The sequence below is a fragment of the Macrobrachium rosenbergii genome, chromosome 32, assembly GCF_040412425.1.
Source record: "Macrobrachium rosenbergii isolate ZJJX-2024 chromosome 32, ASM4041242v1, whole genome shotgun sequence".
NCBI classification, from domain to species: Eukaryota; Metazoa; Arthropoda; class Malacostraca; order Decapoda; family Palaemonidae; genus Macrobrachium; species Macrobrachium rosenbergii.
In genome coordinates, this window is record NC_089772.1 from 11,466,625 (window position 1) to 11,706,624 (window position 240,000).

Genomic DNA, 240,000 nt, shown 5'->3' on the forward strand with positions numbered 1-240,000 from the left:
AGAAAAAGTACTGTAGACTGATTAGAAAAAATGCATTAGTACTGTAGACTGATGCTGAAGAAAGCGCATTAGTACTGTAGACTGATGCTGAAGAAAATGCATTAGTACTGTAGACTGATGCTGAAGAAAGCGCATTAGTAGACTGACGCAGAAGAAAATGCGTTAGTAAACTGATGCTGAAAAAAACGCACTAGTAGACTGATATTGAAGAAAATGCATTAAAATGAAGAAAGCATTAGTAGTAGACTGATGCTGAAGAAAACGCATTAGTAGACTGATGCTGAAGAAAACGCATTAGTACTGTAGACTGATGCTGAAGAAAATGCATTAGTACTGTAGACTGATGCTGAAGAAAGCGCATTAGTAGACTGACGCAGAAGAAAATGCGTTAGTAAACTGATGCTGAAGAAAATGCACTAGTAGACTGATATTGAAGAAAATGCATTAGTAGACTGATGCTGAAGAAAGCGCATTAGTAGACTGACCCAGAAGAAAATGCGTTAGTAAACTGATGCTGAAGAAAAAGAGAATATTGAAGAAAATCATTAGTAGACTGATGCTGAAGAAAATTATTTGAAGAAAACTCATTAGTAGACTGATGCTGAAGAAATTTAGCTGTGTGTCACAATTTTTTTTTTATCGATTTTATTTGTAGACGTCCATGAATCTTACCGTCTATCAAGGTAGCCAGGACTGTCATCTTTTCTTCCCTTGCAATGTCCCGAGCTGTCTTGCCTGTAAAAGTGAGCAGCTTTGAACGAGTGTCAGCGCTTGGAATCTCTCTCTCTCTCTCTCTCTCTCTCTCTCTCTCTCTCTCACCACACAAATCAGTAAACGCAGCGCATTCGTAAGATAAAGTTATTCATCTTTGAATCATTTCGTTGCTCTCAGAGTTACCTTTGAGAGGCGACTGATTTTTCATCTACTCACCTTGTCGGTTCCTCCTGCTGAGGTTTGGGCAATGAATGAGCAGAGCCGTCGCTATCCCCTCGCTTTTGGCCCTCGCTGCCACGTGTAGAGGGGTGTTACCTGGCAATATATTGATTATCATGAGCTAAACGTTCTTCTCGAAAAGAAAATCAGAAATGCAATTGGGAAATGGTATAAAGAGCAGTTTAATGATCTGCAATTCCGAAGGGTGAAGGAGATTTATCAATTTTCCATTATAGGCGCAACTGCTTTAAAGCAATACACTTGGCTTAACAAAGCCTTTTATCAGCTCTGCGCCCGATAAAAGCATTTACAAAAAGGCGAAACGGCCAATTATTCTCTCACTTGATTTGCTGACGTCAGAGCGAAGAATCGGAGTGAGGCGCGGCAAAAAAACTCCAACAAAAGGGATTCTACTCTTTACTGAATAATCATTTGGTAATGATCCAATTACCCAGTAGATAGGCTTATCCAAGGTCCTTAAATATACTCAGAATATATTTAAAAGACATTGGCCTTACCGTTGTTGTCAACAGAGTCGACGTCAGCGCCTTCATTCAAAAGAGCCTTGACGACGGACGCTTTCTTGTGCTCCACCGCGTAGTGCAAGGCCGTTTGACCTGACGGAGAAAGGCTGAATTTTAAAAGATCTGAGCGGATAAATTTGTGATTTGTATGGTCACATCATTAAAGGAGTCGCTTGTATATAACCTTATCATATCTCTCACTCTGTAAATAACCTCTGTAATCCTTAGCGTGGACGTTTGCGCCCGCTTTCAAGAGGAATTCCAGCACCTCTTCTCTGCCATGCCACGCAGCGTAATGTAACGGTGTCAGACCTGGGAAATGAAAATTCGCTGTAACTTAGCATGAATGTGGAGTTTCTGACAAATTTCTCTGCTAAACATTAGAAAGACACGTTAACATGGGAATAATTCTGCTTCATAATGTCAAAGTACCGTGACTTTTGAGAAGTGATTACCAGGTTTGTTAATAGATAGGCTATGGATCATGTATTCAAGTTAGAGAAAGATTCAGATACCATTGGCAGCAGGGAATTTCGTTTGTCCATGTCTCCATTTTCAAAACACTCTTGAGACTGTCTCGGTACTGTTATTAAGCTGGAGTTATTCTCTTATCAGTTTTAGACCAACAAAATTATGACGTTGTCCTTTTATGAGAAAGGTAGTAAATATTCCCCTTGCTGAAGGAGACACAAAAATAAACCAAGTTCTTTTGTCATGTCTGAATGGGTGGAGGAAGCCATTCATAGCCTTTCTATTTGTGTTTAAATCAGATGAATTTTATAAATATACCAGTAATCATACTCCAACGTTCGATTATACACATTCGTATCTGTTTAGCCCAGTTTATTTTTTTATGCTTTTGCCATTTTATATATAATTCTAACGGGAACAATGTTCTTTGTCAGTATTTTAAGACGTTGGTAACAATTACGAATTATTATTGTGAAAAGTTGGGCTAAAGCAAAGGTGTCATTTCTCCGAAGAGCCGTCAGTGCACCTCACGCGGTGCGCCGTAGGCATTACTTAAGGTTCTTTGCAACGTGCCTTCGGGCCCTAGGTGCAACCCCTTTCGTTCTTTTTACTGTACCTCCTTTCATATTCTCTTTCTTCCACCTTACTTTCCAACCTCTTCTAACAGTTGATTCATAGTGCAACTGCGAGATTTTCCTCCTGTTACACCTTTCAATTCCATATTCCATTTATTTCTCCGTAGAAGTTTTATTTTTATGTGGATGGTGTGACCGAAATAGGAAATATCTGTTTGCTGATGGTGCAACTTTTTTGGTGGTGATGATAAACAGCAGAAACTGGTGAAAACTTTGAAATTCTTTGTCAGAATAAATAAATAAAAAATGCGCCATGTTTCTTCGGCCCAATCGAGTTTTCTGTACAGCGTATAATGCGGTATGAAACTTAGCCACGGCCCATGAAACTCTCAGCCGCGGCCCATGAAACTTTCAGCCACGGCGCGGTGATGGCCTGTGTCGTTGGCACCTATAGCAGTGTCAAACGCGCGATCATGGCTGACTTTAACCTAAAAAAAAATAAAAACTACTGACGCTAGAGCGCTGCAATTTGGTATGTTTGATGATTGGAGAGTGGATGATCAACATACCAATTTGCAGCCCTCTAGCCTCAGTAGTTTTCAAGATCTGAGGGCGGACAGAAAAAGTGCGGACGGACAGAAAACTATAAATCAAAAGTGGATGATATTTCTATTAGCATTCTTCGGAGACAGATATTATCGTAATTTTGAAATCGAACTAAACAATATCATTATGGTAGTCCATGTTAATTCCTCAGGTATAATGACTTGCTTGAGAATGCAGATCATGCTTCGTCGCGTTTTCCTTTCTGTGATAGATAATATATGTATATATGTATATATAATGTATGTGTATATATATACATATGTATATTATATATAAATGTGTTTTGCCATGTTTAGTACTAGCCCCTGGGGGGATCACATGCACTTAGGGACATTTGATCCCCCCCCCAGGGGCTAGTGCTAAACACGGCAACATACAGTTAACCCACCAGGGGCTAGTACTAAACACGGCACAACAGTGTAGATGAATCACTGTTTCGCCGTGTTTAGTACTAGCCCTCGGGGATCACAAAACTATGCGCTTGTCATTTTCCAGTAAGAAATGTCCTAGACCAAGTATTCTGCGAAAACAAGATTTGTGAATAGCACTCACACATACTTACATATATATATGTATGTGTGTGTGTGTGTGTGTGTGTGTGTGTGTGTGTGTGAACTAGAAAAGCAGAGGAAAAATAGCAATACCAGTCTGAAGTGAGGACAGCACATAGCCTCAGGATATGATTGAAAAGGAAAACGAAATATAAAGAACCAACTGACGCGGAGTTAATTGGCAAGGTGGAATTGACTCCTTACTCGAGCGAAATGATATAATGGACCGTAAAGTTCTGTGTAAGATGAAGCCACGTTTTTATTCTTTAATTATCCGTACTAAAATAATAGTAGGCGTCAATTTTTTTTGAAGTCATTGTCTGTGTCGCGTAGGATGTTCCGTCGGTCATTGTATTGTCATATCCCTTTGTGGCTCAATCAGTCATGCAATTTGCGTTGGTCTTCGCTCCTCACGGCTCCGTAGGCTCTCTCAGTGCTCTTACGACCTATTTTTCACTTCTCTTTCGTGAATGATATTTCTTAAACTCCCATTTCAGTCATTTGCAAAGGCTCAATTACAGTAATCACATGATATTCTCCATCCGTTGGGGTTAGTGCAGTCAGTAGGCCTACACTTCACGCCATGCATTGTATGCATTACTTAAGGTTCTTTGCAGTGTCCCTTCGGCCCCTAGCTGCACCCCTTTCATTCATTTTACCGTAACTCCTTTCATATTCTCTTTCTTCCATCTTTATTTCCAAGCCTCCTAACAATTGCTTCATAGTGCAGCTGCGAGGTTTTCCTAGTGCTACACCTTTCAAACCTTGCTTTTCAGAACTTAATGACCTCATAGATCCCAGTGCTTGGCCTTTGGCATAAATCTTTTATTCCATTTCTTTTGTAATTTTTGCATTGAAGTGCATTCCAGTTCCAATTCCTGCTATTCCCCTTCATTTCTCGTTTCAATTCAGTGCATAAAGTCAGGTCTTTGTAACCTCAGGTCTTTGTAGCTCAGTTTCTGATAGTACTGTAGTTCTTGTAACCACGATCCACTAAGGCCATATACTCCTCATACTTCCTTTCCATCCTTCTTGCTCGCATTCTTTCTCTATTTGAAACTCATCTGAGCTCTCAGCCATGAGGCAAACTCTCTCAACAAACCTACCTCGTGAATCATTGGCATGATCTGAGATCAGTGGTTCTTAACCTTTTTCAGTGCTTGTATCTCTTTGCATATTCAGAAAATTTTATCGTACCCCCATCCAATATAAATACAAAATATATACATATGATAAGGATTAGTGATACAAACCTTGCTGGGTATCATGTCTCGTACCCCCAGGTTTGTTTCGTGGCTACAGGTACCCCAGGTTAAGAACCACTGTCTTAGATCATTAGGTCGAAACACTTCTGACATTTTAAGTCCTAAGCACTCACTAACGCCGAGGCAAAGGGTGTGGCAGGGTGCCAAGTTGTGGTCAAGCCATATCTCTTCATAAACCTTTACCGAGATTTTTCTGTCTTCCTTTCGACATATAGCTCTTTTTAGCGATCCTCGTTACCTCTGTGGAATTCGTTTTATTACTCCGGAGAATGCCATTTGGCCGCCTCCCGGCTGCATTTTTATAACAAAAAAAAATCATACTTGAAGTACATTTTTTAAAACTTAACTCTTCTTGTTTGATGGTTCAAAAATAAGACAGATTAAATGCGCATTTCTCCCTGTAAGCTTTCTTAATTAAAACTCATGAAACCAGCGTTCCGGGTCATATTTTTATTAGCATTTTCCACTGATTCTTTAGGCCTGGTTTTAGTTTTCTGAAAAGAAAAGTATTGCGCCGGCTTTGTCTGTCCGTCCGCACTTTTCAGATCTTAAAAACTACTGAGGCTAGAGGGCTGCAAATTGGTATGTGGATCATCCACCCTCCAATCATCAAACATATCAAATTGTTGCCCGATAGCCTGAGTAGTTTTTAATTTTTTTAAGGTTAAATTTAGCCAAAATCGTGCTTCTGGCAACGCAACCACACAGGCCACCACAGCCTGCTGAGAGTTTCATGGGCCGCGTCTCATACAGCATTATACCAAGACCACCTAAAGATAGATCTATTTTCGGTGGCCTTGATTATGCGGTGTACAGGAAACTCGATTGCGCCGAAGAAATGCCGGTGCATTTTTTACTTGGTTTTTCCTCTTCCGTTATGAGATGTTTGTTTAGCCTAACCCTTATGGGAAAACTAACCCTTATGGGAAAAACTAGTCCTGTGTTTCAGTACTTTATGAAATTTTGATGATAATATTTATACTGAAAAACATTATGAGTTTTTCTTGAATACTCGCCGGTTTGCATCAGTGAACTCCTCATCAGAATCTATATTTACACAATTAGAGAACCCTGTTATGTTAACATCTCTTATTAGGCAAATATCTGCTTAGAATGCTGGTATCTTTCCGTGTCCTTGCGTCTGGACAAAGGCGTGGTCATTCTCGAATCCACCGTGTTGTCACCACGAAGGTTGTGGGAAATAGGAAGTAATACTCGTGTCACAATAGAAGAGAGAGAGAGAGAGAGAAAATGTTACATACCCTCGCCATCCTTAGCTTCGATGTCGGCACGATTTTGAACGAGGACTTTAGCGACATCTGTTTTCGGAAGCTCTGCCGCGTAATGCAAGGCTGTTTGGCCTGAAATCAAGGAAAACGGGTATAGAAAACGTAATTATTTCCACAACCTCGATGAAATATCGTTTAATAATAAAAACTCACAAAACTCTCGTTACAGCATATTAGCAAAACGTTTTTATATGTCTCTCTGATCAAATCTTACAGTGCCCAGGGATAAAATCGCCGGATTATGATCCAGTACTTTGGCTTAACCTTTTGAAATTTTAGCAGTATCTGGACCAATGTTATATAAGGCAGACTGTACCTGAGGCATCTCGCGCGTGAATATCTGCTTTGTGGTCCAGAAGGGTTTTCACAACTGAGTCACGGCCATACCAGGCAGCCTCGTGAAGGGCGACTTTACCTGTGGAGAAGTAATATTTGAAATGAAAATGAAGATATTCAGTTGCATACGAATAACAAATGCTTTTCTCCTTCATTGCTAAAAATATTCAGAATTAGAATTATATATATATATATATATATATATTATTAAACCACTAATTTCGTTTATTATCGAGTAACCAACACCCAAGGTGAATCATTATTGGTGAGGGCCTCTGCATGAATCATGGCCGGCGCAGAAGCATTTTGTCATAATTACCCTTAGGCGTAAATTACAAAAAAGTTACGTGCATAAGTAACAAAACGTTACGTTCTATACATACAATATTTATATATATATATATATATATATATATATATATATATATATATGTGTGTGTATGTATGTGTGTGTGTATCTATATGTTTGTACGTGGGCCTCAATCACAGGTGAAATATAAGATGTGATGATGTATTCCGCCATGAAGACGAAGTGAGATAAACTGACGCAGAAAGGAAACAGGTCTCAAATTGTCCGAACACTTTCGCCCTCCATCAGATCTCCACCCTTTTCCCTTGGTTATTTCTTTTCCTTTCGTTCTCAAAAGTATATCACCGCTTTCCCAGGCCTTAAGGTTTCTATTCGTGGGAATCTTATCCATCTCCGCAGTCGAACATGGGTCTATGGGTTTCCCCAGTTAAGCTTGGGGAGAGACGATTCTGTTGAACAGTGTGCTCTGAGATCGCATGAGAGCCATCAGCAGAAGGCCCTCTACTGGAATAAGGACCCCAGACTCCTGCCGAAGTCCCCGGGGGAGTGACCTTGTTAATGATTTTGATTTAGCTTTATATTTTTGATCTTGAAAATGAGGCTTAAATTTTAATGGACGCGAAGTCCATGGAATTAAAGAGATCTCAAATAGCTACAGGAGACATTGTTGAATGGATCCACTTCATTCACGAAAATAAACAAATAATAAATGCTCCGAAGTTTCTTCGGCGTAATCGAGTTTCCTGTACAGCGTATAATGCTGTATCGATGTGCTGCAGTATGAAACTCTCAGCTACGACCGGGCGGAGATCGGTTGCTCCTCAGATGCGGTCAAAGACGGTGCGACCCGACGACGCCTCCAGAATTGGAGTCGACGGTGCTGCGCACGATCAATGATTTTGATTTAACTTTAAATAAAATAAAAACTACAGAAAGGTGGCTGCAATCTGTTATGTGTGATGATTGGAGGGTGGATGATCAACATCCAATTTGCAGAATTAAAGCCTCAGATTTTAAAGATCTGAGGGCAGGACAGATAGACAAATAGCCATTTCGTTGGTGGGGTTGCAAAATTTTCATATTATACATACGGCATAATCGATTTATATATATATATATATATATATATAAATATATATATATATATATATATATATAAATATCTATATATATTATCGACCGGGATTGTTATTAGTTTTTCTCAAAATTATTATTATTTCTATAAAGCGATTTTTTTCCAATTTTATATTTCTCATTTATGTCATTATCTAAATCTTCAATATTATTATTTTGTCACTATTTTCCAGGTGGCAAGATGGCCCCAATTTCCTCTAGTTGATGATTATAGCTTAGTTTTACCAGACCATTGAGCTGATTAACAGCTCTCCTAGGGCTGGCCCGAAGGATTAGACTTATTTTACGTGCTAAGAACCAACTGGTTACTGATGCCCAGCAATGGCCGCTCTTGTGATACCTCCCAGGGGGATCTCGAATTTGACATTTGGCCTCGTAAAAGAAAAGTTTATTGACAACCCCCAGCCTATAAAGGCGTTATCATAAACGATACAGGTACAGAACGCCCAATAGGGTTGAGTCACGTAGTGGAACCCTATCGTAAGTACTATATATATAACGTAAATCAATTTACATTTATATAAAAAAATAGACAAAAGAATAAGGAATATTACCCTAAGGTCACTGTCCTACAGACTGGGTGCATTCTATGGCCTAATTGGGGAACCGCGGAGCTTCCCTCAGAAGCCAGCGGGGAACATTAAGGACTGAGAAGCGACGGTGAACTTTCGCGTCCTTGGAATCTGAAAGGGGGGTCCGTTCCGTGTTCATGGCGTTGCGTGTGTGTTAACTTATTTTTCTTTCTACTCACCACCTCCGTCCTTGGCACTAACGTCAGCATGATGCCTCAGGAGAACCTTCACCACTTCTTCCCTCCCGAACCAGGCCGCTTCGTGCAGGGGAGTTTTGCCTGTTGCCAGAAACGAAACCGAATGTCAGATACGAAATATTTCAGCTCGGGTGGCTGAATGAAGATATTGTGCATGAGGCTGACTTCGTGGTTTTGACAGAGCAGTATGTTAGCATTTTTTCAAACGTGTTTTTATGTATTCAATAAAAAAAATGTTTCATCCTATAATATTTTTGAACAGTCGGTGAAAGAGAGTAACTGAATGATATTGTACATGAGGCTGATTTCGTGGTTTTGACAGAGCAGTGTGTTAGCATTTTTTCAAACGTATTTTTATGTATTCAGTATACAGAAATGTTTCATCCTATTATATTTTTGAACAGTATTTTAAATTGTTTTCCCTCTTCGTGTTTACTATGCTTTGTAAACAATTTCGGATTGAAATCTCTGTCAAAATTCTTATTCGTGTAGTCCAGCCTCTGGTTGACACAGGAGGTTATATGGGAATTAGAGTATTGGTTCAAATTATATCTATCTATCTATCTATATATATATATATATATATATATATATATATATATATATATATATATATATATATATATATATATATATATACATATGTATATAAACACATACATATATACAGTATATATAGTATATATATATATATATATATATATATATATATATATATATATATATATATATATATATGTGTGTGTGTGTGTGTGTGTTTGTACTATTTATTAACCACAATGCCCTCTTAACTCCTTCATTTCTTCACATTTTTCGAAGCCCTTGTCCTACGAAGCCTAGAACCAAATTGATAAAGAGATGAATTTTTTTTCAGGTGCCCGGCCGAGTATTCCAAGGAATATTCGATCTCGGGTTCAGGGTATCCGATAGCAGTTACCTGGCCCGGTAATGATCGTTCCCTCGTTCGGATACATCGAGCCCGAGATCGAATACTCGGTCGGGCATCTAGAAAAAAAAGAAAAAACTCCATTTCTTGTTTTGGTTCCAGGGTACGTATAGTGACAAGCGCTTCCAAGAATGTGGAAAAATCGAGAGGTTAAGAGGCCATTGTGGTTCATAAATGCTACATATGTATCGGATAGATAGTGACCAATAGATTCTACACACACATATACATATATGTGTATATATATAATGTATATACATATATATATATATACTGACATTTAGACGTGCATGAGTCACATCATAATGGCACTGCAGAACCACTAAGGCTCTAATTTCCAAACGAGATGGTACCTCACCCCAATTATCAGCCGCCGCGACATCTGCTCCCTGACGAAGAAGGCGTTTGATGAGCTTGACTGGACCGTAGCGGACGGCGATCAGGAGAGCTGTCTGTCCTGCTCTGACACCGGAATGTCAGGAGAGAGATAAGGAACACGGATTAAGGGAAAACTGGAGCATTCCGAACTGATTAGGGCATTAGTTTTCCTATTTCGAATGGTTCGTGGGCGATGAGAACGCGGCCTTTGAGAACTGAATATTTAGGATTTAGGCCAAAGGTCACGCTCTGGGGCCTACGAGGTCATTCAGCGCTGAAAGGGAAATTGACAGTAAGAAGGTTTGAAAGGTGTAACAGGAGGAAAACCTCAAAGCAGTTGCACTCAGAAGGAACTGTTAGAGAGGTTGGAAAGTCAAATGGAAGGAAGAGAATACGAACGGGGGTACAGTAAAAGGAATGAAAAGGGTTACAGCTAGGGGCCGAAGGGACTCTGCAAAGACCCTTGAGTAATGCCTACAGTGTACCACGTGAGGTGCACTAACGGCACTAACCCCGTACGGGACGCGGCCTTCGAAGACTCGTCAAAATTATGCTATTGGTCTAGTAGCAAATGGGGCAATGTCCTCATGAACAAGAATGTGAACAGATCTTACACATTTCATTTAAAAATCACGTAATAATCTTCAAATGATTCCTTCAAGAATAGAAAAAAAAAATGAAATGACTAATCATAAACTAACTCTTAAGAAAAGTAGGCAATTTCATGAACACTGCGTGAGGAATCGCGAATCGATAACTGATAAGAAATCGATGCTCACCTGAGGAATCTTGAGCCGCGACCGTGGCTCCTTTGTCGAGGAGTGACGCGATCTTGTCCATCCGTCCTGCCCTCACGGCTTCGATGAGTGGGTCCTGTTCTGGAATAACGGCAGTGACGAGGAATGCGTCAGCGGTTTCCAGAAAGGTGTGTCTTGTAATAATAATAATAATAATAATAATAATAATAATAATAATCAGTAATTGTCTTGTAATAATAATAACAATCTGAATAATAAAAATCCACACTTATATTGTAAATATATTACTATGTAATATATTTACTATATAAGTGTGAATTTTTATTATTCAGATTGTTTCTCACGAAACTGTGAATCTTTTAGCAATGATGACAATGTTATTTAATAAATAATAATAATAATAATAATAATAATAATAATAATAATAATAATAATAATAATAATCAGTAATTGTCTTGTAATAATTATGATAATAATCAGTAATTGTCTTGTGATAATAATAATAATCAGTAATTGTCTTGTAATGATAATGATAATAATCAGTAACTGTCTTGTAATAATAATAATAATAATAATATAATAATGATAAACAGCAATTGTCTTGTAATAATAATAATAATAATAATAATAATAATAATAATAATAATAATAATAATAATCAGAAATGACATTCGGATTGGTGATGAAATAAGAAACGTCTTGCTAATAATTAAAAATCGTGAGGAATAATTTCATGCCTTCAGGGCACAATTGATTGATCGTGAATTGTCTCTCTGTACAAACTCTCCGAATACAAAGAGCAAGAATGTCTTCTCAGAAATCTTATTTTTTGACAGCTGGACAAAAAGACAGTTCTAAGAAGCGCTGAATGCAGGTCTGCGTCACTGCAGAATGACCTCATAGGTCCCAGTGCTTGGGCCTCTGGCCTAAATTCTGCACTCAGTACTGTATTTAGTTGTGAATTTAAGGCGCTTTCTCTAAATCGGACGTATAGAAAATTAGGTTTTTTTTTTTGTTTTTTTTTTTTGCATATGAAAATGTATAAACATTCTTAACTGTTTCCGGTAAGAGAATTTTACACTGTGACTTTTTTTTGCCAGTCATGTTGTATCAGGTAATGTAGCATAAGCATATTTGTTATTAACTTTATCAAGTGCCCATTATCCATAATATATTTGTAAGTTATAAAAAAGGATTAGAAAAGTGTAAAATTGGTTTTACATTCGCTCATTAGTTTATCAATTTATTTAACTGTCTGTCATTTAGTTTACGTCAGAGTAATCTGAAAATAAAACAAACAAAAAATGCGCCGAAGTGTCTTCGGCGCAGTCGAGTTTTCTGTACACGCCATAATGCTGTGTAAGACTCTCAGCCATGGCCCATGAAACTTTCACCCACGGCAGGTGGTGGCCTGTGTTGTTAGGTGCCAGATTCACGATCATGGCTAACTTTAACCTTAAATAAAATAAAAACTATTAAGGATAAAAGGCTGCAATTTGGTATGTTCGATGACTGGAGGGTGGATGATCAACATACCAATTTGCAGCCCTCTAGCCTCAGTAGTTTTTCAGATCTGAAGGCGAACAGAATAAAGTGCCGACGGACAGACAAATAGCCATCTCTCTCTCTCTCTCTCTCTCTCTCTGATCATCACTCATCTTGAACTATTAAGACGTATTTGCAAGCGAAGGAAATCTTACGATTATCACAAATTCTGGCCTTGAGTCTTAAGGGAAGAGAAGACTTCGATATTTTTCTAGCACAAATTGGCGACGTAGAACTGAATTGCCTTGGTGGTAGATTCTTATCACTTAATTGATGACTCTCTCTCTCTCTCTCTCTCTCTCTCTCTCTCTCTCTCTCTCTCTCTCTCTCTCCACAAATCAGAAAAGGTCTAGGTCATTTTTTCGACAGTCTTCATTACCTTTCTATGCATTTTGAAATCACACACACGTACACACACATATATATGTGTGTATGTGTGTGGTGATTTTAAAATGCATATGTGAATGTTGTTGAATATTCCTGTCTAACATAAATATCTGACGTGTCTCCTTAATAACATCTTACCTGACTGAACAAGCGAAACCACGCAGTGCGCCGCGACTAACCAAAATATCATTAAGCCCAAGTCGGCCGTCCCTTTGAAGAGAAGTCTCATCGAGATGTCTGCCTGTTTATGGGGTTTGTCGAGAGCGTTTACCAACCTGTTTCAAAAAGAAGAATGACAAGGAAAGCTGTAAGGATTTTTTGTGGCGAATCATTCACTGTATTTTATGAACTACACGTAGTGGTTTTCCTGTGGTGCGTACGTTTTGTATTAGCCTAGTTCCCCCCACTTCCTGGTAAGTCCATTTTTTCGATAATGTTGAATAACCACTCGATTCCTCTAGTTATAGCCTACACTTTCTTTTCTTTTCGACGCATGTTTGTTTTCCTTCAAGCAATGTGAATATACAACCCGCTCCCCAAAACACACGTTTGAAAACTTGGTTCTCCGCTGAGAGCTCTCTGAGCCAGTCCTTGTACAGGGCAGAGCATTCCATAGAGAGCTTATCTCCGCCAAGCCACTCACCTCCTGTCGACTTCCGAGGCTTAAAATTAGCCAGTCAGCTGATCATTATTCTAAAACTATGACAAAAACATCTCATTGATTACAGTTTAATTAGCCATTTATAGAGCACTGAATTTTGCGAAACTTCTTGTATAACTTATATTGACTAAAATAGTTTCCATCCACCAGAAGTTCACCAAGTTTCTTCGAAATCCGTTCTCCCGTTCTCGAGTTATTTTATTAACAGAAACCCGCGCTGAAACCGACATAAACACACATACTCCGTCACTTCCTCCCCCCAAATCTCTGGAACTCTTTCATATCGCCTTTGTTTCCAGAATCTATCGATCTACAACTGGGGAGGTTTGTATGGCACCTTTTTGATTAAAATAAGGAGAAAGAATGAACGATAAGGACAAATTTAAATAGAGATACATACAAACACATTATATATATGTATATGTATTAGTATGTTCATATTTAAATTTATATATGTAATTATATAAATACAAATATAATATATATATATATATATATATATATATATCACACACATATACATAGATATCTATATACATAAATATATTTATATATAATGTGTCTATGACATCTTTCTTTTTTCGAGATAAGCAAATGAAAAGCCAAAACCATTAATCTCCTGCTCCTCTCGTGAAAACCGCCATTTGCAAAAACACCCCCAATGCCTTCGGTATTCCCCCACGAATCTAACGCCAAGGTAATCAGCGCCAGGGACTGCCAACCTGTCTGTTGACTTAATATGAAAGAGCAACTTATGCGTGAGTGTCACATGTGAGTGCCAGATGTAGGTGCCATGTTCTCGCTATACCAAAAATAGACTTAGTTTCGACCTCGAGTTGTCTAAGGTTTTTTTTTTTTTTTTTTTCGGTTGGGTTCACCGTTCATGCACTCGCCTTCTGTTGGCTGTGTGTGCATATGTATGTCTATGCTACTTTTGATAACACAGAATTGGACATTTATGAGTCTAATTGCATACTTGTACATCATGTCAGCGTGGGGAGTGTAAGCTATTTTCTAACGACATAAGTCGCACTTTATATATGCACTCTCTTTTTCCATGAAATCTAGGTAGATAAAAATATTTTCAGAGGTATCTAGGCCACCAAAGTTCTCGAAGGCTTCTCGCATAGAGATTATTTCTGCTTGTCCGACTGTGTTTGGGCAGTTTCATCGAGAAGTTGATTAAATATTTCCAAAAACCCAACTGGTTCATTTAATTCAGGGACACAGATCGTAGAATACTTGCAATTTTATCAAAATGGCTAAAGGTTTCAGTATGTTTCATTATCATTAATTATACATGAGTATAAAGGTTACGCTGAGATTCGACTAAGACGCGTAGCGTGACATTCAACACAATCGTAATTTTTGGGGGAAATCGGTAATGACGTTTCACTTTCATATAAAGAGAATATTGTCGTACTATGTGCACAGTTCACAGTTCAACACCTTCCTTATTTATAACCTTCGATATTATTTATAAACGAAAGTACGATATTCACCTTGCCAGTTTATAAACGAATTCACGATAGGCTTCTCTCAGATTACACAGGCTCTGAGCTTTCACCTGATAGGCTCCTCTGAACTTTCACCTGATAGCCTCCTCTGAGCTTTCACATAATAGCCTCCTCTGAGCTTTCACATGATAGCCTCCTCTGAACTTTCACCCGATAGGCTCCTCTGAGCTTTCACCTGATAGCCTCCTCTGAGCTTTCACCTGATAGGCTCCTCTGAACTTTCACCTGATAGGCTCCTCTGAGCTTTCACCTGATAGCCTCCTCTGAGCTTTCACCTGATTGGCTCCCCCGGAGGTCAGCTTCTCAGAGCACCGTTTAGGCCAAGGTTTAGAGATTCTCTAGACCTTGGCTTAGGCATAGAGCCGTGGACCCCAGTGAACGAAAGACTGCGAAATCGGGGCAGTGGGAGAAAACATGCCAGATAAAGATGACGTAGGAGAGGGAGGGAGGGAGGGATAAGGAAGTGGGTGATTGTGGTGGGAGTGAGATGATGGCGGGGCGGGGGAAGAGAAAGATTAAGGAGACTATTGCGAGCTTCTCGTTACTCACGAGCTCTGATTTCTTTTTCTTTCCCAGGCGAAGTGAGTGCTTCTCTCTCTCTCTCTTTCTCTCTCTCTCTCTCTCTCTCTCTCTCTCTCTCTCTCGTTGAAAAGTAAAACACGGAAATTTTTAATCAAAAGTAGGTTCTTAAAACGTATCAGTAATAATAATAATAATAATAATAATAATAATAATAATAATAATAATAATAATAATAATAATAATAATTTACGGAACATCCCATCTCTCATGATATTATTTATTTCATTCCTTTTCAAACTCTGTTTCCTTAAAACAAACTGACTTCAAAAGGAATCAACGGAATTTTAAATAATCTCTTGCGAAAACTGTAGATAAAAAAAAAGTAAATAAAAAAAGGACTTCACTGTATCAGTGCCGACTTATATACCAGTACAGAAGCCTCACAAGTGGCGTGCCAGTATTCTACCCGGCATTTAAAGTGTCATACGAATACCACTTTCTTTGATCAGAGCCAAGTCCAGTGGAAAGGGTAAATTCTACTCTTTTGTAGCCTAGGCCCAGAGAAGAAAGGGAAGGACTTTCAGCCTTTTGAAGGAAGAAAGTTTGTGAGTAAAATTGGAGGTTGGGGGGGCGCATTTCGAAGCTTGGTCCCCGAAAGGGAATAGTGCCGCCAGTGCGCATTTCGTGCGGTGCACTGTAGGCATTACTGAAGGTTCTTGGCAGCGTGCCTTCTGACTATAGGGCGGTCACTAGCTGCAATCTCTTTCGTTTCTTTTATTGTACCTCCTTTCATATTCTCTTTCTTCCTTCTTACCTTCCACCCTCTCCTAACAGTTGATTCATAGTGCAACTGCGAGGTTTTCCTCCTGTTACACCTTTCAAACCTTCTACTGTCAATTTCCGTTTCAGCGCTGAATTGACCTCATAGGTCCCAGTGCTTGGCATTTGACCTAAACTCTATATTCCATTCCATTCCACTAATCTTCAGAACCTTAAGTTATTTACCGTAAAAATTCTTAGCACTGTTCTTACTTTCCATTTGATGACTATTTGACGCAGTTTCTTGGGTCTACGGTTTCTGCTTTTTGTTCCTCACAGACTTTAAACGTGAACCGTTCTTAAAGACCGTCGTTATATGTAATGTTTTCTCTCACACACAAGCGGTCAGTCATGTAACCGTCGCGTTAATATCTTGGCTTTAGTTTGCACGCAACCTCGCTCTTGTCTTCCCTGTCTACAAATATTCTTTTAAAACGTTCACCTCTCAGATTCTCCAACGAGTAACTGTCTATGGACATTTTTCAATTTCCTGTAAAAGAAAACTATTGAGGTAGCTATTTGTCCGTCCGTCCGCGCTTTTCCTGTCCGCCCTCAGATCTAAAGACCTACTCAGGCTAGAGGGCTGCAAATTGGTATGTTGATCATCCACCCCCCAATCATCAAACATACCAAATTGCAGCCCTCTAGCCTCAGCAGTTTTTATTTTATTTAAGATTAAAGTTAGCCATGATAGTGCATCTGGCACAGCTCTATGTGCCAAAAACACAAGCCACCAGCAGGCCGTGGCTGAAGGTTTCATGGGCCTTGGCTGAGAGTTTCATGGACCTTGGCTGAGAGTTTCATACGGCATTATGCACTGTGCAGAAAACAAGACTGCGCCGAAGAAAATTCGGCGTCATTGTGTACGTGCTTTGGTTTGAATTTCATCACGTGCAAACCATTAGTCGATGAAATGAGGAGAAAAGGCGTATATGCGAAGGCGTCGTACTCTTGTAAGGTGGCTGTCAATTGTTTTGCTCGCGCTGCGCAAGTTGATTTGATTCATCCTTAATGAGGTGGCTCCTTAGTCAAATGAGCCTCCTGCGCAGCTGCTCAGTGAAGTCGGAGTACATTCGCATTGAAGCGATGTTGTTTGCAGAAGGGTAATTCTCGAAGTCAGTTATAATCTGCAGCGTACACTCACACTCACACACACACTCAACACACTCACTGGTTGGGTTTATGAGAATAAGCGTCACGTGTGTCAGGTCCTCACTGTGGTCCAGGGAACACTTTGAACTAGAACAGGGCTGAAGAAATTGTCGTAATATTGCAACACTAGTGCTAAATAAAAAAATATATTTTTTTTAAACACGCTTTTATTAAAATGCACTAAAAAGTAAAAAAATAGTTTTTGAGGCACACCAGGATTTTCTTACAGTTAATTATGCCTACAGGGATAAAAGCGTGGGCGCCAAACATGGAAGGAAATGCCACAAGAAATAAAAAATATATATTTCTTTTCTTTATTTTTGTAGACTTGATGAATATTTTTTTACATACTTTTTTAGTTTTGACAGAAATTGTAACCGATTTATTATTGTAGCTAACGAAATTGAACATGATATCCTGTCGAGCCAAAAAAGGTTTGAAAAATCTGTAGAGTTATTAACTTATTCTACCGAGTCAAAGAAGGTATGAAAAATCCGAGGAGTTTCATACAAATCCTGAGATACTGGGAGAGGTCATGTAGGGTCACTAGAGGTCACTGCTGACCTACTGATCATGTAAGGTTGTATTGTCACCGGGATTGAGTAAGCAAGCAAAATTTCAAGTCCATCGGACGAAGGGAACAGTTCGAAAATTGAGTTACAAAATTTGACCCAGACAGACGGACAGATGCAGAAATCAAGTTAAATAAAAGCATGTAATAAAAATAGCTCCTTTTCGTAAGTAAAAAAAAAAACTTTCAAAATTTTTTTCCCTCCCGGCAATACCATCTACTTACCTTTTCCGTATACAATTATAGGACCTGAGGCATGTTTCTTTTAATAGGTCATGTCTCAGGTTGCATCATCTATGGTCATTTGATCTTCATCTTTCGCGTTTGGTTTGGAAGCTCTGCTAATGGCCCTCAGCAAGAGGGTTTCATTTCTTTTGTTAGTTACAGTTTATGGTTTTCTTCAACAACTTCTTTTCGTATGTCTTAACTGTCTGAAGAGAAATGCGTCTAGTGTACTTATTCAACGCCATATTTTATAGTCTCGGTGTTATGCGCTCAGGTCTGACATTATTCTTTAGCCAGGTTTCTGACAGTAATAATTTTACCTAAGCTCTGACAGTATGTCTTTAGTTTCGTCCGTTTTCTTCCTTACTGAATGAATATTCAGAAGTCCACACCATAGCTAGTATGCAACCATTCATTACCTGTTGTTTCCTGTTCCTCTCCCTTCTTCATAACACTTCTTTCTAATACAGGGTGGTTCATGATAAACACACACTAACTCTTATGTGAGCCATGTTCTTTTATTCTTGTATCACATTTTGGACACAAGTTCCTTAGCACATTTATTGTGTTTATCCAACAGCTTTTCGGGCATTAACCCGGTATTTATCCACCTATGAGTCGCCTCAGAGGTGCTAGTACTAAACATGACGGAAGCTCAGTGGCACGCTGTTTAGTACTAGCCCCTCGGGGATTAAAGATATTATTTATTAATATATAAGAATATATAGAAATGGGTGTAACAATACTGATGGATACATACCGGGTTAATACCAGCTTCTCGTTTCGTAATGCAAAGTTCCTTTCTATCTGCGGCGAGGAATTGGTGGCATGGTGTCTCACGTGTTTTTTGGTCGTGAGTTTTGAAAGTCATTTACCTTATTCAACAAATCACTGAGCAGAGTATTCTTTCTTTTCATAAATACTGTGATTTGCTATTATGACTCCAGGATACAATTTACCATTTTGATCTACAGTCTTGATTCTACCAGTTGTTATCAGAATAAGAACGCCTTTTCTTGGTTCGTTAACTGAATTGGAGCGTCTCCAACCACTGGCAATGATTTTCAGCCATTCCGTGGCTTTAGCTACGGGGTCAGCTTATCTGATGACTCGTGTGTTTCTCACCTCCAATTCTACTTTGCTTAACCAACTCTCTTCATTTGGTCATGCACTCTTTAGTTGTTTGCTCATGGATGTTTCCCTTTAACTTGTTAGATCAGACATTACATCTTTCATAGCACTGATTTCACTAAGTCTTACCCTCATCGAAGTTTTCCGTTTGTTGATCTTTTCGAAGGTAAGACAACCGAAGCACATAGGCGTATTTTCTTTTTTAACTACATAATATTTTATTATACTGAATGCCATTTCCACACTTCTGTCTCCGTGTTGATGGTGTTCAGGTGGTAAAGATTTTATTGGGCCTAGTAAAGTGTCACTGTTGTGTTACAAATGCATAAGGAATCTCCAGTCCTCTATGGAACGATTGAGTGGTTACATCCATTGGTTCTTGGGTTCTGTGTACCTTTCAGTTCTATATTTTTTTAATTTCTACGCTTTCTATTTTTATTTCTAGTTTTCCTTAAACTTTTTATGCCTTTTCCCATCTAATATTTTGTCAACCTTATTTTAATTTCTGACCAGGAATTCGGCACTTTACTTTTAATTTTACCCAAGTTTTTATAAATTTCTTGTAAGATTTTTTTCTTTCATCTCGCCCATTTAACGGAAAATTTTATTTTTCATATTTGTTACAACATTAGAATTCATGGTAACCGATTCTCAGCTTCCCAAAAGCAGTAAAATGACGCCAGGCTTTCAGATGAGGATATAAAGTACCATTTGCATCGTACCATTTGCATCGTACCATTTGCATCGTTGTGGTAACTTTCTCTTTAGGACTGATAAGATTCACCCTCCACTGCGGAAAGAGTAACTGTTTTCTTTTTCACATAATCAGTGCTTGCCGCGTCCCTTAGGCCCTTAGCTGCACCCACTTTTTGTTTTCTGTAAAAAGAAAGCTATTGTGCCGGCTTTGTCTGTCCGTCCACCCTCAGATCTTAAAAACTACTGAGGCCAGAGGGCTGCAAATTGGCGTGTTGATCATCCACCCTCCAATCATCAAACGTACCAGATTGCAGCCCTCTAGCCTCAGTAGTTTTTATTTTATTTAAGGTTAAAGTTAGCCATAACCATGCATCTGGCAACGATATGGGACAGGCCACCACCAGGCCGTGGTTAAAGATCCATGGGCCGCGGCTCACACAGCATTATACCGAGACCACCGAAAGGTAGATCTATTTTCGGCGGCCTTGATTATACGCCGTACAGAAAACTCGACTGCGCCGGAGAAAACTCGGCGCATTTTTTACTTTTTATCATTTTACTCTATCTCCTTTCTTGCTTCAATCTTTTTGCCCGACCTCTCAAGCAATTACTTTAGTGCAGTTGTGGGGATTTCCCACAGTCCCACCTTTAAATCCTCATATTTCTTCTCCTTTATTTTCTTTATTTCTATATCTTGATGTTCATCTACTTCAACAACCTCTTTTTATTGTCTTAAAGGCTAAATGCCCGAAAGTGCCCCGGTGCTTGGTTTGACAGCCTAAATTTCATGAAATCAAAGCAAATCAAATCTTCACTAATACCATATTCATTTTTTATCACTGACCTCCGGTTGCATAATTCCTCAATAATAATGATAATATTAATAATTTAAGACTGAATTTCCTCTGCAGTTAAAAGTACGTTTTGGTAAGTTTATTGCCTATGTAGGGTACAACACCCCACGAAATAAAACCAAGTTATATATTTGTGGTGTGTACTACATTTACTAAAAAGTTTGCGACAGATCATTGCAATAAAAAATATTCTCCGTAGGGGGTAAGTGCCGTCAGTGCACCTCATGTGGTGAACTGTAGGCATTACTTAAGGTTCTTTGCAGCGTGCATTCAGCCCCAAGCTGCAACCCCTTTCATTCCTTTCATTGTACCTCCGTTTATATTCTCTTTCTTCCAGCTTACTTTCCACCCTCTCCTAACAGTTGATTCATTGTGCAACTGCTAGGTTTTTCTTCCGTCGCACCTTTCAAACCTTATTACTGTCAAGTTCAGTTTCAGCGTTGAATGACTTCACTGGTCCCAGTGCTTGGCCTTTGGCCTAAAATTTTATATTCTATTCTACTCCAAAAAATATTCAGAAGCATCGACCGTCACGTCAGGAGAGGGATACCGACACTATGTATCTTACATTTGCAAATATATTCACATAGTTTTCTTAATTTAGAATGTCCGTTGAAACGAAAAATAGAACATTATATTTTGGGCAATCTCAGTTTCCCTCGTCACTCGACAGGTGAGTTAGGTTCAAAAACATTGCAAAGAATGTCCATAATCCTCAAGATGTGTTGTAAGATCACCCCAACTACCAAATCCGGATTCCATGGCCTTATATCATACTGAAGCTTATGTGCGCTCTCTTCATTTGGGCATCCTCGAAAAACTCCTTAAAAAAATGCGTTGCATCTAGTTTGCACTTCAGCTACGTTTGGAAGTTCGTCCATTGGCAGCCAGTCTCTGGATTTAGGGTTTCTTGGCAACAAAACGATATCCCACTCGGGGATGGCGTCAAGAAAACAGAATGAAACAGAGAAAACCATCCCCTTCACCACTAGCTATCCCATCAGCATCGGTATGGCTGTCACGGATGTTTGTCATAAAAAAAAAAGCCCAAAATTGCGGATATTCATATTGTACCTTGCTGACACAGCGACGAATCTTCCGTGGATTTCACTGGAGAGGACTTTCAAGTAGAGTTTAACACAGACGGTCGGTATGAACATTTCTGTTCAGATATTTTCACAAATATCATATCATCTGCATTTTCTCTGTGTATCTGGGGACTCCAAGAGTATGTAGCTAGGAGTATCTTGAAGACAAGTTTACTAAGATTGTGTTGGAAGTTTGTCATACGTACAAGCTGAGAAAAAGTATTCGATATAACATACTATGTCTTCATTTTATTTTGGCCAAGCATCTAATGGCAAACATAAAACCAAACACTGAATATGCAGTCTCAAAAAGTCCAATAAAACACCTCGGTAATTCATTAGCTTAATTCGGGCCATAGTCAACGCACTAATTCAGGTTAATGACTTTACACATGTAAATATTTTGGAACTGCGTTGGCTACCTATACAAAATGGCAAAATTTGCCCTTCAAGCTTCCATTGCCCATGTACAATCTTTTCTCATAGCCGATTTATCTAAGGTCTTAAAAAAAACTGACCTGATGGGAAACGCATGTCTGGTACATGGTCGATGTTTCTGTTTCTTATTTATTTCGGCCTGCTCTTGGAAGGAGAGCTCGTGTGTGTTGATGACTTACTAAAATTTAACAATAGTAAATATCTTTCATTGCAAGTTTGACGATGTCGATAAGGCGAAAGTACGAAATCCAATAATTATTCTTTCGGGACCGTATGTACCTTTTACGCACCCATATATATATATATATATATATATATATATATATATATATATATATATATATATATATATATATATATATATATATATATATATATATATATATATATATATATATATATATATATGTGTGTGTGTGTGTGTGTGTGTGTGTGTGTGTGTGTGTGAGTCCAGGTCGTCATATGATGGGATAACAATTACGCAATTCTCTACTTCCTTATCATTATGTCCACAAGTTGCTACTATCGTAACACGTAGTAAGAGCCCAAGAACTCACTATCATCTGTTTGTTATTTATTATCTACGCATGGCAAAGTAGTCCCATGTGTGTCCTGGTAGGTGATATAAGGCACTCTACCATTTTTTTTTGGATACGGCTGATAATAAAGCCATATATTCTATTTAGGTGATGTGAAAATAACTAAACTCTGTTACATCTTATTTACTAAACCAGAGGGCTTGTGTCATATCTCTCTGAATCTTGTAAATAGCCTTCCAGTGGGAAAGTGTTTCTTGAGTATAACAGTCCAATTAAAATTCGTTATATACCAAAGCCGGCGAGAAACTGGAAACCTCTGAGAGTCCTAATGGAGATTAGCAAATAATTCGATAAGTCTTTTCTTATTAATTGAGTGAATTTGTTCATTTCCTCCTCAAAAACTCTGAGTATTTGACCGTTGTTCGATAAACTAACTGATAATTATTAATCATTTCATCACCTAGCAACGTAAAATGAGATGTCATATTAATGATTACAGACCAAATTATTTTGATAATTATCTGGAGAAAATGAACGAAATATAATGAATTATGATGAAACGTAAGATTCTCCGCGGAGGAATACATGCAAGGTGCGGGCGGGATGACAGGTTGTTCCACCACGCACAATAGCCATATGTTAAGATTTAGTAATGTTTTCATTTTTTGACGGGTGAAAATAAGATGCATGCAGCATAATAGCGGCTGCAAACTAAGAATAAAAAAATTAGCGTTAACTAATTTCTTATCTACATGACAATGGGAATTCTGCGCAGTTTTCTCAGTCAGTAGATGTTTGTTTTTTTCGTTAATCACTTATTTGAAACAGTGTAGCCAAAGATAAATATAAGAGTTCGTTGAAGACTTATAATTTTATTTTAATTTTTCCATTGGCGGTGTTTATATGTTGAATAGTGTTATTAACTCTTCTGTGGTTAAATAATTAAACGGAATCAAAAGGACAGCTCGTGTGGTAAACGTCCAATGACCAGTAATTGTTGAACATCCAGGGAAAGGTCATGTTAATTTATTTAGATTAAGTCAGCCATATGGTAGCCCGTAATAAAAGGTCACTCCTGTGATTTTCTTTACAACATATAGTTTAATGGAAAAGTACTGATGTACAATTTTTAATTCTCTCTAATTAGTGAATCACAGCAGAGTTATCATTATTCAATATATAAACATTGCTCGTGCAAAACTGGAGATGTAGTAAATGAATTGTCTGATCATGAACGCATATGAATGATGAATGGGTTATTTTCATTCATATGTAATGCCAAATCAGAAGAAACAAATGTCGTCGTTTGCTACAAATTCTCAGTTAAGTTCCTAAACAATTATGTCACACGGGTATGTATCATGCATCTTTATTGCTCTCTATGATGTTATAGTACCTAGTTGCACAATCTTAACAAGAGACATCTTTTCACTCGACAGCAAACTTTATCTTTGTTAAATTTAGCCGTAAAGGACGGTAGATCAGTAGACTGCCAATTGGTATAAATGTTAGAATTAAAATACTGTAAAAATCACTTGAATTGGGATAATAATTTATGTATTATGCATAAAACTGTTGGCAAACTATCACTGGGCACACACACATTTCCCCGACACTTTGAGACTTCGCGACCGACATCAAGGTGTTGCAAACAGATCTAAAAGTACGAAGTGAGAAACACTACACGAAGCGGCGGTTCTGGGCGTGCGCGGTGGCACAGAGACACTATTGTGGTTAGTGGGTGCGGGAGGCGGTCCGGGTGCTGACGCTGTGTGACGGAGCTCTGACGTGGACTGACGTAGACGTCTCATCTTCCAGTAAGAGTGAGAGTTGAGCCTGGCGGAGCGACGACGTAACACCAGGTACGTCCCCGACCCCCCCCTCTTGCCCCCTTGAGACCCCCGTCCTCACCATCATCATCATCAACAAGTTCCCCGCCGACATGTCATCGTAGGCCTATAATAGCAGGAAGTGATATGTCGGCCGTAGATGGTAATGGCCGCCATGCTGGTGTTAGCTGAGAGAGATATGTTGGAGGAGAGACCCCTAATGATGCTTCCCCCTCTGAACCCTCAGCCGCCCCGCTGCTGCTGCTGCTGCTTTTGCTGCTTTTGTAGGATGTGATGATGAGCCCGACGGAGGAACTACGTCTCCCTTTGGCCTCGGCGTCATCCCCTACAATATGACGGGTCCCCCTCCGTTCGGTTCGGGTCAATAAAGGCGACGTCGCAATTCCAGCGGGAATTTCCCTCCACGGAGGACGTGACTCGTGTCCACTCGCTGGGGGAATGTTTTGTGTTTGGCCTTTGGCATTTCCTCCGGGACGATCGCGCTCACGGCACTGCTGGAGAGGCACAGAGCCAAGGGCTTAGGATAGGCCTCCTCGGCGCAGATGTGGTCTCGTTTGTAAACAATGGGGGAGGTTTCTCGGGTTCGAAGTTGAACCTCTGCGGCGGCGGAGGAGGAGGAGGAGGAAGAAGGAGGCCGACGACGTCGGCAGCCCGAGTATGGTAGGCGCAGGAGACCTTCGGAAGAATCTTTGACCTTTTCTCTGTTGTAGTCACGAAGTATTTTCTTGGCGTTCAGTTTGGTTCTGGGATTAAATACCGCGAGTAGGCTGAGCCTATACACTATACTAATTCTGCTAGGTTAGGCTGACGTGTAAATAAGCAGCCGTGTCGTCGTGTAAATAAGCAGCCGTGTCGTCGTGTAAATAAGCGGCCGTGTCGTCGTGACACTTACGCGTTGTTACCGTTTATTCTGCTGTTGAAATAATTTTGCTGAAAACTTTTGATGTGGCTGAATAATTTAATAATTTCAAAGTCACTTGCATCTAAGCTATCGCAGAGGGTCACCCTCCCTCCCTCCCCCCACCCTCTGGGAACCCTGGATTTGTTGGGTGGGTTGAATGATATAAAATGATTAAATAAACTATAACCTAATCTCATTTAGGATGCTGAATCCTTTACTGATCTTGGTGTGTTGTCCCAGACACCCCCCCTTCCCTCCATCTGACCAAACGGTAATGCTTCGTGCTGAGGTTTTCTGCTTTTTTTGTTTAAAATCGCATAAATTATAGGTCGGTCCCAATTTCATCATTATCAGAGGAGGCAACTACAAACTATTAAATTACTCATTTTGTTCATTATCAGAGTAGGCAACTACAAACTATTAAATTGCTCATTTTGTTCATTATCAGAGTAGGCAACTACAAACTTAAATTGCTCATTTTGTTCATTATCAGAGTAGGCAACTACAAACTATTAAATTGCTCATTTTGTGACATGGGGTATTCTCTGTTGGTTCGTAGAGTGCGAGACGAAGCAAAGAAGAACAGCGTCAAAATGTAATGGTGCAAGTTGCACCAATCTGCGCAGATACGAAGACCAGTTAGTATGGATGAGAGTTCGAGCAGTCGCTGAATATTGTCAAAATGTACACGGAGTAAAATTGTAAAACACCAACCAATTATATGTCTCGTTGGTAATGCAGGTATCACAGGGTTCCCGACTGGTGACTTTAGAGACGGAAAACTTTGAACTATGTATAAGGCCTCTTCAAAAAAAATCCTTATGTGTGATTGCTCCTATAAGACTCCATTGGCTTTGGAATACTCTAGGAATTGCTGTGATTGAAACCACTGTGTGAACTTGGCCGTAAGCTCCACAGGAAAACGGAAGATAAAGCCCGTTCCTTTGCCGTACGTAATGATGGGAATAAAATTTGTGAATGCTGTACTATTATTACTTGTGTAACCTTTGACCCAATAACATAAATTCACTTTAACCTAGGGTAGGCTAGTTATTTAGCATAGTGCCAACTTCAGAAAAGCTGCAGCATTGTAATCTAACCTAGGCTATGTAAAAAAAAAAGGTTATTGTTTGGTTATATCCAATGGTATTGTAGTGATCAGGATCTTCTAAGGTAACTGATGCATATAGTCTTATTTACGTATAGGGTTCCCTAGATTATTAGGCTTAGGCTATATTAGTGTGTGCCTATCAGTTCCTCTTTACAAACATGTAAGGCTACTGTAAGGTTAACTTAATCTGACACCCTGTGATTAAAGTTGGGCTAAGTAGGGAAATACATTGTAGGATGAGCTTGGAAGATTTTGAGGTTGACTGAACGGGCTAGTATACTTGTTGAGGGTGCTTTTTATGCTTAAATATAATGCATCACCTAATTTAAATTTTTTATTACTCTAGGATCATAAACTCAGTTGGTACAATCTTGTTTCTGTGCATACATAGTACTGAAGAGGTTAGACAGATAAGATTTAATCAGGACAAATATTTTGTTATTAAGAGATGAGGTGCACTGTACATTTTGGTCGCTTAGGTTACCCATCGCTAAGGCTGCTGCTTACTCAGACTTAAGTTCTTTGTTAGAATTGAAGTAGAATTATTCTAATGTCACAGTCTGTGGACATCAGCAAGGGAGGATTGTGAGTCACTCCTGTATACGAACCTCAGGAATCTGTGGAATGTTGATTTTCCTTTGGAAGGAACATTATTCTTGCTTTAGGACCTCGACTTATGGCGGGGGATCAGTTCCAGCGCTGCACTGTAAGTTGATTTCTGCCGTAAGTTGGTGTTTTGCCTTTAACGGCGACATACCTTGATGTTTGGTGCTGTAACTTGATGTTACATCAAGTTACGGTGCCGTAATTGCCGTTACCTTAATGCCTGTTCTTGCCGTTAGAACCGTCACTGGCACATGCGGTTCTGTAACTTGACGTAACATCGAGTGACGGCGCAGTAAAATGCTGTTAACAGTGTTGAAAAAGTGCTGTAAGATCAAATCCGCTGTAAGTCAGTGACACACTACCTGGCATGAACTTCAACCATGAATTCTGTTACACTTTAAAAGGGGCTAAATAAGACAGTAGATGGGAATCGGAAACATAGTTTTTCCTCCTTTAGTTTACTGCTCTATTCTTCTGGGCAATTGAAGGGCATCCATTCTGATGTAGAGTTTTGTGGCTGATGTCATTCAGTGGATATTCTCTCAATATTTCCTCTATTCCACCCTTATTCAGTAGGGATTGTTCATTTTATGGAAATCCTTTCAGGAAGTGAATTAGGTGCTATGTGTGCCATTACAAGATATGGACCATTGCTGAATGTGCAACATTCTGGCTTTACCTAATGCTACTTGTTCTTGGTAGTAAGTAAACCTTTCACATGTGTCCAACATAACCTACACTTGTCTGATCAGAGGTAGATGGTGCCATTGCCTGGTTTATCAGTTTGCTCTTGTAATTGCCCAGTACTGTTCCAACCATGTATTGGGCATGGACCCTGATTTCTAAGCCTGGACTCTTGTATACTTCAGCAAACTGTTGATCATACCTTTAGTATTTTGCACAGGGAAGTTTCTCATATTTCCCTGAGGGATTCCATAATGAAATTATCCTCCGGGGATATGGGTCATGCTGTTAGAATCTGAGGTTTCCAGTTCTGTATTTGGACATTAGATAGCAGGATGTGTTTGTCTCAGAAACCTTACCAATCTAAAAATGCATATCTCAAGTCTCTCTCTCTCTCTCTCTCTCTCTCTCTCTCTCTCTCTCTCTCTCTCTCTCTCTCTCTCTCTCTCTCTCTCTCTCTCTCTCTCTCTCAGAATGATAGAGTGGATTGGGGAGAAGTTCTCCAACAACAGAGGTCGCTTTTTGTTCGTTAGGATTTGTTCCTCATTTCAAGGAAAATTCTTAGCCTTTGATTTGTCTTCTCTTCTTTACTGATTTTGCTCTTAACAAGTGTAGGCCAGACATTTATTTGGTTTTGACCTGTAGGAGAACTTTTGGTATATAGTCCAGCATTGTTTTTTCTTCCTTAAGGACTCCATCATGACAACTCTTGTTGGAAGGGAATCTTCCCTCAAGATCCTTCAGAGATAGGTACTCCTGTGTTGTTACCTATTGCCATCCTTTAGACTTCTTCATCCCCAACACTTATGGGGGTAAGTCCCACATTCATCCCCCCCAATGAATGATCTAGGCAGCTTTCTTCATGCAGTTATGGGTGGTGGGTTTCCATGTTTGGAAAGAAGCATAAGCTTTCCCATTTTCCACAGGGGAGCCCAGAATATTTTCAGTACTGCTTTCCACAGTGAAGGCGTCTGTATGACAGATCTTTCTTTCCAGAGGTCTTTCTTTATGAGTTGGTGCAACTTGACATACTTCCTCCATGGTCTTCAGAATAATTTTCTTCCACTCATCCTTTAGAAGGATGAGAGATCACACCTTACTATCTCTGGATTTGGATGTGATTTACTGTATTAAAGAAGCTGTGTACATTATCATGTATGTGTTTAATTACAACAAGAAAAGCTACTGCCCTTGCATCTGGAAGGAACATGAAAGTTGACGTATCCTGCTAGTGATTATAACACTGACAATCATGTTCCATGAGACAGTATCTCGTACATAAAGAGTGAATTCTACATAGAAGATGAATGCTTCTATTGTTGTAGGAAAAAGACAATTTTTTAAAGCCAGTTTTATAATTCAGATATCAAAAAGCATAACTTAGAAGTCTTATTACAATTTCTCATCTAGCCATCCCAGCATTGTCCCTGTAACCAGAGGAAATATTATGGGTCTGCAGACAAGTGAGTGGGCGTATGCTTCCCTCCACACATCATCTTGCCACCACTTTACTACTTTGTTAGCAATTTTTAACAATTGACCAAGTTCTCACTTAAGTTACTTATATGTATATAACACTTTTTTTCTCTCTTTGTGTTCATACTGAGTGTTGAAGCAGTGTAGCTTTTATAATTGGTATTTTTGAGAGACATTCATATGGATTAGGTTATAATTTTTATTTTAGTTCGTTTATGTACAGACTCGCATCACATACACCAAGTTCAGGTGAAGGTAGGGGAGCTTTGTCCCAAAAGGTGATGAATGAAAAAATGAATGAGTGGTAGTTTCTTAATACATTGAATTCAGTTTGAAAGAATTTAGAAATTACGTTGTGCATGATTTTTGTGGATGTATATGAAATATCTTATAGAAACGTACACTTCAACAATGATGATATTGTGATAGTTTAGTGCTTTTTACTTATAGGTATTTGTATGCAATAAATGGTTACCAGGCAGGTTCGATGTTTAATGGACCTATATAACATGAAATGTGAAGCGAAGCAAGAATTTATGATAGATTAAAATTCATCGAACATAGAAATTCATCGAACATAGAAAACATTTCTTAGGCATTTAATACTTGACTGCTGTTATTGATCATTTAATTTGCTGATGCAGATCTAACTTATATTTCTGGGCATAATGAATCACTAACTATGATTTGACACCAAAGTTATCCAAGGTTAGGATAGAATCAGTGTATTAGCACAGTATTCAAAGCTCGTACTCTCATATCAGATATATAGCATTCTTTTCATCATAGTTCTTTGTGGCCCGTTGCCACCAAGTCTGGTCGAGAAAACTGATTTAGGAACACAAGCAAGTCACTTCCTGAGTAAAGGGATTTTGAGGGTTGATTCATCCTGCTTTAAGGATTAAATAGCTTTGCAGTTATGTTTTTTGTGATTATGATAGATATTTGTATTCAGAAAAGTTTTGACTTAACAAATTCTTATAAAATTTCTTATAAAATCGGTACCTTGCACCCAAGTGATGGTGTTTTTGAGAAGGAAGAGTTTAGTGCACAGTACAAAAAGCGCATTTTGAATTTTCTCTGATTATTATAAATTAAATAAAAAAAGTTGAAAAAATTATTAAAATACAAAAAACTAATGTAAGTCCCACTGTATGTGCCTATTTTTATTACACAGTGTTCGCCCCACTCATCTTTGGGAAGTTTCCAATCCCCTTGACGATCCTCAAAACTGGATGTAATATCGAACAGTACTGTACATATATGGCAATACTTGCTTGTACTGCTTTTTCTTATCAATGTTGCTCCCTTAAGATTACTTTCCTCTGTGGGAAGAATACACAGCTTCAAACACTCAAAATTTTGCATTAGTGACTACTGTTCCAATGGTGCAAACATCAAGTGCTAAACAAAACTATTGCTCCAGCAACCGCTGCTCAGCCATATTAGTGAGGCCTTTGATGTAACCATGCTGATTGGCTTCATTCAACTGTTCTGTGATGGTGGGTTAAACGATGTCCAGGTGTTGATGCTGTACACTGCAGTCATTATTACAAATGTAATATTGACTGCAGTGTACAAACAAAGTTTGTTTAAAGAACTGTACATATAAAGTGAAACATTTGTGCAGACTCAACAAGATTGGATGCTATAAGTTCATATACACATACGTACATAAGCAAAATTACAATAGACCGAAAGTTTCTCATATGCTTACATGCATCCTATTGTGTTTACTGATCAAGCATTATAGTAAAATACAGTCAGTATACAACAAAGTGGATGATTGTTACACATAACATATTACAGTTGTATCAAGTGTAACAACTAACTGCCTTGTTAGAAGTACTGTGCCCTGATTGTATTTTACAGTACTGTTTGATCAGTAAACACTATAGGATGCATTTAAACACATCTGAGAAACTTTCAGTCTGTTGTGACTTTGCTTTATGTATGTTTGTATGATCTTAGTATCCACTTTTGTCAAATCTGATGAATATTGCGCTCTATAGGTACAGGTAGGTCCTTGAAGAGACTTTATTGCACGGAGAGATCATTAGTTACAGTACACTTACATATTGTGAAGATAGATTGGCTGTATTTTTGCAAATACTTAGCATATGTTTGTTTTGATAGCTGTGTTTTACACTACATCACCTATGGACTTCTGTATTATTCAGCTACATTATTATCGGAAGCAGATGGGGTCGATTGGGCTTTATCAAAAGATTTTTGAAAATGTGATAGGATGTTTTCTTTCACTTTTCGTCACATACAACATAGGTTTTAATCTGTTTATGATCGTATGGGAAGTTTTATGCTGTGTTCCTGAGAAGGAATTTTTTTAGCTTTTCAATTCCTTCGCACTTGGACTTTGTAGGTGAGGATCAAGACCTGATCCTTTTAGAGGTTTAAGGTACTATCAGTACAATACTGGACATCTTACGCCTTATTGTTGAAGACTCATCGTCTATACCAGCAGTCCCAGCAAGGAGGTATCCAAGAACTTGTTTCATTCAGTTTTCATGAGGTCATCAAGTAAGCATACTAAGTTATTGGGTGATGGGGACTGCTCTTTAGCTCAGACAAGACCCCTTGAAGTTGGGGGCAATGACTAGTTGCCAGTATCCAAGCATAGCTACTCAGGGTCACAGGTACCGAAGTCAGTTGTCTGACTACCCTTAACTCTGGGACATCTCTCACAAGTTCTTGGACACCTTTTCTTTAAAAACCTGTGATGGATACTTAGCAGGTTGAGTAGTGATTTAAGCTCCACCTGATAGAGAAGCACCTCACAGAAGGTAGGATGAATGAACGTTGACCAGCTTGCTCTCTCTCTCTCTCGCTCTTGTTCAGGTTATGTACACTCTGGTCTGGCCAGATACAGATGAGCTACACCAGCTTACTCTAGTTGTTGATGGTATGTATCCCTGTGGAGCCCTCCTGGATTTATAGTCTGTTGACTATCCATAAGGGTTTTCAGCTGGTGATTTAGAGAAAAGAAAGTAGGTCAAATTGTGGTAATATTGTTACTTTCTGTGCTGGTATTCCAGTTCTTCTTTTCCTAGAGCAAGGCTGTAAGAAAGCTAAAGTCAGCCGCTACATTGCATATATTGGTCTTTACAAGAGGTTGTAGAAGTCACCCCTCCCTTGTCCTTGAACATGACCAGTATGCTTCCATTTCTTGGCAGGAAAAACATCGCTTCTCAAGTTTTAGTGAAAGAACACTTCACAGATTGAAAATATTTTAATTTTTTTATCTGTAGACAAAGCTGAAGTTGTATAGAATCACTTTTTACAACCTCTTACTTGTCCCTCTTGCCAAAGAGAAAATTGAATGCCAACAGTCAGGTGAATGGATGGTAAAAACACATACAGACAGCTCCATATGCTTTTGCCTCCAGTTAATTACCCTGGTACCAAACTTCAATGACTGGGCCACCTTTTCCTGAGGGTATATCTAGTAAAAGATTTCAAGCTTGTATTTGTAGGAAATGTTAACAGTAGGGTGAGTGGATGATCCCACCCCCTCCCCACTCACCTGCTGGTAATTAATTATCCTAGTACCTTGCTTCAACAAACATAATGGCCTTCTCTGAAGGTATATCTATAAGAGACTTCAGGTTTGGGTCTCTAGAAAATATTATCTTGGAAATGTGCAAATTATCTTCAATTTGTAGTGATTTTTAACTTCTATGCATAATGTTAAACCAATTATTTTCAAAAATTATGCCCAAAAGTTAACAAAATAAGCAGTTTACGATAACTCACTCTCTCTCTCTCTCTCTCTCTCTCTCTCTCTCTCTCTCTCTCTCTCTCTCTCTCTCTCTCTCTCTCTCTCTCTCTCTCTCTCTCATATGAATGTCTTACTGTTGCACTGTCATCAGAATCCTTCTTTGTTCATTGTATGATAAAATTTGATGATGAAATTCAGAAGTGACAACTTAGCCATTGTGATACACAGGGTTATACTTAATGCCACTTTGGGATGGACTTCTCATTGAAGAACCTTTGGGTAATATGAGGAGCAAATAAAGTTATTGGGCATCATTTATCAAAAGCTTTTTGATAATGTCATAAGGTATTTTTTCATCTTATGTTCATCATTTGTTGTAGCAGGGGTTGTAAGCTTTTGATGATTATTTCGGAGGGGTTTATGCTGTGTTCCATCCGATGTGTACAGGTATTTCAAAATTTTATCCTTGTGGTTCTTTGAAGTCTTAGGTATTTTTTTAAATTCCTTTGCTTGTTGATGATTTGATTTGTACATTGCCAGCTTTGTTGTTCTGAAGCATTTGCTTATCTATTTCATCAATCCCCAAAGACCCTTTACAGAGTCATAGCATTTTTAGACTTCCACTTTGCGTCTATAGTTTCTTGTTTTTATAAATGTTATTACATGTGCAGTAGTGAATGATTTCCACCAGTTCATAATATCAAGATTCTGGTCAGCATCAGTGATTGTTGGAATGCAGTCAAACACTTGGTGGTTTGACTGACTGAGGCACATTGAAATATATCCTACAGTGATGAGGCCATGTTTGAAAGTGCAAATACCACCTCAACATTTTCATCTTCATATTGGAAAGAACTTTAAATTCCAAAACTTTTTTCATCAAGTGAAGTGTAGTGTTTTGTAGCTTTGGATATGAAACATTGATTGAACCATTCCAAAAATAGAATAGTTGTAACCCACATTTCCTTATTGTTTTGCCAGAATATGGGAGAAGGATTTTTTGTGTTTGAGAGTTAGAATGTTTCTTGGTGATCTGGTTAAACTGTTAATCAATGGTATATTGGTATTACATTTTTTGCTGGGTAAATACAGTATTGATGTCTGGCTTGATAATATTGTTGGCAGGGTTACCGTGATACCAGTGTTATTCTGTTTCATATGCCTTGTATCTTTTTGCCACTTTTTCCTCCTTTTAACTTTACCAGTTTGTTCGATTTGATCTATTCCAGAATAAATTCAGATTCATCACAGTTAACCCTGTAGGGGTAATGCTGTTGGTGTCCTTCATGTGGTGCACTGGAGGCATTGGTAAAGGGTGGTAGGTGTCCCTTAAACCCCTAGCTGCACCGAATTTATAGCATTTTACTTCTTATTCTTTCCAGCATCCTTTCCTCTGTCAGGCTATTTAACCTCTTCAACTATTACTTCTTAGTGCAAGTGTGAGGTTTTTCTCTGTTTCTCCTGTAGGTCATTATACTTGAACTCAGTCATTCTCTAGATTCTTTCTTGCTGTCCAAGTTGCTGCAGTTTCTTCCGTTCTCAACCTAAAGTGGCTTGAAAGAGTCTCAGCTTTTGGCTCTATAGCGTGAATTTAATTATTCATTTATTCATCTTCATCTTTGCTCAAAGAATATGTGGCAGTGGTTTGTCCATCTGTCTACGCAGCTTCTCCAGCAATTTTCATGTGAAGCCCACAAAAATTTTATAATTTCCACGTTGTAAATGGCTTGCCTCTCATGTTCTGGGGATCTAACATTTTCATATATACTCAGTGCTTTCTGATGTAACGTTACAATCCACTGGAGCATGTTGTCTGGTCGTGCCATTTAGCCACAAATTTGATTTTATTGCCATCTACATACTGCACTCATCACTCACAATGTGTGTAAGCAACTGGAAAAACAAGCATTTTTTTTTCTTTTAACACATCATGAGCAGAATATTAACTCTTTTTGTACAGCTGGGTAATTTTGGAGAGTGTCTCTCTTTCTCTTGTCGTTTTTTCCTCATTAAATTAAATCTAGAGCACTTATCTCCTTCCTTAAAGGATTCTTTCTACCTTGATCGAATTCCCAGCATCTTTAATATAATTTTTATGGGCCATAATAATAAAAAAAATTATGCCTTACAGTGATTTAATGCAGTTATAGTGATACTGATAGCTTGCTAACAGGATTTTTTACATTTTGAATGTCACAGTGCAAGTGATTGTTTGAATTGAACAGGTTACTAGGAAAGCTGTGGACAGCGATGATTCATGTTGTTAATTGGGCAGGCAGGTGTGAGCGAGATTTTTTAGATATATTTAAGAATTTTTTTATATATGATTTCCTTTATCTACATAAGGTAATTGAAACTGCATGTAATGAACTCATAGATAATAGGGAAGGCTGTAAAGTACTACTCTATGGTAGACAATACTGACTGAAGCTTCTCGTGTGCATAGAGACAGCAGTCAGCCCCAGGAGGTCTGTTTATAAGAAAGACAGGCAGCTGAACAATAGCCTTATACTGTACCAACCCTGCACAGAAGGGAGACCTTCTCTGTTGCTTGTTGACATATGCCACCACAGTTTTGTTACTCCTCAAAACTTTGAAGTGGACCCTCAAATGATCTTGAAATGTTCACAATGCTTTAAGCTCTAATCACATTTCCAGAACACTGATGTACAGATGAAGGTAGTGTTTTGTCCACACTCTTGAATAGAATGAGCCCTCAGACTGTGCCAACCCTCCTGTGACGCGTCCAAAAAATAGAAACATCTCAGAGCTGTGGGAATTGGGGAAACTCCCAAGAGGAGATTCCTGTTGTTCAGCCATGAAGCCAGATTGCCAGTCACTTCTTGGCTGAGGGTCACATTGAGTGTCGAAAGATTGCCAGTGGGTGACCAGTGACACTTAGAATATCACTGAAGCAGCCACAGGTTGAATTGCCATTAAGGACGAGCATTCTTAGGAACAGCAAATAACCAAGAACCGAGATCGCTGTTCCCATTGGGGCAGGAACTGCTCTGGCACTGCTCTGAAGTTGCTCACCTGCAGAAAGACTGTCTAAGCTACCATTTAGATCCACATGCCCAGACTCTTCATCTGCTGCTTTGGCAGATCTAATTTCCCTATCATTATCACGAGATCTTGACAAAGTGAAAGAAGACTGGCCCATCCCTGGCACAATGCATGTTTGTGGACTCTGGGATCAACCAGTCACAGAGATAGTGCAGAAGTTGTATCCAGTGCACATACCTTTGGAGCAGTAACATACTTGAAGCACAAGGCTTAGAATTGGTAAGACTCCTGTTGCAGACAGGAAACCTGGAAACCTGAAGGATAGGCATTTGTAAATACACATTGAGTTTCACAGGAAGCTTGAAATTGCCCTCCCTATTGGAAGCTGTATGCACCATAGAATTTCCATCCTGGACAAAGTCTACAGGACAAACTCGTTTGGAGCGAGATCCATGACAAGGCAGAGACTTATGAGGGTTTCACCCACAGCCACTGACAAGTTGCTCAGTGGTGTGATGTGCAATCCCCAATTTACGGACCTAACTTCCCTCCTTCCCCTTAGCTTCCTTTTGGAAAAGCTTTGAAGAATTCCTTGCCCTTCTTGGCAAAATGAGATTGCTAAGATCTTGATTGGGATTTGAAGGAATAGCCATTTCCTCATCCTGACATCGCAAGAGTAGCCAACCCTGAAGACTTTGCTGAAATCTCTTTCAAAGATTCCAAAGGGCCGTTGAAGGATATTGTATGCTGGATGAAGGAGACCCAAGTCTTAATTCACCTGTTGTCCACTGGTGCCTTGGCTTTTTGTGTAGAGAAGAACATAAAGGTTTTTGACATCAAACTTTCCCAAAGGGAGAGAACATTGTCAGTCAAAACTTGTCTTGACAAGAACTTAACAGCCTCTTCACCTTTTTTTCTGTTTAACCTCAGGTACAACCACAATAGGGCTTGGAAGGAATCAAGGTTAACCTATTCCACGGTTCCTTTGGAGGTGGAGAAGGCAATTTCTTCAACTCTAAATGTTTGGAATGTATTGTGATGCTTAAGCTCTGAATTCTCACCAGGAGCCATGTGAGGGGGACTGAACAGATTTGTCACAGTCAGGACTATTTTTCTATTTGGGAAAGCAAATAGTGAAACTTTGTGATGTCTCACGGAAAGTCCAGTACAGTATATAGAAGGTTGCAGATCTCGCTCCATTCTCGTTGGTCCCTTAGTTTTTAGTGAACACTCAGATCCTGGTAGTTCTTGACGAGAGATTTGCAAGGTTCTTGAGTGCCTCCCTTTGGACTTCATCATTGAGGATTGAGATGAGATGCTTTCATGCCTTATGGGATTTTGTCAGTACAATCTGCATAGAACTCAGCATTTTAGAGCCTTTGACAGACAACTGTTTGTTTATACTGGCAAGCACAAGAAAGAGGTGACCAGAACAGTTCTGTTTTGGGTTCATGAGGTGATGAGCAAACGTGTAGGTTGCCCTTAGGGGGAGGCATTCCACTACCTGGGATGAGAGCCCTCAAAGTTTGGGCATGGCATCATCCCTTACATTATGAGGAACTTCTTGGTGGCAGAGGTATTAAGAGTAGAAGTCCCTCACTGCCAGTCTACTTTAGGGGCATTACCCAAAGGTCTTTGGACACCACCATTGGACAGAATACCACCTTACTTAAGGGGCTAAAGGTTCTCTAGTTACTTGAGGTCAGAGTGAAAGAATAATGACTCGCTCTCTCTTCTGTCCATCAACTGGAGGCCTTGCATGTGCTAGTCCGGCCTGATGCCAGTGAATTACAAAATAAATCGTACTATCTGTGTTTTTGTGTTGTACAGTATATGGGACTGTCTGCCTTTCCTTTAACCAGAGCGCCAGGGGTTAGAGTATTATCATAGTTGCGACATCAGTGCTGTATACAAAGCTGACAGTGTACTAGAGTGATCCTTCCCCTCTTTTGCGTACATGACTACGAAGCTTATTCCACTGACAAATGGCTCGAGTTATTCGTTACCATGGGGTGAACGCTACAAGTATTTGTGCCCAGATACTCAACTGTAAGTGACAAAGTACAGTTATAGCAAGCTAGACTAGCACTCCTTACCCAGTCTGAACTTTTCTTGAGTTTCCCTAAGTGACAGTTTGTATTTTTGTAGAAACAAATGGTAATTTTTAAAGATAAACTGCAGTTTTATGAGTTACAAATCTGAAGTCTCTTATCGTAATCCCACCCCTAATCAGTCCCCCTATCCCGCACCTTTCAGCCACTGTGTTAACAAGCTTCAAGATCTAACAACTCGCACCTATGAAATAGGCGTATCCCAAAACAACACTCCAGATTTGTAGTAGGTAGGGAAAATGCAATTAATCTGCTAAAGGTGATTCTGGAGTCATTTTGAATGATACACAGTATCCATGAGTTGGGCGACGAAATGCAGCTGCAAGATAACCTCGTTTATTCCAGTTCTAGAGCAAAGATACCTAAACAAGTTTTACTTGAATGTATTTGTAAGGACCTAGACAAACTGAACGTGTGTAATTTTGATTAGTTTTACCGCAGTTCCTTGGTTTCAGTCTTTCGGCCGTTATTTGGTTAAATTTGGCATTGTTTTCCTCCTCGTCTCACCCCCGCCCCCTCCCCCTCACTCCCGTAGGTTCTTTGCAGCGTCCCTTCGGCCCCTAGTTGCAACCCCCTTTCATTCCTTTTACTGTACCTCCATTCATATTCTCATTCTTCCATCTTGCTATCCACCCCCTCCTAACAGTTCTTTCATGGTGCAACTGCAAGGTTTAGCGCTGAATGACCTCTTAGGTCCCAGTTTAGGGCTCTGGCCTCAATTCTGTATTCCATATTCCATTCCATTCCCTCAGTGCTCAGAAAACCAGCCAGGCCTGATATTTTGATTGTCATGCATTAAGTCTGTTTCTCCCTCTCGGCTGCTTGCTTGCATTTTTTTTTATTAGGTGTTAGTGGAATTTATAAATTCTCTCATTTGTACGGGATTTATTGACTATTTTTTAAGGTATAGATGTTTTAGTAATGCTTATTTGTGATGACACGGCGCTTATTTCATGAAACGACTTTGAAGCACAACATTTATTTTCCTCTCTCTCTCTCTCTCTCTCTCTCTCTCTCTCTCTCTCTCTCTCTCTCTCTCTCTCTCTCTGAATGACAAAATACATCTTTTATCCATAATCCAGTTTCTGGATGTTGCTTTACAGATGCTTTCATTTCCGCCTGTTCTCGAGAAGACACACCTGGAATGTTAAAGATTCTCGGCTCTGGTATATGGTTCGATTGTAAGTGTTCTCTTACGTTCGCTTTTTAAAGTAGTGTTGTTATCTCGCTGGAAACAGAACCTTATGCATTTGGTTCGCCGAGAGTTTTCTACCCAGCTCAGCAGAATGTGTTGAGTATATATTTTATAACCTTGCCATTTGATTGGAGGACACGTGTGCTTACGATCGTGCCAGCTGCCATGGGCCATTTGTACGAGGAGTACCATCTGTCCAAGGCAACGTTCTGAATGAGACTGACATTCATCTGTAGCTTCAGAGATAGCAGTAGAAATCGAATTTGCGCTCCTTCATTGATTTTGTGATAGGTTATTTCTCTCTCTCTCTCTCTCTCTCTCTCTCTCTCTCTCTCTCTCTCTCTCTCTCTCTCTCTCTCTCTCTCTCTCTCTCATCTCGTAGGGGGTTAGTGCCGTCAGCGCACCTCATGCGGTGCAATGTAGGCATTACGAAAGTTTCTTTACAGCGTCCCTTCGGCCCCTACCTACAACTGCTTTCATTCCTTTTACTGTATCTCCGTTCATATTCTCTTTCTTGTGTATTACTGTCCACCCTCTCCTAACAATTGATTCATGGTGCAACTACGAGGTTTTCCTCCTGTTACACCTTTCAAACCTTTTCACTGTTAATTTCCATTTCACCGCTGAATGGCCGTAGTTGCCCCACATTGGGTGTTTTGGCTGGATCGGGGCTCTCTCTCTCTCTCTCTCTCTCTCTCTCTCTCTCTCTCTCTCTCTCTCTCTCTCTCTCTCTCTCTCTCTCTCAGTATGATTCCTTCTAGTAACTTTTTATCTCCCGAGTAGCTGTAAATTATATATTAAAATTTTCTGTAAATAATGGTATGAACGTCTTTTGAAAATTTCTCTATTTACTTGGGGTGGTTCGTGCCTGGTTGGTGCTCTCAGAGAAGAGGGCGATATTACCGAGATGAGGCACGAAAAGAATAAGAAAAGATTCGCTCTTCAGAAAAGGTCACATTGGGTAAGGAGTTTTAAGGCTGGATAGGGGACGGGGGCGGGGGTGCCCTTGGGTTGGCGCCGTATGTTTCTCTCTCTCTCTCTCTCTCTCTCTCTCTCTCTCTCTCTCTCTCTCTCTCTCTCTCTCTCTCTCTCTCATGCTTGCTATAGCTGCACTTTGTTCATGATAATTGTAGTGTTCATTCCGAGGTAATGAATAATTTGTTGAGCATTGTCAGACCACCTTATTTATCGACGATTGCAAGTAGGTATTAATTTACTTGGTTTGTTGATCTTTTCATGAGAACTCGCCAGAAAACTCTTTTACGAAGAGGATACCTCCAAAGTTATCCAGTATGAATTCGATACCAAAACTCGTTCATCGGAGTGCCAATTTACACATTTTAACCCCCTTCCCCCCCCCCTCTTCACCAGTATCGAGTTGCGAGTTCGGTAGTTATCGGTGGAAGGGACAAAACGCTATATGAATATAGAGCAATTCATTCAAGTCTTTGGCCGTAAGATGATCTTTTAATTATGGAACTATGGAGTTCTAGGTTTCGTAGCGTTGTCGACGCTCTCGGCTGAAATTGTATTAATTATCAGAGGAAATGACGTCACCGCAGTCTCCTGCTCTGAGTAACATTCCTATAACGTCAGAAAGTTATGTATTTTGGACTTACAGAACAGGCTATGCAGGCTTGCTTCGTCATTTGTCCGGGTGACCTTTGGTCAACGGGGGAATAGTTGTCTTCTTCGGTTTGCATCTATCTGTCTTTAGTTTCCACAACTTTTTACCTTTTTTATGTAAAGGAATGTACCCTTTTATTTTTTCAACATTTCAGTTTTTTAGTCATGGCAGCTCTATACTTTAGTGTCATCCGTCATCTCGACGTTGTTGTAGGTTTAGGGTATTGAGGTCTGGGTGTTAGGTCACCTTTCTCATTGTCTGATTGCATCACTGGGGGAGATTTACGTTGAGGATCCTATTTGGGGGCGAGGGCAAAGGGTGTGAAGTTGGGGGAGGGTGGAATGAAGATCTTTTGACAGATGCGGCCTAAGCTGCGGAGAGATGTTTGGTTGGTTGAAGAGAAATGTCTGCGTCATGATGTTTGTTGCGAAATGAATCAACTTCGTGTGGTTTGTTAAGGCTGTCGACGCAGACGCTTCTCGAAAACACCTCAGTTGATCATGTTTGTCTTTGATCACCAAGTGGAACAAAGGGCTGGTGGCTGAGGGCACTTTTGTCGATTTTATAAATAGCCGAAGCCTGTGTGTGCAGGGAATGACGTCATCTTTGTTGTGTGTGCGGCTGGTGACGTCATGTTCTCGCGGAATAAAGGTTAAAGTGGGAAAATGGAAAGAGTATTGGCCCTTGGAAGGGAGACCAGAGGGAGAGGGGGTTAGGATTTAAAGGCTGTCACATTTTTGCGGCTCAGTTCGTGTCCAAGGTCATGGTGCCATAATGCTTTTCGCGTGCGGCCACGTTGTATGGCATGATTCAAATGGCGGTGGCACTGACCATAACATCTTGTTCTCGATTGTAAAATGAATACTTATAATTCTGTTGATTGTTTTCTATAATTGTCTTATATAGCGTTTCACAATAAGTTGGCTTGGACTTGATCGGGGGAATTTTCAGCTTAGTCCATGTGGGGATTTAAAATATCTCTAGATATTATGAAACGGCCTTGAGGATTACAGCTATTATTATTGAACAATTACACTCACACACGCTGTACTTGCGAGTCTGCATACACACACACACACACACCCATCACAGTAGTTGAGCGAAAGGGAAATTGGAGTATACCGCCTTCGAACACAAATACATCTAATTTACACTACAAGAGACCCGCGTTCAATGAGATCAGCCACTGGGAGATCTCAGATAGCTCTGCTTTAAGAAGAGATTATACGGGTCTGTGTTAAAAATGACCAGGGTTTCAGGTTCAGATTTCGCCCTTTTGTACAGGCAATTTACAGTTTCCACGATGCATCTCAGAGGAAGGTCATTAACCTAGATTATTGCCTCGTCCTTTGCTCAGTTAATCCTGTGCCGAGTTAAGCGAGTGGATTTCACATGGCACTTTCGCAGTCGTGTTTTCATGCTGTGTTTGATATATATTTGTGTGTCCTTGGATTTTTGGCTGAAATAAAATGAATTACATGATGAACGTTGGATATTGTATTTCGCTATTTCTAAGGCTGCCTTTAACTAACGTAATTGATTACCTTGCCTTTTATGGTTTAATTAAAGCACGTTAACCAGGTAATCGAGTAAGTCCTATCAGTAGTACGTCTGGTTCTGTTGATATAGATTGCTCAAAAGGAAACTACGCGTGACTCCCCTTCTCGAACTTAGGAGGAGGATTGCACCTTAGATCCTTGTTTATTTATATATGATGAACGTCTTTGACGAAGTTCGTCAGAAACTCTCTTAAGATGCGTTTAAAGACAATGAGGCTTCAAAATGCTAGTAGGTGACAGTAAGATTACTGTAATGTTATTCTATTATTATTATTTATTTATTAAATTTTTTTTTTTTTTTGGCATTCCAATCTTTCAAAGCCGTGAACATTTTTGGCTGAGAGAACTATGTCAAATTGGTGTTGACAAAATGTAATACGATTTGTTAAAGGAATAATCATTAGCTAAAAAAAATTGTTACCGTTACCAGATTGTTGAATCTGTTCTAAGATATAATCACAAAATACTTAAAGATGTTGGAAATATGGTTTGCCTTGGTGAACGGTTTAATAGCAAAGTCACATTCATACCGGTGAACCGAACCAGGCTTTGAATAGCAGAGGTGCGGTACTGTCCCCCAAATCTTTATTCCCGGGCCGAATGCATACATTCATCTTTTCAGTCTGTCCGGACGTGATTCATTATTGTGCAGCAAGACGTGTTATTTGTTTAGTGCGTTAGGCTTTATGTTTGGAGTTCCTTTCTGTAATCACTGTATAGTACCAATCACAATCCAGTTCATAAACTGTCGGAAGAGAGTGAATGTAAGAGGAAATTATGTCAACTTACGGCGTGGAAAAGGTACGTTTGGTTGTGGCAGAATTCTGTTGAGAATCGAGTATTGTATCGTGAATTTAGTCGTTGCAGATTCCTTTAGGAAGTGGTTCGATCCAGTATTGTTAGGGCATTGCATCACGTATTTAACTCTCTCTCTCTCTCTCTCTCTCTCTCTCTCTCTCTCTCTCTCTCTCTCTCTCTCTCTCTCTCTCTCTCTCTCTCTCGGTGTTTGTAAGATTATGCATGCATGTCAGTATAGCTAGTGAGATAAACGTGGTTAAATGCACCGATGAACTTTGCGTTCCTCGTCCTTCGTAGTGTCTCTCTCACATGATTGCATTGCGAGTCTCGGAATTCACCGAGTAATGGTAATTACGCCAACGTATTGTAGGTTGAGCATGCGCTTTCCTCAAAAAAAAAAAAGCAAGTGGCAGAATTGCCAAAAAAAATAAACGTGAATTTAAATGCTGCGAACTAGATACTTTGAATTTAAACTTTTAGGTCTAGGTGAAAGATTTTCCTGCATGTTTAGGAAACAAGGGCTGGACATGAAGCTCCTAAACTGTTTAGCTGAACTCTGAAAGAATTGGGTAATGAAATTTGTCGATTATTGCCAACTTAAGTGCTGATTTAATGTGCATCCCCTGGGGTGACATGTGATCAGCACTAGATTTACTTTGCAGTTAATCTGGTGATAGGGATAAGAGTCTTCCTTTTGAGGTGTATCAAGGTCATCCTACTTTGCAGTTGCGTCACCTGACCAAGAAAGATAGGCCACTAATAGTGTAACTAGTTCAGTTACCCTCTCGCGTTAGACGGCGTTAACATATTCGTTAGTTTTGTGCTACAATTTTAATTCACAGGAAGTCTACAAACGTTTTCACGCCACTTGCGATGATGATGGAGGTCCGAGTTATTTAGTGGTTTAGTGGTTTGCGTGTGTTCGCCCCCACATTACGGTTGTAGAATCGGAAGTATCGCTCCTTCACTCTGTGACCTACCAAGCCTTAAACAATTGTGGGTCATCAGTGTAACTGTTGATGTTTTGATTATAAAGTGCTATGACCCATCAGTGATAACAGCGAGCGGATTTTTCCTGGTGACTAGTATGCAAAGCACCATATTTTTTTGGAATGATGTTGATTTAAAAAAAAAAAATCAGCTCGTCTCATCGAATGGGTTCTCAAGAACGAATATTAAACATAAATATCGGTAAGCTTTTCACTCATACAGGCTCTCCTTATGTGTACGAAAAAAATGATCTTTGGTATTCTAATGGTTTCTGCTGCCATCCTACTGAATCTTTACGCTGCTTGTCCAAATGCATGAAATGGAGGTTCTGCACTTTTTCAGTAGCAGTCAGTGACAGTATTGGAACTGTTGAATCACATTTAATTCACGATTCGTACATGAGGTCTAGTCGCCGCGTGGTGTTTCCAAGTGCCAAATGTTATTTTCAGCAGAAAACTGAAGTTCCTGCTTGGCTAAGTAAACTATTGTTCCCAGATTAATGTAATCGCATCTCAGTATTTAAGGCAAGATACGAATTGACGTTATTCAGAGATGAATAACCTTGTTCTCGCAATGGTGGATGGCTACGGCGTGATGCGTTCCACTTACTGAACAGCATTCTCGGTGTTGCGCCTTAATCATTTCCGTAAGCTTTAGACATAGCTTGTAACGAACAGTATATTTGCCAACAACAATTGTCGTCCGAGGTGTGTCTGTGTTGTGAGTTACAAGGAGCTGGCCATTCATAAGCTATAAGTTAAGTAGAAGTTCGTATATTCTCTCTCTCTCTCTCTCTCTCTCTCTCTCTCTCTCTCTCTCTCTCTCTCTCTCTCTCTCTCTCGTAATTTGCAGTTCCTCTGATTGTTAATAATTTGAAATGTAAAATAGAGTAAAGCAAAAATCTGACTTGCATAGTTGCCAGATGCCTCTGTTAGTAAGCCCAGGAATCAAGTCAAACCCTCGGGACGAACTGAAGAAATAATAAAAGGTCAAATAGAACTTCTGCATTATTCCGAGTGCTCGAACTCCGAAAGAGACTAGTTAGAAGAGTTTCCCTCTTGTGGGGTGTCGGCTTGATCATGTTGCACGGAGTTCGTCGTGGACAATGGCGATTGCATCTGCTCTGGGGACCAAGCTGCCGTTGCGTAAGAGTGAATATGCATCGACAAACATGCAAGTTTACGTAGTGCCTGTTTGTTTAGCGAGCCGAGCTCGTTAGGCATGTGCTTCGCTCTCGTTCCCTTTCCAATTAATCATTTTTCTCGGACTTCGTCCGCTTATGGCATCAATTCATCTCTATCGATTCTTTTCGCTAAGTGGGATGGATGTCCCTTGCGAAACCCGGGTAAGTGGACTGCGCTCTAAAGTAATTCATCACAGGGTAGTGTGCAAATAAATGCAGCGATGTTGCAAGAGATGGCCGACAAGGTTAATGATCATGATCACCATATTTTCGGAATGACGTAATCCGTGATGCACTGACGTGTGCAAGGGAATCTCTTTGCAACTCGGTGACGTCATGCTCCTTTGGGTCTCCATATGACGTCATGCAGACCTTTTGTTGTTTGCTTATTCTGTACAAAGAAAGGTCGGCGAATCTCTCTCTCTCTCTCTCTCTCTCTCTCTCTCTCTCTCTCTCTCTCTCTCTCTCTCTCTCTCTCTCTCTCTCTCTCTCACTGTGTGTGTGTGTGTGTACAAAGAAAGGTCGGCGAATGTCTCTCGACACCATGTATCTCACAAATGGCTTATTTTATGAAAAGTTGATGCAGGACATTTTTGCCTGTGACTATAAAATCCTGCCTTTCACGTCACGCTGTGCCTTCGAATATGTTGTTTGATATGACAGGAAATATACATGTATAAAATAAACTTCGAGTTGATCCCAAGTTGGAAATTATAGCGCAGCCTGCTAAATCAAAATCCAAGTATTCTTTTCTTTTTGGAAGCTGATAATACGATTACCTCAGTACCACCGGCTTTGATTAAATGTAGGAAACATTCAGGATGTTGGATTAACGCGGTCTCACCAGTTCTCATGGATCAGCTTGGGCCTGTGACAGGTTTGGGATGCTAGGTTTTGAATTGTCGGTTTTGATCACCAGTTAGGAATTGGGAACACCTGTGAAAGGGTTTTCGTTGACCTTGCGACAGGTGTATCTACGAAGCTGGAATTTTTTTTTTTCTATCTGAGGCAAGGAAGTAGGGCGATGAGATAGGATAAGGAGGCATTGACCACCTCAGTGAGGTAAAGAAGTCTGAAAATGAAATGTAAGGAGAGCTTCAGTGCATTGCGGGACTTGTATGCACATTGCGCTATGTTTTGATTAACGAGCGGAGTTTTTATTATCATAGTAACTTTTTTGTTTTGGTTAGCTTATGTTGAAAGCGAAGTTGATCACATTTTTCACATGTAAAGCAATTTATGATGAAGTGCAGGGGATGAGTTGTGTTGCATCTGTTTCGATGCTATGATATTTCACTGAACTGATTTCGAGCCGTGTTCACGTAGTTTAGATTTTATTCATTCTAAAACGTTCCGGGTTCTGTACTAGAAGCTTTTATCAAACGTCCAGTTGAGTTGGCGGTAGCTGTGATAGATAAACATTTTTCTGATGCTCATATCAGGTGCCTGGATTGGGAGAAAGGTTACTGCATTTGTATTCTGATGGCGGTAAGATGACAAAAATTAACTTTACGAAGTTGACAAAAATTAACTTTACGAAGTTCTGTCTTTAACTTTTTCTCTTTATCCCAAGATTTTCATCCAGATTCTGGTTTAGAGACAAGTTGTCTGTCCGTTACAGTATCATCACACTTCTTTTTTTTATGGGGACTGATGTAGGTTTGGACTTCTTTGCCTCACCAGTGCCAACATCTCCCGTCATACCGCCTTGATTCTCGATCACCTTGAATTGCTCCGACTTTCCTAAACTACAGTTCCATTTGTGGGCCTTAGGTATACTTTTTCAGATGTTTCGTTTCCATTAAGGTCTGATTCGTCTTTAAGTACAGATAATTCATTTTGCATTTGCAGATGATTAAATTAAGTTCTTTATTCACATAATTAAAATTAAGCTTGTTTATGCATATTTCATTTTATTTCATTTATGGATTTGTTTTTTTATGGAGGTTGGGGTATGGGAGTTGCGGTTTGTCTCTCTTGAATATAAAAATTTGGTGAAAAATTGGCCATGAATAGAAAGCACCCAGTTGTAGGTAAAAGCTGGATTGGATTAGAATAAATAAAGCTATAGGAAAAGCAAGCTGTCGTGGCTATGGGAAGTAAAGCAGGTTATTTGCTTAGAAAATGAAATTAACAGGCGAATTCTTAGTAAAATGAAGGCTGGAATAGATTAAAGAATAAACTAAATTCTTAGTAAAATGAAGGCTGGAATAGGTTAAAGAATAAACTGTAAATTGTTAGTAAAATGAAAACTGGAATAGATTATTAAAGAATAAGCTAAATTTTTCCCGGTAAGATGCTTATGCGTAAGCGCATCTATTACGACACCTATTTTTTTTTTTTTACTCAAAGATTTTCATATTCTCACAGCGATCCCCCAAATTGAGGTTTTCCCCTTTTTCAAAGATGCTCGAATGTCAGATAGGTTAAGGTGTTATATATAATATTTGTTATAATTCCAAATTCATTCAGATTTTTTATATGAATTTTCACATTGAACAACTTTAGCAATTTAGAAGTTGAACTTAGATATAAACTACTGTATATACTATGATAAGGAATTAAGACTTACGAAGTGCCGCCTATTTCTTAGATTACATTGGCATGTTTAAAAAAAAAAAAAAATACTAGAAAATATCAACCCTTTGGGGTCATTGCGGCTGTTATATATATATACAATTAATGACCGTCTCTCTCTCTCTCTCTCTCTCTCTCTCTCTCTCTCTCTCTCTCTCTGTTTAGTCTTTGAGCTAAAGGTATTACTGTAAATTGTTTTGCTTCCCATGGGTTGTCAAGAAAAGAGGATGAATCATTTGGTGTGGGTTACGACGAGATTCCCTTCAGTAATTTACAAAAATATTGTGGAACGTTTTGATCTGTTTATTCTGTGGTTAAATTTCTACCTGCAATTGCAGAGTATTAGTTTCTCATTTGTTAAAGCTCACATGATTTCCAAGCCTCTTTGAATACTTAATATGTAATGTCCTGTAATAAGTGACCACATTGCCTGAAATAATAAACACTAGTTTGTTGATTTTTTTTCTAATACTTGCTATTTACAATAGTAATTCTAATGAACATATTTTTCATGCCAAGGCTTTTATCATTTCATTTATTTAAACCTGACAATTATAAACTTTTAGGCATTTTTTTGATTGAACATACACTTGTGTACACAGGAAAGGGAGCCCTTGAAAGAGTTTGGTTGTCGGACTGACATAGGCGTTGGAACGGAAGTACGGTACCCTTAAGGCAAGATGCGAAAGTTCGTGCAAGATCAGAGGTGAGTGATGTGTGTTCAGGGGAGGGTTTGATGCGCTGCTGGTGAGCCTTTTATTTCGTTGCCGAAGAGGCTGGTAGTATGGAAGTGTTACATACTGGCTGTGACTCTCCTTTTGCAAGGCAACCTCCTTGCCTCTCTCACATTGGCTTGCGGACGATGTTTCTAGCCCAGCTCTTTTTCTCGTGTTGCAAATAATAAGAGAAGAAATAGGCTGTTATTTTAAGGGCTTGGGTTTGGTGCAGGAGAGAGGAGACAGCTCAGTGTTGTGTCTATGAGCGAGACCGTATTGAAGGGCTTTTGTTTATTGACTTGGAAGTTCTTTAGTTTTGTTGTGTCTCGGATGGCTGGGAAATGCAGGAAGACTGTAGAGGCTTGTGGATCGGGGATTGATCTGTAACATGAGATCGAAGGCAAAGTTGATGGATGTGGTTGGAAGGCAAAGATGAATATAAATCGTGAGAAGTAATTATTATAGATTTAATTCTAGAGTTGTGTGTCTAAATATAAAGACTAGTAAGACAGAAAAATGAGAAATGTATGTAGTGATAAAATGGATGAAAAATGACTTACGGACAGTGGACCAAAGTTAACGCGTAAAAAAAAAAATTCAAGATTAGGATACAAAGTGAGCGGTGAGGTTTTGGGTGTAATCTCTCCTGAAAAAAAAAAAATCTCCAAGACGGGAAGGATAAAATTAGAGGTTTGGTAAAGAAAAAAAAGTCATTGTACTGCAGTTGCAAAGCAGAAAAGATTATGTATCATTAGGCAAGGGAATGGTTAGTTGGGGGGAGACCGTCTGAAGAAATAAGCCACTGATATAAATTTGAGAATGCTTGTGTTTGGAAGGAACTGTTGAGAATGTATTGAGGGCAAGGAAAGGGGTTAAAGAATTGCAAGGCACGAGTTGTTCCTTTGCCCTAAATGAAAGGCAGTAGAGGTAATTTCAAGAACTGTAAAGATAGCAGAGCTAAACCTGATAAAGTTGACCAAGAAAAACGGGTAACATGACTGATAAGGAAAGAACAGTGGGGATTTAGACCGGAAAGAGATTTTAGAAACATTTGTGCGTTATGTTAAAAAAAAAAATACGTTTCCAGTGGAACTGGTATAATGCGGAGTGTGGTGAGAATATGTAATGTAGAAAGGGATTTGTTGAGTGACTGGAAAATTTTTATCTTTAAAGCGCATGGAAATTTTTACCATTTTAAAGCACAGCATGTGTTAAAATATGTCTCTGTTACAAGGCTGCTATTTTCATGGATTGTGCTCTGAGAGGAGTCGGTGAAAGGCCAGGATATGGTGGCCCAGGCATTTTGATCAGGATGGATTTGAATACATTTGACTCGAAGCAGTTCCATCCTCTGATATGCGCGTAACAAATACCAGTGGCATAGAAATTTGGTCAAGAGTTTAACTTGGAATGGGTGATGTCCTCGGGAGACAGAATTGGTTGAGGTTCATGAAGAGCAGCTACAAAGACCTGTAAGTATATACAGTAAAGTTGAAGAATAATGTTAGCGAAAGCAAGATTTTGCAATAGGTGTTGGACAGTTTATAAATGTAATGGATGATGTTAGTATGAGAGAAGAGTGAAGTAAGATCTCTGTACAAGGTTTTGAACAGTGTGTATAGACTGATAAAATTTGGATGTAAGAAAAGGTTGTTGTGCAAACCTTAACCGTCTAATATGAAGGTAAAATGTGATGAAGAATGCATTTGTGAGAATGTGTGTAGAGCAAGAAGGGTTGAACAGTGATGAGAAATATAGATTTATGACTGAAGTGATAAAAAGTAATCGTACGCGAAAGGATACGTCAGGTTGTTTTTAGGACAGATTGGTGAAAATTGTCATTTCTTTAGTCCAACGAAGTGTCGTGAAACATAGGGCAGATTTCAGACGATGCCACATTGCTACATCTCTATAGCAGGTCATAGTTTTGTACAACCAGTCGTGAAGACTTAAATTGGAAACGTTCTCGGTATCATCAGTCAAATGCCGCGAGCCGAGCGTGAATTTCGAGTCCACCAATATTTTAAGTCAGAGAAGGAAAATGAAAGTACTGCGCAGTTGAGCTGAACGTTCTACATTATTGTATCGTATGTGTATAGAAGGAGAGCACAGCAGGGGAGAATTTAGTTTCCGTTTTCATCGATAAAAAGAGAAGCAAATATTATATCATAGCTAAATTATTACGCCAGAAATGAAATTCCGATTTTGGATAAAAAGTTACTTTGAAGTTTAAAGAAATTACCGAATTCGGTGGTTACAAACAATCTATCCATAAAAGTGCTTAAAAGTATTGATAGAGAATGGATTAAACTATGATTGAGTTGACGGAAGTTAAGTTTTCAATAAAGAGGCGATATCAAATGTGTTGGGACACTGTTTCTCCGTTACAAAAAAAAAAACAAAAACACTGGTCAAGGAAACAAATTTCTTTGATTTTTTATCCAGTTCATCATATTCGGGTAAGGCAAAAAAACGTAATGCTTACGTATCTATAGTCCCCATGGGACGTTTTAAATTAGTATGTACACGCAAAAGAGAGAGAGAGTGAGAATGTGATATTATTCGACGGATAGTTACCAATTTGTTGTTTCTGGGTAAAAGAGTTAGTATTCATCAACTGTTGTTCGTTTAACAAATTAAAAGTTGTAGAGAGAAATTTATGGAACCTATAGGAGTCGCAGTCACTTCCACATCTCGTGGGGAAGAAATTATCAACACTAGTAGAATAACGTAAACGCTCCGGGAAGTGGACATTTGAGAAAACCGGGAAGTTTGTCGTTGTCATCGGTAAAACACGAAGTAAAAGCACCGAACAACGTCATTGAAACTCGAAAGTCGGACTTCCTTATATCACTTGAGAGTGAATGTTTTATTTTTTCCCCCGTATTGTTTTATTTTTACAGTTGCAACGGCATATTGGTATTGATTATACTCTCTCTCTCTCTCTCTCTCTCTCTCTCTCTCTCTCTCTCTCTCTCTCTCTCTCTCTCTCTCTCTCTCTCTCTCTCTCTCTCAAAACTTTGGTTTCTTGTGAAATATAGTTGTGAGAATGAGTTGATATTTCTTTTGGTTTAAACTAGATTGATTTATGCTCTCTCTCTCTCTCTCTCTCTCTCTCTCTCTCTCTCTCTCTCTCTCTCTCTCTCTCTCAAAACTTGGGTTTTGTGAAATATAATTGCGAGAATGTATTAATATTTGTTTCGGTTTAAACTTGAAATTGATTTATGCAACATATAGTCTCTCTCTCTCTCTCTTTCTCTCTTTGTTTATGTTTCTTATGAAATTTAATTCCGAGAATATACTGATATTAGTTTACGTTTAAAGCTTTGAATATGTGATGTATGCAACGTATAGCATCGTTTATTTTGGATGCAACCGAGCGCTCCTGTTTGGTCGTTACCGTCACAGTACTTGTACAAATACTCGAAGCGGAGTGCTGTTGTTCCCAATTGACAGTAAACACTTCAAACGAGCTACAGTATAAAAGGAAAAAGTAATTTTTGAAAATATTGAGGGGAAAGTTCTTAGTAAGAAGAGGAAGGGAGTGAGGGAAGAAATCAACCCTAGGGGTTAAAATCAAACCTTACGTTCTTTAGAGACCACAGCATTGGTGTAGACTTCTTTGGAAACTTTGTGGGTGATTTGTGTCACGATTCTTGGTCCAAGTCGAGCCAAGGGGTTGTCATGCACCGGACCCCTTGCAACCACGCTAAACCTTCCACAAGCGTTAGTCATTCGATCGTTGAATACAGAAGTGCTTTATTTTGTACAAGCTCTTGATTCTTCTACTTAGTTGCTCATGATTCCGTTTCGGCTGACCCTAAAATGAGTGGGTGGGAGATGGGAAACGTTTGCCTTAAAGCTTATTCCATCCAGGAAGTATATCGAAGACGGTAATTATCCTATATTTGGAAAAGTTGCCCGTGGAAGATGAGGAAGTGCTCGGCCATTGAACTCCGAAACGAATGCTTAATCTTCGTATTATCTATATTTGAATCTGATCTAATCGATTAAGGTAGGGACATTTATTTATGGTATCTTGAAGTTTGTGACGAAAATAATGTTTTTTTTTTTGTCATGATGGAGAAAATACATGTGGTGTTTGTAAATACATGTGGCATTTTGGAGTCAACTCAATTCCGTGTCCAATATTTTTTACTGTTACATAAAACTCGTACTTTCCAGTCGACCAGTCTCGAGAATTTGTCTGAGTTGTGTCGTACAGTAGTGGCCTTGGTTGAGTCTGGCCTTCCTTGCAGATGATCAGTAGCAGAAGAATCTCTTTGCTAGCAGATTCCGCACGTGTGCGCGAGGGATATTGTTTGTTTCTGTTTTTTTTTTTTCCTGGACAGGGGAAAGGGGGGGGGGGGTTTGCTCTCACCTAAGCTCTTATTGCTCTTGTGCCGCTGTTACAATTGAGGTCACAACCATACAAGTGATGGCTGTGGAAATGAGACGAACAAGTATATATGCGCTTGATCATGACTGCTGTTAGCATCTCTTCTCCGTAACATAGCAATTTTTAAAAATATTTTGTATTTTTCGTAACAGAAACCTGAAGTTATTTCCACAGAAACTAAATCCTCTTGTAGAAAACTCCAGGTTCCTATGTTAGGAAATATATACAAATTATTTTATCAAATCGCTTCCACAGAAACCAAGTCCCTCTGCAGAAAACTTCAGGTTCTATGTTAGGAAACATACAGATTATTTGATCAAATCGCTATTTTGCACCAAATGACTTTTCCCTCGAGATGTGACGGGGATGGGTGGCAGACATCTGGTTTTCATTTCGCTTGATGAAAACGGGCTTTATGTTTTTGTTCACAGTGCTAGATTCTAATTCATTGATTTTTTGGTGCTAACCTTTTATTTTCTTGTTCGGTGTCTGACCAATTACCCTGCCCGCTGCCGTCTCTTTTGCAATCATGTTTTTTTTTTTTTTTTCACGCAGAGGTGCGATTACCGAAGCCTCCAAACGTGAGTGACGTCATTGCATTCTCGGGGTTTCCCAGCTACACGTTCTTGATCTGAGACGGTGATGGCTTTCCCCCTTCGCGCTTGTTGAGAAGGCGAACTTTCTTGCTACTGCATTCAAAATATTCTAGCGTTATGCATGGCCGGATATTTCATTGCGCTTGGATGGCCGAGCACTCCATCACAACTCCAAGAGAAATTAATTTTGTAACTTGTAAGGAGTGCGGTTACTAAATTTGAAATGTAGTTATATATATATATATTTATATTTATATATATTATATATATATATTTATATTTATATATATTATATATTTATATATATATATATATATATATATATATATATATATATATATATATATATATATATATTATAACTTGTAAGGAGTGCAGTTACTAGATTTGAAATGTAGTTCAGCAAACATAGGGAAAAATGAAAAACTCGTTTTGCTTAGAGGAATGACTAGCCCTCTATAAGCAAAGGGAAAGTTGTCTATGACCACTTAGTATGCCAGGCTGGCGGATGATAGGATTTTGATTTGAGGAAGCAGGGCAGACAACGGAAGGATTGCTAGGGTAAGGGCAGTGTTGGGTTAGGTAAGAAACTGGTTTCGTTCGCTTTTTTTGAGCCGTATGTCGGGGACATATGAGTGTGAAGGTTAATTTTGGGAGGAAGGAGGAGAGAGGAGACCGAGAAAGTGGGGCCTAAGGATTGGAGGAGGTTTTTGCAATGAAGTGACCTTATAATCCAGCAGGTGCCATGGAACATGCAAAATCTAAGTAAGCTGTTCATTGCGTGTAAAGAGAGCAGTGCAGTCTTGATTACTTCCGTGCAGTGACTGAAATGTCTAATAGCAGTTTTCTGCGTCTCTCAAGCACTGAACGGCCGAGAGTTGCCTCACGCTTGGCTTGGCAGCCTGAATTTCGGGGATCAAATCATGGTGCAGCAATCCAGGGTGAAAATATATGCATACATTTTGGGCATAGTTTTTCGTTACGCAGTTCTCGTTCAGTGCTAAAACTCATGTGACATTTATTACTTTTAAGGCAACACGTCTCCAGCTTTCTGCACTTCTAATCTTCAAGGTCGAAGTTTTGAATGAAAAGGGAATAAATGTGCTGTTGTATTGCTCCATTCCTTTATTCACTATTGCTGACAACTTTAATTTATGGCCTACATCAAAGCTAAATTATAACTGCTCTCTGGTACAGAAGTGGGTAGGGTAAAACAAGAATTTTTCTAATATTGAGGACTTGAACGCTTGCATACATTCGAGATTGGTAATCGGTTTAGTGTAGTTAGCCCCCGTGTTTCTCTTCCCTAAGGTTCGTGTGCTTATCGTGCGTTTTATATTTTATGAGTGTCTATTGATTCTTTCTAGTGGAGCTGCTATGCTTCTGGTAATGGCTATGGACAGTCCCGCTATTTCATTGAATGAGTTCTCTCTCTCTCTCTCTCTCTCTCTCTCTCTCTCTCTCTCTCTCTCTCTCTCTCTCTCTCTCTCTCTGTGTGTGTGTGTGGTGTTAACATAGTGTATAGTTGTATGAGTAATCCTAGTTGTTCGTTAAGCGATGTTAGTGTATAGTTGATGAGTAATCCTAAAAACAGTTGTTCTTTAATCCATGTTGGACTTTCCTCTGTCTCTGTAGGGAATCCTATCTTCTTTGCTGAATGTTTTGAAGGCCAAGTAATCCTCAGCCCTTAATAAGGATTGCTTATGCAGCGTGCGAACACCTTTACCGAGGACAGCGTATGGTTATTCTGAAATTACTGGTATTAAAGGCCACAGAATAATTCTCTCTCTCTCTCTCTCTCTCTCTCTCTCTCTCTCTCTCTCTCTCTCTCTCTCTCTCTCTCAAGGTCAAGATGTATTCAATTGTTCTTATTTGTTGAGTTAGTTGGTTAAAGACATGTAATACGTCCGATTCCAAATATATATATGTGTGTGTATAAATAGTAATTTGTCAGAGTGTAGCTGACAAAGGATTTTAGTTGGTTCATTTTTAGCTACCTTGAACGTCGTCATGACGTAATCCTGTCGGCTTCAGGAATTGCGGGGATTCCTCATTTTCCTCCCGAGGACCGGAATGAGTCACCGGTGTTCAGTGGTAGTACTTTAGTTGGTTGTCGTGATATCGCAGATTGTTGCCTTTCCATCTTGGATGTTTCCTTCATTCTTGGAGTTTTATGAAAGAAATCGAATGCTTGGTGTTTACGCCTCTGATCAATTTGTCTGTTTCAAATTATATTAATCGTTTACTCTTTAAATTCTTTATATATTCTTTTTGATTTGGTTTCACTTACTATGATTACCAGTGTGTACCGTTTGATGTCAGTTTTTTAATTTATTAATTTCATTCATCACGACAGTTCTATAGGTGATAGCTACTTTACACACACACACACACACACACACACTCGTGTACAGAGAGAGAGGAGGGCTAGGTTTTCTCACCAGAGGGTAAACGAACCACCGAAAACAGAGTAAGAGTAGAAGTTTTGGCAAAAATAGGATCCGAAGTCAAAACATGACAAGTAAAAATAAGGAAACAAGACTTCGTGAGCCCCAGCTGTCGCTGTCACCCGAGGGCCTGTTGCAACTGAGGCGGCAGCTCCTTCTGTCCTTGCGTTAGACCATGCACACGAATAAGAGAAGAAGCGAGTACAAGGGAAGTGTGGAGAGTTCTTGAACACTAATAGAGGAGAACAGAAAATCTTTCAACTATACGTCTTACAGTCAGTAACTTCCTCGGTCCTAATATTATGGCGCTGAATCTGTCGCTTGTATTTTTATGATGTCATCATTTAGAAGGTCGCACAAAAAGGGATGGCTGGCATCCATTGGATTTGGTCGTTGTAGTCGTTGTAATATAACCCTCGGATCTCATGTGGTATATATTTTATATCTAAACCAGCTTAAGACTGGCATTACACGCACGCATTTGCACAGTGCAGGCAGCTCTGCATCTCTCTCTCTCTCTCTCTCTCTCTCTCTCTCTCTCTCTCTCTCTCTCTCTCTCTCTCTCATTTATCTGTATGCTCCATTGTTCACATTGATGTTCACACACACACACACACACACACACACACACACACAGACTCCAGATACATGGTTTGACGTCAGAAAGAGCTTAACTGCAGTGAACCAAAGCAGAAGTCTTATTGTTCCGTAGTTGGCAAGTTTCTGAAGCAATGATCACCCTCGAAAGGAAGGGGGTTGCTGCTGCTGCTGTGATGTTTCGCATGACGGACAAGAAAAACAGTGTGGGTTGATATATTATATTTTTTTTTGCGATCGGAGACGGTAAATCAACTGGTGTCTAGAAAAAAAAGAGTATTTAATGAATCTCATAGTGGTATTACTGTATTATTCGTATTTTCCAGACTAACTATCTTAACCAGCTTTGACAGTGTTTAAAGACAAAACGTCAAAGATAGCGACACAGTAAGATCGTGATAAGGAAAGAAGTTCCAGAGAAGCACCAATGTCACTTTTCCTCCCCCTCAAAAGAGAGAGAGAGAGAGAGAGAGAGAGAGAGAGAGAGAGAGAGAGAGAGAGAGAGAGAGAGAGAGAGAGAGAATAAGATTTGATGCAGCAAAAACACCACCAGCGGGTTATTTCAAAAATTTTGCTATGTACATCTCTTGTTTATGAGTATTAAATGGCAATTCTAATTTCATTAGGAATTTGATAGAAAAACTATGATAGTGTTAAAGAAAGAGCTTCGAAATTGGCAACACAGCACCACCGTAAAAGAAAAAAATCGCCGCAAAAGTTTTTACATATCTTGAGGCGTCGATTCCGGACAACTTATATATTTATTATTTCATGGCTAATTTTGTTCTTAGACTTTCCTCAAAATTAAATTTCCACTTTAAACAAATTCTTATTTTCTTTCTCAAGTACCTATATTTGCTGCTCTATTTTTATTACTTCCCTTTTTTTCCCCTCTCACTTTCTTCCTGACTACCGTTTCCAGCCTCTTGTACACCAGTACAGAATCTCTCTTTTTATATAATTGGGACTCATGTAATTTTTTCCTTTCCTAAATTTCTTGTTTTTCAGCCAACAATTTTTTTTTCCATTGTCACGCCTTTACCCAAAACACTCCTTCCAATGGCCATAACTGGAATTCTACACACTTTTTCATTTACTCTCTTCACTTGTACTTTTACAGCTGGGCTGCCTCATTCTCAAGCCTTCTTCCCCAGCTAGAACTTTTATTCGTCCTGACTTTTGCTGTCAACAGATAATGGTACGTACATACATACATACATTGTACGACCAGCCTCTCCTTTACTTATCTTTACAAGTGTCACCTTGTTCCATCAATACTGTGCTAAAGGAAAGTCTGACAAGTATACTTTTGAATATTCTTTGGAAACCGTGCATTTTTAATAATTTCCCAATTCCTGGACCATATGACTCGCTATTTGAACTTCTCATGCCCCACACAATTTTGCACTTATAAATCCTCGAGCAGACCCGTTCCTCTCCCGAGTCTACCCAACACTGCATGAGCTACTCTTGCTCTTAACTATCCACCTTTCGGCACCTAGACACCATCACTCAGTTCTTCGGTTACGACGCGCGCGCACACTCGCTTACTCCCTTTGTACTTTTGTCCGGCATTGTGCCAAACAGTCACTTTTCTGTCCTTGAACTAATGAACTGTCAGCATACATTCGGAATCCTAAAGAGTAGAATTTTATTTTATTTTATTTATTGTCTTTATTTGCGATGTTATTACAGGGTTGGGAGGTGCTAACCCCATGTTCCCTGTCATTCGGGGACTTTTGCACTGCGAAGAGAATCGAGGACATTATTATTTTTCTCCCCTTAGTGAAACGACTCATCTTCCACGAGTGGCATTTCCTCCCACCAAGGGATCCACAACCCTTCACTAGGCATTCTTCACGTAAAGTACGTTATATTTGTATCACAGAATATTTTACCAGAAATATACACATATGTATTTGTAATACCCATGACCTCTTCACACTTGTGGGGTATGTGTGTTACTACAAGGCCTTGGATCTGAAATGAAGAAACCCTGACTTCCATTGGCGAGATTCGAACTCACGCATAGTGGGGTGAGGTTTAGCTAAACAAGTCAGCCATGAAGGGTACAGGTGTGTCTCAGCTTCTAGGTACATATATCTGTGGAATTCGGGTCAGTTTTGCTGGAACTGGAACAATCCATCCTCACCGCCTTATCAGTGTCAGCTCATTCAGCTGAATCGACCACAGACATGAAGTCATGATATGGAAGCAGTCCAGATGTGTTCAGACAGCCGTGGAGAAGAACTTGGAATTATCGGCGTCCTATTTCTGGTTAAATGCTCCTCGTGGTAAGCAAGGCTTTTGCAAGTCTTTGAGCTCTGAAGGATGATTGGTCCCAGTATTAATGGATCACCTTTGCACTTTTTCATTTTGATGGGTATGTTGGATACTTCATTTAGTTTTTTTATATTTTTATATTACTCTAATATTGTCATATTTTTGCAATACTCTGCAAGGCTGTAAGAATTATGAAAGAATAATTTTTTTATTTTCTACTTTTGTTGTTTGACTTTCAGTTGTGTGAAAATTTTCGAGGTGATAAACGCCCCACTAACAAGATAAAAAAAAAACATTGCAACTGGTATCTAAGATGTACCTTGCACGAAAACCGAGAGAGATCGGCTTTGAAGGAGGAAGGGGGTTGGGGGGGGGCGGCACAGGATCAGCAAACTGCAGTGCTTCAGTAAGAAGCTTGTGTAAGGCACGTTAAATTTCCAGAGCAGGTCGCTCAAGAACCGGTACTTCACTCCTGATCAGCTGATCAGGCATTCCTAGTTTGAAGCTTTCTCTTGCATTGCCTGCCATTTTTAGTTTTCTGTAATAGAAAACTGTTGTGACGGCTTTGTCTGTCCGTCCGCACTTTTTCCTGTCCGCCCTCAGATCTTAAAAATTACTGAGGCTAGAGGGCTGCAAATTGGTATGACGATCATCCACCGTCCAGTCATCAAACATACCAAATTGCAGCCCTCTAGCCTCAATAGTTTTCACTTTATTTAAGGTTAAAGTTTGCCATAATCGTACTTCTGGCGTCGCTATAGGTACCAACAACACAGGCCACCACCGGACCGTGGCTGAAAGTTTCTTACAGAATTATACGCTGTACAGGAAACTTGGCGAATTTTTTACTTGTTTGTTTTTGCGATATAAGCTACTGTTTGTATCACATGTTTAGTGGCTCCTGCGGCTTCTTCCCCAAAATAGTTTATATGTGACGATGCCTACTTTAGGACAGAGCTTTTTTTTTTTTTTTTTTTAGCACAAGTTACTCTCTCTCTCTCTCTCTCTTCTCCGTGTTTTGTTTTCGGGTTTGTTTTAAAACGGGAATTTCCTTTTTTTATGCACAGTTTGCTGCTCGGGGTATGGTGTCGGTCCTGTTGCTGATATATCAAACATTCAGATGACTTATAGCTTCAACTTGTGCAGCAACACAATGGTGGTGACGTCAAGGAATACGATTATAATGCATGAGACCCTTTTGTATTGTAGAGATGTACTTTGTTAAATGTAGCTACCTGATTCTTTTCCGAGATGTCCAACGGTCACCTTAGAGACTGTACGTGTGTGTGTGTCACCTTAGAGACTGTACATGTGTGTGTGTGTGTGTGTGTGTAAAACTGATTGGAAGAGAGCGGTCTGCATGTTGAATATTTTTATTTCTAGTAATAGCTTTAAAGTGGAAGACTAATAGGTCTTTATGGTAACTTTTTTTTTTATTAAAGATATCTTAGCATGAGAAGATAGCTTTAGTATTTCTGCTTAGTGGTAAAATTGTTATTTTCTTCGTTGCGGAATTTATTGAACGAATTGCAAACGGATATAACTCTAGATTATGGATTTTATCTCCGATTAATTATGAAAAAATTGATGGAAGCTGCCTGTGATATCTGACCTACTTCCGTTGTATCTAATCTTTCTTTGTTTTCATTTATATGTACATATAATATTCCTCGTTCAGGCTACCTCATCACTCGTAGGTATTACAACTGAAGTACTGTTTTACCCTACTTAGAATCTACGATATGCCAATTTGATGTATTGGCATGAAAGTCAGATTCTTTTTGAATACGTGAATATAATTTGGACCTCTTTTCATTCAGCATCTTCTTCATACCTTCCCTTGTTCCCAGTTCTGTACATTCATGTGCTCTTGCCTGAGCTTACGCTACCACTTTCTTGACCTCTGTTTTTCTCCCTAAAGCCTGTCCTTGTCCTCCCCTAACTGTGATTCTTCCTATCTCTTCTTTGCATTCTTCTTCTATCTCACTGCTTCTGCATGTCTTCATCCCACCACCAGCTCTCTATTTCCTCCCATACCATCCCAGATGTTTCCCCCAAGAACTTACCTTCAGTACTTCCTAATTACTGCTGCATTATGTTTCCACCATTCCAGAACATTTTCAGTTTCTAGATCAAGTTCTTCCAACACCTCCTTTTTAAACTCTCCTCTTATCACCATCCTTTAATAATTTGCACCACTCGATTTACCTTACTCCTTTTGTTTTGGTTTTCGTATTCCTTTTCAGCTTCTTATCCATACATAAAAGTCTGTATTGGTCGCCTGGGGTAACTTTGCAGTTTTTGAATTCCAGTAGTCTTTGCCCTCTGCAAAGAAAGTAATCTATCCGAGGACATCCACCGCCACTCCTGTAGGTAATTAGGGGTTCCCTTTTCTTTCTGCAAAATGTATTCACTATTGCCAGGTCAGATGCCACGGTAAGGTCCACTATACTTTCTCTTAGGTTTCTCTCACCTGTCCCGTTACCTCCAAGGTTTCTCTCACCTGTCCCGTTACCTCCATGCACACGTCCAGTAATGTCCTTTGCACCTATTACGTGGACAATCAAACCTGCCCCCACCACAACCCTCTCATGCTCTTCCAGCTCCTGTTCACTCCTATTTCACTCTAAAACTAGTTCTTATCTTCTGTGTATCCCCCTTGCGGTGATAGGCTCTAACAACATTCATCATTTCTCCTCCACAGCATATCTTCAATTTCATGATTCGGTCATTCCCCCTATGCACCTGTCACTGCATTCTTCAGTTCCCCAGACAGAACTATACCAACTCCATTTCTGCCTTGTGCATTCGCTCCACTATTAAACAAGTATCCGTCACCAAGCTCCTTTGCTTTATATCCTCTCCATCGTGTTTCCTGACCACACAAATCATCCATCTTCTTCCTCCTCATAAGATCAACCAACTCTTCCTCTCCCCATCATGGACTCAACATTAAGCTGGCACACACTAAAGCCTAGGTGAGCTAATTTCTCTAGCTGTGCCCGCTCGTAATGCAGTAGTCCTCACCTAGATGTACAGTATCTGTGCGTTGTATGCAGAGTATGCCCTAGCACTGTTCTGTTCCATATTATGGCTCATTCCATATAAGGTGTTGGCATAGGATTAGGAGTTCATGGTCGGATGCCCTTCCTGACACCAGCCCTCCCTATTTAACCGGGCTTGGGACCGGCGGTGAGTTGGGCTGGCTAGGTTATATATATTTATCTATTTACTTTTAACGTTTTAATCGTTTCTTGAGGTTAACAAGGACGTCAGGATTTAATAGGTGCAAACATGCGGGACAAGGAAATGAATTGTGAATTGAGCGTGGGATGGTTCATGTTTGTGGGTGGAACATTACCAATTAGGGACAATGCAGAGAAACTACAGAAACGATTGAAAGAGTGATCAGAAATTTGAGTGTAAATATGAGAAAGAGGAAGGTTATGTGAATTAGTAGAAAGCAAGGATATGGGATAATTAATGTCATTTGGAGATGTAGAAGGGTGGAAGCAGTTCATTGGTATAGGCACTCTGGCAAAAGTATAACAAACGGTGGTAAGATGAAAGAGGCGGTTTACAGAATAAGCTGAGAAAGAAAGGTAGCAGAGTGTGTGTGCAGAAGATTGGAAATAGTCTTGAATTGTCTACGTAGGCCAAGATGGGAGTGTACAAAGGGGTTATCAAGCCAACTCCCCTTAATGGAAGTGAAGTGGAAATACTGAATCCAGACGCATGAAAAACTGTCGAAGCAGTCGAGATTTAAAACTTGATCGCGGAGTATATGAGTTGAAAAGGTGAGATTCGACATCATAGGTAGAAGGATGGATCACTTTGGTGGGGGATGGTTTGGTCATTGAGAAAGCATGAAGGAAAATGTTTGAGTGTAATTAAGATAGAGAAAAATAACTGCAGTTTTTGTACGAGTTTTAATGTGCTGCTAAGCCTTCTGTGTACGTGTATGAAACCAGTAATGCTGTTATATGCCAAGAGAGTTCATACATGCAGTATTCACTATGAATTTGTCAGCGACCGCCTGGTTCTTACTTTGAAGCCGCTTCTTGTAGAGCAAATTACACACACACACACACCTATATATGTATGTTTGTGTATAATTATTAACTTTATCTCTCACATAAATGTTCTTTGCATTAATACAATTAGTAACAGGACCTCACTTAAACTGGATGGTATCTAGCGGAGATATTTATTCAAGAAAAGTTGCAAGCTTTCTAGGACTGACAGTCCTCATCGGATACCAGACGATGAGGACTGTCAGTCCTAGAAAGCTTGTAACTTTTTTTCAATAAATATCTCCGCTAGATGCCATCCAGTTTAAATGACACAGTATTACACTTATACCACACGTGTAATGCACACCAATAATCCTTATTGTTTGCAATTGATTTTACAAAATAAATTTTTTTTTTTAAATGAGCTTCAGACAAACTGGAATCCCAAACCAGGTACTCCAGCTGATTAACATGCGCTTGCCCAAGTCTCATGACGCTCGTAGAAAGTCCCTGGGTGGCTCCCCAGCCGGTATATGACCTTGAATGCAAAAGTTTCTGGTTAAAGGGGAACGCACACGCCCCTCGAAGTCAAGTCTACTCGTTAGTGACGGCGTCGTTGTCTTTATTTTGCAGAGTTGGCTCTGTGTTTGAGCGAAGTGATCTAAAGCTATTTGCTTGGATGGTGTTACCAAGAGGGTGCTTGAACGGGAGAGCGAGCGATCGTGTTCCGGGAGAGGATGTCCGTGGATGTGATCGGGATATTTTCCTAGAAAGAACTTTCCTTCGAACACACACACACACACACACACAATTTTAACACTGTTGTTGATAGCTGGTGATCCTTCCCGTTCCCCCGCCTTCTTGCCCCCGCTCTTTTCCTCCTCCTCCTCCTCCTCCTCCTCCTCCTCCTCCTCCCCTCCCTCTCCTCCCCCCTCCTCCTCAGTCCGCATAGAGGGCTTCTCCCCTCGCTTCCTACAATGTTGCTGACGTCACCCGTGGAAGCAACAAGTGGAGCTGACGTCAGTGTGCCGGCCCGGTGACGTCAGCTGTAGAAATTATACCCCCTTTTCTTCTGACCCCCGTCTCTCTCTCTCTCTCTCTCTCTCTCTCTGTTTATCGCTTTAAAGACGTGTGACACGATACATATTTTCTCTAAAATGTTCTACTGTTGATCCTTTGGTAAATGATCTGCTTTTGGGGATTTTGGTCACCTCTCATTGTTGAGTATTTAATAACAGATGTCCTCAGTATCTTGCATTTAAGGTAGAAAGTGTTCCGACATTCCTGATTTATAGCAGAGCACCGCGGTGAATGAGAGAGTACTTTAACATTTGGGTCATCGCTGCGTTATGGTATATCGTTTTCAAACTTTCCTCCCTTATATCGTGGATTTCTGGAGTTGCTAAAAATTGATCGTCCATGTTTCTTTTAAATCCTACTCGGTCGTATTCTTGCATCAGGAATAGGTAACGGACGAAGACTGACAAAAGAATTATATCTTGAACACCACATTCTTAAGCTTTATAGCGCTGAGTTGTCTGCCGAATCGAGAGAGGCGTTTAATGATGTTTGGAAAGAATGAATGTTTCAAATTTGTTGTAGAAACTGGGCTTAAGAAACTTCAAGTGTATGTATTTTAAGCCAGGTTCAATGGTAATTATATTAGAGCTGTAGCTCTAGTTCAACCCTTTTTTTTTAGTTGCAGAAACTTGCCTTCGGCAGTGAAATCAAGTTTTGACTTATTTCAGCCTAAAGATGTCGTTCAATTTTACTAGTGGAAGTTCCGTTTGCTTTTCCGGAATTAATGCAATTAACAGAATTGTGTTTTCAGCCTTCATTTTCAGCTCTTCGTGACCGTTTATGCCCGTTTTAAATCATGAATGAAAATCCTTGCGGTCCTGCATGGTGTTAAGCAAAGAACCAAACCTCCGTTTTCGAAGTAGAAATTTTTTTTCCCCGTTTTGCGAGATTGCTTGAAACTGTTCGAAACAGTGGTGCTATTTTTGTATAGAGTTTACGCGAGGTACAACGAGCCTCGTCTCCTTATTGATTATTCATTATGTTTAGTCAAATGCTGAGCGAAGTGTGATGCTGTTGGTTTTTTTTCTACTCACGTATCAATCACATGCACATTCCTTGTGTAGTACTGATGCCAGTACACTGTTCATCAAATGCACAGACACACACAGACACATTATATATGTATATGTGTGTGTGTGTGTGTGTGTGTGTGTGTAAGATCCTCTCGCTCTCGAACTGTATACTGTCACTTATCCTGTTATGCTTCTATTCCATTCTCTTCTCGTAGTTATACAGTGCTTCATATAAAACAGTGGAAAAAGTGAATAGACTGGATTAACCGGATTAACCGATATGTTTTCGAAACTCGTCACCTATTCGCACAAGTTTTTTGGGGGGCTCGACTTTCTGATATTATGCCGATGCGTCGCTCGTGTGCGTTTGATTGAGTGGGATTAGCTCTTGGTTCACTGACCAGTAACCTTTCGGTGATAGTGAACTTTGATTTTAGCCGGAGGAAAACTCCCTTATTTTCCAGTGTGTAGGAACTGCCAGTCATTGTAGGGGATATCTTTTTCAGGCTGTTTTTCTTATAGATTTCAGGTTAGCCTGTGGAGCTGAGTGTTGCTCGGACGTCACTTTCATAGAAGTGCACTCGTTTTATCATAATGAGTGACTAGCGTCGGGAAATCGTTATCATTTGTCCCCTCCTGCTGTTGTTATTCATGATGTCATACGTGTCGATTCAGTCTCTTCTCACAGAGCCCACACTTGATGACAAAATTCGTTTGTTGTATTGTCCTTGTAATAGTAGAGCCCTGCAATGTTTTACGTATTCTATAAACAACATAATACATGACTCCTGCTGAGTACTGTGAGAAAGGACGGCTGCATAGCCCCCTTCAGCGAGTGCATTCATTGAGTCGTCTGGAGCGTGTAGTTGTATCACTGCTGGGATGAGAAGGAAAGGTCACCACCGATTCGAGGGGATACTCACAAACTCCAGGTTTGGTTTTCAATAAAAGTAATCAATAAAAGATTTCTTCGGTGGGTGGCAAGGGTGACGTCGACGTCGCTCGCAGAGGGATGTTGATGTTGCCATGGTTGGGAAGAGGGAAACCCCCTCCCCCTTCCCAAGGCGAATTTTTCAATGACTGCTCTTAGTATTATGAAATTTGTCGACAAAATCTAATGTACAGGTCGAGTCAAATGGCTGATGCACTTTTGTTTTTATTTAAAGCTTTTCTCATTGCTTAGAATCTGTTTTCCAACACATGTTTGGCAGGGATACTGATTGTGTAGTGATATGTGTAGATGCAGTTGTTTGATAGATAATAAATCCTTGCTTGAAGTCGGTTAGTGGGCTCTGCACAGTAACGTTATCGAAGAAATCACTCGCTTTGCCTCTCTTTTGTGGGAACATTTCTCAAGCACACGATCCTCAAGCAAAATGACAAAGGTTCGACTCCGGCCACGATATTGTTCCCAGTTTGAGGAACTCCGAGAATAACAATGCAGCGGAGATGCTTATCGGGGTGTTACTGTGTTCCCCCAAGTACATTAGCCGTTGAACAACCAGATTGAGTGGGATTCTCTCTCTCTCTCTCTCTCTCTCACAAGCAAGTTCAGTTGAGACTGCACTTGGAGCAGCGGGGGAGGGGGCGGGGATCTGTCTACAGATTTTTGTTAAAAATTGACACAGCTGATCGATGTTAGTTCTGCCAGGCATCTTAGGAACTGTTGTGAAATTAATGACGTTTCCTTTTGTTTTTCAGAATGGATGGTGTGGATGGCGGGGCTGGTGGGGGCAGTGGGTCAAATGGGGACCCCTTGGCCACCGTCAACGAAGGGGGTGGTGGAGGGGGAGGAAGCAGTGCCGGAGGGGGCGCCTCTATGCCTGCTGTGTCCACCGTGTTCGTCACCATCCCCCAGACGGCAGTCGTCTCTGCAAAAGGAGTGAGTAACGCAGCGGCTAGTTGCAATAGGAAGATCTTCTCTTGGCTGCCTTTGGTCCAAGAGGGAGTTCCTGTGGCTTTCTTAACCAGAATTGCGAACGATCGCATTATGCTATTTCTCACGACCGGCCATTCGATGTGTAATTCGCGGTTTTTTAATGATGTTAAGGATTTCCTTACAGTTGGAGACTATATTCCTTAGAGTTATGGATCTTTAATTACTACAAAATTTATTGTTTTTTTTTTATACAAAACATGTATGAATGTATGTGGTTGGGCGTGGGGGCGTTCAGCTGTGGATGGGAAATAGCGTCATCTGACTCAAGAAAAGGCTATGGCCCTAATGGCTTCATCTTTAAGGTCTTGCTGGGGAACGGACAGCCTCTTCTTTTGGTGCCAAACCCTTCAGAAGTGAAGAAGGTGTATGGCCTAATATATATATATATATATATATATATATATATATATATATATATATATATATATATATATATATATATATATATATATATTATATATTTATATATTTTATATATTTATAATTTAGGGTTGAACAGGGTTGGGTGGATTTGGTACTATTTTCTCAATTCTTCATTCATCGCCTGCAACACTCACGCTGCATCGGCTGACGTCATCAGAGGTTCCTCGAATGAGGAACACATAACCGCCCACATTGTCTTACGGAATTCGAATCTTGGTTCTTTTATATATATATATATATATATATATATATATATATATATATATATATATATATATATATATATATATATATATATATATATATATATATATATATATATATATATCTCTCTCTCTCTCTCTCTCTCTCTCTCTCTCTCTCTCTCTCTCTCTCTCTCTCTCTCTCTCTCTCTATTGAGATCAATTGAAAATTGATGCTGACTCCTGGCCATCGATATAAATTACATAGAAAGCATCGTTTTAGCTTTTGATTACCAAATATTTATCCAACTAATTACACAAATTTCTTTAACAAGGAAGTTTTGTGCGCAAAAGGAAACGAATGCTTCATCCTGTCATTTTTGTAGTCGGTTTAGGTGTTGCTTCCAGTGCGTACTTGGCAGGCCCAAAAAATATCACTAAGAATTTTTCGTGGCACGGTCCAGTAACATCTCAGGCCAGACTGTTGGCTTCTGGTAACCACTTACGGGCTGTGTGTGTGTATGTACACCATATCTCCGCCCATGGCAGTTGCTTCTTAATAATAAGGAAGAATCGCTTTACGCAAGCAAGGGATAAGTATTGAGAGAGATCCCGGAAGAGACTAGGTGGTGGTGGTGTTAGGATACGGTGTGGGCAAGATCTCAGTGCCTCTTGTGAAAGAGATGGATTGTTGCTAATTGGTAAGCTTAGAATTCATGGCATTTTAGTAGAACATGGGTGTTGTTAAGATTTGATTGACCAGAGGCCTTCTCTTTGCTTGCATTGAAGGACGCGGTTTTTATATATACATATATATCATGACAAATATAAAGTACCGATATATATTTTTGTTAATCGATTTAGTCGATAAACTTCCACCGAAGAGACCTGATGGACAGTGAAACTTCAGGGACGGATTAAGACCAGGAGGTATATCACCATTTTTTTTTTGTGGTTAAGAAGAATAAAATGAATATATATATATATGTACGTGTTTGCAGATAATACACTTGTACCCATGAGCGAACGCTTATTTAGACTGGTCCACGATGTAGACTGTGGACTGATCGGTAGAGAAAATGAACAGGAGTGAACTATTGTTGTAGATGTGAAACTGAGCAAAACATTGCATAGCTGGAGTGAGAGAATCGTCGGTTCAAATGTTTTTGGAATCGGTCTTGTACGAGTATATGCCAGAAAAAAAGAGAGTATCATATTTCAAGTGTTTTCCCGAGATAAATTCAAGTAAAAAAAGGGGATATTGTTAGAATACCGTGTAATTATCAACACCTGTTTTGCTCGCGTGTGTTCTATTTCTCATCGGTACGTGAACGTGTGATCCAAGTGATAAAATTGGCATGTTGAGCTTTCATATCCTTATGCAACTTGGGCGAAATGTATGTACAGTTCAGTTGCGCTGGCATTGTTGGTGGGCAGTTTGTGATGCCTTATAGAATACATTTTGAGCTTGACTTTTCATTGGGCTAAGAAGAGCTGAAAATGATTTGGAGTGGCGTGGAACTTCTCCATGAGCAGTTGCCGTTCCATATTCGTTCGGATTCGTATAGTGGAAGTGAAGTGGCTGTATCACTTCGTTCCAACACTCAAATTGACAGCTGCGATGGAGTGAGGAAGAGTATTTCGAATTCACAGACGCTTCCAGTGAACTTACTTGACTTGGGAAGCGATATGGTTGCAATGTCGAATCTTGATCAGATGGCACGTTCTTTCAAACACTAAAACAGTATTTACTTAGGAAACCAAGTCTAAGGTAATTGAATGAAGTTTATGCGTTGTCAGTTTTATAGATGTTTGTGTGATTGCTCTTACTCTTGTTTCTGTATGTTCATTTAGCCAGATGAAACGCAACATGCAGTAGATTAAATGACTTTGCACTTTTGATCTCACTGGGATTTTACAAACCTCTGTTTCATATCGGGGCTGGATTATTACTGTCCTATTTCAAAGGATATACATATTCTTTTACTTAATCGAGTATCTAGTCTGTGTTGTGGTGTTTGCTATCTGTCATGACGCGTTTCAGGAGAATCCTTCCTTCAGGCAAAGGCAACGAATGACGAGTACGGCCACTGACAGTTTGGTTTAGATTGGGCCAGCCTTTTGCGAGCACGGGCCCTTACTTACAGGCTGCCTACAAGTGGGGCGAGGATGTTTAAGGGAGTAAAAGGACCTCTGGACACTGCAACCAAGGCGAACATGACCTTGAAACCCGGGTCAGGTCAAATAGTAAAGTGCGGCAGCAGAGGTGAGAGGTAATGGCAAGACTGCCTACCTTTTATTAGACATTTTTTTGCCGTGAAGTAAGTCGGGTTTGTGTATGTTTCCTGATCGGTTATGGCTTAGTTTTTATTTTCCCGTCTCAGAGCCATATTTGGGTTGCTGCATTCTCTGAGTATCATCATTTTTGGTTGCATGGTCAAGTTGGGGGCGGTTCTTGTCCAGACAAGTTCTCGAGCTTTCGTATTCGCGATATCTGTATTCAAGGGAGGGAAGGAACTTGACCGAATTTGTTGTGTTGAGGCCATTTTTGTATGTGGAGGAGTAGACCTTCCGTGAATGTGAGGCGGCAATCATCTGGCGCATTACGTGAGAGTAAATTGTTGAGAGTTCTTTTCTTCGGTAGGCCTCCTTTTATATTGGTGTTGGAAGGTGATTAAAAGCCTCTTCTTCTTGGAGACGTGACACAAGAGGCCTTTGCTTAGCTGTGTGGTGCTCTCTGCCACATTTTGGGCATTTGAAGTGGTAGATGACCTAGTGCTCTAACGGGCATCACGGTTATTCCGATGATTGCTATTCATGAGCCGGGTGACTCCAGTTGCTTGAAATTGGGATGCTTGATTGCATAGTAACGTGGCTGTTCTCTTGAATTATTGGTTGATGGCGGAGTTGTGTACATTGTTGGATGTGGTTGAGAAACCCCACCGGGATCTTGCTGCATGACCAGCCACGATGTACAAATGACTTGCGTTATATGCGTATATGCATCTATGATACTGATACTGTTTTAGTTCTTATGTTCTATAATTAATGTTGTATTGGCGGTGGTAGCTTTCTTTTTTCTTCAGGAGGTTTGTCCTAGCCTATTGAGTTCTGTTTGTACCTCGAGGAAGGTGTCTTTGGTATATTTGAAATGTAAGCGATGGTGGTAATGATATAAAAAAAAAACCCAGTGTTGTCATGCCCAGGTCAGACTTAGTGAAGAACTCCACCGAGAGGAACTCGTCCCCTCACCATCTATCTGATATGTGGTCATTGAAGTTATCGATGCTCTCTGCGACTTGAGTAAACAGTCGATCGACGTCCAGAGAGAGGCGGAGGCGCGCATTTGGGGGTGATCTAATCCCTAACTTAAGGGAAAGGGCCTGAGGATTTCAAATATTTCTCTGGTGTTGGTTGGTTCCATTTCGTTACGATGAAGAACCTAACCAACGACGGTAGGGATGTATAGTGATCTAACACTGAACCACCCGCGTTAGTTCTGCTGAACCAGGTTCGAATTTTGGCGTAGATGAAGTCTCAAAGTTTCTTCCCCAAATACAGCTCGAAGGTTGTCAGAGGAAAGGATCTCAGAAAAGTTAATATGGAATCGGAAAGGTCAGGGTTTACGGCTTGGGCAATTTTCATGGATGCCCGCAAAAGGATAAACACCTTGAATGAAATCCTCAGAGTGGGGATGAATCAGTTTTAGCTCAAGTTGAATTTGTCTGAATTCGATAGTTACGATTACTACATGTAAGCTGAACAAAAAATTGTTTTTATACTTCGTGGTAACATTGGGTGATTGCTTTTCTTCCTTACCCATGTTTGAATCCTGGCGTAAGAGATGATGTTTCTTCCTTTCATTTCCACATTCAAATTAAATGTTTCCAGTGGAAAGCATATAGCTAATAAAAACTATATGTAAAATGTGTATATACAGTACATACAAATATACTCGTATAATACATACATACATATACACACAACTACACGTATATACATAAACACAAAATAGGCAGTAGTCATTAATGAGGGTGGCGTCAGAAAAAGCTTTACAAGTCACAAAATATTCTTCATCAACTGGATCGAGTATCTTTAACATTAGCTTTTTAGGAACTACTGATACATTAATAAATACATCAGATTTATATACAGAAAAATAATCTAGCATACAAAGAACTTTAGACATGAATTTTGCCAAATGAACGAGAGCGGTATGTGAGGTAATGGTAACAGTAGTTGTAAAATGCAACAGCTGTATGTCATCTATACGACCCAACGAAAATTTATAATCAGTTTCCATTACCATCGGTTAGTGACACTGCATATTAAGAAGCATAACACAGAGTCAGAAGCATAGTTGATTTATCTACTGCGTGTAGTTTGGTATCGTAGAAGTTATTAACGTAATGCTCTTTGGAATGAATACCGTTTAGGAAAAAAACCATTTGATGGACAACTTACCGAAAATATTTTTTTTCTCATGCCGCACCTTGGCGTCATTAGAAGTGATTTAAGGCTACGAGATTACACTCATAAACGTCTTTATTTACCAAAGCTACCGTACGCCACGATACGTCATTTTTGTCGCGGGACCGTAAATCCCACATGGAGTGTTTGAAGAGCAGGTGGAATGTCATCCACTTTGTTGTAGTGTCAGGCAGGCTCCTCGCATTATCTGCAGCATTGATGTGATCTCCCCAAAAAATTCAGGCAATGAACCGAAGGGAGAGACACCAACGCTTAAATCTGTAGGTCTTCAATTATGTCTGCGCGGACAACTCTTGCCATTCAGAACTCCACTCTGAGATTTTATGCGTACCTGATCTCCGCCACCGCTTCTGAGATAAACCCCCCCAAAGTTTCGTGTGCTTGGAAGTCGTTAATCCCTGCCTACGATTATTGGCCCCTGGGTGGAATGATGACGAAACCCCGGCCGTATGAAGTATTGTCGTGATCGTCACTTGCATGGATACACACGCATTGACTCCGACAAACATGAGCTGTTCTATTTTTTCCTCGGCAAGACAAGGCAGACTAGGCGAAATGGGTGAGCGGTGACGTCAGCGCCCCCGCCTAATGACGTCACCCTCCCCTCTCGGAGTTATCCTCCATCCGTCCTCCCCTCTCGGAGTCATCCTCCATCCGTCCTCCCCTGCCCCCTCGCGTCACCCCTCCCCGTCCTTAACTATTTCTCACCTCTCTATCGCCCAGGAAACACTCCTAAGTGACGCCACACATCCTCTCTTTCATGCCATTATATATTGTGTTTGCGGTGAGAGGCTCTGTCGATTTGTTGAGATTCTCCTTCCATCTCGTTTGCCTTGAGAGTTTTTCGTTGCCAGTCTTTCGAGGCTCATTACTTTAAACAACAGGATCATAACGACAGCTAATTAAATGATATGATTTAATGTGTGAAGGTATGACTCGTGTGCGTGGCTTTTATCCATGTATTTATCGATTTGGTTGTTTCCGCTCAGCACTTACCTGCCTGCCTTTCCAATGAGATTTGCTGAGCTGATGAGAGTTGGCGAACTTTTCATTAGTGTGTACTTTATAGCCACAGATCTCAAGCCCAGTTGGTAGGAGTATACCCCAATTTCTATTTTAATTTCGGCGTCAGTTCATTCTAGTGTTTTTGCTGTGTCAGTTAATAACAATATATTAAGAATGATTCTGTTAATCTCTGCGCTGAATGACCTTGTAGATCTCATCGCTTGGCCGTTGTCATAAATTCTGTATTCCAATTAACATCAAGCGGCTTGATTTTTCATTAAACTTGTCCATTATCGTAGCGTCACGAAAACTACAGATTGATAGACTAAAGAGGAGGCCGTTAGATATTTCTGCAGCCTCCTACCGCGCAGATTTCTCGAGTCTCACGTGTTTTGCTTCTTCCTATAAACGCTCGTGATTCATCATACCTCGGACGTATATTCTCTAAATTCACCGCTCAGTTTTTAGCTACCTTTGAGTTACTGCATTATCTTAGGCATGTCAGATTTCTGGCTTACTGTACTGCAAAGAGCATTCTGATAGCAGTGGTTGTACGTGACAGTTTGTACCCTGATTTTGCCCTCCCGTAAAGGTTTGTAGTTTTCTCTCCTTAAGATGTTCTTCCAGAATATATGCTGCTCCACTGTTGTAGGTCGTTAACACTTTTGTCTTTTAAGCATCTTTTCATATCGCGTGTTTGTTTACTTAAGTGGTGGTGTCTAGTGTCTTGTTCCAGAAGCCCCCTTTCAGTGATTTTGCTTTAATCTAATGATTTTCTCCTCTTAACCGGAGCGAAGTAAAATATTACTTTCTGTAATTCAGAAAATATTCCCCATGGCCATAGATGTTCTATACAGGGGTCTTTGTTAGTGAAGGAAAATTATTATTATTTCTACAGAGAACTTTTTCATATTTCGCTTCGAGTAGCCACTTCACTCGCTTGACTACGGAGGCTGCTCAGGGTTTTCGTAGTGGACGTTATCCCGAAAGGATATCCGGAATGATGAGGGTTTCGGCGCAATGAAGTCCTGTTGTTTAAGGATGACTCGTGAATATCCTCAAAGCATGTAGAAATGTAGAAAACAATAGCAGCCGTAACCCATGATATTTGGTCAAGATCTGCCAAGAGTTCACGAACAGAGGAGAAGATCAATCGAGAGGCCTCTTTCACACCAATGAAGATGTTGCTCGAGTGTTAGCGATAACTATTTTCAGCCCCGCTTCAGCAAATGTCTATTTGTAGCGTCAGTTTCTGCTCAGACATGATTACCCGGTTTTGACTTTTGCCATCGAAGAGGAATATGCAATCTAATTTACCACACACACACATATAGCTTGCTTCTGCTCGGGATGGTTGCGACGTCTCTAAACCGGACTTCCTGCTGATCCACAGCGTTCGCAGTGGCACATGTGCTCGAAATAGGAATCGTTCGCTGAAGTTAGATTATTTCTGCACGACTTCCGTAGAATCTGGATTTACCGCCCCTTTTTTTTCATTATTCGAGCGTAACACGTAGATGTTTGTTTTTTTGCCTCACACTTCCCCAAGAGGATATTTCTACGCATGACGGAAGGTGTCTTTTTTTTTTTTTTTTTTTACACAGTCGCTGTTGGTTCGTCATATAGACGCTGAAAAGTGGACCATCAGATTTTTAAAGCTTACTGCTTCGGTGTTGTCATTATTGATACTGCTATGTGCATTACTGGTATTCATCATAAGAGTCATTCGCTATGCTGATCGTTATGTTTTCGTGAGAAATACATAATTTTAAGCCATACGAAGCTTGTTTTCATTGTAGCCCCCAGATAGGCAAGTAAAGAAATGCGCTCTTTTCTCGTATGGCATTCTCATTAAGATTTAGATTAGTTCGATTAGTTTTTAAGGTTTACCATTCAAGGCTTGCTCTCTCTCTCTCTCTCTTTCCCGATTGTATTCTTCCCTCTGTGACGGATGAAAGAAAACGACACAAAGCAAAGTTCCAAAACTTTAAGCCTCGCATCCCCACGCCAGATGCTCCTTCCCTCTGCCGTTGACCTATCCGTTTTTATTCAAATGGTGATGCCCCCTCCCATTATAATTGGTACTCAGATGCCTGGCCTATTTTTCATGCGCTACTTTGACGCCCCAGGATTGATTTAAGAACGAAATGCTCTGACACTTAATATTGTTGAGGTCTAGGTAGTCTTCTGGTATGTTTTAATATATATATATATACGAACATTAATGCATATGTACTGTATCGTGGTTTCTCTCTCTCTCTCTCTCTCTCTCTCTCTCTCTCTCTCTCTCTCTCTCTCTCTCTCTCTCTCTCTCTCTCTTTCTCTCTCTGTTACGTTTTGTCGTCCGAACTCAAGTGTTGTGGTTGAATCTTGGGAACAGCAGTAATAAATATGACAAAAGGAAAAATTTTTTCCGAGTTGAGATATTTGAGTGTTGACGACTTACTTAGACGTAATATTTCTCTTGAGGTCACAAAAAAAAAAAAAAAAAAAAAAAAAGAGGTTACCAGGTATTTACTTGTCCTATTTCTCTTGAGGTCACCAAAAAAAAAAAAAAAAAAAAAAAAAAGAGGTTACCAGGTACTTTACTTATCCCTTACCTGCCCATTCAGCAACCGTCTCTCTTTACTGCCTCCGCCTCTCAATCTGTTCATTCAGGGCCGGGTAGGACCTTGAAGGTAAGTTATGTTAACTCAGGTAGTATGAGAGAGGGACCCTCTCCCCTCCACAGCATTTGGTTACCTGGAAATTGAAGTTCGTTAAGATGCTTTGAAATTCACCTTGCGTTTTCCTGGCTCTTTAGTTACGGGCTCTTTCGTTTCATGGAGCTGCGATGGCTTTTTGGAAATTGAAGGTTGCCGTTTATCAGTGCAGCCAAGAGGCGGAACTCTATGTTAAAGTTTAAGTATTCATGATGTAAATCGTAATCTAATTTATGCTACTTATTTGTCCGTCATAATTCTCTCTCTCTCTCTCTCTCTCTCTCTCTCTCTCTCTCTCTCTCTCTCTCTCTCTCTCTCTCTCTCTCTCTCTCTCTCTCTCTCTCAGCGTAATAAAACAGTTAACAAGCAGTTAGAGTATTTTTTATCTTTCCACATTAATCTATTTACATACGATGCTAAATCATCTTTACAGGTTGACATTATGATACTTCATAGCAGTTAACATAGAAGACATTTATACATAATACTTTGACGTGAAACATAAATATTAAATTGCGAGATAGTATTTCTATTTTCATGATAAAACCATGTTCATAGTACCATTACTTTTAATTAGATGTTGAATTGCTGTTTTCAGTGGCAGTAAGGGACTTTTCATACTTTTTTGTGAAGTTCATGGTCAGTTTTGTTCCTGAGGTAGGAATGAGAATTAGGACTAATTATAGTCAGAACCCGGAAAGGTTGTATACTAGATTTACAGATTGCATCATTTTAAAGTGGATTTGTGTACAAAACGTTTTGTTCCCTGTCGATAGCCAAATTTTAGGAAGACTGTGTGAGACTCGCTAATAATTGGTACCTCAGATATTTCTCCACAAGGATAAACATTTCTGGCTAAACTCATTTTACAGGACAAAAAAAGAAAAAAAAAAAACTTCGATCAGAAAGGGGGACATCCCTTAACCTTGAACCCTCTGCTCTTCAAATCATCCCCTTTGTGCCTGTTGTACAAACCAAGGCCCTGTCAGTTTTCGGGACTTGCTTCCTCTCCCTGTTGTGGTAAATTGTGAGCGAGCTGCTTTTGTCAGAAGAATAGCTATTGTTTTCTATAGTGCACTGGGCATGGGTAATTTTACTACTCCCGCAATTTCTCTTGTGTATGGAGGTTAATTTGTATTCTCTTAACCCTGAAGTTATTTGTCGTTCTTGGGAGATCCACACGATGCATTTGGATTGCGATCAACCTTCACGTGTGGAGTATTCAAAAATTTAAATTGTGAATCAGGAGTCACTGGTAAATTAATGTGTCGTATTTTGGAACAGTTTGCCTGCCGAAAGACACGCGAGAGCAGTGATATCGCTAGAACTATCCAAATTAGTAAAAAAAGAAAAAGAAAAGCATACTTAGAAAGGATTGGTTTGGCGTGCATGTCTCGCTGACATATCCCCACCGTCATTCCGTAGACTTGACTCTGAGCATGTCTTTAATTCGATGGGTGTAGTTGAGAATTTGTACGTTATATGACCAGAGTCGTTTTCAGATGGGGAAGTCCGAATTTTGCCTCTTCGATATTGATTTGCTTTGTGAAAAATTGAAACCTGGTTAAAAACCTAAGTTATTCGTTTAATATTACCGAGAAAAGAGGATTGGCAGAAAAGCTGTTCAGCTGAAAGATGAGACATGTTAGATTAGCTTCGCCACTGCTGTTATGTAGGTCGGGTAGTAATAATACTACGGATGAAGTACAGGAGGGGTTGCATCAAAGGAAGCGAACGTTTGCTTTCGGAATACTCTACTCAGAAGGGTTGGTTATCATTTAGTGTGTGTGTTTGCGCTCATGCCGTTGTAGCTGTTCAGAGAGAGCTAAGTATGGCATGCTTGTGATTTTCATGAACTTGATCGCATTCATGGGCTCTTCGACCTCATCTTGACTTTTCTCGTTTTGTGACTTTCTCCGGCGCTCAAGGCCGATCAAGGCCAGCCAGCTAAACTTCACACCAAGATGCCATTTTTTCGCGTTGACTTCGTTTAATTCGTATCCTGTCGATTCTTTGTATTTGCCGCTTAATTTACGCTTGACATGCGTGGTCAATCACTAAAATTGTTGAGATTGTTTGCGATTAATTTTGCATGGGACTGCAATGACATTACTATAAACCGTATGGTTTATGTCGCAGATTGCTAGAAACTATAGTGTTTGGCAATTCTGATAGTTGTTTGAGATGGTAAAGTCTGTTTAGTAGTGAAAATCAGTGGCAGTGGAAGAGAGTTCAGTGGGATTTATCAGAGGTCTAGAGAGCGGGATTGTAGTGTCCTCTCCGTCCCTCCCCCCTCCCCGACAGATGGGGGGAGGGTTTGAGGGGGAGTGCAACGGGACGGGGGGGAAGACGCATGAACCTTGTGACGTGTTCAGCTGGGGGGCCCCTCCTCTCCCCTCCCTTCCCTGCTAGCTGTGTCGGTTCCCTCACCAAGTTGGTCTCAGACAAACCATCATTAGACTCTTGTAGCTGCTACCGTCCACACGCGTGCCTACTATCCCGCTGTCTAGCTGAGCTATATAGCTTTTATAACGACCCCTATCTTTTAATCTGCCACGCTCTTTTTCTCTCTCCTCGGGCCATATTGAGGATATCTGGCCTATTTAGGAGAGACATAACCGGTGAGGAAAATGTGAGCTTCGTGTGTGTTTTCGTTTTGGCCCTTAGTTGGAAACTACTGAAGGAAAGTGATAACGCTGTGTGTGAGATCATTATTATTATCATTATTAATACCTAGTGTTGTAGTGTGGTGACCTCGGGCGAGTGCATGAGCTGTGTCATTCGTTATCCCTTATGAAACATGGTAAGGATGTTAATGTTTGTTCTTTTCCTTTCCAAAGAAAATGACCACTTGCTTCTCTCAGTGCAATAGCTTAGCTTAAGCCTTGACAAAATGCTCTTCATCTTGGCACAGGAGATGTAAAATACCCGATAAAATTATTAAAGTGACGAGGATGATTATGTGGTGTTTGCCCATGTGCTGCTTGGCGTTTGAAAATAGGCATGGTTGGTATGTAAATGTCTCGATGTTACACCCGAAGTGGTTTTCGTTCATACCGAAGTTTCGTAGGCGTAGATGTGTTTAGTGGAAACTAATTGCAAACTGTGAGTTTTGTAAAGGTGTGCATTTAGCTCGTGTCGTAGTCGGTTATGGCGAACGGTTAGACCGCAGCTAAAGCCCCTTGCCAGCCAATTTTGTTCCTCTCAGGGGCAGAGCGTCTCCCACTGCCTTTGTGTGTGTTCCTTGATAATCTCATTCTCAGTGATGCGGTAAGGTGACTGAATATGCTTCATTTTGTTCAATAGTTAATTATAAACAAGGATCTTTAGATTTGCTCATGTTGTCTTCTGTGATGAATTCGCTCACACGAAAATATGTATTAAACCTCGGAATGTTCGGTGGTATGCTCTTATTTGCGCCAGTAGTTCTAAAAGTGGCCTAACCCTCCTTTCATCCCCAGTTCCCCCCACCCTGTATCTTCTCTATTTTCACCATGTGACTCCTCCCTCCCCATCTCCTTTCTCGATTTCCTCCATGCCGACCCCCCCCCTCCCCTTCACCCTTCCGCATGTCTGCCTCTTCCTATCCATACTAGCCCACTTCGCCCTGGAGTGTGGAGGGCATTGTTGGAAGGGGGTGGTGATATGATGGCCGCAAGTGCACCTTGACCTACAGGAAGATCTCTTCCTCAATTCAAGATCATTTTGGCTTGTCCTTTGAAGTAGCGCGAATGTGATCGGAATTGACCAACTGTGTTTAACTTTATTTAGGAGTTAATGGCTTCATCCAGAATTCTGGTGTCGTAGTTTGTTAGAGAGAACTCATTTTCTAGGTTTTCAATTTACGTACATTGGAGCTTTAGTACAGTAAGAGAATACTCACCCGATCCGCGGTAGGTCATTTTGTAGCTGAGTAACGTTGCTTTTTTTTATTACTAAATGCATGTTAGCCATGTTGTTGTAAACATTTAGTTTGGTATTTCGTGAAGCAAGTGTACCGTTTCCTGGCATTTACGTGTCGAGATTCAACCAAACAGATGCTTTGTAAGCGAAATGACAAATTGGTGTTGTAGTACTGTGATAAACCATTGTTTTTCTATGTAGTGTACAGTTTTCCCCCGAATACTTACATATATCGTTGTAACGTAGTTTTTTGCTTTTAATTAACTCAAGGACGGGCTAAGGCAACAAGACCATTATCATGTAATGGGTTGGTGGTGTTGATGTGATGACGTCAACATGAGGTATCCGGTTCGTGACCCATCCCTCCCCCCCACCCCCTACCACTGTATTCTCACCTGCCTGCCTACATTCCCCTCCCATTTTTCCCTTCACTCCCTCTAGTCATGTATGTTGATGTAAGCCATGTTGTTTTATGAGTGTTGTAAGCCATGTTGTTTCATGAGTGTTGTCATGATAAAAATGAATGTTTTCTGGACACGTGTATTGTAGATATGTTAACTAAGATTAAGAAGTGGTTGAATATATTCACGTGATGTATTAACAATGGCAAGTATCGTTAAGTGCAAGTGTAAAGTAGATATATTTTTGAAACAATTGAAGTGCTGGGTATGTTAAGTCATTTAAAAGACCTGTGCCAATTCTTTATTTTTATCAACATTGATCTTGTGTAAATAGTGTGGTAGATATAACTTGATCTCAATCAATTTTGACTGAATAAAAATGAGTGAATTTTTGAAATTTGAGGAACTGAATGCAGCTTGAAAGTAGCTGTCTAGTCATACAGGCCTTTGGTTATTGTTTATTAATTGTAATGGTTTCTTTAGAGTACAATACGAAGAACTTAAAACACAAACCTAATTGAATTTTTGTTAGTTCATAAAAGTAATTTTGAATGTTCTGCAGGATAAATTAGTATAGTTAATTAGTCTCAGTCCGACATTCCAAGCATATTACTAATTTAAGTAAAGGGTTCCTCAATTATTGCTCTTATATATTTGAGTGTTGTGGCTTAATTACAGAAAAGTGCTCGAGCTGCAAATCAGCTGAAGGGATGCGTTATCATTTCCATTTCAGTAGTAGCAGTGCCTGCCAGGCTTCAGTCTAGTCAATCTATTTTTTTTTTTTTTTTATTCCTAGATTCAGAGTGTGATCCAGCAGCCATCCCAGCCAAGTGTCATCCAGAGCACGGCTCTGCAAACAGTCCAGATATCCAAAGGGAACGTTATTCTTCTTAAGCAACCCCCAAATTCAGTCATTCAGTCAGCTGGTGGAGGCAACTTGCCTGCAGTACAGGTGAGAGCTTGTATGTCACATTGTCGTCTGTGACGTAAGCTGCGTCAGTAAGATGCATTATTGTGAATACATGAGCTAGAGAAATGAGTATGTATGAGGAAACCTCGTTGATTACCAGTTTGGTGTTAGATATGATTTAGCACCTTCAGTTGCTTTTGTGATTACACGTAGTGGAGTATTTTTAATCAATGTAAATTAGTTACAAGGAATTATATCCAAGAATAGTGGCCATCAGAAGCTTATCAGTATGTATACTATGAATATTATCCTTAGCTGAACCATCTCATAAGAATCTTGAAACATGACCTGCTTGAAACAGCATTTTATTACTGCATATGGTATAATTAAAATACATCTGAATGGGAGCATTTTATCTTACTGTTTTGGTACTCCTGAAAAATTATATGTTTACTGTCAAGGTAATTCCTCATTTCTAATTATCAAAGTGGTTAAAATATAAGGCTTTTGGCTTTGTTTTGGCTTAAAACCTTATTAGGATAAGGTTGCACTTTTCACCATAGGTGAGATAACTGCATATACTTTGATAGTTCAAAGTAGGCAGTTTTAATTTTGGTCACTTAGTGTTTTGTGCGTTGCTGAATTCTACGAGATCTGTACTCACAATATTTTTGTCTACATATGGTACCAAGTCTTTTCTTAATATTTTTGTCTACATATGGTACCAAGTCTTTTCTTTTCATCCATTCTTCATTTCATGTGGTATGCATATAATCTTTTTTGAAGAGCTTGATAAATGTTGATATAAAATTGTTGATGACTTTGAAGAAAAAATTCTTTATTTTTTAGATAGTTTTTGTCCATATTGTAAATTTTATTTATAATTAGACTTATTCTCTTAATATCTGAATTACTTTGTGGGATACTTTTTAAATTCTTTTTCTTTTTTAATTTGTAATATTTGAGAGGCTGTTCTTCAATTGATGTGTAGAGAGTGGGATTAAAATCACGTTTCATTAGGTAATTTTGTTGCCACAAGAATATAAATAATTTTTGTACCCATGACAAAGATTTCCTCCTCGTTGAGCATATTTTCTTGTGTTTTGTTTATTTGATTCACTTGAGGTACACTCTTTAACAGCATAGTGTACATTCCTACAGGCTTGGAGTGGGTGCTGAGATCTTTTATTGTGTTACTACCTGAAGCTAACTTCCATTATGAGGCAGATGATCCAAGAATGTTGCCTCTCTCTTTTTTTCATGCTGTTTCTACTACTACTACTACATACTGTGCTCTCTATTGCCTCTTGATAATTAACACACTTTTTTTAAACCATGTATCCTGCATTTGGATTTTTTTTCCCCATACTAGTTGTGAAGGTTTATGGACCTTGCTGTGGTAAAAAATTTTTTGCCATGGTGTAATTTATTTGTGACTTACTCGGTAGGTGCATTGTAAGGTATGTTAATAATATGTATTTTTGGGTTGAATAGGTGCTGGACGCAGGAGAAGAACAGGACTCCTCTAGAAAACGTCAGATCCTGGCGAGACGACCGTCATATCGCAAGATTCTCAATGAACTAGGTGGAGGTGAGATATCAGGTGAGGGAGGGAGGGTCTGTATGAAGTAAGAGTAATTTTCCTGAAAATGGTAGAGTGCCTAGGAGGGGAACTGCATCTTCAGTGATGTCTTGGCATTTGCATTGCAGATCAAGGGTTCAGTAATGAATTAGTGCCGTATTGTAGGAAAATACAGCATCATTATTACAATTAAGTGGAAAAGTGTCTTAATTGCTCATTGATTCATTTTATTGAATAAGATGCACATGTTAATCATAGATCAGATCAAATCGATCTATAATTATGCAGTTAAAGTTGTGTGTAAACAAGGTATATTAATCATGCATTTTTGTCTTTTGGTGGTTGTAGTATAGGCTACAAACATCTATTCATAGGTTGTTCTTAAAAAATTTAGCAATCCCAATTAATTTTACTTGGGAATTTACTTTTGGTTGTAGTATTTATTGAAAACAGGCAGTAAGGAATTCAGTTTTGGTTGTAATATTTATCAAAAACAGCCAGTAGTGAATTGGGTGAAATATAAAGAAAAAAATCTAATTGTGGTGTGTAAGGATCAGGTTCCCATAGGTCAGGATGTTAAGAGGAGAAGCAGATAGGAAGCAGTATTATTGTTTTTGAAAGTGAAGAGTATGGGACATGTAGATATGTAGCTTCAAATTTCAGAGCTCGCATTTGAACATTTTATTAGCGATGGTTTTGCTATACAGCCAAGTAGCGGTAAAATCCCTGCCTACTGTTTTCATTTACACCTGCTATTTTGCTATTGAGTAGTTTAACTGGGCCATCAAGTTTTATTTATACAATCCTAGGGGTATTCTTAAAGTTTAAAAATGGTGCTTAATAAAGAAGTTGGATCCTTTGGTAGATGGAGACCAAAGTGAATGATAGAAAAGTGAAAGTGAGCAAAATAATCATCATTGGAGTAGTAAATGCTCCAAAGAACAAAAAGTATTGGTTACAGCATGTCTGTCAAGGCACAAAGCTTGGATTACCCATTGTGGGGAAGCCCTTTTGAGAGTGCTTTGTCTACTTTTGCCAATTTTGGGTTTAATTACTGAAAATTAAATTGAGTGATTGTTTATGGAATACTGAAAATTACATAGACATTACTTACCTGTATGGGTGGGAGAGCTTGTATGTAAAAGCCAAAGGGAATTTTTTGTATGGCAAATCTGAATAACTGGGGAAATTGTACCAGGTAAAAAGTGACTGACAGTGAGGTGATAGGAATGAAGGAGAAGAGATTTCCTTGCACTTGAATACAGTAAACAATATTGATTGACAAATGGTAGTGCCAGTGTCCCATAGGGAACCAACTGCAGTATGTTATGTTTTCAAAATGTTAAATCACAATCAGATTAATTTAAATGGTGTAAGTGTTCCTATTGGATAAGGACTGGATTTTGTTTTATGTATTTAATACAGTAAATACTTGTTTCAGAATGAAGGGATTTAACATACACTATGTATAACTTTGACAAATGATTGTGTATAAACTAGCATATGTCTGTGGGAAGAATGAGGAAGTTGTATTTGAAGCTTGAGCAGCGCTGTAATGGAATAGTGATGTGTGCTATGCTCACCAGCCTTTTGTTGCTTATCATGCTCTAAAAACATTCATTTTCATTTACAGTGTTAATAGAATGAAATCGTCCTTCAACTTCAAACACTTTATCTACTCTTAAGAGTCTCTCCTAGATTAACTAAGGCTGTTTGAAATTGGTGATAATTTGTGTTTCCTCAAACTGGGAGTTGCACTTTCTCTGGAGTGTTTGTGCAGTGTTATTTGTCTACATCATTCAACCATTTTCCAAGCATTCCTAGCCTTGCTACACTATGAAGAGATTTGTCGTGAGCAATGCACTATTGAGAGGTACATTTTAGAGTTTTATTTTTGGTAGACAGGAGTCTTTTACCAGGGTGAAGAGGGATTGCCTCATTTGGGGTTAGATTATGCATTCGTTCAATATTGCTATGATGTTGGAAAATAACCTAATGGGACCACATTTATAACATGTTGTACTGTACAGATTTATGAATAGTATAGATTTATTTTGAGAGAGTTCATGTGGGAAGTTTTAAAATACAGTACCCATATGATCTGCATTTCTAAAATTGTTTTGCAGTTTATGCTCTTAACTGCCATTTTCTACTAGTGGGAATTTTATTTCCATTCACCTCCATATTCAGTGGCTACATTGATTCGAGTAAAATTAGACTTATTTAAATTATGTCTGGAACATAGGATCATAACAGCCAACAATGAAATGGCTGTATTAACTGTTGTGTGTTTTTTTTTTTTTTTTTTTTTTTTTTTTTTTTTTTTTTTGCGATGTAGTAACTTGTCAGTTAGAACGTCATAGATTTGTTTTACTGTATTACAGTAATTAATGTGGGTAACTTGTAGATTTTAAAATATAGGGGCACTCTACTAAATTGAACTTTTCATAACTACCGAGGAAATTACATGAAGGGTGGGATAAACCAGCAACTGGTTTTCAGCATTTTTAAAGTTTTTTTGAATTAGGTTTGCAAACAGGTAAAGTTTGAAATAAAGCAAGTGTCTCCAACATGAGAATACATTGTTCATATATAGATGCATTTGTTAGAATGAAATTCTTAGCAAATGTAATTTGATGTTGGCAGACAAAGGTGACGCTGGTAGCTCTGATTCCTCACAAGACGAACCAACGGGAACAGTGACCATTGGTGGGCAGCAGTATCAGACGGCAGGTTTGTTGAAAGGTCCGTCCGCTTATCGTGCGTTCACCTTGCCTTTGGAAAACAAGAATCAATAGTGAGATTTTGTTGCAAAAGAATTTGTTCTTCCAAATCAGATATCTTTATAGCAGTTGAAATATTGAAAATTTAATGAAAAAAAAATTTTAAACCATTCAAAGACAATGTTAACCATGTTTCTTCAGATATTTTGTTTAGTTTCCAATCCTTAGTATTGATAGGTGACTAATTATTTGACATGGAAGCATGCTTTAATTTTACTCGCATAAATATGAAAGCATATCTGTTTAGATGAGTACTTCAGATTGATTTGGATGTATTTAAGGAGATGGAGAAATTCACGCTTTGATTCTTGTCTTCCTTGATTATAGACAACTTCTTGTCTTCCTAATCTTCTGAAGAAGAAATCATGAGTACTTAATATGCTGTCTAATGTAAAAGATCTTGGTCCTTCTCCAATTGTGCTAGTACCACATTCTGGAAGTTAATCATGGAAGAGGAAAATCCTAGATCTAGGTAAACTTGTTTCATTAGTTGGAATTGTTGTTTGATGTTCTTGCCATACACATGGTTCAAGTTGAAGGATCCTGAGTTATAGGGGAAGCCAGTGTTTATATGTTACAGATTTTTAATTTAATGTGACTGTTATACATGGGAATGTGTCAAAAAAAGGTTTGACATGAAATTGTAGTGCCCGCTGTCAGTTGACCAGCTCAGAAGGTGTCTTCAGGAAATCTGTTTTATCTGTACCCTAAGTATTTTGTATTTTTCATTTACCCTTGCCATATTTTAGTGTGTATATATATATATATATATATATATATATATATATATATATATATATATATATATATATATATATATATATATATATATATATATATATATATATATATATATATATATATAATATATATATATATATATATATTTTTTTTTTTTTAGCAAAACAGCTTTTTTTTTAGTATAGCTTTTGCTTAAGTGAGTTGTACACTCCAAGAGATTTTAGTTGAAATGTTGGCTAAATTTAAACTAAGGTGATTGTTAAATATTGTGTTTGGAGGATAGTTATTTGTAGGTAAGCTAGTGATAAACTGTATACCTCAAGTTCATATCTACAACAAATTTAAGTATTGTTTGGTTTTATTAAGTTTTGAATTTTACAGCCCTAGGGCATTGTGATAATTTCTCGGTCATAAACGTAACCAGATATGGAAGGGGGACATAATTGGATGTTGGATTTTATGTAAAAATATATTTTAGAGTTGAATGTTAATTTTATTTTGGTAGTACGTATAGCTGATTTAAGTTTACTCTGTAGTTTGGTATTTACTAATTTTATTCACACATCTCTTGAGAAATTTTTGGTTACATTACTTATCCTGATGTTAAATACTTATCCTGATGTTAAATGTTTGATGATTATGGCATGACGTTATTTTTTTCCTTTTTTACTGTCACCGATAATGCTGTAGCAGTTTATTGGTAGAGTTGTTGAATTCATAATGTCAAGACATTTTTAGTAGTACATGAAATCACCTTTACACTCTTTTTCTCTCCATTTCACAGTAAATCATTGTGTGCTTGTTATGCTATATTGTAGTGTTCATTATTTTATGCTTGAGAAACAGTGCTTTGCTTAACGTTAACTCCTAATCAAAGAAGATTGATGAAAAGATGTTGGATGTTTTTATACGAGTAAATTTCTTGTTGCCCCATAATATATCTGTTGTGGAGTTGCCCCTGCCCATTACTGATGTTTTGTGTAGACCTTTTGCTTGGAATGGCTTTCTCAAAAATGTGCTTTTGTTTAGGCTTAGTTAATTTTGTTCCATACATTGGTGTCATTTTGGTGAGCGATTAATATTCTTTATTTTTAAGGCTTAATATTCTTTATTTCTGAGGCTTAATTTTTCATAAGTTGCCAGCTTTCTAGATATTGCAAGTTATAATCAACATCCATAGATGTCATATATGATGCAGTGGTAGGGGTGTATTTATGTAAATTTATGGTATTACAGTGATCCAGTATAAATTGATCATTTTGAATGATTGTTCCTTAAACTTAGTAGGTTATAATAGAAAATAGTAATAGGGTAATGTTACTTAGTGTTACATAAGTTCATTTGTGGTAAACTGTTTCAAATTATTAAGGTTAATAAAACTAGTTACATATCTAAGCTCTCATAGGGGCTGGAGGATGAATTTTTCTGACGTTTGAGAATTAGGTCAGGATTTAGTGAAGGTAATGTGACTAAGCAAGGGTGAGAAAGTTATAGAGGGGGTGTTGAATTTTAATAATGAACCTGTGAATTAGTGTAATTCTTCACATATTTCATGTGTTGTGGTGTAGAATATATAGGGAAATTAGATAGAAAAGAGAAAAAGAAATGAAAGAGAGAGAAATATAGAAGAGAGAAAAAGTTAGGATTTCTCTTTTCTATCTAATTTCCCTATATATTCTACACCACAACACATGTATATTTGAAATTGGTAAGTAATAGATTATTTACTTCGTTACTTACTAGATAGTTACATTAATGCAGATCTCTCGGGTACATTTAATATGTTGCTGGGTTACCACAAACATTTGCTATCGTAGCATTTAAGGATATCAACTTTACAGGCCTTTATTATTATTTTGTAACTTTTTTGAAGTATTAGTGGGAGCCCTGAAATCTTTTCTTGTACTGAATGAGTTTTCTAAAGGTTTTTGTTCTCAAGAAATTGAAAATGGTAGTTGTGTATTTTATATTAGTAATATGTAACTTGAAGTTAGCAACGTTATGATGCAAGGTTAAATTCATAAGCAAATTTGACTGGAGTTGATATTTTAAGTGCGAAGTAGTTCTTTTGCAGACTTCAGCCATTAGCTTTTATATATTGTAATGTGAAATGATAGTTTCAGTATTTCACTGTGGTACCTCTCTTGCTTACAGTGATTCCTGCTGGGAGTCTACAACTAAGTGGCCAAGGGAGTGACGGCCTTCAAACCATCGCTATGACAAATGCTGCTACCGCTGGTGGAGCCATTGTACAATATGCACAAGGCTCAGATCCACAGTTCATTGTTCCTGGTGAGACAGACTTTATAGTTGCTGTTAATATTATAAACTTAGTACAGTAATAGCATATGTTCTATGTACAAATATTTGAAGTGGTTAGGCTGATTGTATATGTCAGACTAGTCACACTTAAGGTTGTTAACACGAAGTTAACATAAGATGAAAGTATCTTTCATAAGCCCTTCATACTGCTTGTAAGTTCATAAACTCATTAAAACTCAAAGTTGTAATCTTGTTGAGCATGATACTTGGGCTGTTACCTCATACAAAGTAATATGGTCTGCCTGTTGCACTGTACTACATTTACTTAGCAGCATATGGTTAGTCTTCTGTACTTTACTTTGTTAATTTTCCTCTTTTCCATTTGGCTGGGTAAATGAAGTAGTTTCAACTTAAACTTTTTGTCAGGTACTCAAGTACAAATCATTAGGGGTTAAATAATTAAATACAAAAATTTTACACAATGATCTGGTTAAATAGCTGTATTATCTTTAAAGTGATCCTTTATAATTTTGATTTGGTTTTGCCTTGTGCATAATATGGACAGTTGCCACAAGTGACCTGAGTGGATTGAAGATAGCTACTAGCACTGGTGCAGGAGGTTTAACGCAAGGAGTAGTTCTCGCAACAGAGTCAAGTGTACACAGAGGTGATCAAATGGCTGAGGAAGCCACCCGCAAGCGTGAGATCAGACTTATGAAAAACAGGTGAGGGACAATAAATACTTTTCACGTTAAAAACTTCTCATGTCATTATACTTAATGTGCACTCACCAACAAAACTGAAGCAACTGTTTCCTTTAATGTTCAAGACACATATTGTTCACTAATGCAACATCTGGCAACTTCAGTCGTATGTTTGTTGTTTGCCTGATTCCCCATAACTTTAAATCATTAAGATTCGACAAAAGCTCTGGAATCATTTGTTATTAGTCTTAGTTTCACTTGTCTTTGAGCTCTTCATTAATACAGTTTTTTGTTTCGGTAATTCTGTAAACCTGACTTTCAGTAATTGAATTTGCCCAGAAAACTTTCTTCAGATGTAAACATTACCAGTTTCTTGATTTTCATCAGCACCCATTAATGTACATAGCAGGGATAGTGAGAAGGTTTTTGAAAGGGAGGCATTAAACCGTATTTTATGAAAAACATTTATTATAACATTAAGAGTGTACAGTAATTAGAACGAGAAAAATAGGGAACCCAGTGAAAAAAGTGTTACATTGCTCAGACCTACAAAACTCATGACTGTTGTCAGAGTTGGCAAACAATTGGTTGAAATCATCATTTGTGAAATCATGCTGTAATTACAGGCAAGTTATTAATGTAAACAACCATCAATCGCCATTTATTAAGTGTAATGGAGACTCGATAAGTACTGTACCATTATTGGTATTAAAAGAATAAAGAAATAGAATATGCATGTAATTTGGTACTAAAAACGGGGGCTCAAGATGCTTGATGGTTAAATGTTTCAATGTTTCGCCAGAGCTTTTGGTAGCTGTGAAGAACACAAACGTAAACAAAGGATGTTGTAGTAAAGTGGACAGGTTTTCTCTTTTAATTATCAGTAATATTTGTGATTTGCAGGTTAGTGTACACTGCACCGATATTGTATATATTTTGTAGACTTACAAATTTATAATCCAATGCTAACTTAACCTTGAAATGAGAGAATTTTAGGCTAACTAGGCCTAAGGCAAGCATAACCTAATGTAGTGTATGATTCCAAAATTAGCCTAGGCCTACATAAACTTAGTCTAGCCTGGACGATATTTGCCAAAATCTTGACTCGAATGTTACATGGGCTACAATCAGGGATTTTTGGGGTAAAAAAAGGAGGGTTGAATATTAAATGGGGTCAAACATTACACAAGTAAATACAGTACCCCAACCTTTACCTTTTTATATTTATGCTAGCATGATGGTAATAGTATTAATGGGGGTTATGATTCTTGACAACATCAAAGTCAGGAGGGTGGGGCAGTAGGTACATAATGTAACATCCAGTGACTTGTTTTCCCACCCAAAGTTCTTGGGCTCCTCGCATCAGAGACATTCTTGCTGATTTAACTAGTTTTGTTCAACCTCTTAGTTGTTACAACATATACTACCACTTATGCCCGCTAATTTTTAACACTGAAATACAAACATAAATATAGAGAAACCTAGAGCAATTATCATTTTCACTTATGATGATGTAATAATAATAATAATGTAATAATAATAATAGTGTTCATAAAGGAAAATGAGTATATGTTGTTGTAATATGGAGTACCACAACCAGAAATCTACATTCTGTATTACAAGTGTGTCTGAACGAATCCATCTAAAATTTCAATTTCTTCGTACATATATGGTGTTATCAGGTATCCAAGTGTTTTAGTCTTGCAGATTTACTTTTATGGTCATATTCTAGAGTAAATTTAATAAGATTATGCATTTTCAGAAAAAAAAAAACTTATAAATTCAATGAAAACTGTTGCTTAACAACTGGTGCTGAGTGTACATTTAGGTTTAACTTTTAAACACCAAACTTTTACATTAGGAGCAATAATATTACCCTGTCTTCAAGTGTACCAAAATGAATAATCAGTTCAGTTGTCTGACTCGTGGGTATTTCATGAGTAGCCCTACTACCCAGTTCTTGAATGTAGAACAACACTGATAATTTGTGAGAAGTTGCAATATATTAAAGATACTAATGTGATCATTAAGAAAAAATTCTTTGGGCTAGCCATGTGAGAGCTAGTGTTAACTCAATGGTCTGGCTAAACTTAGTAATAATGATCTCCACTACGAGGTCCTTGTATTTTGTCTTGAGCTGTGCATGGTAAATAGTACTGAAGGTTCTTTTTCATCAATTTTTGCCTAGCTTCCCAACTAACTTTGTAGTTCAAACTTTCAGTTCTCAAGAACAAAGCCTTTGGGGGATCAGTTTTTAAAATACAGTATTAATATTCTAGCACATTCTTTTTTTCATTTTCTGATTATTTGGTAATTATAAGAATGTGTATAATTTGAAGCAGGCTACCTTTTGTGTCTTGAAGAAAGAATAAGGTTTGAGGCAGATGACAATAGAGTGGGCTTATCCTTTTTTGGATTTTAAGATGTAAGTGTTTTGAAACCCTTGAACTTGCATATTTGAAAGGACTTGTATCAAAGAAGGAAGATTGTTTGTTCAGGTTTTTATTAAAATATTTCTTTTATTATCAGGGAAGCTGCAAGAGAGTGCCGAGCCAAAAAGAAAGAGTACATCAAATGCCTTGAGAACAGAGTTGCTGTCTTGGAGAACCAAAATAAAGCCTTGATCGAAGAACTGAAAACACTGAAGGCTCTTTACTGCCAAAATAGTTGATAGCAGAGCGTAAGTGAATTTGTCTCCCTCTAATCTTTGCGCAGTGATAATAGCTCCGAGCAGCAGTTTCAACCTTGAAATTAAGGTTAATTGTGCCAGCAAAACCATAGCTGCTGTTGTCTATTAACTGGATGGCTCTAAAATGTTTGCCAGCTGCTCTCATAGACTTAAAGACACAAAATGCCCTTGGCTGAAATTTTAAACCATTGTTGGAATGTGATTTCACATGAGTAATGGTAAGCTTGGTATTACATTTCATGAGGTTTATCCATGATACTGACTGCAATTTTTTTCCATTTCTTCATACCATTGAAGAACTGGAAATTTCCTCGTTGAAAACCTCGATTAAAGGTTTGTAGGAACATTTTTGGAAACAGAACTCATTGTAATCTGAGAAAATGTCCAAGCGCGAATCACTGTTTGTGATAATGTGACTGAATTGTTACAGAGTAATAAGGAAATTTTAGTTATGGTCAGCGTGTCTCAGGCATTTGACCAGTAATGAGAAGTGTCCTTGCGTCTGTAGAGTACTGCATGCCAATGTAAGGCAAGAAGTACAGTTTTGTTGTGCATACATCAACTGTGGAAGAACAGCTGATGCATCATGGTGATACTTGTAACATGGTTTATTTTCATAAGTAGAAAGGTATATTCCTAGCTATTGGCATGAATAGGTTTTGCTCACTATTTCCATATCATTGGCCATCTGCAATTTATTTTTGGCTTAGCTGAAATGTGTGCAAAACTTGATGCATTTTATTTTCATGACCATTTCATAACTTATCTGTAAATGAATAAAAAAAATTTCTGTAATATCTTGAGTGATAAAAGATGTTACTTGGTATTAACATATTCCACCAACTTTAAGGATTTTAAAGTAATTTTTTGTACAGTGTAATTATCAATTTTTTTTTTTTTTTTTTTTTGTGCAGTACAGAGTATTTCCCTGACAGTAAATGGAGTCTGTGGGATATTTATATAGTTGAATCGTATTTTGTCAATCAATTGTTATCATGATTTGCTAGTCAATTAATGCGATTTAGAATCGCTGAATATATTACCTTAGTGTATTTGCCATATTTTTGTGGAGGATGTGTTCATTGATAAAAATTTTAGGAGCCACTGGAAACCTCTAACCTCAATCCTCAATTAGAAGAGGTTTAATGGATGTTTTATGGAAGAATTCTTGACATATTTCATTGCCTGTGTCATTTTTTCACTCACTTATTGTCCTAACACTTCATCATATGTAGAATTTGACTTTTTCAAAAACTTCACCAGTATTGGATTTTAATCACAGGCATAAACATAATTTATCTCATTTGAGGGTATAAGGCCCCTAATCATCCCCTGAGGACATAGATTTTTATTTTGAGACAATTTATATTTTTTAATAGACTGCCCTGTTTTACTAACCAAAAATGGTAATGGTTAATTTTTGATCACATTGCACTTTGTCACAGCAACAATTGGTAGCCTCCCTACTTTATTTTTTTCTTAATACAAAGTTGTTACTTTAGGATAAATAAGAAAAGAAAGCTGTGAACATGCTGGAAAGTATAAACCATTAGTGTGCTGAAGTATGAAACTAATTTAAACGCTACAACTCATACATGTGCAGATTACTTTGTGTTAATCCTCCAAAAATAATTTGTTTTCATGTTATGCACTGTAATTGTTTCTGTAACATCTTTTAAAATGCAGTATTCATGGATGAGGAAACCCAAAGTTAGTGCATTTTAGCCATCACTACTGCTATAACAGTAATGTAGATATAATACATAAAGCAGACTACTATCATGGCAAGTTAATCTTACTTTATCTCTTTAAAACTTAAATGCTACCTTGATAGGTCGGTTGTCTGGTTAAACTGTAATCTCAACAAGGCTTAAACTTGATGCTGCTGTATTTTTTTTTTCTTAGAGTCCCATAAAGAGGTTTTGATTCTTTACTAATATTATTATTATTATCATCATCATTATTATCAACAGGTGGTTCGACCAGACACTTAGAAATGTTTCTTGATCAGGTACTTATGAGAGTGATCCTTTCATAAAATGGGCATGAAATTTGTCATGTGAGCAGTGCCTTTGGGGTTTATTTTTTTTCAAAAATTTCTTATAATATAATATATTGGATGAAAGTTCATTTTCTTGTGCTTTGCTGATGCTCAGTTACAGTACTATATATTTATTTAAATTTTTTAATCAGTGAAGTGTAAGGCTCACGTTAAATACCCTTTGCATGTATAGATGAACTGTAATGTGTAAAGTTTAACATATTTTAATTTTTATTAACATCTTTTGAGTAATCAGAGACTGATGTAGTGCAACTGGTAAATTTGAATGTGGAGGGTTTTTGGCTTAGGAAAAGATGTAAAGTTGAAACTGAAACAAGCAGTGTCTCTCATATACAATTTCCTCATACTTTTGCCATAATAGTGGCCTTTTGTCTTTTTTCTCAAGTTTAAATATGACTGCTCAAAATGTTGGTGGTTTGTGTACAAAAAAAAATGATTGCTGTTTCACCTGTGTTATAAACTCTTACATCTAGATAAATGTGCAACTTCATTGTGTAAGAGTATAAAGCAATTCCAAAGACCACTTCACCTGCTATAGGCAGAGGCTTTTTTGACTGAAAATGATTGTTCAAAGTAGCATCTGCAGCAGCAGCAGCAGCAGCAGCACACTACACACCAGATGAAGAATTCTGTTGTCTGTCAGTATATGAATTTTACTTGTATAACTGATCATCTTCCCAGTGAGAGTTTATGGCTGAAGTGATGCATAAAACCTTATGTACTTAAAAGATTGTAAAGTGTATACTCTGTACTCTCAATTTTGTGTGCATTTCTTTACTAAGTGTACATCTTGATTACTAGAGAATTTTTTACAAGTAAATTACTGTATGGTTTCTGTGTAGTCCTACTTGAAAAGTTTATCAGTTTCATGCTTTCGTCAAGTAACAGAATTTGTGAATAAAAGCAAGTGTTTAAAGTTTTTTTATTACTTTGATATTGAAAGTACAGTGCCACTAAAAAAATAATTAAGCAATTGTAGTAATTACTGAAATATCTGGATAGTTGAAGATGATCAGTTTTATAACGGCATTACTTTATGGATGTGACATATGATTTAATGTTTTGTAAATATTAATATAGGATTGCAAATGTGTTGTAAACATGATTGCCTGAAGGAAGAAGATAAGTATTTTTGAACATTAAAATGTTGTTGAATAAACGTTAGTTTTTCCTCATTAACCAAACAGCACTTGGAACAACACTCGAGTCATCCACCAGAAACGGAAGGTGGTCAACTTCTCATAATAAGTGGAAAAATAATGTACTGTGAATTTATAAGGGGCCAAGAAATTTTTCATGATAGGTCAAGAAAATATTGCTGAAAAATGCAAAAGTAATGAATAAAATCTGTATTAGATGCCAAAGCAGCATCAACCGTGCCTTCTTCAATGATACCTTATTCCTCATCATTGTCAATCGCTGTATTTTCCTCCTGATCTTCATCATCTATGAAAAGTCAAGACCTCTCGGTAGTCTCACAGGACTTCAAGCAGCCTTCACAGGCTCTGGGAGGTGATGATGTTAGGTAGTCATTCCATTCTATTGTTGAGCAACATGTCTGTAGTGATTTTCAACAAGAAGCACAAGGAATAGGAGCAATTCTGGCCCTCCAAGTACTGGATGAGAAGGATGTGGTACTTGCCATTATGCTTCATTAAGAAACAACAGACCTACCAAACTTTTCGCCGGCATGAAAAGTATCTGGCTGACAGTGTGGCAACCTGTCAACTCTTGCATTTACTTCGCCAACTGATGGGTGTAGGTAAATTATCCTATTCCTTGTGCTTCTTGACGTAAGTCACCACAGACATGTTCCTCAACAATAGAATGGAATGATTACCTAACACCATCACCTCCCAGAGCCTGAGAAGGCTGCTTGAAGTCCTGTGGGACTACTACGGAGAGGTCTTGACTTTTCATAGGAAAAGATGAAGAAGATACGAGGAAGAAAACAAAGTGATCAACACTGATGAGGAATTGGGTTTTGCTGAAGGAGCCGCAGTTGATGCTGCTGGGGCATCCAATACAGTAGTACTGATGTGCTCTGCTTGACTGCCGGACAGAAAGGAACCCTCTGATATGCAGTTCTGACTATTAACCTGATCTAAAGCACCATTAGCAAGCCCTCCAACAACAAAAAATTCAACAAAGAGGTTGGTTTACTTCCCTGATATCATGAACTGAATGATTTCTCTCAGCTCTCATTAAGGAGTTCTGAAAGGCGAAAAAACCTCCAGGTTTGACAGATGTCCAAAAGCACGAGTTGGATTCTCTTCCCTAAGAACTGCCCTGGTGAGCTCTATCTTGGACTGTGAACATGAACAACCAGGCCTAACAATGTCAATCATAAAAAAAAAAATTATTTGCAATAGTTGTAACCGCTCAAAATCATGATCCCCCAAGCCAATAAACCTCAAATTTTGAACGATTTTTAGGTAAACTCAACCTCTTTAAATTGTGGTTAGGGTTCTGTACATTTCTGTGTGATAGGGTGAAGCCAAACTCAACTTTGCAAACGTGTTTAAAGTACTAACATGCACTTTCCAAGGCTGAGAGGTGTAGTACAAACCATCTGGTTGTGCACACATGGTTCAGCATGAGCACACCGAACAAGAGGGTAGCGGTGACTCGAACACATGAGCTTCCCGAAAAGCACAGGCTACATGTGCCTGTTCATGTGACAAAAAATTATCAATACTGCCAGCATTGGTCGAAAAAGCAAAGCAGCAGATAAGCATTTGATAAGAATGAGTTCTGACCAGGTCATCTATCTTAAGTAGCTCCCTATGTTCATTGAGAGGCTACAGAACAGATATAGTGCTTTGAAAGCAACTCTTGGGTCTGTGGCAAGCTACTAGTAGACCAGGGTGCAACACGGTAGCATACAGACAGATCATCTTGGCCCCCACAAATAAGAGGAGGCCTGTCGCATGCAAACCCTGTCTATAATGCCACAGTTTGGGCCTTGAATACACATCGAATGAGAGGGTGGCACTGACTCAACTACACAAACTTTCAGAGGAGAGCAGGTGAAGAGTCACCACACTTGCCACATACTGGGAGAGTGGGTTGAGCATTCCTCTTGCATGAGAAGACATAGGAGGCCTCTGGGTACTTGTAGATGGTAAAGGGACCATCTGGTACCAGACAGTGTAGAGTACTAGGCAAGCATGTTATTGTGCACACCCTGCACATACACATCTGGAGATCATGAGCACTAAGTACTTAGTAAAGCTGGTTCTATCACTTAAAGGTGATGAGAGTAAGATGCCACACATTGGATGAGTTGAGCCTTCTCACTGCCTGGGAAGACATGAAAGGTGCCTCCAAACATACAAGAAAAGGCTACATCCCAACCAAGCAGGTTACAAATCACACAATGAGTGTGGAGTAACATCAACTCTTCCATGTGTACTTCTGGAGAAATTGGGAGCAGTTTTATTCATGTTGGAGAAGTGCAGGTTGACCAGAGTACCAAGCTGGTTGGTGAGATCCATGTCAGCCTTGCCTATGGCAAAGAACACCCAGAGGTGGATGGACACTGTTGCCTCCCTGATATGTGGAAGGGATTTATTCAAAACCCTACGGGACTTCTCATGAGAGGTCTTATAGGATTATGAACATTCCTAATGTCCAAGAAATGTGGGTTGACCAAGGCACCCAACCAGTTGGGTAAGATTCATGTCAGACCCACCTACAGTGAACATAACAAGTAGAAGTGTATGGACACCATCACCTCCCTGAGCCAGAAAGGCCACTCACTTGAAATCCCCCAAAACCCCCAGGACTCCTGTTGAGGGGTCCTCTAGGACTCTTCCCTTCTTCTTCCCATAAGAGGAAGATGAAAGAGACGGTGAGGAAGAGGAATGAAAGTGCTTACGCTTTCTCTCCTTACCTGTAGACTTACTCTCCTCAGAAGGTTGTAACGTGGTCAATGCCGCTGCAGCATCTGCCACTGGAGAATAATGGCTACTGGAAGCTCAACACACTGAGGTCCTAGCAGTTGAAACAGCAGTTGGTAGTAGTCAATGCAGTAAGAGGTGTCTTTATCCCCCACCTGCATACACCCTTCTCGGCTGAGAGAGAAGTGTACGCGGGGAAGAGTAGGAAAGTATCTGGTAGGATGGTGAAGTGATAAGCCAGCTCTTTTAACCTACCTCCTCTACCAAAATCTTTCCAAGACAACAACAGATCTACCTCTATAACAGAATAGTAAACAGCATGGAACAACAAACAGGGAGGGTATGAAAGTTCACTACACTAGCTACTGACATTTCACGCCTCCATTAACAACACTATGTTCTGTGTAAATAAAACACTCAAAAGCATAATTTCCAACTTGATAGTTAGCAAGAGGACAGCAAGACATCCTCATTCAACAGTGGCCAAAAGAAAAGTGCTTGCTAACAGCAGGTGGGTGAGTGATGTTTCCCTACTCTTCCCCCTTAACTACCAGTTAAATATCTTTTTACCAGGTCATGCAGAGGAATACTCGTACAAAGATGACTCTGGTTTGTATTCTCAAAGGAACAAGAGCTGAATCAGAAAATGCAAGTTAGTGGGAAAGGAAAACTCATTGTATGGGATGGCAAAATGGCACATATTTACCTACCTATTTTGGATCACAAAATAATTGATCTACAGCAGATTCACTCTCCTATCCACAAGCTCACACCTGTACAGGATTTTGATATATAAAGAGTCTACGATACCACATGGAGATATTCAAGATTAAACAAAAAATAATGCAAAATATATGTGGCACTTGCCAATTCTCATTGAAAACTTTCCAACATACCTTGAAGTACAAATTGGTGATATTCATTCAAAGATTTTCCCACTTAAAAATGGAGTTCCACAAGGAAGTGTTCTCAGTAGCACCCTATGCTTGGCTTGGCAGTCTAAATTTTCTGAAATCAAATCCTCTTTATACTGGCAATATCAGTAGTCAACTAGCAGTTGGAATCAAGAACAATATTTCCAAGGACAATTTTGCTATACTGTGCACTACACATCAAACATAAAACTTGACAAACATATCATCAATAGCACTATAGCAAAAATAGAAATTGGCAAACATAAAACTTGATAAGCATATCATCAATAGTGCTGTAGTAAAAATAGAAACATGGGCCTGATCATCACTGCAAAGATCACAACGGTGATGTTCCGCAAAAATGTAAGTGGAAAAAATGAAGAGGTTCACTTAAAGATTGGAGACCATCACATATTTATAAGCAAAGTTCTTAGGCACACTTTGACACACACCTTAACTGAAAAGCCCATATACTATATAAAATCCAAGAGCAAAAATGCTTAAAATTTGATAAAGCAATTATCTCACACAGGTTGAGGAGCTTACGACCAACCTCGACATTGTTGTACAAAGCTAAAGTCTATTTAAACTATGGATTTCAGTTATACAGTTCAGCATGTCTTCCAAATGCCCGAGTGAGTCTCCTGCTGGTGGTGTGATGAAAAGGCATTCCATCACTTCAAAGCAGAAAATGAAAATTATCAAACAGCATGTCGCGGGAAAAGCAGCCACGGCCATCGGATGTGATGAGCATCTATCGCAGTCAATGGTACCCAACATCATAAAGGACAAGAAACGGACAATAGACGTTGTAAAGGTATCTGCTTCAGTTCATTCGACAATTACTATAACAAAGAAGAGGACAGGGCCTTTGAAAGAAATAGAGCAGTTACTGATCACGTGGATGGAGGAACAAATACAAAAGCATATGCCACTCAGCCTCTTGACCATTCAAACAAAGGTGTGCTAAATTTTCAAGGAACTAAAGGAACACTACGATGATACCCACAACAAAGATTCTGTAGCAGGTCATGGATGGTTTCAGCATTTCAAAACCCACCACAATTTTCACAGTGTGAAAATTAGTGGTGAAGCAGGAAGCGTTGATACTAAAAGGAGCCGCTAAACTTAAGGATGCTTTGGATCAGATCATTGTTGATGAAGGGTACTTGCTGGATCAAATCTTTAATGTCAGCGAAACAGAACTGTATCGGAAGCGGATGCCCGAACGGTCCTACATCCACAGAGAAGTAAAAACGATACCCGGGTTTAAAGTGTACAAAGATCGACTGGCTCTTCTGCTTGGGGGAAATGTGGCTGGGTATAAACTCAAGCCATTCATGATTTACCACTCTGCAAATCTGAGGGCATTAGCAAGAATCAGCAAACATATGCCTCCTGTGTATTATCGGCATAACAAGAAAGCATGGATGACTGCACTCCTATTCAAAGACTGGTTTTTGTATTGCTTTATTCCAGAAGTGGAGGAATATTGTAGGAAAAACAACACCCCCTTTAAAACTCTGCTGATTCTGGACAATGCTTCTGGCCACCCTCAGCACATCAGAGATATTAACGAGAACATAAAAGTTGTGTTTCTGCCAACAAACACAACTTCTCTCATACAACCCATGGATCAGGGCGCTGTGGCTGCGGTTAATGCCTATTATCTTTGGAACACATTAGCTCAGGCTGTTCAGGCTACAGATAATAAGGAGAAGGATCTCAGAACTTTCTGGAAGGAATTCAATGTTCTGAAATCCATTATGAACATTGGAAAGGCGTGGAAGGAGGTAAAGAATGTATGAATGGGGTTTGGAAAAATCTGCTACAAGTATATGTGAACTCATTTAAAGGTTTTGATAAGGATGAAGAAGTTGTGGAAATTAATAAAAATATCTTGACACTTAGGAGAAGTTTAGATTTAGGTATTGATGAGGAAGATATCTAAGATCTTTTAGGTGTGCAAGATGTAGAGCTAACAGCAGAAGATGTAATTGCACTTGCAGAAGAGAGAAAAAGAGCAGAAGAGGAAGAAGAAATTGAAGAAGAGCCAGAGCAAAAGTTTACGACACAAGCACTCGCAGAGGTTTTTGCCTCATTTGGACATGGACTGAAACTTTCTAGTTAACTGGATGGGAACATGGAACGGTTTGCTAAAGTTGAGAGAGCACATCAAGGCGCTGTTGCATGTTACTGAGTCATTTATGAACAACGAAAAAACGTACTATGCAACCGACGATGGAATACCTCTTTAAGAGAACGACTCTTTAATATCTCCGATGTTGTGAGGGTGGCCGGGAGTATTGTCTCGAACCAGCATAATTTTGAAGAGGATTTTGTTTTCCCAACAATAATCTTTCACTTCTGGAATAAAGCAATGCACCAACCAGTCTTCGAATAGCATTGCAGTCATCCATGCTTTCTTGTTATGACGGTAATGCACAGGAAGAGTATGCTTGTCGATTCTCTTTAATGCCCTTGGATTTTCTGAGTGATAAATCATGAGCGGCTCAATTTTATACCCAGCCGCATTTCCCCCAAGCAGAAGTCAGTCAATCTTTGTATGCCTTAAACCCAGGGATCGTTGTTGCTTCTTTATGGATGTAAGACCGTTGAGGCATACGCTTCCAATACAGTCCTGTGTCGTCGACATTAAAGATTTGCTCCGGCAAGTACCCTTTTTCTTTAGTTCATCAAAAAGCATGCGAGCCTTTGTTTGAATGGTTAAGAGGCTGAGTGGCATATGCTTCTGTATCTGGTCCTCCATCCATGTGACCAGTAACTGCTCCATTCCTTCCAAAGACCCTATCCTCTTCTTTGATACAACTGTTGAATGAACTGAAGCAGATGCTCTTATAGCGTCCATTATCCATTTCTTGTCTTTAAGGATGGTGGATATCATTGACTGCGATAGATGCTCGTCACGTACGATTACCATGACAGGCTTTCCAGTGGCACGCTGGTTGATAATTTTCATTTTCCGCTCCAGAGTGATGGACTGCCTCTTCTTTTTTGCACTGCTGTTTGGCAGTTATACTGATACAAATTTGAGTTGTAAAGTTTACTCACAAACGCACAAAAATCGCAAATGAACACTGACCTACTTTAACTTCCTACACAGCGAGAGCAAGTGAGATCGGCTCAATGAATTAATGTACCTATTCCAGCCTCTTGGGCCAATGTATCATACACTGTACGCTGCCTGATTGTACGCTGTTGCCTGTGCCAGTCGAGTGCGAAATTTAAAAATACGTATTTTCAAAATATTGTCGTGTCGATATTAATTGCTACCCCATTGTAAAAGCGAATAATCTTAAAGTGAATTATTGTAACTCGAACAATACTTGTACTTTAAATTTTTCATTACCGTTACAACGTGTCACACTTGTAGTTGCATACTCTGACAGTGTTGAACTTTTCTAATTGGCTGTAAACCTAATATCTTGCCACACATCCAGGTCTACCCTCAAACAAAATGTTTTTCACTACTTTGCATTTTGTATGCTGGCTAACTTTAGATATTTTAAGAAAAGTGATCTTGCTACACTCTCACTCTTTTCCTGTTTCCTTCTCTCAGACTTGTGTTAACATTAGTACTATCTACAGTGTGCCATGCATGGTGCACTGTAAGGTGGTGTCCCCCCATGGAGATCTTGCCCAAACCACAGTTCTCCAAAATAAGGCGTCAGTGCACTGTATGAACACATTACCCATCACGTATATGTTCTAACAATTAAAATTTTCAAAATATAATTATTTCACTATATACTCACCTAAGATATTGTAAAATAATAATCAATAATATTTATATTTTTATTTCAACAATACCTTAACTTCATATATACAGGGACCCATCTGCTGGTCCTAAATACCTAATGGCAATTAATATTACATCCATGATTGTCCACACACCAAGACCACCGAAGCTAAACAACTTTCCAATACCTTCTTGCCAGTGCCCTAAGTAAAATCTGAAAAAAGTATTAATCTACATTATTACAAATACTGTAAGAATCTGTTTTCAAGTGCATGCTATCAGTTCCTTAATCTTACTTTCACTTTAGTGAATTTACTACACAATTATTGGAGTTTTTAAATCTCCAAAATCATAAAAGGAATTGCATTAATGAATACAAAAAATTATTTTAACAAATTTTGTTCCGGAATCTATGCTATTTTCTTAAGTAACCATTTTGATACAAACCCATCAACCACACTGAGCCAAACTCAAGCTCATGATGTCTTCACATAAGACAATTCTAAAGTCTTAAATATGGAAGAGGTAGTAGAGTGACAAGTGACTTTAGTAAATCATACCTAGGGACAATTGTTTTAGGATAATATCACACCACTTTCTATCTTGTTAATACGATGTGATATAAGGAGAATGAAGAAACAAGAGGTGGGTCTTTAGAGTATGATCAAATGATTTATGAAAGTTAGGCTTTATGTCAGTAAACTTAAATTTGTTCAGAGCACACCCATCAATCATATTAGGCTTGCAATGCTATTTTGGTAGGAGGATAAGCTGCTGAAAATCAAAGTCTTTGAAAAGAAATCAAAACTGTAATAGACAGCTAAGGGGAAAAGTTAGATCAAGTTTGTTATTAGTTAAATAAAATGTTTTCCTGGCTCTTTTCTATGCTACAGCTACAAAGGTCCTTGGGTATTTAAGTTTCAAAGCAATATCATAAATTATATATATATATATATATATATATATATATATATATATATATATATATATATATATATATATATATATATATATATATATATATATATATATATATATATATATTTCCTTGCCTATTTTTAATAAGTGCAGCCTGTTAATTTTTTTTACAGAAACTACAGTATTAGTAAAGCAGTGTGGTCACATAATCAAAATTAAAATCAACATCCAACAGGGTTTGAAGAAAAGCTTACACTTCAGTTCAATATGAAAATGAATCAACTGCAGTACTTAACCTGTCAGCACCAAAGCCTCCAAGAGTAATAGACAGAAGCAAGGCTGTTGACCATTTGTATCCAGATGTCCAATTACATGGTAACCTCTTTGGGAAACTACGATTCCCCAGACATAATATATCACTATTCACCGTACAATTTGACCTGAAAATAAAATTATTAAATAACACTCTGAAAAATTTTATACATTTGTTATTACAAAAATACTTAACAGAAAGTGTGTGAATATCAGGACTACAGTACAGTATATGTACATAAATAATTGTTACCTCGACAAAAATGAAATTTTTCAAAACCACTGCAAATTTTTCAAGCAAACTCAGTAGTTCAAATCGGTTTCTTTCTTGCATCAATATGGATTACAGATGCTTCAATCCACATTAAAAATTATGTTAATTTTTAGTCCAGTGTATGCATAAAGAGATCCAGTGGTCTCATGCAACCAGCAGAAAGTGGGGTTGGAAGGAGAAGTCTCATTATAAGTTATGGATCAATTTTCTAAAAAATACATTTCTTCCACAATAAACCCACACTTATGATCAGACCAAAATCACAATTAAAGTGAGATGGCTCAAGCTACTAAACACCCACAATTGGTAAATGAGACCTCCAGGACATGCTTGAAAGCACCTTATGATAAATCACTGGTGTCAAAAACTGTCTTCTATGACATGCAAGGAACCGAGACAAAACCCAGTAGGGAATGTAAATCTGAAAGTCTTATGATTTGTACGCTCAATTAGAATGTTCATCCTCTGCTTCAGACCTATGAGGGAAATACTGCAGGTAGAAGGCTCATACAAATACAGAGTTCCTGATGGTGACAAGGTAGCACTCATTCTGTAAATATTATGTTGAGAGTTTGCCATAATGGATAATAAGAGGAAAATGTGAGGAAACACAAACTTTGAATAACAACTTGTATTTTTCTAGGTATACAAACCAGAGCATTTTATATGGGAATATCTTTCAGCATGAGGTGGAAATCATTAAAAACCTTATTAATAAAGGTAGTTAACCATGTGATTAACAGGTGGAGATGGGAGGGTGAATGGAAAAGTATCCTTCTCTCACCAACCTTTGCCTTCATTTTGCCTACAGCCACAGAGATTGAGTAGGGTGGTTTAGGTGGGACTTAATATAAAAGTCTAGTTTGTAAGCCTCAGAAAAGTGTAACATTTTTGAATAACAATTTGCATCTTTCCTAGGTGTTCAAACCTGAGCTTATTATACTGGAGTACCTTTCAGCCTGAGCTACTTGTTCCTATAGGAATATAAACCACTGCCTGTTATATAGGAGACTTACCCCTTGGGTGGGGGGTCAGTCCCCTTTAACTGACTGGAGTTGAGAACCACCACAAAATTGCCATGATCCCGGTTGCCTTGCAAGCAAGTGAGGTCATGACTCCTGAACTCCTACCACTCTGGCAAATTAGTTGGCCAGAGCAGTAGGGCCCCGGGCCTGAGTGCCCCTTCTAAGGTGAGAAGGGGTTACTCAAGTAAGGAGCCATTCACAGAACCATGATGTATCCCACAGGAGACTCCATGTTGGAAGGCAGTTTGGTCCTGGTAAAACACAGAACTGGGTGCTGGACTCAACTCTACCTAGTCCCCTCCCCACCCTTGTTACAAGATGGGACAAGGGACTTGCCTCCCAGTCATCAATTTGGAGAGGAAGCCCAGAGCGTAATCATCTGTACCCTGCCTGACTTCAGTGGCTACTTTGGCCCAGATGCCACTCTCGAAAGGGGGAATGAGGATGGAATGGAATTAAGACATTTCACTTCCACCACCAGACTTAAACCAGGCTTAGGTACATCAGACAAGGTACAGCTCCTGTCAAAAACATTTTAGGAATGAAAATCTACGGTAATTCTTATATGCAGACAATCTGGTGATTACATCAGATTGAAGAAGAACTACAAGGAAGGTTAAGAGGGTGGCAGGAATATTTTGAATGGAGTGGTTATAGTTCCCGCAAGCAAGGAAGGGATAAGTTATTTAAACAAGGTAGAAGAGGCCTAGATTTAAAACAAGTAGAGAATTCAAAGTATTTATGATCTAATCTGAGACAGGAGGGAGGGTGTAAAGATGAAGTCAGAAGCAGGATAACAGCAGCTTTGGGGAAATGGAGGGAGATGGCAGGGGTAGTATGTGACAAAAGAATGCCAAATAAAACATAACTAAAGATCTGTTGTACCGTAATCATACCAGAGATGATGAATGGTTCAGAAAAATGGGCATTAAAAAGGAAGGGGAAACATAAGTTGGAGCAAAGATAGAGGAGAATAATGAGGCAGAATCTTGGGATCTCACAAGATGAGAGGCTGGAAAATATGAAATTAAGAAAAGTGCTGGAGTGTTAAAGAAAACTGACATGATATGATAGTCAAGACAGATGGTTTGGGCATATGGTGAGGATAAGTGAGGAGGAAGGAGTGAAGAGGGCTTGGAGTGGAACCTGTCAGGGGTAGAAGGTCAAGAGGGAGGCAAAAGGATTAGATGGCATGATAAAGTGAGGGAGAATCTAGAGAAGATGTTCTCGATAGACATAGATGGAGAAGATACATCAAGGCAGTGTGTGGAATTAAAAATTCCCTTCTCACGGTTTTTGTTGATTATGGGAAGGCATTCAATATCGTCCCCAGACCAATAATATGGAGGGTCTTTGTGTCAGTAAAGTATTCCTGTTAAATAGTGAAACTAACTGAAACTATCCTGGAAGGAAGTAGCTGCACAGTTAATGTTGATGGGGTCTTATCGAATGAAACTGCAATAAATAATGGAGTGTTACAAGGGAAGGTTATTTCCCCTTTCCTGCTGACATTCTCATAGATTTCATAATGAAAAAAGTGGTTGGAAATGGATGAGAAGGTTTAGATTGGAGTAATGATAAAACTTGCAACTCTGAATATGCAGATGGTGATGTTTTAATCAGCAAGATATTGCAGGAGTTACATCGCATGCTTAGTACAATGCATCACACACCTAGAGAACTCAAAATAAAACAGAAATATCGTTACATGGAAAAAGGACTACGCTGAATCTTTCAAATATTTAGAAACAATTATATAAGGTACAAGTTCTCTTTACTGAAAAACTAAAAAGGGCAATCCAACAATGGATAGGCTGAATAAGATTTGGAATTCAAATTGACTGAAACTGCATAGAAAAGTAAGACTATACATAAGGATAGTGCAATCTGTATTGCTAAATGGACATAAATCATGGTATAACAATTAAACTTTATCTAAAAGATATTGTCTATATGAGAATAAAGCTTTAGAAGAACATTAGGAGTCAGTTGGCAGAACAGTTATAAATTATACCATAAGGGAACTTACACAAGTTCCTTATGTAGATGAACATTGATGAAAGGAAGATGCAGAGGGCTTGGCCATATTGTTTGTTCAAACCCATGGGAGAATTCTCATATGATCATTTGGGAATCAGCCAAATACTTCACATGTTAAATGCAGTTTAATATACAAACGCTCATGATGGAACATAAGCCAATCATAAAGCCAGGGCTGAAAGTATTAGGTAGTTTTATCTGGTCCTCTGAATTATGACACTAAGAATCAAAGCTACTAAATGTTAGTTTTGCTTCTGTTAACTACAAAAACTTATCTGCTTCAAAGACAGAGAGAAAAAAGAGGGAACCTTCACGATTCCATATTATGTTTAACATGCTTGCTACAGAAACTATGAAGACTTAAGATTAAGAGCTTGTAATATTTGTCAGTATCTTACCTCATAATATTAATCTACCTTTTACACTATCATAACTTAATCCGGAAACAGGTATTCACAGGAATATGGAATAAAGTACTTGAAAAATAAAAAACTAGTGAACAGGCATGCAAGCAAGTAACAAAAACAGAAGTTTCTTACGTGAACATTTCTCTAGGTGAGCTGACAGCTTGACAATTGTCAGTGCCTTCACAAGTATGTTCCCAATGTTCAGTTTGGTAGCAATAACGGCATGTCATATTCATGCTAATTTCCTGTAAAAGAGACTGTGGTTTCAAATGGCATTTACGAAAAACTTCTTTACATATTAAAACAACAAAAACCTTATCTGTAGTAAAATACAACTAAACTATGGTTTACCAGTGTTTCCCTATTAAAATATAGTCACAAAGCAATTTACTAAAGTCATCTATTCCTTGTGGACTAAAGGGTAATTTGTATTCTTCACCACGGATCTTCATAAAAATGTGACATTTCCTAAAGAAGTAACTTAAAATAACTGTTTATAATTAATATACCATAAAAATATCGTTTAGATTTTATATATTTTAAATTTAAAAAAAAGAAGCTTCCTTACAACTAAACATTATCAAATATTAAATTACCGTACATATTCAAGTTCTGAAAATTTTTGCATGTGATATGAAAGTGTTACATAGTCCAGAAATAAATTATTATAGCAACATCAACATTTCTGAATAGCTTTTCCTCTGAATTCTCATCCGGTATACATCTTTATATATCCGAGCTTTCTATGATGTCCTGGACATTCACACAGGTCCTGGTCTTGCTACTTTCATATCTGCCGTATTACTTTTCTGACTAGCTGTTCCTCATCCCTTCTCATTGCATGTACAGACCATTCGAATCCTTGAGATCTCCATTTTCCAGCAAAATCACATCTGCCACTTCCTCATTCGCAATATGATCTTCGCCTGGCACTCTAGTCATGAATCTTAGCACTCTACAGCATAACTTTTCAAAATCTCCACTTTCTTTGTCAGCAAAGATCTGAAGTTTTTGCTCGGTTTTCGTGGGGTATTATTATTAACCTGTAATTTAGCTATTTCATTTCACTTTACCTATTCAATTTTTTTTTCTAATTTGCTTGGCGTCTTGTCAATGCCTAATACACAGTTCATTGTCCCCAAGTAACAGAAATGTTCCACATCTTCTGAGACCTGGCCCCCTACCACAACATAGTGCTCCAGCCCCCTCTATTTCCCATAAGCTCTTACACTATGTAATTACTGTACTTGTTTTACACTAAATCCATCACTTTAGGTCTGCTTTAAGGTGCATCAATTCCTTTTCCAGACATGCTCAAAAATGAATCCAGCTTTAGCCCAGCCAAGTCATACTAAGTGTGTCTAAGTTAGAACAGACCTACTAACTCTGCCCCAAAGAACTTGTTAAGTACATATTCATTTTTCCTTAGCTGATTTATGATGTTTTAGCCTATTTCCTTATCAAGGTGATTTTTTTACCTTAATGATAATAAGCTAGGTTCAAAAGGCTTTAAAAACTGTTTTATGTTCCAGTTATTTGAACTTCTTGGTGAGCTTCTCTCTGTTACTGCCGCAACTCAAGGTACAGCTGTTTTTTACTTAAAACAACTGTTTGAGACAGTAATTTAGTGTCAAGAGCCCTCTTAACATGATATTATAAACTTACTAAATAACTAATTTATATTAAATTTTCATAACAGATTAGCTAAGATGCATCAGCACTTCTCACAGGCATTGCAGGTATTTCATGTCTAGCTTAGAGAGAAAATTCCAACTATTATGTAATGCCTGAGGCATCAAGCTTGTAGCCCAGATGTGCCTTGTGAAGTAAGAAGGACTGATCCTAGTCCAGGTGTCAATTACTTAATGGTGGGAAGCATTACAGGCACCACAATAGCTCAAATAAGGGCTCATTATCCTCTGCTCCTGATAAAGTCTTTAACCCCATTCCAGTTTCATCTACTCTCAGTGGTCTACTAGTTCAGTTCCTGCAACTTCAAAGGTCTTCAAAACAGGGAAGCTTGAAAACTAAACTATGCTTTTGCTTCACTGCATGAGCAAATGGAATTGAGCTTACTTAAGCTTTTCAAGAGTACCATTGTGGAGACTGACTCCTTAGCATCAAATGCGAGTGGGCAGAGTAGTGAGCCCAGTGGTCATAGCACAGCTGCCTCTTAGGCTTGGTTTATCTAATGGTATACTGACTACTCTTTCATCTAACAGGAGTAGTTGCCAAAAAAAAGTAACGAAAGCATGCATTTGCTCTCTGATTCAATTTAAAAACGTTGTCAGGACAAAAAAGCTTCAGGAATTTGCAAGTGCTACCACACTGCCTGATCCTTTATCACTTTTGTTCTTCAGTGTCTAGCAGCCAGCCCTTATAAGATTACTTTACAGCAGTCTCATGCCTCTGGACATGAATCAAGAGATTCCCCCTCATAGAATACAAAAACTTGAAAAGTGGAAGTACTCAAACCATCATATCTACACATCTATTAGTGTAAGTTTTAGCAGTTTTGCTTCTCATAACTGCTTTCAGTTTCCTACTCCTGGTCGACTAGTTATTCAACCTCTACCACTGGAAAAATTATGCCCTTAAGAATGGAGTTTTTAATCAACGTTTATCTTAGCTACTGCTAAGAATTTTCAATATCAGCAAAGAGATTTTTCGGGTTTTCTGTAAATTCTCTTCTGTCTCCTGAAGTTTTATGTCACAGGGTTAATGTGTCTCAGGACTGTATATCAGTATGTTAGGGGAACCAGCAAGCTGGTGTCTCCAAAATTCACTGTATGGTCTTCTTATTCCTGATGTGGTTTGGGTGGCGGCTCGGACCTGCTTCTCTGCGTCCTGGATAACCCGAGATCCATATGTATATGTACAACAGTACCTCAGACACAATAGTTACTTTACTGGAAATGAGTCATAGCATGCCATAGTGACTTCAGTTTTTCTGTATCTAGAAATGGAGGGATGGCACAAAGGCTCACCATCATGCTAACAATATTGTCCTGCCATCTTTAAGACTCATCCCTAAAAGAAACATAGACAAAATGGTTCTGAAAATAAAAGAACCATTCTCTAATATTCCCTCCTTCTACAGTTAAAAGTTAGAAAAGAAAAAAACTATAAGTCTATATCATTAATTACTTGCTCAACATGGATAATGCAACAGTCATGACACTGCAACCTTATTTACTCTAAAAAAAAAAGAAAGAAACAAGAACACACAATTTCCATTCATAAAACTCCAACTGCCTTAAGTTGTAAAATAGCATGTCAGTTATAAAAAAAATGACACAGCAACTCTTGACTACCTTGGAAAATGGATCAATACTAAAAGCTACTTCCATATTTATCAATCAGCATTTTATCAATAAACAATTTAAATGGAAGTTAATTTTCCCTTTTTTCTGGTAAACTCCTCAAGACAAGATGGTTAGAAACTTTTGAAAACTGCAGTACCCAAGGTCATGTAAACAAACAAAATGCCTCATCTCCTTTTACATTCCAACCCATACTGCACCCCTGATTGCCACCATGCTATTTACAATACTGGGAGTCTAACAGGCAGGGTACAAAACTGTTACTGTATCCCAAGCCTTTATGATCATTTATGGTACTCCAATTTCAAAGGTCTAATTTTCCCATCTCTCAGACAGAAGGCCCACATTTATTATGATTAAATATCTACTGTAGATAAAACAATGAAATTTCTATAGATAACCACAAAATTTGTTAGACTAACCTATCATTCAGCAAAATGCTTAAAACTTGTGTCACACTCTTGATAGGGAATGACCAAAGGCTGCACTGAATACATAACCTGATATCACATGGTCGTGACAGAATGAAAAATTACCACTTTCCAATCATTACATTCTATAACCTAGAAAAATACCATACAACTGAAACTTGTACTGTACCTCACATGATGATGATTTTTCTCTTGGATAACATTTAACCTCTACTTCTTGCCCATAAACACAAGTACAGTTGAAGCTACACTCAAAACAATCTTTTGGAAGGTTAGCACAGGATACATCCTGGGGACATTTGTTTCGGTTGTGTCCAGAGCGATCCTGAAAAAACATAATCAATATTAAATGATGAATGTTTGACAGCAAAAAAAAATTTAGAAACACAACATGCAGATTGAGAATTCTTCATCCGCAATGCTTGGGACTGGAAGTTGTTTGAATTTGAGATTTTTCCAGATTTTGGAATATGGTACAAGTCCTCTAATCCACATCAGGATCAAGAGTGTTCCAGATAACAAAGACGGGTGGTAGATGGGCACTTTGATGAGAGGCTCTGGTGTCTATACCTACAAAAATACAAATCACTCTAAAATTTGTAATTTGTCCCTATGGAAATACAAACCATTGCCTTTTATGTAGTAGTCTCACACCTTAGGTGAGAGGCTGATTCTGCCAACAAAATAGATGCTGAGAAAGCCACTTGGGACATACCATGATCCAATTCATAGGGGAGCAATGACTCCTGTAACCTTGGCCCAAGATAGATGAAGAGCCTCACTCAAGTAAGCAAAAGACTGAAGAGCCATGTGTTAATCCCATAAGGGTTGGAAAAGATTGGAAGATAGCTATATCAAGGGATTAGAATGTGGCTCTACTGCCAACTAGTACTACCCTTGTAAAAGGAAGAGCCAAGGGAGTCACAACTTAGTTGCTAAGCTGCTACTCTGAAGAAGAAGGAAGAAGGAAGAATAAAGAGGAGCTAGTCAATCTACTATTAGACTGCAGCAAAGGCATGAGTAAGAACCTACGTCTACAAACTTACTGATTTACTCAAACAACAAACACACAGGTCAATAGCTCTTGTGAACGGAAATGGAGTGCCTGATACGAGGCAAACAAAACAGAGGTCAGAGTACAATCAACTGTGTTTGTTGGAGGATGTAAAGATGCAAATAAATCAATATACATGACACAAATGAATGCTGACATTGTAAGGCTTGCACTAAGAAGATATATTTAACATAACACAACAATATGAATGATAATATATGTACAAAAGATGCGTGACATTTGTTGTGTTTCTTGTATGCATGTACTTGGCACACAAAGATGCTTGTTGTGAGGAGATTACCCGGCTGGGTAAAATTGATGGTGTGTGGGTCCTTGTGGGACCCTACAAGACCCTTATTCCATGAGATTTCACTCAAGTTGTGTGACTGACTACCATTCGAAACATGTTAAGCTCATCTGATGCATTACAAAGCCAGAAAGATGGGAGATGTTGCTAAACACTTATTTCTTGTGTTTGCCAGTTCTTGCAAAAGTCACCAACACTATCGATGTAAGAGATCTGGTTCTACTTGGTAGCTACATGGCTCACACCAGGTATAGAAGCCTCTTGTCCAAACTACCAGAAGTTCTGAGAGAGAGGAAACAAAAGCTCGTCTCTCTCGTCAAACTGTCAATTACTAAGTTTAGCCATAAACCGATGAATTAACAATCACAAGAGCAATTCCAACCCTCTGACTACTTGATGAGGAGGCTCTGACACTCACAACAGACTTCATCAAGAAACAACAGTCCTGTGAGTGAGGTCTCAGTTTGAGGCCTGTCTCAAAGGCTAAAAGGAGCCAAGTAGGCGAATGCTTCTTATCCCTCTTTCTTCTACTAAACATCTCCCATTGAAAGGGAAACCAACCAATGCATAAATTGATTGGTCTGTCTTATAGAACCCAGGGGGACCATGAGAGTGCAACTCCTTTGAGGACACGCAGCGGCTACCAAAAATAGATTTTCCCTATGTCAAAACCTGTTTTATCAGCACAGTACTGTGCAACAAAGTATTCTGTTCAGTTTCAGATTAATCCTCAACAACTATACTCTTAATTACAAGTTTTTTTTTTTTGGTCCATTGTAATACATATATCATAGACAGTTCAAAATATCATCTCTTACCACACATGATTCAGGAACAACCACTGTTTGGGAAGTTGTAGATGTAGAAGATGCTCCATAAATATTGCTGAAAGGGGTGTCATTTTTGTTTCCGTCAGTCATATCATTTTCCTTCCCATCTCTGTCTTGAGAGTCAATACCCTCTGAAAAAAAAATTGCATTAAATAGATAATCGTGTATGAGTACATGACTAGAACATACATTGGTAGTTTACAGCACAGCACAGATGCAACGTGCTTATAACAGTTAGTTCATTTATAATCAGCAAAATCATAAATAAATCTTTGATGGAATTTCCTTTCCAGGCCTTTTACTAAAATTAATCCTTCTCACATGCACATACCATCACAATCTTGGAAATGTCAATTTATTTTCCAACCTCTAGACAGCACACCTCAGCATTCTGTATATATATTGTGTCATAATCCAATTTTTTCTTAAAAGTGTCCACACAGGTAAGCTATGCCTTATACATGGGTCGCAGATCTATGTTCTATTTACTACGAGGGTACTCTCATTCACCAGAAGACCAGCAATACCTTATTTATTCATTCAGACATCTGCTTCACAATCAAGCACGCCACCAAGGTAACAAAAAAATTGCAAATTTTTTATAATTTGTATTTTCCTTGGATATACAAACCAGAACCTTTTAAAATAGGAGTATGCCAGGCGTAAGGTAGATATGGTCTCGAAGCTTTGGTAACAAGGTAGTTAACTGCGGCAAGAAGGTGAAGGGTAGGTACCACCCAATCACCTGTCAGTAACCAGCATTGTATAAAAGGCTCTGGTTTGTAAACACTAGCACCACAACTTAGGCAATTTCATTACAAACGAAGTTATACCTGAATCTAGAAAAATAAAAATCACATTTTGTACTTGACAGCATGAACCAGTAAGCTCAGTAGACACACAAGATGCTGAAATAAATGCTACTGACACTTGCTTACCTGTCGAACTATAGAAGCGTGGGTTCTTTGTTTCAACTGTAACTGACTTATCATGCCCCACTCTGTGCTGTTTTCCCACTCACGTGATCATTTACCATGTTTGTCTGCCCCATACAAAGCCTGCGCTTCATATCAAAGTGTAAATGTTTGTGTCTGGCATAATTCATTAAATAACATCCTAACTCAGCTAGTCTAGTGCAGGGTATGTTTTTGCTGCACTACTCTTTGAGTGTGTTTCCATTATTACCAAGTTTTTGTTTAATAATATCATGATCATTCATATAAAGTTTAAATACCTTATTCATATGCCTTTTAAAGGAAGTCAATTTTCACAGAAGGTGTCAAGGGAAATTCAATGATTAAATGTCCATACAAACATTCTGTTTTCATTCTTTCTGAGTGAATATTTAAATTACAGTACTGTAGTTCTTAGATATCAATTAATAATAGTATACATTTAGATTCTATAAAGTACTGTATACTTTTTAATGTGCTGCTTTACACAAAAAAGGAATACTGTACTTTCATGAATATAATGAATGCTTCTGTATAATGAATGCTTCTGCATTAGAAAGCATACAAGAAAGGAGGTGAAAAACTGACTTCCTTTTAATTTGACAATTCTCGTCTATTCCAATGTTAAGTGGAAACTTTATCTTTTAAAAGGTTAGTTTACTGTTTACAAAAAAAATATATATATTAATTAGGAGAACAAAGTTTTAACATATACCTGTACAATGCATGACCAAATCAGATATTGGAAAAATCTGAATGATTTCCTGTCAATGTTTAATGACAAGGTTAATCTGTCTGTCACCTCAGTGTTCACTTCTGCCAGACAAATTTCTTACATATACACATTTGGAAAATATTTACTATTTTCATAATTGAGGAAGGACATATATTATGTTAAGAGTGGGTACGATACAAAACATGCAATCTCTTGAATTTTATAACTGTTGGAAGTAAGAGGTAAGCTGAAATGTTCTGAGCTTTGTTGCTCAAACTACTTATTTTTTTTATACTGCATTAAGATTTACAATAATTACATTTCTAATCGTGTACCAATGATTGGGGGTCTTAAAAGCTGTGTAATAGTAATGAATGCAACAATAAACGTGGGCATAATAACAGATTAAGAATGTATCTTTTGCACTGCATGTGTGTTCAAGTGTGCTTGCCTGCTGATTTTATACAGAGCAAGCAAATACCATTTTGTACTAGCATTCTGAGATCTCCATATTAATTTTGTATAACATATACAGATACTGTATACTGTACAAATTCCTTCCAATGTCAAAAACATGTCAGAAGCCACTTGAGCTTCCTCTAGTTATATTGCTGATTGAGGCCTTGTATAATTTGTAATGCCTGATCTGAATAGCGTGCACATCTAGAACGGGGATTGGTATCACTTTCAATGTAACACGAAGCCCTACTAGGTTGATTAAGGCCTTGTATAATTTGTTATGGCTAGGTATCTAGTTAGGTTAGTAAAATTCCAGGTTTTTGTAATAGGTTAGGTTGTAAAATCCCTTTTGAAATGAGGTTTCCTTAATCCCTTTGAACATGTGCAGAACCATTCCACAACAACATGACTGTCATGACAGTCCGGTCTTTCTCCCAGCGATTTCCCCAACCCAAAACCCAGCATTCCCAAAGGGTCCCCAACCATGTTGGAAAGAGATATGAGTTTAATTATAACTGACCAACAATAAAACAACAACACCTCCTTCATCAACAACACTAAAAGTAGAAGAAAAGCCAATTTCCAGGGTAATAGTCTGTGCAGACCTGTTCTATAGTTTTACCATTTTTGATAACTTATTTGTTTTGCTAGCAAATGGACACACCAACCACAATTATCAGGTCCTAACCCTGGAACACGGTATTAGTTCGAAAACATTCCATAAACTTACATTATTCTGAATGAGAAATACCAATAGGATTAATTTCCTCGTATTTCACTCATTTTGTGTTTTCCCTCCCAAAAACCCCACTTTCATACTGTGGTCCCCGAAATGAAAGCATTCGTTTTCTACTGAAACAAATGCCAGATGTGTTCCATAAACACATTAAAACATAGGCAAATGACATTCTAAGATTCAAAATGCAATAATGGCCTAAAGTGAAATTGTACCAAGGTATTTCTAAGTATTAACTCCGCACAGACTGTACGGAACAGTTCAGTGAGTACGACAGTCATTAGGGAGCCATATGTTCAAGAAGGGATTGGCTAAGAAAATCTATGGAGCACCTACAGTTTAGGTTGGCAAGGCTGTTGTCTGCCAGTTTTCTAGTCAGGCCCCACCACCAGGTGGCAGCAGGTTCCGTCTAGGAAACTGGCAGACAAATACAAACAAGATGGCGGCGATTCGGAAGCCAATGTGTCCCAGCATTTTCATAAAAAACAGGCCTAACCTTTCCCATAGCGCTAGGTCCTGACCTAACCAGAAGTAACCTAACCTAACCTAAAACAGGACGGTGTGCCCTAACCTGGCCGGGGGGGCTTGGCCCCCCCCTGGACCCCCCAGTAAAGCCAGCTAACACAATTCATCCAAAATGCAAGGTTGCGACCTAACCAGAACGAACCAACCTAACCTTAAACAAGACGGCATGCCACCCCGCCAGAAAGCCACTAAAATGCTTAACCTGAAAGTGATCAGAAACCCCATTAACGTTAGCAGAAGTCGGAATCATCGGAGAAATCGGACAGTGGCTCGATTCTTCTTCGCTTTTGGGCTGGGACGGCTGGTTTTGGCGTGATCTGGACGACTGGAATAGGCGGAACAGGGACGGGTGTAATTGATGAATCCGTTTGTGAATGAGAATTAAAATGGTCCTAAATGGAAGGTGCGAACCAGAGAAGAACGAGCCACTCCGAATGGATCTGTGTTTCCTGCAGTGGCGTGCGTTACAACACCACTGGAAACTGTCGCCACGTTTCATTAGAAATACCAGTAAAGAGCGTTCGTCGTTGCACAGCACTCCTAGATCTAGGATAGTCACCGGGTTTGCGGCGGCAAATTGCACGTGGGAGGGATGCGCGGACTGGACGGACGACATCTCAGCAAACTGGCAAGAGACTGGGTCAGATGCTGGGGCACGCGGGTTGCGGGGTCGCGAGCAGGGTCGGGTCGCGGAACTACCTACCTCGGCGGAGTTATTGTAGCCCGGGCAGATGGTGCAACGCGGCCTGGCAACCGAAACTGTAAACTACCCAAATCCATTATAAAAGGAACCATACCAACCTAAAGTATCTTAACCTAAACCCAGTGGGCCGTGTTACTTAGCCGGGGGGGGCAGACCCCCCGTAAAAGAAACCACTTTTTACCAAAAGTTTCCCTGTAAAACTGCGAATGGGCAAAAACCCATAAAAAAACAAGGACAAATGACATTCCAAAACTCAAAATGCGATAATGGCCTCCGCTGAAGTGAAATAGTAAGTTAATACCAATTCCATTTTCCTAATCCGGTCTTCCAGGCTTATACGATCCCATGTTCCACTAAAAAATAAGTAATTTGATCCATAAAAATCACAGTTTGTGAACAGCCTACCTGTTAATGATAAGAAATGGGAGGTAAAGGCTAAAAACGTAATTAAAAAGCCTGAGAGTCTCGGCTGATACATGGTTTACGTTTTTGACATTGTTATGAGTTTACGTCGAAGGAAGCGATTGTCAGTGCTTTGCCTTTGCAACGGCTCCTCAGTTGAGTGTGTCGTGTTTTATTAGTTTTTAGTTATTTCCCTCTTTTAGTTATTTCCCTCATTCTCCGTTGTCTTTTTCTATACTGCCGAATGATTTGGGACCTTTTAGTTATTTCCCTCTTTTATTTTCCGTCGTCTTTTTCTATACCATCGAATAATTTGGGATCATAATTCTTTCACACAGCTTCTGTCCAATTTCTAACGCTATCTCTCCTATTTCCTTTACGTCCCCGTGCTTTCTAAATTTAGTATCTCTATTATTCTAACATTTGATTTCTCTCAACTTTCTGTCCATGAGCTACGATATTAATTTTCGATCCATGAGACATTTCTTCAACTTTTGTGTACATATTTCTTATGTTTTGAACAACTTTGTTGCAAAAGCTGCGTCAGGCCCTAGCAAGGGATGAATGCTAGTCCTATGTGAGTTTTTGAGGCGTCATATCCATAAGTAAAACTTAGATTTTTAATATGGCATAAAGGTTAGGTTAGCCATAATCATGCTTCTGGAAACGGGCCTTGGTTAAAGTTTCATGGGCCGCGGCGCGTACACCATTATACCGGGACCACCGAAAGATAGATCAATTTTCGGTGGCCTTGAATATACGCTGTAGCGGCTGTAGGGAAAACTCGATTGTGCCGAAGAAACGTCGGCTCATTTTTTACTTGTTTTCTCTTAGAAAGGCTACACGGGTTTTGATTTTGACACTTGGGACTCGGTGTTTCAGTGGGTGGTGCTTATGGCAATTCTGGCTGATGGCTCTGGAAGACCATATCGATTGTGATATCAGTTTGTGTATCACTTAATCTTGTTGAGATCATATTTTGTCCGAGTAAGCCAGTCTCATTCTGTCAGGTAAACGGCAATATTTTTCAAGATTTTTTTTTTTTTTTTTATACAGAGCTACCATTTGTCTTTCAAACTATCAGTACCTTCTGCACAATAGGTAAAATACCTAATTTTGACCCTTAAGCCATTTCTAAATGGGCTTTTGTTAACGACCGAAATAACCCGAAAGCCTTTCGGAGGTGACAAACAAAGAGCCACTGTACAGCGCTCTCATACTGTTGGTGTTCCCCAAGAACTGTCACGTTGACGTACCATCATGGCAGGTCCTCAGACAAGAGGCTGTGGCCTACTGACTGTCAAGTATCTCGTCTTTTCCTTCAACCTGATTTTCTGTCTGTCAGGACTCGCACTGATAGCGGTTGGCGGGGTCGCTCAAGGGTTCTTCCGCCAATACATCCAGTTTTTCGAAGGCCAATATCAAACTCCTGCAGTAGGTCTAATCATCCTTGGTACCATCATCCTGGTCGTGTCTTTCTTTGGCTGCTGTGGGGCAAAGAGAGACAGCGTCGTCATGCTGTGGACCTTCATAGGTATGATGGTTGTGCTTCTGCTGTGTGAAATTGCCGCGGGCATCACCGTAGCTGTGAGGAGACATGACATCGGAAATCTCGTCCAGAAGAACTTGAATGAAACGATGAGTCATTATAAAGACCCGAAGGCTCTTCCCACGGTGGTTTGGAATGAGATGCAACACAAGCACAGGTGTTGTGGAGTGATGAACTACCTGGACTGGGAGAAAACGCCTTACGGTGTTCGGGTCAGTGGCGTCCCGGACTCCTGCTGTGTTGTAAAAAAGCCTGATTGTGGTCGTAACGTGTTTGGATCTGCGTCAGGTGGAAAAGCCGTTGTTGTTCCCAAAATTTACTCGGGAGGGTGTTACCAAGCCCTTCGTGATGCTGCGAAGAGTAGAGTTGGAGCAATTGGCGGAGTGATTGCTGGCTTGGTATTTGTACAGATTCTGGCGATCTGCATGTCTTCTTACCTCATCAAGTCGGCGAGGCAGCGCTATGATAGTTTTGATGGCTCCGAAGAGTTTCCCCTAATGTGATATTAATTAAGCCATAGTTTTATCTTTAAAGTTTGTAGATTTTAAATGTAAATTTTAATTATCTTAATTAGGTCGTGTGTGAGTTCAATATTTGTTCAGTGCAAACCATTTCAATCTGTCGGCATCTTATTTTATCTGTTTTAAAGATTAATGTTCAAAAGTGTCTTTTATTATTATCATGTGTACTGTTATCTGCGGCCTAAAGTATTCTTGTTGCGGTTACATAAAATATCTTACAACCGTTAAATACTTAAATTATGTTTGCAGAGCCTTACGGATTTTTAGTGACAGTTGTTGCTGACTGTTCTCCATCAGTAATAAAGAAATGCTCAGGTTCCCTTTGTTTATTCTCCATTGATAAACTTATTCTGTCAAAAATGAACAGTGGAAACAAGGCCTATAAACCTTGAGTGGAAAAAACTAAGATATATGCAAAACTTAGCCAACTATTGTTCAGACCACTGAGCTGATTAACAGAACTGCTCTCTAAGGTAACGTCTGATCCAATTCTTTTTGAATGAATCAGAAATTTTTGTAAGAGGGCTCAGTGTATTGAAAAAATGGTTGTTGACAAGTAATTTTGGGACATTAAGTTTCTTTACAAGCACCAAGAGAATGGAGACTACCAACAAACCACATTTTAATTGAGAAATAACCATTTTGGTTATTGTTAGAAATAAATTTCTTTATCCAATTCTTCATTGGTGGCGTGGGTAGAGCTTTCAGCACGCAGGCCCGGCAGAGTGAATATCCGAGAACGATAACCAATTTATTTCTGGTGATAGGAACATTTCTCGTCATAATGTGGAAATTTCCACACCACTAACCCCGTTGCTAGATGGAAATATCTTACCACTAAAATATCTAAAACTGGAAGCTGTTAACCAACTCATTGTTTAAACTAAGATATCTTAAATTTTATCTTTATCGGAGGTGAAGAAAAACTTGAATCAACAAGTTTACTATTACTACATTAAACGTTGCTGTTATGCTCAATATTTAGCTGTATTTTCAGTGATGACAAATTCTTTTTGAATAAATAAAGAGCAATCTTTGAATGAGAGAGGGGGTCTATCAGTATATTGAAACCAAAAAATAAATCTGTTGACAAGTGGATATTTTGACTGTCATGAGAAAGTGTTTGTTTGCTACAAGTGACATGCCCATAGAATGCTAGACTACCAACAAACCGATATGTGGGGTATATTTAATTAATCACAAATAACCATTTTGGTCTTGAATTGTTTGTATATTGTCTTTATCTTTAGGCAGTTTCTTCATTGAGATGGTGTGGGCATGGGTGAGGGGTGGATGAGGTTGGTGAGAATGCGCTGTTTAATCCCAGTTCGTCTTCAGCCTCAAACCAAACAAAAATTAGACGGATCCAATTTATTTCGTTTTGACGATAGAAATTTCATTTCTCGTAGATAAAGGTCAGGATTACCCTACCTGAAAAGCTGTAAGCAAGTATCCGTTGCTAGGTAACATTAACCTTCGGAATGTGGATCTTTTAGCCACGTCAAATCGGTAAAGTCTAATGAAAAATTGATCGGCCAGCCCTGACATTTCAAATTAACCAGCTCAGTGGTCTCTTGTTAAACTGATATATAATATAAAATCATTTTATTTTTATTCAGTAAAATTTGTGCCTTTCCAAGAAATGTTCAACTTTCTCCGAGAAAATCAACAGCTAGTTTATCTCCCATTTACTACATTAAATCGTTGCATTCATATTTTGAGTTATGCTATAATTTTATTTAGTTTGTATTTTGCAAAGTGATGACAAATTCTCTTGTAAGAAAATAGGAATTTACTACGTAGACCTTTCAGATTTTCTTTGAGCAATCACCCTTTAAATTATGAATGTCATTTGCACAGCACACCTTAGTAGAGATGAGTTCTTCTATAACTCACACAAATAGAGAGACATACAAATCAATGGTTTTGCAAAGATGTGAAACTAAACCACGTTAACTAAATATAAACTCAACAAATGAATTAAATTAAATTAATAACAATGGTGGAAGAATGCTGCTGGGAATGAGGTAAGATGAACTGACAGTAAAAAGTGTGTGTTTCAAGAGGAAAAGTGACATGCCAATAAACCAAGAGAGGATGGAGTGATGGAAGAGAATACACAAGAGGGTAAAAGGATATGGGGTTGAGCTAGGGACCGAAGGTACAGTGGATACAGACATGTGGGTGAGATGTGGATGTGAGGGGGGTTAAGTTGTGGATGCAGTGGATATGTCACATATGAGATGGTGTGGGCATGTGGGTGAGGGGTGGCTTTAATCCCAGTACGTCTTCAGCCTCGAAACCGGAAACAAAAGCACTGGACGGATCCAATCGATTCTACGTTTTGACAACTTTAGGAAATTATAATTTTATTACATAGATAAAGGTCACAGGACTTACCCTACCTGACTGACATTAAGCAAAATCCTTTCTCAGCATTTGTAGCCTTCACGAGTTAACCTTCGGAATGTTTACACTGTTTATTAAAAACATTCAATTCGGTAAAATGTAATTTGTAGAAAAATTTATGATTCTTTTCGGTCTTAATGAATTTCAAATTCACGCAATGGGTTGAAAGCATTCAGTATTCTGTCTTGTTATTATTTTAACATATTATAAAATCATTTACTATATTGCCTGAAAGAGTAACCACATTCGAGATAAAATCAGAAACAACTGATTGCTGAACTTTGATTTTAGTCATATTTCCAGTTCATTACATTATTCTGCAAAGAGTCAAAGCATTTGTTTTATTATAAGATATAGGTGTTGCCTTGAAAAAATAATTTTTTTATTTCCCATCTTTAGTAATAAAATCTTGAATATTCATATTTTGAAGGAAGGGCCTATGACATTTTCCCTTGATATTTCGTTTGATACTTTTGTTTTAAAGTCACAACACCATATATAATAGTTTTTAATTCTCGTGGGGAAGAAAAAATATTGTTGATCTTTCATTCTCATACACTTATGCTCATTTTTTACATCCATTTTCTTTCCTGTTAATTTCTGTCAACATATTACTTCTCTCATTCGTTATCCTCACTGGAATTCTGGAGGGCGACTTTCTCAAGCAAAGAACGGGTCTTGGGGCCCATTCTTCCATAACTTTGGAAGCGTTTGTTAGTACCCTTTGCAGTTCTCTTAAAATAGTCGCATTACTTCCTAGAAGAGCTTTCCTTTCCAAGAACCAGCTTTTACACAATTCCCCTTTACCCAAAGTTTAATAAGGCGCAGAGCGCTATTCGCTTTCTGTTCTGGCTATGAGCCGTGATGCAAATGTACTGTGCTCATCACCTCCACCCAGACTTTGACTGACCAGACACGGACGTGTGGTCCGGTGTGGACAACAGAGTTTTGTTTGTTTACATATTTTGTCTGACAATGGACTAAGTCTCCCAGACAAAGTCTGGTCCTGTGGACGGGGCTTTAGCAGTGTCTGATGTATATAAAATGCTTTGAAATAAAATGTAAAAATTCTTGCTTCAAAACAGCCTTACAGGGAAAACATCTTTCTTTACAACAACTCTTACGAACATATTAAAAGCCACTGCGTGACTGCGGAGGGCCATTCTTATGAGTTTATAGGTGATTACGTACAGGTTTAGTGTACTCTTACAATTACCAAATTTCCATGTGTTAACGAAGTAGGGGAGGAGTCTAGGGGTGACGCTGTTCGAGAGAGCAACCCCATATTTTCCACCGCTCTTCTTATAATAAATGAAGAAAACGGCAAAGAGTCTCACACTTAAACCACCATTACTACATTTATGGTGGCGCCGGTGGGATACGAAACCACGCCCCCGAAGACTGGTGCCTCAAACCAGTCCTTGTCATTATACCGTGACACCCCTCTATCGGCTTAGTATCTAATTCAACAGAACTAGTTCGAGATGCTACCTTTAAAAGCCAGTACTGACAATTTTCTGCCTTCTTTCGATGGCTCGAAATGAAATTAGACACTTCTGTTGTTTCCCACGGTCGCCGATAGATGGCCCTCCCAACGCCCCCAGCCCAGAGCCGTATATACGGCTCTGCCCCAGTCACTTTTTCTAAGATATTCGACATGGACACTACCACTTCTGGATCAGACTTCAGGGAGTACTTTCTTTCAGAAAATGTTAATAAACCCAAAACAGTAAATTTTAAGCATTTCTTTATTATATAAATGAACAGTTTCATATGACATTGAAAACATGATTTAAAACTCCATAGCCTCCATAAAGCAATATTTGAGTACTTAACAGTTGTGAAATATTGTACATTTTGTGAAATAATCTAATAAACGCAACAAGAATACTGTAATGCGAATATGACAACACTGAACATTCTTACAGTGCCAAAAGATTATTTTAAACATTAAAATACAGACGAAATGCTTTAAACAATACTAGTAGCCTAATCATAAAATGATGTACCCCTCTTTTTTTACTGCTTGATATACTCCTACGCCTGTTCAACTTCAATAACAAATATGATAAAAATGAAAATTCAAAATTCGGTGTCGCAATTACAGTTCATACCACTTAAAAATATAAAACCGACTAAACTAGTGGGAAACTTCAGCGACGATCTAGATTGTCATAGCGGTGTTTCGCAGATTTGATGAGGTAAGACGACATGCAGATCCCCAGAATCTGTATAAAGGCCAAACCAGCAATCACTCCACCAATAGCTCCAACGTTACTCTTCGCAGCATCGTAAAGGGCTTGGTAACACCCTCCCGAGTGAATTTTAGGAACGAAAAAGCCGCTTCCACTCGACAGAGACCCGAAGACGTTATGGCCACAATCAGGCCTTTCTGCAACACAGCAGGAGTCTGGGACACCGCTGACATGGGCACCGTAAGGGGTGTTCTTCCAGTCCAGGTAGCTCATCACTCCACAACACCTGTGCTTGTGTTGCATCTCATTCCAGGCCACCGTGGGAAGAGCCTTCGGGTCTTTATAGTGACTCATCGTTTCATTCAAGTTCTTCTGGACGAGCTTTTCGATGTCATGTCGCAACACGGCTACGGTGATGACAGCAGCAATTTCGCACAGCAGAAGCACAGCCATCAAACCTACGTAGATCCACAGCATGACGACGCTGTCCTCTTTGCCCCACAGCAGCCAAAGAAGGACACGACCAGGATGATGGCACCAAGGATGATCAGACCTACTGCAGGAGTCTGATACTGGCCTTCGAAAAACTGGATGTATTGACGGAAGAACCCTTGAGCGACCCCGCCAACCGCTATCAGCGCGAGTCCTGACAGGCAGAAAATCAGGTTGAAGGAAAAGACGAGATACTTGACGGCCAAAGTTCCACAACCCGCCATTTTAGAATCTGCCATGGTGGTGCTTCAACGTGAGGGCCTCGTCAAACACTGACAGGAAGACGACCCTTTAGAGTAGCGCTTCGTTTGTCAACTCGGGCTGGTTTGCAGCGGTGTTTGGGAATTTCGTTCCTTTACATGTCCCTGTTTGAGGAGGTAAACAAGCTGACAACAGTCTATTTAGAGCTCAAGGGTCAAATTTAGGCATTTTACTCTGAAGCTGAAGGTAATGCTAAAAGGAAGAGTAGGCTTAATTCACTCACGAGGACAAATGTGCTTTCAACCTCACGCCACAATGGACATGACTAACGAGAACCTTCGACAAGACATGCCATAAGCAGCAACCACTGAAACAGACCGAAAGCAACATCTGCAACAAAAATCAAAACAATGTCAAAAAACAACACCTGTAGCACCTTTCTGGGAGACAAGAGCAGCATTCACAGCAATATACAGCAAAGATCGCCCAACGAACGTCACTGGAAAGGTATCGGAACATCCGAAACTAACTACATAACAGAAAAACTAAGCAAGATGGCCATGATAACCACAATATGCTTCTGGCATAACAAAGATAAAAAATCTTGATCAATAACCATAAGTAATCCATGACCAAAGCACTCTATAACATAACAATCGCCAAAAGCATTGCTTTACAACAAAGGCACAGTAACATTTCAAGTAACACTCAAGTTCTGGATTAAGTTTATTCTACGAAGCTAAATTCCCAATAATATTTCGTCTATACATGGCTATACTGATATTCAGTTACAAATGTTAAATGGAGCATCTCTCTCTCTCTCTCTCTCTCTCTCTCTCTCTCTCTCTCTCTCTCTCTCTCTCTCTCTCTCTCTCTCTCTCTCTCTCTCTTTCTCTCTCTGTATCTTCTTAACAGTAAACCTTGGGTAACACATTTCCATTAAGGAAGTATGATTGTATAATCATTCGAAGTCCATTAATCTTAAAAATACACAAGTCATATAAAACACTGAAAGAAACATTATTAAATAAAGGTATGAAAGGAAAAAATAATGGATTAAAATGATGGCAGAGTGACAATGGCCATGAAATCTAAAGGTGCCTGTTCAGACGCCATCTCTGTTCAGTTGGACTGGATACTTGAACCGGAAAACATCAAACCTTTTCATTTCCACCTCGATTGTTCTTTGTGATGTAAAGATGATTGAAACTGAATATTATTCATGAGATTGTCTTAGGGGTTCCATACTATTCTCCCCCATACGGGAGTTAGTGCCGTCAGTGCACCTCATGCAGTGCAGTGTAGGCATTACTTAAAGGTTCTTTGCAGCGTCCCTTCGGCCTCTAGCTGCGCCCCCTTTCGTTCCTTTTACTGTACCTCCTTTCATATTCTTTCTTCCATCTTACTTTCCACCCTCTCCTAACAACTGATTCATAGTGCAACTGCGAGGTTTTCCTCCTGTTACACCTTTCAAACTTTTACTGTCAATTTCCATTTCGGCGCTGAATGACCTCATAGGTCCCAGTGCTTGGCCATTGGCCTAAATTTTTTATTCAGTTCAATTCATACTACTCTAGCATGAGCGACCGTTAATCTAAAATTCACTTCAAAAAATTAGCGTAGAAAAATCATCACTAATTAAGGGTTTTAGTATGGCACGTGAATATGTATTTCCGTAAAAGCATTCTCTTAGACACACAGGTATACAGATAGATAAATAGATTTAAGAAAATGTGTTGATGAGAAATAAGAGGAGGATGAAAAAGTCTATTGACAATGACACCCAGATTTCAGTAACTGCTGAAGTGGTAGTTAGACCGATAGTTACGTAGTTTCGGTTAACTCGTGAAAGCGACCCGAAATAGAGGAAGAAATATGAGCTGGAGGAAAAGAGTTGTCACTATTCTAACTAACAACAACAGCTCAACTATTTATCACAACGGAGAGTGGATTTAAAGAAGTGTAATAGGATGCATATTCATCATTTAAGGTCGAGGGCGTGCCTTCCGTAGCCTGTTCATTCTTTCTTTATCCTTTCATTCTACTGCACTCATTCCGAGTTGTAAATTAACGCGCGAGAAATGACTAAGAAGTATATATGATTTTCCAGGAGTAGGAAATAGCTTTAACTGCAAAAATATTCAGTTGGCAGGGCGACTGCCCACTGCTGAGAGAGTATAAGCGCATTGCCGATCAGCACCACCTACGTACGTGAAGAGAGTTATTTCCCAGCCTATCTGGTGGCGTACTACCCTTAAAAATTTAGACCAGGTTGCACAAGTTCGGCTTTTTCAAGGGCATGAGAGGGCAGACGGCAGGGTGGTGGGAAAACCGAAAATTACAAAATGAAATTAAAGTAATACAGTATACATCAAAGTAAGAGACGTGGTACTGATAAGTCACCATTAGTACAAACAAATGATTACTGATTTTATTTTTTGTTAATCTTGCGACACAGCGTAAAATGTGGACGTGCTAAATAAGTAATAATCAACGATTATTCCCAAAATAAATGAAACTAAATCTGTTTCTAAGGGCTCGAGTTTCTGTGTCCTGTGGCTAGGAGGCGTACCAAAAAAATAAATAAAATAAATAAGTAAATAAAAAATGCGCCGACGTTTCTTCGGTGCGATCGAGTTTTCTGTACAGCGTATACTGCTGTATGAGCCGCAGCCCGTGAAACTTTTAGCCACGGCTCGACGTTGCCAGACGAACGATCATGGCTAAATTTAACCTTAAAAAAATAAATACTACTGAAGCTAGAGGGCTGCAATTTGGTATGTTTGATGATTGGAGGGTGGATGATCAACATACCAATTTGCAGCCCTCTAACCCCAGTAGTTTTTAAGATCTGAGGGCGGACAGAAAAAGTTTTCTTTTACGGAAAACAAAAAAAGCATCTTTCAATAAATACCAACGACTATCGCTGTCAGTTGTTTTCAGATTTCAGAGTGGGGAAAATACTGCAAATCAAACTTGGGGTCTTGAAATCAGCACATCCCTACCAGCTAGGAGTCCGGAGGTCGACACGAGGCTTCCTACTCCATTTCACACCTTACAAGCCTCCTGAAGGTAGTGGTCCTTGTCCTAAGTTAGCTTACTCTGAACAATTGAAACAACTTTCTCTCACCGCTGTTGTTCTACACGTAATCTCCATAGCTTATTTCAACCATTCCATCATGACAGTAGTCTGTGCAAGATTTCCCAAAATATTTTTAATAGCCTTTCAACGTATAGCAACAATGTGCCAAACCTATCTTTTCTGGAAAAAAAACTTTTCAGTAGACTGCCGACATTATTTTAGTGTGTAGCAACAACGTATTAAACCTAACTCTTCTGGAAAAAATCTTTTCAGTAGACTGACGACATTCTTAAATAACAAAAAAACCATTACTGAAATTTGGTTTTTCTTTACAAATTTGTTAACTTGCAAAAACGGAGAAGCTTCTGTCCGAAAATATCTGTGAACTCCGGTGAATTAGGAGCCATGGTTTGATGATCGCTGTTAAAACAAAGACCGTGTATTTAATGAAATAAAACTTCATCGAAAAGCGCGTAAACGTCTTCTACACTTTCCTAATACTCTATTTGCCCTGGAAAGACAATTTTCCACTGGTATGCAAAATGTGTTGATACTCGCTAGCCACATTGCTGTACGAGCATGTCAATGAAATGAAATAGTCAAATACAAAAGGTTACTGCACAGGCATTAACATTCTAATGAATATGTGACACTACAGAGATAATGGATTTGCTGAGTGCTACTCACTATCTAACTGGATTCCGGCGCCACCCGGTGGGACTTCTTGTTCTGAAAAGAAAATAGGTTCTGAATTAAAGGTTAAAATAAGGATGATTGACCAATATGTATATACAGCATAGAACTGAACAATACAAGACCTCTACGCCTGTGACCAAAAGGTTATTGAAAGTGATGGAAAATCCCGATGAACGCAGCCTTATTATGTGTTGCAGTTGAACAAAGCTACTCTTAGTTTCTCAAATAAATATGGAAACAGAAAGACGTAATGAGAATTCTGAAGTTAAAAGTATGATGGGGGGGGGGGGGACTGAATTGAATTGAATATAGAATTTAGGCCAAAGGACAAGCGCTGGGACTTATGAGGTCATTCAACGCTGAAACACAAAATTGGCAGTAGAAAGGACTGAAAGGTGTAACAGGAGGAAAATCTCGCAGTTGCACTATGAATCAATTTTAGGAAAGGGTGGAAAGGAAGATGGATGAAAGAGAATATGAACGGAGGTACAGTAAAAGGAACGAAAGTGGGTTGCAACTAGGGGCCGAAGTGACGCTGCAAAGAACCTTAGTAATGCCTACAGTGCACCTCATGACTTGTTGGTGGCCTTCATGTTTAATTTTTTTAAGCTGTATAAAAGCATAGAATTATTTTACTGTACCTCCTCTCATATTCTCTTTCTTCCATCTTACTGTCCACCCTCTCATAACAACTGATTCATCGTGCGAAGTTTTCCTCCCGTTACACCTCCCAAACCTTTTGCTGCCAATTTCCGTTTCAGCGCTGAATGACCTCATAGGTCCCAGTACTTGGCCTTTGGACTAAATTCTATATTCAATTCAGTTCAATAAATGAACCTGAACATGTTATCAAACATTATCGAAGAGGGAATAAGGGCTGATGTTTAGCCGTATAATTTCAAAATTATCAAAGGGAATTCCAATACGTTCTCATGAGATCAATATCTAAAATTTCCAAATTTCCAATAGCCACGAAGAAAAAAAAATTTGTTTGAATTTCTATTGGCTGTTTTCTCTCTTTTCTTTCTCCTTTTCCATATTTTAATCTTTTGATTATTCCTATTCTGAACAATTACAGCGCCGTAAACAAAGCCCAAACGAATATTATATTGTGAGAGATACTTTTTTTTCAGTGCTCGCACTCGCCTGTCATGGAAGTGAAGTCTGGATTCTGAGTGCAAATAAAAGAAACTAGTGAAAAATGCGCCGAAGAGACCGAGTTTTCTGTACAGCAGCTACAGCGTATAATCAAGGCCACCGAAAATAGATCTATCTTTCGGTGGTCTGGGTATAACGCTGTATGAGCCGCAGCCCAGGAAAATTTAACCAAGGCCCGGTGGTGAGCCTATCTTATATCGTTGCCAGACGCACGATTATGGCTAACTTTAACCGTAAATAAAATTAAAAACTACTGAGGCTAGAGGGCTGCAATTTTGCATGTTTGATGACTGGAGGGTGGATGACCAACATGCCAATTTGCAGCGCTCTAGTAGATTTTAAGATCTGAGGGCGGGCAGAAAAAAAAGTGCGGACGGACAGACAAAGCCGGCACCAATAGTTTTCTTTTACAGGAAACTGAAAAGGCGAAGTCGAAAAAAGGAAAGCAAAAGTGCAAGAACAGTCGGTGACTTCTGAGATGGACTTTCCCCTCTTTTTTTACAAGCGTTCGTTTTCATCTAAGGTTATTTCCATAGATCTTTCTTAGAATGTAATTTTTCTTTGCCCTCCAAACCTAAGTCAAGCTTACTTCTATTCTTCCCTTTATGGTTTAAATGACTTTGTAATAGTCGCAATATCATGTTTAAGAAAGTTACTCAAGGGATATATAATATCTCAGTACAGTTTTAAAGAAACTCTCTGTCTTAATTTAACGAGAAATAAGGTATGAAGGTTTGTAGACGCACTAGAATTAACCCAGAGAACTCTATGACTATTACATGGGGAATTACCGCCGATGAAATTCGAGTCTGTCAGCTACAGAGGGTTAAGGGCCTCAAGAAAGTAAGGTATTTTTATATAAGATTTACGAACACAGTTAGAAATAACGACCTTTCAGCGAGTTCATTTTATCACGTGTAATGAAGGAAACTTCACTGACGGAACTTGAGCCCACACGATATCTATATTTTCCTATGACCAAACATGCCTCAGAACCAATGCTATTAATGATGATGATGACGATGATTGCAGTGCTTATTATGTAATAATTCATTTCCTTTTCAGTCTTTCTCTGAAGCGAGTTTCCAAGTTTGGCTTAGTCTAGACTGAGGCTATTACTAAGGACATGATCATGATTACCAAATCAGAAATCTTTCACATCATAGTAAGTTTTTCTTTCATTAAAAAACAACTTAGGAATATACTTGAATGCGACAAAGTTCACAAATACTCATTTCTTTCTCTGAATCATACACACAGTTCAACAGGACATGAAACAAAGACATCAAACAAATTTCTCTCTATCAAAGTCACACAAAGCGGAGACAACGAAATTCAGATTACTATTGTTTCATTAGATGAAACCTATCCACACGGAACAAGCCCACCAAAGGGGCCAGTGACCTGAAATTCAAGCTTCCAAAGAATGCTGGCTTCAACCTCCCACCGCAGCAGACCCCACACTGCAGCAGTAACTGATCATGATACAGAGCCAACGGCGAACTCGCGACATCTGGGCGGCAAGCCACACGACGCCAGCCACCATACTAGCGGACCAGTGAAAAAAAGGGGAAAAAAAAGCTAGAGCTCGATACCATTTCAAGTATTGGCTTTTTGTTCTAAAATTAAAATAATAAACATCTGGAATGAGAACCTGGATGCAAACAGTGAAATGCTAAACAATGTAATAATCAGTTTGATCCAGACGATGAAGCAATGATGCAGACAGACGAAATTGGACAAAATCAACGCTCTTTCCTTAAAATGAAAAATTACTTGGTCTCAAATACTACTCCTACCCTACAAACAGTCTTCCTTACAAAGACCTGGAGGAATTTTGAATCCTCTTGGCCTCCGTCATTTCGCAAATCTTTTCTTTTTGTTATCCTGATGCTCCGAATTTGCTCTTGGGTCGGATGCTGAAAACTGGATGACAAAAATAAAACATTCTTTTTCGGTCATAGTTATATAAAATCCAGCGCTTTTTATTATTTTTCTACCTTCCTACAACGCGTACTTATTTGCTCTCGTGGCCCATGAAACTTTAACCACGGCCCGGTGGTGGCCTTTCCTATATCGTTGCCAGACGCACGGTTAAACAGAGACCACGAGAGAAACCTGGTTCCGATATTGATGATAAAGCAATATACCTGCCGTCCCGCGTGTGAAAATCGTAACTTCCTCAATCTTCGTGGCCCCCCAAAATTAATTTGGTAACCGAAACCACACATCATCGCCTTCCAGGTGTGCGATTTGCAACCGAAAGTTATTTACTCTCAGCAGTGATAATCATTTGCATGACTGAGCTGTAGCCAAAAAAAGTTGCTGCCGTCTAAACAAATCTGTCCCAAATCTGTGGGGTAAATGATAACCAAGGATTTGTCGGAGGATGGTGAGGGTAAGCCATAACATCTCGCATTAATTTGAGGCTTAATGAATCCTTAATAAACTAAGGGGTTGTTTATACGCAGCAAAAGGAGAAACAAAGGAAGCCAATTTCCGTCATCATTATTCTATTCTCATCTATTTTCATGTAACTGGGAAGGCGGAGGTGGTGCTGAGGTGGTGTTGGTTGGGGGCTGGGGGGGTGGGGGGAGGGGGAAGTTTAGAAAAAGGCGGATGAAGGCATCAGCGCAAACTTATGACAGCCATTACGCGCCATTAGTTCACCATGTCTCACTGACTTGGCTTTCCGAATGGTGGTCATCCGCAATGGCAGACCAGAACCAGTGCTCCTAGCGAACGTTGGGAAGCAGGAGCACAATATCGTGACCTTTTAACGCCACTTTCACTTTTGTATTTCGCATTTGTCCATTTGCGCGAGTAAAAGAAAAAAGATCAAGTCTGCTTGTATTTACGTGTCCATGTAACAGATCAGAGTTTAAAATCAAGTGTAGCTAACCAACCTCTCATATCGTGGCCGACATATGCATTCCGTGAATCATATAACAGGACTTTTCATGACTGAAACAAGGAATTATTTCCCAAAACGCCCTACCACACACAGGTTGTAGGTCGGCTTCAGATGTGCCACTCCCCAACCCAACGGCAACTTAGGCCATGTGATTATCATTATCCTGAAATTCTTCTTTCTTGCAGGCAACCGGCTACACGAACTAAAACTGACAGCTGAGGGGTAATTTTCCTTACATAAGACATTTCCTGGTGCCTTGGGTAGGGAAATCGAGGAAAAATGTGACATATTTAATGGGACACTGAAACAAAAATGATGAGCCTTGGGTGTAAACTAAAAATTGTAAGGTCTACAACTTTGACACACGGATGGCGGTAGGAAAGGAAGGAATACCGAATTTAGGCTAAAAGCTAAGCGCTGGAACCTATGAGGTAATTCAGCACTGAAAGGGAAATTGACAGTAAGAAGTTCTAAAGTTGTAAGTGGAGGAAGACCCTGCAGTTGCACTAGGAAACAATTGTTGGAGAGGGTGGAAAGTCAGATGGAAGAAAGTGTGTGAATGGAGGTACAGTAAAAGGAATGAAAGAGGTCGCAGCTAGGAGCCGAAGGGACGCTGTAAAGAACCTTAAGTAATGCCTACAGTGCACCGTGTGGGAATTCCCAGAACATCTGCTTACCTACACAATCTAATGGCCGTACAAAATTGCCCCTTGGTTCATGCCAGATGAGAGCTTCTTGCCCAACACTCTAAAAATGAAAATAATACAGCAGGAATGACATATTTCAATATTAACACCGCAATGTTTCTAAAATGTAATTAGAAGCCATGTTCCATCTGCATTATGTATTACCAGAACTGAAACAGCATTATGTTCCTTTAAAGGCTATCCATCTCTATTGGGTGAAGGACGTTTAGGAGGATTCACGTGCACGCAATGGCCAAAAATATATTAAATACGGTGAAAAAAAACCATCAAGAATCAAGTCATAAAAATCATGGATCACGTTGCCATGTAGGCCTAACCCTAGAGAGAGGCTAAGCCTTTTCATGACCTCATGACTTCCAGTCTCTATTGAGTACATTACTCCTATTCATTCCTCTTCTACTTCTTCTTCGACCTTACTGTAATAGATATGCAAACTCACCAACACAGATAATAACGAAGCTGGAGCAGTAAAATCGGGATATAAGAGAACACTAACACCCACAATGATCAAGGAATAATGACAGACGAAGTCTCTACCTTAGCAACTGGACTCTGCGGTGATGCTTCGTTGCTGGGCATTGTGGGAAATGCAGGCCGTTTTGTCTCGTTTTATGGGGAACTAAAGATAATTTACATACAGTACGCGAAAACAAATATTAATTGTACTTTAGTGTTGTACCAATTAACCATTAACCCCAACAGTAATGATATAAGTAATGAAACATTACTAAATATCTATCTAGTACTCAAACACAAGTTCTATGATGGCCTTTAATACTTTGTCCCTACGCGAAAAATGGTACTGAGCTTCAGTGATACAAGATAAATTATAATATCCTATTGACTATTTACATTTACACCATTCATAACGGAATTATGTTTTAGTAAGACGAAAACTTGTGTGTAGATATGATAAAAATATTCAAACAACAATAATTTCCAAACAATGTGGAAAAGTACATTCATATCCCGGCAATAAATCACGTAACCACATATGAGGGCCTCAGAACCAGAAGGTTGTAAACGCCACCCCCACCGATTTGGAGTTAAGCATACCAGTAGATGTGGCAACGTTTCCTTTGTCTATTTGTGGCATTTCTATGCTAGTCAGCCGTTTCAGTAAGGTCGAAATCCCTACTGGAACAGTAGAAATGATCGATTTTAGCTAAATGAACGAACGTGATGTCGCGCGGAGCTTACAACCTCATAAGAGCTCAGTTACAACCAGAAGGTTGCATGTGCAGCAGCTCCGAGCGAGCCAATGAGAGCGCGTGTCACTAAACGGGTATTCAGTTCTAAGCCAATCAGCATTTTCTAGCATAAGGGGCTCGTAAGTGTCGGCCAATCACCGCGCAGTTTACATCTCCGCTATTGTTTACATTCCTAGTCTAGTGATTTTCGCGGCGAAATTGAATGTCCGTAGTGTTGTGATTTGTTTTTTTTTATTATTATCCCTTATTTAGCGCCATTATGTCTTCCTCTGGTATTGAAAGTGATCACTGTCATGTCGTGCAACGGCCCAGAGGAAGAAAAAGGACAAGGAATGAAACGTCATGGAAAAAAAAATGGTGTTAAGTTACTGCACGATGCAGGCCAAGAATATGTTTCTCGGTGTACAGACAAACTCGTGCCTGCACACAATGTAGGCCAGCCATTTTAATGGTTAAACATTATGATGATGGAAGGTTATCATCGTCAACATCATCATCATTATTATTATTATTATTATTATTATTATTATTATTATTATTATTATTATTATTATTATTATATTATATTTTTATTATTATTATAATTATTATCATTATTACATCCATTGTTGTTATAGCACGAATATAATAACACTTTATCATTATTTTACACATTTAACTATGGTTTTAGTGCTGGTTATGACCAGAATATAAACAAATGTGAGGGGTTAGGCGGACATTTTGAATAGTAGCGCGCAAGCGCACCCTACAACTTTTTTCAAATTTTCACAAAAAAATTCTAAAGAGTATATGAAACAGTTTTCAATATCTTTCTTAGAAGCAGCAACTTTGAGGGCAATTTACTCATTTTTTAAAAGTGGCGTTTACAACCTTCTGGTTCTGAGGCCCTCATATAGCAAAGAAACAAGTCCATTTGGAGAATAGAAAACAACTCTGAAAGTAACGAAAACTAAATTTTACCTGTTTTGGGGAAATTTATCTTACTAAGACCGACCATTTACAAACGTAAAGCACCGCCTCTAACTTGCTAGTAACTGGGTAAAACAGAATAAGCTTTCGAGAAGAGTGTTGAAAAGTAGTCAGTGTAGTTTTAATGAGTTTGACTAAACGATCTTCAATTCAAGACAAATATGGGGGTTAGGAGAGTCGAATGGAGCAGATATACCACTCAAACAAGAGAAGAAAGGTCTCCCTATAAATGAATGGGCCAAAATAGAATAATGAATGGAAATGAAGAAAAATATATGTGTAGCTTCTACAATACATTCCCATTTAATGATGTTTAAAGGCTTCCACTTCTGGTGTCACAATAGGACACAAAACCTGGAAAGGAATTGGAATTTGGAGGAGACGAGTAGAAAATACGTTAGATATGAAATTGACCTTTCAGGATAAAAAATGGAGGAAGAAGTGAACTAGCTACATTTAATGGAAGTAAAAATATTCAACCAACAATGCCAAACTCTTCTGCCATGGAAGTGAAAAATGGTCCAATAAGTATCGTAAAAGAATACAAATATCTAGGAGAACTGTAAACCCAAAACGGCTAAAAGGAAATAAGTATTAAAAAGTAAAATAAAAGCAAAAGGGGCATGTTAAGAGAAATCAGAAAGTACGGGAACGTTAAGATATAAGAAACAGCTGTGGTCCAAACATTATTTGTTTATATTATACAGACATGGAGTAACATTAACAAAAACGACTTAAATGAAATTGAGAAAATGCAGTGTAAGATCCTTAGAGGAATGTATGAACAATCAAAGTGCACACCATACAATTGGAATCTTAGCGGCAACTAGTATATTATGGCCTGTGGTTTACAGAATATATGAAAGACTTCTGCTGTTCCATAACATAAATTCTTATAAGAAAAGATTAATAAAAGAGATAGTAGAGGATCAAACAAGCCCCCTATGGACAGTACTGAACAAGATGCACAGCAATATATGTAGGAAAAGAAAATGGTACTGCCTCAGCAGCAGTAAAAGCAAAATGGAAGCATAAATGTAATGTAAAATTGTTAGCAGGGCAGCAACATGATAATCTTCGGTAGAAATTAAGCTTAATACTATCACCATAACTTACAAGGGTACAATGATATCAAGATACAGCACTGAAGAGTGTTCACAAAGAGTTATGATAAATATTTCTTATAGAAAATACGGCCTGGGAGTGAAACCAAGCACTCAAATATGGAAGCCCCAAGTAAATACAAAGATGACACTGAAGAACTTATAGGCGGAAGAAATAGCAAATAAAAGGGGAAATCACTGTTATAATAAAAGAATAAATAGCAAAATGGAAGTAAAAAGAGCAGAAAGACAGAATTTATCTCAACCTGTGGTATGCCCGGAACTGTGATCGTGGAAGGGAACTCAGACTGAGACGAGAATTCGGGAATTTCGGGAATCGGAGGCAAAGGACAAGTGTCAGACAGCACGGACATTGATAATCATCATGGCTTTTGCTGTGCAAATCAGGCAGCAGCTGCAGGCCCTGGTATCTTCAGGAGGATCCCACAAAGACCACGATAAGTTAGTATTTAAAAAAATTAGACCATAGGCCTAAGTTCTGGTGCGTCGCAGACTGCGGCTTAGCTTAGTCTTCGTGTTGGAGATAGCATTTTTAGCTCTGGATTCATTTTTAGCCGTATTTTGTTGTTATTTAATTATAATTATGTCATTTTAATTAATACGTCTTCTAAACGTGTGCCACACTAGGCCTATGTTGCGCACGGCGCCTTTGGTAAGCATAGGCCTAAGCGTGCTGACGAGGGAGGTCATTTTTATTATAGTAAAATTATTTATCTGGTTTTATTTGCGTTGCTGGTCGTCATTAGGAGGAGGCGGGTGATAAAAAAGTTATTTTACAAATAAAAGACGGTTTAAAATTCATTAAACGCAAAAAAGTCGTAAAAAAGTATTCCGTTTATGTCTAATTCATTTTACCCAACCCCTCGAACACATCCCACCTTTACCTACCCAAAAATTGCCATAAATCATAAAAATTGGGTAATTCTGCAGGACAGGCCTACGTATTCCTGAGTAAAAGCTCCGCACGGACCGTAGCCTAGGCTACGGGACGGCTCCGCGAATACGAGAGTCATTAGGGAGCCATATGTTCGAGAAGGGATTGGCTAAGGAAATCTATTATAAAAGGAACCATACTTAATCAACATACCCTAGCCTAACCTAACCTAGCAGGCCGTGTTTCTTAGCCAGGGGCTCCGCCCGGACTCCCGGGCAAAGGAAACTCAACTTATTACCAAAAGCTCCCCTGTGACACTGCGCATGTGCGATAGCATTCCAGGATGGCCAGCATACAAAAACATAATCAGTTCTGAGGTTAATTAGAGGTTAATTACAGTCGACCGACGAAAAATAATGGTAATTTGTTAATAAGCAACCAGAATACTATAGAAAAAGTCAATTTCCAAGGTAATACCCACTGCGGAGCAACCCCATAGTTCTACCATCTTTTTTTCATATTTTTACATTGATCCCAAGGGACAGGTACCAAACGTGGCATAAGCTCCGTGGGGCAGCATGTTTAGTACAAGCCCTTCGTGGATGCAAGTAAAAATATAAACAAAAGATGTTAAATTTCTCATTATCTTGGTACTTTTCTCGAATTATCTCCCCTGTACTACATTATAAGCACCCTTTTCTATATTCCTTAGTCAAAACATTACATTAATAAAGGATAACTTGTGCGGCTGTCTCCCTCACATCTACCAAAGAATTAAATAAAAAGTGATTTATGCGTATTAAGGAAAAAAGAAAATCCTGAAAGCTTTCCAACAAGGTTAAATAAAAATCACATAGGCCAGTCCTCATGTCCAGCAATTTTGGGGACCCCAATGGGGAACCAGAGTTTTTGAGTTGGAGGAAACTAGAACGTGGTACAATTGCAACTTATTCAGTGAAAATTAATTATTTGCTCATGCTTGTTAACGGTAACTATTACCTAAAAATTTTTATAACATGAAAAAATAGCCTACCAAGGGCAGTTGCTGTAAATTAGAGCGAAGTACAGAGATGCATTATAGCCTAACTTAACCTAACCTAACCTAAGGTACTTAGCCCTTTCCTGGGTAGGGGTTTTTCATCTCGTAGATCCCCATACCTGACCTTATTGAAGACTGAGTGGGATGTAATAGGTAAATCAACCATTTCCCGTGGAAATTAAAGTCGTATTTGTCCAAATATCAGGAATTATCAGAAAAAAACTCTTTATGCTGTTAAACTCTGACTTAAATAATAGTCAATTTCAAAAGCATAATACATTCAATTATGACATAAAAAATTCTTATCAGAAATACATCACATTTAAAACTCCCACCTCCACATAGGTTGATCATATTCAGAGCCTGCTCTCATCTAAACTTGTTAGTAGTGGGATGTTTTACCTCTGAATTGAAGCTTTGACAAGATAACACTATGTGGTCTAATTGTCCAGTTTAAAAAATCCAATTTAGTACATGAAGAAACTTACAGGTCAGGTTAGGGTTATGTGGGTTATCAGATTTTGGTAACGAAACATCACTAGTCATACCTAAAGCACAACCAATGAAAGAAATACCCTCTCTCATGAACTAAAAAGAAAAATAATCTCTCTTTATCCATGGCAACACTGTTTCGAGAATTTTTTTGGTTAGTGGGAAACAAAGAAAACCAAAGTTGATTTGTCATGAATCTGATGATTTCATATATAGAACTACATTGTTAAGAGTAAAAAAATTATAAAGCTATCAAGTCTTACACACACAGCAACCATTACAGTATTGAATTCAGTACTGTATATTGGATGGTTAAAGCTGGGAGGATCAGAAAACATCCAAGAACTTATCCGGGAGTTTTTAAGTTTTAATTGGCCTAACTATTACATTACAGAAAAACAAAAAAGATTACTGTAAGTAAGCGATAGTATATAGTGCGAATGCTACAGGCTGCTAACATTTCCCAAACATTGTCCAGAGGAAGGTGAAGAAACGAGAGTGAATTGTCTTCCTCCTCTACATCATCATCTGCCACTTTTTCCTTCTGTAGGAAAAAGTGGTCTGTTGTATTAGTGTCCAGTTATTGAAGCCTGTCTTTATTTTGGAGGTGTTCTTGAAGCAGGAAATGCATCAAATTTGCAGGTACTGAACTGAATTGGTGCACAGTACTTTACCTGAACAAAATAATGAAACTGACAAATGAGTCATTGAGGGTGTTCGTATGAATGGCTGTATTGTGACAGTCAAGGTATTTATAGATTAATAGTATAGATAGTTACTAGAGTTTGTAGCAGGAGTAAATGGATTTAAATATTCATGAGGTGATTCCAAAATTCCAAGACCCAACAATGGAACCTTGGTCTAGCCTCACAGTCAAAGGTAATGGTCTGAATTTTTACTGGTCAGGTAGGATGTATCTCTGGTTCAGGTGTGGTTAAGATAGTACGGTTAAGGTAGGATGCATTGACTGGGAAAAATAAAAGGCAACAGGTGATTAACTATTGGGCTTTTGCACTTGATGTCAGTTGTAATTACAAGGATACATCATCATAGTCATTATCATCCAGGTGTATGTGTGGATTTTTGTTGTTGCACTTCATGTAGTCCATCCGCAAATATATCTGATGGTTTCACAGGTGATAGTCAGGATTGCAGAATGTAATTGCCGTTAAGGATTTTGTATGTCAGATTGGAGATTGGTGAACTGCTATTTCATAAGAGTATTTATTAGGCTGACCAAAAGTCTGTGACATGTTTAAGGCTAGCTCTTCTTGTTGCAGCAGAGATATGAAGATTTTGAAAAGGAATGACTACCAATGATGAGATTCACAGCAGGAGTACATTGGGAAGATCCCATTTCATATATGGGAAGTTGTTGAGAGATGGAGTTGTCCCCCCAAAACACACTTAAATAAACCAAGATCTCAAAGATCAAGATAGTTGTGTTTGTGATGAGAAGGAGAGGATAGCAGACCGAGTAGTAGAAGTAGACGTGAAAGTACAGATTTGTAGCATACAGTAGTTGTAATTTAATGAAAATTTAGAGAAAATGTGTGTATGTAAACCTGTAGTAAATGGGTATTCATATAGAAAGTGGTAAGACATAGGAGATTGGAGAGAGCTCGGTTGCATCTGACTACTATGGGGAAACCTGATACGATACATAGATGATGGTGTTGAATGTAGTCTTAATCAGAATACCTTAACAATATTCTTAGAATCATTGTCATATTTTATACATGGACAGACATATTATTTATATGCCCTTGCAGCTCATCGTGAAGTTTGGATGTCATTGTTGGAATAAGTATAATATAGTACAGTTTATAGCTCTGTTGTTTATGATACTGGGCATGTTGATCTTAGGTGAATCAACTGGATATCTTGTTAATTGTGATTTTAAGTGAATCAACAGGATATGTTGTTAGTTCTGGTGCTATCTCTACAGCACCATACTTTGATTGTTTAAAAAATTAAAAATTTCCTTTTATTCCACTGCAGGTATCGAGCTGTCCTGGATTCCATTCTCAAAGTTGGTAATGATAATGATATGGCAGATGGGTTACAGGCTTTTATTGAAGCAAGTAAGTACTGAACAAAGATTGCACCAACTTCAAATAAACTTGTGAATGATTTTGTCACGAACTTTGTTTTATTGTGTATAGCAATATGCAGAGTACAAGAAGGTTGTAATCACTACAGTGAGTTTCTGAAGGGCCATTAGGCTAAATTGAAGTTTTACTTCAATTCAATCAACTATTGCTGTTGCCATTTAGTATGTATTTTCTGACTTGACATAATGTGTATTAATATACAGCACTTTATACCATCATTGAAAACACATTAGTGTTTTATTCCTCCTTTGAAAATACCGTAATAAGTCCCAGTTTATCATTCATCAAGAACTTGATGCTTAATCAAATTTAAATTGTCATAGTGTTACAGTATAATTGGTTATATGAATTCATCTTGTTGGAGTCCACATTTATTAAAATATTCAGTCACACCGACATTTGTATCTATCAAGAACAATAGATGAGAGAAAATAATCAATGTAGCTATATTTGTGATGTATAGGAACATATGACTATAAATGTTTTGCAATCACTTAACACTCCTATGCATAAACATTTGGATAAAGAAAACCGTAAGCGGTCAAATTGGGCCAGTTTTGTGGTAGAAGATAATGTGATTTTTTTAGTATTTTCTTATCTATTTACACCCGTATACTGTAAATGTGATGAATTTATCTTTTTCTCCCTGATTAGTTGTGAAAGAAACAGTAAGCCTGGTTATATCGCGTCAGCTCCTCTCAGATGTGTCTGCACACCTAACATCGATGTCTGATCGAGTTGCTAAAACAGTTGCTCATTACATCCTTGATAAAGTAAGTTGCAGTTATTGCAGTAATTTAGGCGTAAACACTATCCTGTCACAGTTAGAATTCTTATTTGTTTGGAATGATTGTGTAATCATAAGGCTAAGTGTTCATAAGAATTCATACTTGGGAATGTATTGGTTTTGGGTTACTGCTTACTCTCTCTGAAGAGCAAGGTAAAGGCAGAAGTGAAGAAACTGAGAACTGAATCTCAGGACTCCATTGTCCTCAGTACAATTTCCTTCAAGGTTCCTTTTGGATCTATGAAGGGCACTGCAGCCAAACTTTCAGGGGCAGCTTTGCCATTGACATTGGGCTTTAGAAAAGGCCAGCCATCTTCCAAGGTCCAATCATGTTCCTGGCATTCTTCTAATTGGGAAAGTGCCAGAAATCTTCCCAGCCTATTCAGTCTTCTAAACAGACTGGCCCAGAAAGGAGGACCAAAGTTGGCAGTCCACCTCTCCCATTGTCATGAGGATGGAGATACCTTTCACACCATTGGATAATATTACAGTGGCAGGAGCAGAAGCCATATGAAGTCTGTACTTCAGGATGGCTACAGGCTTCCCTTCAAGGACTAATGGCTTCTTTCTCTCACAGGCTGATCCCATTTCCTTTTCACGCTGCATTCTCATCTGAATCTCTTGCTCAGTCAGCACAGATATGGGTGCTGCTGGAGAAGGACGTGCTGGAAGTCGTACAACTACTCTTCAGGCTTCTACAATCTTTTCTTATGGTTAAATAGGCTGCTGGGGTATGGAGACTAGTCATCAAGGTCATTAACCTCTCCCCTCTGAACAAGTTTGTTTATCAAATTACATTTTATATAGAAACCCTGTGTTCCATGTTAGCTTTTGCTGTACATAGTTCTAAAGGATGTTTATTTTTAGATACTCATCCATCAGGGTTCCCAGAAATACCTCCTCTTCATCTGTGACAGGACAGTCTTATCAGTTCAAAATGTGCATCAGACTGTCGACTGCTCCACAGGTGTTCCTTCCTGGATGTCATCTGTTTTGTACTCCCTCCAAAATGGCACTTCAGGCTATTTAATGATAAATGGATTAAAGCCAGCGCTTTCCTCTTTGTGTATCAAGTCTTGAAACAATATGCATTTACTGTGCTCTCTCTCTCTCTTTCCATGTTGCATGTTATATTTATTGACATTACATTGTTTTTATTGACATAACTTAATGCATATATCTTTGGGGCCTTGGTCCCGGTGGTGATCTAGATATTGGAAGGATTACTGTACTGTATTCCTCATACTAAGATATTAAATAATTCATCAGGTACAACCCAGGGTCATCAGTTTTGAGGAACAGGTAGCAAGCATCAGGCAACATCTTGCAGACATATATGAGCGGGAGAACTCCTGGAGAGATGCTGCAGCTGTTCTTACTGGAATACCACTGGAAACAGGACAAAAGTGAGTTATCATGAATTTTACCTGCTATTAACTGTACTTTATTATCCCCAGAACTTTTAATAAGTGCATATACCATAGCTTAACTAAAGGCTCTAGTTATATATTTGATAGATGTACTCTTATATATGAAATTATAATGAAATTTTATACAATTTTCAGGCAGTACAGCGTAGACTATAAACTGGAGACCTACCTCAAAATTGCTCGACTTTACCTTGAAGATGATGATCCAGTTCAAGGAGAAGCTTATATCAATCGCGCTAGTATTTTGCAGGTACGTGTTGAAGGATGGAATGTTTAACCCAGGCTCTTTCGTAACAAAATTTGCTTAGCACTGCTTTAGATGTAGAAATGAACCCAGTGTTTATTTTTTAACATTTACTTAGTGTTTCACTATGTGGAGTTAGAAGATAAAAGAGACCGTAATCGGTATGAGATACCAAAATGTTTTTGATCGGAAATTTATGTTTAAAATGAGTTTTTATCGTGCATTCTATGACTGTGATGTTCACCTGTCTTTACGCAGTTTCCTCTTATTTTTTTGGCAGGCTGAGTCCAAGAATGAGCAGTTACAAATATATTATAAAGTTTGCTATGCGCGTGTCCTTGATTATCGAAGAAAGTTCATTGAAGCTGCCCAACGATATAATGAGCTCTCTTATAGGCCCATCATTCATGAGGATGAAAGAATAGAAGCATTGAAAAAAGCCTTAATATGTACTGTTTTAGCTTCAGCTGGTGAGTAGTAGTCTGTACTCAGTCTTATTTATGTCTTTATATGGTAGTATTAAAGGTTTCTACAACCCTCGCATTTGTGCTACTGCAAACCATGTGGTTTGGGGGAGAAAAATCAAGAGTCAAGGACTTGTACACTTGGCTCCAAATCGGTCAAGTGAGAACCCAGAAATGCTTGCTGCCAGTTTATCGGAAGGATTTTTCTTCTCTTATTCAAGAATTCTTTATTTATATATTTATATTTATACATGCATTTTTCCTTTTTTTAATTTTTTCAGGCTTGTAGAAGAATTTTCATCTTCATCAAGTAGCAGGAAAAGCAAATGATCAGTCATCCCATGTGTTTCTTTTATTTAAATGCATTATAAAGGTCCAAACACTTTTGAACTAAATGTAAGCACTGAAAACTTGGGATAGCCAGTCAGTGAATCAGAAATAGGGATTAGAAGGATTGGTAAGCCAAGTAGGAAATGCTGATTGTCTGAAAGAAATAATGGCTCTTGTATTGGAACTTTATAATCAGTGGTCAGTTAGGGAGGACTACTGTGGCATCTCAGTGATTTCCAGAAGGCATCTGATTATCTTGTATGTGTATCGATTAGATAATATTAATCTGTAGCCACCCTCCGGACTGTAGTGCACTAGTAGATTTTCTCCTCTGCCAGGAAACCAAGGCATGTCTTGGGACAGAGATCTGTGCCTTTCACCACATCTCTCCTAGCCATCTTCCATCTCAAAACAACTCATTCTCGTATAGACTTATTCGGCAGTTTTAAACACTTGTGTCAACTCTCACATGTTATCATCATGTGAAAGTGAATGATTTGTGTGATCCTGTTCAGTTATTTAGGGTCCATAGGCATAGTATTCTAGTTACTTTCGGTGAACTGCACATCAGTACTTCAGTTCAATCATTTACTTGCCCTGTACCATCATTCCCTCTCTGACATTAACCTTCCTCTTGCTCAGTCCTCCACTGTTACCTCGTATTCCTCATCTTTAGACAATTGTACCTCTTCCACTGCTTTTTGTTTTGTGGACAGCTCCTTCTGTTGCCTTAACAGGGTCGTCACTTGACTCAAAGTTTATGTCTTTCTTCAATTTGATTTTGGAGTGCAAGGCAGGTAATTAACCTACATTGGTGACATCATGTGAGAACCCTCTACCTCCGTCCATCCAGCCAGTTTTCTCATTGTGTGGTGAGCCATGTGCTCCCTTCCAGCCATGTGGTGCTTTGTATGACGTTGCTAGCGCTCCAGAGCACACCACTGTCTTGGGCTTGCTATTTCATTGTCTGAGTTGGCAGATTTGCCAATTTCTGCCATAAGGTTCTTCTGCTTTACTTGATAGACTGTGACCTCAGTTCAGATGATTCTCCATTGGTTTTTGAGCGCTTGATAGATCACACTGCTTCATTTTACCCTCACCTTTTTAATGAGGATGAACCTTTGTCTGCTCTCCTGAGTAAGACATTAAAGTAATCTGATTCAGTTAAGGTGCATTTTGAGGTGATCTTGAAAGTTATCCCTTAAAACAGGTTCTCAGAAAGGGACTGCTTTGGTTTCTAGTTTTGTGAAGCTACATAAACCAGCATGCTATGACACAGGTGGAATGCCAGATCTTTGTCCTTCTCCTGTTCAAGAAGCTCTCAAAACCAGTAAGAGACTTTGGCTTAATAGTGAGGCAGAAGTGCCTATGAAGTTGGTATGTAATTTTTCTGAAGTGCTTTGTTTTTGCCTTGCATTATTTGCAAGACATCAAAATTTCGTATGAGAATTGTGAAGTCCGTAGTCCTATCATCGTGATAGCAACAATTTTCTCCTGAATCAGATACAAGAGTAGTTTTCCTTTCTCTCCTATTGTTAGGAAATCCTTTGTGTTTAGTTTGGGGGCATGAAGGTACACATTGGTGTATAGGAGTATACCTTCATATCTGAGTGTGGTAGTTGTCACTACTTTAAAGACCTCACACCATGTGGATCGACTGTCTTATGGCAGTACTTACTACGAAGGACCACTCAGTGGGCGAGTATGTTTAGAAGCTATTTTCCTGTTTAAAACAGCTTTCAGTTCACTTGGCTGAGAGGTTGTTTCTCTGGCTGCGCTAACCCGCTATATTCATTCATTGTAGTAGTCAGCTAACTTTAACAGTAGGTAAGATTCATCCCAGATTATAAAATTTTTTTATAAAATTATTTGGATACTTACCTACTGTTAAAAGTGGAAACCCACCCAGCCTTCCCACATCTTATTGGGTGGTCAGGAAGAATTTTGGTGGGAAACAGGTGATTACACACAGTCTGCCCCACCCAGCCAAGCATTATCATTTTGTTTATTTTGAATACCAGTTGCACCTAATAGCATGAAGATGTAAGCTAACTTTACCAGTAGGGAAGTATCCAAATAATTTATTTATAAAAATTTGCATAATATGTAGATGTACAAATAGTTAAAAATATAGGGATAAAAATGAAGTGTAGTCACATGAAATTCAGTAATGCCTTATTAGCTGGATGCAAACTTTTTTTTAGTTTGTGTTTAATGTAAATTTTTGTTGCAGGTTTATGTTCCAGTTTGACATTTATCATGTAAGTCCACCATATGCACTTAATATTGGAAACCCATCATTTATTTTGTGATGAAAATACTTATGTTCAAATTTCTAATGATTATAGGTCAGCAGAGATCAAGAATGCTTGGGACACTTTTCAAGGATGAGCGTTGCCAGCAGTTGCCCTGCTACCACATCTTAGAGAAAATGCACTTGGATCGTATTATTCGTCACAGTGAATTAACGGAATTTCAGAACATGTTGCAGACCCACCAGCAAGCCACAACCTCAGATGGTGTGTAGTTTATGTTGCAACAGTATTTAGTGTTCTTTTTTAAATTGTTAGTAAAATGAGGAAAGTTTAAATGAAGGAAGAAGTTAATGGAAATAAAAATAAAGCTAAAAGTAGGACTTTAAATTTTGTATTTTTCATTAAAACACATTTTTCCTTTCAGGTTCAACCATTTTAGACAGAGCTGTTACTGAGCACAACTTACTGGCTGCAAGCAAATTATATAACAATATAACATTCACAGAGCTGGGAGCTCTCTTACAGATTTCTCCTGCAAAAGCTGAAAAGATTGCAAGTCAGATGATCACAGAAGGCAGAATGAATGGTTATATTGACCAGGTGAGCATGTTTGTAATTGTGCATTTTACATTTCCAGAATTGAATTGGGAGCTCAACAGGTTACCTCCAACCTCTTCTAAGATGTTTGGCAACTGTCATTTTTAGATATTTTAAGATATTGTCTCTTCATTGACATGCCTTGGTTTTCATGAGATTCCTTGGCCAAAGGAAACTTGGACCTTTTTGTATCAATGGTATAGTTTACTAGGCACTTTGCTTTCAAGAGGTAATTCAGGTCATGTTAAAAACATGATATGGTTTTGATAATTTCTTTTATATAGCTGTATATTTACCCATTCAATATGCCACCCATGAGATCAGATGATGGTAAAGGTGAGAAGCGCGAGCATAAATTTTTATCTGTGCTAGAAAATATTTCTCCCGTTAGCGAATGTTTAGTGTTCGTTTTCCTCAGTGGATGGCGGTGTGCTTTGTTTACGTGTTGATAGCAAAGTTTCAAAATGCACTGAGTGATTGCCAACATTCATTCTTCATTTTTGTCTTTTCATTACCCTCTACAATCAAAATAAATGACAAAAACTAATACAGTAGCGATAATTATGAAGATAGTAAATTTAGGAGATGAATGTCACCGATAATATTCTGCAGATTCTGAGAAATGTTGAGTAGTTGACTTACGGTTAGGCTAACTCCGGAATGTAGGCTAAATGTGTTAAACAAAGTATACTATTTTAAAGAAAATTATACAGTATTAAGTTTTAAAATGATAAAGTGAAAATATATGAATAATAAAATGATAAAAAGCGGTGTCAGAACTTAGCCAAATAGTAGGCTAAGTCGGTAACTAGGGTATTTGTATGTTGAATTAGCTTGCAAGACTATGCTTACATAGGGCTTCGATTTTTTTAGGGATGTATTCTATATTCCGGGATTTTCTGTGGTCTGGCAGTGGTCTGTTCCCAACGTTCCCAGATTTAAGAGGTTGGACTGCAACATGAATTGTTCTTATGGGATTAGCAGTATCACGTAATTTGTACCATTCATTTTCATTCACTCATCCAATTACCATATACTTATTCCTTATACTGGAGGGGCTTTGAATTTCTATTGAGCATTCGTTTGTAGAAGCTCGTTAACACACTTTTTCGTTTGGCCAACATCAAAATAAATTCTCTTCTGCTGTTGTGATCACGGAACTCGACTTAGTTTTTTGAAGCTTTACATTTCTGTATTTTCATTACTGTATTGTGTTGGAGGCTGTTCAGTATTTCAGGGACTTTTGGAAAAGTTAATTTTTAAAATGTTTATTGTTATTTTTGTTTGTGGTTATTCAGGATGGTGGAGATACCTCAGGAACAGAATAATAAATGATCGTGTGTTCCTTTGTCTCCAGGCTCTTGTTTTCCTTTTACAAGTTCTTGTCGTACATCTCCAGGTCTGCCACTTGTAACTGTAATATTATGGTTCGTATGGAATACTAAATATCTTTACAGCAAAACATGGGTTTGTATGAATTATTAGTCTTACACAGTACCTTCTTTTTCTGCAGGGGTGGATTGATGGTTCTCCCTCTGTCCTCCTGCTCTCTTTCATTTTGGGCCCTTGGGCTGTTGAAAACTGTCAGGAGTCTTCTCCTTGGATTTCTGTCAGGAGTTTCCTTGAGTGTTTCTTTTTGCTATATAGGAGACACTGGTCTTTGGCTCCTTCACTGTGCCTGATCTTCAGACTGTTTAGGCCATGGCCAAAGTGCAGGAAACGGTAGCTCTTAATTAGGTAGTATTGTAACACCAATCAAACCTCGCTTCTTAGGTGATCAGTAATCGTCAGATTGCATGGTTGGTCACCAATGCTTTACTGCCAAGCTCCAAAATTTCTCTTTGATGCTGTTTTCCCAACAACTTTGTTCTTTAAGGAGCAGGAATGTATTGTTTTTTTTTCCCCATTTGTTTTTCATCTTAGCCATAAGGGCATTAAGTTGCCTATTCCATTTTTTTATGATAGAAATGTATGGTCAAATTCTTAATGCATTCATTAATGACAGCATAGCTGATATATTCTGTAAATTTTCACTTACACAAAACTGTGTTCTTCATAACATCATTTTTTTTTCAGATTGATGGCATTCTTCATTTTGAAGCCAGAGATGTTTTACCGCAGTGGGATAAACAAATTCAGTCCCTTTGCTTCCAAGTCAATGGTATTATTGAGAAGATCAACTTGGCTCATCCAGAGTGGGTTGCAAAGATCATGGATGAACAGATGGTTCAGTAAAGTTCTGTATGATATTTGCCATGATTTTTTAATTGCATATTATCTTTTCATTTCAGAAGCCCATAACCCTTTAAATAAAGAAAATAATGATTGCAAACAGTTACACGTTACTTCTGAATTAGTGTTATTGAGTTTATTTGTTGCAAAGATAATCTGATAACTTGAAGGCACATGTAAAACACTTGCCTTAATAAAATTTTTAAAATTAATTAACTTTCCATGTATTTTTTTTTTATGAGGGAACCTGTAAGATTGCATTCAAATGAACTTGGTATGACAAAGCAGTTTTTGTTGTGCCTAAAATCCATTTATAAATTATTGTGAAAGTGGTCAAAGGTGTGTTTTGCAATTTTGCAGATTTACCTATGTATTTCTTACATAAACAGTAAAGTTAATTATTATTTATGCTTTAGACAAGTTTTTAGTATTTTTTTTTATTGTTTACAAGATGTTTTGTAATTGTTATATCCTTTTTCTTTCATCTTGCAATGGAAAGGGAAAACTTTTGATCTAATAATTTTTACATACAAACTTTTCTCTCACTTAGCTGTACTAGTGCTCTCTGAATATCTCCAGATGCTGCAGACTTTTGTCTTAATTATAAAAATAGTTTCACCTACTAAGCATGCACCTCTTGGAGCTTTAAATCATCACTCACCACTGTCACACTTTAGTGAGGTCTGAATGAGAAATGTGACCCTAGGATGGAGAACTTCATATTTTGACTAATTTTTGTATGAAAAACTTGTTAAACACAATAGATAGATTATGAGGTTTAAGGAGATGAAGAAGAACACTTGAAATGGTGGATAAACATCCTCAGGTTCACTGAAAAACACTTGTATTCCACAAAATTCAGCTTCTACTAAGGAATGCCCTGTAACCCTGGATGGCCAAATAAAGGTAGGTTATTAAAAGAATAATAGCAATGGTGGATTAAATCCCCATTGGCTACATGAATTACAGAATTATCCATATCTTGCATGGTCCAGTGAACGAATGAATCATGAAATTTAGGCTAGAAAGCCAAGCAAATGGGCACTTTCACCCATTTAACATGGGAAGTTGGACTGGTTGGAAAGCAAGATAGATCCAGAAAATAAGGATCTAAAGGTTAAACTTGGATAAAACTACTGAAATGCATTAAGAATAATAATCAGAGAGGTTGGAGAGCAAGATGAAAGAAAAAAAGCATCAAGTACTTGGTTAGTCAAGATTGGAAGTTGAAGATCTGCAAGATGCCTGAGGCTGCTTCAGCTGTTTCTTGGGAAATACTCTGCATTGGAGACCCTACTGGATATTCTCCAGGCTTAATGGTGCAACACTAACAGGTTCACGTGGACCCTAGGGAAATGCAGTTGGCATGGCAGCTGCATGTCAACTGCAATTTCAAGACAGTGGGCCTCCCCATCACCATGGAAAGGATAGTTGCAGCGAAAGCAGGAAAGTGAGTCAGAGACATTCTTAAGAGTTCTTTAGTTTGTCCAGTTCTTGCATGAGGCTATCTGACTATAGCACTGTGCTATCTTGGGACGAATCTGCCTACATTTCCTATATCAGTTGCCTTAACAAAGGAAAAATATCTCAACGTAAACTGCTAACCAATTTGAACATCATGCCTCCTTGTTTTCACAAATATGTCACTGTAGTTGAACTGTCTGGTACATACATATTATTCTCCCTTTAACATCCTGTGTGAATCCTTTTGAAAGAAACTTGCAGTGTCTGGGGACATTCGAAGACCACAGTATGGGCTACATTAAGGAATGGAATTGGATGAAATAATTTCTTAAAGCTGAGGTAGGTTACAGGTTAACCTTAACTGCTGAGGAAGTAATGATTCTAGATTATTGCTTCATTACATAGAAAAAGATTACAAAAGATCCTTTAAATTAGATTTAAAGATCCCATATATATAGATATGCTACATAACACTAATTTAAACGTTTAACTACAGTATCTATACAAACAGCGTGTATCAACCGAATGTAAGTCAGATTACGAAAAAGTTATTTGTTTTGTAGATATACTGCATTCTAATGAAAGGTATAACTTAAAAAATGAAAAATTCATTACAAAAATATATTTAACTTACAATTTTCAGTCAACAAACCATAACTTTCAGTCAACAAACCATAATATCTTTCTGGTCATCTGGAAGAGGTGGCCATATTTTTTTCACTTTACGCCTTACATCTTCATCTTCTATCCACTGGATATATTCATTCTGCAGATCTGTAAGAAAAAAAAAAATTATTTGGAGTGAATCTTACCTGCTTTTCAAGATTGTATTCTCTTCATGCCAACAGGTGTGGTCAGCATTCAAAATAAAAAGATTGCTTGGCTGACCCAGATGACGGTAGGTTCACCCGTTTTCCACGTGTGTTTTGAATGTTCTAGTTCTTGTTGGAATTCTTGCCACAGTCCAGAATGGTAGTGGGTGATTCGCTAGTTGCTAAGTTAAGTATACCTTAGTTTAACCTGACCACTGAGCTGTTTAACAGCTCTCCTAGGGATGGCCCGAAGGATTAGATCTATTTTACGTGGCTAAGAACCAATTGGTTACCTAGCAACGGGACCTACAGCTTATTGTGGAATCTGAACCACATTATAATGAGAAATGAATTTCTATCACCAGAAATAAATTCTTCTAATTCTTCATTGGCCAGTCAGAGAATCAAACGCGGGACCAGCAGAGTGCTAGCTTAGAACGATACCCACCCATCCAATGAGGAACTTGCTGTTGGCAGTTTTTTCATGCTGCTGAGACTTTTGTTTTTGCTCAAAGATGTCCTTGGCTAACAGTAGGAAAAAACACATGAGGAATATTTTCTGCTAGGCACGCAGCTTGTGCTGCTTGTAGGGGTCAGGAAATAGGTATGAAGAATGTAGGAAGTGGTCAGAGAAATTTATAATAATACGATTCTATATGGGAAGAGAAGAGAGTCAGATAATTGAGGAATCAATTAATTGCAGAAGGATAGCCCTTTTATTTCCCTTCCTGCTTCTTCTGTGCTTCCTTTGCCTCATAATCATCCTCCTCCATACCTACTGTCATACTTTCTCCTTTGCCTAACTGTGATCCTGCAACTTCAGCTCTGCCGTCTGCTCCGCCTTTCTTGCAGGAGAAGCGTACTGCAAAATTATACAGGATGTTAGTCTTATTCAAGAAACTGCTTGGGGTTTGTTGAGTTCTGAGTAACCAATCCTTATTCCCCACTGTGTACTTTTTTTCATGGTATTCTTTGAGAGGAAAGATGTCAGTGGCCCTGCCTGTCTGTAGCCCCAGCTTAGGACAACCCCGCAACAGTTGAAAAGACTGCTGCCAGGAAACCAGGTCAGTTGTCAGGGCAAGGTCATTCTGTGCCCTCCAACACCTGCCTCTCCTGTTCTGCTTTCCAGGTGACTACAACAACCAGACCACCAGCTTAATGTTCTTAATTGCACAAGGCTGGTTCAGAAGGTTGTTCCTAATAAATTTATCTTGTTTAATACATTTCAACTTCTTAAAGTTTTCATGACTGGATAAACTGAAAATATTAAGATTCTGACAAAATATCCTATTAAGGATCTATTACCAATACTTGATGTATGTTGTGGGTTGAAACTTAGAGACAGTCACAAACAATATGATTGTAAGTGTTGTTGTTTTGTTCTGCATTTCCTGTGTTCCGAGATCATCTAAGGGTCAAACAAGTGCAACCAAGTCAAAGAGGGAATACTATTACTTCAATGCGGCATACTTTTAAGAAGGCACTTCATAATCCAACAGTTGGTTTACTTTGTTCTTGTCAGATTCATTATTACATAGTAACTGCAGCCTTAACTGCTATATCATCATCTCCATTTCCTTTAATGCCTAGATGTGCAGGAACTTAAAATATTCCAACATTTATACAGTGCATGTACCAGCTTTATATAATTTATGGAATGTGGTTTTTATAATAATTTTAAAGGAATTCTAAAATGCTATTAGATTCATTAAAAAGTACAGATTTCTGTAATGTATTGTTTTTGATAATCTCAACTGCTAACTATAATGTAGAAATTCTATTGGTTGAGAAATATGGCTTTTTTTTCCATTAGATTTATTACACCAGAAGAAGATTTGGATCAATTTCTGTAAATTCTGTAATGAAAGCTGTAGTTGCTTATCATGATTAGGGGTAAATGCATAATTTTTTGATGGATAGTGTAAATGTGTGCAGATATATTTTATGCACAATCCAAGGAAAGGGAAGTTCTACTGTTGGAGAAGTGTTATGTTTACAGTTTATACCTCAAGAATTGTTAATTCTCATTGGGAAAAAAGTGGATGATTGTTTATAAAAAGTCTTTCTGAAAAGTTCTTTAGCTGGTAATTACTTGACTAAATCTTTATTGTACCTCATATGGTTCAGAGATTTCAATTCGTACCCTGGCAGTTAGGCTATTTTGCTGTAAGAGTCCTAGTGTGGTGCACAAGTAACAATGCAATACTGTATCATGGTAAGCAACTAGTCTGCAAGCATACAAAAGAAATTGGAACAGACAAGGTTGCACATGGCAGAGTGCAAGAGAATGGCTTATAAAATACTCATTTGATGATAGGAGCAGACTGCATAAAGATGCTCCATGTCCTAAGAATTGCTGATGTGTTACCTACGAACTTGGAGTAAGGAAGAGCTACCAGACGAAGCCTGACAATCCAATACTTGGAATACATGCCAGTCTCAAAATACTCTGACTTATGTATTCCCTATAGAGGGGATCCCATTAACAGCACAGGTCTAGCTCAGACGAGCTATAGTAAGCTGGGTGAATTGTGCTGCACTACCCCTGGGACAGGTGAAAAGCGCGAGAAAAAAGTTTTTCTGTCTTGCACCTCGTCATGACTGACAGTTAGCAAGCAATCAGGTAATGCACTAAATTACAATAATTTAATGCATTACCACACCTTATCTTGAATTGAAATGAACTGAATATAGAATTTAGGCCAAAGGCCAAGCACTGGGACCTATGAGGTCATTCAGCACTGAAATGGATGCTGACAGTAAAAGGTTTGAAATATGTTGCAGGAGGAAAACCTCGCAGCTGCATTATGAATCAATTGTTAGGAAAGGGTGGAAAGTAAGATGGAAGAAAGAGAATGTGAAAGGGGGTACAGTAAAAGAAACGAAAGGGGTTGCAGCTGGGGGCCGAAGGCACACTGCAAAGAGCCTTATGCAATGCCTACAGTACACTGCACGAGGTGCGCTGATGGCGCTATCCCCCTATGGGGCGCACCTTACCTTGTCATGTCTCAGCTTATAAAGTTTTACAGTGCAAAAACATTTCCATGTCACCAAAAGCAGCAACATAAAACTGCCACTCTAATTTATGAATCAAAAACTAAAACTACTGCATCATGTATATGGTAAAATGCAAGACCATAATTGTTTTATCAAGTGCAAGTTTCATCAGTACAAGTTAATTATTCCCTCACCTTTAGATTTTGACTGAAATAAACATAAATGAGACATGTTACTTACACGAAGGCTCTGATGACCAAATCTGTTTTAGTTTGGTTAGATTTGTAACGTTACGACTCATTAATCCTTGAAGAAGGCTTTCTCTTTGCTTTCGAAACCTGAAACAGGATAGTACCGCATCAATATTCGAACATTGATAAATACTCTTTTTAAGCCAATAATTACACAATATATAATTCTTTTACTACAAATTTAAAAAAGATCTTGAAACTGATTTTCTTCAATGAATAATCAAGAAAATTTTTATTTACTGTAAAGCTTCATTAATTGATTTTTAACTGTAATGCCATACTCTTACAAATGGGCTCATTCATACTTTACAGAGACAAGGTGTTAATCTTGTGAAGAGCGAGATTTAAAGAACATTTCAATATACACTGTACACACACACATCGTAAAATTTTGAGCAAGTTTTGAGCAATACAGTACACATTAATTCTCTTCAAAATGTACCAGCATTCATATGGAACAAGATTCAATGGTTATTTACTTACAAAACTGGTTTTTAAAAATCAACAGAATCGTATTTAAACAGATAATCATAATTAATGATTTAGCAAGAAGTGAAAAATTCAGGCAAGCCTCAGATTTTTTCCAATTTTTATGCAGGCGAATGGCAATTACTTTCCTGTGCTCTACCTCCTCATCAGCCCATTATATTACGTTAGTTACTTAGCAAAAAGCATAAATTCTGGCAAATCTTGTTTGTTTTTATGGATCTATAATATGTACGTACTGGTGTACAGTGACTTAAGGTGGTATTATAGTCTCTTAAACTGACCAACATTAGCACCACATCTAGATTCAGCATAATAACTGTTATGATACAGGCTCATTACAAAAATGTATATACTAACCTAATTGCTACTGGGTTTACAATAACCCTGGGCTCGTAAATGTGCTCCACGAAAGCTCTCAAGGGGGGACACAGTTCTCCAGTTAAAAAGTAGTAGGCAACCCACTTGAATAAGTCTTGGCTATGTGGGTATTCGACCTCCACATCGGGCATTTCCCATCCACTTGAACCTAAGAACAAAAACTTTACAAAATTATTGTGCTCCTGGAGAATTTTTAATATTCAAAGTCTAAACCTCAACTATCTGAAACATGTACAATAAATACTTAACATAAAAAAATAGATTCTACTCACCAAACTTTGCTGAGCAGTAACAAAGAACTTTATCTTGGTCTGGATCATACCGAGGTTCTGGTGACTCAAGAGGTGAAGAGAAACTACAAAGATGGGGAGCAAAAACAGCCAGCCACTCTGGTTCAATTACACATACATCTGTGTACAAAATATCTATGTGTAAATTTATGAACTTGACACTGAAAAACGCTACATCAATTCAAGTTCTGTCACTTCTGAGAAACGTGGTATTATGGAAACATTAATTAATGGTAAAAATAACCGTAATTACGTCAACAGGAGTGACGATAAACTTACTTCTCATAAACATTTTATTAGTTTCATATATGTCTTGATAAACCAACCACTGCGGCATATCTACTCGGACTACAGAAGAAGCAGGTAAAAACACAGGCTCTTCCATTTCTTGTGTTCTGCAAGAGACAAAAAGGACATCAGCCTAATATCATTACACTGAGGAGAGCACGACAAGGTTTTTGTAATAAAATATATTTTTTCAATATGAATCCATTAATCATATATAGCTTTATCTTTGAGCAATGGATCCCAGTCACTCTGATTTGTACCAGTCAAGATCAAGAGAGCCACCAGGGCACATGCCTAAGAAAGATTTGGCAAAGAAAGCAAAGTTGTATTCATCTGAGAGGTGCAGCAGAGGTTGGACACTGTCTACAGAAGACCAAAGACTTAGAACCAAACAATTGCCAGTATCTGAAGGAATGCCAGATGCCCCAGAAACGCCCCACCTCAATAGATGACAGGCTATGGTACTTCTCTTTCTTCCCACCCCTTTCCTTCCGTGGTGACTGCTTTCGTTACTGCAGTAATTACGTCTAAGCCTACTATTGTCATAGATTTGGTTGCATAACGGTTCTGCTTCAATGAACCCAACACTGTCTGTTTCTTCTGAGCCCTTCAATGATTCCAGCAGTGTCTGTCTCTTCTGTACCACAAACAGTTCTAACTGAAGGGATGCTGGCTTTGCTGATTCCTTCTCTGACAAGATGTCATGTATATTTCCACCTAAAGTGGAATGCCCATAACTTCACTGCTTCCTTTCAAAGTCCTGAAGAACTCATTTTCACAGCCTCCAAAAGTACAGGATATTCCCTGGAAGTGTGTCATTTTCCAGTACCATGTTTAAACGACAAAGTTTGCTTGGACTTTTGTTTTGGCTACAATAAATGTGGAATAGTTTGCTTGGTACAGTTGTGAGTCCTCTGATCTCCAATTGTTTGAGTGAGAAGCAAATTCATTCCTGCTTTTTGCTGACTTCTGCATTCAGGTGCATTGGTTTTATTTTCTATTCCCTCAAATTTTTTATTTATCAACTTTTCCTATAATTTGTGTCTTTCTCTGCAGGCAGATTTCCCTTTGGAGCCCTCTTGGGTTTCTAGTCTGTTGATTCAATCCACTGGGGTTTCCAGCTGGCAATTTAAAGAAAGAAAAAGACGTTCTTCTGGTCCTGGGTCTTCTACAGCTCCTTTGGCCATGATTGCACTAATTTTAAGTTGCCCCTCCAAGTTTTAGAACACTTTCATCTTTTTCAAGCATTTGTGATAGTATTCTTCATGGTTGCTACATCAACATCATAAACAGGATGCCTGCCAAATGGATAAAACTTCCAGGTCAGGCTCTCCATGAATTGTAAATATTTCTCCCATGATCTTCTCTCCTTGGGGAAGATCTACCAACACGTGAATACCAGACAGAGCTAGAACTTCGTGTGACGGCACTTTTGTTAGTTCTTCATCCTCCCCCTCTCTCTTAGTAGAATACGTTGATGAACGAGATGAAGTTGCCCATTTCTTGCAGGGAGGGGCCCCATTTACAGATGTTAAAACTGGGTCTGCAAGGCCTAAGACACCGACAGTCTTCAGAAACTAAGAAAGGTGGATTCAGGTGCTGAGCCTGAGCTCCAAACTGAATAGTATTCTCTTTAGAAACCATTCACTGGACCTTTGAGCTGCCTATTAGCAATGGTAGTTAATTATACTTACTGATGTATCTCTTTAGATGCAAGGTAGGGAACCTCTAAGGTAAACAGGCAACCTCTGGCTGCACCTAGTACTTTTAACCTCTCAGGCCAGTGCCTAAGATCATTTTAAGATAAAAAGAAAATTCTAAAAAATGCATACTTTAAACACTGAATAAATAAGAAAAAAAAAGCATTGAGCAGGAAGATATCAATGCATATTCTCAGTAACTTTGTAAGGGGCAAGCAAAGTGCTGGCTCCCGAACTCACTTCAGATTTTAACTTCAAGTTAATTGCACAACATAAAAAAAAAAATTCAAGCAATGAATGTAGCAGAAAAAGGAATGAATGCGGGGAAAATGACGACACAACGATGAAAAAGCTTAAACTGTGTAATCCTGGGAGAGGGATACAACAGCAAGGTTGATGCTATGCAATCACACAAAAGAGTGAAAAGCAGGTGTATCATATGCAACTCTGGAATGCTGAGTGGCACCATCTTGACCATGAACAGTACAGGTTGGTGACACTGGGTTTTGTTGCAAGGAGATGCAATACTGCGTGTTAATATCATAGTTGTAGCATACAACTAAGTAAACAATATAGTTTTTATAAGCATTTCAATATACTGTACATTATTTACCCCCCCAAAAAAAACTAGTTACTGTTGCTTTGGAGACACAATCTATAATTTTCCTTTAGCAAGCACAAGTAATCGTAGATGACCTTGTCAAGAAATTCCAAATCTAATAAAAAAAATGTGTAATTTCATTCGCATTAAAATTCACATTTCATGAAAAAATTATTTAGACCTGGTTGACATGAAGTACTGAATAATCCTAAGAATAAACTAGACCCGCTTAAGTCTTAACAGAATCTCGAACACAATGAAATTCTACCTCTCACCTATAAGCATATTTCCATTTTGCTTTATCAGCAGGATCTTTGATATCCCATTCGTTGGCCCGGTATGCAACGTGATCAATTAATCCTGCAGTTACAATCTGACGTAGGAGATGTATCTGGAATATATTTAGAAAATCATTACAATAAAAAGTTTATACTAAGTTACAAGTCTTAACAAAAAAATTTTAAGAATACCCTGGTTGGCCAATAAAAAAGTCATATGACTATATACAGCATAATGTATAAGCACGCAAGGTATAAAACCAAGAATACTGTAAAAGATAAGGAAAGAGGATTTAGCAAGCACAAGTAAAAGGAACAAGACTGAAAGACCTCTTTAAACAAAAGAAACTGGGGCTTCTTCAACAAGGTTAGATTCAGTTTACGAGGAAAGTAAAATAAACTAGTCATTTGCTGACACTGGGCTCAGATCTACGTTGATACTGACTCAAAGAAAAATAATAGATTCAAAAGAATATAAAATACCCATAAAATTGAAATACACTACTGATAAATTAGCAGAGATGATAATATAATGGAGGGCTGAACAACCTGCTGGAGAAGTCAACCAGTGTCTTCAGACATCAACATTGCAACTGAACCCTTCCTCTTTGGGTGGGTTGGTCCTCAATTGCATGAAAAGGTACTGCACAAGAGCTTTCAAAGCAACTGAATCAGCAAAAGTAGCAAGCAAAGCCTGCAAAACTGCCATGAGATAACCAACATAGAGGGAACAGCCATCATATTTGACACAGACAGGTCCAGCAAAAAACAGCTGTCCTAGTATATGTGACGCAAACGTAGTATTAAAAGGGGTAACAATCACTTACATAACAGGTGGAGAAAAATCAGCAGTCACACCACGATCAGTGACTGCCAAAGCAACAGTCCCACTAGATGGGGCAGAAGCATCAGTCACAGAAGGTGCATGAGCAGCTAGCAAGCAAGTGTGGTAAAAACAGCAGTTACAACATGAATAGCAATTGCCAACACAAGAGACAAAGCAGGAGCAGCTGCAACAGCAAGTTGCAGAAACATCAGGCACAGTAGGTAAGGCCAGCATGGCAAGTGTCATGCACACAGCAGGCACAGCAGGAGTAGCAGTCACTGGTACAGCAAAGACAGCAGCCAAAGAAAGTGGAGCAGGAATAACTGGTTTAGCATATATAGCACATGCAGCTGACAGAAACAGCAATCAAAGGAGCTACCACAAGCACAGTAGGCACAAATTCCAGGAACCATCTTTAGTATTCTTTCACTGATAGTAAAATTTCAAGTACAGTATCATTACTGACAATTTAAAACATGAAAGACTGAATTTGTATAGGTACAAATATTAAAAGTCATCTACATTATTGACTAACCATATCCCTTAACTATCATACACCAATCTGGTTTCATAAATAGAAAAAAAATACGTATCATAAACACATCTGTTACCTGTTCATCTGTTGGTGGAGGCATCTTGGGATCAAGACTGATATTACAGCTAGGAATTATAAGATTAATTTCATTTGTTAGTTGTCTTCTTAATTTACGAATCTCCGTTATTGCCTTGTGCCTGTAAAAAATAGAAGCAATAACCTTAAAATTTTGAACACTTATGACTCACAAATATTTTTTCTTTAGCATGCATTTAAACCTCATGGTGGTAAGAATAACTCCCCTTATTGACAAAGGAATATAAAAGAAAGGCATCATTTAATAAAAGCCCCATTATCTATTTACTCTTATCCATTTCAGGCAGATTTTTTGCATCTTTCTTTTTAATGCTGCAACAGGAATGATACTTCTCTCACAGGTCAGAAAGATAGACAAAAAACAACATTGTACATTGATTAATTCAACAAAACAGCACTTTGCACACTAAAAATCAAAAGATTATCACCTCGAAGCAAAATAGGATTACACAGATTAAGTACCCTTTAAGGAACAGTGATTTTAAATCTAAATTCATCTTTCACGTCAAAATGTTAATACATGAGAAGCACTAATCATTTATGAACAGTAACAGTGTAATAATATTTCATTACTACATAAGTTTTATGATAATCAAAGCTGAGATAGTAAACTAGTCCACCGTAAGTGGTCACTTATACCCTCTGGGTTTCAATTCAGTACCTTTGTTGCATTTTTGGATAACAAATTTTCTGTTCACTAATTAGCTTTGTGGTAACTGGTTTTCCTGCACATCTAATCTATGTTTCCTAAATAGTGAGGGCATTTTGAATCTGGTATACTTTTTGATGGTTAAAACTGGCACAGAAATAAGTTGTAAGTATTTATAGAGTGATCATCTTCATATTTAATACTTCAATAAAAAATATTAGTATGTACAGCATCTTGCTTACTATTATGTCATAATATAGGTGTCTGAGCATTCCTGGTAAATAGCGATGAAGGTCAACCCATGAGGTACGTGCTCTTTCTTCATCTCTTGCCTTCAAGTGCAATTTGGAGCTTTCTACCATTCTACAGGCAGAAACATAAAGATGCCAGTCTAATAAAACAGAATTTTATTTGAGAGATGTGACTTTTGGATGTCTACTCACTGAGGTCTATTTTCGTGGCAGTTGCTGTGTTACTGATGGGGGAGGCAACATGTTCTGTTATCTTCATTAATCTCATCATAATTTTCTTGTACTGTAATACCCCCTGGAAGACTTCTGATGCATGACCATCTGGGATATTTGTCTTGCACTTCACTGCTGGTCAGTGCTCACAAATTCACTCATTCAGATAACTTTCCATATACGGTACCATACATAATAATTTGTATACAACATAGCCTTCATGACTTGATTTTCTGGAGGCTGACCTCTGATGTTATTTTCTCCAATCCTCTTCTTATCTCATATACATAGCACTGCCATGGAGATTCTTGCATCTTCATTCTGCCATCTAAATTGCTATTACAGCTATATATGATTCTTGGGGCAGTGATGAAACAGTTTTTATTATACAAAACAGTATTCACAGAGTAAGTGATTGCCTCCCTTCCCTGCACTCTTTTTATCAGTTTTTCATAAACTGAGTGGGAAGCACAAGTCATGCAATACAGAGAGCCGAGCATGCACAGCTGAGGCTTTCCAATCTTAACATATGAATGTATGGTGTGACTTGAATTTCCAAGTACTGTATGTGGAATCATGCAATATATAACTAATGAGTTTGTATAAAAAAACTTTTGGGCAAGGACAACAGTGTTAATTATTACAAAATACTTCTACTAACCTTACACCATTCTTCTGACACCACAATTCATTTCCATCTTGATACTCAGCAGAACCAACACATCTCAAAAGAACCATAATATCTCCTAACTTTAGAGAATCACCTGCTCCTGCCCAGCAAAGTCGCAAGTTATGCCATCTTCGCTGACAATCTAGAACAAATGTGAATTAATACTTTTTAGAAGGATGAAAATGATGCAACATATATCAACTTAGTAAAATATGTAATTGTATTTTGACTAACAAATTTCTTAGGAACCCAAGTTCATAATATTGATGTAAGTTAACCAAATTAGTAAGTGTCAAAATAATCTCAACTTCTCTGTCTATTCACTAACTACAATTCTGGTAATAGTGCATGGTATCAAATGGGGGTCAAAATAGTTTTAAAAACTTTTGTAATTCCATAAGTTGTAATGTATCATAAGCAAGCGTATTCAGGTTGCCATTCATCATATACACAGATGACTGAATTTAAACATCATTAATAACAATACTTACTGTACTGAGAGAAATTAGTTCCAAACATTTCCAGAACAGAAATAATAGATGATAGACTTATGTTCAATAAGATTTTTAAAAAATTAGTAACCAATGCAGGCAACTATATCTAAATAACTGACTGCTTAGACAATATTCAATATTATATACCCAAAGTAGTTTTCCAATCCTTCTCTAACTGCTTTTATTTCTGAATTATACTTTACAATATTGTAATCTAGTAAGACTAAATGTGTTTTATTTACATCACTTACTACTCTTGCATTGCAGTCTTACATTCATTTGATGTCAATTACAGTATTAAGTTTGACAAGAAACCTGCGGGAGGTCTTTACTTTTGACTGAGACATGATGATTAGTGGTCAGTACCTGGTACAATAGCTGACATTATCATTATCAATCTTATCATTGTTATCCTCACAATAATTCATGATCTGATCATTACTACCCCTAGGATGCTTTTGGGATCTTGAATACTGGCAGCAAACATGCACGCAAAAAGTTAAATATGACAAATTTATTGATCAATTTGTATTTTTCATAACTAACAAACCTGCGGTCCTAACTTATGGATAATTCTTCCAGCACCAACTGGAAACCGGTAAAAATAACAAACAAGGAATTGGTGGCAACGAGGTAGGTCAATAGGCCTAGATGGCAACCGTCAAGTTCCTTCACACATGTATCGAAGGAATGATGCCTCAGCTTCTTCCATCCCAGGAAACTTGATTGAGGGGTGGCTAGAGGTGGGCCATATAAGTTCAGACTGCAGGTTTGTTAGCTATGAAAAATACAAATTGATTAATAAATTTGTCATTTTTTCATATGCAGAACAAATGTGGATCTTCACTTATGGATAGACTCACTTTTAGAGGGAGGAAAGAAAGCCTGGGACCGACTGGAGGTTCAGAAAATCTGGTAACTCTCCTGGCTTATAAAAGCCTATGGAAGGGAACCAAAGCCTCTGACATATAAATAAGCGATTACTGTACAACGTGATGAGACAACGTAGGAGGAAGTTAAAGAACTGTATCTGTAGATAACAAACCTTCGTGGCCACCAATAGTTTGCTATCAATCCTCTCTCACCTTGCTAGAGAGAGGAGGGACTTGCTTTTGCCAAAGTTTTATATCTCTGTAGGAACAACCAAATTTAAACAAAAAGGTTGCAGTCTCACCTGTATCAGACCCGATCCAGCACATGATGGAATTATTTCTTCGCCACTGGATAGAGAAGAAAATTACTGTGTGAAACAATGCATATGTGCTGAACCTACCTTCATTAGTTTCTTTTGGTTCGATGGGAGTTTCCAGTAAGACTTCTGGTATTGTAAGGGCAGCTACTATGACAATGGTATAGGGAAGAAGGGAGTGTTGATGACTCAGAGCTAGCATTTTTCCATATCGAGGAGCAAGAGGAAATGCTGCCATGGCCTTCCCCAGTGGTGTAATAGCAGTCAAATCTGAGGAAAATCAAAATCATTATTTAAAACATTTAAACTATAATACTCAATGCACAAAAGATCATAAAGATACTGTTCACATCCCTTGATATAAACCTATTTTGTGCTCCAAGCCCTGTTAAGGGGCTCATAACCCTGTAGTTAAGTACCACTTACACTTGCCTTGCACAGTACAATCAAGTATCAGCAAGTACACTTCTTTTAACAAAAAATCTTATCATTTCAGAGCATGTTCTTGCAAAATGAAACAAAGAAGCATGGCACAATCACTTATAAGGAAATTATGTGAGGAACTGTTTGTATACATTAAATCAACAATGATTTCTTATTCTATAGTACACATATAAGTGCAATTACACTTATCTTAACCAAAGATCTTGGAATTTCAGCATGTGTCCTCATATGATTAAACAAAGAAGCATGGCCATGTCACTTGAAAAAAATTCATGTAAGGAAGCCATTCATAAGGAGTGACACTGCCAATAGGGTAGCTCACAAAACTATTAATAAAATAGCCATGGTGTTAACAATGACAGGAAAATACTTGTCAAAAGGAAGGATGGGTTAAAAATAACATGAGAAGCAGAAAGAACATTGGGTAGATCATTTTGCGAGATCATGAATAAGAGATATGGGGGGGGGGAATGATTAATATACCATAAGCTGACAAAGACCTGGTTATTCTTCTAAATCACTTCACTGATCTTGAAGTGAAATCAATAATAAAGAGACCCAAGAGATCAAAATACCAAGTATATTTTCTTTAACAAGGAATACAGTGAAATTTGTTACCACAATTATGCTCTCATGCATATAGTAGCAGGTTTGTGTACAATATTTAAAAGATTTTACAGAAAGAAGTTTCTTGGTTCACTGCAACTGAAAAAATTTACAAATTTATCAAATGATTCTATTTTATTATCTTCAAATCTACAGCAATCCTCTAACTTGAATTCTACAATTAATCTTTTCCCTGCTTGCTTTAAATAAGCTTACCTTTCTTTTCTCTCTTAGCTAGTTTCTTTCTCGGCTCTTTGTGTTCAGAGGTCTCTCTCTCCTTTAGTGCACCAAGAATCACCAAACGTTTCATTCCAGAACGAATCTGTAAATATCAGTTTAGAAAATATGAAACTATTGAAGCAATTTCATTACTCAATAGAAAATAGCATAATTTTATATTGTATAACTGCCTCCACCCTTCTTTAATTACCAGTTTTGATAGAGGTTGATATTAAGCATCAAAGAATGCAAATAAAAAATGGGCTACAGTAAAGTCCCTGTTCTACGGAGGTCGCAAGAAAAGAGTTGACAGGTAACTGTAAAATTCTGATCCTTGAGAATAGCAAATTAGCCTGTAAGGAGGAATAAATTATACAATGTATGTATCACTTTTCATAATAACTTTTCAGTATATGAGTATACTTGTGAATAAGTAACAATTTTCAGCCAACAGATAAGAAATGTTTTAGGCAAAACTCATTTCTTCAATACAAAACCACGTTTATATATGCCTTCCCTATGCAATCAATACTCCACCAGACATAATCCAAATTATGAAGAGTAACACTTCTACCTTACTGTGCATGCATCAGGAACACCCCCACACCTGGTTGTTATCAAGCCATTCCCATGGAGGTGGGCACATTATGTAAACTGATGGGCTGGTATTAAAATAACATATATTGTTTTAAAAATTTCCATTAACACAAATCCCACCTGTTTGCATATGCTTGAGCAGCAACATATGAGGGAAGGTTTCTTGCCATGTGGCAAAATCTTAGCCATGGTGTTCAGGAAGAAGAACCACAGTGATTATGGTTTGGAAACAAGTTCTTGAAATTAACAAGGAGTCATGATACTACACTGGTTCCTTCTTATAGTCAATCCCAAGTAGCTCTGCAATAGCAACTCTGCCTACTGCCATGCCACAACCAACTCTTAAACTTCATTGATTAGCAATGGTTTTTCAAAACTGGTCAATTCATATCTCCTTGGATTTTTATTAGTTTTGGCAAAGATTATTTTAAAAGTTGACATAAAAATATTTCATTATCATTCAAAATAAAAATATTACTGCAAGAAATAACCAAAATCTTATCTACCCAAAAATTACAGAAAATAGGACAAAATAAAAATGTGTGGCAGTGTTGAGTACTTTTGATAATACAGGTCCACCCGAGATCATACTGAAGACTGGACAAGCAGATGTTTTTTAATTAGTGCCCTTGGATTATATGATAATGATAATTACTGACTGATACTATAAAGGATTTTCACCAAAAACCTGTTTATTTTATCAATAGTCCTTAATACTGATAAAATAAACAGGTTTTGAAGAAACTTAAACATGGGAATTTGATCACAGAAAACAAATACAGGACAAAGAACTTTGTATCTTCACCATTCTCAGTAAAAACAGAAATACTATCTCAGATCTATGAAGAATGGTATTTTTTTGTTTTGTGAAAATTTTACCACAAGTAATACTTTCATAATATCAACTTCACTGCTATCATTTACACATTCGGAGAGATGACAAGCTTATATATCTTTAAAACATTAAAATGTATTTATTGAGATTAAAATTTTAGTGAAAATTTTTGATTAATCACCTTGCAAAACTTATAAACTACTTACACATTCTTAATGTAATTTTATAAAATCTAACCATTTGCAAGTTTCACCCATGTTTAGACACCAATATCAGTTTGCTAACCACCTGATAGTCAACTGATTGTGACACCTGCGGACAACAGTAAAATGTCATTATGACATCCAGGGATCTTCAAATTTGATTCATAAATATTTGCATGATGGTAAGTAAAGTTTTGTTCAACTCTGAATAAATCTTAGGGAGACGACTAATTTACATCATTGCCCACTTTTATAATATTGAAAGGTTTCTTGACAGCAAGTATTTGCAAAAAGCTGTATATATCAAGCAATATCTTATTTGAATTTTTTCAAGCATTAAAGCTTCATACATTCATATACCAATATACTTAGCTGTAGAGTAAATAGCAAAATTACTGGTTTCTTTACCATAACACAATGCACTGTAAAAACCATCCAGTTAAGATACAGACACTTCTAGTTTGTTGAAACTCATAGCCAAGAAGAGGCCTTTGCTATGCTTAAAATTTCCATACAAATTATATTAGATATAATTTGTTACGAATTTTCTGACAGAAATTAATTCCATTCAAAATACTGGCACCCCAACTTACTGGATTTTGTTTCTTACTGGATGCATCATCGAGTCTGGCAGAAAAATAAAAGGAAATAAGTTTATTCTTTACTTTTGAGTATTTGGTTTCAAGAAGTGAGATTATTTTTTCTCACGTGATAATCATGATAGTGATGATGCTACTGAATTTTCAAGATTTGAGGATAATTAACATTTTTGTTATTGAACACTGATGTTTTCCCAACTTCTTGTTGAATTTTAGTACACAATAACCGTAATGGTAGTAGCTTGTTCTCTTATAACATCATCTCTGCCATACTCAAGGTGCTTTTGTTCTTTCTCGCCATGTTCTAATACCGCATTAATGAATGGTATTTTCATCGTAAATGAGTGTTCTGCTTCTCCGATTTCCAGCTTTACCAGTATTTTCATCTCTACTGGTAGCTTTGGAATGAAAGGTTTTCTGCTATACCTATGCCTCTTGTGTTTTCTCTAATACATTATGGAGGAATTACAGAAAGATTTCTTCAGTGGTCATAGTTGCATGTTTTGTTCAAGTTTCTCCTGCCATAATGCAGCTAGATATTTACAAAAATTAAATGCTTACTTGTAAACACAAAAATTTTTGTATTATTATTCCCTGATGAAATGGAGGGGGGTTTTTTATGACATCAAATATGGTAATCCTGGGAGGCATACCTGCACAACCGACTCCAAAGAAGCCTACAAATTTATAGACATACAGGATACTCATCTGTAATAACACTGGACTAAAATACCTGTCCATATGCTATGCACTTGTAAAATAAAATTTTTTCACAATACAAAGAAACATTAACTATTCTGCAGTACTTACCTGGATGTAATCAGGTGGCGTGGGAAATGGAAAATTGATCACGGGAAGATTCATAGATTTCATGATGAGAATTATGTCATCGATGGGTCGTTCTTGAATTTCTGCTTTCGAAAATTTTTCAAAATCTTGGTCAAAGACTGCAGAAGAGTAGAGTCGATAGCAATGGCCTGGGGCAGTACGCCCTGCACGACCAGCCCTTTGATTTGCTGATGCTTGTGATGTCCAGGTAATATGGAACATAGAAACCCCAGTTACTTTATCATAGACCTGAAATAATAAGGATAAAAAGTTACATTTTCAAAAGCTACCCTAACCTTTTTAATTCAAACCTGTCATTTAAATTAGCCCACATTCATGGTCTTCATGAATCCTAGACACATCATTACTGCTAAAATCTTTTGGTTAAACAGCCAACCAGCGTGCGCATCCCCATGGATCCTGATTTTCAAGTTGTTAAGGGCCTTACTTTTCATCCAGTCTAAGCTATAGCAGCTAGTGATTAGCAGGGTTGGAATGAAAAATGAATGTAAGAAATATGAAATTTGGGCCAAATGGCCTGGCACTGAGGCCAGCTGGGGGAGTAACAAGGAGGAAGGACATTTGATGTAAATGATGGGTTTGTAATGACAAAAATTAATTTTTTTTAGCATATACTTTGTTTCACAATAAGCACACCATTTACATTAGCTCAAATTGCAGTTTGGTGGGAGGAACAACCTGCTAAAAAGAACTTTAGTTGAGTGGAATGGAAGATCCAACATGAAGCTCATATTACAGGGTCACAACACTGAAAGACACTAAACTAAGAGGTCAGACATTGTAAGTCCATGTAAAACTCTTAGAAAAAAGTTGGCCATGCTCACTAATTGTAGCAGCACCACAGACACTCCAGGTCCTGAAGGATGTCTTCATAAAAATGAGAGGAGGTTAAGCAATACATCAATCTACTTAAGCATGAAGCAAATACCAAATGATTCATTTCTATTACCGGATCCAGTCTCAGACAAGGCCAGCATCCTTCTTGTGCAAAGAGAACAATATCACTCTCTACAAATTTTGGTGCTAGTGTAGGTGGTAAGTCTCTACTTTTGAGGTTGGCCAGGTATTCATTTAGTATAGGACTCCAGATTGCTGGCTAGACTTCATTTACAACATGGAAGGTATTTCCATGGATATTACATATATAGCAGAAATGTACCACATTAACCTCAGGTTTTTTCAACCGGACAGGAACCAAGATGTTTCACCTTTCAAGCTTGCAGATACCAGACTAGCTGCAAACTTGAAGAGTCAAATTTCCTGGTTCCCATCAGATCGACCCACAAGTGTTTTTCTATAAACTAGGAAATAATTATGAATAAACACATATCATGGAAATCTGTTAAACAAACAATAAAACATTTCTCATTATTCATAAGAATAATAAAATACAATACAATTATTTCAATACACAAGAGGATGTTTCTGTCATTCAGGTGACTCCATTACACACACAATAATCCTTCATTTATCTGCACTCCCTATAATGCACAAGTCCATGATTGCGTCTTTTTCACTAAACAGCTGAAGTACAAATAAAAGCATCAGATGGACCTACAGAGAGAAAACTGAAGTGTCTAGATAAGAGAGCAAAAACGACCTCTGCTCTGCAAGGCAAACTAGCTGAGCATTACAGGTATACTCAGTGGGTCAGTGAGAATGCTGTGTGCTGACTGACTGACTGATGAAGAGTAGAATAGGTAAGAAAGAGGGAATTAAGAGCACTGGGTGTGGGTGGTGATTAATTTGCATAATGACTCAGCCTGTCTTACAGTATGCTGTCTAACCACAGTTACTGTCCTGTGTTCTATGAGGTGTTACTATGGTGCTATGGAAGCTGCTGCCTTCTTTGGTGTTCCCCGTACTCTGCTAGGGGTTGTGCTCCTGGTATGTGTATTTGTCTGTGTGCTACAAGCACCAATGCATGCTAAGAAGCACAAAACTGAGCTTCCCTGGCCTAGAGGTCAGAGATTCTTGGCCATTATGATGCTGGGCGGATACAGTTAGCTTATGATACAACTGCCTACTGCATGCACAGTACTGTACATGGAAAAAGGTATCTGGAGAAAGTGTAAATAATAGCAAATGTGAAGTGTAAGCAGCATCACTCTTACGATGTGCACTACCATTCAACATTACTAGTAATCTGGTTGTCATGTTTTCATTTTCTCTTATATTTATATATAGACAACATATCTTGTGATTGATGATGGTTACCTGATCATTTAGTTATCACTCTTCTACACTGAATTGTAAGCAAGCTAATAAAACTGTTAACCAAATACTGGTTGGGTAAATCTTGGTGTATTAAAAGGCAGACACACACAAACATTAAAAACATGCATCCAAAGTCACTACAGTTAACTCCCCGTATTCGCGGGGGATGCGTACCACACACACCCCCCCCGAATAGGTAAAATCCGCGAATACTTAAAACCCCTCTAAAAACACTCAGAAGTGCCCATTTTGATAGTTTAAACACAAGAAAAACCCTATAAAAATGCTTATACTTGAGTATTTTAAGTTTTTTTGCAAAAAGTGCATTTATTCATGAAAATTATATGAAAATATAGTAATTAGTGAATATTTCTCGGTGAAAATACCGCGAATTGGAGAATTTTCCGCGAATAATGGGTAGATATATTCCACAGAGAAACCTGCAAATGTGTGAGTCCGCGAATTGTGAGAACATAAATACGGGGGGTTTAATGTACTGCAAAAATTACAATACAGTAACTCAAAATCTGTAAAATGAGGCTTGCCAAACAATGAAACACACAGCTTTTCACAATGAAAGGGTTACAAAACATCAGCAGCTTGACTGAGACAGTCCCCATAATCATGTAACTACCACTTAATTCCTTTAAGCAGACATTCACTTTGTCTGCTGTAACTAGGAACATGTAGGCATAAGTAAATGCTAAGATAAAATTGTCAATTACAGTGCTGCAGCATGAGTAAAAATCAAACAAACTTTGGACCCAACATGAAAAGAAAATAATTTGGCAAACAGAAAAAACAAACATTACAATCAATGCTGCTGATATGGCTATTTCTTTCAACATAATAATAATAATAATAATAATAATAATAATAATAATAATAATAATAATAATAATAATAATAATAATAATAATAAATTTTTGTGTTATATTCTTAACATGAAACAAAATATACCATAACATGACTAACCTTTTCCTTCACTTTCCCTGAATCCACCACATATTTAATATTAGGAATAGTAAGAGATGTTTCAGCAACATTAGTTGCTACCACACATAATCTGGTACCTTCTGGTGGAGGTTGGAAAACCTGTTGAAAACGTCAATAATGTTGAGAAAATGCAAAAACATAATAATACTTTACAAACATCTCACAATATAAAAATTAGCATCTTTTCCCCCAAAAAATGCACTTACACCTCAAACCTATCATTTAGTCGATAAACATTATCATGCGACCTAGGAAAGAGAAGATAAGTACATCACCTAGAATCAAAAGTGACTGTAGTATTCACATAATGCTTTTCAAGGATTAAATCATTTTAATCACTTACACAGTATATGCTTCCATCTTTTTCATTCCTGTATTTCAAAAGTTACTTTTCCAAAACATAAATAATCACTACCTGGCAGAATTTTGTTAAGCTATAAATGATCATCTTAGAACACCTAAAATAGCATGAAGACAAAATTACTATAAAAACTATGTATGAATTCAGATCTTTATAACATACCATATGTTGCTTGTCTGGTGGCAATACTGAATACAAGGGTAATACATGTAAAGGCTGCTCCTTTTCGTCTGTGCTCAATGCATTCCTTGGTTCCTCCTGATCAAATTCATCATCAGATTCATTGAGGTTACCGATGTCATCAAGATGGCCATCTGCAGTTTCCATGTTGGCATCATCTAAAAATGCTGGCGTATAGCTGAAAATTGCGTACGGTTAAAGAACACTGGCAATACCACGTGATACATGTCTGTTTTGGCCATGAAACTAATATACAAACCTGAAAATTTTTGAAAACAGGTTTAATATTTCACCTGTCAATTAAAAATGACAATACCCTTGGCACTAACCCTAATTAGGAATCATACGTAAAACAAAATTTCAAGTTATTTGTCCTACAAGGTTCTGATCAGACTTGTTATAAATTGCCAGCGTATTCAAACATTCATAGGGAATTAACACCAGCAGAACGTCAACTGCTCTTACTTTGGCCATGGCAATGCAACTGGAATCACTGATAAGTTTGCTGGAGCTTAGTACTCCATCAAATACTGCCAAACTGATGACAAATTATGGAAAAAGTATACATTCATAAGTCATACAATGTATGCAAGGAGAAAGCCATCTACCAGCTTGTTGAGTCTGAGAATGTGAAGTGTGTTGGATTTTATTAAAAGTCAAACAAAAGGTGTCCAGAAATATTAAAGAACTAACAGACATCCAGATGCAGCAAGCCTCTGAGGAAGAACTTGAGTTTTACATCAAAACTGACCGTGACTGTTGTCTTCTTGGGAGATACTTTGGAGGGATAACAGCTCCTTGGCCATTGTCCTAAACAAAAATTGTGAATGCTGGCCAACAAGAAAATCCATGCTAAAGTCACCTCTAATTTACTAGGTTAAGCTACAAATATCAAAACTTCCGCCATTATTTCTATTGCCTCATGACTTGTGTCAACATGAAGGTTTGAATCAATGAAAGGCCATTTTTCCTTCACATCACCATCATCATAAATGCTTTTACATCCGCTTTTTCAAATCTCCTCTGTCCAGTACTCTTTCTGCCTGAACTCCCATCAGGTCTAGGTCTTCAACCATCCCCATATTTCATGATTTCGTTTGCCTTCTTGCAGGTCTTTGGCTTCTTACTTCTATATCTACTGCTTTTCTGATCAACTGTTCCTCATCCCTTCTTATCCAACACATCTCAATCTGTGTGATCTTTTTTCCCCAAGCCTCCTGATACAACATCTCTTCACCAAGACCTCATTTCTATCATTCTCCAGCCATGAATCTTAACATTTCATTATCATACCTTTTCAAAATCTACTATATTTTCCTTGTCACTGGCCACGTTTCTCCTACACACAGTAGTACAGACCTTATGTATTTACCTTTTACTTGAAGAATTGTATTTACTGGCATACAAGACACGCTTTTCCTCAACAAAATTTTAAGGAAATTTACTAGGCACCTAATAAGGTGAGGGTTAAGTGAACTAGTAAAGCTATTTTCAGTTACAAGCAACAAATCCCACCTAAAGATGTAAACAAGTGTACACTACTGTGGTTTCTTATATAATATTAAGAGTCCTGGCTTTATGATAAAGTAACAAAGGCCCTAAATTATAGCCTGTACTTTAATATTTCTAGATATCTTACAGCAATACCCCTTATTCCCTAATCTAAACTAACCTGTACTCTATTTTTAAGATTCAATTTACAAATTTTTTAAAAATGTATCACATGCAAAATGGTGTCATAGCAAAAAATAATGATAATAAAGAAGTCCATTAAGTTAAGGTTTTACTTATACATTACTTTGTCATTTGCAATGTACTTCCTATTAAAAGGATAACATAAAATAAAAATCATAACAAGCACTCATGCACGCTTTTATCACACCTAATTTCATTCAATAAAACCAGTACAGTTTTCTTTACTTACTCTTCCAATTTAACTTCAGGTAGTACAATTTTTTTAACAGCCTGATTTTCTTTCCCAGGTCGCTTTTTCTCCTTGAGCTGCAGTCTCCTTTTTCGGTATCCGCTCATTCCACTTGCATCTTGAGAATTTTGTGAATGAAAAGGAAAAGTTCTTCTTAGCCTGTTCATCAAAGCGTGGATTTCCTGCTGACCTGGAACAGAAAAAATCAAAATGTCATAGACAGTACAAGAATGTACAGACTTCCTAGCGTCTGGTAAAAGTAATAAAACTAGCCTCCTTGAATACTAATTATGCAATGAATAATATAAAAAAATTAATTGAAAAGTGTAAATATAAGACAACATAAATTCCATCTACTCTACTTGATGCACTAATCATTTTAAAATAAGATGCTCCTTTCCAAAACTATTACTTTTGTGTATCCTGTTTGTGCCCGTGAGAATCCCCACACAAAAGGAAGAAAACCAGCTGCATCTTGCAGGTTCACAGTAGTGAAAAACCTCACCTCTTGCGTGTCTGCTAACTTATTGACGACTCACTCTTCTGCATTTTGAAAACTTTTGGGTTGCTCTTTTTCATATATTCATTTTTTCAGTTCATTTGCCACCTGGTCATTCTGCACAAATAAACTGTCTTACAGCATGCTGAGATTCTCATCTGTTTCATAGAACTTATTTCTAATGACTGTTTTTTCCATTGTTTAGAATGAGCTTTGCCTGCTGTTAAACTTTACTTTGAGACTTTCCTGAAGGAATTTTTACTCTCAGTGTTCAGTTTGGTGTTATTTTTTTTTTTTTTGGTTTCAGGTTTTTTTTGCTAACAAATAAGCTGACTGTTAACTTTGTTTGTATAGTTCTTTGTTTTTGTAGGTTTTTTCAAGCTGTTCATATTAGTGACGTCTTAGGTGTTGCTAATAGTAAATTCTGCTGTTGTGAGCATTGAGCACTTTTGTACTCACTGAATATTGTTGATTTAAAGATGTATTGTGTTAAAGACTTTTGTTTAGCTGCATTATTAAGATGGTTTCTAAGTGTTTTTATGCCCTGTGCAGTGAAGGCTTGTCAGCCTACATTATCATAGGTGAAATGCCACTGATGGATGTTATGTTTTATGCAAGGTATGTGAGTGGAGTAATTGGCAACACTGCACTGAAGGACTTTTTTTTTTTTTATTTTCTGTTGGTAGTATTCCTGCAGATATCTTTTGAAATACTTCAGTGCATACATCAGATTCCTATTCCCCTGATACTTGCCATTTATTTTGCAGTCTCATTATGACAGCTCGCCCGAGAGGAGAGTTTCTAACACCTGAAAGACTTTATATGCTCTATCATCCGGGCTGAGTTGAAGAAGTCTTTGGCTATGCATCTGCCAGCATGTATCTTACTTCATTTAGGTCAACCTGATGCCACTGGTTTTACTCAATCCTGTTAAAATGGCCATCTTCTCAAATAATGTCTTTCAGAGACAAGGAAGGTTTCAGTAAGGGAACTAGATGTAGTTGTCTGAGGAACGGGTTCATGACCCCAAACCCACTACAGTATATTTATGTTAGTAAAATAAAAAGTAATGTTTTCAATATTTACATTGTGATTTTAAATTTTCTCCACATTTTCATCAGCATGTAGAATTCAAATTTTCTTCACATTTTTCTCGTTTATAAGCACAAATGTGAAAGTTTTCAAGATTTAACTAATAAATGTGTGTATACATTACTGTATTTAATGGTGCAATAGACTAATATTTATGTATATTTTATTAATCTATGAATTAATAAACACTTGTATTTTTCTTTACATTTTCACTCTATGAGCCACCTGCAATTTTACACAAATGGCCACAAAGCTCAAGAACATACTCCCTCTAATTATTGATCAAAATTCTGTGAGTTCAAAACCTATGACACTAGAGGAAAACTGTAAGAGCAAAATCTGAAAAACATAATGAGCAAAAATTGTTTGTTATCGTATAAGGATTATTCAACAAAAAAAATTAATGGACTGTTTTTCAGTTTTGTTACAGTTCACAAAATAATTTTTCAAATTTCACTTTTTCAAGGGTTTATTAAAAAACCATACATGCCTACGACATAAAATTTTAGAATGCTGGTAAGGGAACATACCTATACAATATACATATAAGCTGTATGAATTGGTGGTTTTAAAAAAATATTGTGGTGCATCCCTCTTAACAGCAATCCATTATTCCTAATGAATAAGGAAAACTTTGTACTTTTTTCATTCCTTCATCACATACCTGTTAAGAACACAAGTATTCCACCATCTGGCAGCTGTCGATGAATTTTACAAACTTTCTTGTAAGCTTCTTCGAGATAGTTTTCCATTGTTCTTTTATTATAGTGAATTGTCACTTCAAACATTCTTGACTCCACCTGCAAAATTCAGTAAAATCTTACATTCACAAGTACTTGTAAATGCACTGAAAACCAAACAGACGTAAAATAACTTCATAGGCACAAAGCAATTAAACAGAACACTAAATTTTATTATGCTCTATAAGAATTTTAACCATAAAATGTATGTTGGACCCTACAGGGTACAGTACAATATACAGACACACTAAGAAGATGGGCCCAGAGGAATGAGAAGAGGGATTTTCAACAATAATATGCAAAGGAAAAAGTGATGCATAGCAGACTGATCAGAGTACAGTACAGTAAGTGGAAAAACTGAAAAGACTGGACCAAGGGAATGAACATGGCACATCATCAATAATAAGCAGAGGAAAGGTGATAGTATACAGTGATAGAGTAATAGAGATAGGAGGGGGCAGTGAGGAATGAACCTCGCTCCCAGCAGCAACAGGAAGATTGTAAGAAGGAACAAGACAAGAAAGGAAGAAGCTTGCACACGGAATATCCCTTATAGGAAGGAGGTGGCACCAGAATGTGATGCACTCCAGACAAGACCTGAGAGACAATGACTAGGTCATCATGCTGCCACAGATGAAGAGACTGGAAGCATAGCATGATTCAAACATGTCACTTCAGTTGAAACAGAATCCTTACACGAGGGACGTACCGAGTGCGACCTGAAAGGTAATATTCTTGTCCAAATGTCAGCACAAGCAAGGGGAAGTGTGACAGTAATATAAAATACAGAGAAACAATTAATATACAAACAGAAACAAAGCATAAGGCAACCATTGCTGTAAACAACACAAAAAGAAAATTAACTATAAATATGGAAAAACAATATTCTCTGAAAATCCAAGCTTTAAGTTCATTATGAACAATATAAGGTTAATATTAGCCCCCAATGACGAGCACAAGCAGGGAGATCAGTTATAGCAGTAATAATTATCAACTCACACAGTCAAAAACAAATACTGTACAGTAATTAAAAAAATAATCAATATGAGAAGGGACTCAGAGAAGGCAAGTGTTCCATAATAAAAAACCTTTAATTCACAGAGCTCAGGAAATTAAGACATTAAAACAGAAGTAAAATCTACTGTGAATCAGCAAATATATAAACCCGGAAAGTCCAAGTTCAGTAAGAGTAAACAATGAATACCTTCTTCCACAACATTATCACATCCAGGGGGAAAATAACAATAACACCATAAAAAGTACTATTTCAAAGGTCCTAAGAAACACAACATTATCACTTTAGGCTATAGGGTGTCTATCTCTTACCAAGACGTGCTGCCACTCTTCCTAGGACCACATGTCAACTCTATTTTTTGAGTTGAGCTATTCATTAGTGAATTTTCACCTTAAATTATGCCTACATATCCCATCTCACGCCCTTGATTGCCGCAGCGTTCTTGATCTTGGCTCACCCTCTCGCTCCTGTGAATTCTCCAGCTCCTGTTTATGGTACCTCATTATATCCTGTTTCTATATACTACTTGTCATGACCTTCTTGCCCCTACACTCACCCCAACCTATGGTATTTATTCATTTATAGTTTAGCGTAAAGAATGTTACACTGAAAATACACAAAAACTGAGGATACTAGAGACATTACTGAAGATTGCAGAAGTGATGAAAATCATGGATATGGGCTAGGCAAGGACAAACGTTACTCTAAAGAAACAAATTCAGGATACAAAATGAATTTCAAAAGAAGTTATGAATACCAAAAAAGAAGAAGAGTGTACGCATACGGATGTACTGATGATGGGACAAGATGCTACCCTCCAACAAAAATGAAAAACGCTCACCAAAAAACTGGGAAAGAACTTGGTTCGGACTTGAGAAACACCATACATGCTCTAAGTAATCAGACCTGCACTGACGAATGCAGACAGGGGATTACAGGCTGGGCATATGCAATGGATCCTTTCTTCTTTCACTTTTGAAGACAAAACTGGGTTCATTTTTACATGGAAAAAGGCTAATCATGATTAATGGATTCCCGTACAACACCATACCACAGGAGTCTCAAGCAGAACAAGAGAGAGGTAGCCAATGAAATAGCATCTCTTTTTTGACATCCAACCACCTCATTAAGCAATTACAGAGCAAAAGGAGCCAATGCATCAGAATCAAATGCGAGTTATACCACAATCCCTTAATATACGAATGATTTATTATACTATGCACAACACAGAGCAACGAAATGCCAAATTTAATAAACCAAGTAAAATGTATACCAGAGTGCTTACATGAAGCAGGCAAGATGACCTGTTAGTACTGGACAAGTGAGAACCAATGGATGTAACTGCAAACGTACAGTACTCATCTATCACAGCCTTATGCATTTTTTTATAATTTTTACTTTGTATTACAAACTTTTATAATTTTTACTTTTTAGTACAAACTTAAAAAAGTCAAATGTTCAACTCACCTTTAAAACTGGGGGTTTCGGTTCCCTGAAAAGTCTTACATTTTCAGTGAAATCTTCAATTCTCAGTGTTGCTGACATTATCACAAGCTTCAAGGGTCTTTTCTTCTGAAGTCGTATTGGAATTATTCGAGAGAGGATACCTATAAGTATATCAGAGAATATACTTCTTTCGTGGGCTTCATCAATAATAATGACAGAATATTTCTTCAGTGTAGGGTCCTGCAAAAAAAAAAAAAAAATAATAATAAGTTTCTTAAAATAAGCATAAAAAATGAAAACACAAATTGCATCTATTCTTCATTCAAGCACCTCAAATGAATTGTAGTAACAACAAAGGCTGAAACTCATTCCCCAAGTATTTAGTAGCAATACTGCTGTAGATTCATAATTCATCAACTTCTCACAGACTGTCTAATTACAAGGCAATAACATTTAGGAGAGGAGAGAGTAAAAGATACTGCAATAACTAATATAAAGAGCCTTGTAAAATATTTGAATAGCCAATTATCAGAGGCAATCCACAGAGAAGAAAATCACAAAAGCTTCAAAATATGCATCCGGTGCTAACGGACTCACTTCTCCAAATTTCCTCCTTTGCTCACAAAAAGCATGTGGATGTCAAGTCTAACTGTAGCGTAAACAATAAGAAGTGAAAAGTAACCTTACGAAAATATAACGCTAAGTTACAAGTTTCTTCAAAAAGATTACCATTTCTAATAAGGTGAAGTAACAGCACCAGTGATACAGTAATGATTTAGTTTGATATCAGCACTAACTCTGATATAGTATATATAATCAAAATTAACACATACCCAGACTATAACAAATTTGCAAATCAAGCAATCATTGTCTCGTATAAAAGATATAAACACCTTTACAGTACAGTCAAAGGAACATGTACAGTTTCTTAACTAAAATCGTCCAAGATTATCCAGGAAGGGACTTGCTGTCAATAAGGTAGACACAAGAAATGAAGTTCTCACCTGTCTAGAACTAAAACTCTAAGGCACACACTTGAGTGGTGCTGCCAACCAGCCAGTGCACAATCTTGTTCTCATAGTCATTCAGGAATAGAGTATCTAGGATTTGTGCAGACCGTGAATTTGGCAGATGTAAATAAAGGTCTACAAATCAAATAACTAAATTTTCATAAACAAAATGTTTTCACACAAGCATCTTAATAATAACAAAGTTCCCACCTCCCAACATCAGTGGTTTCTAACAGCTAACTGGCAATACTACACAAATGGTGAGAGAGTTAACTACTTGTGACTCAGGAACCAATATGTACATGTACAGAGCTCCTTCCTGCATATTGAATTTCTTTTGTTTATTAAAGTAAAGACTGATTTGTCTGACAATATTGCAGTTAATTGAAAGTAATGGGTTTGAATGAAACAATAATTATATATTATCATACAAATAAACAATCAATATACCTCTCAGGGTTCACACATCAGATGTAAACTTTGAAAATGTTCATAAAAAAGTAAAGACTGATTTGTCCGACATTATGCAGTTAATTGAAAGTAATGGGTTTGAATGAAACAATAATTAAATATTATCATACAAATAAACAATCAATATATCTCTCCAGGTTCACACATCAGGTGTAAACTTTAAAAATGTGCATAAAAATATCAGATGTTCCATAATTAGTTCTGGAACCAAAAAAAACACAAAAAGGGAATGACAACTGATTTCCATACATTACTTACCAACTGTATTTCCTTCAACAACACTCCATCTGTCATGAATTTCATCTTTGTTTTTGGAGTAGTATTCCTGAAATCTTATCTGATACGAAACCTCTTGTGATGTCAAATTCATTTCATGTGCAACTCGCTGTGACATTGATATGGCTGCCACTCTCCTCGGTTCTGTGATTCCAATCATTTGGCCATTGCTGCAAAAACATATATGTAAGTAAAGAAAGCAGAAAAAAAAACCATGTTACAGAAAAAAGTTTAATCAGAATTATGTAGCTTAATCAGGTCAGAAATGTAGCTTAGTCAGGTCAAGGAGTCAAAACTCAAATAAAATATTTTAACCAGTGTTACTATTATCATTGATAAATATTTCAACCAGACCACACTAGCAATATACTTCTCATACGGCTGGCAATGGAAAACTGACTTTTTATAGAAAAAAAAAATAGCTATTTACACGTAACTTATGCAAAGAAGTTATATAAGCACAATTCTTACAAAGGATAAGAAGACATGAGCATGAGTAAAGGATAGTACTGTACTCTTATGAAAGCAGTTAAATAACACACAGCAGTTACACAATTGCAGAAGAAGAAAAGCTACCAAAAGTAATGTATATACATGCAGACCTTGCCTCTTAAAAATGTTCTGGCTTCTCCACCACACACAGCTGTCACCACTTTGACAGCTTAGTAAGTGTATATGTATACTATATGTCTAGAATGATGAAATTTATATAGAAACTGTGGATGTGAAGACAAGGTTATATAAACAAAAATTAAATCTATAGCTTTTGCAAAAGAGGTAGATTTATAAAAACAAGAACGGTAAATGATAAACACCAAAAACGACTGGTTTATGAATGAGAAAATAATGCGCTGGAAATAAATTAACTGAATATATTTGGAGAAAATAAAAGCATCTGAAATACTTTCAATTATTGCAATGCATGTCAGGTAAGTCCCAGACTCGAGAGAACATGCGTTAGCTTTCTCTGTGTATGAAATGAAATAAAAACTTCCACTCAAGAAATCCAGTGAATATATTTTTAGCAATATCTACACATGTTTGGTCATTGCTACTTTTTGCTGACAATCTGGGTATTGTAAATAATTGCTCTAAGCACATTCAGCTTTCCACGGGGGACCAAGAGGTTGTTCACCACAGGTAACAGCAAAAAGGTTAAGATAATTGGTATTTTACCTAGATATAAAGCCCAGGGTCTATATATGTGTTCAAATTATAAGCTGGAAACAGTCATAGAAGCTTGGTAATGAGGTGGTTAAATGGTGGTAGGTGGGGTAAGGGGAGTACCACTATAACCTCCTATATAGCCTCGCACAAGGGTAAGCAAGAGCAAACTTGTATCTACAAAACTTTCTCTAAGAATCCACAGAGAATTCTGTCCTTCCCATATTGGCGGAATACACAGGTGGGTAAGTACCTAAATTATCTACCAGTGAGACCAATTATAAAATAAGAGGTCAAGATGTTAAAAGTTCTACATCTAACCCACCCACCAACTTGTTAAGAGCGAGAACAGAGGAAGTCAAATCTTTGGAGCAAAAGTTCTAAGTAATGATATTCTCTTGTGTAACTTTCCTGCATCATAGCTTGTTACAGCATGCACTCAGCAGGTCTGCTACCTCTTATAGAAAGGAAGAAGGGAGAGAGAGAGAAGCCAGTCACTCACCCAATCAACCCAAGCCTCATATCATCCCAATATCTCAGGCAAAAATGGTCCACCAGTGGCATCCCTGCATCTCAAGGTTAGGTCTGCCAACAGGTTTGTGAACTGGTGTGAGAAGATCAACTCCCTTCCTCTTCATACAACTGCTTTCAAAACTTCTTGTCTTCCTCAGAAGACACACCATATAAAGCTAGGAATGAAACCAAGGCACCAACTCCATGCAGACTGCTTAGTTCAACTGCAGGGGGGAGGTTTCAGCATCCTCTGAAGTGTAGTCTCTCACTGTCTGATGTGGGAGGAGCTTGCAAGATTGAACAGGAGCAAAGTTCAATCCACAGATCAGAGTTATCCTCCAGTAAGCACAGCACAAGTGGAAGCCAGAGCAACAGTGAAAAGGAGCCCTGGCTTTCCCCTGAAGTTACTGCATTCACAGATGAGCCCCATAATTTCCAAACTTAACCAGTAGCAGTTCCATATGAAACGGACCCTTAGGCCCTACAGCATCTGCCACCAACTGAAATGGACCCTCAACTGAAGCAACAGGAAAATACAATTCTACTGCACCTGCTTGTGGTCCTGTAATGACTAGTGCCACAATCAAGCCATAGAAAATGCTTTGAAATCTTCCTGTTCTTCTGCTGACCCAGTGATGGGGAAGGTAAGAAAACAGGTGAGAAGGACGACGACCAGGAGAAAATGACGAAGTGTTCTTGTGTGTTTCATGCAAGTATTTCTTCTTGGAGCAAGACCTGGTGAAGCAGCAACAGCAGGGACATAAGCAATGGTATTCTTAAATGGAAAGCAATTATCAAAGCAGAAGTATTTGCTGAGACAGAGCTACTCACTGTGCTCTTAGACATAGCCAAGTGCTCCCTGAAAATAACAAAGGACAGATCCCTGCAAATATTAGAGAAGGCCACAGAGCATAGCAGAATCAGCAGAAGTGGCAATGAGCATACCCGCCTCTGGCTAAGCAAGGGAGAACATGTACAAACCATCTTGGCAAAAGATACCAACGGCACCTTCCTTGACTTCTTTCTCTTGGACCTGTACTTCTTCAAATAGGTAGCTGACCAAGACAGACATTACACAGTTCAAAGATACCAAACACTCCAGAACTTTGTCCAAAGAACAAACAGAATGAGGGTCATTGTTCAAAGGTGTCATGAAGCACCTGTTCACTGTCCTGCCTTAACCATCTAAGTTTATCAACTTTCCCACAGGTGAAGAACTAGGTACCATCATTCACACAACAATCAAACCCACTACCAAAGGACAAGGAAAAGTCACTGACAGAAAGTTAGAAAAAGGATAAGTTTCTTCAACACCAGAAGCCACTGGAAGTCTAGTAGCAGCAAGACATCTGTAGAGCAATACAGCCCAAAGAAAGTGGTACCTCATTACAAGCTTAAACAATCAGGCCAGCTCTTACCAAAAATATGAAGGTTTGTCTTCTCATGGGAACAAACTGAATCTTCAGAACAAAAGTATTTTTAGAATAATTTTGAAGGGACTCTATAGCACCTCTAGCTGTGCATAATAAAATAAGAGGTTTATACACTGTAACTTTAACACTGAAAATTTTTTTAAATAAATATCTAAAAATTATATTTTCAAAACTTACTTGGTGTACCCTGCTTCATACAAAAATTGTGGGACCTGAGTCGTCTTTCCACTTCCTGTACTCCCAACAATCACAGTGACTGGGTTTTCATTTATAGCTTCCATAATGGACTGTTCTTCTGATAATATGGGTAACTTAAGCCTTCCTTTTTGAATTTCATCAGTTCTGTTTACTGTTACGTATGTAGCAGGACGAATAACTGTTTCGACTGTTTTAGATGTATCATCTGTACAATTTGTATCAATAATACTAACGTCTTCATCTGGAATCGTCTGTTTATTGTCATCATTTTCTTTATTTGCATTTATTCTCGAGAGCTCTGAAACACCATCTGATCCCAGATTATTTTCCATCTGAGGTGTGTCCACCTTTTCTACAACTATACCATCTGATTCCTCAGCACTATCATCATCGTCAGAGTCTTCACTAGATAGATCCTGAAAAACACAGAAACGTCAGTAACTCTGAATTCACTGCTACAGTATATATCATTATCTACTTTCTGTTAAATTTAAATTTTCAAACTTCAATGCTCTATGCAACCTACCCCAAGGCGAACCACATTAGGATCATCTGCATCTTTCTCGTCCTCCAGACACTCCGACATTTTGCGTTTTTTTCCTTTAATGCTGCTTAAAATTCTTCCTTGGTTACTCTCAACTTCAGATTTTGAAAGAGCGTAATAATCACTGGAAAACTTCTTTCTGCCAACAGTCTGGGTTGCTTGGAGTTGGGTCAACTTCTCCAAATCTTTAGGATCTGCCTGCACTTTTTCTAAAGCAGCTATAAGACTAGAACGCTGAAAAAATAAATGTACAGCATAAAGATTACTGACCAAAAAACTATGTACCCTCATGTTCTTTTCATTACAATTTAGGTGGTGTGACAATGTCGCTGATTTAAAATATGTTACCTCTCATAAGCTTTCTAGAATGTTTGTACTGTAAAGCACCGTATGTATTGTTTAAGCATACAGTGAGCCTGTATGTCTGTCCAAACTTCAGACTAACAGTGTAGTCTTTTCCACTTATACCCACAACCTTCCTGGAAACTGCATAAACAGAAAAGGAATACAGAAAGGGAGAACCCTGGAAGCAGCATAGGCAGATGAGAAGAAAAGATTTTAGTTCTGTTTCAAAGACAGAAATGTGAAATACAACCAAGGGATTGAAGATCAACCAAAGAAAAACCAAATTTCTAGTGAATGGAAAAGAAGCCAGGAAAAATTCATTTTAGAGAGAGGACAATGTGCGTGCTGTGAGAGAGGTGCAAAGGCCAATGTAATACTATCTTCCAAATGTTATGGAAATGTCTAAGATTGAAAAATAAAAATGTAGTATGATAATTTCAATTAAAAAAAATACCAAAAGGGTAAACAGTGAAGGGAGGAGAAAGACCATATTCATCCAGGGTAGGCACTGGAAAAAGTGGGTTATTTCTGTAACCATGGTATTGAGAGGGTTGTAAAATTATTATTGGTTGTAAAATTATCAAAATATGATATTTTAATGATAAAATAAAGTTTGTTCATACTTACCTGGCAGATATATATATAGCTGTATTCTCTGTTAGTCCGACAGAATTTCAAAACTTACGACACACGCAGTGGGGAGATCAGGTGGTTAGTACCCATTCCGCCGCTGGGAGGCGGTATCAGGAACCATTCCATTTTCTATTCAGATTTTCTAGTGCCACTGTCTCCTGAGGGAGGTGGGCGGGCACTAAGAATATATATATCTGCCAGGTAAGTATGAACAAACTTTATTTTATCATTAAAATATCATTTTGTTCATGAAACTTACCTGTCAGATATATATATAGCTGAATACCACCATTGGAGGTGGGTACAGACAGAATAGGATTTGGAAAACACACTACAAGTAGGTGAAAGATATTTGGTTCCTTACCTGTTAGCATAGCTGACTTCGTGATTACTGTCACCCAAGTCCGCTTCTGCTTAACTAGAGTCTCCAGCAAGGGTGTGACCTGTATAGCTGGTGAGTTCTAGATGATCTGTCAACGGGGCGTGACCACAGTGTGACAAGACCATATTGACCATACAATGAGGGCAAACGAAGCAAAACCAACCACCTGACCAAGCCTAACTAAGTTAGATAACGCAACTAAAGCTAACGATTGGGAAGTCCGCCACAGGCAGTCGACCCAACAACCATAAAAAAACACTATCCAACCATTTTCTATAGGATAGGATGAGTGTCATCCCCTGCCTTCAGGTGAGTATCTCGGAAACGTATGGTCCTAGCGAGAAGCAGTTCTCATATGTCGCCTTCACATCTCTCAGGTAGTGTGAAGCGAACACAGAGTTGCTAAGCCAAAATGTGGCACCCAGAATGTTACTGAGTGACATATTTTTCTGAAAGCCACTGAAGTCGCAACCACCTCACCTCGTGAGCATTGACTTTCAGAAGTTTAAAATCAGAGTCTTGACAGGATGAATGGGCTTCTTTTTAATTGTATCTCTCAGAAAGAAAGCCAGAGCATTCTTTGACATAGGTAAGTCCGGTCTCTTTATGGAACACCATAAACTATCTGAGGGACCTCGACTTTCCTTCGTCTTGTCTAAGTAGACTTTGAGAGCCCTAACAGGCAAAGGACTCTCTCTGGCTCTTGAATAAGGATTTCAGCCATACCCTTGATTTCGAAGCTCTTGGGCCAAGGGTTAGACGGGCTTTCATTTTTCGCTAAAAAGGAAGGGCTTAAAGAACAAACCGCGTTATGCCCTTTAAAGCCTATATGCCTACTAAAGGCTTGCAGTTCACTAACCTCTTTGCCGTTGCTAGAGCGGTTAGAAAAATAGTCTTCCTAGTAATGTTCCTCAATGACGCAGAACGCAGAAGAGGCTCAAACGAACTGGACATTAGGAAGCCACACAACATCCAAATTCCAAGAAGGAGTCCTTAGGCAGAGGCACCTTCGAGGTTTCAAGGATCTGAAGAGATCGTGAAGGTCTCTGTTGTTAGACAGATCCAAGTCTCTATGCCTAAAAACAGATGATAGCATGCTTCTATACCCTTTATAGTCGAGACTGCAAGTTTCACATCACTCCTCAGAAATAAGAGGAAGTCTGCTATCTGGCTCACAGAGGTCGTGGTGGAGGAAATGCCCTTCTTTCTACACCATCTCCTAAAGACGGTCCACTTCGATTGGTACAAATTGCTGGAAGAGAGTCTTTCGCTCTGGCAATAGCTTTGGCCACTGGTCTAGAAAAACCTCTCGCTCTGGCCAGCTCTCGATAGTCTGAATGCAGTCAGACACAGAGCGGGAGGTTTTTGTGGTACACTCTCGAAGTGGGGTTGTCTGAGCAGATCGACTCTCATGGGCAGAGATCTCGGAAAGTCTACTAGGAAGGACATGACCTCTGTGAACCATTCCTCGAAGGCCAAAATGGGGCGATCAACGTCATCCTCGTCCCTTCCGACGACGCAGAAACTTTCTGATGACTTCTCCGATGATTTTCACGGAGGAAAGGCATACACGTCCATCCCCGACCAATCCCAAAGAAGAGCGTCCACTGAGAGAGCTCCTGGGTCGAGAACAGGGAGCAGTAAAGAGGAAGTCTCTTCGTCTTGGAGGTTGCGAAGAGATCTACCAAGGGACGTCCCCAAAGCTTCCACAGTCCTTGACACACCTCTTGGTGTAGGGATCCATTCGGTCGGGAGCAGTTGTCGCTGCCGACTTAGAAGATCCGCACGGACGTTCTTCACGCCTGCAACAAACCTCGTGAGGATCGTAATATTTCGGGCCTGTGCCCACAGAAGAATGTCCTTTGCTAAGGCGAACAGGGACCGAGAGTGAGTTCCCCTGTTTCTTGAGGTATGAAAGGGCCGTGGTGTTGTCCGAGTTGATCTGGACAACTCGGTTCGAGACTCGCTCCTCGAAGAAAAGAAGGGCCAACTGAATCGCCCCAATTCTTTGAGGTTTATGTGCCAGGACACCTGTTCCCCCCTCCAGGTGCCCGACACTTCTTCCCTCCCCAGTGTTGCTCCCCACCGAAATGGACGGGGGAAAACAACACTAGGTCGGGTTCTGAAGTTGAAGAGAAAGGCCTTCTTTCTGCCAACTTCGATGGATCGAGCCACCACCAAGGTGATTCTTTACCTTGGCGAGATACTCAGAGAAGCTTCCAGATTCTCCTTGTCGTGCCAGTTCTCTGCAAGGAAGAATTGAAGCGGTCTGAGGTGCAGTCTCCCCAGGGAAACAAACTTCTCCAGTGATGAAATGGTCCCAGCAGACTCATCCATTCCCTCACCTGAGCATGTTTCTTTCCTCAGGAAGGCTGAAACTTTTTCTAAACACTGAAGTTGTCTTTCTTGAGACGGAAATGCTCGAAAAGCCACTGAATCCATCTGAATCCCCAGATAAACGATGGACTGAGTCGGGTCAGATGGGACTTTTTGAAATTCACCAGAAGTCCCAGGGACTTCGTCAAGGTCAAAGTCGTGTGGAGATCCTCCAGACACCTTGTCATTGACGAGGCTCGAATGAGCCAATCGTCCAAATAAAGGGAGATTCTTATTCCTCCAAGGCGAAGCCATCTCGCAACATTCCTCATCAAGATCGTGAAAACCATAGGAGCTGTGCTGAGCCCGAAGCAAAAGGGCCCTGAACTGGAATACCTGTCCCCGCAGGACAAATCTCAGGTATTTCCTCGATAGAGGATGTATAGGGACGTGAAAATAGGCGTCCTGGAGATCGAGAGAAACCATCCAGTCGCCTGGTCTTAGGGCTCCCATGACCGACTGGGACGTCTCCATTACGAACTTTTCCTTCAGAACGAAATGGTTCAACTTGCTGACGTCCAGAACTGGTCTCCAACCCCCTGACTGCTTCGGAACCAGAAACAGCCTGTTGTAAAAGCCCGGGGATTGTAAATCCGAGACTTGCTCCACAGCTCTCTTCTCGAGCATTTGATCGAGCAGGTTGAAGAGAATTTGTTGTTTCTCCTGATGATAGGATGGCGACAGATCTATAGGAATCGTACTCAATGGAGGCAATACGAGGAATGGGATCTTGTATCCCTTTTCGATGACTTGGAGGGACCAGCTGTCCGTCCCTCTCTCTCCAGGCTTTTGCAAAGAAAGGAGCCTGGCTCCTACCGGTGTCTGAAGGTCTAAGGAGTCATTTCTTGCCCCTGGTCTTAGAAGGGGCTCTACCTCTTGAGGGACCTCTGCCTCGAAAGGACGATCTAGAGGAAGGTCTTCCACGAAAGGGCTTCTGAATCTTGGAAGTCTGTCCAGGGAAGAAGTCGAAGGGGCTGCAGGACGTCTAGAAGACTGGGCCAGGAGGTCCTGAGTAGCCTTCTCTTGCAATGTGGAGGCCATATCCTTGACTAAGGGTTGGGGAAAAAGATGGCTAGAAAGCGGAGCTGAACAACAATTCTGCCTTCTGAGTAGGAGAGACCGACTTTGCGCCGTGAAGTTGCAGTAAATGGCTCTCTTCAACAAACAAACATGTCCTCTACAACCCGGAGCATACAGTGTGAGGATCTACCGAAATTTTGTAGCCTCATCCCTTACAGTCTTTAAACACGGCAAACTCGATAACTAGAAGAACTAGATTCAGACATCTTACTCCCAGGAAAAAACAAAGCCAAATCCAAAACAATCCACAATAGCGTATGCCTAGCCACAAGTCCAAGTCAAAAACCAAAAATCAAACCAATACTCAAGTGACAATCAAGTTTTATCCGAAATCCAAGACGGAGGTACTGAAAACAAGTGTTGACAGTACCGGCGACAGAGAAAATCTGAATAGAAAATGGGAATGGTTTCTGATACCGTCCTCCCAGCGGCGGGAATGGGTACTAACCACCTGATCTCCACTGCGTGTGTCGTAAGTTTTGAAATTCTGTCGGACTAACAGAGAATACAGCTATATATATATCTGACAGGTAAGTTTCATGAACAAAAAGCTAGTTTATTAAACCACAGAGTCATATTTTTACATACAACACTCATAGCACTTGCCAGAAGAATCCTTTAGTATTTGTTTCCCTAATTCCTCCATTTTAACTGGGTTCTTTTCAGTACCATTATTATACTTACAATTATTATTGAAACCATTATCAATGTACAGTATTATAAGTTTAACCATGCATAAAACAAAGAACCACTGAGTAGAAACCACAGTGAATAAAATCTGTAAAAATAAAGTGCAAACTGGAACTTACAATTGACTTTTTCCTCTTCTTATCAACAATCTTTTCCAACAGTTTTCTTTTCTTTTTGGACAAAAGTTTTTCAGGAGCTGCCTTTTTGTCACGAAGCTTCTTCGTAGCACGCTTCTTTGATGGAAGCACCAAAGCATTACTTTCATCATATTTCCCATATAAGTCTTCGTTAATCTCAACTTTAATCTGAAAGGAAAATAAAAATAATTATATATATACATACATATATATATTTATGTTCAGACATGAGCTTCAGCACTGATTATGACCTAACCAAAAAACCAAAACCTACCCTAACCTAATCAAGAATATCATGTCCTGACCTAACTTAACCTAACCTGACTTACGGCACCGTACCCTGACCTGGCCAGGGGTGCTTCCCTTATATTAACACTTGACATAGAACACTTGGACTGGCCTAGGCTACCCCTTAACAGTAGTAAGTCCAAGTCATCATTATTCATCATACAATGATACTAAACACTAAGAAAGAGAATTGCACAGCTTACCTTACTTCCGATTCACACAGCACCACATGTAGGTTGGTTGGCCAGCATGCGTGCTGGGTGTGTCTTTGAGTAGTCGTCTGTTACTGATGTTGCAAGCACTACACAACCAAAATAATCACCAAGTAATCCTTGTTGATAAAGACACTTTTTGAATTCACTATTGTTGCTAAGAAATTGATGTAAAGTCAGGAGAATGACAACAGGGAATGAGTTAAACTCGTCAGTGGTCAATAATTCCGAGAATAAAATATTACCATGACTCTACCACAACAGTCAACAACGGAAAGAATGGGTGACTATCGGTCAGGGAATAGGTCTGTGAATCATATCGATCAGAGACATTCTGACTGGTTAGACTGATTTAATCCACGACCCTAGGGAATGACCTGGGTCAATTGGCATACAATTGGACAGATTTAAATTTCCTCCTATCGATTCAGGGTGAGAGGGGGACCGCATGACGGGCGTCTTGAGAACTACAGGAGAGTGGTACTGCGTGACACCGTTCACGTCAACTGGGTACTTAATAAAAGTTGTTTTGTGAAAGAAATTGTAGATCAGCAAATTGGAGCAAATTAAGGAGGTGGTGGTGCTTACTGTCAGGCAAACATCGTTACCCTCATATCTACCCAACGTGGTTGGGGACCCGAGTTTTGGATGGGGGAAATCGCTGGGAGAACGACTGGAATGCCATATTGATGTTATGGAATGGTTTCACACATGCGCAAGTCATTAGGGAGCCATATGTTCAAGGTGGACTGGCTAAGGAAACCTATTCTAAAAAGAGCTATATATGTACCCTAACCTAACCTAGCAGGACGTGCCACTTAGCCGTGGGGCTCCGCCCCCTACGACCACCCAGTAAACTCCACTTGTTACCAAAAGCTCCCTTTTAACACTGCACATGCATAGCATTCCAGGCTGACCAGCAAACAACTTCTGAGGTTAATTACAGGTTAATTACGCTCGATCGACAAAACATAACGGTAAATTCTTGGTACCTAAGCAACCAAAATACCATAAGAAAAATCAATTTCGAAGGAATTACCGATGCGGAGCTCTTATAGTTACCGTAATTTGTTTGCACACACAGCACGTATTTTGCACATAAACTGGTGGAAATGGGTGCCAACAAGTAACCTCCTTCAGTTATGCCGGATAAACTAAAGCCGAGTCGAAATGGAGGTGTAACTACATGCGAATACGGTGGGTTAACCTACCAGTAAACTACTATGCTACCAAAGGAAGTCTTTCCTTACCTTTTTCTGCTCAGTGTTGTCTGTTACGACTACTTGCTTTTGTCTGTATTTACTCCTGGCTCGTCCCATTGTTTAAGGCCAAAAACCGAAGAAATTGACACAATATTTTGACAATTACTGACTAAACTTCAGGTAAAACTCATGCGGTGTGTAGAGTAATAGTAGTAGTAGTAGTAGTAAGAGGAGGTAGGAGGCTCTGAAACGGCTCCCAAGCGGGGGTCTATTTTCACCATTCGGTTGTGTTAATTGCAACATTTTGTGTTATTATGTTTTTGATAAATTTTTATCCCGTTTTCACTGTCCTCTCTAGACAGCTCGATGACGAGTTTTATGTCAGGTATCAGTTCCCTTCATCTTCTTCATGTGGCTACTGCATGAATCTAAATCTATTACTTATATAAATCTACTACTTATATAAATCTATTACTTATATAAATCTATTACTTATACGTTTTTTCTGGTCAATAAGTAAAGGGAAAAATAAGCTCTGTAGAGTTCTCAATTAATTATGTACAGTATAAACGTAAACTTATTCCCAGTTTAATCTTTTCCTGACATCTAGCTCTAACAGGTTTAATATAGCTTTGCAAATCAACATTATTTTCTCGTTGTTGTCATATCAAGTTTCTTCTTTTGTATTTTCCTTAAATTTCTTTGATTTTCTATGTTGTATGGATAAGAGAGCCAGGAGATTTCCAGATTCTCGGATGAATAGAGGCAAAAGAGTTCCAGATTCTTAGGAAGAGACAAAAAAAAATCCAGATTATAAAAGCAGAAGCAAAAGGATTCCAGATTCTGAAACAAATAATGCAAAAGTACACCAGATTCTGGGAAAAACTGAGGCAAAAGAATTTCAGATTTTTTGAAAAAGAGAGGTAAAAGAGCTCCAGCTTCTGGCAAAAACAGAGAGAAAGGAATTCCAAATTCTGTGGAAAACAAAGGCAAAAAAATCCAGATTCTGGGGAAAACAGAAACAAAGAATTTATAAAAGATTTATGGTATTAGTGACGAAAAACTTAAACAAAGTAGGAATACAACGAGCAAGGGAGCCGTTTCAGAGATAAATCTTGCCATTTACTACTACTATTACTGCTACTAAGTTGAGTTCCATCTTCCATGTCAGTGTATACGTAATGTAATTCCATGTGAATGTGTAGGTCGACAGTGAAGCTGTTATTGAAAAGGAATTTTGTAAGTTTAAAAAAAGTTTTCTAATCAAGTTTATAAGCTGTGAAGTTTTCACTACCCAATAGCACAGTAGGTCCTATTCTCCGTAGGAGGTTTGTGCCGTCAATACGCCTCACGCGGTACACTGTAGGCATTACTTCAGGTTATTTACGGCGTCCCTTCGGCCCGTAACTGCAACCCCTTTCGTTCCTTTTACTGCACCTCCTTTCATATTCTCCTTCCATCCTACTTTCCAAAGTGCAACTGCGAGGTATTCCTCCCGTTACACCTTTTACGGTCAATTTCCGTTTCATCGCTGAGTGACCTCATAGGTCCCAGTGCTTGGCCTTTGGCCTAAATTCTATATTCAGTCAAATTCAGTAGGTCCTGTTACGCCGGAGTCAAGGTAAAGGTGAAGAACTCCGCACGGCTTATTACCTTGGAAATTGAATTTTCCTATACTTTTAGTGTTGCTGAATATATCTCTATTGGGGACCCTTTGGGAATGGGGGAGGCGGGGGGTTTGGGTGGGGGTAAAACATAGGAGGGAGAACGGACATATTATTATGATGGCCGCCCTGAATGGTTCCAGATGCGCCACGCAAGGCATATGGGAGCCTTATGTTCAAGAAGGGATTGGGTAAGGAAACCCTAACTTAATCTAACCTTAGGTGTGTTACTTAGCTGAGGGGCTCTGGCCCCCCCCGACACCCCAATGAAGGAAACCAAAAGTTCTCCCATAACGCTGTGCATGCACAATAGCATTCCAGATGGCCAGCATACAATAACAAATCAGTTCTGAGGTTAATTACAGGTTATATATATATATATATATATATATATATATATATATATATATATATATAATATATATATATATAAATATATATAATATACATGTATAATGTATGTATTATCTAGTAATCTAGTAGAGATGTATAGTTTTCTAGATACAGTAGGTCTTTATTTAATATGGATGAATTTGAAATTCCTTCCTATAGGAAATGGGTGGTTAACCCATCACACCTCCCTTGATCCAACAGTAATGGGAGAGCACATTTGTCACAATCCCACTTTAACCACCTCACTTTGCCCCTACAACCAAAGATGGGTGAGGGTATTCCCCTGATCATCCCCCATAACCACCAGTTAACGACATTGTTACCAAGTTCAATGACTGCCCTGTTACCAAGTTCAATGACTGCTCTGTGTCACGCTAAGGATACTCCTATATTAAAGGCTGTTGGGTGTACACTTAGGAAAAATACAGATTACTTTAAAAATTGGTTATTTTTAAAGTAATTTTTATTTTTCTTGATATACAAACCAGTCTTTAATTGCAATTCCCACCTCAACCACCCTGTTTTGTGCGAGGTGAGGTTAGATTATTCCCCCACCAGTTAACCATTTTGTTACCAAGTTCAATGATCATTTCCAGTATCCATTAAAGGATACTCCTATATAAAAGGCTCTGGTTTGTATATTAGGAAAAATACATATTACTTTAAAAAATTAATGTTTTGAGATTTTTCAGGTGCTAACAGTTGTATCACTATGAGTACTGATGGGTTTATCTTCGTGAGTAAAAGAAGACGGGCCAAAGCAAAAGGTTCCAGAGTTGCTGTAGATGAACCTGTGCTATTTCAGACTTCTGTGGAAGACACTATAGAGTAAGTAGATTTATGTTTATGGAATTACATGTAAAACCTTGAATCTCTAGCTCCTTTTCATTCAGTTTGTGGACAGTTTGCTGATTCTTGTTTCTGTAAACATACTGTTAGTTGAACCTGTTATCACGAGCAATACTGTAATGCTTCATAGAGTCATTCATACCATGATGGTAGCAGTTTTCACAAGGGAAACAGAGTACAAAATGGAAGCTTGTTTTTCTTAAGAGGGAGATTTAAGACAGAAAAATCCTTTACAAAACTAATCATGCATAATTTAAGAGGGTAGTTCTCCTTACTCTATTGCTGCTTTAGTTAGTTTTGTAACCTGTTAAAAGTTTACTCTGACTCCTGTTAAACAGTTTTAATATTGTAGTGAATTACAGATATTAAAATATGTAAATAATGTAAAAAATTAAGAATACTAATTAAAATAAATGTAAATAAAGGTGAATAAATCTTAAAAAACATAAAAACCAGAATTGTCTGAGTCAGTATGACAAACCTCTTACTTTACCTTTGCTTTATACCTCAACAAGCATTGCTCGTGTGTATAATTATATTCTTAATACTAGTACCATGCAGGTTTTACAGGAGGGCGAATGGAAGATATCTTTATCTTACACAAATGTATAGAGTTGTTATAGGAATAGGAAGCCCTAAAGTAACTGTTATAGACTTTAGTCAGGCTTTTGAATCTGTAAAAGGGAGTTTCTATATTAATATGTTAGGAGAGAATATAGAATTCACCTGAAACCCATAGAAGCAGTGCAAACATATAACACAGTATTTCAGAGTTATTTATTATCTCGACGGTAAAGCAGTGTTTTCTACCTTGTGCAATAAAACAAAAGATTTAAAGTCCATAAAATTTTCATTGATACAAACCATTGCTTTTACTAGGCATTACCCTCCTCCCTCCCAATAAATCCCATAAATTTTTAATTGGATTGCAAACTAAAAGTCGAAGGTACAGCTGAATAAAAGAGGGGCATTCCCCAGATTGGGCTGTCTCTTGCTAGGAGCGATGAAGGCCATGCATAAGGCAATATAGTTTTTAGTGTGTATGCAAAAGGTTAATTTTTTTTGCTTAGGGTATTTATTAAAATTAAGTACTAATGGAAACTGATTATTAGTAACTTAATTGTCATTATTTTACAGATCCCCATTCCAGGATATTTATTAAAATTAAGTACTAATGGAAACTGATTATTAGTAACTTAATTGTCATTATTTTACAGATCCCCATTCCAGTTATATTTCAAATTGTTTTCTATTTAATTTCCAGGAAAATATTAAAAGCTAAAGACAAACTGCAGTGCAGCTGTGGATTTAGAGATTTTGAAGAAAATCTGCAGAAAGTTGAATCTCATCTTGAGACCCAGGTCGAAAACAATTGCCTTGTTTCTTCAATTGTGTGCTATGGATTAGGTTTACCATCTTGTGGCTGGATTGCTTGTTATCAGACTGGACTGCTGTTAATCTTAAGAGATTATTTTAAAGTCCAAGTGGAGGTTTATGATCCTGCGTTTACTGAGGTAGATGTTGAAGTTTTAAAGAAATTGTGTTTCACAGTAATAGAAAACAACGAGGAAGGAAAACGGAAGATAAAAATCCCAACGATATTTTATATGCCTCACTGCGGAAAAGGGCTTTATAATAATCTTTTGTGGACAAATTGGGATTATGAATGCCTGTCAAAGTGTGTTATTGTTGGAAACAGTTTTAGCACTATAAACGAAAACATTCCAGAAAGAATATTAAGAAAATATTATAAATTTATTCTTCTGTCAACTGGATTTTTTCACGAGTATCCTGTCAAGGCACTTGTCAAGGAAGACAATATCTTCAATGATACTAGCATTCATGTTGTTAAAAACAACTTGAAGAAAACAGATCTTACTCCAGATTTTTGGTCAGTTGAAAGTGAGCCGGAGTATGAGAGTGATGCAGAATTTATTCGAGTGAAATGATAGCTTTAGTTTATATTGAGTATTAACATTTAATTACAGCCTTGCAAGGAAGATGTTAGGAAAGCAGGAATATGTGTATTTTACCACGGTTGTCTTTTTAATGTTACTATGTAATGTTTTACAAATTAGTCATTGCTCATCTGTACCTTGTGGTAAAGGTTTTTTCAGGATAGGAAATATGACAGAATGTCACCCATGGCTGACATGTAAGGAGATCAGAAAAATGAATATAGGTGATCTTATTGGTTATGGAGCTGTTAAACAAGTGTATAAATCTCACTGGGGTAAAGATGTAATTGCATATAATGTGATAAATAATGTTGAGTACCTAAATGACTTCAAAGATGGTTTTGAAAATTTGAAAATATTAGGACCAAGTGATTTTATAGTTCAGATAGTTGGGTTTTGCTTGGAAGACAATGTCTTTCTAACTGAATATCACCCACTGGGAAGTCTTTTGAAGGCATTTAGCTCTTTGCATGAAAAAATGAGCTTGAAAGAGAAGTTTCTGTTTTGTATTAGGTATGTTGAGGTCCTTGAATTTTTACATGACAGTCCAGCGGGGAAAAGGGTCATGTGTGATTCTAGCACACTAAACAAAACTCTAGAACAGTACTTGGTTACAGCATCACTAAATTTGGTGCTAAATGATGCTGATGCATTGCCTGAAATTAGGGAACAAGGCATTGTTTGTGGTCACAAAGAACTTGGTGGCAGTTTTATTGCTCCAGAGCAAAAGTGGCCCTACCCAAAAGAGGAGTTTAAAGAAGAAATGATGATACCTTATAATGAGAAGTCTGACATATGGAAAATCAGTGATGTGTGCAATTATTTCCTAGGAAATTCTGAAGAAAGTGTAGCTTTTAAATATCACTTGTACCCCATCCACCTCAAATGTCGCAGAAAAATCCCAAATCTTAGACCTGCTGCATCTGAGGTAGTAGAATTTTACAATAAGGTGCTTCACGAGTATTTTTTAGCTCATAATTTTATTAAAGAAGATTTATAGGTTTATTTCACTGAACAACATGGTCAGTAAATAATTAGCTTTTTGTCTGCATGTTTTATTGATACCCACAGGTCAGTTGCTGCCTGAATATACTGATACTTTAATAACCTGATGAATTTCAGGACAAGGAACATCTAAAGCTTATTTTAAAATCATGTTAACACTTCCACACTACTTTGGCTCATTTTCAGTATCAGATTATACAATATTAAAATCATAATACAACAAATTTATAAAATTTAAAACCTTAATAAATGAAGAAATAAACATTTATGTTATGTACAATGGAAATGAACAGCCTCAAAGCTTATTGAATGTAGTTAATATAGTTTCTACAATCAAAAGTTCTTGTACATTTCTGGAAGTGGTCAGTATTTTAAGAATCCTCTCAATTTATACTCATGCTATATAAATTTTCAGTGTCTAATTGTTGGCTGCAGAGGTCATACCAATGGTAAGGCTGTCCATGACCTGACATGCCTGTGTTATTGGATTTGGAGGGATTTTGAATACTGTAACCTAAAACAATATTCCAAATTGTATTTGGAGTACATAAATTTGTAAACCATCAACAAAGACAGAACCCTAGGCGGTTTCTTTTTAAAAATGAGGTATTTGTTTTTATAGTTGCTATATAATGCTAGTTGCAAGTCAATTTGTGGCAAGTACTGTATAACTGGAATAGCTTTTTGAGTCTATTTAGTAGCCTATTTAGGTAAGATGTTACTTTCATTATAGGGCTGGCTGTCTACACAATCTGTTGAGCAGGCACCACAGTTCCCAAGGAGAAGGTATTCAGTTCTTGTAGGCAACACCCTGCAGTAAATGAGGTAAAGTTGTTTGCTTACACGAGACACCTGCTCTCATTGTCTGGTAAACCAAAAGTTTCTTCAGAAGGCTGGGGACACAACACACCCCTGATTTTGTGAGCTCTCACAAGTAGGGAATATAACATTCTCCTGGGGAGTCATGGGCTCATTTCATTGCTTCATGGAGCAAGAAAGAAATGACATTCTGGACACCTCCTTCTGCTTACCTGTATTGGCAAAAAGGCACAGAGAAACAGACTTCTCCCTTGCAGTCCTGTGAGAAAAGCCTATCTTTCGCAGAATATGATGGAGACTTCCCCATTGTACTGTCTGGTGGTACTTCTAAGTTTGTGGTTTATAAAGGAGAGTGGGCCATAGGGAATCTCTGTGCCTTGACCAAGGATGACAGCAGAACAGGGAACCACTTAGCTTGTGGCTGACAAGACACAGGGTGATCAAGACCCAGTTGATCACTCAGTGAATCAGGCTGAAAGACAGAAAGACATAAGCATTGAAATTATCCCAAGGGTGTTGGAAGGCATCTCCCAACCACCCAGAGAACTGAATTGGGGGAGCAGGACGCTGGGAGATTTTCGTCGTGTGGCAAACAGATCGGTCTCTTTGTGTTCCCAAATCTTGAAAAGTATGCCATTCCAGAGTGTAAGGACCACTCCCTACCACCTTAGCTAGCTGATCCACAGATATTACACCTGCCGGAAATGTAACTGGCAGATAGCTCAGTAGCGTGGTGAAACTGCCCATTTGTTCATATACCTTGCTAACTGACAAGGGAGAGGGAAATCATTCCACCATACTTGTTGACATATGCCAGTACAGTGTTGCTGTCACTGACCAGCACTACCAAATGACCAACTAATTGTTCCTGAAATGCCTGAATGGCTAAGGCAGCTGCTTGCATTTCCAGAATGTTGGCAGGAAGAGGAAGTACTTCTTTGTTCACTCACCTGAGGTGAACAAGCCATTCATGTGGGTACCCAAATTCCCCTCAGTTGCATCTGAAAACATGCTCTTATCCCAAAGGGGAGAGCTCAACAGAGATCTCTCCAAGAGGTTTGTTTTGTCTTCTCTGACCCTTCTGCTCAGTCACATGAACTGAGAGGAAGGATCATTTGGGGCTGACCATTACTGCTTTAGTTGCTTACTGAAGCAAGCACAGGTGGAAAGGCTCGTGTAGAACAAGCTTCTCCAGCAACAACAGGTGGTCAAGGGTAGACCTGCCCCAGCAGAACTGGACAGGCAGAAGCTGCACTGACACCTCCATGAGGTTGCTTACAAGTCAAACAGAAAGACTTGGTTCTGCTGTATCTGTAAGCATGACCTGGTACTTTGTCTGTTGCCTGGGAACAAAGTAAGCGGAGGTCTCTGATCTAGAGTAACTACATCTTGGGGGGCTGTTGCCAATCTGAAGCACAGAGTTTTGGACTAGTAGATAGTCCCATTTGAACAGGTGCTCAAAAGTACATGCCCCTCAGATCTATTGAAAGCATGAAGTCAAAACCATAAGCTATGGAAAGCCATCTCCTCAAATTACAAAGGCTCCTTAAAATACAAAGCAACTGAATTAGGTAGGGGTGCAGGAGAATAGGCATGTGCAGCATCCATCACAAACCATCCCAGGCCCTGCAGGAAGTGGCTTGTACTGAAAGCAGAGTCAACAAGGGTGAACCCACTAGCTGAGAGGTCCAAACCTGTGGACCAGGGCCTAGCTAAGTTGGCTAGATTTACTGACTTGACCAGGCATATTTCTGATGAATGCAGTTGGAAGAGCCAGGAGCAGTCCTCTTGTCAAGTAGAGCAGGTAGGGATGAGCTACTGAGCATGCTCAGTGAGACCCTTGACAGCCTGGCCAGTACCTAACTGGTCACCCCTAGGTGTCTGAGAGCAACTTGCCCCTAGTGGACACTCATTAGATGCCTTACGGGACTTCTTATGAGAGGCCTTCCTCCTGTGAAGGAGAGTGAAGATGAGGAGGATGAGATCGCAGGACAGCACTTGCAATTCTCATTCCAAGCCCAGGTCTAGCTTTCCTTGAATGCTGAAAACAGGTTAAAGCAGGAAGTACTGTTCCAACTGCAGCTGAAGAAGAGCAAGAGCACCTCCAACTTGCTATGAAGGCGGTTAGAGACACAGGTGCGCCACAGCGTTGTTGGGGCAAGAGAGGTTGGGCCTGTGCCCACCTCCTTCACCCCCATTGGCTGTCTCCCGTTGCCACCAAAATCCTTGTGCTATTTCAACTGGACTCCAGCAGGCACTACAGAAATTACCCTACATTAGACCAAAGGTTTGTTAGTTGTGGAAAACACAAACTGATTAAAAATTTGTCATATTGCTGTACTGGAAAGTCAACCTCTCATGCATACCTGGAACAAGTAAATTAACAGGTGTAGATGGAAGCGAGCAGGGTACAAGAATCGAGATCCTCCAGGTGGAGAGCTCAACCTGGGTATCCAACTGGTCATCTAAAGAGAGTAGGGTAGGTGACCTTCCTTCCTTGTGAACCTTCCACCTATCAAGAGGCAGTACATAAAGGCAGAAGAAGATGGGTAGGAATCATAACTCAAAAGGTTTGAAGTATTCCCTCTTGGGGTGACTGGCAACCATTCCCAATTATTTTTCTTCCTCCCACTGAAAGGAAGATCAACCAGTCCACTCCTTACGGGGAAGAAGAAAGAGCAAAAGCTCATGCCTCTCATTTCTTTGCTTGCTTTTGCCCCATCAAGAAAAAACTAGACAAAAACACAAACCAACAATTATAAAAAAAAAAAATAAAGTTCAACAGCAGCCTAGCGCAGAGCAAAGCAAGATGTCTTACACCTGTTGACAGCAGAAGAAAAGTCCTTGTTGATATTAGGTGAGAGAGGTATCCCTCCACTAATCCCCCTTGACCACCAGATAACTATCTTGTTAATAAGCTCAATAACCATCTCCAACTTGCACTGAAAAATTCTACTGTATGAAAGGCAATGGTTTGTTATCTCTGTAGGAACACACTTCAGCACCACTGATTTTTATCAAGGGTTGAAACATTAAGGACAGAAAAAAGTTACATTTCTAAAGGTACATAGTTATTTTCTGCTCCCTTTTAAATACCAAAACCAACAGCTTACACTGCATAAAATTACACTATTTTTCAATGCAAAACCATAATTTAGTTGTTGCTTTAACAGATTACCTTTAAAGAAATGAGATTCAAATTAATTGTCTGTCAAGTTGAAAAACATCAGCAGGGCAATATGTAAAACAGATGGATTACATTAAAACACTTTGTAAGTGGTAACACTTATTATTTCCACGCTGAACATGGCTTGTATATATAAAATATAATAAAATGTTGAGCTAATAATAATGTTTCCCTTGGTGTAGGATGACACAACAAGATGTGATATATAAAGTTATCCTGACTATTAAGGATTCCCTAACTACAAAGTTTTTTTTCCTTTAAATTAAATTTAGCCTAAAAAGTACTGCAAAAAAGAACAGCTTTCTCATTATTTATTACTCTGAATGAATCATAACTTAATGAGGTGATGAAACTTCTCTGGAAAAATCATAAAATGAACATCAATTATTCACTGACAACAAATAATCCTGTCTCATTTCAGATAGTGGCATAAGAAGCAGTGTAATGAATGATATGATATATAAAAACAATAAATGATATGTGAAAGCTGCAAAGATCTGCTGATCATTGTCCAAGATACAAATTATGTAAATTAAAGCAATTATCAACACACACCAATATATAGCTATAACAAGACTTTTGGTAAAGGGAACTTTCAAACTTTCCTTATACAGCAAACAGAAATAAAACTTTTTTTTTTTCCTCGAAGAAAATGTTTTTTGTAAAACCTTCACTTGAAAAGAAAATTCTAGGAAAATAATGACAAGCTTCCAGATTATTAGCTAACACAAGCTACTACAGTACATTCCTCTGTAAAGGGAAGGATTGGGGAAGGAAAGGACGAGGGGAGGGAAAGACCGCGAGAGAATTGCCAGGTTTTATGTTTGCACCAAAGTGGGACATCCAGATGGCCAAGTTACATTTGGTTGATTATCACAGACTATCAAATATCGCTTTCTGTAATTTGGATTTATCAGAAATATTCACAAGATGTTGTAATGCATTTCATTTAAAATAACTTTCTTATAAAATTTCTTTATTTTTGATAAAAGAGCATACTGTACTTTACAGTACTTGTTATTCTACTGTCATAAAAGAAATAATCTGGAACTGTGAATTCTGCCCTTTATGTCAAATGCGCAACAGACTGTTTTTTATTTGACATACTAATACATAATTCATCTAACACATTCCATGAATCTTGTAAATGAAGCATCCATACTAACAATACATTTTATGGATACCATATGAATTTTTTAAACGTTTCGTGTTTAACCGGTGGCATAAAGAAAATGGGCAATTCGTAAAAATGAGGGTTGAGATCTCTCATATTTTTCTATTAACAAAATCTACCAGAGCTTGATTCCCTGGAGCCCCACAGTAATGCACAGGTGTCCACCATGGCTCATAACTTTCAGAGCAGCATCACAAGTCCTTCAGTTCTTCTGGAAGTGGGTCCTTAGGATGCTTATTTTCAAAATGCTGTTTATAGGTCTTGGGATCAGGCATCATACCCTGAAAGAAAGAAAATATATGAGTTTGGAACAATACCTATCTAGCACTTGTTACATGTTGCTGCCTACTGTGATCTTAGATAACCCAGATGCCTTAGGCATACATTGTAGATAGATGGTGTTAGGAAGTTTGTTAAAAGAACACAAACAAGGACCTGAGGAAAAACTTAGCAGCAACAAATGCTAAACAGGTCAAACTTGAAGAGTTTTACTATAAAACTACCACATAAGATTACCACCCATTTTAAATAACCCACATAATAAAACTAAATCCAAATTTCTAATGAGTACTGTACCACGAAAAACTGCAATAACTTATGCACTACCAGTCATTGTCATAAAAACCTTTCATATTAAATAAACTTACCCTACAAACAGGGCACTGGAATGTTAGTGCTTTAAGAGCAGCTTTCTTCTGCTCATTAGCATTATGGCCCTGTTTTGACTTCATAGCTGCTTGCTTTGCCAAATTTTTTGCTTGGGACTGAGCTTTCTGATGTCCACGCGCCATTGTTGTATCTGGAAAAAAAAAAAAAAGTTTATGTATAAAAAAAGGTTTATGTATGAGAGAGAGAGAGAGACAGTATCCTAACCTCACAAAATAAATTCTCAGCTCCTTCTCTTAAAGGTTTAAGCCTGCCAAAGTAAATCCTTAGAGTTCTAACTAGACACAGCAAAGTTTCCACTTAATTCCCTGCCTACTAAAGCAGTTAAATTAGGCACCTTTACAAACCTAAGAAGGGCTCTAACTTTGATGTTTTTAGCCATACACTATGGAAAAGAGACAGGAAACCCAATGAACAAAGCCCATATTAAAAGAAAAGGCTTGAAGCTCACTAATACACAATACTGTAGCAAGAGGTAAAAGAAACAAGTAAACAATACGCCGAAGAAAGAGTTTTCTGTACAGCATATAATCAAGGCCACCAAAAATAGATCTATCTTTCAGTGGTCTCGGTATAATGCTGTATGACCTGCAGCCCGTGGAACTTTAACCAAAGCCTGGTGGTGGCCTGTCCTATATCGTTGCCAGACACGATTATGGCTAACTTTAACCTTGAATAAAATAAAACTACTGGGGCTAGACAGCTGCAATTTGGTTTGTCTCATGATTGGAGGGTGGATGATCAAAATACCAATTTGCAACACTCTAGCCTCAGTAGTTTTTAAGAGCTGAGGACGTTTTTAAGATCTGAGGACAGACAGAAAAAGTACAGATGGACAGGCAAAGCCGGCACAATAGCTTTCTTTTACAGAAAACTATAAGTGTCTTTCAGGTCAAGTTCTTATGGGAAGTTTTATCCATAAGCTCAAGCTGAGGTAACATCAAAAACTTTGGGAATGTGCCCAAATTCCATGATAGGAAGATTTTGGAGCTTCCAGCTAAAAAGATTGAAAGACCTCTTTCGAATCTAAGTAACGAGTGATGAAATTCAAGTTAATGCATCGCAGAACTGAAGACAACATCAAGCAATATCCTTTATTTGCTTTGTGTACCTCAGATACTAGAGCTTAATCAGGTTATCTATAGAGGTGAAAGTGCTGGATACCCCTCGGGATGTGCAACAAGATCAATGAACTGGCCACTGTTATTGATGCAATCTAATAGTGGAGAGCCTTCTAGATTTAAGGATTGATTTCCTAGCTGTTCTCGAAAAGCCTCTAGCTCACAAGAGAAAGCCGAGTGTCTTCGCAGTCAGATGAAGCATGAGGTGGTTTTGATGGTATCTTCTAAAAGACTGTCCCAGAACTTAACAGAACAGTAGAAGGCCAGGATTATCTACCACCAAGAGAGGTATCTTGAGAAAACATTCCCACGGGGCCACCAAGGAGTTCTCTGACACCTGCAACTTGAGTACTTTCCTTAAAACTGTACAATAATTGGGCAAAAAGTGTAAAGGTCTAGATTTGACCTCTCTTGAAGAAAAGCAAAAACTGCCCATGCCTGAGGATCCGGCTGTGAATAGAGCATTGGTTGGGCCTCCCCAAAGGTTCCTCAATGTTTGACAGACTTGCAGACGAAGACCCCATTCTGGAAGAACTTGTCATTTGCTACTGAGCTGGTCTGTGATAACACTGTCTAACCCTGGGATGAACTGTGGTAGAAGAATGATGTTCCTGGACTCTGTCAAAAGGAGAAGTTTCATGTTCCTGGACTCTGTCAAAAGGAGAAGTTTCTATGCTAACCTGAACAAATTTTAATTCTGTGGCCCCTTATGCAAGAAAGTGGCTGAACTGTTAGAGCAGACTGTGACCGTCTTGTCCCTAGATAATCTGCTAGCATAAGACCCTTCCAAGCCGCCAAAAGCTCTACAGTTTCTAATGCATCTTGCTCGCCTCTTCTTGGCTGGGGGCTTTTCCAATGGCCAAAATTCTCTCAGCAGTGATAGAAAATTGTCTAACCTCTCTGTTGGAAAAGCACAAAAAGAATTGCTCTTCATTCCCGGATAAAAAACCAACTGGCTCACAAGAAGCACAAACTTGTCATCACTGATCAGAATGCCCAGCACCAAGGCCACATCCAAAAGACAATCCTTCACCCTCAAGACTAGCTGAAATGAGTTTGTGAGAACAAAACCTATCATCCCTGTATAGGAAAACTCGGATTTCTTGAAGATGACTCCATCCTGCTAGTGGCATTAACATACAGGCACATAACCAGTGGCACCATGATGCGACCAAAACAGCACTGAATTGGATGACCTTCCTTTCAAAGACAAAATTTAGTCATTTCCTTGACCCCATGATGGATCGAGACACCGAGGTGCATGTTCTGCACTCAATAGAAATTATTCCATTGCCCTTCCAGATGGCCCCCATGGCCTTGGGATCAAGAATAAGGCAAGTGTAAAATCACAGTGACTTGTCTAAAACCGGCTTGATTGCCTCATTGTGTAACAAATGTCTGGTCTCCTCCTGCAAAGTTTGGAACTTCTCTGGATGATAAGGGTTCAAAGGGAAGGATATCAGGGTGCCATCAAGGGTGGAAAACCCTTAGAACCTCCACCACCCAAGGTTCTGCTCCTAAGCTTTACCAACAACTCCAAAACTGCTGTGGACCACCTCCTATGGGACCTCGAGGGCTAAAGACATTTAACACTGCCTTTGCGATTCTTCCCTTAAAACATGAGCTTTGATCATCTCAAAAGGGCTAACTGGAAGTAGAGCTTGAGGTCAGTTTGGGCCAATATTCCGCAAGGATGGTGTTAGAAAAGCTGCAGGCGCAGGGTCCTTGAAGGAGGACTTTAAAGATTGTGCTAAGATTTCCCTACTCTCCTGATTTGAGAAATCTCTGGCAATGGCATTAAACACTTTAGGGTTAAGGAGATGGTGATGGAGCACATCAAAAACACCTACTGACCATTAAGCAGAAGCGACTTTGTACGATGCATATGATCACAACTGTTCCGTTTCTTTAAAACTGAGTAGGTAAAAACTTCAGACACTTCTCCTTAAGTGTCAGAAACTACTCTACCAGGGCCAAGAAAAACACTCCCATGCCTCATCAAACACCTTCACCAATTCAGGACTAACATGTTTAAATGAGCAGCTATGTTGGAAGCTCTGCAGAAGACAACACCTCAATACAGCAATACAGTATACATACTGGCTTCATAAGTGGTTCCACTCACTGGTTTCAAGAGCTATTTGCTTCACTGGGTAAAGTAACTTTAAAACACTAGTCTTGAACTAGAGAAGGACAAAGAACTGGCATCATACCAGTGTCATAACATGCACCTCTAAATGGCTTCATAACCCTGGAAACCATAGCAGTTGATTTCGAGAACCTGCTGTAAGGGATGCTAAAAGAACCTGCTTTAAGGGATAACTCTTTCAACATCACCTAAAACTGCGCTTTTTACAGAATCTGATATTTTAACTTCTTCCTTGCCTGAACAGGAACCAAGTGCTGATCAACAGATCCACCTTCAGTAAAAAGGTGAGGCTAAAGCAAAGCAGCATGATCTATCAAGCACTTAAAAACAGATGGAGAATCATCTGAATTGGGATCGAAATCCAACAAGTCTAAAAAAGAAGAACCGGGACAGCAGAAACTGGCAAATCCGCAGTCTGAGAGTGACGTGCCATGAACTCCCAGCGACTACACTAAGGGAAGTGGTTGGGAAGCACCAAAAGGCTGGGAGGGAGCGGGTGACTAACTAGACAATGAGGAGACTGGTTGGGAGGGTTCTTGGAAGACGTCACTGAGGTGGAATAATCACCCACCTCCCACTCTAACAATAAGAAGTCCAAGAGAGCTGAAAGCCTGCACAACCAGAGAAGCAGTGGAAGAGGACATGCTGCTAGTACAATAGGAACAGCTGTCAAAAGGTGTTACACACACATCACCATTTCTCTTGCTAGCTGATGATATCCATACAGTCGACAGCTCAGAGAGAGGTGGTGAATGGTGAAGGGAACAGACCTTTATCCTGAGACAACCTCTGGTTCCCGTGCAGCAGATAAGACAACCTACTGATGCACGGCATTGCAGTGGGTGGGCTACAGACAAACAAAGGCCCTGACACCTTTTCCCTCGCGGAGAAACCATGAAAAGGTTGTATACTATGGCAGTGGGGGAACTGCAATCCTTACCCATAATATATTCTGTAAAGTACCCTACCAATAATAATGGTAAACTCGTACCTTCCTCAAGTTTACCTGTCTTTCTCCTGACTTCCACAGGGAGCATTAAAAATGGAGCAGGAGTGAGAGGAATCAGACCACTCCTAACATTCTTCATGAAAGGTAAATCACACTCATAACTGATACAGGTAATATACAGTACACCGTGACCATTATGCCCAACCAAATGCATTCGATTTATATAAAACTCGTTCCTACAGAACCTAATTCTACTATCTCTGCTTGCTGTAAACGACATAGTCACCACCTTACTTCTCAACCCTTCATGTTGTGAACATTCAGATATGAACAGACTGGGTTGCATCTTAAAACTGTGTTGGAACACTCCCCATCGCCACCCACAAGTTCAAATTTTGCTCTGCATGACTATTCTGCCTTATAATAATAAATTTTGCTGCACAAGGAAGAAGAAGAACTTGTTCCTTTAACCCCTTCCCTGACTATCCCGAGTATTCTCATGATTTACTACCATGTATTCTTACAATCACATTAATGCTTACAAAATATTCATACTTATTTCTGTCTTCCTGACTACTCGTTCTTTGATGAATTCCTGTTTTCTATAAAAAATGTTTAGTCTGCATTTTTGTCAATAGATGGCTGTGTGTATTGTTTAATTTATGAACTTCCAATGTCAGATGCTGCTCCTGAGAAATTCTCTCCTAGATCATAACTTTCAAAGCATAGAAGAAATGCATTTTTAATGTTGCATGAATCTAAATTTCATTTTCTTCTTTTTATCTTTCTAACATCCAAAGTAATTCTTTATAACACTGCATAATTTAAAAATAGAGTGAAAATGGTATAATCTATGACTCCCAAGTTAACTTGGGGAATGTAAACATATTTCAGTCTAATAGCTTCCTATGTTTTAATAATTTTTTTAACAAAAATTATGCACTACATATTAAAAAACAACTTACAAACAATTCAAGATACAAATGTCCGTCCAGAACATAACTTGTTTGTAAGTTGGGTGGTGACTGTACCGCAAAACATGAAACAAGCACACTACCATACGAGAGATCGACTAAAATATACTCAGACTTAATACAGCTAATTTACACCATATGAACATAGCAGGAAGAGTTCTGACGAAAACATAAATATTCCACAGGAACTGGTGCAGCAAATATCCCTCCTTCCTTGACTGTCTGGCTGCAGCCTGACAGGGTGACACACCACCCACTTATGTCTGCTTCACCAATGGACAAAGGTAAAAGAAGGCTATTCCCTCACTTGTTGTTATATGCTGCTACAGTCGTGTCACTGCTCATCAACAATAGGGAGGGACCCATCACAAAATCAAAAAGATTTGCAAAACGAGCAGTACTAGTGTTGCAAGCATTTCCACCACATAGATGTGCAGATGAAAGTAGTTCTCGTCCATAGTCATCTTTTTAACATCATAAACAATTAACAGAACCTCATTTCGTGAGTGAGAAAAGTCCATAACAATTATAAATCCTATTCATTTCCAGAACTTCTAAAAAGACAAAAATATAAAATTTTAGGAAAATGCACTCATTAAGTTTTAAGTCACTGCTGTCAAGAAACTTGATTAAAAAAATGATGCATATTTTGGGCCTTTTTGGGATTCAAGAACTTATTTCTACATGCTATTTTCTGTTCTTTGGAATCACCCTTTATCCACTTCAGTAAAATGTATTACCTTGCCAATACACATTGATGTTAAAGCCACATACTTCCAGTATGTTGTATCCAAGCATCAGCTTAGAATGAATATATGATCTTTAGTGCATTGGCCCCATATCCAAAACTCACAATACAGTGTATATATATATATATATATATATATATATATATATATATATATATATATATATATATATATATATATATATATATATATATATATATATATACATACACTAATGAATAAACATTATACTGTACATATCATTCACTTTTATTTGTAAATTTAAAACTATATTAATACAAAATTTGCATTCTGTTAAAAATCTTAATTTCTCTTTTTATAAAAGGCCACATGTTGCTCATCTCAGACTTCAAAATCTCAAAGCAAGAGATTTCAAGTGAATGCAATACTTTTCCCTGCTGCCCGTAACCCAGGAACAGCGCACCAGAATCTGATCAATTGACAATATCCTGTCACAATGAGCACAAACTGGGGCATCCTTACCATCTAAAATGTCAAGTATATGAGGGAGGCACATAGCCTATGCCCAATCCTCAACAATCTTTAGATCACTTCATTGATATTAAAACTTTTAGGCAGGAGATATTCCATTGCTTATATATTTCTTACTAATGGCAGGGAAGGGGGCAGCCACCTCTCTTGCCACTTCCTTAACATAAGACCTAACTGGTATTTTCCTATCAGTGGCAGACACTTATAATTTATTGTGCTGTTGGTTAAGTAATGGACTTTGCTAACTCGTCTTTTGACTTTTGTTATTTTTTTGCTTTTAAGCATTTTATTTCATTTGGCCGATCCTTCACAGAGCAACCTTTGATAACTTTTACATTTATGTCCAGTCTAAAATTACCCATTACCGCCAACTAGGATAGCCCATTATTTCTAAATGTGTTTTCCCTCCTGGATACCCTGTGTTGTTGGTAGCAAGCCATCACAAGAAATGGGGGTTTTATATTAAAATATTAATTCACAAACCATGCTGCTTTCTTTCCTAGCTCATCCATTATTATGTGGGAGATTAGCCTGGCGTCCTTAGACTGATATAATCTTACCGGGGGGTCCCAATTGTGAAATGGAACAAAATACAAAGTGCTAGGGTAGGCTTCAGCTGCATATGGCCCAAAAAGATTATTAGATGGTTAACTACTAGTTGGTGATACACTACGCCTAGCCTATCTCCTGGCCTAAAGATCTAGTCCCGAGGAACATCTGGCTCAGAGCCCTCAGAAATGGTGGGGGAAAAAACCAAACCCAAAAATGCCTGGGGTAATACTACAATCTAGGGGTCCATATTCACTGCTCCCTTTCGTTTAAGTGTTCTTTCCCAGCCTATTTTCAATTTCTGCAACAGATCTGCAAAGAAAAGTATATTTGCTAATAAATATATAGTTCTACCAAAAATTAGAAGTTTGTGTGTTTACAGAAGCAGAGATTGTAAAAAAAAACGAAGGGAACAGAGCTCTTCACCTCATGTGAACAGTGTGCCTGTAGCTGTGTCTGTGGTGTGAGCACAGGAACCAGGAACTAGGTAGGAACCAAGAACCAGCTAAGAACCACGAACCAATTAAGAACCAGGCACTGGCTCTTGCTCTTCAGCAAGCCACTTTTAAGAGCAGTTTATCAGCTTTTCTCGAAATTTCCGCTTTTCTCAAAATTCTACGGGTCGGTGGTATCCCCAAAGACAGGCTTTTGTTTATTTACAGTCCCCTTCTGTTTTTTTCTTTTGCAATCTCTGCTTCTGCAAGCAGAAAAGGCGTAAACCGCTTATTCTTCCTCGTTTTTAAACATTTCAGTTAACATCTGCGCTGATGTTGACTTTACGTAATGCAGAGATCGTGGACCCCCTAAATTATACGGTTACCCCTTTCGAGGCCAAAGACGTTCCCGCACGATTAAGGACCAACGGATCAATGCCCTAGATAAGCCAAACGACAAGGCCTCCCCAAATCCCGCTTCCCGAACACACCTCGAGGAAGGGGAATTCGGAAACCGTCGGGAAACTGGAGACGCAGCTCGATAATATGCCAACATGCCGTGGCACAGAATGTTGGAACACAGAAGAAGCTGCCACCAACAGCACTGACACAGTAACGAAGCTTGACGTTTCACCAGTCGAGGGAAAATCTCCCCCTGGGGGGGGAAAGAGCCGCTTCGCAGCCATTCCCCCGTTTGCAAAACGGACCAGTCAGTGATTGTACTCACCTATAACGAGTTTCGTCCCAACTCCAACTAAATCAGAAGGAAAAGAAGAAAAGTATTTGACTGCAACAGCAGCACACGTTCTTAGTTTTCACCCACTCTGGGCAGACCTTTCACGCTGACACCTACCACGATTCTCGGCCGACTGTTAGTAATGTCTCTCTATTTTCACGGACGGGTGTCATGACTTGCTTGAAGGCATTCGGCCAAGGCGGAATTGAACGTAAGCGAAGGTGATCAGTATGGCAAAAGAATGCAGAATAACTTAGCTGGTTTAATTACTTAGGTTTTCCAGCTTAAATGTACCTTATTGCTTTTGTGGAATGGCTGCATCAACTTTCGTCATGCTCCCCGATCGTTGTTACTCGGTCCTTAATTATTTGCATTAGGTCTGTCAAAAGTACTACACTAATCATATTCTTCTGAAAACGATATGTTCCAAAAAATTGGTAAGATTTTACTACCTGATAATTAAGTAATATGGGCATTTCCTCATACATTTTTCCACAGTAAAGATAAAACATTGAGAAGTTACAGCTGTTGAGTAAATACCTTTATTTAACATAAATACCTAATAAAGTAAAATCCCTGAGAAGGTAAGAAAATTTACTAGGATATTGTTTTATAACCGTAAAATATCTGTTTACCTGGAGTATGTACAACAAAAAGATGAAAATTTTTCAAATCCTTCCCGCCCTCGAAGAGATACAATACTAAAATATATACTACTCAAAATGGGCTGTTGAGTTTTGTTATTCCCTGTATTGGTGCTGTAGCAACATTGACGAAAATCCACAATAATGCGATAGTGACAGGAGAGAAGAGATAAGCAATGTACACTTTCTCCAGGCGTGACTTGCACCACTATAAGGCGCAAACAAACAGTAAACTTTATTCTTTATTTCTCATTCTGGACAAATACTGCATTGTAACTGGCATTTCCGTTTCCAGCGCCTTTCTTCAATAGACATCAAGTAAAACCCATTTTCCTTATTTTAAAATACACAGGCGCGTAGCAGTTCCGTGCATTTTTAGGTCTTCAAGAAAAACAGTTTTACCCATTTCACAAAGTCAGTTAATTAACTAGATATCACGAATGATTCCCTCGAATACATTTGTGTTCCAGTAAATGGTTTTCATTGTTACGATTCTGCGTAAACAAAGGGCTTCTTCGAAATGTGTTCCTTGCTCAATCATTTCGTCACATTAGGCAACAACCGTAACATCTGCCTGGTAAGAACTATTGCTGGTCCACTGAAACTCGCACAAATTGTAATTCTTACACTGATTTCTGATAAGACACTAATATATATATATATATATATATATATATATATATATATATATATATATATATATATATATATATATATATATATATATATATATATGTGTGTGTGTGTGTGTGTGTGTGTGTGGGTTGGTTTGTTTGTGTGTGTATGGTTCAATTCACCGGAACACAGTGTATATATGCAGATTAACAGGGAAAAATGAAACATAACATCAAACCTGACGAAGCTTCTTCTTCAGTTCTGTAAGACATAATTAAGAGGACTGACACGTGGTGTCAGAAATTTCCATTATATATGCCGTGTTACAGTATAAACAAACATATAGACGGATGGAAAAAGTAATCATACTTGATAGGAAAAGAGAGGTTCTGTACACTCATTAACAAAAACAATTTTTTCCACCACTTTGAGGATTGGGAACGTAAAGAGTGATCCCCTATCTGCACTTCAAGCCATTTGTATATGGATTTTTTTTTAAAGAAGAATATTTAACAAGATCATTCCAAGGAATTTTAAATGGTTCATGTATGTTGACATAATAGCAAAAAAACGAAAATGTAAATGTTTTCTTTAGTAAATCAAAGGGATTGTTTTCAACTATAAATTCACTATGAAAATAGACTACTCGTATGACCACAGCCTACCCCTTTTTCGGATCGCTTAATACACAGAAATATTAACCACTTTAAGAATAGCCTGTACAGGAGACTTATCAATATTTTTGCATATTTTTATTTCAGTCTATGTAATGAAATAAAGAAATCAGCTTTCGCATCCGTGTTCAAACGGGACACAGAGCCTTGGGTGTGTCGAATGATGAAAGAGGTGAAACTGAATATCCTGATTCTGTACTGGACAGCTCATTAAGAACAGAGGGATTTTTTATGATAATCACGACAAGGAAACATAACACAAACATCAGCTCGTTCTACCATAGAGAATATTTTTCATTTGTTTTTATTCAACTTCATTGTGTTTGTTTTTTTATCTCTTTTATTTTTAATTGATTTTATTTATTTTTATTTATTTTTATTTTGTAATTTCTATATTTTTAGTTTAAAATCCGAGTGGATCTTGTTTGTCTGCCCCCAGGTTGGGGCGGGATAAGTAGGGGATTGGGAGGGTAGGGGAGACATGACACACCCACCCTCCTCCTGCAAACCTGTTTGTCCGCCCTGGTGGGGGCGGGTTAGGTAGGGGATCAGGAGGGTAGGGGAGACATGATGGGCAGCGCCGGGTTCCAGCGCAGCGTAGCGAGCGCCATCAAGCAGTAATTTCAGACATCTCTTAAGACCCAAATCTCATGTAGGTCACGTAAAAATTTCCTTTCATGTTAAGAAAACAATTTTGCCGTCAGTTGGACAGGTGTTATAAAGATAGTTTATTTTAACACAATTCAGCATGAACAAAAATATCAGCCAAGCAATGTATGTAATTTGAATAATTTTTTTTCTGAATAAAGGCGTAAAATGTATTGAATAGAACATTAAATCTGAATAATATTCTTTAACAAAAATTGTTATCTTTAAAGTTATAATGTTCTGTAAGGAACCCGAAGAGTTTGAAAGAGAACAGAGGGAGATGTGGGCTAGGTAGTACTAACTGAGCAATAGACAAGTAGTCTTCTCCGCTTGCAATATCCTGCCAACGGCATTGCAAAGGTACAGGAGCCTTTTCCCTCCTTGTCACTGATGGCTAGAAAATCCTCCTCACTTCTTTTCTAGATGCTCTGCCTCTTGGACCCTCCTGACATCAACTTGAGTAAATTTTCATATCTTTTCATACGATGCACCCTTTAACAGGGGTCCGGTCCGACTTAGAATAAGGAACACGAATATCTTGCAGGGAGAACCTTGCACTGTAATCTTGCTAAATGTTTGAGCTATGAGTAAAATGGAAGTTACATTCGTAAGAAACAATGAATCTTAAGGTTCAATTATATTCCATTTATTGTATCAAAGCCCAGTCCTTAAACTAAGGTTTACAAGATCGTTGAGAGGTCTTCTCACGACCAGGCCTTGTAAAATTGGTGTTCACGGTACTAACGGTAATGAAGGCAACATGGCCTCTGTACTTAACTAATATACATTAAATATATGCAGTTGTGTGCTGTTTCTTTAAGTCCTTGAGAGCCAAGTTTCATTTCTAGGAAGTTCGGAGTTCCTCAGAAGTTCTGCCTCAAGCTGCTGCCCCATCATTTCGTGGTCCTGCTGACCGTCAGCTGCTGATTTCCGCTGATTTTGTCGGTGCAAGACATTCTGGCGCAAATAAGGGAATGGATTAATGCCTAAGGTTTTTTTATTAACCTTTTCCTATTAATTTTCGGAGTGAAATTTAATTAGGATTCAAAAACAGCCCGACCTGACTTGAAGGTAGACCTACTTACCAATCTCCTCCGTGTGGAAGCCAGTTGTTCTTTCAGCGCCCGACGTTCTTGCTCCACTTCTTCTTGCGCCAAGAGGGCTGCGTTCAGAGCAGCCGTCACACTCTATAAGGATAATACACATATAGGCCTATATATATATATATATATATATATATATATATATATATATATATATATATATATATATATATATATATATAATTACTAACAGGACCTCATTCAAACTGGATGGTATCTAGTGGAGATATTTATTAAAAAAAAGTAACTTTTTTGAATAAATATCTGCACTAGATACCATCCAGTTTGAATGAGGTCCTGTTGGTAATTGTACTAATGCACAGAACAATTGTGTATGTGATAAAGTTAATAAATATATATATACACATATATATCTGTGTGTACGTGTATAACATGTGCGCGGGCTTCAGTCAGATTACATAGAAATGTCATAACAGCAGTTTACTGTCTTCCTCAATGCCTATAGACAAGAAAAGTCTGTAACTTAAATTTTGTATCCGTTGTAAATTCTTTTGCTTTCAAATATTTCCATAAAGAAATTGCATTAAGAAACAAGTACAAAATGCAACGAAGTTCGTTCGGTGCAATCGAGTTTTCCGTACAGCGCTACAGCGTATAATCAAGGCCACCGAAAATAAATCTATCTTTCGGTGGTCTCGGTATAATGCTGTATGAGCTGCGACCCATAAAACTTTAACCACGGCCCAGTAGTGACCTATCCTATATCGTTGCCAGAAGCACGATTATGGCTAAATTTAACTTTAAATAAAATAAAAACTACTGAGGGTTGAGGGCTGCAATTTGGTATGTTTGATGATTGGAGGTTGGATGATCAACATACCAATTTGCAGCCCTCTAGCCTCAGTAGTTTTTAAGATCTGAGGGCGGACAGAAAAAGTGCGGACAGAAAAACGTGCGGACAGAAAAAGTGCGGACGGACAGACAAAGCCGCCACAATAGTTTTCTTTTACAGAAAACTAAAAAACAGAAATCTCTGGAAAAAAAACTACTGGAGTGACACGTTATGGTTTCCAAGGCTTCTCTGTTTTTCATTTTTGCTTACAGAAGGATTCATTTGTGCCCACGCTCTAAAACCACAAGTTACTTATTAATATCCCCAGAAGGATATAGAGGATATTCGGAGATTTATACGTCTCGTATCAGTAATATTTTGCAGGAAGGTTTATGAAGTTCACGTGCTTCATGAACTTGTAACTGTAAAGTGATCAACCTCATTTCGATGAAGACTATTCAAAAAAAGGAAAAAACTACTCTGAAGAATATATTCACTAGACTCAAAACATGTTTTCCAGTGGATCTCACACAGAATTTCGAGACGCGAAAGATCATTGTCATGTTTAACTTTGTGTAACAAATGAGATATTCGAAATCGAACTTTACAGAACATAAATCTATCATTTTGGTATACACATCAATAAACAGACTGAACATTTGTTGCACACTATCGTGCGCCCGAGATAGTTATATTTTTGTATTATGCACCCAAATTTAAATAGATCTAGATTTGCTTTTACTTTTCAAAGCTGACTGTTTTGGATCTTTCATAGATAGTGAGCCCCAGCAAAGGTTGGGGGTCGTTATCTAGGACTAATATTTCTTGGGGGGTCATTATCTTCATGATATTTACAGTCTTTTGTTTATGTTTTTACGGAAATCCCCGACGGGCTTGTACTAAACACGCAGCAAAGGTGGATGCATACCGGGTTAAAATTTTACCCTTTGGGGTCACGATCTAGGAAAGATCCATTATTTTAATTCTAGCAAGTGACTTTGAAATCTGAGGTTTTCCAACGTCAGTTTCCGTGATTTTATTCGTCAGCTAAAACAAACCTTAATTTGGTCGTCCTTCGCTCGTAACTGTTGAATGAAGTGAGCCTTGGCGGTTCCGCTGTCGGTATGCTGCGCCGCGGACCGTTCCACTATTCGGCGCAGTTCCTCGACCTCCCGGTCTTTATGAGCTACCTGGGATGGAAAAATAAACAGGTGGTGGCCTGTGCTATAACGTTGCCAGACACGATCATGGCTAGCTTTAACCTTAAATAAAATAAAAACTACTGAGGCTAGAAGGCTGCAATTTGGTATGTTTGATGACTTGAGGGTGGATGATCAACATACCGATTTGCAGCCCTCTAGACTCAGTAGTTTTAAGATAAGATCTGAGGGCGGACAGAAAAAGTGCTATCTCAAGGGCGATACTGAAAGTTTCCTGTTCATGTCAGGTGAACGATGCCCAAAGAGAAATCTTCTTCAGCTGAAATTAATATTAAAAGTTGACATACACAGTGTGCAGGATGATTCCCGAAATCTCTGTGGATGCGCGATGCTTTCAAGCAATACTCTCATTCTCCTTGCACTGCCTGAGGTTTTAGTTTTCTGAAAGGAAAACTACTGTGGCGGCTTTGTGTGTCCGTCCGCACTTTTTCTGTCCGACGTCAGTTCTTAAAAACTACTGAGGCTAGAGGGCTGCAAATTGGGATGTTGATCATTCACCCTCCAACCATCAAACATACCACAATGCAGCCCTCTAGCCTCACTAGTTTTTATTTTATTTGAGGTTAAAGTTAGTTATAATGGTGCACCTTTTTTTTACTTGTTTTCATTGCTGCCAAAATGTAAGATAAAAGTTAACCCCAAAATAAAATCCTGTTAGGATTCTAATTCGTTCAGATGGTGCGATAACTTAAGAGTTGATAATGCACTTGTATATATACATTTTATACACACACACACATATATATATATATATATATATATATATATATATATATATATATATATATATATATATATATATATACATATGTGTACATGTATAAATTCAATGTTATTTCTAAGATTATTGCTTTATCTAAATCTTTCAAAAACATTGATTACTTTGATTCTACAAGACAAATCTCAACTCACTTATTTTCAACCATAGCAATACAGTAAAGAGATTGTTCAATTGGCAGTTCAAAAAAAGAAAATCAATAGACGATTCATCAATTCTATGATTAAGACTCGTCTGAATCAGGAGCGTCACCTCAGCTTCGCTCGCTGCCGCCCTCTGAGTGGCCGCTACCAGTCGCTTCTGCAGGAGCTGGTTTTTACGCAGGAGGTCGTATTTGCTGGGGTCGGATGCCTGAGGGCAAGAAAGATTGATGAATTTTTAATCAGGATTAATATTTGCGGTGCAAATCATGGGCGTGGCAAGGTTCCCAGTCGTGGACGGGAAATTAGCTTTCGCACAAATTTTATTGATTTATTTCCATAAAGAATTGTCAGGATTTAAATAACCGTTTTTTTATTACAGAGTATTTACTGCAAATTCAGTTTTTATGTAATGATTACATTTATTTACTTTTATTATTTTCATAAATTTGTTGATTCTATACGCAAAAATTTAGGGGTGTGGGCTTCCCCACATAACGGATAAGTCTGACTGTTTTATAAACATAATATCTCTTCTGTCCCGAACTTGATAGCAAAAATAAAGACAAAGAAAGGTATGAGGCCTAAGCTTGAAGGAAACGATGGGTCACCTTCTCGAAAAATGAAAACTTGAAAATTGAAAACTTGGCATCAGAAGAATTCAGTTGTCACTGGTCAGAGTATTCCCTGATTCCCAGAACTCCACAGCGAGTATCGTTATTCACCTGTTGCCGAAGTGCACCTTCATACCAGTGAAATTTTCGTGGATTCTCCTCTTTATAAATCAGTGATGAAACACTTAACTTAATTCTGTATTACTAATCAGTTTTCTACTGTAGTTCGAGTCCGAATTAATATTCCCAAGGCACAGAATGTGACAGGGCAAGTAACGAAACTCGTCAAAGGTATGGTACTGTTGTTGTTTTGAACTACTCAGTTGCAAAAAAAGTCAAATGAAAGGGTCTGTAACCATTTTTACTCCTTTTAGGTATCTCTTGGAGACTTCAGAACAGATGTCTCTTGCTGCGCTTTTCCCGATATTATCGGTTCAAGCCTAACATCTGACAAGGAATTCCAGATGTCAGCTTTCTTCTTCTTGTCTGTCTCTGATAACTCATTCTTGCTCTTCAGTTCAAAAGGCATCCTAACTATAATGTTTTTAAATATTCATTTAACCCCTCTGTTGTAAAATGAAGGTTATTTATAAGCAGACTGACAATATCTATACCATAATTATATGATACAGCTGAACTAGTCGCATTTCATTCTACGAACGTTGCCTGAGTTACCACCGCACTTGCCTATGCATCATCGGATAGATGGACTGGTGGAGAATGAAAAGGACAAGAGAGAGAGAGAGAGAGAGAGAGAGAGAGAGAGAGAGAGAGAGAGAGAGAGAGACCTTGAGCGTCGTCCATCTATGGGCCTTTTCCCTGCGAATGACTTCCTCTTCCAGCACAGCTCTCTTGTTCTGGGATGATATGAGTTCCCTCTGCATTCTCACCAACTCCACCTTGAGGGACTCCACCAGTTTGACGTGACGTGACAGCACTTCTCGCTCGTCCCTGATTGTGGAAAGGGAAGAGAACTGCGCTTTGCAAAAGAGCTTGAAGTTAATCTAAATAAACCTCCAGTGGTAGGTAGCAGTCTCCTTTTTTAGTTTTCTGTAAAAGAAAACTATTGAGATGGCTTTGCCTGTCCGTCAGCACTTTTTCTGCCCGCCCTCAGATCTTCAAAACTACTGAGGCTAGAGGGCTGCAAATTGGTATGTTGATCACCCACCCTCCAATCATCAAGCATACCAAACTGCAGCCCTCTAGCCTCAGTAGTTTTTATTCGATTTAAGGTTAAGTTTAGCCATGGATTGTGAGCGGACAGAAAAAGCGCGGATGAACGGACAAACAGCCTTCTCAATAGTTTTCTTTACAAACAACTAAAAATTTGAGAAATTTCAGCAGCTTTGATAAGTACAATGGAAATGGAATTTATGTAACTGCTACCTTGTGTTCTAATGCCATAAGAACCTTGTTTAGTTATTAGTTAAAGCACAACGACAGAATTCATTCTGACAGCGAAACGCACTCAGTGCTCCAGAAAAATAACATGCAACTACAGTACACATCCTAAAAACGGTCTACCAACTCCTTAAAAAGAGAAAAAAAACCCACGAAAATGACCCACCTCAGAGCGCTGACTTCAGTTGCAAGGGTTCTTATGTCCGTCTTCCTGTTGGAGTAGTCCTTGTCGCCTTTGTGCAAGATGTGCTCGAGCAATCGGACGCGCTCCCTCAGGGCTCGCACTTCGTCGTTGCGACGAGCCAGTTGCGTTGCCACCGTGGCTCTTCCGGACCTCTCCTGATGAGGACTGTCGTGAGTTACATAGCTAGGGATTGGTACCTAAAACTGACGTCGCAATGACTTTGTTATTCGGAGTCTGATTTGCCTGTTGGTGGGATGTAAATGTTAAAAACGACATAGTTTTTGGATTTCGGCAGCAAGGGGTGAAAGTCTTCTCTTTTAAACTGGAAAAGCTCTGAAATTTGAACTGTTTTCGCTTCCCATTTAAGGCAAGATGGTCATGATTCTTCTGGAAATAGACGCAACAACAGGTTACCTAGAATATGTAACGTTGGTTTAGATGGGTTTCATCATTAACAAATCCTTCAACGGTTAAATGTCGAGTAATAAGAGTATTTAGCATTACCTCTTCAAGCTCCTTCTGCAGGTGCTTAACGGCGTTCTCTTGGTCATGAAGAATCCTGGTGAGGCCAAGTTTCTCCCCCTCAGCATAATGGACGGTTCGATCCCTCTCCTCAACCATGTCACGCGCAGCTTTCTCGGCAACCTGCAGCTGCTCCTGCTCGCGTTTCATCGCGATTATGTCTTTCAAAAGACAAAATTAAGAACAATAGATACTTAGCCATTTCTACAGATCATCTCGTTCAAGACCAAGAGAAAGAGAAGGTCTGCTTACTTCCGCCCAAATCCCCCATGTAGGCGGAGCTTTGTCTACCTCCTTATTGCGTCAGCCGGCGAATTGCCGCAATGCGCAGGTGCCTCTAAGATACGTCATCGCCTGCGTAGTTACCCCAGGATGGGAGGTCACGCCACCCATGTGGGTAGGCCTTGTCTCTCTTAGCCTTGTTCTCATCAAAAGAGAATGGTTACCAACGAGCGAACAGTACCATTTTTAACTGATCTTAGTGTTCTATGTAACTACACAGGATTTGTCAATATAACATTATAAAGCAATGCATGCAAATTTATACAAACGATTTTATCCCATGGTTACCTATCCATAGCGTACCTTACTTCATAGATTTATTCGTAAGCTTGTTCTTCATCTTTTGACGTTATTTCTTTTCTTGATCAGAAACAGGGAAATTCATGAGTTCTACAATTCCCAACATTTATACCAATGATGAAACTATCAACGATTTCGTCACTTGTTCTATTTGATAGTTTATGTATCAGAAATACCAATAAAACTTTAACTGCGTAAGATTCGGAAAAAATAATGCTACTGAATTCTACTGAAATACCGTGAAAATGTAATCAATTATAGGAAGTTCATACTTGATTTGATCTGAATATAGAATTTAGGCCAAAGGAAAAGAACTGAGACCGATGAGGTCATTCAGTGCTGAAACGGAAATTGACAGTGAAAGGTTTGAAACGTGTAACAGGAGGAAAACCTCAAAGCAGTTGCACTATGAATCAATTGTTAGGAGAAGGTGGAAAGTAAGATGGAAGAAAGAGAATATGAAAGGAGGCACAGTTAAAGGAACGACAGAATCTTGAGTAATGCCTACAGTGCAACGCATAAGGTGCACTGACGGCTCCACCTCCCTACGGGGTGGACGATACTGGGAGCACTGTACAGTAGGTACACACAGTGATTTAGATATATTGACGGACCATTTAACATACAGGCCACTTTCACTTGGAGGCATCGTGATTTGCCGTCAGTCAGTAAGTGCAGAATAACGCTGCTGTGAATGATGTTCAGCGCAGTCTTAGACTTTTCTAACGAACTCTAGAATGAGTACACTCATGCGACCTACCTCCGGTAAGTTTCTGAATAGTCGTTTCTCTCACGTTCAGGTTCTGCTGAAGTTTCACGACGAAATAACCCGATTTTCGGCATTCCTCGACCGCCTCTTCTTTTTCAGTCTGAGGAAAGGGAATGCAGATGAGGTTAGCTAATGATAAAATTGCAGTAACGCTGCGACAGGTGCCAAAAAAATATAATTTTTCTTAATAATCGCTTGGAATTGTCAACGACTGTGGATCTGTCTAAGAAAAGTAGAGCTCTCCATACGTAAGTTGTTCAGTCACATCGTTATTTTCTCATCTGGGTCGCTTTGTGTGTACATGCATATTGATGTGGATTATAGAATTCACCCGAACGGCCAAGCGCTGGGACCTACGAGTTTCAGTCAGCGCTGAAAGGGAAATTGACAGTAAGAAGGTTTGAAAGGTGTAACAGGAGGAAAACCTCGCAGCTGCACTATGCAACAATTGTTAGAGAGGGTGGAAAGTCAGCTGGAAGGAAGAATATGAATGGAGGTACAGAAAAAGGAATGAAAGAGGTTGCAGCTAGGGACCGAAGGTATGCTGCAAAGAACCTTAAGCAATGCCTACGGTGCACGATCAGTACAGCAATCCTCTGCCCTTGCAATCTCAAAAATGAAAATAATAATCCATTTCGTGCACAGGGGTTCTCTGTGAAAATTTTTTGCACGTCATGAAAGGTGGGAACATAAAGTCTTGGAACAAAGCATCTCACACTGTTAAGAGAAAGTTCAACCAGGCTCCCGTAAAGCTGAATGGATGTCTCTCTGCCGGAAAGTGAAAGGGGGCGTGAGAAGTTATTACTTGTGGTGTAATAAAGCAATGAAATTTATATGAGCCATGCTCACGAAAGCAAAACCTACGTATTTCGAGGCTGAGAATAGTTTTCTTGAGACTTTTTTTTTGGGGGCGGGTATTATTATTAGCTGCTTTATTATTTCAGCAGATGAAACCTATTCACATTACACCAAAGGGGCCATTTATTATTATTATTATTTATTATTATTATTATTATTATTATTATTATTATTATTATTATTATTATTTCAGCAGGTGAAACCTATTCACATGGATCAGCAAACCAAGGGGGCCACTGACTTGAAATTCAAGCTTCCAAAGAATGTTGGTTTCAACCTCCCACCGCAGCAGACCCCCCCAACACTGCAGCAGTAACTGATCATGATACAGAGCCAGTGGTTTTTCATCACCCTGGGGGAGACGCGAACCCGCCCGCGACACCCACCATACCAGCGGATCAGAAATAACGAGAAAGATTACTTGACTTGATTAAATCGCCAGTTATATCCTGGCACGTTTAACACATCACATTTTAATCAGGTTTATGCTTTTGGGTGTAACATTTCCTCGTTGCATCAGAGAAGAGAAGGAAAAACTGTCTAAAACCTTTAGATCCTGTACTGATTTGAGGAATACTTGCTATATTGAATTATTATACACACACACACACACACACACACACACACACACACACACACACACACAGAGAGAGAGAGAGAGAGACTGTCCTATGAAAATGGAAATGACTGGATGATATTTATCTGCAAAGATAAACACACATGTCCACACTTACATTTGTAAAAATCTCTAATACTTGCACTATCATCTCGACAAACATTGTACAAACTCGAATGTATTTCTAACTGCACTCCTCTCTCTCTCTCTCTCTCTCTCTCTCTCTCTCTCTCTCTCTCTCTCTCTCTCTCTCTCTCTCTCTCTCTCTCTCTCTATATATATATATATATATATATATATATATATATATATATATATATATATATATATATATATATTGATTAGAGTAAAACTTATATACTTTGTATATGCATATGTAATGTGTGATATTTTCATGGTTTATATACTGAACTGATACACAGACTAACAATTATGGCTCCATCTTCCTAGTTCCTATTTGTCTTCATAACCTCGCTCACGTTTCCTTTCAACTTTACCTCCTGCAAAACACTTGAATTCTTTCAGTAGCTCTGCAGCTTCTTCTTACTATCGCCAGTCAGTAGTATGTCATTTGTGACCATCAGCCGATCCAAACTCTATTCAAGATCCGTCTTATCAAACAATTTTGCCCCTACTTTTACTCTCATCATGCCACCCACAAAGCCTTCAAGCAGCCACGAACACCTAAAGCAACCTACAGTCGACGCATTCTAAGAATATCATTCGGCCACGCCCCTTTCCCCTGGCACCGTAGATGATGCATAACATTATTACCGTACCGCACTCTCGGACGATATCAGTTGCTGCTTGACTATGACACTGATAACATAGAAAGGTCGTTCATCCCAGGGAGGAGTAGTAGACCCCAGAGGGAAGCAACCCCCTCCCTCCACCCATCTGGAGACGGGAAAGAACTGGGGTCTGATAAGGACAACCCTGCCAGCTGTATGAGTAATATCGTGAAAGAGGGGAGGGGGTTAGGCTGGGGTTGCTTGGTTGGGTAGGGAGGACGTGGGCGTGGCAGAGTGATATTCTTAAAATGCGTCAACTATAGTCCCAGCCCCATTTTCACACCAAACCAGGCACTCGCTCTTTTGCTTCTATCATGGAGCAATGCTGTAAATTATCGTGGGATGTGGGGAGTCCTTTATTGAGTAATTGACAGCTTGCATGCCACTGCATGTTTTGTTGCAAGATTGCCAAGCAACTGCAGAAAAGCGCTTCCGAACAATTGCATGTTAAACTAGATATATCAAGTGGCCTGGACACGTCGTCCCAAACGTGATTCGTGGTAAATTAAATGTATTGTTGTCACTGCCACATTGCTCCTCTCTTCTGTTCTTAAACTTGAGGCAGGCAGTGAAAATCACAGCTTAGCTATAAGTGTGAGTCAGGTACTAGACATTTGGAGTATTTCAAGTAATTACTGCCTTGGGTAAGTTATTTTTCATGTTGATTTACTTTTTCATTCCAAATAACTGTTTATCAGCTCTGATCAATGAGTATTACTGTATTTGTAGTGGTGATAAATGAATATTATTCTTTAAAGAGAATCTCCGCATATTATCAAATCATCAGCCTTTATTTCGTTCAAGGTTATAGACTGAATCACATTCTCAAGAAGCAAGTACAAAACATATTCATTTGTCGCTACTACAAATACAGTAACACTCATTGATCAGAGCTGATAAGTAATTATCAGGAATGAAAAATAAAAATGAAAAATAACTTACCCGAGACTATAAGTACTTGAAATGCTGTACTCCAGATATTTGTATCTGACTCACACTTACAGCTGAGCTGTAATTTTCACTACGTGCCGCGAGTTTAAGAACAGAATAGAAGAGCAATGTGGCAATGACAACAATACATTGAATTTACCAAGAGTCACGCTTGGGACGACGTGTCCAGGCCGCTTGATATATCTAGTTTAACATGCAATTGCTAAGAAGCACTTTTCATCAGTTGCTTGGCAATCTTGCAAATATATAATATATATATATATATATATATATATATATATATATATATATATATATATATATATATATATATATATATATATATATAGAAAATAAAAGTAGAAGGTGTCGGTATAAGGATCAAATTTCTCTAGATTATTACAAATCAAACTTTGACATAATTTTCCGAATTATGCCACTCAGCCGATCAGGAACTCATTTACGTTATAGGAATGCGAAATACATTTACATGTTAAAAACATAAATACCTCATGGTTTACGCAGCTTTCGATTAAGATTACACGAGTTTAGGACTTTCTCTTTGTTTCTGTTTCCCATTTATTGCAGTGTTTGAAAGTTTCCAACCTTCCCTTGCAACGACTGACGTCCGCGGTCTTCGGAGTTACGTCAGAAAATCGTATGACACCAATACTGATTGACAGCAACAATCTATGACTCTACGAATTTTATTTCTGTTTAAACTCACAATCTCACTCAATATTTCGGTCATTTACTTTCTCTCCCTGCTCAGGAGAAACTCAAGTCTTGGGAATAACCGCGATATATCTATTAAGTATGGCCAATGATTGTAACATGGGAAGAAGAGTGCTGTGACCTCATTAAGGTAAGCGCGTGCGATCTGGCCCGCGCGTGACTGCTTATCAAAGGGAGGAACGACGTCGACTCGCGTGTTCCCGTAATTACAACATCAGCGTTTCAGTTGTTTTCACTTCCTGCTATTCTGTACTTGGATGTCATAAAGATAGTAACAAAATACTCTGGTAAGGCTAATAGTATATATATATATATATATATATATATATATATATATATATATATATATATATATATATATATATATATATATATATATGAAGTGAAACGAAGTGAACTATATGAGAATGTCACTGGTAATTTACTCCTTTTCTAATCCTTGATAATAAAATCCGAGTGGATCTTGTTTGTCCTCACCCGGGTGGCAGGAGGGGGAGACATGACACAGCCACCCTCCCCCTGCAAACCAGTTTGTCTGCACCGGGTGGGGGCCGGGATAGGTAGGGGAATGGGAGGGTAGGAGAGACATCCACCCTCCTCCTGCAAACCCGTTTGTCCGCCCTGGGTGAGGTCTGGGTAGATTGGGGATTGGGAGGGTAGGGGAGACATCCACGCTCCTCCTGCAAACCTGTTTGTCCGCCCTGGGTGAGGTCTGGGTAGACTGGGGATCGGGAGGGTAGGGGAGACATCCACCCTCCTCCTGCAAACCTGTTTGTCCACCCTGGATGGGGGTGAGTTAGGTAGGGGAGACAGCAGCGCCGGGATCCAACATGCGTAGCAGGCGCCAACCCTCGGCGAAATACGTCCCTTCTCTCTCTCTCTCTCTCTCTCTCTCTCTCCTCTCTCTCTCTCTCTCTCTCCAGTTCCCACAAGGGAATAAGCAGCAGAAAAAGAAGCTTTAAATCCCAGTGAGGGAATGAATGTATTTCTTCCCTTTAAACTCATCAGAGAACGAAAACTAAGAACTAGATCCTAATCAGACTGTCAGGTTTCCTGATTAAAATAACTGAAAAATTATACAGAATTCCAGTAGCACATTCATGTTATTATCAAACCAACCTCTTTATTCATTCAGGAATATGACTTCACTCAGTGAAATTTGATTTTCTTTTTTATGTGGCACTAGCTGACCAACCCGGCGCTGCCTGGGAAAACTCTGAATGACAACCGATAAACTCTCTCTCTCTCTCTCTCCAACTCTCCCTCACTCTTTCCCTCTTTCTCCTCCCTAACAACCCCTCTACTCTCTCTCTCTCTCTCACTTTCTCTCCCTCTCACTCCCTCTCTTCTCCCGCGCTTAAATAATCGCAAAGTTAAGAGAGCTAACGAAGCTATTTGCAGATAACCAAATGTGTAAACGAAAGTAACCAAGAATAACCAGACTGGAACTCTTTACAAACCATTGAAGTCAATGATAAAACAACAACAAAATGTCTGACAAAATGAATGGAACAACTTTCACCAAAATGAATAGGCTTGAATACGAGAGAGAGAGAGAGAGAGAGAGAGAGAGAGAGAGAGAGAGAGAGAGAAGAGAGTCTGGAATTGGACCTAGGTAAATCTCCATGAAAATATGGCTACACTTAAGTAAAAACAAGTGTATATGAGAGAGAGAGAGAGAGAGAGAGAGAGAGAGAGAGAGAGAGAGAGAGAGAGAGTTTGCGAAGAGTCTGGAATTGAACCTAGTTAAATTTCCATGAAAATATGGATGTACTTATTTAAGTATAAATAAGTGTATACGAGAGAGAGAGAGAGAGAGAGAGAGAGAGAGAGAGAGAGAGAGAGAGAGAGAGAGAGAGAGCCTGGAACTGGACCAAGGTAAATTTCCATGAAAGTATGAATATACTCATTTAAGTATAGACAACTGTACTGTATATATAAATCCGCAGGTTGTCACAAAAGAATTTGAATTTTGACTATTTTCTTGTCAAGTTTACTTTCTTATTTTTCGCCAACCCTTCGCTACCCCATAAGAAGACTCAGTTATCTTAACTGTCTGATATTTCTCAACTGTTTCCCATTCTCTGTCGTTTAAATTAACCTACTGGTATTTCACTATAGGTTCCAGAGGTCCTTGATTCCTCACACGGCTGGAATGTGGAACAACCTTCCAGAGAATGTCGTGCAATTGCAACTTCAGAAGTTCAAGCGAAGGTGCAATGCATTGCTACCCTGATGCTGTTCTCCTGGCATTTTAATACGTTTTTATCTTGTTGTTGATTTGTTTATTTTTTTCTTTCTTAATAAGTGGGATCTCTTCTTTTTGCATTTCCCTTGACCTCCTCTTACTTCTTCGTAATGAACACCTTAATGTTCTTTGGAAGCTTGAAATTCAGGTCAATGGCCCCTTTCGTGTGCTTGTTCCGTGTGAATAGGTTTCATCTAATAATAATAATAATAATAATAATAATAATAATAATAATAATAATAATAATAATAATAATAATAATCTATCTTCGCTTGGTTTTATTTTCCCTATTCATATGCGAGGATTTTATTGCGTGGAATTAAATCCACAACAAACGTAGCCAAACAAATGGACTCTTAATCACACTAACAAGGAAAAAAGAAAATTTGACAAAGGAGAAACGGTTTACAATACTAATGAAAGACCAAAATGAAAGGGAGAGTCCTCTGAAAGCCAGTGACAAGAGTCCTTAGATTTCATTGGATGTGTTGAAAGGTTTTGCAACTTTCACTTGCTGTAGTTTGGATGTTGGCTTATATTTGATGTGCTAATTGAATTTACTGGATCTGTTTACTTCTTAAATTTATTGAGTTGACTTACTGGTTATATTTACTGAATTTATTTACTGCTTACAGTTATTGATTTTATTTACTGCTTACATTTATTGATTTTATTTGCTAAAATTTACTGATTTTATTTGTTAAAATTTATTGAATTTACTCACTAAAATTAATTAAAATTTATTTGCTAAAATTTATTGAATTTATCTATTACATAAATTTATTGAATTTATTTACTACTTAAATTTATTGGATGTATTTCCTACCTGAATTTACTACATAAATTTATTGAATTTATTTTCTAACATTTATTGAATGTATTGACTACTTCAATTTATTGAAATTATTCACTACCTAAGAATCTCGGTTTCCTCAGAAGTATTATGATGATTTAATCGATGGCGTTGTTGTTATGGCTCAAGTTGGGTATATGCCAACTCGGGCTCATCCTCATAAGAGCGTTCCATATGTGGGGATGGTCTAGTCTGGTGGAAGTGGATAAGAGTCCTCTTGTTGACCCCTGACTCCAGTCTATTTTCGGACGCAAAAATGGAGTCACTGATCTCTTTAATATATCGATTTTTTTGTCTTTTCTTGGTGCAGAGATTTATGCAAACGTACAGAAATACATAATTAACAAGTAAAACATGCGCCGAAGTGTCTTCGGCGCAATCGAGCTCTCTGTACAGCAGCTACAGCGTATAATCAAGGCCACCGAAAATGGATCTATCTTTCGGTGGCCTCGGTATAATGTTGTATGAGTCGCGGCCTATAAAACTTTAATCACGGTCCGGTGGTGTCCTATCCCATATCGTTGCCAGAAGCACGATTATGGCTAACTTTAACCTTATATGAAATAAAAACTACTGAGGCTAGAGGGCTGCAATTTGGTATGTTTGATGATTGGAGGGTGTATGATCAACACACCGGTTTGCAGCCCTCTAGCCTCAATAGTTTGAAAGATCTGAAGCCCGACAGAAAAGTGCGGACAATAAATGCGGACGGACAGACAAAGCCGGCACAATAGTTTTCCTTTACAGAAAACTAAAAACTCGATTCAAGATTTTTCCTATCAGATATGTAATTAATATTGAATCGCGTCAGCGCATCTGCAACAAGGTTATTGCATTTTCATAGTATCATGTTTATATTTTTGCGTAAAAGCTCTGCATCTGAATGAAAAAAAGAAATAAAAGCACCTTCCAAATCAAGGAAATGTTCATTCTACCCACGATTCACGTTTTCCAAGTCAGGAAGCGCGGTGTTACAGAATAAATTACACAGTTCTTTGCCAGGTGTGAACAATGATTTCTTCATCACTTCCGCATTGTAACATGACACCTCGTAAGATAGTTCTATTATTTATAGTAAGCAATTCCACGTAAATATCAATTGTACAAGGCAATATGACAACCTGATTATAGGTCTAAATGATAAATCAGTTTCTTAACGAGAACTCTAATACTCATAGCACGCAAGCCTTTAAACTATTCTACAAAACTGATACTAAAAAGGAATTAAAATACTGAATTGACACAATGCGTAGGCTATGCGTCCCGGATATTCATTTACTAATCCATATGATTTGTTCCTTTATGTCTGTCTAACCGTTGGTTTAATCACAGCATTTCATAAATCGCAGAGGGAAGAAAAATTATACACCTCTGTTCCTTTTTGTGTCTTCAACAAGTGTCAGGTAACTGACGCGCCGCAAGTACCGCGTGCAAGCTTCTGGTACATTCGAGAACCACGGTCTAGGTAGAACATGCTTCCTGTAACGAGTTGCCGTCTAGAACTATGAATTATTATACAGTAATGTTCTCTTAGTATACATATTTTAGACCACTTTTTTTCAATAATTTACATATTAAGGCAGACAACCTACTAATGATTTCTTTAACAAAATAGTAAATTGCTCAGAGCATGTTCTGAGGTATGTCTTCTAGTACTTTCAATAAATGATATCAGTTACAATGATATCTCATATTACTACCCCATTTAAAAAAAAAAAGTTGCAGAGTACAAGATTTGCAAGTTGAAGAAGAGCGAGTACTTAACTAGCTTAATATTATCTATCTGCTTGATGAGAACTTTTGCTTTTGAAAACCCTATCTACCGCAACGATCAACATTATCAAAAACTTCGCTTTTATCATACAGTGACAGCAACTTCATGTAAGAGCCGAAATTACTGACGAAATCCCGGTCCAGACAAAAGTTTAAGAAGAGCGAATATACTTCATCTCTTAGAACAAGGTTTCGCTTCACTGTTGCAACTTTCCTTTTTTCTTTACATTACAAATGAGAAGGTGGAATTTCCTCCTGTTTTCGGTAAGTTCTCGTAAATCTGACTTCCGACACTAAGTGAAAAGCCGGAATTTGCAGTAAAAATTAAAAAAAGAACAAATCGTTTTGATAACAACTAGACTCTGAGTAAGATTGTTTTAGCTCTCAATTGTTCAGTTAAAAGACTCGTCTGAACGAAGTGCAGGCAAATGAGAGAGAAAAGCGAAAGCGATTGTCTTACGCATCAGCCGTGATCACTAACTTGCACATTCCTGAGCTGTCTCCCGACGATGAAATTGTCAGTCTTGAGAGCCTCCGCCAGTGTGGTGGCTTGCTGGAGGTGGGCGCGCGTGATGGCGTGGGTGTGAAGGGACCTCTGCACTTCCCGCCCCCTCGCCTCTACCTCGGCTGCTAATTCCATCACTTTGGCCTCGACCCGCGCCGTTTCCTCCAGTTGCCTGAGGAGGAAGAGAAACGTCCAATTCTCAAGCTCGTAAAATAACATTGGTGATTTATATAGAATATAATCCGCCACAAACTTGTTGCAGTGTTAACAAACACAAAAATCCTGGCTTCTTTAACAAAATAGTTTTCACAGTGCACGTCATATCATATCATCTGTGATGGTAGTTTCCCTAAAAAGAAATCATTATATAATTTACATATATGAAGTAAGAATTCTTTAACAATGCAGTACATAAACATAGATAGACCCACATAACTAAAAATAAACATTTATGACGTCTTTATCAGCAATAGCATCTTACCTTCCCAGGCAATTTTAGAACAGAATATAGGAAGCCCATATACTAGAAGCGAAATGTTCATTGTTTATATTAGTTTCGTTTTATAATAATAAAAAATAATCCTACCTAAGGTCTAGAGAGTATAGCTACAGTATACTCGCTATAGACCTTGCGCCTATACCTATCTCTGGCGTGCTGGAAGGCAGTGATGAGGCCGTTTTGCTTCGTTAGTTCCCGCCTGGATCTTCCCAATTCCCGCTCGGCGTTTTGTCTCTCCAATTCCCGGATGTGGACCAACCCGGCGTGTTTTTGCACAGTTCCTGAGTTAAAAAGAAAGCAGAAGAACATGCGTTTTTAGCTGTCTTGTAATACTATAGGCAAGAGGATCTTTTGACATTTAAATTTTCAAATGTGTGTGTGACAGTGTGTGTGTGTGTACCAGTCGCATTCACAGCGGCTGAGATGTCATTCCGATAAGCGTTCCTCACATGGCAAGTGTTTATTGTCTTAACTCCAGACAGGTTTATTGCTCTGATAAGTTTATCCACAATAAAAGCGTAACAGTATATACAGATGCCGAGTAAACTTCACTGATAAATCTTTGCTAAATAAACACAACTACACTCTTGACTGAGAACCGACGATCAAACGAAACTTATTGTTAGGCTCTACAAAAAGAATTGTAAAATATAATAAAGGCAAATTACGTTTCGTATTCCTGAAATGAACTTAGTGCCTAATGGAAGATTCATTCTAAATCACTCATGCCATCAGGCACAATGGATTAACGCTGACTTAGAAATTTTAGTTTTTTGGAAGCAATGCCTTTGCACCGGGAAAAAAAAGAAAGTAAAGCAGTAAAACATAAGTTCATTATTTCTACTCTTCCAGTCAGATTTAATATAGAGCTACCAAAGACAAATATGTGAAAGGAAAGAGGGTTTATGCGCTACGTCAAAATCCATTTCCCTGATTTACGGTTCATTACGGAACGAAAATGGAAAAATAATAGCAAACTGTTCTGGAAAACAATCATTATAAAGGGCGCTAAATACCTAGCAGACTGTACAAGAAGTATCATCTCTCTAGCCTTGCCTTCGTGTGTGTGTGTGTATGTGTGTTTGTGTGAATATGAGAAAGAGTAGGACACATCTGTTACCCAGGGTTTTGATGTAGGTTCTGTGGAGGACGTCCCTCTCTCGCTTCAGCTTTTCCATCTGGCGGGATATTCTCTGCTGCTGACGATTCTCGGTCAAGGCTTGCTTCTCTGCGACCTGCAAAGATAAGATAAACGCATCTCCTTTTATGGGCGGTTTCATTCTGGCTGCATTTTGACTCGAAAATAATTGGGTTTGGAGAGATACCTGGTATCTCAGGCATATTACCACAGGCTACTGGAGTTCAGACGATTATTTATTGACAATCGGTCTAGTACAGTGGCACTCGAATCTACAAGGTGAGTTTATATTTAGTCAGTAGCTATTGATCAAGACTTTTTTTTTTATCGCGCAGTGCAAACACTTCGGCTTTTTATGACATATGCGGAAAGTATTTATTGATCAATCCAGAATAGTACAGTAGAATTCCACATTACAGATTCTGTAAAACAAAGGACGTGTGGTCAAGAAACGCTCTGAGCTCATGATTGTTCTGAGAAGCCCTGTTTTAGGGACGATGTTTATTGCTTGAGTGGCGTTGACGGAGTATGATCTACTAAACTAAATGTCCTTGTTTCGTTGATGTTATAAGGAGCCAGTAGCAGCCTACAACAACTATGTGTGTGTGTGTGTGTGTACTTTCTTGATGCTAAAAAAAAAACACGGTGCAAAAATTTTCACCCTCTAGTGTATGGCGTCAAAACAGTTAGGACAGCTAGTGCCCGCGATCTTGGTTCGAGTGATTCATAGCTTGCTGATTCTGTCTGAATGTAATGGAATTTTTAATTGTTTTTACTTTTACGCAACGTATTATTTTCTGAAACAAACGGCAACATATCCTGAGAGAGATCACTACTTAAAATCAGCATTCCCAAAATAAGGACGAATCAGTACAACGCTCTTACAGCAGTCTTGAATTCATCATGCCATCAAAAACATGTCAAGTTAATTGGCTTTGCACTTGATGGCATTATGTTTGGTGTGTGTTTAATTTGAATAACTGTAAGACGAATAAACATATGGATACTGGCGGTACATTTTAAAAATTAAAATATGAGAAACAGTATAGTCAACAGCGCCTGAGTCAAAGAGATTAGACTTCTTCTTATGGTCAATTTCCTCCGTCTCTTTATTACGTATTTTCAGTTTTCTTTCTTAGGAAAGAAATGAAAAATAAACAGTAGTCAAACTGTAACAATTATTTTTTTTTCAGAGGCCACATTATTACATAAACGATTCGTTATTTTCGTCGTAATGTTAAGAATAACCTCAGAAATGCCTCAATAATTCGTAATTACTATTTATTTACAATTTTATAATAATAATAATAATAATAATAATAATAATAATAATAATAATAATAATAATAATAATGGAGAAACAAATCCAAGTTATGTCACTGTACAAATACATCTACAAATAAAACTATAACGAGGCATTTCGAGAAGCTATACAATTCCTCTGTTCAGCTGAGAAGGAGAATCGTACAGATTCTCGAATGCTCTCTGTAGAGTCATACTTTAAAATATTCTTGTATAGTTACGTAAATGCGGATTTGTTTCTCCATTTTACGATTCATGATGCTATGATTATATTTTTTATTATTCCAGTAGCTAATAATAATAATAGTAGTAGTAATAATGGTTGTTGTTCGTACCTTGAGTTGTCCTCTCAAGGTCTTTATCTGAATCTCCACTTCCCCACGCATTTCATCTTGTCTCCTGACCGTCTTCTCCAACTGGTCGTACTGACGGTGCGCCGCCGAGTTCTCCTTCTGGAGTCTCACGCAGTCTTCGTCTCGTAGCTGCAAAGAAGGGGACGTATTGTACCTCCAACGGTGAAATCGTACCGGAAACAAGTAAACAATGCCCCGAAGAAATCGAGTTTTACGTACAGTCGCTACAGCGTATAATGAGGCCGTCGAAAGTAGGTCTATCTTTCGGTGGTCTCGGTATAATGCTGTATGAGCTGCGACCCATGAAACTTTAACCACGGCCCGGTGGTGGCCTATATTATATCGTTGCCAGAAGCACGATTATGGCTGACTTTAAATTTCAATAAAATAAAAACTACTGAGGCTAGAGGGGTGCAATTTGGTATGTTTGACGACTGGAGGGTGGATGATCAACATACCAATTTGCAGCCCTCCAGCCTCAGTAGTTTTCAAGATCTGAGGGCGGACAGAAAAAGTGCGGACGGATAGACAAAGCCGGCACAATAAGCTTTCCTTTACAGAAAACTAAAAAGCACAGCGCAGCCGCTCCAAACGCTAAATTTAAGTGATGTTTCTCAACTCACGCGTGCATGTTAGTTAGTTATAAATGATTTGTTTAACCAGACCTCTGAACTCTTTTAGGGTTCTAAAGTCCGAATGACAAGACAAGAAAATACCTTGGCAGTTGCCGTCGCTTCTTTGTTTGCAGCTTCAAGTCTGGCCAAGGTTCGGGCCCTAGCCTCGGCCTCCTTCCGGAGTCTGACCACTTCCTCGCGCCCTTCTTCGAGTTGCCGGCTGATGTTTTCTCGCTCGTCCTGAAGGGATGGATGGAAATGAAGTTACAGATGTCATAATGAGAAATAGGACTAAGCCGTGCAGACTTCATGACAGTTGTGCTGTTAATGAACCATCTTGTTTACTTTTCAAAACTTTATGTGTATATTACATGTTCATTTTTTCCTCTCTCTCTCTCTCTCTCTCTCTCTCTCTCTCTCTCTCTCTCTCTCTGGCTGGGAGCTTCATATATTTAGGAGATGGAACTCAAAAGATAAGTAAGAAAAATAGAAGTACTGAGGAGAAAATATGCACTAATGGGTAAATCTTGAGGAGATAATATATATATATATATATATATATATATATATATATATATATATATATATATATATATATATATATGTGTGTGTGTGTGTGTGTGTGTGTGTGTGTGTGTGTGTGTGTGTGTGTAGAATCTACCGGTCACTTTTTACCAGTTACATATATGATTGTAATAGACACAATGCCCTCTTAACTTCTCGAATCCTTCATGCTTTTTGGATAAGCTACACTACATAGCCTTAGATGGTCAGGTCGGCAGCGAAACCTCGTCGTGATTATGGGACGCGGGTTCGTTTCCCGCTACCGGATATCATAATTGCTTCAAAAAATCTTGCACTTGCATCTAAGGCTTTGTAGTGACAAGCGTATCCAAATAGCGCGAAGAATTGTGGCTATTATAATTACGTCTAAATATATACACATACATATACATACATACATATATTATATACATATATATACCGGTGCACACATACGTGCATATATATATATATATATATATATATATATATATATATATATATATATATATATATGGATGTGTGTTTAAAATAACTGTGAAACTTTCAACGTAATAAACAAATGCTTGTTTGTTCCCTAAAGAATTTTCACATGTGGAAATTACGAGCAGAAAGTTCAACAAAAGTTCGTCTGCCTAAACGGCGGTGTGTATTACCAGCAATTACGCAGTTACGTATATGACAACATGACAAGTGCGATAACCAAGCATTATAACCTATAACATCCCTTATCGATAAGAGAATAGCAGGAAGCAGAACAGAATCACTCCTAAATATATCATTGTATATTTTCGCGCTTGCAGAATATTGGTAGTTTACAGTTTAGTATAGATTCTTAATAGCTTCATCGTGATTAAATCATCGCGTAAAATGCGCAGGGGGTTAGCGCCATCAGTGCACCTCGCGGGCTGCACTGTAGGCATTACTTAATATTCTTTACAGCGTCCTAAAGGCCCGTAGCTGCAACCCATTTCGTTCTCTTCACTGTACCTCCATCCATATCATCTTTCTTCCATCTTGTTATCCACTCTCTCCTAACAATTATATCTTAGTGAAATTGTGAGGTTTGCCTCCTGTTACACCTTTCAAACCTAACTACTCTCAATTTCCTTTCCAGCGCTGAATGATCATAGGTCCCAGTGCCTTCGGCCTAAACTCTATATTCCATTCCACGCCATATAAGGACGACGTTGATAATTCTGCTGTTGCGTATCGAGGTCAAACGCTTCAAGGAAGGGATAATTGTTATTGATACTCGGTACATACATTTATCGGTCGACTGGAGAATCCGAATGGGGAAAGTGTTTGTTGCATGATCAATGTAGTGACTTATTTTAAATGCCCGTGAAGTTTTACTTGAAGTAATTGGAGTTATTTGCATCCCCACAGCCACTCCCTTTGAATTTTATTTTCCTGAGCCGTACAACACACAAACTTCAAAATACTTGATCGTTTTACCAAAGCTTTATACTAGTCTATGTGCCCTAAAGGTCACTGATAGATATATCACAACTTTTCCAAATCAAGGCTTTCAGCAAATAAATCGATTGCTAATTTCTGTTACCTAGTCCACCTCCCATCCTTTGTATCTCTTGCAGCTAAATTGATCAAAAGGTATCAGCAACAGTTATTCGAATTCAAAGAGGACATCATTCGAGTAGAGAACGTGTCTGGACCTTCTTTTTTGCCCACACTCACTCACCAGTGACAGACACGAGATCGATTCCGCGAAGAGGAATTCGTTTTGGTCCCTATCCCGACAGATTCTTGGTGCACCTGTTGGCCACTAGCAGTGAGTTAGGCACCTGGAATCAGGTCGACTGTGGTGGGTTGGAAACTAGGGCTTACGAGGGCATTAGGCCAACAACCACATCCCAGAAAGACTTGCTAGAACAGATTAAGCCCCACCCTTCTGTGGGGAGAATAAAACGTATATATAGTTGAAACAAAAACACACACACACGCATACACACAGCAAAGAGGTGAGTTAACGAACAGGCAAAGAAATAAAAGTGGACTGAAAAGAGACTTGATTTATTTAAGGTAACTGAAATGGGAATGTATGAAGGTATTGCTGAGACAACTCTCTTTGATCGAGGTCAAGTGTGGAAGTTGAACGCAAGTGGTAATATTTAGAACACCCAAACACAACAGTTACTTGGCATATCGACTGAATTAACAACTCTGACTAACAAATAAAACAGGCATATGAAAATAACAAAAAAAAAAAAACGTTATGATATTATCAATCACACGGAAACAAGCAGCAGACTAAGGGGGGTTTGTTTACAAAGATGCTCTCTCTGGAAGGCGTGACGCCACTAACCCCTCTGAGTCTCTGACTCATGTCCATACCTGCGCGCTGGCTGACCTGGTATGTCTAGACTCTAGACTCTAGACCGTGCGTGAGGAATAACAAACAGGAAAAGAACGAACAGAGCATTTTAAGGTGGTCTGGTCACATGGATAAATCAGCGAAGAAATGTTGGTGGAAACAACTGCGGAACTGAGTGGTGTTCAGGGAAGCATGAGAAGAGGAAGACCTAGAAATGTTTGAGGAGATGGCATGGAAGAGGTAACTGAAAAGAACCCTATTACCCAGGAAGCAGCAGAGATAGGCTACAGGTGGACGGGACGATACGTGTAGCTGGGCTTCAGCTGTTGTCTCTCTCTCTCTCTCTCTCTCTCTCTCTCTCTCTCTCTCTCTCTCTTTGAGAGTTATGTGACCTTTGCTTTATATTTCATTCCTTGGATCCACACCATGTTAAGGCAAATAAGATATATATGTATATATATAATGGGGCAGCGTGTGTGTGTGTGTGTGTGTGTGTGACCGAGTAATTTGCACGTGTACCCGCTGAAGCGTTTATACATGTACTTGTGCATACATGTGCAAGCAATAAGTGTTGTGGTATATGCCGTCACCTTTTGCTGGTCAAGCAGTTGAGCCTTGTCTTCCACGGTGCTCTCCAGTTCCGAAAGATGAGCCTGCAGGCTGGCCGTCTCTTGCTCGGCAGATTCGGAGGCCTCGTACTGGGCCC

The 240,000-nt window shown here is 38.5% G+C and overlaps 11 protein-coding genes and 1 pseudogene across 61 annotated transcripts in view; 6 read left to right on the forward strand and 6 right to left on the reverse strand.

The window, feature by feature from the left end:
• The window catches only part of LOC136855675 (ankyrin repeat domain-containing protein 65-like), a 24,832-nt gene extending 9,445 nt beyond the window's left edge, over positions 1–15,387 (reverse strand). For 2 of the 27 annotated variants that reach the window (XM_067132940.1, XM_067132934.1), the window contains exons 1-11: positions 15,300–15,387; positions 12,916–13,052; positions 10,867–10,965; positions 10,068–10,166; positions 8,746–8,844; positions 6,531–6,629; positions 6,188–6,286; positions 1,671–1,769; positions 1,452–1,550; positions 931–1,029; positions 673–735 (exon numbers count right to left, since the gene is read on the reverse strand). In XM_067132940.1, the coding sequence (XP_066989041.1) occupies positions 673–735; positions 931–1,029; positions 1,452–1,550; positions 1,671–1,769; positions 6,188–6,286; positions 6,531–6,629; positions 8,746–8,844; positions 10,068–10,166; positions 10,867–10,965; positions 12,916–13,052; positions 15,300–15,313 (1,006 nt within the window). In that variant the 5' untranslated portion in view covers positions 15,314–15,387. Of the gene's footprint in view, positions 1–672; positions 736–930; positions 1,030–1,451; positions 1,551–1,670; positions 1,770–6,187; positions 6,287–6,530; positions 6,630–8,745; positions 8,845–10,067; positions 10,172–10,866; positions 11,019–12,915; positions 13,083–15,024 lie in introns of those variants that run through there. The other 25 variants (XM_067132946.1, XM_067132931.1, XM_067132945.1 and 22 more) reach the window with 22 other exon arrangements.
• Positions 15,388–23,852: 8,465 nt separating this feature from the next.
• On the forward strand, positions 23,853–95,482 carry CrebB (Cyclic-AMP response element binding protein B). 24 transcript variants are annotated; one of them, XM_067132963.1, is made up of 9 exons: positions 23,853–24,852; positions 49,003–49,106; positions 67,246–67,426; positions 81,387–81,542; positions 82,995–83,103; positions 85,729–85,827; positions 88,761–88,898; positions 89,434–89,593; positions 92,102–95,482. In XM_067132963.1, the coding sequence occupies exons 2-9, from the start codon at positions 49,081–49,083 to the stop codon at positions 92,241–92,243; spliced, it is 1,011 nt and encodes a 336-aa protein (XP_066989064.1). In that variant the 5' UTR covers positions 23,853–24,852; positions 49,003–49,080; the 3' UTR covers positions 92,244–95,482. The 24 variants fall into 24 exon arrangements, with proteins under 24 accessions (XP_066989064.1, XP_066989067.1, XP_066989070.1 ...); XM_067132966.1 differs by having other exon boundaries at positions 82,995–83,091; XM_067132969.1 differs by having other exon boundaries at positions 82,995–83,091; positions 85,729–85,815.
• A 3,343-nt stretch (positions 95,483–98,825) lies between these two features.
• On the forward strand, positions 98,826–100,947 carry LOC136855592 (tigger transposable element-derived protein 1-like). Its single transcript, XM_067132685.1, has 3 exons — positions 98,826–98,877; positions 99,742–100,100; positions 100,237–100,947. The coding sequence occupies exons 1-3, from the start codon at positions 98,826–98,828 to the stop codon at positions 100,945–100,947; spliced, it is 1,122 nt and encodes a 373-aa protein (XP_066988786.1).
• Positions 100,948–102,970: 2,023 nt separating this feature from the next.
• On the reverse strand, positions 102,971–118,476 carry amx (almondex). The gene is made up of 6 exons (XM_067132984.1): positions 118,317–118,476; positions 113,809–113,951; positions 111,799–111,954; positions 108,008–108,120; positions 104,114–104,257; positions 102,971–103,113 (listed from the first exon to the last, which is right to left on the reverse strand). The coding sequence occupies exons 1-6, from the start codon at positions 118,387–118,389 to the stop codon at positions 102,978–102,980; spliced, it is 765 nt and encodes a 254-aa protein (XP_066989085.1). The 5' UTR covers positions 118,390–118,476; the 3' UTR covers positions 102,971–102,977.
• A 1,024-nt stretch (positions 118,477–119,500) lies between these two features.
• LOC136855674 (CD63 antigen-like) lies at positions 119,501–120,700 on the forward strand. Its single transcript, XM_067132930.1, has one exon. The coding sequence runs from the start codon at positions 119,574–119,576 to the stop codon at positions 120,363–120,365; it is 792 nt and encodes a 263-aa protein (XP_066989031.1). The 5' UTR covers positions 119,501–119,573; the 3' UTR covers positions 120,366–120,700.
• A 3,822-nt stretch (positions 120,701–124,522) lies between these two features.
• On the reverse strand, positions 124,523–134,769 carry LOC136855680 (CD63 antigen-like; annotated as a pseudogene).
• Positions 134,770–137,228: 2,459 nt separating this feature from the next.
• On the forward strand, positions 137,229–150,611 carry CSN4 (COP9 signalosome subunit 4). Its single transcript, XM_067132986.1, has 9 exons — positions 137,229–137,982; positions 141,948–142,030; positions 142,715–142,833; positions 144,117–144,253; positions 144,413–144,527; positions 144,802–144,991; positions 147,664–147,834; positions 147,995–148,170; positions 150,244–150,611. Exons 1-9 carry the CDS (start codon positions 137,906–137,908, stop codon positions 150,400–150,402), a joined length of 1,227 nt encoding a protein of 408 aa, XP_066989087.1. The 5' UTR covers positions 137,229–137,905; the 3' UTR covers positions 150,403–150,611.
• A 1,859-nt stretch (positions 150,612–152,470) lies between these two features.
• kz (putative ATP-dependent RNA helicase kurz) lies at positions 152,471–192,845 on the reverse strand. Its single transcript, XM_067132985.1, is given in 22 exon segments — positions 152,471–152,637; positions 155,913–156,010; positions 156,770–156,938; positions 157,063–157,200; positions 157,360–157,475; positions 159,945–160,060; positions 161,385–161,505; positions 163,179–163,329; positions 164,955–165,140; positions 166,137–166,242; positions 169,184–169,450; positions 172,415–172,534; positions 172,959–173,154; positions 174,901–175,090; positions 177,156–177,291; positions 179,714–179,932; positions 181,432–181,498; positions 181,500–181,619; positions 184,737–185,173; positions 185,284–185,535; positions 190,927–191,112; positions 192,695–192,845. Coding segments are annotated over 22 exon segments (3,570 nt in total). The 5' UTR covers positions 192,764–192,845; the 3' UTR covers positions 152,471–152,527.
• Positions 192,846–193,770: 925 nt separating this feature from the next.
• LOC136855685 (SRR1-like protein) lies at positions 193,771–198,555 on the forward strand. Its single transcript, XM_067132988.1, has 3 exons — positions 193,771–193,885; positions 195,396–195,531; positions 196,817–198,555. Exons 2-3 carry the CDS (start codon positions 195,416–195,418, stop codon positions 197,499–197,501), a joined length of 801 nt encoding a protein of 266 aa, XP_066989089.1. The 5' UTR covers positions 193,771–193,885; positions 195,396–195,415; the 3' UTR covers positions 197,502–198,555.
• On the forward strand, positions 197,725–198,510 carry LOC136855593 (protein O-mannose kinase-like). Its single transcript, XM_067132686.1, has one exon. The coding sequence runs from the start codon at positions 197,725–197,727 to the stop codon at positions 198,508–198,510; it is 786 nt and encodes a 261-aa protein (XP_066988787.1).
• Positions 198,556–202,603: 4,048 nt separating the features above from the next.
• Positions 202,604–212,663, reverse strand: LOC136855686 (zinc finger protein 706-like). 2 transcript variants are annotated; one of them, XM_067132989.1, is made up of 3 exons: positions 212,506–212,663; positions 204,343–204,494; positions 202,604–203,976 (listed from the first exon to the last, which is right to left on the reverse strand). In XM_067132989.1, exons 2-3 carry the CDS (start codon positions 204,484–204,486, stop codon positions 203,887–203,889), a joined length of 234 nt encoding a protein of 77 aa, XP_066989090.1. In that variant the 5' UTR covers positions 204,487–204,494; positions 212,506–212,663; the 3' UTR covers positions 202,604–203,886. The 2 variants fall into 2 exon arrangements, with proteins under 2 accessions (XP_066989090.1, XP_066989091.1); XM_067132990.1 differs by lacking the exon at positions 212,506–212,663 and adding an exon at positions 212,270–212,427.
• A 1,408-nt stretch (positions 212,664–214,071) lies between these two features.
• The window catches only part of LOC136855594 (cilia- and flagella-associated protein 58-like), a 38,886-nt gene continuing 12,957 nt past the window's right edge, over positions 214,072–240,000 (reverse strand). The window contains exons 4-17 of the mRNA XM_067132687.1: positions 239,885–240,000; positions 236,519–236,656; positions 235,785–235,931; positions 234,130–234,244; positions 233,152–233,290; positions 232,487–232,682; positions 223,193–223,301; positions 221,833–222,011; positions 221,311–221,483; positions 220,532–220,694; positions 219,242–219,340; positions 218,050–218,181; positions 216,181–216,282; positions 214,072–216,052 (exon numbers count right to left, since the gene is read on the reverse strand). The exon at positions 239,885–240,000 is cut by the window's right edge and continues 71 nt beyond it. Coding sequence (XP_066988788.1) covers positions 215,912–216,052; positions 216,181–216,282; positions 218,050–218,181; positions 219,242–219,340; positions 220,532–220,694; positions 221,311–221,483; positions 221,833–222,011; positions 223,193–223,301; positions 232,487–232,682; positions 233,152–233,290; positions 234,130–234,244; positions 235,785–235,931; positions 236,519–236,656; positions 239,885–240,000 — 1,949 coding nt within the window. The 3' untranslated portion in view covers positions 214,072–215,911. The remainder of the gene's footprint in view (positions 216,053–216,180; positions 216,283–218,049; positions 218,182–219,241; positions 219,341–220,531; positions 220,695–221,310; positions 221,484–221,832; positions 222,012–223,192; positions 223,302–232,486; positions 232,683–233,151; positions 233,291–234,129; positions 234,245–235,784; positions 235,932–236,518; positions 236,657–239,884) is intronic.

Excerpts from the sequence above, each read along its gene's own strand:
- CrebB (XM_067132959.1), top strand. The coding sequence starts at position 78,640 with ATGAACCTTGTGACGTGTTCAGCTGGGGGGCCCCTCCTCTCCCCTCCC. Across the intron at positions 78,919-81,386 it reads ACATAACCGGTGAGGAAAAT|ATTCAGAGTGTGATCCAGCA; the intron begins GTGAGCTTCGTG and ends TTTTATTCCTAG. Across the intron at positions 88,899-89,433 it reads TCCACAGTTCATTGTTCCTG|TTGCCACAAGTGACCTGAGT; the intron begins GTGAGACAGACT and ends TAATATGGACAG.
- LOC136855592 (XM_067132685.1), top strand. The coding sequence starts at position 98,826 with ATGACTCTGGTTTGTATTCTCAAAGGAACAAGAGCTGAATCAGAAAAT. Across the intron at positions 98,878-99,741 it reads AGCTGAATCAGAAAATGCAA|TTATACAGTTCAGCATGTCT; the intron begins GTTAGTGGGAAA and ends TATGGATTTCAG. Across the intron at positions 100,101-100,236 it reads TCTTGACCATTCAAACAAAG|GAAGCGTTGATACTAAAAGG; the intron begins GTGTGCTAAATT and ends GTGGTGAAGCAG.
- amx (XM_067132984.1), bottom strand. The coding sequence starts at position 118,389 with ATGTATCAGCCGAGACTCTCAGGCTTTTTAATTACGTTTTTAGCCTTT. Across the intron at positions 113,952-118,316 it reads CCATTTCTTATCATTAACAG|AGGGTATTGACTCTCAAGAC; the intron begins GTAGGCTGTTCA and ends TTTTTTTTTCAG. Across the intron at positions 111,955-113,808 it reads TTGTTCCTGAATCATGTGTG|GATCGCTCTGGACACAACCG; the intron begins GTAAGAGATGAT and ends ATGTTTTTTCAG.
- LOC136855674 (XM_067132930.1), top strand. The coding sequence starts at position 119,574 with ATGGCAGGTCCTCAGACAAGAGGCTGTGGCCTACTGACTGTCAAGTAT.
- CSN4 (XM_067132986.1), top strand. The coding sequence starts at position 137,906 with ATGGCTTTTGCTGTGCAAATCAGGCAGCAGCTGCAGGCCCTGGTATCT. Across the intron at positions 144,254-144,412 it reads CCACTGGAAACAGGACAAAA|GCAGTACAGCGTAGACTATA; the intron begins GTGAGTTATCAT and ends TACAATTTTCAG. Across the intron at positions 144,528-144,801 it reads ATCGCGCTAGTATTTTGCAG|GCTGAGTCCAAGAATGAGCA; the intron begins GTACGTGTTGAA and ends TTTTTTTGGCAG.
- LOC136855685 (XM_067132988.1), top strand. The coding sequence starts at position 195,416 with ATGAGTACTGATGGGTTTATCTTCGTGAGTAAAAGAAGACGGGCCAAA. Across the intron at positions 195,532-196,816 it reads TCTGTGGAAGACACTATAGA|GAAAATATTAAAAGCTAAAG; the intron begins GTAAGTAGATTT and ends TTTAATTTCCAG.
- LOC136855593 (XM_067132686.1), top strand. The coding sequence starts at position 197,725 with ATGAATATAGGTGATCTTATTGGTTATGGAGCTGTTAAACAAGTGTAT.
- LOC136855686 (XM_067132989.1), bottom strand. The coding sequence starts at position 204,486 with ATGGCGCGTGGACATCAGAAAGCTCAGTCCCAAGCAAAAAATTTGGCA. Across the intron at positions 203,977-204,342 it reads TCCAGTGCCCTGTTTGTAGG|GGTATGATGCCTGATCCCAA; the intron begins GTAAGTTTATTT and ends TCTTTCTTTCAG.